Below are 265,319 nucleotides of genomic sequence, written 5' to 3' on the forward strand. Positions count from 1 at the left end.
ATCCCTCTCTTGCCGCCATCTTTAAGGAGTTATGGTCAGGGTACGCGCACAACGCGCACATGACAGGTCAGTCCAGGAGCTTCCATCTACGTATCATGTCATAGCGGAACGATGCCACCGTCGGAGGACTTTGATGTTCTTACGACCGGTAATGGGGGGCATATTATGCACTTTATGTTACGCTGTACTCTGAACAACGTCACCATCCTGCTAACATTACGGTGGTCTCCAGACTCTCCTTTGGCTTGGTTCCCTTGGATGCGACAATGGATCTGCTTGCTAACGTCACGGACGAGGTCCATGATGCTATCCAAGCGGCTCCTACGAAGAGGTCGCCCAGCCTTGACGGCCTCCCACTGGAGTTTTTGGGTTATTTTGTCCCCTTCTGGTGCCAATGTGGACGGAAATTTGTCAGGACCTTACGTCACCTTTCGTGCCGTTTCCAGACGGTTTCCTCATTACCATCGACGAGCCTCGGGGTATCTCACGGATATGCAGTTACCCCCCATGACGTTACTCAACAGCGGTCGCTGTAGGGACATGACCGCTCTTGCCCACGCTCGTCGTGTGCTTGGACTTTTGGCAACTCTTGACTTCAGCCAGGCGTTCGATCGGGTCGATCACGACTACCTAGAAGGGCTAACCTGATACTACCGTTGACTTCATAATGCGTATTATTCCTCCCATCTCGATCCGATCAGTGCGTCAAGGCTGCCCGCTCTATGCACGAAGAGTTGTACGCTTTCGCCTGTAGCCTCAGTCAACGACTCTCTGGAAGTATTTTGCTGCAATGCTTATGGAGACGACCTCGTCATAGTTTTTCGTAGCGATGCTGTGGTCAGGGAGTCACTGGCATGGCTTACCACCCGCGGTGAAACTTTTGGAAGCTGCCAAAACGTCCGCAAATCGAGCGCCATGGCTGCAAGTGTGGGGCTTTCTGCTGACTGTGCTGTTCCTTTGCGTGTCACGAACAGTTTATTATTTTGGGAAACTGCAGCTGTTGAAAGGCATGATGTCATGAAGAATTCCGCAGGTAAAATTGTTGTTTATTAAAACACGACCGGTATAACGGCTTTAAGCCGCATCATCAGGTGAAAAGCAAAATACAGCGTCTCCACTTTTTAAAGATATTTAAACTAGTAAGGGAATGTCTAAAATATATTCACACTGTTAAAACATTTTAGGCATACCCATAGCTCCTAGTCAAAAGTTACTATTCAGAGAACGTCGTCAATGTTATGGCGAGCGAAAGATAAAGAAGTGCCCCATTCAGTAAAATTCGCCTGCATCTAAAAAGAGAAAATATATTTTATAGTGAGCGGACGATAATTTTTTTTTAAAAAAAGAGGCCCGATTGGCGATAAAATATGTCGCTGCTAAATGATTAGTCGCGGCACAGGAAAATTACAATGTGGAAAGAGTCTGGTGGGAGTGTTTTACCCGTATGACAGTAGGGCACCGCAGTGCAGGGCAAATCAAAAGCGGTCCGCATGAACGACAAAGGAAGACTAGCTGGCTGGCGGAACGGAAGCTATCCACGTGAACTGTGTGGCGTCATATACTTATGGCTGGGAGCGCAGGGTCTTTTTTAGATGCAGGCAAATTTTAATGAATGGACCACTTCTTTATCTTTCGCTCTCCATAACATTGACGACATTCTCTGAATAGTAACTTTTGACTGGGAGCGATGAGTATGCCTATGATCTTCTAACATTGTGAGTATATTTTAGACAGACCTTTACTAATTTTCATATCCGTAAAAAGTGGTGACACTGTACTTTGCTTTTTACCACGTAGGTTCACCTGATGATGTGGCTTAAAGTTGCGAGACCAGTCGTGTTTTAGTAAACAACACATTTACCAGCTGTGAGCGAAATTCTTCCTGGCTTCATCCTTTGCCTGTAGCAGATACTATCCGCTGCATAGGACTCGATTTCGCAAGCTATCTGGGGCAGCTGCCGGCGCCTACTTTTCTAACTACGAGCTGGGCTCCCTGTTTACGAGCACTCGATCTTCTGCAACGGGCACAATATGTGAATGTATATTTGGCGTCACGTATCCCACAAATGGCACAGACACTTCCTGTTGCGCCATCCATGCCCCGTGCATGCTAGGGTAATTGGGTTCATTTGTTTGCCACGGCTTGCTGTTCAAAATAAGGCATGAGACCCTCATCCTGCCGCAGCACGGGGACGGTTTAGGTCTGTATCACGTGCGCGACAGAGCGATAGCTCGTTTCATTGGCTCTCACAAGGCGTTGTGGTGTCGTTGTTCTACGTGCCTTATCAGCCTATTGCTGGAGGCGCTGGCACCACACTCTCTCTCAGCACCTATCCCGCTTCCTCACGTCCTGCCGCCCTTCTTTTATTTCCGCCACTTTTTCCTCGGCCTGAGCTACGTCCGTAGTTCTATAATACCAGCTCATCTGACGTCCACGAAGGCGATCTATGGCTTTTTTCAGTACGCTATCTCACAGATTGTGGTTGAGGGGAAGCATCCCCATGTCAACTGGACTGCCGTTTGGCGATCGGTGTGCGATCCTTATCTTGACACTGACGTCCAGTCTGCATGGTACCTTACTGTCAATGGGAAGCAAGTATGCTGGTCACGCCTTCAGGTGATTCACCTCACAGATACCCCGTTGAGTCGCCTTTGTTGTCTTGGACACAGATCGGCAAGAGGTGTCTGATTCTTGGTTCGACAGATGTTGTCCCTGATTACCCGGACGTCTTCTCATGAGATGCCTGCTCAACAACTGCTCTTTCTGGTCACGGGGTACTTCCTGCAAGCGAAGACGAACTTTGTGATGTGGATTTTTGGACACGCAGCTCACTACTTGTTTGCTGATGGCGAGAAAAGTATCCTTGATTTTTGGCAGGAACGCCATTGTGCAGTAGTCCACAATCAAAATACAGATAAATTTTCTTCAATTTCGCTTACAGTGTCTTCCTTAACATATCCCAGAGCTGGGGTGTTCCTGTCATACAGAGTTGGTTCTCGCCTCTTCCACATTTAGAACCGATATATTCTCTGGTTATCGGAATGATCTTGTTGGAAAAACTATAGGTCGATAGTCAATAAAACTTTTCTGGGTTTGTGACCACATTGTCGATATGTAAAACTACCGACGGTTCCGTCACTATTGCAAGTGACCTTCTTCAGGGTGTGCAAGAAGGTCACTTGTACCAGTGTCCGAAATGTCGGTAGTTTCACATATTGAGAATGCGATCACAAACCCAGAAAAATTTTATTGACTGTGACAATGGCCGCGGTAGCTTTTAAGCAGACTGAAGAAATTGTTCATATTTACTTCATTAAAACTGGACACCGTGGCTAGGCTTGATAGTTCAGGTGTTCGGATGGACACAGTCAGTTGCCTGTCCATAAAATAAGTCTACCAGATACCGCCATTTTCTTTTTCTCCCAAGGAAGTGGTTCGTTAACTTAATTTTTGGAGATGTATTGAAAAGCAAATTTTCTTACCTACTTGGGGCTTAAGCCGAAATAAATATCTGAGGTTCTGTTAAGGCCTTCACTTAACAGATACTCCTATTCAAGAGAGAAAACCTGTAACACAAAATACGAGGTATGTCATCAGTTGTGAACTTGACGTTATGATAGGCATGTGTTGATAGTTAGACATAGAGCCTTGGAGTTCAACAGGGCTGTAGGGAAAAGCTTACATAGCTATTTCTTTTTAAAAATGTTATGTCACTTGGCTGATAAATACCTCCCTAGGAGTTTTATATCCACTTGAAACATCATGGACTTCATCAGTGGAAGCATCTTGTTCTCTCGGGTTTCAGCAATAAACTGCGTACTGGCATGTTGAACTCTCCGACAGTGGCGGCTAGGCTTCTTTTACCAATAACGTGAGCACGATTAGGATTCTTTACGTGCTGAGAAGAATGCTTTCCTCCTTCCGTCTTTCTCTTATAATTCCTCATAGCAGACATTCAACGAAACGCATCAGAAAGTAGTTAAAAATGTCAGCAGATACGTGTGTGAAAAAAATTCGAGTGAGGGGTAAGTTTGCCAACATGTCCCTAAGGCAAGATGGCAATTTGTGCGAACAAAACATTTTAGACGAGATGGCTGCCTCACTGTTAACACCAAAAGTTTTACGAAGCAGTTCAGCACTTGAATACAATTCTTATTGACTCCTCTACCCGTCATAGCTGGTCAAAATGGCCAGATATGTTCTAGAGCTTCACGGAATAACAAAAACTTAGAGTGAAAAAAATACTTACCTGTCTGAAAAACAAGAAACAAGAAGTTCTCCCTTTGCGGGAGTTTTCGTCAGATTGAAACGACAACGAAAGTTACAACGTCATTAGGGTGTCTGACTGTTGCGACCTAGTCCTCAGTCCTTACAGCGGTAGAAAAAAGAAGCAGTGTGCCAACTTGTCCCTTATGCTAAGTAGCCCCGGTCTCCCTTACTTCTATGAATACTGCTGCAACTAACGGGTGCCGTAAGTACAGTTTTAGTCTCAGCAAAAAGTCGAGACTCTCCGTCTTGTGTAGATCCGCGTGCCTCTATTATAAGCCAATACTTTGCTTTCACTAGTACAACAACAACAACAACTACTACTACTACTATGACTACTACTACTAGTAGTAGTAATACTACGAAGTACCACTGGTACTACTTCTACTTCTCATATAGGGTTAGTGGGAAATGACAAAAGTGATACCTGCACATGAGATGACTAGTAGTAGATAACGCTAGTCTAGTGCCTAGTGGCTGCTAGCTGGTAAGTGGCTGCCTGAACTGACGACATTGTGGTGACATCTGGGTGATGTCTCGGCTGGTAGCTGACACTCCACAGCAGCGACGATTCAGTCAGCCGGGCAGGACTTGGTGCTGGGGGTCCTAGTTTCAAATTCTCTTTAACGTAAGACACCATTATCATCGATAATGAGATCTCCACCATTGCGGACAGGCTCTGCAGCCGCGTTTTCATAATGCACAATTCATACTTCATCCACAAGTGCCGTTGTATAGTGTCACAGTTCAGTCTTCGAAACCCTTATGCTAGCGTATTTACAGTGCTTCTGGTCTCGGCATCCATAAGTGTTCTAAACGTTTCCTGGTTCGGAGAGAGAGGTATTTTGTTTACCTCGTCTTCTGAACGACTGAAGACTCTGTGTTCTGGCAAGTAATAGTCAGCTCAGTCATAGATGTTCTGTCGTTCCTTTAATATTGATGAGGAAAACGTATGCATGCCATTAGCCGAATGCACATGATTCATTCTCACCCACCGCCTGATGTCGGGAAAATAAGCGATACATTCTCTGGCGCGAATCTATTACCTCAGGAAATACCGGCAGCCTTCCATCCACTAGTTTTTCAGTTGATTTTTATTTGCGGCAGAATACCCATATATGGTTTGGCTTCGGTCGATGTTTCCCAGTAGGTAGCAGAATGCTTACAGGACGAATCCCAAGGATAACTGCAGCAACAGGGTGATGTTGAAAGCTATAGTAAGCCTCAGAAGCACGATTTTGTACTTGCTATAAGGCAGCACCGTACTTCCTAAGAAATGCAAAATGCTTGACCTAACTACGCTTGAAAATGATTTGGAAGAATCTGGAAAGCAACATTTGGCGTTATCCATCCAGGCGGATAAATATATGACAGTGCTTTTTCCTCGCACACAACCTCAAATTCGCAGCGGTACGTCAAAAATCAATCACCTTTTATAGAGTCTAATATTATTGGGAACCAGAATGGAAACTGCTCCTTTCATAGCACAAAAAGGGGAATATGTCCTGGGCAGAGTTACGGATGTAAGGAACGGAACTCGCTTTTCGTCTCATCTGGCAGCTCCAAAGGCATTTAAATCAAAACATCTTCACATATTCGCGATTTTAATTCGTGCCAGAAGTTTTATATCCCAGAAAAACTGTTTTAACTATTAAATGTACGCTCTTCGGCCATATGACATTATACAGGGTGGACCATTGATAGTGATAGGGCCAAATATCTCATGAAATAAGCATCAAACGAAAAAACTACAAAGAACGAAACTCGTCTAGCTTGACGGGGGAAACTAGATGGCGCTATGGTTGGCCCGCTAGATGGCGCTGTCATAGGTCAAACGGATATCAAATGCGTTTTTTAAAAATATGAACCCCCCATTTATTATTACATATTCATGTAGTATGTAAAGGAATATGAATTTTTTAGTTGGACCACCTTTTTCGCTTTGTGACAGATGGCGCTGTAATAGTCACAAACGTATAAGTACGTGGTATCACGTAACATTCCGCCAGTGCGGACGGTATTTGCTTCGTGATACATTACCCGTGTTAAAATGGACCGTTTAGCAATTGCGGAAAAGGTTGATATCGTGTTGATGTATTGCTATTGTGATCAAAATGCCCAACGCGCGTGTGCTATGTATGCTGCTCGGTATCCTGGACGACATCATCCAAGTGTCCGGACCGTTCGCCGGATAGTTACGTTATTTAAGGAAATAGGAAGTTACGATCTGCAAGTTATATAAGATAGTTGAATTTACTGTATAATTTTTAAGTGCTTTGTGTTTGACCGGAGAGTGATAAAAGTTATTGCAGTGACCATTTTTGTTCTTTACTTTAATGTATACTACTTTTTTAAATGTAATTTGTAACATTAGTGTATTTTAGATTGTGTATTTGAACCCACCAGTCACATACATTTGCTTACTCTTCCTTCCATATTATCTCAAGTCTTTGAATTTTTCTTTTGTTTTTCAGGAATTGATCTGGATATTTTCATTCGACAGAAAAGTGTGTTGTGGGCATTGAATATACAACATGAAGAAACCAAAACGTGGACGTACAAACCATCCCGATTCATTTTGTTATATATATGTGATGAATTCACGACAAGGAAACAACGACCAATTTCTAACTTACTGAAGTCGTCGTATCATTTATACTTCAAATGCCAACTGGGAGACCAGGATAAAGATTGGGCACCTCACATAACTTGCACTAGGTGCAATTCTAAACTAACACAATGGCTGAAAGAAAAAAAAAGAGCACTTACCATTTGGCATACCAATGATCTGGCGAGTGCCTGAAAATTATGTTGGTGATCGCTACTTCTGTTTGACTAATGTAACTGGCATTTCATCAAAGAATAAGAAGAATATTAAGTACCCTAACCTGCCCTCAGCAATTAGACCTGTTCCCCACAGAGAAGACCTACCAGTTCCAACTCCTCCACTAGTGTGGGAAGACGTTCCTCATTCTGATCATGGATCTACAAACGCTGGGGAAGCACAATGTCAATCAAGTGAAGAAAAGCACTTTCCAGAACAAAGACCACATTTAATCACACAAGCAGACTTGAATGACTTAGTTCGTGACATACTTATTCAAGGAGCAGGCAGAAATTTTATCTTCACGTCTTAAGAAATGGAACTTATTTCATGAAGAAACAAGAATAACTCACTTTAGGCAATGCAGTAAAGATTTGATGACATATTATCGTATGGTGGACAACGTTTGTGCTTGTATTGATGTAGTAGGATTAATGAAACAGTTAAACATACCATACGATGCTGCTGAGTGGCGCTTGTTTATTGACGCTCCCAAGACAAGTCTGAAGGCTGTACTGTTGCGTAATGATGATATGTTTCCATCTGTACCTGTAGGGTACTCCGTGAGCATGAAAGAGAATAACGTAAATTTGTCAGAGATGCTTTAAGCTACTAAGTATAAGGAAGGAAATTGGAAAATAAGTGGTGATCTTAAGGTGATTGGCTTACAAACTGGTCTCCAAAGCGGTTTTACAAAGTATTGCTGTTTCCTTTGTCTCTGGGACAACCGTGCAACAGATAAACATTATACAGTTTAACAGTGGCTACCACGAGAGAAATTGGCTCCGGGGAGTGAAAATGTGAAATATGTACCCTTGGTGGATACTCAAAATGTTTTCCCTCCCCCACTGCATATTAAGCTCGTCCTTATGCAAGATTTTGTCAAGGAAATGGACACAAACGCTAATGGTTTCATGTATCTACGTGAAGTGTTCCCTGAATTGACACCAGACTGAAAGAGAGGATTTTTATGGGGCCACAAACTAGGAAGTTAATGCATGAAAAGAACTTCGAAGAAAAATTAAGTCAGTTAGAACTTGCAGCCTGGCTTTCTTTTTAGGATGTCGTTGAAGGTTTTCTAGGTAATACAAGAGAAGAAAACAGTGACATATTTGTGGGAATTCTTTTAGAAAACTATAAAAATCTTGGATACAGAATGTCATTAAAAATGCACTTCCTTCATTCTCATTTAGATTTTTTCACTACCAATTTGGAAGCGATAGTGACGAACACGGAGAAAGGTTCCATCAGAAAATTTTGCGAATGGAAAGCCGTTGTTGTTGTTGTTGTTGTTGTTGTTGTGGTCTTCAGTCCATGCTACTCTATCCTGTGCAAGCTTCTTCATCTCCCAGTACCTACTGCAATCTACATCCTTCTGAATCTGCTTAGTGTATTGATCTCTTGGTCTCCCTCTACGATTTTTACCCTCCACGCTACCCTCCAATGCTAAATTTGTGATCCCTTGATGCCTCAAAACATGTCCTACCAACCGATCCCTTCTTCTAGTCAAGTTGTGCGACAAACTTCTCTTCTCCCCAATCCTATTCAATACCTCCTCATTAGTTACGTGATCTACCCACCTTATCTTCAGCATTCTTCTGCAGCACCACATTTCGAAAGCATCTATTCTCTTCTTGTCCAAACTATTTATCGTCCATGTTTCACTTCCATACATGGCTACACTCCATACAAATACTTTCAGAAACGACTTCCTGACACTTAAATCTATACTCGATGTTAACAAATCTCTCTTCTTCAGAAACGCTTTTCTTGCCATTGCCAGTCTACATTTTATATCCTCTTTACTTCGACCATCATCAGTTATTTTACTCCCTAAATAGCAAAACTCCTTTACTACATTAAGTGTCTCATTTCCTAATCTAATCCCCTCAGCATCACCCGATTTAATTTGACTACATTCCATTATCCTCGTTTTGCTTTTGTTGATGTTCATCTTATATCCTCCTTTCAAGACACTGTCCATTACGTTCAATTGCTCTTCCAAGTCCTTTGCTGTCTCTGACAGAATTACAATGTCATCGGCGAACCTAAAAGTTTTTACTTCTTCTCCATGAATTTTAATACCTACTCCGAATTTTTCTTTTGTTTCCTTTACTGCTTGCTCAATATACAGATTGAATAACATCGGGGAGAGGCTACAACCCTGTCTCACTCCTTTTCCAACCACTGCGTCCCTTTCATGCTCCTCGACTCTTATGACTCCCATCTGGTTTCTGTACAAATTGGAAATAGCCTTTCGCTCCTTGTATTTTACCCCTGCCACCTTCAGAATTTGAAAGAGAGTATTCCAGTTAACGTTGTCAAAAGCTTTCTCTAAGTCTACAAATGCTAGAAACGTAGGTTTGCCTTTTCTTAATCTTTCTTCTAAGATAAGTCTTAAGGTTAGTATTGCCTCACGTGTTCCAACATTTTTACGGAATCCAAACTGATCTTCCCCAAGGTCCGCTTCTACCAGTTTTTCCAATCGTCTGTAAACAATTCGTGTTAGTATTTTGCAGCTGTGACTTATTAAACTGATAGTTCGGTGAATTTCACATCTGTCAACACCTGCTTTCTTTGGGATTGGAATTATTATATTTCGCCTGTCTCATACATCTTGCTCACCAGATGGTAGAGTTTTGTCATGACTGGCTCTCCCAAGGCCATCAGTAGTTCTAATGGAATGTTGTCTACTCCCGGGGTCTTGTTTCGACTCAGGTCTTTCAGTGCTCTGTCAAACTCTTCACGCAGTATCTTATCTCCCATTTCATCTTCATCTACATCCTCTTCCATTTCCATAATATTGTCCTCAAGTACATCGCCCTTGTATAAACCCTCTATATACTCCTTCCACCTTTCTGCCTTCCCTTCTTTGCTTAGAACTGGGTTGCCATCTGAGCTCTTGATATTCATACAAGTGGTTCTCTTCTCTCCAAAGGTCTCTCTAATTTTCCTGTAGGCAGTATCTATCTTACCCCTAGTGAGACAAGCCTTTACATCCTTACATTTGTCCTCTAGCCATTCCTGCTTAGCCATTTTGCACTTCCTGTCGATCTTATTTTTGAGACGTTTGTATTCCTTTTTGCCTGCTTCATTTACTGCATTTTTATATTTTCTCCTTTCATCAATTAAATTCAATTTTTCTTCTGTTACCCAAGGATATCTATTAGCCCTCGTCTTTTTACCTTCTTGATCCTCTGCTGCCTTCACTACTTCATCCCTCAGAGCTACCCATTCTTCTTCTACTGTATTTCATTCCCCCATTCCTGTCAATTGTTCCCTTATGCTCTCCCTGAAACTCTCTACAAGCTCTGGTTCTTTCAGTTTATCCAGGTCCCATCTCCTTAAATTCCCACCTTTTTGCCGTTTCTTTAGTTTCAATCTGCAGTTCATAACCAATAGATTGTGGTCAGAATCCACATCTGCCCCTGGAAATGTCTTACAATTTAAAACCTGGTTCCTAAATCTCTGTCTTACCATTATATAATCTATCTGATACCTTTTAGTATCTCCAGGATTCTTCCAGGTATACAACCTACTTTTATGATTCTTAAACCAATAGTTAGCTATGATTAAGTTATGCTCTGCGCAAAATTCTACCAGGCGGCTTCCTCTTTCATTTCTTAGCCCCAATCCATATTCGCCTACTACGTTTCCTTCTCTCCCTTTTCCCACTGACGAATTCCAGTCACCCATGACTATTAAATTTTCGTCTCCCTTCACTACCTGAATAATTTCTTTTATCTCGTCATACATTTCATCAATTTCTTCATCATCTGCAGAGCTAGTTGGCATATAAACTTGTACTACTGTAGTAGGCATGGGCTTTGTGTCTATCTTGGCCACAATAATGCGTTCACTATGCTGTTTGTAGTAGCTAACCCGCACTCCTATTTTTTTATTCATTATTAAACCTACTCCTGCATTACCCCTATTTGATTTTGTATTTATAACCCTGTAATCACCTGACCAAAAGTCTTGTTCCTCCTGCCACCGAACTTCACTAAGTCCCACTATATCTAACTTTAACCTATCCATTTCGCTTTTTAAATTTTCTGACCTACCTGCCCGATTAAGGTATCTGACATTCCACGCTCCGATCCGTAGAATGCCAGTTTTCTTTCTCCTGATAACGACGTCCTCTTGAGTAGCGCTCGGAGATCCGAATGGGGGACTATTTTACCTCCGGAATATTTTACCCAAGAGGACGCCATCATCATGTAATCATACAGTAAAGCTGCATGCCCTCGGGAAAAATTACGGCTGTAGTTTCCCCTTGCTTTCAGCCGTTCGCAGTACCAGCACAGCAAGGCCGTTTTGGTTAATGTTACAAGGCCAGATCAGTCAATCATCCAGACTGTTGCCCCTGCAACTACTGAAAAGGCTGCTGCCCCTCTTCAGGAACCACATGTTTGTCTGGCCTCTCAACAGATACCCCTCCGTTGTGGTTGCACCTACGGTACGGCCATCTGTATCGCTGAGGCACGCAAGCCTCCCCACCAATGGCAAGGTCCATGGTTCACGGGAAGATGGAAAGCCGCTATAAAGGTAAATGGAACCCTTCAATGTTAAGTGGGTACTGTTACTTTTAGAAGCGTGAAGGATATATATCCCACAGAAGGAAGTTGTCATCAAAAAGACTCAACCCTCCACCATCAACATCATCATCGAGCAAATGAATGTTGCATTTTTTCTTGTAAAAGTGTACATTAGGCCCAGGACACTAGAGTAAGATAGTTTTATGACAATAAGTATGTTATATATTGTCTAAATTTAGTGTAGACCACACTAGTCTTTGTTTTTAGGTATAGGCGTTTAAAAACCTGAATGACAAAAAATTGGAGGGTGATGGGGAGAGTCTAACAGCATTTTCAGATTAAAGCAAGTCTATATTAGTTACGTCCACCATGTTTTATCTCTGTGCCTGAAAAAAGTTTTTGTTGTTGTTGTGTAGTGTAATGGAAGCAAGACTAAAGAATAATCAAGATATGTTCATAGGATTTGTCGACCTGGAAAAAGCATTCGACAATGTAAAATGGTGTAAGATTTTCCAAATTTTGAGAAAAGTAGGGGTAAGCTATAGGGAGAGACGGGTCATATACAATGTGTACATCGGTCAAGAGAGAATAATAAGAGTGAACGACCAAGAACGAAGTGATCGTATTAAAAATGGTGTAAGACAAGGATGTAACCTTTCGCCCCTACTGTTCAATCTGTACCTCGAGGAATCAATTATGGAAATAAAAGAAAGGTTCAGGAGTGGAATTAAATTCAAGGTGAAAGGATATCAATAATATGATTCGCTGATGACATTGCTATCATGATTGAAAGTGAGCGGAATGAACAGTCTAATCAATAATGATTGAGAGTAAATCGAAGAAAGACGAAGGTAATGAGAAGTTGTAAAAATGAGAACAGCGAGAAACTTAGCATCAGGACTGATGATCACGAAGTAGACGAAGTTAAGGAATTCTGCTACCTAGGCAGTAAAATAACCAATGACGGACGGAGCAAGGAGGACACCAAAAGCAGACTATCAATCGCAAAAGGGCATTCCTGGCCAAAAGAAGTCTACTGATATCAAATATCGGCCTTAATTTGAGGAAGACATTTCTGAGAATGTACGTCTGGAGTACATCATTCTATTGTAGTGAAACATGGACTGTGGGAAAACCGGAACAGAAGAGAATCGAAGCATTTGAAATGTGATGCTACAGACGAATTTTGAAAATTAGGTGGACTGATAAGATAAGGAAGTGGAGGTTCTGCGCAGAATCGAAGAGGAAAGGAACACGTGGAAAATACTGATAAGGGGGACAGGATGATAGGACATCAGTTAAGACATGAGGGAATAACTTCCATGGTACTAGAGGGAGCTGTAGAGGGCAAAAACTGTAGAGGAAGACAGAGATTGGAATGCATCCAGCAAATAATTGAGGATGCAGGTTGCAAGTGCTACTCTGAGATGAAGAGGTTGGCACAGGATAGGAATTCGTGGTGGGCCGCATCAAACCAGTCAGAAGACTGATGACAAAAAAACCTATTCTTTTATATCCCTAACTCCACCCAGGACTTATTAGCCTTTTTTGTGCTATGACAGGACCACTTTTTATTCTGATTCTCAACTTTTAGTCTGCCATAGCGGCCGGCCGGTGTGACCGTGCGGTTCTAGGCGCTTCAGTCTGGAACCGCGTGACCGCTACGGTCGCAGGTTCGAATCCTGCTTCGGGCATGGGTGTGTGTGATGTCCTTAGGTTAGTTAGGTTTAAGTAGTTCTAAGTTCTAGGGGACTGATGACCTCAGATGTTAGGTCGCATAGTGCTCAGAGCCATTTTTTTTTTCTGCCATAGCTTGGCAACCGACGTAGATTTTTGTTGCCTCGGGCGACGGACAAAGCTTTCACAAAACTACAAGACTTAATTTAAGGTACTTGTCTACCTCCTTGTAAAATTTGAGTCGATTCTCACAAGTTTAAAACATAGAAGAGGCGTGTTCAAGGAAACTAAAAAAAAATGTGTTTTTTACACGTAAAATCCGAATGGAGCTACAGTTTTGAAACGGAGTTTTCAATTTTATCGCAAGAATGCATTGTTTTATTTATTTGATTCACTTTAAATCTTTTCCGTGCATTCATTTCACGTAAGAATGAATTTTACTTGCGACGTTTAGATCGACTTTCAACCATCGTAACTCAACAACGGATAAAGATTGGATTAGGAAATCCATTTATCTACCAACCAGTCAAGTTTTAACCCATTCGTGTGAGTTTAAAGCACAGAAGTGTGACGCTACAAAACCTTAAAGAAAGACGTGTTTTTTGCACGTAAAATAAAAAGAACCAAGAATCTTTTTCAAGCGGTTAAAACTTATCTTGGAGTAAGGTCCAATATACAGGTGGACCAAATTTGAACCAGCAGTCTCGCTCCGTCCGGAGTTTTTTAGGGACGACTGTTTTTGCACGTAAAATCCGAATGGTGCGCATACAATCGGTGCTGCTGGCTGCACATTAATATCAGCCCAGTTAAAATCTTTTGAAAAAGGAATTAATCCATTCGCACAATTTGCCTGGGCGCTAGTCCGGTTCATGATGTACGCACGGCTATACAAATTGCCTCATTCCCGGGATAAACCAAATACTTTTCACCCAATGTTCCTAACTTAAACAGGAATTGAAGACCAAACCACCATTCTGTGTGCACCTTTTCATACACATTTGTTGCAGCGCTTCCGCCGTGTAATGATAAATGACAATAACCATTTCTACTAATTTGAAACCGGAAAATTGGAGACGTAAATCAAATTTAATTGAGCTGCATGACCAGTGGTATTGGAATCCGCCATGTAGTAACATAAATATACAGTCACGTGAAAAATAGACAGCATTATACTTAGTCGTTGATGGAGGCACACCAATGACCACCGCTGGATTGTATGCCGCCTGGTGGCGTAACGGGCAGCTGACTCGATAAGGAAAGTGTATAAGCATATCAAAGACGGATGAGGAATCACTGTAACGACGGTGCAAGCTGCACCACGGAAACTGCGAAGGTGGTCGGCAGTTCGCATGCTACTGTTGTGGCCAATTATGGAAAGTGGTTGAAGAATGGGAAATCACTAGTAGACCACATGTTTTTTAACGTCCACGCCTCACTACAGAGCATAATTATTGCTAGGTCATCAGCAAAATCAAGGTATTTTATGTTGATTCGTTTGTCCTTTGTTCCCATATTTATTCCAGGTATTTCTTTTTCCACGTCTTGATAATCTTGTCTAGTACCAGGCTGAAGAGGAGTGGGGACAACCAATTACACTGTCTCACTCCTGTTCTAATTTGAAAAGGTTCAGAAACTTCTTCCCTGAATTTTACTTTTGTGGTTTTCTCTGTTGCTCAATTAATGAAGTAGTTTTGTTATCTACACCATATTCACGAAGTGTATTGAACAGATTGGTGTGATGAATCGAGTCGTACGCTTTCTTGAAATCTACGAAGCTGACTACTGTGCGGTTCGACTGACGGTGTTGCAGTATCATCTTCAGATTCCAGATCTGTTCTGTGCAGGATCGATGTGGGCGGAAACCTGCCTGATATTCAATAATCACACGTTCTGTCTGCTGTTCTAACCTGATGAGAAGAGCACGTGAGAGCACTTTGTAAGTGACTGGTAGGAGTGAAATGCCTCGATAGTCGTTGGGATTGGTCTTTTCGCCCTTTTTGTGTAGAGGGTGAATCAAAGCAGTTTTCCAATCTGCTGGTATGACTCCACTTTCCCATGTATTTGCAATGATAGTTTTTAGTCTAAGAAATTCTTCCAATCCATATGTGGCATTCAGCAATTGGTTAAATGTGGCATTGGTTAAAAACAGTCTTCGTTGCAATTTTAGTTTTTTATTTTTCAACGACGCGTTTCGGATGCCTAAATAAGGCAAAACGCGTCGTTGAAAAATAAAAACCTAAAATTGCAACCAAGAATGTTTTTAACCAATACTGTCAATCAAGAGTTCAATCTTGAGAATTTCGGTAATTACACCGTCTTTCCCAGTACTTCGTTGTTTTTCAGATGTGGGAGGAGTTGAATCCTGGTTTGGGATTGCAACATGGAAATAAAGTTTGTTTGCTGGTGGTTGGCAGTTGTCTAACTTCTGAAAATGCTGTTTCGGGATTTCACAGTTGGCCTTTGTGTTCGTCTCATGTGTTCCATCAGGGCGCCGAAAACAAAGAGTGGGTGGCTTGAAGGTTGCTAGCTCTTCCCTAAATGTCCTATAAAAGTTTCTCATGTTGCTTCCTTTAAAATCATTATCAATTTCGTCTAATCGTTTGTGATGGCACATGCGTTTAATTTGTCTGATGGTTTTGGATTAAAATTTAGAAATTTTATGTCGTCTTGTAGACAACATATATTCCCAAGCTGTCCGGCCAAAAGATTTGTCCGAGAACGTAAAACAAAACGGTCGAAATTACAGTCCAGACATGATCTAATAGCTGGAAAGCAGCTTCCCATGCGATTAGAGGACACTATGTAAGCTTTAAGTAGATGTACTACAGATTGTCGATGATAGTTAGAAGAGTTCCGCATTTCGAGAGTGACTTTTTCAGAATAATGAAATCGAGGAAATTTGGGAAAATGTATATAAGTTTTGACGTACTTTTATTTATTAATAAATATAGTTGTCTGAATTAAATAGCCATGTAGCAACAAGAAAAGGTCTGCACTTTCTGAAAAGATGAGGATTGAGAATGGATGTCCTCTTTTTCTGGGGACAATCCGCCAACATTTAAATCGTATGAGATAAAGGGTGAGCTCATTGTCCCTGGGAATGTTTGTGCAATGGGTGCACCTGTTCGCGTATGAGGCACTCTGGACTCTGGATAAGATCTCGAATGTCTGCTCCTAAGAGATAACGTTGAACGACGACATTGTAGCCCACTGAGAGCGGATATGAACGAAGCAGTTTATTGGAGGTTGAAATTCTTTTTTCAGCTGCACTTCACACAGGTGTATATTTCGAGAAGTCGATCTTTGTTCGAACAGGAAACCGTGGCTTCGATCTGTGGACAAGAAACGAACATTTGGAGACCCATCGCAAAAGGCGAATACTAGCATTCGACAGTTACACTTCAAGTTATTTTGCCGTAAAAGCAATAGAGGAGTTATGGGCAACGAAGAAAGAGTAATAACGATACACTCATTGATAAGTAGGTGGATCTCAGGTACAATGAGCACGTTCTAAGACTAGATAAAGTATTGATTTCCTTTTAATGTATGTGTTTAAGAAATAAGCCAGTCTGCTTCACGTACATGTAATCGGGAAATGTCTAGTTGATTTGCGGCATTGTACACTACATGAAAAAAGTCTTGGGATACCTACTTGTGTCGGACTCTTCTTTTTCCCGGCCCAGTGTAGTAACTCGACGTGGCAAGGAGTCAATAAATCGTTGGAAGTCCCTGCACAAATAGTGAGCCGTGCTGCCTCTGTGGTCGTCCGTAACTACGGAAGTATTGCCAGTGTAGGAGTTTGTGCACCAACTGACCTCTCGATTATGTTCCGTAAGTGGGATGGGATTCATGTCGGGCGATCTGTGTGGCCGTGTCATTCGTTCGAATGGTCGAACATGTTCTTCAAACCAATCACGAAGAACTTTGGCCCAGTGACATGGCGCATTGTCATCTATAAAAATTCCATCCTTGTTTGGGAACATGAATGGCTACAAAAGGGCTCCAAGTAGCCGAACATAATCATTTCCCATAAATAATCGATTGCACTCCATGTAAACATAGCCCACACCATTATAGAATCACCACCAGCTTGCACAATGCCTTGTTGACAACTAGGGTCCATGGCTTCGTGAGGTCTGCGCCACACTCGGAACCTACCATCATCTCTTACCAACTGAAATGGGGACTCATCTGACGAGGCCAGGGTTTTCCAGTCGTCTAGAGTCCAACCGTGATGGTCACGAGGCCAGGAGAGGCGTTGCAGGCGATTTCGTGCTGTTAGCAGAGGCACTCGTGTCGGTTGTCTGCTGGCATAGCCCACAAGCACCATATTTCGCCACGCTTGTCATGCGTCCTATATTGACTTTTGCGGTTATTTCACGCAGTGTTTCTTGTCTGTCAGCACTAACTCCGCAAACGCCGCTGTTGTATGTCGTTACGTGAAGGCCGCCAGCCGCTACATTATCTATTGTGAGAGATAATGCCCGAAATTTGGTATTCTCGGCATACTCTTAACACTGTTGATCGCTAAATATTGAATTCCCTGTCCGCGGCTCGTGATCTTGCGGTAGCGTTCTCTCTTCCCGCGCAAGGGGTCCCGCGTTCGATTCTCAGCGGGGTCAGGGATTTTCTCTGTTTCGAGATGACTGGGTGTTGTGTGTCTTCCATCATCATTTCATCCTCATTCACTCGCAAGTCGCCGTAGTGGCGTTAAAGAACTTGTGGAGCGGCGGCCGAACCGCCCCCCCTCCCCCCCCCCCCCCCCCCCCCGCGCGAGGGGTCTCCCGGCCACCAATGCCATACGCTCATTATTATTATTATTCATTGAATTCCCTCAGTGCATCAGTGCGGACTTCTTTTCAAATTTCTTTGTTTATAATAAGACAAATGCATGTCTGATTGTCACACTGACTCACGATATTTGTAATTGGATTCAGTAGACGCAGAGAGAGAGAGATGCACGAAGAAAGGAAGCGCCTTCTAAGTAGCCAGACTTTATCAAAAGGTTGGTGAGAACCACAATGAATGAAGAGTATCGCTGCTGAGGGATGGCGAATTCACGGTTTTGAGGCGAAGTCGCGGTGCTGCGCTGCTCATTCTAGTGCGACCGGAGGCAGACGTACTCTGCTGGCTGCCCGGTGATTGGCGGCTGTGGGTGCGGTAGGGCAGCTAAAAATTAGGCCACTTTCTGACATGACGTGCAGTATATCTTCATTCATGCGAAACTTCGTGCAGCACGCCACACTCATTTGTCTTCTTTTACAGTGTGGGTGCTACGACGTTTTTCGCCATTTGTTGTCATCTTCCAAGACTTTATAGCCCACAATCACTGAGTTATTGTCCTCCTGCTTCTAGTTTTATTTTCAACGCACTACCATGTTGTATAATTTACTTCTGTTCTTGTAGACCGCAAGATACGTTAGAAGATGTAATAGAGAATACATGGTGTACATTTACCACTCTCTGTCCCATCCACTGATGTTGTGCAGGGTGAACAAGAGGCGGTAACATTCTGTAATGATTCACATTCAATTCAAGATTGAAATCAAGTGTACAACTTACATAGTTTTCGTAACCAAATGCTTGAAAAACAACAAGTCTCATAACGTTTTAGTCCCTAAAACGTACACGTTTTTCAGCCAAAATGGTTGCATACTGAATATTTACCGTTGTGTTGGAAGATTTTTCGGTAAATACATCGGTTATATCTATGTTTCAACAATTTTGAAACTGTAATAGTAAACTGTCCTACATAAATGCTCTGTTCGATTCTCACTGAGTAAACGTAGAACCGACGGTATTTTTTATTTTCAAGAACAGTCATCAAACCGAATCAGTACGTTCCTTACTTCATGCGCAAATGAATTTTCTTATTGCAATATTTCGCAGTGTTAATGCTACATGAGCTGCAATAATATATTTAAAAATGTTTAACTATCATACATTCTATGTGAGAATTTTACGAAAACCACTCAGGGGCCTGCAAGAACGTCCGGCATCTCACAGAACCATTATACTGTGTACAATGCCTTGTTACTGAACAGGATGCATGGACTGAGAAATATCCCACAACGGTAATGCGATCGTAATAACCTGCACCACGACAGATTCGTGGAAGCCACGTAATCTGCTGAGCGAAAACACGCGTTCAGGAGCAGTTATACCGCTGACACTGAGGCGGAGCTTTATTTACCGTGAAAACTTACAGAAAGCACACTGCGACTGGATGTCCACCGGCTTGGATAGCCGCGCACTTTAGAACGCCGCTTCCGGGATGCGGGGACGCGCACGGGCCCTTGATCGAGTGATCGAGTCCGCTCAGGGTATCAACGACGAGAGCCGGCATGCCCGCCAGATGGATGTTCTTTTTTTAGGCGGTTGCCCACATCCGACTAAATGAATACTGGGCTAGTAGTCATGACTCGCCTCAGTTACAAAATGGGTTCAAATGGCTCTGAGCACTATGGGACTTAACATCTGAGGTCATCAGTCCCATATACCCAGAACTACTTAAACCTAACTAACCTAAGGACATCACACACATCCATGCCCGAGGCAGGATTCGAACCTGCGGCCGTAGCAGCATCGCGGTTCCGGACTGAAGCGCCTAGAACCGCTCGTCCAGAACGGCCGGCTCCTCAATTACACGATTCGCAAACATTTCAAAACGTTCTCACACTTTCACAAGGATAACGTTAGACGCAAGCAGATGGATTGGGGTGTTGGTTATCGCTGAAACAACCGGTTTTCTGATATACCAGTTTTTGTCTCCAGTGTAACCCGATTGTTACAACTGCTTAAAATAACCGGTTTCTGAAGTAACCGATCTTCAGTTTTGTATTTCTACTATTTCCAAGTAAACGTAGACTCCGGAAAAAAGACTGAAACATTCTAAAGTGAAGCAGTAGGAAATCTCGATTTATTTGGGGTTGAGACTATGGCAGAAATCGGTCTCATTGTCTCTAGAGAAGACGGCGAAGATGAAGCTGACGGCAAGTGCGAAAGACCCCAAGTTGTAGACTTCCCTGCATCGTCACTTTGGGATCTATCAATTTTTCGGCCTGAAGCAACCACAAAATTAAGGGTTCAGTTGTTATCGCAAATTTACAGCGTGTCAATACAACTACAGTTGTGTCAATCAAATTTACCTTGTCTTTCAATAAACAATGTAAATGTTTGCACCTTATATGACGTTACAAGTTTGCTGTGCCTCCACTCGTTTTTAATTTTTTAAAGCAAATAGAGCATTGTACTTCATTACTATTGCACTTCGTAAAATACTTCCACGGTAGATATGGTGCCATACTGCAGTATAATCGATGTCTGAGGCCGACAGCGAGAGACTAACGTACAGACAAGATAAGGCCAAGTCTTGCACACTGCAAGTACACACCTACTGTCTAATAGGCCACTTAGTATGACAACAGGTTCGGTATTGTCTCTGCAATGTTATACCGATTCTTATGTCATGCCTTTGTTGCTAGTTCCTAACTACCGGCATTGTTATTACAATATCACTGATCACTTTTGCCAATATTTCGAAGTAATGGAAATTTTACGAATAAATATTGCTCGTTTTTGAAAATGTTGGCTCTCGATCCTCCACCATAATCGAATCTATTAATATGAGGTGGCAAATATGAGGTAGCCAAGGAAGTAGAAACATGGGTTCTACTATGCCAAGGCTGCTTGGTAGCTACGACACGAAAACACAATTAATTAGCAGGAGTACAAAATAAGAAAGTATTTATTACTTAACTTTGCTGTAGTCCATGATCAGTTGGTTGACAATTATAGAAGACGCGACTAGACTACGCGCCTCTAGAATGACATAATTTACAAGTCACAGATCTTGCAGCGACGAATAAATCTCTCGTAATCTTGAATGTCGAATCCGGTGAATTTGAAGAATAACTTGGAACGGAGCTGCAAAGACTTGATGGCAGCAACTACTGAGCTGCAGACGATGACTAACATCGGCGCTGGCTGACCACTGAGCGCGGCTACGAACTGTAGACTGGCACAACTGCACTACTCTCCTGCTGCACATGAAGTGGCCTAGGGGCGCCTCGCGGCGAGCGTAAGTACTGCGACTGGCTGTGTTCTCTTTGGCTAACACAGACGTTCTTCTGTTCCGTTTATCGAGAGGATCGCATCCGGCGGATCGATCTCTCAGGCGGCAGTGTGGTCGTATGACTGACAACATCACAGAAAACAAGTGTTATTTTAAAACCAAAAATTTTATCACTACTGCTATGTAAAATTGATATGCCGGTTTTGTTTATCCAGTTATTATTTAAAAAATAAAAAAATCTGTTGTAACCGAGACCAAACAAATACCGAAAAGTACCGATAATTCAGTCCGCCCCCGGTAGCTGAGTGGTCAGCGAGACAGAATGTCAATCTTAACCCTGGATGGGTTCGATTCCCGGCTGGGTCGGAGATTTTCTCCGCTCAAGGGCTGGGTGCTATGTTGTCCTAATCATCATCATTTCATCCTCATTGACGCGCAAGTCGCCGAAGTGGCGTCAAATCGAAAGACTTGGACCCGGCGAACGGTCTACCCGACGGGAGGCCCTAGTCACACGACATTTATTTTACCGATGATTCAGAAGTGAAATGCCGGTACCTATTTAACGGACCGATTTTTCCCATTCCTATGCGTTACACAATTTCCATCTATGTGGCGGGGCGTGGGGTTGGTGGTGGTGGGGGTGGGGTGGGGGGCGTGGAGGGAGAACGGCAGGTAACAGGAAGGGCATCCGGCTACCCCTACTACTAACACTGTCAAATCTATATATTAATATGCTAAGCTGATCCTCTGAAGATATGGCATTTGGTCAGGAAAGAGACTACTATCAACTGATATCAACGAGAATTTTCGTGGCAGATTAAAGCTGTGTGTACATGTGTGACTCTAAGCTGGAAATCTGATTTTCGTGGGCAATTATCTCACTAGATACCGCTCACGTTCCGCCTTCACATACCCACCTCTGCCATTAAATCTCTCCTACCTTACACCTACTACTCGCGACAGATTGGGGCCTAGAAAAACGAGGACACAACAGGTGGAAGAGGAACTTCTTTGTGCAGTTGACGGCAACCCCAGTATCAGAGTAAGACAATTATCTGCGACATGTAATGTTGACCACAAGGCTGTCTGGAGAGTGCTACATGAGAATCTGCTGTGTCCATATCATCCACAACGTTTGTAGGCATGATCAATTAACGCAAGGCATTCTGAACATATATAGTGTTGCGACACGAGTGCTATGGTCGTACTGCGAACAGGTGGTCGAGTGTGAGTGAGGGTCCAGCTTACAACTGGAGGAGTCAGTGACACAGCGACATTTGTAATAACATTTATTTATCGTGCAAAGTGTACAGAGTTGAAAGTGTCTTCAGAGGTGCATTAGGTAGCAGTGCGTAAGTTCAAGTGCCATGAAGGAGTGTTCATACCTTGTCAGCGACTCGTGAAATCGCCGGGACAGGTCAGTGCCACTGCAGCGTGCTGTGCTGGCGACGGTGGCGGTTTGAGGAAGGTGCTGCCTGGTCAGTTGCGCTGCGGTGACCCAGTACGGCTTCCACCTCAGGGCTCTCGAAGACAGATCGTCGTGCGCTCGGGTGGAGACTGGCGGTTTTGGTGCAGGATCTCGGTTGTCGTGAAGACTACGTCCTCGTCACCCACCATGGATCGACAAAGACAGCAGCCGGTGCTCACGAGTCCGCAGAATGCTGCGCGGATGCATCACACCTGGTTGACGCGGAGATGGCAGCTTGTAGATCATCTGCCTTCGCATTCATACTGTAGGAGGGCTGCCGCACACCAGTTCTCCCATTCACGATGACCCACTAGGCAGCAACGGCACATCACGGCTATGATAGGCATCAGGTTGGCTGCATCTCTGTGTTAAAGGCAGCAAGCAGGTGGCAGTTGGCCACGATCGATCAGCTTGTTGTGGTTTCACTGAAACTCGATAGATTATCATTCACTGTGGTTCTAGTGATAAGAATGCAATGGCAACATGACAGAACATGTTCTTGAGCTCTTAAGGCTTCGCTATTGAAGGACCGAGCCCGCAGTTATGACCTGCTGGCTCTGATTGTCTGGGCGCACTTGCCCTCATTTACCGGAACCGACAGTGCTACTTGCCTATGTGGCAGCTGAGATCAGTTCTCTCTGCCTTCATTTAATGTTGCAGTGTTGCTTGGGTAGTGAAGGTACGTAGCATTACCTCACAGTATCTTGTTGTCCAGCACAGCAATGCTTACTTTTCCGCCTGCTTCGCTCCGAGGTCCGTGCATAGTCGACACCATTCAGCACATCAGCTAGCGCTAGTTACTCTGCTCTGAGATCGCCTAGAAGAATTTTTAAAAAAGTTAAAAATGTACACTGAAATTATTCTGCTGTCCATCAGTGCTGTGCTGATACATTTTTTTCCGGTGTGTTTTCGATGATTAATGAGTTGAATAGTTGTAGAAACTGAGACCTAACATGGAAATAAAGCGTTTCTTGACCCCTGTCCATTAATCACCTATTGACGGCACAGTCGAATTCTCGCCCCAAGTAGCAGGCAGATTCAGAGCATCTCTTGTGTTCCTGTGTCGCTGAGGGCGCTCATATTTGGTTAGAGCGCTAACACCGAGGTGGAGTGTGGCCAAATGCAACAACAGAGGGCAGTCTGTTCACCAAAACTGTTTCGAGAACAACTTGACCCGCTATTGGGCAGCCATGGGCAGCGGCGGGCAAGAGTTTGGTTTCGGTACTGGGCGTGGCATGGCGCGCCACCATAGCACGGACTAGGAATTGGCGGTGACAGCACTGCTCTGTATAGTTGGTGGACGGGGCAGCCGCTATCGTCATCAGTGAAGAGAGCCTCGGTGGAACGGAAGGAGTCTGGAAAGGTGTAAACGGCCTATCGATGTCGACCGTTCATACGCCTGATTTCCTCTACCAAGTAACAAGGCTAGGGAGAAGCAAAGAGAAATTTAGCTGAAAAACAGAATCAAGCTATAAGTGGCAGATTAGCCGTGTACTCGTTGCTTTGGAACCTGTTATAGAAAAAAAAGCGTAGTGCCACGCAATGGCCTGGAGCACTAAGGAAAGAAGTACCTGTCCTCACCAGCAGGTGCGGTGAGAGTAAGGCGACAATAGACCGGCTGCCAATGACCATCAGGACGACACTGCCGTTATTCAAGAAATGATAAAAATTTTATAACCGGCAGTTGTTATACTGTCGAGCTAGCTGACAGACGTAAAGCTCATATGCTGCGCCAGGCCAGGCTATTTAAAGAAAACTGCTGTTAATATGAAATGAAGCATTTGAATGTGCGTAGGGAAATAATGATGCATTGTGTGTAGTGTTTATTAAATAATATATTTCAAGTGCATTGTCCAGTATTTGGTGCTTCTTGTGTCATTTCAGACACGAAATTGAATTATTTTTCAAATATTATTACTATTCCATAACAATGTAATACTGATTACATAAGTTCCTAATAATTAATTTTTTTCAAATACTACCATTAACATAACCATGTAGGCTTCTGCGGCCAGTGTCAAAATGATTAACATACTTCTGGATGTTGTAACGCGTCAACGCATAAAATGTAAAACACTTTTAAATCTATAAACTACAAAAAAACTAGCATTATGCGTGTCACGGTGTGGTGGAAGTTACAGCTTGCGAAACAAATGTGTGAACGACATATTCCACGCATAGTGCACCCACTACACGCACACTTTCTACTTTGTACCATGCATCTACTCATATGAAATTATAACTTATACGTGTACGTTACATATGCTTAAATGTCTCACGAAAATGCTTATTTCAATTTGTACCACAAACTGCTTCATTATTCGCTTCGCTACAGACAAACAAACAAACCGACAGCACAACAGTAACTATGTAATGGCTACTTCACTGCTGTAGACTTTATCTTGTATTCTTGTTATTGTTCTTGTTCTTCTTCTTCTTCTTCTTCTTCTTATTATTATTATTATTGTCATTAGTGGAAGTGGTCAGGCACAAAGCTATGGCAGCCTGAAGTCTCCCAATTTCTGTCAGTTTAGAAGCAGGGGGTCCAGTAATCAACTATAGTACTATGTTGTACCTTCGGAGTGCTCGGTGTCGGTGAAGCAAACGTCGCTGGGGAGAGGCGTGGTGCACGGGAAATACGTTTTGTAACAAGACTCTAGCGTCAATTTAGATACACTACTGGCCATTAAAATTGCTACACCAAGAAGGAATGCAGATGATAAACGGGTATTCATTGAACAAATATATTATACTAGAACTGACATGTGATTACATTTTCACGCAATTTGGGTGCATAGATCATGAGAAATCAGCACTCAGAAAAACCACGGCATTGAGTCAAACAGAGCTTGGATGGCGTGTACAGGTACAGCTGCCCATGCATCTTCAACACGATGCCAAAGTTCATCAAGAGTAGTGACTGGCGTATTGTGACGAGCCAGTCTTTCAATTGGTGAGAGATCTGGTGAATGTCCTGGCCAGGGCAGCAGTCGAACATTTTCTGTATCCAGAAAGGCCCGTACAGGATCTGCAACATGCGGTCGTGCATTATCCTGCTGAAATGTAGGGTTTCGCAGGGATCGAATGAAGGGTAGAGCCACGGGTCGTAACACATCTGAAATGTAACGTTCACTGTTCAAAGTGCCGTCAATGCGAACAAGAGGTGACCGAGACGTGTAACCAATGGCATCCCATACCATCACGCCGGGTGATACGCCAGTATGGCGATGACGAATACATGATGACAATGTGCGTTCACCGCGATGTCGCCATCACGGATGCGACCATCATGATGTTGTAAACAGAACCTGGATTCATCCTAAAAAATGACGTTTTGCCATTCGTGCACCCAGCTTCGTCGTTGAGTACACCATCGCAGGCGCTCCTGTCTGTGATGCAGTGTCAAGGGTAACCGCAGCCATGGTCTCCGAGCTGACAGTCTAACAATAACTACTGCAAAAGTCTTCGAACTGTTCGTGCAGATGGTTGCTGTCTTGCAAACGTCCCCATCTGTTAACTCATGGATCGAGACGTGGCTGCACGATCCGTTACAGCCGAGCGGATAAGATGCCTGTCATCTCGACTGCTAGTGATACGAGGCCGTTGGGATCCAGCACGGCATTCCGTATTACCCTCCTGAACCCACCGATTCCATATTCTGCTAACAGTCATTGGATTTCGAACAACGCGAGCAGCAATGTCGCGATACGATAAACCGCAATCGCGATAGGCTACAATCCGACCTTTACCAATGTCGGAAACGTGATGGTACCCATTTCTCCTCCTTACACAAGACATCACAACAACATTTCACCAGCCAACGTCGGTCAACTGCTGTTTGTGTATGAGAAACCGGTTGGAAACTTTCCTCATGTCAGTAGGTTGTTGGTGTCACCACCGGCGCCAACCTTGTGTGAATGCTCTGAAAAGCTATTCCTGTCGGTTAAATTTAGCATCTGTTGCACGTCATCTTCGTGGTGTAGCAATTTTAATGGCCAGAAGTGTAGTTACCTTTCTTCTCTGAGAAAGTGTCGTAGATAGCACTCACAATCCACTTAGAATTGCTTCGTCTTCCATAAGAAAATGTTGCTAGAAATAATCAGTACCAGTTATTTCATTGACTCACTAGTTCGTGTTCTAATAAAACACATACAAAAGCTAAATAATCATTTATCTTTCATCTTTTTGGAACAGAAGAGTTTAAAAAAAAAGTTGTTTTTCATTCAGAAGTTTAGTAAGGAGCTAATTTTGATGGCGATCGGGGCGAAGGAGGTGAAGGGGAGGGGAGGGTACCAGCCAATACGTGATTACACTTTGGGGTAATCGTCTCAGAAGTGTTGGGAACCGATGGTTTAATGTGACCTGTGTTACCCTGTAGTGCAGACGGCTGTGTCAGGACCGGCCTATTTAAGCCAGTAAGTTTGTGAAATACAGCGAAACCGCTGCTGGGTCTGACGTATTCAGTCGGAAAGGTTACGTTTCGTTCAACCGTGCTTAGTGAGAACTTTCATCTGTCACTGCTTGGGCTTTCACTGTTTTACTGTCCTTATGCACTGTTTCCAGCAGAGTCTACTTAATGTTTGTATTTTGTATTTCTTGTATTGCTTGTCTAGCGTAAAAAAATGACGGCTTTGTTTAGGTACATTTTAGGACTGGGTTCTGGGATACGATCCTTTGTTGAGCATGTTCGTATTCCTCTTTTTCTGTGTGCTCCTGTTTATGTTTTTCAATTCCTGCTCATAAGACGAAGGAAGTGAATTTTTCTGTATGAGTCCGCGATGATTGTGATTTTTTATGAATAAGGCTTCCTAAATTGCTTAATAAATTTGTATATTTATTACTCCGTTTCGGCTACTGCCATCATCAAATGTCAAAACACGTAGAAATTGCAAAACAACTTTCAGCGTCAGTATTAATGACCTTGACCCAATGGATAACAGCTGGAACGCTAGAGGGGCCAAGCTGCACGTTCACAAACCACAAGCCCGTAACTTAAGAGAAATACTCGACCAGTGCATAAACATCTGGCGTCTCATACCTCCTGAGATTTAGCGACGACTTATCGAATCCATGTCACACAGAACGGCTGCTGCACTGAGTTCCAAAGGCGGACCAACGCGATCTGAGCAGACGGTCACACTGTTTATGCTCGTCGGTGTATGTCCTTCCTTCAGGCAAAAAACGAGAGAGCTTGGGCTTATTCGTTGAATGCTGGACAAATAAATGTGAAAAATAACTCATCGTCAGTGTCTGAAATGATTTAAAAGAAATTCGTATGACTTTATGCAGCAATTTTTTACTGTGAATGAACCCCACGCCGTGAAACAGAAATCAAATCAGTGTCTGGAAATCTTCGGTCCTGCACCAAAGAAGACAAAGTCTGAAAGTTTACGATATGTGTTTCCTAGAGTTAAAAAAAAAAGCGAGCAGTGTACTTACTGATGCCCTTGAGAAGGGTAAGCCGGCCGTGTTGGCCGAGCGGTTCTAGGCGCTACAGTGTGGAACCGCGCGTCCGCTACGGTCGCAGGTTCGAATCCTGCCTCAGGCATGGATGTGTGTGATGTCCTTAGGTTAGTTAAGTTTAAGTAGTTCTAAGTTCTAGGGGACTGATGACCTCAGAAGTTAAGTACCATAGTGCACGAAGGGTAAACAAAGAGTTGGTGACTAGCACGCAAGAGTCCACCTCCGTAGCTGATTTATTAGGGCGGTTGACTGCCGTGCCGACGACCCAGGTTCGAGTCCCGATACTGCCAGAAATTTTTCCTCGGTGGCAGGACTGGTACGGCGTGCACTCAGCCTCGTGAGGCGAATTCAGGCGCTACTTGACCAATTACTAGCGGTTCCAAGGTCACTAAACCCGACAGCGTGCCCGGGAGTTGCGTGCAGACCCTCTGTACCACATCAAATGATCCCATTGGCAGAGGATGACACGGCGGTCGATCGTGCCCGATGCACTCGTCTAGGGCAGAACGGGGAGTTTTACCTTCCACTCTCCAGTTCACTTGGTTACGAACATATTTTAGCAGTCCTTAAGTATTTGAAGCGCGTACTCTAGGAACATCTACTCTATTCATCTTAATTGACACCCTTTGCTTTTCACGTTTTTCTGCGGCTAAAGAAACTGGTGTGTGGAAAACACATTGTAAATTTGTACTGTGCATGAATTCCAGAATCGAACTGCCGGGATGACATGTAATCAACGAAAAAAATGTTGACCGAACCTCTGTTGAACCATTTCGAGAGAAACGAGTAGCGAAGTCTAGATACTCTCTACTTATCCTCGTAACTCACTGATACCTCGGTGGAGAAGTGTAAATCGTCCGATTAACAGGATTTCCTTTTTCTCTAATTACCGTCAGGGGTTCAGAGCTCTACAACCATCTGAGTGGAGTGTAGTGCTTTACAGATGCAGACTTAGAAACGCGCAAGAATATCATGCCTACTAGTCGAAGGACAAATATCGAAACAACGCAAGATTTCGTACAGTGCCGCTTAATTAAATACGCTTAAGTGCAGCCACTTGAAATCTTGATTACGAAGACTTTGCATACGTACGTGACATTTAGATTTTCCGATGTACTCGAGAAGTATGAGACTAACAAATCGCTACGATAACGGCTGCCGCGGAAGATAAGAGAGATTTGCTATAAAGGACACTAGCGGCTGCCAAAGGGTAGGTTGAGATGATGTGGAGCCGGGGTCGTGACGTCCAGCTGTGTGCCCTTGTGGTGGTGGCGCTGGCCACCCTCCAGCAGGCAGAGGCGGCCGCATTACCGCCCGCAGCAGGTACTGTTCTCTAAGGCTTTAATCTTGAATTTGATCGTTAAACCAGAAGATTATCTCATCATCTTTGAGGTGTCTAAGATCCTGTACTTATTCATCGCGCTATGGTGTTATGTTTTCTGGTTTCAGAATTTTCCATAGTTATTCATTTGAAAATATCAGCCACACGTCGTCATTGTATTCACTGTGAGGTGTTGTTCTTATTACGTATTCCGGTCGCATGAACTTTGTCACCATCATGAAGGCCTTCAAAAGTTTATTTTTTATTTCTTAATGCACTTCCCGTTGAGCTAAGTGTATGGAATTTGGCAAGAATCAAGGTTTTACACTGTAAATAAAGGAAAAAATGCGATAATTTTAATTTGTAAGTATATCACACGAAATTTTTGTTTTTGTTTGCTTTCCAACTGTCTGTCTGCCCGTCCGTCTGTCTGTTAAAATCCGTTTCCATGAGGAACCGGTAGACGTACCAAGCTGAAATTTATGTCACTTACTAACATGAATGGCCCCTTGGCGGTGCAATGAATGTAAGCTAAGTCAATGCCATTTATGTGACATATTTTGATCCTTGCAAATTCACTCATCAAAAACTATAGGGTACTTTACGTTGGCCTAGAGCCATGAAACTTAGCAAGAACCAAGGTTTCCCAGTACCAGTAAAGGAAAAAAATCCGAGAACTGTTAATCTGTAATTATATCGCACGAAAAAAATATTTCTTTGTCATTTGTTGTCCGACTCTCTGTCTGTCCATGTGTTGAGACTTCTTTTACCCAGGAACGGGTAGGTGCATCAAGTTTAAATTAATGCCCCTTGGCGGTATAAAAATTTAAGATTCTGTGTCAACGCGATCGAAAAACAAGGCCATTTATGTCATATATTTTAATACTCGCATACTCACTCATCAAAACCTATAGGATAATTCTCATTGACCTAAAACCATGAAATTTAGCAAGAAGCTGGGCTTCACAGTGAAATAAACGGGAAAAAAATCAGAAAATGGTTAATTTTAAACTATATCACACGAAAAAATATTTCTTTTGTTATTCGTTATCCGACATAAAACTTAAAACATTCTGGGAAGTCTAGGCATTCCCAGGACCGATACCTTGCCAGTATTAATGTCGATAACAAGCAAAAATTTGTCGAGATTCTCGACTTCTGGGATGAACGTACTGTGTATATACATAATTAAGTTCGTATGGAATCCTCACAGCGCAAAGTCCTACTCTCTCCTGACCATTTTTTTGTTCAAAACATAAGAGGTATAAAATGAACTTTCATGCCATTCGAAACTAATTTCCATCATCATCAGTGCGAGATGTGAACCGTCCCTACCCCTCCTTTCTAGGCACGGATACACTCTTATATACACTCAGCCTCTGAATGTGATCTTGAGAAATTCCTTGCCATGCCTGAGACATCTGTTATGTCAGTTAATCAAGACTGAGTAGCATTCTGTGTTGTCAAGCAATATTACATCTGACCCTGGCTGTACACCATGAGGTGTCTGTTGTGTGCTGTATGGAATCAGCCGTAAACGATAGATGGTAACTCGAGATTTCAGACCAGCTCCCAGCAATCTGTTCCCGACGGTTAGTTGTGAACACACTGCCTGTAACCTCTGCCCTGATTCCAGCTGTTGTCATCCGTCATTCACCCAAGCCAGTCGAACAGTTCTACGCTCTTCCAGTGGTGTAGCTGTTCTGGAGGAACCTACTCTCCTCGCCACAAAGTTCTCAGTCCACCTCGTCACCAGTCGTTGTGCATTCACTGCACTGAAGCAGAATCCCTGTGTGATCTATCGGTACGGTGCATCCGTGTTCTTCACGCCAATGATTCGGCGTTTCTCGATGTCTGAACTGTGGCGATAAGCTGCACGATCACGTCCTATGGGTACGCTGTGTTGCGACCTCCACCTGCGCAGTTCCAGGGACGTTAAGCCACACCTGCCAGCCATCACGTACACTCATCACTCTTCATCTGTAACCATGGACTTTTTTCTATGTTGAAAATAAGCTGGCTTAAGGACGAAACAGTAATTAACATACTTCACAGAAATGGAAATTCTGGTGTAACAGTTTGGTAGTGTTAAGCGAGTGTATCCACGGCGTAAGACTTTCCAGTTCCTTCAGTGTATTTCTGAAATGCTAGCAAACTTGTTTCTCTGATATTAATTCGAGGCGGCCTTTCCCTTTTTCGTTATATTCGCTGAAACGTTTCAGTTATAGTTTTAATTTTTTTACAAATCTCTCTATTGGAAAGTCCGTCTGCACTTGCACCTTTCCTTGCTTTCTTTTCCAGCTTTCACTGTAGCGTTCTATACATATTTTTTAATTTATTGGCTACGTCACTGGCGTGCTTAAACGATCGCGCCCTCGTACTTAAGCACAGTCTCTTACACAGGAGACACCTTGTAACCACACATTAAAGGTACATATCTAGCTTGAGCACTGTGTTTAAATGCTCATTCGAGAATAATCAACTTTTTTCAACAAAACACAGCTTATATTTATGCCTGCGTGACTTTCTTTCTTTCTTTCTTTCTCGCACTCTTGCCTAATATGTACATTTGTATTCTGGAAATATACGAATCACTACGCAGTGTTTAACTTAACCAGTTCTAATCTCCACACACTGACCACTTCTTTTCGACGATGCCGAAGAGTGGCTAACGATGCATCTTCGTGTAAGTCCGACTTCTCTTTCTGCAGAAGTGGTCACTGAAAAAGAAGATTGTGGGAGGAAGTTACGCATTTCTTGGCTCATCTTGCTCTCGGAATTTTAATGCACAATGCAACAATTACCCATACAGCTGGCTGTTCATTCCTGTGAAGCTCTCGCGCTGACTGAAAAAATCCCTGGCGAAAACTCTGTTCCATGTATTCAATTTCTTAAGTAAAGCACTCGAAATGCGGGATGGAATAAGTACATAATAGTAATGACTCTGGGCTATCTGTACTACTTTTCATTTAATTTGTGAAGCCATAGGCTTAACCTAAAATATGGTGATTGTAATTAAAACATCTTCACCTTCACAGTCTTGTGATCTATCCAGTATTGTCCGACTCTGGTAGCTGAGTGGTCAGTGCGACAGAATGTCAATCCCAAGGGCCCGGGTTCGATTGCCGGGGGTCGGAGATTTTCTCAGCTCAGGGACAGGGTGTTGTGTTGTCCTAATCATCATCATTTCATCCCCATCGACGCGCAAGAGTTGCCGCAGTGGCGTCACATCGAAGGACTTGCACCCGGCGAACGGTCTATCCGACGGGAGACCCTTGTCACACATTTATTTATTTATCAAGTATTATGTGATATTCTTACACAGTTTGCTTTCGGCCTCAAGACGATTATTCAGCGATAGATATACTTGTTCTGCGTCTTTATATGTGCATCTAGATAGAGTTCATTATCTCTGCTATGGCAGGGCATTACAGTGAGACACAGAAGTCATCAATATCGAAAGATAAGATTGTTCACTACGTGGCTGACTTTGTAAGTTTCTATCATTTGCTGTTACTGGCCATTTCGGCCAGTAAACCTTCTTGAAACACCTAAAATAAAAATAATTTTTTACAAACTTTAAAAATCTACGAAGTTTGTAAACAATAGTGTGGGAGTTGATATCACATGAATTGTTACAAACAAGTTCCATCTTGGCAAGGCTTTGTGAAAAGCACACAAGGTCATATATAGAACCCTAAAATGGACGAAAGTTTCACAATAATGGCAGTAGATTAAGTACTGTGTTGCTTCCAAGACTATTTGGTATATTTTATATATACCGATTGTATTACTGATTATTGCTTATTATTCTTCAAAATGTTATCAGAAGATAAGCATATCATGCTCACGTGCACTACCATCCACTCACTTGATTATATAACTTTTATCCGTTTTGCCGGCCGGGGTGGCCAAGCGGTTCTAGGCGCTACAATCCGGAACCGCGCGACCGCTACGGTCGCAGGTTAGAATCCTGCCTGGGGCATCGATGTGTGTGATGCCCTTAGGTTAGTTAAGAGTAAGTAGTTCGAAGTTCTAGGGGACTGATGACCTCAGAAGTTAAGTCCCATAGTGCTCAGAGCCATTTGAACCATTTTTTATCCGTTTTAGGGTTGTTACCTTTCCAAACTCTCTGTCCTCTAGACCTCTACCTTACAGTCTACAAACATCGAATTTACCTAATTAAAACAATGAAATAGCTTGAATTAATACTCCACCCAAAGGTTACTGAGACTCCCCACCTTACAAAAGAAAACCGACTGTAGACTAAAACTACTATCCGGCCAGATGTAGGAACTATCACACCTACAATGAGCTCATCCATCCTGTCTGCGCTATGCAGGTGTTGCATTTGTGCATATCACTCTTAAGCTTTTCCCATCTGCTCCAAATCCTTGAGCGCCATGCACTGTCCCTTGCTCTCTGCCCTCCGCCTCTATCCTATATTAGGCAAGTGGAATACCTTCATCGGTATTCCTATTTTTTTTTACGACAAATCGAATCCCAACGTACTACTGTATGCTACATCCTTGAGAACCATGTCTTGCTGGTACGCCTGTGTCACCATGTCCTTCCTTACTCCAGGGTAATTTCAACACAATTCCCCACTGAGATCATTCTTGACATCTACGCCAGCTGTTAGTTGTAAGCTACCCTACTTCTTTCTTTCTCCATATCAAGAATCCTATCCACCCTTTCCCTGAATTATACACCTCTTACCATCTCCGTTGCTTCTCTTCAATCGCATCTTTATACAAGTCTACAGTCCATTTCTTGATCCGTCCTAAGAATTATCCCACAACATTTCTCATATCATCACCAAATTTAAGATACATTTCAAGTATTTTAACTGTGACTCATACGTTTATTCAACAATAATAGGAAAATGTTGTTAAGAAGAAAATTATGTATATTTTTTATCTTTAGTTATTTACATAAGAGCAGGTTTTCCATTGTTATTGTAATCGTGGTCTTCAGTCCGAAGACTGGTTTGATACTACTCTATCCTGTGCAAGCCTCTTTATCTCCGAACAACTACTGCACCCTACATCTTTTTGAACTTACTTATTCGTCTCCCTCTATAATTTTTACCTTCTACACTCCGCCCCCCTCCCCCAACTACAAAACTGGTGATTCCTTGATGTATCAGAGAGTGTCTTATCAACTTATCCATTCTGTACTCAAGTTGTGCCATAAATTTCTTTTCTCCCTAATTCTGTTCAATACTCCTCACTATTTACGTGCTCTACCCATCTCATCTTCACCGTGTTTCTGTAGCACAACATTTCAAAAACTCCCGGTCCCTCCTTGTTTAAATTTTTTATCAATCACGTTTCACTTCCATATAATTGCAGACAAATAACTTCAGAAAATACTTCCTAACATTTAACTCTGCACTCGATGTTAACAAATTTCTCTTCTTAAGAAATACCTTTGTTGTCATTGCAAGTATATATTTTATATCCTCTCTGCTTCGACCATCATCAGTTATTTTGCTACTCAAATAACAAAACTCATCTACTACTTTTAGCATTTCGTTTCCTAGGCTGATTCCCTCAGTATTCCCCTGATTTAATTCGACTACATTCCAATACCTTTACTCGGATTTTTTTGATTTTCGTGTTATGTCCTCCTTTCAAGACAGTGTCCATTCTGTTCACGTGCTCTTCAAGTCCTGAATTTTAATTCCTTCTCCAAATTTTCCTTGGTTTCCTTTGCTACTTACTCAATATACAGATTAAATAACGTCGGAGATAGGCTGCAATCCTGTCTCATTCACTGCTTTCCTTTCAAGCCTCTCGACTCTTATAACTGCCATCTGGTTTCTGTACAAGTTGTAAATAACCTTTGCTATCTGCATCTTACCTCTCCTACCTTCAGAATTTCAAAGAGATTATTAAAGTCAACACTGTAAGGCTTTTCTAAGTCTACAAACGCTAAAACGTAGATTTGCCTTTCCCTAACCTATCATCTAAAATAAGTCGTTGGGACAGTACTGCATCGCGTGTTCTTATATTCTTCTGGAATTCAAACTGATCTTCCCCGAGATCAGCTTGTACCAGTTTTTGCATTCTTCTGTATAGAATTCGTGCTGATATTTTGCAACCATGAATTTTTAAACTGATAGTTCGATAATATTCACATCTATCAGCACTTGCTTTGTTTGGCATTGGCGTTCTTGCTTTCTCCTTGAAGTCTGAGAGTATTTCGCTTGTCTCATTCATCTTGCACCGCACATATTGCACCGCATTCGTAATTTAAATATAAATTTCCGAAACCAGTCTGTGGACAAAATCGACCTATTTACACAGTTGAAAGAAATATTCTAGCTGCAATAAAGTCTTCACGGCTTTGCTGCCGCACAAAACCTTGGTGTGAGCGCTCTCACTGCGATGTTACGCGGCAACAAACCCATGAAGATTTTATCGCATTGCCACGCCTCGAAAACTTTTATAGACACGAAACATGTAGCTGCTGGGCAGATGTCTTCTGCTACTAAAATGATTATACCGCTGATGACCAGTGCAAGCATCCACTACATGCAAATGCTTCTGAAGACCACAGCGCCATATTCCTTACAAGTCTCAAGACCAATCACATCACCATGTCCTTGCGACTAAAATAATATTTCTCTTCTCATAAATGTATTTTAATGAATTTTTGTGTATTTGATTGTTTTAATAGAAGGCTAAAGAGCGAAAACATGGCAGCTTCCAGCGATACCCTCCCCGCTCCCATCTTGTGCAAAGGGGAACGGAAATTGCTATGTCCGCGGACCTTATGGGATACCAGTTCGATTTTACACAGAGCACGCGAAGGAACTTGCCCCCCTACTTGCAACGGTGTACCGTAGGTCTCTAGAAGAGCGTAGCGTTCCAAAGGATTGGAAAAGGACACAGGTCATCCCCGTTTTCAAGAAGGGACGTCGAACAGATCAGAACTATAGACCTATATCTCTAACGTCTATCACTTGTAGAATTTTGAAACACGTATTATGTTCGAGTATAATGACTTTTCTGGAGACTAGAAATCTACGCTGTAGGAATAAGCGTGGGTTTCGAAAGAGACGATCGTGTGAAACTCAGCTCGCGCTATTAGTCCACGAGACTCAGAGGGCCATAGACACGGGTTCACAGGTAGATGCCGTGTTTCTTGACTTCCGCAAGGCGTTCGATACAGTTCCCCACAGTCGTTTAATAAACAAAGTAAGAGCATATGGACTATCAGACCAATTGTGTGATTGGATTGAAGAGTTCCTAGATAACAGAACGCAGTATGTCATTCTCAATGGAGAGAAGTCTTCCGAAGTAAGAGTGATTTCAGGTGTGCCGCAGGGGAGTGTCATAGGACCGTTGCTATTCACAATATACATAAATGACCTTGTGGATAACATCGGAAGTTCACTGAGGCTTTTTGCGGATGATGCTGTGGTATATCGAGAGGTTGTAACAATGGAAAATTGTACTGAAATGCAGGAGGATCTGCAGCGAATTGACGCATGGTGCAGGGAATGGCAATTGAATCTCAATGTAGACAAGTGTAATGTGCTGCGAATACATAGAAAGAAAGATCCCATATCATTTAGCTACAATATAGCAGGTCAGCAACTGGAAGCAGTTAATTCCATAAATTATCTGGGAGTAGGCATTAGGAGTGATTTAAAATGGAATGATCATATAAAGTTGATCGTCGATAAAGCAGATGCCAGACTGAGATTCATTGGAAGAATCCTAAGGAAATGCAATCCGAAAACAAAGGAAGTAGGTTACAGTACACTTGTTCGCCTACTGCTTGAATACTGCTCAGCAGTGTGGGATCCGTACCAGATAGGGTTGATAGAAGAGATAGAGAAGATCCAACGCAGAGCAGCGCGCTTCGTTACAGGATCACTTAGTAATCGCGAAAGCGTTACGGAGATGATAGATAAACTCCAGTGGAAGACTCTGCAGGAGAGACGCTCAGTAGCTAGGTACGGGCCTTTGTTGAAGTTTCGAGAACATACCTTCACCAAGGAGTCAAGCAGTATATTGCTCCCTCCTACGTATATCTCGCGAAGAGACCATGAGGATAAAATCAGAGAGATTAGAGCCCACACAGAGGCGTACCGACAATCCTTCTTCCCACGAACAATACGAGACTGGAATAGAAGGGAGAACCGAAAGAGGTACTCAAGGTACCCTCCGCCACACACCGTCAGGTGGCTTGCGGAGTATGGATGTAGATGTAGATGTAGACCTAACCGAATCAAGCGCGCCCTGCCGTCGCTCAGCCTGGCCGCACATGCGCGGTGGTCGGACTTAGCTTCACGTCGCGGTCGCCCGGGGGTTCATGGCGTTATCTCCGGCTGAAGACGTCGCGCCATTCAATAGTTCTTGCCTGCAGCTTTCTCTATGGCCACAAGATATTACGGGAGCACAGACTGGACGCCACGGCCACTCGCTCTTGCTCGCTAACTGTGTTAATATCGAAGTGTTATTGTATAGGCCGGCCGGAGTGGCCGTGCAGTTCTAGGCGCTACAGTCTGGAGCCGAGCGACCGCTACGGTCGCAGGTTCGAATCCTGCCTCGGGCAGGACATCACACACATCCTTAGGTTAGTAAGGTTTAATTAGTTCTAAGTTCTAGGCGACTGATGACCTCAGAAGTTAAGTCGCATAGTGCTCAGAGCCATTTGAACCATTTGTCATTGTATAGATCTTATATGACAACCTTGGGCTTAGAACTTGCAATAGACGGTGTCTGCCTCAGTGTGGAGAATAAAGATAAGTAATCTTCCTGAGTGCTGGCGCCTTACTTTGAGACTAATCTTTTCTCGGCCATCAGATCTTGCGTCACACCCCGGTCACGTCCTGCTACCAGTTCCAACTTATGTTTGCTACTCCAGGCAGACATAAAAGAAATAACATACAAAATTTAGGTTATACATAGGATTTTATGTGTTTTGACAAAGTTTTGTCATAATGCAACTTGTTTACTCATAACTTACGTATGTGATAAAAATTTCCACACTGTGCTATTGTTTTCTAACTCTGAATATTCTTTAAAAAGATTTAAATTTATAAAATGAGAAATGTGCAACAATATATTGGTTGAGTGAGAGTGTACATAACCCCCTCCCCTAAAAAAAATGAATTGTGTGTCCGTAACTTACAGCAATTACCCAACTGAGAAAAGGGTACCTACAGCTTAACACGTAGTCCGAACCGCCTGTTGTTTCCGGTGACTCCTCACAACGTTGAGAGGTGAAGGCTAGATTAAAGCGAATACCGAAAAGTCTGTGGTACGACCGAAATTCTATCACGAGACTTCTCGGTATCCTCACACACGCTTTATCACTAGGCCACCCGGCCCCACATACATATAGATAGTTTCTCTATATGTTTTGATGCCGGCCGAAGTGGCCGTGCGGTTAAAGGCGCTGCAGTCTGGAACCGCAAGACCGCTACGGTCGCAGGTTCGAATCCTGCCTCGGGCATGGATGTTTGTGATGTCCTTAGGTTAGTTAGGTTTAGCTAGTTCTAAGTTCTAGGTTACTAATGACCTCAGCAGTTGAGTCCCATAGTGCTCAGAGCCATTTGAACCATATGTTTTGATAAGTGACAAATATGGCCATATCCTGTTATTCTACTGACAAAATGGTTCAAAAGGCTATGAGCACTACGGGACTTAACATCTGAGGTCATCAGTCCCCTAGAACTTAGAACTACTTAAACCTAACTAACCTAAGGACATCACACACATCCATGCCCGAAGCAGGATTCGAACCTGCGACCGTAGCGGTCGCGCGGTTCCAGACTGAAGCGCCTAGAACCGCTCGGTCACTCAGGCCGGCTTCTACTGACAGAAGTTTAAATTATTTGCCCCGCCAAGGGCCATAGAACTTAGTATTAGACATAAATTTCAACTTCTATCTGTTCCTGAGAAGAAGGGGTCTTTACAGACCGCTGCATCTTCTGTTTGCATTGATTTAGAACCTTAAAGTTTTGGCAATACCAAGGAAACATAGACCTTATCACAGCATCTGACATAAATTGCAACGTAATATCTCTACTTGTTTCTAAGAAAGGGAGGAAAGACAGATAGGTGCACAACAAATGACAAAAAGAAAATTTTTTTGTCATAAATAAATCCAGAGTAGCCGAGGAATTGCAACATAAGGTGGTTTTATTAAACCTCTTACCATGATTTCGACAGATGTAAATCTGTCTTATTCAGTAAAAACGTGTAACATAATTTCACATTGTAAGAACACCAAATAATGAAGCTCTCTGGCATGTCATCCATGTTCGAAATATTGATATTTTTTATGTGATTAATTACACATTTTCGGATATTTTCCTTATCCTGTGCTGTGAAAACTTGTTTCCTATCAAGCTCATGATTCTAGGTCCACGGGGGAGTGGCCTTTGGATACGTACCACTGACTGGTTATAATCACTTTGTAAACACACAGCGTCATTGACAACTGTCAAATATAACGTGACTTTCTTTTACCATTACAAAAACAGGAAACCTGACCAAAGGCTTCATCAGTGACGCCCAGCCAGATGTAAGTGTACATGTGCTGTTCACACTACGTACAAATATCGCAACTGTAATATTCGCAGATGTACTTCGAAGTACCAATATTGCCGAAATAGGCCGATTGTATGAAATATAATAAAGTTATTAGCAGCTGACTTGGAAAATTAAATTTAAAACTGACGACTAAATTTGTGAGTACCGAAACATGTGACATACATGGCAGTATCTTTTGAATGAATTCACTTAGAAGCTTAACTTCATACTGCCAAAGGACGTAGATGTGTATGTGAGATACCTGTATCCTTTTCTGGGAAAGAGGGGTCTTAACAATCGGAGAGACAGAAAGCAGACAGATGGACAAACAACAAAGTAATATTACTAGGGTACCATTTTACCGACTGGAGTACAGAAACCTTTTTAGGTTCAATTTCTTTTTGATTTTTGATTTTTTGCATTTTCCTTTCAATGACGCGCCCCGCCGATGCCCCAGGACGAGCTGGAGGCTGCTCGGTGGACATTAATGACGAGTCAGCGTTCCCGGATCCGCAGCCACTGTTCCTGCTGCCGGGCGGCAGCGCCGACGCGAAGGGCTTCTGGGAGCCGGAAGTGTCCAGCGAGCTGCTGACGCTGCAGGAGGGCGACCAACTCAACCTCGCCTGCACGGGATCCGGCAACGTCCTCACTGTGCTGGGCGTCGCAGAGGTGAGGCGGCGAGCGCGTTACGACCCAGTTACACCGCGTGGACACCCGCTACATCACGTGCCCGGTTTAAGCATCGAAGTTTCCGGCAACTAACTGTAGAGTCCGCACAGGATACGGTGATCGAGGCGCGGTGATAAATTTTCGTCCGAAGCGCTGGACGTGTTCATTCGTTTGTTCAGAAGGGGAGGCCGACATTGTTTTACCGATTTCGGCCGATCGACGACGGCAGAATCGAGGCGCACGCCCTGCAATCTTCCTCTGACGATTTTAGAGAAACTACTCAGTAACAAAGTTACATTTTTGCGTTACTCACAGTTTTACTAGTCAGCCTCGTGAGGACGTGCCCTTTATTTCGTTAACGGTCATAGTTATAGTAGTATATCAATGTAAGACACTGCCCGAAATTGCAATGAATAATAGGGGTCTCTGTGGTCTTGCGTTTGATGTGTATTACATAATACACTACTGGCCATTAAAATTGCTACACCAAGAAGAAATGCAGATGATAAACGGGTATTCATTGGACAAATATGTAATACTAGAACTGACATGTGATTACATTTTCAAGCAATTTGGGTGCAATTTGGGACCCTGAGAAATCAGTACCCGGAACAACCACCTCTGGCCGTAATAACGGCCTTGATAGGCCTGGGCGTTGAATCAAACAGAGCTGGGATAGTGTGTACAGGTACAACTGCCCATGCAGCTTCAATACGATACCACAGTTCATCAAGAGTAGTGACTGGCGTATTGTAACGAGCCAGTTGCTCGGCCACCATTGACCAGACGTCTTCAGTTGGTGTACCACAGTTCATCAAGAGTAGTGACTGGCGTATTGTAACGAGCCAGTTGCTCGGCCACCATTGACCAGACGTCTTCAGTTGGTGAGAGATCTGGAGAATGTCCTGGTCAGGACAGCCATCGAACATTTTCTGTATCCAGAAACGCCGCCCGTACAGGACCTGCAACATGCTGTCGTGCATTATCCTGCTGAAATGTAGGGTTTCGTAGGGATCGAATGAAGGGTAGAGCTACGGGTCGTAACACATCCGAAATGTAACGTCCACTGTTCAAAGTGCCGTCAATGCGAACAAGAGGTGTCCGAGACGTTGCACCCCACACCATCACGCCGGGTGATACACCAGTATGGCGATGACGAATACACGCTTCCAATGTGCGATGTCGCCAAACAAGGATGCAACCATCATGATGCTGTAAACAGAACCTGGATTCATCCGAAAAAATGACGTTTTGCCATTCGTGCACCCAGGTTCGTCTTTGAGTACACCATCGCAAGCGCTCCTGTCTATGATGCAGCGTCAAGGGTAACCACAGCCATGGTCTCCGAGCTGATAGTCCATGCTGCTGCAAACGTCGTCGAACTGTTCGCGCAGATGGTTGTTGTCTTGCAAATGTCCCCATCTCTTGACTCAGGGGTTGAGACATGGGTGCAGGATCCGTTACAGCCATGCGGATAAGATGCCTGTCATCTCGACTCCTAAGTGATACGAGGCCGTTGGGATCCACCACGGCGTTCCGTATTACCCTCCTGAACCCACCGATTCCATATTCTGCTAACAGTCATTGGATCTCGACCAACGCGAGCAGCTATGTCGCTGTACGATAAACCGCAATCGCGATAGGCTACAATCCGACCTTTATCAAAGTCGGAAACGTGACGGTACGCATTTCTCCTCCTTACACGAGGCATCACAACAACGTTCCACAAGGCAACGCCGTCAACTGCTGTTTGTGTATGAGAAATCGGTTGGAAACTTTCCTCATGTCAGCACGTTGTAGGTGTCGCCACCGGCGCCAACCTTGTGTGAATGCTCTGTAAAGCTAATCATTTGCGTATCACAGCATCTTCTTCCTGTCGGTTAAATTTCGCGCCTGTAGCACGTCATCTTCGTGGTGTAGCAATTTTAATGGCCAGTAGTGTACGTTGCTGCATATGGAATTTAGCTGACGTATTGAATTTTTTTATAGACTGGTGGAAGTCTGAATCTGTCAAGAATCTAGAGAAAATTGATCTGATATAGTACACTCGTTTGCGATCGAGCGTGCCAGCCTGAAGCCAGAGTGCAATATGCATAACATTGAGGTATCGAAATGACTTTTTGGCAAATGGCACCACGCGAAGAAAAAGAGTCTTTTGCCATTTGGTTACTATGCATAACTTCATTATCTACTGTGTTATTGCACTAACGACAGACTTTTTCGATGAAAGAACGTAATTTGTAAAGGCCATCAATAAGCGGTGAAACGAGAAATGCTGTGGATTTTGGAACAAATTAGGTGAAGATATTACACATTTAGCCGCGCGAGATTAGCCGAGCGGTCTTGGGCGCTGCAGTCATTGACTGTGCGGCTGGTCCTGGCGAAGGTTCGAGTTCTCCCTCGGGCATAGGTGCGTGTGTTTGTCCTTAGGATAATTTAGGTTAAGTAGTGTGTAAGCTTATGGACTGATGACCTTAGCAGGTAAGTCCCTTAAGATTTCACACACATTTGAACATTGCACACATTTTTTTAGTTTGGTGACGGGGACGTACTTTATCATATGCTATTGATGTTACTTCTCCTCAGTTCCTCACTTAATAAACAACTGTTTCAGAATTCTCTGCGTCTGCACAACATGTCAGTGAGGTGACATTCTGTAAACTCCGCTGTGTTTTGGCAAAAGATGCAGACTTAAACATGGCAATAAGAGAAACGTAGGTTACAATTCGCCACTCATGACGCTTCTCTGAAAGTTACAAATGATTAACAAGCTGGGCCACAATAAATCGTTGCTTTTGTTGCATTACCGGAGAAATTCTTCTTAGACTCCAACCAAAGCAGAGGTGGCAGTAGATCTTTTTCTACGGTCACCACGCGATTATGGGCATGCTGGGGCTCCACTTAATACTTACAAAGTATGTCAGTGTGGGCTCCAGTTTAGAACGGCTCCTTCCCTCTAGTGCTCGGCATTTCGCCTGCTGCGCCTGCCCACAACCCCCACAACCACCATCCACCCTACGTGAGACCTGCTGACTGTATATCTACTGGACACGTTATTCTGTGTGCAGTCTACGACACGAAGAGAGTGTTTTTCAGCATCATTAATACTCTACTACAACAAGCGAGAGTTTTTCAGCGTCATTAATAATCTGTCTAGAGTTTGAAACACCTATTGTCGTATTATGGAATAATTTTCTTTTATTAACGACAATCTAGGGTCTTGAAAACAGAAGCAGAGTGCTCTAACATTTACAAACATTTGGGATAAATTTCGGCACACGTGATTATCTTTATTTTTTTCTGTCCTAAGTGTACAAGACAAGTTTCGTTTTTATTAGAAAATCATGTTGTTTATTTTTACTTTCTGTGGTAAAGGTTTTTATTTTCGTTGTCACTAGAGGTAGGAGTAAAATATGCTCTGTGCTTTCATTGATAATTTATTCTCAGCTTTTAGATGACCACCTTTCTTACGTTGTTTATATCCCTTACTTGCTTTGAAAAATTGTCCTAGATGTACGCTATGAAATTCTAGTGTCGAAAAACACGAATAGCCACAGCGAAAGAGTTTTGTTTAGAGATAGTCTTCGACGACGATTTCTATAGAATTCACTAGACATTCCAGTAATCTTACTTCAAGATCATCACAGAGGCGTCACGTCTCATGTAGGAGATACTCTTCCAAATTACTTGCATACGTTGCTTCTTCTGGTAAGTGAATTTTCACGATATTACAAACCAGATCAGACGCAGTCCCGTCAGATAAGATATGTCTACACTAGGGAACAGGTCTGATTATCACTCTGGATGTGGAAGCTTATCTTAGAAACACGTTGAATAACGGGAAGAGTGTACATGTGGAAATTATATTGTGGAAAGGGCATTTCTTTGGCGTTTCAGTCACGTGAATGAAACGAGCCGAATGATTTTCTGAATGTAACCTCCATTGTTGAGTGTTGTATCAACAATCAGTTAGCACTATGGCTCCTCTACCCCATTGCGTCCTTTTCGCAAACGTTTCAGTGATTGCCATTTTTCTCGTTTATGCTGCATTCTCATATGCGCGTTGCTGTCACTATAATAAACACAATTCCACGCCATTCACACCTCAATTAGCATCTTTCACGAGGCACGCTTCTTGGGGTTGAGTTGTGAGAGGAAACCCGACGGTTGATACTCTCGCTGTCCACCCGGCTTCCAGGCTGAGGACCTTAGATGAGGCAATGCAAGCATGAGTATTAATATGGCTCGTGGCTAGTAGAGCTAAACTGATTCACTGCATCCACCCAAGTAGCCGAGTAGTCATGCAGGGGGCTCGGGTGCGACTGCCGGCCCCGTTCTGGGGCTGGATGGCATGTTGTCCTAAGCATCAATTTATCATCGTCAACGCACAAGTCGCCGAAGTGTTTTAATTACATGCGGCTAATAAACATCACGTCATTCTGTGATGGATTAGCTGGCCTATCACTGACATCAACATCGTGTACAAATAAGTAGATTTATTCAAAAATAAGTGGATCTTGGAACTATATATAATGTTAAGTTCTACGCATAATGAGAAATACGATGATAAATATGGAGTACAGTGATAGAGCAAAGGCATAATGCAGCGTAGTACGGCAAACAATGGTTTGAGATTGTACCCTCGAAATTTGGCATAAAATACGTTTCTTAGGTACCCTGGTTACTTCTTCATTTAATTTTCTCGTGTTTTGTGAGATATATGCACTTTGATAACAGCTGAGCCGATAGTAAGGTTTTTAACATGGCTGTCAATCAGCGACTGTTGTATAATACAAAATTTTGAAAAAACACAGCCCTCAATCGCGAATACAATTAATTTGTGACCTAGGTTTCGGTGTCACAAGAGTCACCTTCTTCGGACAGAATTAAAACTAAATGTCACAGCATAACGCACCAAAAAATACGAAAGCTGCGGCCATACCTGACAGAGTCAGATAGTCAAAATTAAATAAAATGCAACAGAGGTGCAAAGCCACAGCCCCCCCCCCCCCCCCCCCAAAGCGGTTGGCACAATATGTGGAATGGTTGGTACAGATTGAATGGTTGGTACAGACTAGATCTAACACTCAGGTCCTGCGAAACACCATTACCTTTTTTCCTTTGGGTGGGACCTGCAGGAAATTTGAGCTCGCATCATAGCGGCAGCAGCACACGTTAAAGAGGAAATGTTACACCGGGCATGGTACTAGAGTATCACTTAAATATCCGGTGTGCTATACATGACGCACACATTTAAGATCCGCCCCCTTCCCCTTTTTTTTATAGCTTTGTCCCGAATTTCTTCAAAAGTCATTCGGAAGAGCCATTAGTTCTGGATTTAACAACTATTAAACGATATTTCCCATATTGGTTCTTCATTTCACCTGCCACTGTGCTGGTACTGAAAGGCTATTTTCCGAAGTTAGTAACGTATGGAGCTATGACAAAAACAGTTTCTTATTGAAACTCCGAAAGTAGTGTTAGAGAATAGAGTGAATTATGATGAAACTTGAGTTGAATGTTTTCATATGCTGTTGAAGAATACAGATATAATGAAGGAAATTTACAGCACTGTATGTCTGTCCTTAATCTTAGAAGGTAGTTTTTGTAATAAAATTAGCGTGATCGTTTGTCTCTATAACGTACAATTAAGACTTTTCTTACAATATCAAGATTTTTTAATGGTCCCGAATTTTGGTCTTGAAAATATTGTCACCCTAATGCACTGAACTCTGTTAAGTGGCTACTAGAACCTTTGGTATGCATGAGCATCATGCTGCAAACAGCACGATTGTATCTCTCCCCATTTCTGAAATATATGTATTCAAATTCTGAAGATAATTTTGGAACAGCCTGTATTTATTGAGACAATGAGAAGCTGCCGACAATCGGCGATCGCTTGCACCGCAATGCTGCCCCGCCCGCCAGGGAATTGAATATTTTAAACGTCATTTGCCGTACTGAGCAGAATTAAAACTGAGTTAATTTACGTTAATTTGCTTATTGTGATTGAATACTACATTTTACCGTGAACATCTCTTTAATGGGCTTTCACAAACCCTTGTTACTCTCATGTGGAATTTATGTCTCCTGATCGGAAGGAAGCGCGCACCCGCTAGCATTGTCAGCACTGAAACGCATGTGAACAAACATTCCCCCTTTCATGTCCCCGCTCGTGGTGCTACATCGTTGCCATCGGTCAACTTAGTCTACAGTCTAAAGACTGTGTGTGTCAGGGAAAATAATCCGATCTGACCAAGATATTACAGGTTTTCGAAAATTTTGTTTAGGTGGGGTCGACAATTTAAGTGACGGCAGTGCTTCTCCAGCGATACATTAGCATAATTAGATAATGGTGCCTGGATCCACTTAATCCACAACAATGTATGAAACAGTTTTAAGAGATAAAACATACATAATTAAATTAACAAGTATAATGCTTATTTTAACTTGAAATGCATCACAGAGATTTCTTCACTTACCCCTGACGGTTGGGGTACCCTCCGGCAGTATAATGTAGCACTGTTTTAATTCAACTAACGAAAGTACTGCAGGCTGGTTTCACTCAGAAGAATGAATGGATAGCTCATCCTGTCCCTTCTACTTATCAGTGTTTTCCACACATTCCTTTCCTCTCCGATTCTGCGCAGAACCTCCTCATTCCTTATCTTAACAGTCCACCTATAGCACCACATTTTAAATACTTCGATTCTCTTCTGTCCCGGTTTTCCCACAGTCCATGTTTCACTACCATACAATGTTGTCATCCAGACGTACATTCTCAGACATTTCTTCCTCAAATTAAGGCTGATATTTCATGTTAGTAGACTTCTCTTGGCCAGGAATGGCTTTTTGGCCATAGCTAGTCTGCTTTTGATGTCCTCCTTCCTCCGTCCGTCATTGGTTATTTTACTGCCTAGATAGCAGAATTCCTTAACTTCATCTACTTCGTGACCATCAATCCTGATGTTAAGTTTCACGCTGTTCTCATTTCTACTACTTTCATTACCTTCGTCTTTCTCCGATTTACTCTCAAACCATACTGTGTACTCATTAGACTGTTCATTCCATTCAGCAGCTCATGTAATTCTTCTTCACTTTCACTCAAGATAGCAGTGTCATCAGCGAATCGTATCTTTTGTATCCTTTCACCTTGAATTTTAATTTTACTCCTGAACCTTTCTTTTATTTCCATCATTGCTTCCTCGATGTACAGATTGAAGAGTAGGGGCCTTGTCTTACACCCTTCTTAATACGAGCACTTCGTTCTTGATCGTCCACTCTTATTATTCCCTCTTGGTTGTTGTACATATTGCATGTGACCCGTCTCTCCCTATAGCTTACCCCTACTTTTCTCAGAATTTCGAACATCTTGCACCATTTTACATTGTCGAACTCTTTTTCCCGGTCGACAAATCCTACGAACGTGTCTAGATTTTTCTTCAGTCTTGCTTCCATTATTAACCGCAACGTCAGAATTGCCTCTCTAGTGCTTTTACCTTTCCTAAAGCATCTTGTGCATCCTCAATTTTCTTTTCCATTCTTCTGTATATTATTCTTAGCAGCAACTTGGATTCATGAGCTGTTAAGCTGATTGTACGATAATTCTCGCACTTGTCAGCTCTTGCCGTCTTCGGAATTGTGTGGATGATGCTTTTCCGAAAGTCAGTTGGTATTTCGCAGTCATGCATTCAACACATCAACTTGAATATTTGTTTTGTTGCCACTTTCCCCAATGATTTTAGAAATTCTGGTGGAATGTTATCTATCCCTACTGTTTTACTTGATCTTAAGTCTTCCAAAGCTCTGTTTGATTCTAGTACTGGATCCTCTATCTCTTCTAAATCGAATACTGTTTCTTCTCCTATCACATTCAGACAAATCTTGCCCCTCATAGAGACTTTCAATGTATTCTTTCCACATATCCGCTCTCTCTTCTGAATTTAAAAGTGGAATTCTCGTTGCACTCTTAATGTTATCGCCATTTCTTTCAGTGTCACCGAAGGTTGTTTTGGCTTTCTATAAGCTGCGTCTGTCCTTCCGACAATCATTTCTTTTTCAATTTCTTCACATTTTTCCTGCAGCTATTTCATCTTAGCTTCCCTGCACTTCCTATTTATTTCATTCCTCAGCGACTTGTATTTCTCTATTTCTGAGTTCCTCAGAACATTTTTGTACTTCCTCCTTTCATCGATCAATTGAAGTATTTGTTGTTACCCATGGTTTCTTTGCAGTTCCTTCTTTGTACCTATGTTTTCCTTCCCAACTTCTGTGATGGCCCTTTTTGAAATGTCCATTCCTCTTCAACTGTTCTGGCTACTGAGCTATTCCTTATTGCTGTATCTTAGAGGACTTCAACCGTACCTCGTCATTGCGTAGTACTTCCGTATCCCACTTCTTTGCGTATTGATTATTCCTGACGAATGTCTTAAACTTCAGTCTACTCTTTATCACTATTATATTGTGATTTCGGAATCCCTGTCTGACTGTGATGTAATATAACTGAAATTTTCCCACACCATCAAGTGAAACAGGCCTATCATACAATGAGATAATGTGTCTATATGACTGATCATGTAATCTGTGCCAAAACGTCGGCAAGCAGACAGTTTCATTTCAGTGAAGTAAAGACAGCAATGATCTTTACAGAATTTGAAACATATTTCATACCGTAAAGTACTTTTTCTAAAATGATACTTGGTTTAATCTTGGTTCCATGTAATTTATTGATGGAATTAGTGATCTTGAAATATGTATTCATGCGGAAGACTGTCAAATAATTTTATCGCTTCCCTGAAACTAGCATAAACACACTGGACAAAAAGTTAGTCACACCAGGAGATAACAAACTGATACCGTGTAACATCGCCTCTAGCCTTAATAATGAACCCTGTTCAGTGAAGAATAAATTCCACAAGCTTCTTCAGGTATGCCATACTCGGCTGAAGCCGTTCATTGGTAAGCTGCTAAATTTTGGGTATGCTAATCGCTGATTTTTAACCACAGTTGCACATACCCCTAGACATTTTAACTGGATAAAGAATGGCTGATTTGGTGCATCAAGTGAGGTGCGGTAGGATGTCTGTGTACCTGTAAAATCAGGAACACTTTCGTACTGCCCTATGAATGTGGCTGTTGGCTTGTTCTGTAGCCTCTTTTCTATAGCTCCAGTTGGCGATAAGCCTTAGCATTGGACAATTGTGTTGTTACAGTGTAAAGTATAGAACCCAGCGTAGACGGTCAGTCAATGCGATTTGATGAATCTCCTTTGGGGTGACACTTTCTGCTGGCAAGAATTCAATGACTGCACGTTGCTTAAATCGCATTGACCGACCGTCTGCGCAAGGTTCCTTACTTTACACTGTTACAACACAACTGTTCAACGCTAAGGCTTCCCGCCAGCTGGAGTTGTAGAGAAGAGGCTACCGAGCAAGCCAGTATCTGCCGCATACCAATGCTGCCAACTATCGAAGAGTTACGAAGGTGGAGGCATTGCTTTTCAGTCAACCCTCGTATATGTTGATCGATGTAATATGTAAGTAAGCTAATAAAGTCGAACTCAATCCGCAGTTATAAGTTTTTTAATTACATCAGGCTATACCACTTCGTCCTAACAAGCAAGAATCTCGTTTTTCTTAGTTTTAGGTAATGAATGGAGAGCGTCATTTTTAGTCTTCTTTCTCTTATTTTGGGTTTTCAGTCTTCTGACTGATCCGATGTGGCCAGTTACGAATTTCACTGCTGTGTCAACCTATTCTCCTCAGAGCACAACTTTCATCCAACATTATCATTTATTTGTTGGGTTTATCCTAACCTCTGTCTTCCACTATATTTTTTACCTCATGCAGCTCTCTTACGAACCACGGAAGTTATTCCCTGTTACCTTAACACATGTAGTACCATCCTGTCCCTTTTCCTTCTTATTGTTCTCCAAACACTCCTTTCGTTGCCGATTCTGCGGAGAATCACAACTTACTTTACCAGTACCTTAATCTTTAAGTCCTTCTATAGTTCACATCTCAGTCGCATTGATTCTCGTCTTTGCTGATGTTCTCCTATTCCAAGTCCAAACAATGCTAAATCTCGTGAAAAAGTTCCAGAAGTGCTTTCCACTGCTTAGTTATACGCAAGAGGTCAGGGTCAAAGAAACTGTAGCTAGAGAAGCTGGAAACAAGGTATCAGTAGTCAGATTCAAAAATAATTCGAAGAGTGTGCGTAATGTGCCATTACGGGTTATCCCTTCATCAGACCTATTTTCTGACCCCAAAGAAATGCGTTGACTGACACATCGAATTTCCTTGCTTGTGTTGGGGAAAATTAATCCCTGTTCATGTAGGTCATCAATGATTAATGAGAAACTCACACATTTGTCAGTTATTTCTGATGTCGGGCATCTTAATCTACATAGATGAGATTATTCTGCAAAATTCAGAATTAAGTGTCTGACGGAGGGTTCATCGAACCACCTTCGAGCTATTATACTACCACTTCACTCTCTAAGAGGGCGGGGAAAACGTACACTTAAATCTTTCTGTGAGAGCTCTGAATTCTCTTATTTTATTATGATGACCCCTAAGTAGGTGGGCACCAAAAAAATATTTTCACACTCTTAGGATGAATCTGGTGAGTTAAAGTTCATTAGAAAATGCTGTCACAATGAAACAATTGCCACTGCAATTCGCGTTTTTATTCGTGGCACCTTGTCCTCTATTTCGTAATAATACAAAACGAGTTGTCCCTCTTTGAACTTTTTCTGTGTCCACCGGTCAATCCTAACTGATGTGGAACCCACACCGCACAGCAGTATTCCAGAAGCGAGCGGACGGGTGTTAGTGTAAGGAGTATCTTTAGGAGACCTGTTGCATTTATTAAGCGTTCAGGCAATAAATCGCAGTCTTTCGTTTGCTTTACCATCAAGATTATCCATGTGTCAGTCCCAAATAAAGGTATTCGTAATTATAATGCCTAAGTATTTAGTTGAATTTACAGCCATTAGATCTGTGTGATTTATCATGTAATCGAATTTAGCTGATTCCTTTTAGCACCCATGTGGATGACTTCACACTTTTCATTTTTACAGTCAATTACCACTTTCAAGCGATACTTATATCTCACCTGAATCATTTTGCAATTGAATTTGGTCTTCTGACGACTTTACAAGACTGTGAATGTCAGAATAAGCTGCAAACGATCTCAGAGGGCTGCTCAGGTTGTGTCTTAAGTCGTTTGCGTAGATTAGCAAAAGCAGACTTCCTTGGTGAACACTAGATACTACTTTTGTTTTACGTGATTACTACGAACTGAGCTTTACTAAATACTGAAAGAGGTCAAATACGCTGCAGAAAAGCTATCGACTGTTACGGCGTAAAGTCAAGAGCCGGCGCCATAGTCGGGAACGATAGAGAAGAGGTGGCTACGAGAAGACGTCAAACAATCGCATGCTGACCTGCCCCTCTCCAGGACGAAAACGCGGCAGCACCGCACCCTGTGTGAAGAGGGCCGCGATAGACTGGTAACGCCCAGTTGAATAGCAGCTGCAATGTTAGCGAGTTGGATAGAGGTGTCAGCTCTAGTTGCTCCGCTTGTACTTTCTATGTACCACAGACTTGGAGTTGTTGATACTGAAAAAGATTCATTATTTCGTATGTAACCCTTTGCTTGAGACTCATATGTGTAGTTGCAAAAGTTAAGTATTGTAATTTACTTTTTGTAATAAAACTCATTAATACGATTTGTTTGAATGTTTGTCTAGCAAACCGAGTACACAGGATTTCTGGACTCCACATACTTGACAACGAGGCTGGACGTAATATCGACCATGATGTTGAATGAATTTAGGGCACTGAATCCGACATGTGCGGATCTGTAATTTGTCACACGTTCCATTTTAATATGTAATATACATACAGACCACCAGTGTCTCGCAACCTGAAACCTGTTAATATTTTGTTCATGCTTCTCGTTGTCACCTGAAGTAATTCCTAGTTTTATGCACATAGTTTCGAATTATGACGACAATTCACCCCTATCCCCTCCATCTCCTAGCCTGTTAAATGTTTCCGTCCGTTTCCGTTTTTGAACTGACAAGAAAACGCAAAAAAAAGGGAATCTGATACTTGTTTTCTCAACAGATAGTAACCATTCGAGATTTATTTTCAAGAGACCGCTGTATTGCGTGTGTGCAGGCGACAGCGACGTGCGTGTCCGGCACGACGTTCTCGGTGGACGGGCGCAGCTACGCGCTGAGCGACCTGAAGTGCAGCTCCCTCCCCGACAGCTCGCAACGTGACACGCAGCAGACCTGTGGCGCCTCTGCCGGCGTCTACCCGCTACTGCAGATCGGCTTCGAGCTATCCACCGGTTTTGTCAAGCTCATCGACATCTGCTTCGATGACACGCGACTGACGACGCTCTACGCGCAAGAGACCATAGTGGCTGGCATCGGTGGCTATCAAAGCGGCTTCCCTAGACCCAACTGGATGGTGAGCTACACGACAATACTGTTTACACAATTTGATTATGTGGCTGTGTTACAAAAAGGTACGGCCAAACTTTCAGGAAACATTCCTCACACACAAAGAAAGAAATATGTTATATGGACATGTGTCCGGAAACGCTTACTTTCCATGTTAGAGCTCATTTTATTACTTCTCTTCAAATCACATTAATCATGGAATGGAAACACATAGCAACAGAACGTACCAGCGTGACTTCAAACACTTTGTTACAGGGAATGTTCAAAATGTCCTCCGTTAGCGAGGATACATGCATCCACCCTCCGTCGCATGGAATCCCTGATGCGCTGATGCAGCCCTGGAGAATGGTGTATTGTATCACAACCGTCCACAATACGAGCACGAAGAGTCTCTACATTTGGTACCGGGGTTACGTAGACAAGAGCTTTCAAAAGCCCCCATAAATGAAAGTCAAGAGGGTTGAGGTCAGGAGAGCGTGGAGGCCATGGAATTGGTCCGCCTCTACCAATCCATCGGTCACCAAATCTGTTGTTGAGAAGCGTACGAACACTTCGACTGAAATGTGCAGGAGCTCCATCGTGCATGAACCACATCTTTTGTCGTACTTGTAAAGGCACATGTTCTAGCAGCACAGGTGGAGTATCCCGTATGAAATCATGATAACGTGCTCCCTTGAGCGTAGGTGGAAGAACATGGGGCCCAATCAAGACATCACCTGCCCAAACGTTCACAGAAAATCTGTGTTGATGACGTGATTGCACAATTGCGTGCGGATTCTCGTCAGCCCACACATGTTGATTGTGAAAATTTACAATTTGATCACGTAGGAATGAAGCCTCATCAGTAAAGAGAACATTTGCACTGAAATGAGGATTGACACATTGTTGGATGAACCATTCGCAGAAGTATACCCGTGGAGGCCAATCAGCTGCTGATAGTGCCTCCACACGCTGTACATGGTACGGAAACAACTGTTTCTCCCGTAGCACTCTCCATACAGTGACGTGGTCAACGTTACCTTGTACAGCAGCAACTTCTCTGACGCTGACATTAGGGTTATCGTCAACTGCACGAAGAATTGCCTCGTCCATTGCAGGTGTCCTCGTCGTTCTAGATCTTCCCCAGTCGCGAGTCATAGGCTGGAATGTTCCGTGCTCCCTAAGACGCCGATCAATTGCTTCGAACGTCACACAACACCCAGTCATCACGAGGCAGAGAACTAGTGACAACAGCACTTTTATTAATCTTTTTAGGTACTTCAGCTGTCCTTTTAGATGTTTAGTCGATCCCGAATGTTTGAGCGAAGCTCAGTAGGCATGTTTCTGGTCAGCTTTCTCATCATACGTTCCTGCTACATCTGAAGCCCAAGTTGATACAAATATTGTCTTCTTGTAATCTTTTCTGTTATTACTTCCTGCCATGAACAGTACCACTGCATTTATTCCCGCCTGATCCAACAAACGTAAGCAAACCTCAGAGACCAACTTCTGGTTTTGCGTGGCACCGTGTAGCAATACGCCATTTGGTCCAAGGTATCTAACCATCCTTTTTACTGTTATAAAACTTCGATATTTTCGGTTTCTTGGTCTCTTAACTTATTGAGTTGTCTGACTGTATTTTTGAGAGTAAAATAACAGCTTCTGATATTTAGTGTCGTGAATGATACAAGAATCAGCTTCTCGCGACAGCAAAACTGCAATTGCAGCAATTCATCCTTTCTGTTCGCAAAGAGGAAGGAGGTATCTCTTTCTTGTTCTGTCTGACTGTTCCCACAACTGCGAATTTATGATTTTTCAGCATACCCTCTGCTGACTGAATAGATGTGAACTAATTGCTCATCGTTATATTAAGATTGGTCCCGTGAATTGAACCAGTCGATGACTTTACTAAATGAACAGCTATAGGCTCTTGAGGCCCTCTTGCTTCTTTCCCAATATAGGGAACTCACTGATCATATAAAAGGTTCTGCTGTCACGCAAAGTTACTATTTTCAGCCCGCACTTACCGGATTTAGAAGCTATATACACCCGCAAAAGGCAGTGACTTCTAAAGCCAAGTCATTATTCTTCATCTGTACAGTGGGGATAGGGTATATAGCATGTAATACAAATCTGTACGGAAGTTTGCCAGAGACACGGAATTGGACAAAACTTGCATCTTGATTTCTTACTTCTTGTCATGGAACATTGTACAGTTGGGTAGACACCTAAATCTTGACTCACTCATGATACACTTGTACATTCTGGGTCCTTATTTCGAAAACATATCATTCATGTACAAATAGGAGTCCTTTCGTACTCATGAGATTTACAGAGTTAAAATAAGGGAACATATTCCGTCCTTATCAGTTGCTTCAACATGTCCAGCATGTTTGTACTTCAGCTTATGTCTCTCAATTTCTTGGTTGGTGTGGGCTACAATTTGATGGAAGATATCGTCATCGATCAGTACATTCTAAGAATTCCTCTGTATAGAAAGAGTCTTTGCCGTTCCTTGACACTCGGAATTCTGACTGTTATGTTTCTGGTGATTGTTCTAGTTTTGGGAGGTTCCTTCGTACGACACATAAACATTCTTCTTACATATATACTGAAGCGCCAAAGAAACTGGTGTAGGCATGCGTATTCACATACAGAGATATGAAAACAGACGGAATACGGCACTGCGGTCGGGAACGCCTATATAAGACAACAAATGTCTGGCGCAGTTCTTAGATCGCTTACTGCTGCTAAAATGGCAGGTTATCAAGATTTAAGTGAGTTTGAACGCGCACGAGCGATGGGACACAGCATCTCCGAGATAGCGATAAAGTGTGAATTTTCCCGTACGACTATTTCAGGAGTGTACCGTGAATATCAGGAAACCGCTAAAACATCAAATCTCCGACATCGCTGCCTCCGGAAAAAGATCCTGCAAGAACGGGACCAACGACGACTGAAGAGAATCGTTCAACGTAACAGAAGTGCAGCCCTTCCACAAATTGCTGCAGATTTCTATGCTGGACCATCAACAAGTGTCAGCGTGCGAGCCATTCAATGAAATATCATCGATATGGGCTTTCGGAGCCGAAGTCCTACTTGCTTTACGCCTAGCCTGGGCGGTACACACAGAATTTGGACTGATGATGACTGGAAACACATTGCCTGGCCGCACGAGTCTTGTTTCAAATAGTATCGGTCGGCTGGACGTGTACGGGTATGGAGACACCCTCATGAATCCATGGGCCCTGCATGTTAGCAGGGGACTATTCAAGCTGGTGGAGGCTCTGTGATGGTGTTGCGTGTGTGAAGTTAGAGTGATATGGGCTCCTGGTGCATCTAGATACGACTCTGATAGTTGACACGTACGTAAGCATCCTGGCTGATCATATGCGTCCATTCATGTCCATTGTGCATTCCGACGGACTTGGGCAATTCCAGCAGGACAATGCGACACCCTACACGTCCATAGTGGCTTTAGGAACACTCTTCTGAATTTAAACACTTCCGCTGGCCACCAAACTCCCCAGACATGAACATTATTAAGCATATCTGGGGTGGCTTGCAACGTGTTGTTCAGAAGAGATCTTCACACACTCGTACTCTTACGGATTTATGGACAGTCCAGCAGGATTCATGGTGTCAGTTCCCTCCAGCGCTACTTCAGACGTTAGTCAAGTCCATACCACGCCGTGACACTTCTGCGTGTTTGCGGGGGCCATACACAACATTAGACAGGTGTACAGTTTCTTTGGCTCTTCAATGTATATTGCTGATCCTCAGTATCATTAATTTCGTTTATGTCGAACAATTGACGCTAAGAAGTAACACTTCCATGATCGGAGAGAACTTCAACATCATCTTACTCGTAAAATTGATTGTTGTCATATTGGCTATCTGCTTCCAACTCATTCTTTCGCATATTTAGAACGCTCTCTTGGTTCGCACCTATTAATTTCACGCTAATGCTAGCCGCTATAATCCGAAATTCAAAATTATAACTGAAATGTACTTACGTAGTTGGATACAGGGATAACTCCTTACCCCAACATATATGGTTCTCCTCTTCGATAGGAGTAATTTGTTGAACGCAGCCAGCAAAAAATGCATCTGGGGCATAGCTGATAATACATTAAGCATCAGGTCTACCAATATAAAAAATAAGCATCCTCAAAACGTAAGTAATCAAGTGGGGTAACGAGTTACACCTGTATCCTGTATCCTTTCTAAGGGTAATAATATGCATGTAGATGGCTTCGTTTGACGGTAACTCGTAGTTTGGATAGAGACGTTTAGCTGCGTAGCCCCTTGGCTACTGTGTTGTTGGAGTCTGAATGGAAGGAAAGCGGAATGCTTAATGTTCAAAATCCAGCGATTTTTTGGTCATAAAAGGCTTGCACCTAGCTCGGAACGGACAAATCTGGGACAGAGAATCGGACCTCGGCTTGTCGAAAAAGCTCACTTAGATCGTACGTAATGTGATGTAACGAAAGTGTGAAATACCTAAATTAGAAAGTCAGGATTGAAATTAAACTTCCATTCCTCCAGCAGGTGGCACTAGCGAGAACCTGGCCACGTGTTCTTCCGGTAGAATTCACGAACTTATTCATGTGTTTTAGACGCCGTTCATCTCCCTGTCATCTTCTGTAGACATTTGCCATGAATGGGAAGATACACTCTATGACAAAAACAGTACTCACCACAAAGGAATTACCTGAATGGGACGGAAATCGGTTGACGTGATGTACACGTATAAACAAACAAATGGTTACAGTTTGAGAAAAATGGAATATTTATTCAAGAAAGAGAGCTTTACAAACTGCGCGAGTCCATAACGCGTCGGTCCACCTCTGAATTGCCACGATATCCCTCAGGAGGACGTCTAGTAACTCTGTCAATAAATGCCAAGACTAATAACTGTTTGCATAAGGGCCAGAGGTGGACCAACGCGTTGTGGACTTGCTCAGTTTGTAAGGCTCTTTCTCCTGAATAAACCATCCAATTTTTCTGAAACTGTCTGTACTCGTATATCACATCTACCGATTTCCGTCCTATTTGAATAATTCCTTCGTGGGGCGGCGTATTCAGTCATTTCTGAAGTAAAACCCGTATGTGTAAGAGAAACAAATATTTCCGCACTGGAAATTAGAAAAATAGATAGAAATCTGAATCCTCTCCACTGCCGTCGTTAGGGAGACACTTGACGTATCCCACTTGTTTTCCTTCTCGAAACACCAGCCCCAATGATCGATCGGGTATTGTCGAAGCGAATGGAGGAAAAACTCGTTATTGCAGTGTTTCCCATATACCTGTAATTAAGGAACGCAGAACGTCAGTAGAAGGTGCGAGATTCCGATGCGACAGATCTGGTGGAACATATAATCAAAAAGTTGTCCGTTTGTCAAGTCTGCAGCTCGTGGTCGTGCGGTAGCGTTCTTGCTTCACGCGCCCGGGTTCCCGGGTTCGATTCCCGGCGGGGTCAGGGATTTTTTCTGCCTCGTGATGACTGGGTGTTGTGTGATGTCCTTAGGTGAGTTAGGTTTAAGTAGATCTAAGTTCTAGGGGACTGATGACCATAGATGTTAAGTCCCATAGTGCTCAGAGCCATTTTGTCTAGTCAAACTAGTTCAACATAGGAAACTTTTGAACTATTAGGAAACTAAACTTCCTGGCGGATTAAAGCTGTGTGCCGGACCGAGACTCCAACTCGGGACCTTTGCCTTTCGCGGGCAAGTGCTCTACCATCTGAGCTACCCAAGCACGACTCACGTCCTGTCCTCACAGCTTTATTTCTGCCAGTATCTCGTCTCCTACCTTCCAAACTTTACAGAAGCTGGCTAAGCCATGTCTCCGCAATATCCTGTCTTTCAGGAGTGCTAGCTCTGCAAGGTTCGCAGGAGAGCTTCTGTAAAGTTTGGAAAGTAGGAGACGAGATACTGGCAGAAGTAAAGCTGTGAGGACGGGGCTTGAGTCGTGATTGGGTATCTGGGATGGTAGAGCACTTGTCCGCTAAAGGCAAAGGTCCCGAGTTCGAGTCTCGGTCTGGCACACAGTTTTAATCTGCAAGGATGTTTCATATCAGCGCACACTCCGCTGCAGAATGAAAATCTCATTCTATTAGGAAACGGATTCGTATATCGTGAATCCGATCGAACTGACGTCAGCTATTTGTGAGACATAAAAATTTGTATCGGACCGGGACTCGATTCATAAATTTTTGCTATGTGAGATTTGGACGTTTGGATCGGTCCTCGAGGCGTGTTCGGATAGCCGCAATGGTTAAGGCGACCGCTCGCGACAAGCGGGAAATCTGAGTTCGAGTCTCGATATGACACAAATTTTCTTGTGTCGCAAACAGCTGACATCAATTCGGATTCACAGAACGCGAATTCATTCCGCAACATTTATCACCATTCTAATCAGAACACTGTCTCTTCCTTCAGACATGCATGTGTGAAGGACATTGTGGTGTGAAGATGCAAACACTGTAAAAGCACAGGTATTGTAACCAGCCATTTTGAAATTCTTCTGTTCACAGCAAGGCGACTTCTTCGGCGACATAGACGTAAACACGGCGTACACAAAGAACAAACAGCGCGAGACTATTTCGGAGATACTCGGTTCGAGCGAGCTGGGGGACCAGTACGTCACGTCTGGCGACTACTACTTGTCTAGGGGCCACATGTCTGCTAAGGCCGACTGGGTGTTCGGCTCGCAGCAGACCGCCACCTTCTGGTTCCTCAACGCGGCACCCCAGTGGCAGACCTTCAATGGTGCCAACTGGGAAACGGTGGAGAGCAACGTACGCTACTATGCGCGCAAGAAAGGTGCCGACCTGACGGTATACACTGGAACCTACGGCGTCGCCACGCTGCCCAACGTGGACGGCGTGGAGACAGAGCTGTACCTGGTGGCTGACACCAAGCAGATCCCCGTGCCGAAGCTGTACTGGAAGTTGGTGCACGACGCAGCCAATGACGCGGGCGTAGCTCTGATCGGTATAAACAATCCGTATGTGTCCGACCCCGGAGACGACTACTACCTGTGTCCCGACGTGTGCAGCAAACTCAGCTGGGTCACTTGGGAATCCAACGACCAGAAGAAAGGTTTCAGCTATTGCTGTGAAGTCAGTGAGTTCCAGAAGGTCGTCTCCGTGCTGCCAGAAATCAGCGTCAGCTCACTGCCTACTCTCTAGTCATAAACCTGACAATGCGTGAGCTAACAGTTCAGCAACTACACTGGAGAATTAACAGTCTCAGCGGGGATAATCAGCACTTCTCATCTGTGTAGCTACGACAAACTGCCAAATTATTCACTTTCTGCGATTGCTTTTGACTCTTTTTCTACCACCGATACTGTACATTAAATACAATAAAAGTCATCTGCTACATCTCACAAAATGCTGTCGACTTGTTTGAATATATTAGAATAACTTATCGAGATTGTTACAATTTATAGTATTTACCTAAAGTTTTTTTCAGATTTAAGAATTGTATTATCATGTAGTACATACATTTTGCGAGGTGCCGGGATGGAGAAGAGTTTGTACCTCTTTAATTCAGACGAATTTTGCATGACAGCGAGACATGCACTCGACCCCCTCCTTACCTACCAGCTAATAATTAATTATGCGCACAACGGTAACGAAAGGAAATGATGGTGGACCCTGCTAGTCTGTAAAATAAGGAGTGCACACTCACAATAATTTAATACAAATCGTAAGCTACTCAGAAAAAAAAGAACTTTATCATAATAAACAACAGGAAATGGGATTCTGCATATATCTACGAAGTGATATGCGGATTAAATATTACCATGAGATTTATTATACATCAGAACATAAATGCACATGATTGTCGACGCACACAGTAGATTATATTAGATTAGTACTTGTTCCATAGATCATGAATGCGACACTTCGAGATGATGGGGAACGTGTCAGGTTAATAAAAGGTGTCTATACAAGATATTACATTACACTCAATATTTTTAATTTTTTTTGTGGAGGTTGGGAAATTACCCACTTACTATATCCAAAAATTCATCTAATGAGTAGAAGGAGTTGCCATTAAGAAATTCTTTTAATTCCCTTTTAAAGGCTATATGGCTATCTGTCAGACTTCTGATGCTATTAGGTAAGTGACCAAAGACTTTTGTGGCAGCATAATTTACCCACTTCTGAGCCAAAGTTAGATTTAACCTAGAGTAGTGAAGATCATCCTTTCTGCTAGTGTTGTAGCCATGTACACTGCAATTACTTTTGAATTCGTTCGGATTGTTAATAACAAATTTCGTAAGTGAATACATATATTGTGAGGCTACAGTGAAGATTTCTAGCTCTTTAACTAAGTGTCTGCAGGATGATCTTGGTTGAGCTCCAGCACTTATTCTGATTCTTTTGTGCAATCAACACTCTTTTACTCAATGATGAGTTACCCCAGAATATGATGCCATACGAAAGCAGATAATGAAAACAGGCGTGGTAAGCTAATTTACTCAGATGTATATCGCCAAAATTTGCAATGACCCTAATAGCATAAGTAGCTGAACTCAAACGTTTCAGCAGATCCTCAGTGTGTTTTTTCCAGTTCAACCCCCCATCAATGCATACACCTAGAAATTTTGAGTATTCTACCTTAGCTAACGATTTCTGACCGAAGTCTATATTTATTAATGGGGTCATTCCATTTACTGTGTGGAACTATATATACTGTGTTTTGTGAAAGTTTAATGAGAGCCCATTTGCAGAGAACCACCTAATGATTTTCTGAAAAACATCCTTTACAATTTCACCAGTTATTTCTAGTCTGTCGGGTGTGATAGCTATACTTGTATCATCGGCAAAAAGTACCAGCTTTGCATCTTCGTGAATATAGAATGGCAAGTCATTAATATATATTATGAACAGCAGAGGACCCAAGACCGAACCTTGTGGCACCCCATTCTTGATTGTTCCCCAGTTTGAAAAATCACCAGTTTTTTGCATATTATGTGAACTGCTTATTTCAACTTTCTGCTCTCTTCCAGTTAGGTATGATTTAAACCATTTGAGCACTGTCCCACTCATGCCACAGTACTTGAGCTTATCTAGAAGTATTCCATGATTTACACAATCAAAAGCCTTTGATAGATCACAGAAAATCCCAACGGGTGACTTTCGGTTACTCAGAGCATTTAATATTTCATTAGTGAAAGTATACATAGCATTTTCCGTTGAGAAACCCTTCTGGAAACCAAACTGACATTTTGTTAAAACTTTATTTTTACAAAAGTGTGAAGCTACTCTACAATTCATTACTTTTTCAAGAATTTTGGATAAGGCAGTCAGAAGAGAGATTGTGCAGTAGTTGTTGACATCAGTCGTATCCCCTTTTTTATGCAGTGGTTTAACAATGACGTACTTCAATCTATCTGGGAAAATGCCCTGCTTCAGAGAGCTATTGCATATGTGGCTAAGAATCCCACTTATTTCTTGGGAACAAGCCTTTATTATCCTGCTGGAAATGCCATCAATTCCATGTGAGCTTTTGTTCTTGAGAGAGTTTATTATCTTCCTAATTTCAGAAGGAGAGGTGGGTGGAATTTCAATTGTATCAAATGGTGTGGGTAAGGCCTCTTCCATTAACTGCCTTGCTTCTTCTAATGTAGGTTAAAGGATAGGGTACACTGAACTATTATGAGAGCAAGAGTTGGCTCGAGAACAAGGGGCTCCTACTCTCTATGATGCAATAGATTTACAATAATGACTGGAGGTCCTAATGAATCAAATATTTATCTCCCAAATATATAGCAGTATTGCAATTTGCAGTGAGAGCTCAAATGGGATCACATAGAGAAGCAAGCAAGGTGGACTTGTAGCAAAGCGAGCTCGCATGCTGCTGAGGGATTCAGTAGAAAATTGATAAAGTCTTACAATGCCGGAGCCGCAAAATGTTGTACCAGACCTGAAATCTTCAGCATGTCGTCAGTAGGCAGCGTTCTGATGATGTAGGCGCCTACTTCTGCTGTGCAGTAACTCTGTTTCAACCCCTGGTCTCGAAGGCTGTCCGAGAATTCTCAGTTCTGCCAAAAAAGGGCGACTGAGTCGAAAGACTGCCCGACTCAGGCGAAGATCAGATCCCGAACTCCTGCGCCCGCGCAACGCAAGAGCGAAGCCAACATTGCTGAACTCCCTACTACTCTCTAAAACCGCGAATCAGCATTCAGTGCTGATTCCAGAATTCCCCCACAGTCTCAGAACATCATTCACGCCAATAGAGACTGTTCCCCCCAATTTCGAGAAGAGCTTTATGCCGTCAGCTAGCCTCAGTCTGAGTTGACCAATCATGCCTCTGCTATTCAGCTGAGGTCACTGAACTTGCCGTTTAACCGGCTACGAAAACAACATGCCTAGACCACCAGCCATCCGGCGCCAGACAGTCGCACCCAGCGGGGTACAGTCCACAAATATTCTCAGAATCATGAGGACAACGCAGTCAGTTGGTGCCAGGAATCTTCGTTCTGGACGCGCCGGAACGGTAAACACATAAACTGCGGCGACACTCTGACGCCTCGCAGGTCGTTTCGCCCTGCATACAACAGACGAAACTCGACCGACGTCAGTCGTCCCGCCAGGCGCTTCAGCCTATTGTGCAAACTCCTCAGAATTCAGGGAAGTGCAGCCCCCAACCGGAAATTCCGTGTGCCGCGTCCTCCGATACTTCCCTCGCACAGGCCACCCAGGGAACTAACCCAGCATGTTTAGGAATCAAGTGAAAAGTATTTTTTGAGCTCTCAGTACAAATACTCCCATTAAAATAACCTTATTCGGTCTTTTATCACCGTGCAATGACATAGAACATTAGTAAAATTGAAGAAAATGAGAGGAGACATGCAAAAAAGGGCATTCAATATTCCATAGGTGATGAGAAACCTTGGTGCCAAAGTTAGTGGTGAGGTGCTTTTGGCAGTATTGTTTTTCTGTGGACTATGAATGAGTACACCTGTCGTACTGACTGTGACAAGTGTATAGGAGGTATATTCTTCTACCATAGATTATGTCTTAACATTACAAAATGAGAGGGAAGGACGAGACGTGTGACTAATATGCATTGTACTCTTTCTGAAAAATGTAAAAACTGCACCAAGAAACTGGTTTGCAACAAGTGCAGCATCAGAAATCTCTTTGCGCATTTTATCTTACAATCGAGACGGATGGCGTGTTTGTAATACAGTGAACTCTCACAGAGGATGAGCAAAAATACGGAAATACAAAAAATACGGGATATTACCATGTCTAATACGGAGTAGAAAACTCGTTGCCACTCAAAACGCTTCCAGTCGTTTCGGAACGGATAAACACAAGTACTATGTGGTTTTCAAGGTATTCTTATACCTTACTTTCTGCAAATTAGTGGTAAGTTCAGTTAACAATGATGGAGGTGGGTAGCGATCACAGACTCTTCTCTCCAAAGCAGACAAAAAAGGCTAAATTGTATTGAGATCGGTGACAGCAGTAGCCAGGAGAGGTGGCCACTTCGACCTCGTGCTCATAAAACTAGTCCTGGACTGTGTGAGCTATGTGAAGAGGGGCCCTATTGTCTTGGAATATAGTATCATAAATGGGGAATAAACATTGTACCATAGGATGGACTCGATCTGCCAAAATGGTCGCATAGTCCTGCAGTAATGCGGCTTCGCTTAGTAACCATGGGCCTATGGAATTCCACGATACGAATACACTCCTAGGATGGGCTTCGGCACCACGTCTTCCCGTTACGGACATTTGCGTCGCTGATGTGTGTGTTTTGATTTCTATATCGCCCTGAAATTCCCAGCTTATGGAGCTCCCTTCGTTTTGTTTCACCGCGTTGTGACGTTCAGTTCTGCTGTGACATTTCCAGCTACCGCTATCTTATTTTTCGTCACAACCCTCTTGAATGTCCGTGCGTCAGGGTCACTCAGTAGACACTTTCGTCTGTGTTGTGGCATAGCAGATTACGTTTTCCCACTTTCCTTGTGTGTGGTATAAGTTTTCGATTCAGTACCTCATAAACACGAACCATTTTGGCTACGTTTATTGGAAGTACTTACCATATTGGCACCAGCAATTTGCTCACTTTCGAATTGACTTAGCTCCAACATGAGGCATTAACAATTACACAGAACACCGTTCTGACCACGACTGACACGTACTGAGGACATCGCACTGGTGCGCAGCCTGCACTCTCAGCTAGCATCTGCATCTGTCTTGAAGCGTACATTTCTCGCAGTTTTTCCGTTTTGGTCCAAACCGTGTATTTCTTCCAAGGAAGGACCTGGTTGCAGCCGATGAAAGCGAGATATTCTGTGGATTTTCTACTCTTTAAAGACCAATACCGGCGTTGAACGAGTCACTGTCTATTGCATTCCCCTAACGTCATACAACTAAGATTGTGTGCTCTCGACACGGGTGAAATGCTGAACACTAACATTTCTCCATATGAATCCTGCCACACAAAGAAGAATTTAGCGATGGCGTTCGATATTGTGGTAGCCAGACTCAGATTCCTGTTCTACATCTACATCTACATCCATACTTCGCAAGCCACCTGACGGTGTGTGGCGGAGGGTACCTTGAGTACCTCTTTCGGTTCTCCCTTCTATTCCAGTCTCGTATTGTTCGTGGAAAGAAGGATTGTCGGTATGCTTCTGTGTGGGATCTAATCTCTCTGATTTTTTCCTCATGGTCTCTTAGCGAGATATACGTAGGAGGGAGCAATATACTGCTTGACTCTTCGATGAAGGTATGTTCTCGAAACTTTAACAAAAGTCCGTACCTAGCTACTGAGCGTCTCTCCTGCAGAGTCTTCCACTGGAGTTTATCTGTCATCTCCGTAACGCTTTCGCGATTAGTAAATGAACCAGTAACGAAGCGCGCTGCTCTCCGTTGGATCTTCTCTATCTCTTCTATCAACCCTATCTGGTACGGATCCCACACTGTTGAGCAGTATTCAAGCAGTGGGCGAACAAGCGTACTGTAACCTACTTCCTTTGTTTTCGGATTGCATTTTCTTAGGATTCTTCCAATGAATCTCAGTCTGGCATCTGCTTTACCGACGATCAACTTTATATGATCATTCCATTTTAAATCACTCCTAATACGTACTCCCAGATAATTTATGGAATTAACTGCTTCCAGTTGCTGACCTGCTATATTGTAGCTAAATGATATGGGATCTTTCTTTCTATGGATTCGCAGCACATTACACTTGTCTACATTGAGATTCAATTGCCATTCCCTGCACCATGCGTCAATTCGCTGCAGATCCTCCTGCATTTCAGTACAATTTTCCATTGTTACAACCTCTCGATACACCACAGCATCATCTGCAAAAAGCCTCAGTGAACTTCCGATGTCATCCACAAGGTCATTTATGTATATTGTGAATAGCAACGGTCCTATGACACTCCCCTGCGGCACACCTGAAATCACTCTTACTTCGGAAGACTTCTCTCCATTGAGAATGACATACTGCGTTCTGTTATCTAGGAACTCCTCAATCCAATCACACAATTGGTCTGATAGTCCATATGCTCTTACTTTGTTCATTAAACGACTGTGGGGAACTGTATCGAACGCCTTGCGGAAGTCAAGAAACACGGCATCTACCTGTGAACCCGTATCTATGGCTCTCTGAGTCTCGTGGACGAATAGCGCGAGCTGGGTTTCTCACGACCGTCTTTTTCGAAACCCATGCTGATTCCTACAGAGTATATTTCTAGTCTTCAGAAAAATCATTATACTCGAACATAATACGTGTTCCAAAATTCTACAACTGATCGACGTTAGAGATATAGGTCTATGGTTCTGCACATCTGTTCGATGTCCCTTCTTGAAAACGGGGATGACCTGTGCCCTTTTCCAATCCTTTGGAACGCTGCGCTCTTCTAGAGACCTACGGTACACCGCTGCAAGAAGAGGGGCAAGTTCCTTCGCGTACTCTGTGTAAAATCGAACTAGTATCCCATCAGGTCCAGCGGCCTTTCCTCTTTTGAGCGATTTTAATTGTTTCTCTATTCCTCTGTCGTCTATTTCGATATCTACCATTTTGTCATCTGTGCGACAATCTAGAGAAGGAACTACAGTGCAGTCTTCCTCTGTGAAACAGCTTTGGAAAGAGACATTTAGTATTTCGGCCTTTAGTCTGTCATCCTCTGTTTCAGTACCATTTTGGTCACAGAGTGTCTGGACATTTTGTTTTGATCCACCTACCGCTTTGACATAAGACCAAAATTTCTTAGGATTTTCTGCCAAGTCAGTACATAGAACTTTACTTTCGAATTCATTGAACGCCTCTCGCATAGCCCTCCTCACACTACATTTCGCTTCGCGTAATTTTTGTTTGTCTGCAAGGCTTTGGCTATGTTTATGTTTGCTGTGAAGTTCCCTTAGCTTCCACAGCAGTTTCCTAACTCGGTTGTTGTAGCACGGTGGCTCTTTTCCATCTCTTACGACCTTGCTTGGCACATACTCATCTAACGCATATTGTACGATGGTTTTGAACTTTGTCCACTGATCCTCAACACTGTCTGTACTTGAGACAAAACTTTTGTGTTGAGCCGTCAGGTACTCTGTAATCTGCTTTTTGTCACTTTTGCTAAACAGAAAAATCTTCCTACCTTTCTTAATATTTCTGTTTACGGCTGAAATCATCGATGCAGTAACCGCTTTATGATCGCTGATTCCCTGTTCTGCGTTAACTGTTTCATATAGTTCGGGTCTGTTTGTCACCAGAAGGTCTAATATGTTATCGCCACAGGTCGGTTCTCTGTTTAACTGCTCAAGGTAGTTTTCAGATAAAGTGCATGGGGGCTTAATTATATAAGGAATGCAAATACTTTTTAATTTTAGTCGCTGTATGTCCGGCTACGAAGTCCCGTAACCGGTTGGCCCTGACTGGTATTTGTACGCAATCTGACTGCATAGAACAACAACAAAGAATGAAACGAAATTTCCGTTAACACAATTAATTAATTAAGTCCCCAGCAACTATGAAAGCTACGAAACAACAAGGCACAAGTGTAGCTGTTCTGTGTGTGGAAGTGTGATTCAATGTACACATCTGCCACGGTTCCTCCTCAATAAGACCAGATATTTTAAACACCATTTATACTGAAGTAATTAAAAAAAACCAGAAATACTATAATTGCACATAGAAACCAGAAATACAGTCTAATACAAGAACACGAGCCAGATGCTTTGTTGAGTGAACCTGTGACCAAGAGGCATTATTGTTTAAGACATTGAAATAATAAAAAAAAGGAATTTTTTACCTTCATATATATTGACAAAAAGCACACTCTGATCATTACAGCATCCCCAATCCAACAATATCTGGTGTCTAGCCCATCAAAACAATATGACAACATCTGAACAAGCACTCTCCATGGGAACTTCTCAACAACGACTCACCACTGCTACATCTCAACAAGCACTCTCCACGACGACTTCTCGACAAGAACTGCCTACTGCTACTTCTCAATAAGCACTGCCAGTGGAGGCGGCGGAATAAAACTCTTTGGCGCAATCTCTGGCGCTGTGGCTCAGTGTAGCCACCTTTCATATGCCCCTCCTCCACGGGCCAGAATTTGATGGTATTTTTGCCAGCATTTGTGGTGAAAATACCACCAAATTCGTCCAAATAAAAATACAGACAAAAATAAAAGATAATATTAATAAGTAAATATCATATAACCAAATAAATTTTGGCTTTGCACTGACCCTTCAATGACCTAATATATAAAATACAGTAAGGAATACAAATGCTTGCATACATGTGAGTTTACATAAGTATTATTCAATCAATGGCACCCAGTAATGTTGAGCAGGTGCAGACACCAACAAGTGACATCATCTCAGTAGAAGCAGTTCCAACAGTGGCACCCAGCAATGTTGAGCAGGTGCAGACACCAACAAGTGACATCATTCAGTAGAAGCAGTTCCATCAGTGGCACCCAGTAATGTTGAACAGGTGCAGACACCAACAAGGACATCATTTCAGTAGAAGCAGTCCATCAGTGGCACCCAGCAATGTTAAACAGGTGCAGACACCAACAAGTGACATCATTTCAGTAGAAGCAGTCCATCACTGGTACCCAGTAATGTTGAGAAGGTGCAGACACCAACAAGTGACATCATTTCAGTAGAAGCAGTCCATCAGTGGCACCCAGTAATGTTGAGCAGGTGCAGACAGCAATCCATAATATTCACTATCACTAATCACACTGTTCATCAGAGTTTATCAGCAGAAATTAAACATTTCCAATTGGCACACATCAATGTTGAACAGGTGCAAGCACGAACAACAGTTTGAATGCACACACAATTGCTTTTACAAAATTATTATCAATGCTCTTACACTAAACATACAAATTATAATAAACACACAAATGATATCAGATAATTGTCATATTAACACACAAATGACAGTAAACCTATAATATTTATGGGTGTCAGTGCAAGCCACAACAAACAAGTAAAATAATATTTAGGAGATAGGTCGGTACCAATTATCTGGGATTAGGAAAGGAAAACACACAAAACACACTCACTCATCTTTCATCCACATTAATTACTGCTGTGTAATTGAATAGTGTTAACTGTGTAAATGCAATTCTGTCAAAAATTTGATGTTCGACATGTGTATCAAGTAGTAGTGGCAGCAATGTATAACAGTCAATAATAGTTAGTCTACGTCATAGTCATCATGTCAAGACCAATGTTTACCAAGGCAAATCAAATGTACTGTTGCTGAACAACTGTCAGTGTGCCAAGATATGCAAATACTTCCTCTCTCCAAAAAAAAAAGTATATACTGCTTATTGATTTAACAAAGTGTGTGTGTAGACAATCTTCTTTCCACTTGAGTGGTCTAGTCTGCTATCTTCATCCTCCTTGTTCCATATAGACCAACAAAAAAAATGCTTCTCACTTACTTCACCTCTTATTCACCAAAACTCAAATAATCATCATGATCACATAATCTTAATACTTCAATAATACCTCTTACGTCGATACATATAAACCTTATCATCAATATCAGTTAGCTTACCTCTTGTCCACCAAAACTCCAATAATCATCAACTTCACACAATCTCAATACCTCAATAATACCTCTTCAATACGTCGATACATATAAACCTTATTACCAATATCATTTCCCTTCCATAACGACTCTTTCCTCTAGTCAATCTCCTCGAACAAGTACAGATAAAATCCTAGTGCAAACTTCAATTCATCATCCCATGCAATCCGAAGACACAATGTCCACACACAACCTCAGTGTAGTCCACCTGAGCCAAATCTTCTACTCATTATGAATTATAAGATACATTTTGGTTACCTTGTCCATCATTAAACAAAAGAAATGCATACATGACCTCTAACAGCCTTTAGTTTAAATAACTCTCAGTAAGTAAGTAAGTACGATTACGGAGTGTAAATGATCGTAATATTTCAGTGTGTACACCACTTTAAGAATCATGGCAAAACAGAAGCAAACATGTGGAGTATTTCTTGTGTCAAGTGTCACTTGTTCAAATGGTTCAAATGGCTCTGAGCACTATGGTACTTAACATCTGAGGTCATCAGTCCCCTAGAACTTAGAACTACTTAAACCTAACTAACCTAAGGACATCACACACATCCATGCCCGAGGCAGGATTCGAACCTGCGACTGTAGCGGTCGCGCGGTTCCAGACTGAAGCGCCCAGAACCGCTCGGCCACAACGGCCGGCAAGTGTCACTTGCTATTTCAATTGCTCACGAAGAATGCAGTGTAATAACTGTCAATGGTCTAAACCTAGTGTTGGTGTGTCATGTCGTTAGCTTCCTTCCTAGTAACATAAATTTATACAGCTTCCATAAAACCTCCAGCTCATGTGACTTCTATGAGGTTTCTTGTACTAATGTCGTTCGTCGAATTATAGCAGTTCATTTTTTTATCTTAAAATGTAAAGCACTGAGCGTAAGCAAAACATGCAATAGCGAGTAAATATACCAGTGGAGAACAGAATGTCAACAAGTGTAGATGCAGCACAATTCCTACAACGAGGCTCTGCCAAGCGAACAATCTATAATTAATACCATAGTGTGACCTAAACTCTATGTTCGTACACAGTACATCAGCATTTCTATATACCAAATTAAAGAGTAGTTATGACAACAAAACAGGAATGTATAAATATGCAATCCATACGCAAAGTAGCAAATATGTATCTTACATAATAAACAGGTCATTAGCATCATATCAGCATAAGCAAATAAATGTTCATATGCAATCTTAAAAAGTAAGCAGATAAATCACAAAGTATGACTTACATAAATAACCATATCAGCACAATTAATGACATGACAATTGTAATTTAAATAAATAAGCACAGCAGGCACATAATAGAAAAATATGACATCAGTGAAGAAAGTAGTGCAGCCAAGCGATGCATAATATACATAAGTAACAACCCTGTACATTAATCAATCATTGTCAAAATCAGATAACACAAAGTGTGAATCATGTAATCGCGAGCAGCATATTATGTCTAAAGTACGTACCTAAGTGGAAATATGTTTCCTGAAAAATAAACTCAATTAATAGTTACCTTTTTTAGTTTATTACTTTCTTCTTCGAAATGACATTCTTCCTGAAATTTTCTCGATGGCAAGTCCTCTTAACGTCGGACACACACAGAATTTACCTGAAGGTTTTAAATATTTTATACAACCGTATCCTGAAAAATACTGAACGTTAATAACATAATTTATCAAGTCACTATAGCTTTATACTGAATTTAATCAGAGAAATTAAACTGTGTATTTGTTTACGGCTGTCAGTGCATTCGCACTGAGCGCTCGATCAGCTGTAGGTACGCGTGACGTAGGAAGTAATTGTTTGCGGTCAACGACTGCCTTGTGCGGCGCGCAAACTTGACTGTTGCTTTGAGTATGTTCCGCCGCCGGAACACGGCGCGGTATCCTTGTATTCCCTGCATTTTTACGTATAACTGTTGGTTTCTCGAAAGCATGTAATTCCACAAAAATTTTAACGTTCGATATATGATGTATTCCCTTAGAGCGCCGAGATTTAAGAGTTTCTACTTCAACAGTGTTATCATGAATAATTTTGCGAACTCTATATGGACCGTTATAAAGCAGAAAAAATTTGCTACACAAGCCTTTTCCTTTGTGAGACAAACGATGAGACTTAACTAACACCTTTTGACCAACTGACAAGGTTTTTAAACGACCAGGACGTTTAGCTGATTTCTCTCTTCTAGTAGCTGCAGATGCAATATTTTGTAGAGCCAGGTTGACAACTTCAGAATGCCGCAGTTTTCGTGAAGGCGGAAAAGGAACGATTTCAGAAATGCGATTTGTCGGTGCTTTATTTTTTAATATCAGTATAGGCAGTAAAGAAGTTGAATCATTAGGGAGTTCATTCAGAATCTTTTGAAAGATATGAAGATACTGATCCCAAGTTCTGTGATTCTGATGACAATAAAGTCGACACAATTTATTGATTTCGTTAATCCATCTCTCTGAAGCGTTAGATTGAGGGTGAAAAAGTGAAATGAAAATTGGTTTAATCTTACGACGCCGCAGAGTACGAAGACAAATTTTAGAGCAAAACTGTGATCCATTATCTGATATAACCTTATCAACATGACCCACTTCTTTAAGAAAATGTTTGATGAAAGCGTTAGATACTGAACGAGCTGTTGCTTTGCGTAAAGGTGTAAAACACACATATTTTGATGTCAATTCCACTGCTACCAAAATATACGCAAAACCATTAGTAGAACGAACCACTGGACCGAACAAATCGACTGCAGCCATGTCCTTTAATTTCGCTGGAATGATAGGAAACAACGGTGATCTGTGAGAAATAGTTGGTGGCTTAGCCTTTTGACATAATTTGCATTTGGCAAGAACAGATCGAATACGTTTTTCCATATTACTGAAGTAGCAATTTTCTCGTAATTTATGAAAGCATTTTCTGGGACCAAAGTGTGCATAACTGAAATGTGTGTACCAAATCAATTTATTAACCCACTCATCAGGAATACAAACTAACCAAACAGTGTTGTCGACCGATTTTCGTTTAAAAAGAATACCATTGCGAACTAAATAATACTGTCTAATCGCTACGCTTTCCTTTCTCCTCCACTTCTCCTTAATGTCCTTCCAGATTGGATCCTTATTTTGCTCCTTAGCGATGTCCTGGAGCGAAGACGAAATAAAATTTTCAAACGCAACACCTTGAATATACATCAAACAATAATTATTTTCTTTGCAGTCCTCTTCAGCACTTTGTTTCAATCCCATAGGTGCACGTGATAAAGCATCAGCAATAATATTTGAAGAACCCTGTATGTAAACAATACTAAAGTCAAATTTCTGTAGATACAATCTTCCATGTGTTAATTTTGTTGACATGAGAAATTCCAGAGCTCGATGATCGGTGTAAACCTTAGTATGTCTGCCATACAAAAATATGCGAAATTTTGTGAAAGCCCATACAACAGCCAAAGCCTCAAGTTCCGTAATCGAATAATTCTTTTCTGATTTAGAGAGAACACGACTTCCAAATGCAATAGTTTTCTGTACTACAACGCCGTTTTCTTCTATCTCTTGAAATAAATGAGCACCTAGGCCTTTGTATGATGAGTCCGTCGCCAAACAAAAATCTTTAGATAAATCCGGATGTGAAAGAAGTGGAGCAGCAACTAAAGCATCACGAAGTTGTTCAAATTCTGACTGAGCTTCCTCATCCCAACACCAATTAGAATTCTTTCCAGATAGTTCACACAAACGAGGTGTCGCCAAATTATCCAATCTAACAAAGCATCTAAGAAAATTACGGACACCAAGGAAACTACGAACATCACGTTTTGTAGTAGGAACAGCATAATTACGAATAGCGTCTAGTTTCTCTGGATCAGGAAGAATACCTTCTGTAGAAATAATATGACCAAGAAATTTCACCTGAGAACGACCAAATTCAGATTTTTTCAAGTTCACTGTAATGCCAACTCTTGCAAAAATACGTAATAATGAATCCAAAATTTTGTTGTGTTCACTCCAAGAACGTTTAGCAATAAGAATATCGTCAACATATGAAGTAATATTGTCACGAAGATGAACAGGTAAAATTTCGTTTAAACTACGAATGAATGCTGCTGAAGATACAGTAATCCAAACGGCAATTTCCGAAATTGATAACAGTTACCAAAGGCTAAAAAGGCAGTGTATTTTCTACAATCCGGGTGGAGTTCTATTTGCCAAAAACTTGCGCGCATATCAATCGTGGATAAAACTTTAATTCCATGGAAGTGTTGAAGAAGTTCATCTAAATTTTGTGGACGGTCAGTTTAAGGAATTATGATATTATTAACCTGTTTGGAATCCAGAACCAAACGAATTGACCCATCCTTTTTAAGAACGACGTGTAATGGGCTGGTATAAGGACTGACTGCTGGCTCAATAATGTCTTGATCTAACATGTATTGAAGTTCACTCTTAACCTTGTCTCTGTAAGCCAAAGGTATAGCGTACGTTTTTCCTCGAAATGGTGTGTGTTCTTTTACTTTAAATAAATATTGTAAGCCTTGTATAGTTCCTGCGTGATGACAAATACTGTAGCATGTGAAGTCAAAATTTGGTGCAGTTCTTCTCTTGCAACGTCATCTCGCACTTCAGCTTTCTTAACCTTTTCATTAATTAATGCTCCATTATTAATTATATCATCCATCGCGTCTCTGTATCTATTGTCATTGTCATGAATGAACACATTGTCGTCATAATGCTCAGCGAAAACATCAGAAGTAAGAAACCTTAAACATTTTGTGTCTGATACAGATTTTGTTAAACACTCGAAAAATTTCAAACTTTTCGGCATTCCGGCAACAGTCAAATTCACACTTCCTTCTTTAAAGTTTAAAATTGCCTTATGTGCGTTAAGAAACTCCATACCTAATATAATTTGTGTACTGAGTAATGGAACAATAATAAAATTAGCAGAAAATTCGTATCCTTGACAAATGAAATTTAGGTTGGTCTGTTGTTTGACTTCCACCCTTTTTCCAGAAATAGCTCCTCGAATTGTAGTTTTAGAAACAGGTAACACATGACAAGCAATAGTTCTTACACATATACGAAAAACTGATTCACTAACGACATTCAATGGGCTCCCAGAATCTAAAACCGCAGTGAACTTATTCTTACCCACACATACTTCAATAACAGGATGTAAAAATGCGTCTACATTATTTTCCTTTTCGTCTAGCAAAATGTCTCTCATGTCTTCCAGGCGTACGTAGTGTAAAGTCGTAGTGTCATTACTTTCTGAACCGTCTATAATGCTGCCAGAAGCCGAAGCTACAAGTCATTGTCGAATGCCTGCGTCACGTCTTTGATTATTCGTGTCATTTCGCGGATAAATTTCTACGATTTGCACTTATCTCTCTGAAGTTATGTCACGTGGAGGATGCCAATTAGGTCCTTCCTGTCTGTTAGATGCAAATTCTTGGTTGTGTCTGTTATTAAAATTTCTATTTTCCTGTCTGTCTGCATGACTACTTCTTGTGTAATTTCGACTGTCACTTCTGAAATTACTGTTAGATCTACTACCCTGGTTATTTCTGTAGTAAGAATTTCTATTATTGTATGAATAATTTCTGTCTTGATGATACCGATTACTGTTTCCGTATGATTGATCATTCCGGTAGGAATTACCGTTATTATAATTGTCTGTGTAATTTCTGTTAGAACGTCTGTTATTGTCATAAGGCTGGTATCTATTGTCCTGTCTGTTTCGTCTGTCATTCTCAAAATTACCCATATAACGTCCGTTCCGATCATTATCCCTTCTCTCTAAAAATCTGCTGTGGTTACCGTTACTGAAAAAATTACAAGAAGTCCCGTCGTCATTGTCATACTCAAGTTCTTGTAGCAAAGTCTTAAAAGTCTCAATGTCGTCTTTACATCTTCCAGCTAAAGCAATTTGTCTTATGGATTGTGGCAGCTTAGTTAAACAAATGCGAATTAATTCAGTCGGGCTATAAGGGTTGGAAAGGAACTGATTCTTTCGAATCATGTCTTCAAAGTATTCTGCTGGCGTGCGGAACTCAGACTGTTTAAAATTACGCTGCATAATAAGACTATGTTTGACTCTGTCTTGCGTGTTTTCTGACCAATATGCCGATAGAAATGCATGATAAAAATCATTTAGATTATTACAATCTATAATAAGTGCGCGCATCCGCGTCGCCGATTCGTTTTCTAAATATCCACACATAAATTCCAGTTTGTGACTTAGTGGCCAATTTGGTGGAAGTGCGTACATAAATTGATCTAACCATGAACATGGATGTATATCGTTCTTAGAATTGCGAAAGATCTTAAATTTCCGAACAGTTGAGAAGTGTTTATAGTCAAAGTTTTCTCCTCGTGGCGACAAAGACCTACCGCGTCTGTCCCAGTCCGAATGTCGATTATTGTCAAGTTCGCGCGCCTGGCGCTCTCTTGTTGCATCTCGTAAATGAAACAAATTATTTTCTTCAAACCCCTCTGCTATCTGTGATTCTAAATTTCTTCTGCTGTCTTTTCCTACGATTTCGCCTTCAATTTGTTTGACTTGCTTTCGTAATGCCTCAAATTCCCTTTTGTCGCGTTCATTAAATTTTCCCTGATTTTCAACATGCTTATTTATGTTCTGGTACTCTTCGGTTTCTGCAAATGGCAATGGAGCTGTATCATCTGAATCTCTGTCCCCATTTAAACTAAGACTTGTCAATTTATCTGAAATCTCCTCAACTCTTTCCGATAAGTCACCTAATTGTTCTTTCTGTTTATTTACGTCTTCCGTAAGTGTCGCGACTCGGGTTTCAGTATTGACACATTTAGTAGTTAACTGTTCATGCTGTTGTGTTAGGTTATTTATTCTGTCATTTGGTACGGATTCCTCGATTCTCTCAAATATTTCTTCCTTATCGTGTGCACGTTGTAAATTTAACTCTGAAAATTTTTGTACTATCATGCGATCTCTTTCTTCCTGTTCTCTATCCTGTTCCTTTTGTCTAATCTCTACTGCAAATAATCTATTATTGTGAGAATTCAAAATCGGTTGTACTTCTTCTCTAATTTCTTTCTTTAATTCATCTTTCATGTTTTTGAAACATGTCCCTATTCGTGAGCCTAACTGTTTTTCCATTGTTCCCATCTCAGTTCTAATTGTTCCTATTTGTGCTCCCACTGAGTCTAACCGTGTTTCCATTGTTCCCATACCAGTTGTAATTGTTCCTATCTCTGTTTTAATTGTTCCTATTTGTGATCCCAGTGAGTCTAACCGTGTTTCCATTGTTCCCATATCAGTTTTAATTGTTCCTATCTCTGTTTTAATTGTTCCTATTTGTGATCCCACTGTTTTTAATTCAGATCCCAACTGTGATCCCAGATTTAATATTGCACCTGTCGACTGCTCCACATTGACTGGTTCGAAATTCCTTTTGCCCCTAACATTTCCCGCCAAACCAGCTTCTTTCGTCATAGCTGTAAAGCTATCTTTGTTCGATACTATTCCAAAATCTTCTGTCGTTAATCTCGTATTCTGAAAATTTTTTGATTGTGAAAAGTTTTGAACTGTTTCCGGACTATTTTCCCGACTTATTAAATTGTTTTCCACTTCATTATTCATCATACTGTTTTCATGTGTTGGCGAGTTCGCCATGTCAACAATTTCGTCATTCTCACTATTCATCATTTTTGCCTTTTTCATCGATCGCGTAATCATTTACAAAACATACAAAACTCGTCACTATATGAAAATTACACACAATGACACTTTATCACCAACAATATCATTCACACGAAATGCTTCCCTCAAACACGATTAACGAACAATTGAAATCTTCATAATTGCACAAAATTGTCAAACCGGTATACAAGACAACAAAAATTAAATTCTGCAAAAAATACCATTAGAAGTATGACAATTACCAAATCCACACATGCAATATAGACTACAATTATTAAACTACAAATTACTACAACAATACTACTGTCTGCTGTTTTTACTATCAGAAGATTCCAAGGGACGATCCGAAGCAGCGGTCGCCACGTGCATGGGGGCTAATTTTATAAGGAATGCCAATACTTTTTAATTTTAGTCGCTGTATGTCCGGCTACGAAGTCTCGTAACCGGTTGGCCCTGACTGGTATTTGTACGCAATCTGACTGCATAGAACAACAACAAAGAATGAAACGAAATTTCCGTTAACACAACTAATTAATTAAGTCCCCAGCAACTATGAAAGCTACGAAACAACGAGGCACAAGTGTAGCTGTTCTGTGTGTGGAAGTGTGATTCACCGTACACATCTGGCACGGTTCTTCCTCAATAAGACCTGATATTTTAAACACCATTTATACTGAAGTAATTATAAAAAACCAGAAATACTATAATTGCACATAGAAACCAGAAATACAGTCTAATACAAGAACACGAGCCAGATGCTTTGTTGAGTGAACCTGTGACCAAGAGGCATTATTGTTTAAGACATTGAAATAATAAAAAAAGGAATTTTTTACCTACATATATATTGAAAAAAAGTACACTCTGATCATTACAGCATCCCCAATCCAACAATATCTGGTGTCTAGCCCATCAAAACAATATGACAACATCTGAACAAGCACTCTCCATGGGAACTTCTCAACAACGACTCACCACTGCTACATCTCAACAAGCACTCTCCACGACGACTTCTCGACAAGAACTGCCTACTGCTACTTCTCAATAAGCACTGCCAGTGGAGGCGGCGGAATAAAACTCTTTGGCGCAATCTCTGGCGCTGTGGCTCAGTGTAGCCACCTTTCAAAAGCACTTTAAAAAATTTCACTGGTTTCTTTGTCCCTGCCACCTGTTATGAACTTTTGAGTCTCCCAGTCTATATCCGGCAAAATAAAATCTCCACCCAGAACTATAACATGGTGGGGAAATCTACTCGAAATATTATCCAAATTATCCTTCAGGTGCTCAGCCACAACAGCCGCTGAGCCAGGGGGCCTATAGAGACATCCAATTACCGTGTCTGAGCCTGCTTTAACCGTGACCTTCACCCAAATTATTTCACATTTCGGATCTCCGTCAATTTCCGCGATACTATTGCACTTCTTATCGCTATAAACACGCCTCCCCCTTCACTGTCCAGCCTGTCTCTGCGGTATACATTCAAATCTGAGTTTAGGATTTCATTACTGTTTACGTCTGGTTTCAGCCAACTTTCTGGCCCTAGTACTATATGGGCGTTGTGACCATTTATTAATGAGAGCAGTTCTGGGTCCTTTCTATAGACGCTCCTGCAGTTTACTATTAGCACATTAATGTTGTTATTCCCTGTTGCATTTTGCGTACTCCTTCCTTGCCGCGTCTCAGGAGGCGTCTTGTCGGGCCTAGGGAGGGAATTCTCTAACCTAAAAAATCCACATGTGCACTCCACACGTACTCCGCTACCCTTGTAGCCGCTTCCGGCGTGTAGTGCACGCCTGACCTATTAAGGGGAACCCTACATTTCTCCACCCGATAGCGGAGGTCGAGAAATTTGCACCCCAGATCTCCGCAGAATCGTCTGAACCTCTGGTTTAAGCCTTCCACTCTTCTCCAAACCAGAGGACCGCTATCAGTTCTGGGAACGATACTACAAATAGTTAGCTCTGATTCCACCCCGCGAGCGAGGCTTTCCGTCTTCACCAATTCCGCCAGCCGCCTGTACGAACTGAGGATGACCTCTGAACCCAGACGGCAGGAGTCATTGGTGCCGACATGAGCAACAATTTGCAGTCGGGTGCACCCAGTGCTCTCTATCGACGCCGGCAGGGCCTCCTCCACATCTCGGTTGAGACCCCCGGCAAGCAGACAGAGTGAACACTGGCCTTCTTCCGCGACCTTTCCGCTCTTTCCCTAAGGGGCTCCATCACCCGCCTAACGTTGGAGCTCCCAATAACTAATAAACTCCTCCCCCCGTGTGAGTGCTCGGACCTTGCTGAAGGAGCGACCACATGTCCACTCACAGGCAGAGCGGACGATGCCACACGGCCAGCCTCCACATTTACCCTCCGCCTCGTGCGCCGCGAACGCCGCTGAACCCGCCACTCCCCTTGGGGAGAGGGTGGCCCATCCGCGCCCGGTACCCGCGAAGATGTCTCGACAGCAGGGACAGTGGGTGAAGCATGTAACACCTGGGGTGTACCATGCGACGCACCAGACTCCCCACAGCCGCTACACTCCGAGGCAGCAGCCTGAAGACGGCCGACCGCGGCCATCAACACGTTCAGCTGTTCGTGAACAGTGGCCAGCTCCTCCTGCGTCCGTACACAGCAGTCACACATCCTATCCATCCTAAGAAATCAATTTACTGTAGAGAGTTAATCAACTTTTAGCTAGTCTGCTAATTCACTAAAGGCGGCTGACTAAACTGACTTAACTGTGGTTACTAGCCACTTCTTGTAGAAAACAATGAAAATAGCACTACCTGTCTCTGGACTGTATTGAAAACAAACACTAGCACTACTGGCACTATAGTTGACTAAAGGGACTCTCTCTGACTGTATTCAAAACAAACACGAAATCTATGGAACACTATTACTAGCACTCGACAATTAAAGCTTCCTAAAAGCAAAAACACACGGAAGAAGAAGCGACAAGTAAGAAAAATACAGTTAATACTTAAATTAAGGTAGCTTGCTGCTCAGCAGACGTGAAGCAGACGGCAGTTACGACGACACTGACACTACTGGCACTATGGCTGACTAAAGGGACTCTCTCTGACTGTATTCAAAACAAACACGAAATCTATGGAACACTATTACTAGCACTCGACAATTAAAGCTTCCTAAAAGCAAAAACACACGGAAGAAGAAGTGACAAGTAAGAAAAATACAGTTAATACTTAAATTACGGTAGCTCACTGCACAGCAGACGTGAAGCGGACGGCAGTTAAGACGACACTGACACTAAAGAGCATTTGATGGATATTCCCGTGTATCCATTGCCTTTAAATGGAAGACAAATTGTAGACGAAGCGAAGGTAAATATTGAAACTGATGAAGGAAGAGGTCGTGGAAGCACGAAATTACTCGGAATCAGTACTTGACGTATAAGAGACAGTCAAACGAAAACGATACAGATAGGCACAAGTAAGTAAATTGTTTATTACTTCAAACGCAATCGCCGTAACTGTTAATATATTTATCCCACTGTGAGATTGGACGATCAATGCCTTCGTGGAAATATGTTTGCGGTTGCCTTCGTACGCACACACATCTTCGAAGCAATTTGATGGCCACAAATGTCTTTCTTCAGAACTCCAAAAGTATGGAAATCGCATGGACAGAGATCGGGACTGTATGGATGATGTGTCCTCTGCAGCGTACTCGCAACAACTTTGGAGACATGTGGAAGATTTCGCTAGGAAGCCACTCACATTCTCCATACAGCATCCAACTCTTCCCATGCGATTTCCATATTTTTGGAACCCTGAAGAAAGACATTCGTGGGCGTCGATTTGCTTCGGACGAAGAGGTGCGCGCCTGGATGCAATCATGCTTCTGTAGGCAACCGTAGCCACTTTTCCGTGAAGGCATTGTCTCACACTAAGGTAAATTTATTTCCATTTATGGGGAGCACTTTTGAAATAACAAACAGTTTTCTTGCTTTTCTTCAGATCTGTCTCGTTTTCGACTATCCCTTATACCACTTCATATTACGCTGCATACCATTGAGCAGTCGCGCTATGTAGTTGCGTACGAACGTTACACCCACTGCAAACAAGTAAGCAAAATTGTTGCTTATGTAGCAGGAATTCTACAAATCACAGAAAAAGATCAAACTGTAGCTAAAAATGTAAAAAAAAGAAAGAGGAAAAAAGCTAAGAAATGAAAGTACAGATAATCGCTTTAGAAAGAGGTTTTTAAAATATAACATTTTAAAACAGCAGGGACGTAAAGTAAAAAAAAAATATTTTAGAACTAAAATAGAAATACAATGTGAACGCTTCCACAGCTCAGTTGTCAAACGACGACGCTTTTTGGCTGAAAGTAAGGAAGACTGTAAATGCCAGAAAAAATCGGAAGTGTTTAGCAGTATTATACAGGACAATAATCACTCTGTGATGGGGAAAACACTGTAAGAAACAAAAGAATAAGATTTGTTGGAAAGAAAATTAACAGAGTATGTCAAAAGCAAGGATGATGATCGTGAGAAGTACATTCTATTCCATGAAAGCTTTCTTGAATAAAAGATTTCCAATACATTTCTATTATCCGTAACGCCACACTATGTAAGCCAAATATGGACCATGGGAAAACCGAAGGTGTATAAATTGAAAGCATGTGATAAGTGGTGCAGCAGGATGATTTAAAAAGTTACATGGACAGACATAGAACGAGCCGAACATATGGGGACAGACTTTTTGTCTTCAGTAATAAGCATATGCTTCTTGCCATATAAGCATTATTATCGGTGATAACTGATTTATATCATGTTTTCGGCCAGATTGGCAAAGGAGTTATTAGGGGGTATTGCTTGTAAGGTTACAGTACTAAGTTGCTTTCCTCACGAGTCTACCATCAAAAATTTCGAAAACACGAAATATAACATTGATACAATAATAAGTTCATCGCAGCCAAATAATCATACAAGTTCAAAGTACATTTACAATAATATACGAAATCAGAAATTTTACATATTGTGGTTTGCATAGCCACTTATTGACTGAGTCCTTTTGGTACAGAATTCTGTACGGCAACGATTACATATCTGATGACACAGTTTAGACTCACACATTGCGTTTTGTTCATGATATGACACGCTGTTGCAAATAAGGTGGTGGAATCCATGGACGGCTATTCTGGTGATCACGTGTCTCATCTTAAAGTTTTCCTTTGCCCGTGTTCGGTCAGTATTACGGTATAAGCGTATATTTTATATTTTTATCATTATATGTTTTATGATTTTGGTTGGGGTGGATTTCAATATTGTGGGCTAGCATGGGACTTTTAATTAACTTATACCGCGATAACAGTGTTCAAATGTGGGTGAAATCTTATGGGACTTAACTGCTAAGGTCATCAGTCCCTAAGCTTACACACTACTGAACCTAAATCATCCTAAGGACACAACCATGCCCGAGGGAGGACTCGAACCTCCGCCGGGACCAGCCGCACAGTCCGTGACTGCAGCGCCCGCAGACCGCTCGGCTAATACCGCGCGGCCCGCGATAACACTCGTACGGACATCGGCTGCCCCGAAGTATGTTCGATATAATATTTTTTAAACACAGCGCGCGGCTCACCGCCTTCTAATAAATAATTTGCGTGAGCGCTGCTATTTAGAAAAGAAAATATGCGTATTATTACGCAAACTGTGATTCTTAATGCTGGTCTCAGGGGCTACTGGTTATTTATGTACCAAATTACATAAAGGTTAACTGAGATATTGCGGAACGTAATGATTTCCAATATTTCTTGTTCATTATTTGCAAGGCAAAACTGGAGAGAATCTCGTCTGCCGTTAGGCGGCCAAAATGAGACATACTGAACTCATTCAGTGCTGAGAATTTTCGTAACTTAAATTAATTTTAACTTCGAAATTAATGAAAGATCAAAATTGAGAAGTCTCTCACATTTACATTTAATAACATGAATCGTCAGTGTAATGGCTGACTAAATCCTGCAAGGGGAGATGAGCTCCCTGCACTACGAAGTCCTGTAAAAACTTTGTTAATTATAATTAATAGTTGCGATCATGAGAGATGACAACTAAATCAGTCATACACACTTTCTAATAACAATTTCTATTATATGTTTCAAAAATACAGATAAAACTTCCGCTAATTATCAGACAGCACTACAATGGCGGCCTACCGCTAGACGAAGCAAAACAGGAGAGATAGTTCAATCAAAGCATTGTCTCTGATCTTTATGGCCTATGTTACACAGAGATTATACAGAAAAAAACTGTGTTTTGTTAATTACATCGATTTTTGTGTTTTGATAATAATAACTTATGTTCTTTATTATTTGTTATACATCGCGCACTCGTACACAGTCTTGAAATCATTTATAATTCACACGTCTCATAACAAAAACCTCCTTCCCCTTTCTCCAAATGTCGATTTATGTGACGTACCGTCACATCAATCATTGCACCTGCGCTGTATAATTCTGGAGGTACTCTTCCCTTTTTTTCTTCACTGTTTTTAGTAGACTTTCCGAAGCGTTGATGATTGATATACAATCAGGTAAGTTTAAAATCACTGGTTCCGATTAGTTACTAGTGAGTTCCAATGCAGTGTTTCTTACGGTGAAACAATAAAATTAACAGTGAGACATTTCAAGTTTATTTACTAACAAGTACCGCGTTAATCTCATTGCATAATGGCTCTTGCGAAGAACAACAGACCAGCTTTATACGAAGACATTGCAGAAATAACTTAGATTGCGTTTCTCTCTACAGATTTGTAGAACATGTTTAAATGGAAATAGATCTGCTACAGATGTGGAGGTTAAGGGATTCACACCTCTTTGGATGAAGAGAACACTACCACATTATATTTTATCACTGTATGGACTTTGGTGGCATAAAAAAAGCCTACAAGTGATTAAGCACTCACAAGGGATGGCGATACTGGATGTATTATCAATAAATGCGTAGATTTAAGATTGAAGCTAAAAGTACTTCAAACAATTTTTTAGTTATTAAGTACTGAAATCTGATATTAATTTTATGTGTGTTGCTGAGGTGACTGACAGATCACAACACATTGATGTTCCTAAGGTATAGCGATGATTTTTCGGTTTAATGCGGATTAGTAATTAATGGCGTTGTTAAGAACAAAGATTTCCATCAAAACGGAACCCTTGACTGTAAGAGCTCATCTCGATGTGCAGATATACTCCAGTAAGATGAAACCAGCGCTAAACGGTTCCAAAGCCTCGTTACCTATGAGGGCCCAGAGTTCCAGAGTTCTCCCGACAGGACTGACTGCAAAAAGATCTGAGTAAGACGGTCAGAAAAAGTAATGCCAAACTGGTCAGTCGACTATTTTTATCCAGGTATGAACAGAATAAGGGCTGCTCTGACGTTTCAACTGCACTTCGGTGGAACAACACGTGCTTCTGAGATTGCTGTATCCAGCCACCAGGCCACACGGATCAGAGCTGAGGCCTCAGGAACGGCTACAGCCGCGACCAGCAATCGTTCAGCTCGTTTTATTGCTCGTAAATCGCGATGGCTGATTTAACGATGGTTGGTACGATTATTATCGAGTCACGGGGTCACCCGCGCTGCCCACTCAGCAAACGCGAAATGTTCTACTGCCGTTGTGTCATTACTTGACGACATCTCATTCTCACTCACGTCATTATCTAATGCTCTTTATACACGTGATTTCCGTTCTCGAGTTATCCGACGAATTTCTGCCGGATTTCCTCTTCTATTCAGGTTCAATGATTTAGGTACTCTTTACTACCTATTTCAATGCTATTAGTATTGTTCAATCTGTGTGCACTGCACAGAGATTGAATACCTAAATAACTTAGTGAACTAAAAAGATGAGGCAAACAGCATTCGATTATATTACTACTGATTTCATAGAAACTACTAAAAGTTTACGAAAAGAGAATTGATAAGATTCAAAACGACACCAATAATATTGTAGAACTGTCTCAAATTCCTTTGGAGCGGCCCTTATTACATCCTACCGAAAGAATACAATTATTAAAAGGGTATGCAGTTTCGGGGCACTCAGTGAACAGTTCATTCTCCAATAAACTAATACCCTCATTTGATGATTTTTTTCCTGTTTCATGCTTTGAGAAAAGTTATTATCCAGTTACTAAAAGATATCACTTTTTTTAAAATTACTTGCTCTTCGACTTTCTGACGACTCTGCGTTAAAATCTGTACAGGACGTATCATAATTAATGGCGTAAACTCATACAATTGAAAGTGCACAATTTTATTAGCAAAAAAGTCTCACTAAGAGTGTCACTAAAATGCATACCTTAAGAACAATAAGTACTTCTTCATCTTCGATACTGTGAAACAAATCTCTTCTATTACAATCTCTTTGCTTTCCATATTTTATGGAGGACGGAATATGGTCGAAAACAAGAAAAATTTGTCCAGCAAACATGGTTTCTAAGGTGCTACGAGCACTTGTTCATCTTCATTACTGTGAAACACATCACTTCTCCTGAAAAAGTGCTCATAGCTTTTAAGGTATGCATTTTAGTTAGAGCCCATGCTTACTTACACTTTGTGTACTTTCAGCTGTGTGCGTTTACGCCACTAATTTTGACACATCCTTTATTAATGACGAGTCGAACATGCTACAGGCAGCCATTTACGAATTGCAGTAATACGTGCAACACAGTATTAATAAAGAAAATAATCATGAATCCAGACTACAGTTTGACCATTTCAGATCTTTACACGAAGATTAGTGTTCACTTCCAATAGGCGATGACTTCATTAGAGAGACTGAGCATAAGTTCATAATAGAGAGAGATGGAGTATGACTTTTTAAAGAAAACCATTTAGCTCTTCCCTGAAGTAATGTAGGAAAACTTTCGCCAATTTAAATAGGGATATTGTAGCGGGTTTTGTTGTTAATATAATTATGTTGAATTCTCCTTTCGGTTTGTAAATCACAGACCGATAGTGAGCAATTTATATTTACCTCCCTGATTGCTTCAGAAATAAGTCCTTTTGTTTATTATAATCTAAATTTTTGCGTAAAAAGTTAGCCCATTTTCCTTAAAAACAGCCATCAAATGCAGAAGTTCTTGGGTTAAGCTGTCCGCGTCGGACATGGCATATGCTCTGCTTACCAAAATCCTAAGGACGCCACTGCGTTGGTGTGGTGGATGACAACTCTTAGAATGCAGATTCCGATCTGTGTGCGTCGGCTTTCGGTGAACACCGTGTCCCAAAGTACCATCTGGTTTTTTATAAACCATAACGTCTAAAAATGGAAGCATCGCATCAATTTCAACCTCCATGATAAATTTAACTCAGGGATGAAGACAGTTGAAGTGGTCAAAAATCTGTTAAGAGCATAACGTCCATGCGGCCAAACGAAAAAGGTATGATCCACATATCTCCAGAAGTTCGTTGGTTGCAACGCTAAGGTCCTCAGTGCCATATCCTCGAAGTCCTCCATAAATAAATTGGCGACTGTGGATGACAAAGGACTGCCCATAGCCCCTCTGTCATTCTGCTCAAAAATGTTGCCGTTAAATAAAAAATACGTGGATGTCAGCACATGACGACAAAGCTTCACCAACTCTTCAACCAGTTTTTCACTAATTAGACTAAGGGACTCTTCAGAGGGACTCGTGTAAACAGAGATAACACATCAAAACTCACTAATAGACCTGAAGGACTCAGCTTCAAAGATTTCAATCGTCGAATAAATCCACCGAATTGGAGATATGGTGTTCACACTTGCCAACATGTTGACTGAGAACAGAAGATAAATACTTCGCCAGGTAAGTGGGTGCACCTAAATTATTAACAATAGGCCTTAAGGGAACCCCTTCCTTATGCAACTTATGCAGTTCATACAACCTAGACGGAACGGCAGCACCAGGATGGTGAAGTGTCTTGCGCTTAATCCTTTCTGTGGGGTCACTAGATAGTCTTCTGTACCCCGGTCGTTGAGTAGTAAATCCATTTTTAGGACATAACCATCCCGCGTCATTACAACCGTGGCATTCTCCTTGTCAGCTGGTAAAGGAAAATGGATATTCCGAGAAGCAGATTCGTCGGGCTAAGGAGTTTGGACCATCACTGGAGGTGCATGAAGTAGAACATAGAGACGGCTTTACTTCCTTATGCTGGAGGCATAACGTTTAAGATTGGACAAATTTTAAGGAATTTTAACATTAAGAGTGTGTTCCGTCCACCTTCTAAGATTAGGGCTTAGGAAACCGGTGTATACAAAATTCCGTGTCAATGTTGGAAGGTTTACATTGGCCGTTCGATTCGCACACATCATGACAGGTATGTGGAACATCGCCATCATACGAGGCTGCAACAGCCGGAAATAACGGCAGCATGAGGGACACGGTATGATGTTTGACGAAACTGTGGTTGTTGCCAACATCCCGGTTTTTGGAACAGTGTCCACAAAGAGAAGATTGAAGTTAGGTTGGCGGGTAATTTAATTAACAGATACAATGGGCTTCCCCTTAGCAGGACGTGGAATCCTGTACTATCCCGCATCAAAATTGAACGTTCTTCGGTGCGGCCCTGAGTGCGATATATCGTTGCCGCCAGTTTCTACTAAGGGCATCACCACCTCCCTGTCTTGGAGGGCAGCAACCGTGATGGGCGGCGCATGCGTCGTGTACTGGGCGGCGCATGCACCGTGTACTGAACCGTGGCCTATATAGGACGGCGATTTGCAGCCTGGTGTCAGTTCTCAGTGGGACTCATCAGCAGAAGCAGCATTCTCCTGAAAATGGTGGCCAGTTGAATCGCCGAAATATCGAGTCAAATTATAGGATCCGCCAGCAAACGCGAAGAGACTTCCATGAAAATGTTGGAAATAACTTTTATAAGGAAAAACCAATACGAGAACTCAAACCACATGAAGAAATACGATGAAACCACATGAAGAAATACGATGAAGAAAATATAAGTAAAAAGATTAACATGGAGAGTGCCAGATAATTTCAAATAATTTTATATAGCAAACGAAAATGAACTAACTTTTTACGCAAAAATTTAGTTTATAACAAAAAAAGGCCTTATATCTGAAGCATTCAGGGCGGTAAAGATAAATTGCTCACAATCGGTCTGTGATTTACAAACCTAAAGGAGAACTCAACATAATTATATTAACAACCAAATACACTACAATATCCCTATTTAGATTGGGATCCGGCAGCAAACCCAAAGAGACTTTCATGACTTAATACGCCGGGAAAGCCTACGAAGTCATATTTCCAACATACTAAGATTTGTTGGAAGTAAGAATCACCTTTTATTCGCAGTTACGTTATAAGTCTTGTGGACGATATCTTCCAAGGACTAATCCCGCATAGCTGTCTTTGAAAGCATTCTGAAGCTACTGAAGCTACACAGTCTGTGTACAATGTTTACGTACCGCGATTCACGCGGTTTGTTTCTTCCAAAAGACGATGTTCTGAGTAATTGAAACATCCATTCAAGAATATCGATAATCTGAGAATTGGTTTTACTTGGAAAATTTTGAGCCCAGTTTTGTAATCTACAAATCAAAGAAAGTTTTTCTAAGTATGTATATATATTAAGAGCATAGTCTTTGATTTTTATTTTAATCTTTTGTAATAATTTTCGTTTTTGTATACTTTTTGATCTTCCATTCCCATGTTAGGTTGAGTCAGTCAATGTATTATAATATGCGAACAGGACCGGCAATATCTGGAGATCCTCGAAATCTGTTTTAATCCACTGTAACATACTGACCTTCAGAATCATTGTAAACCATAGAAACGTCGATTTGATTCACAATAATCCTGGCGTAGGGATTGGTTGACGCCTTAAAAAATCATGTCATAAACTATCATAATAAAAGATGTCATCTCATTCGAAGATGAGCGGCTGTGAACTGTTCTGGAGAATTTTCAGTGTGTTTGGTCAGTTGCTAGGAGAATCATGGGCGCAATAATTGTAATTAATTTTTGGTGGCAACACTGATAGCACCATGTTGAGGTGGAGCAATAAGTTTTTATCTTGTGATGAATAATAATAAAACAAGAACCAGTATCACGCAAGTTCTTGTTTGTAATTTATAATTTTGAAATCATCTGAAACATTATGTGTAGTTACGGACGCAAACTTGGACAATCCGACGATCACTAGATGATTATATTCAGAGGAGTTGTGGATTTGAGAATGTATTGATAGACTCTCGATTTTAATGTCAAAATAGCGAACAGAAGCAAATCTGGACGTCACTCCTTCCTTATGCAACTCCAGTACCTTAAACAACGTACTTTGCTACTAACTCTTTTACTCTAATTAGTATGTGGCAGGTTCACTCAGTCAAATATTTACTTGTGCCTTTGTTGCAACCACCAAGCTTAGGGCTTAAGACCAGATGATACCTAGCCCTCAGACTCAAATACCTAAACAGTACGAAATATATAAGAATAACTATAATAGCAATATGACTAATACCCTATAGTAAACTGAATATTTTACGACATGGTATTTACGAGTTATGCTGATTATCAAAAACATCAAGATACTGATGCAAGTCGTTGCAGTGATACATAAGGAACACTGGGGTATTTGAAGACACAGGCAGAGGAAGCAACATAAAGGAGAGAGAGCAGTTAGTGGAAGGGAGAACAGAGAAAGATGACCGTTGGTACAGGAAAAAAAGAAGGCCGACAGAAACGAGCGATAAAACGCTGAGGACGAGACAAAAATTCTGGTACGCTGTAGGGAAAAACCCCACTGTGGGGCATCTGTGGTAAGCCAAATCGATGGCAAAAATCTCTGCATTTTCTTCTCGAAAGCAGTATGGTAGTTCAATGTTAGGCCATTCTAGTGAGGAATAGGTGCAGAGGAGACGAAAGGAAGGAAGAAGGAAAATAAGACTTTAACATTACGTCGACACCACAGTCATTAGAGTTAGAGCATAACTTCGAATTACGAAAGGATGGCGAAGGTAATCAGCCAGTCTTTTCAAAGGTATCATTCCGGAATTTGCTTGAAGTGATTTAGGGAAATCACGGAAAACCTAAATCTGGATGGCCAGATGTTTTTTATAATTTTTATTTATTTATTAGAGCCAGCTCCCGGCGAACCCCTGACAGGGTTAAGGTTTCGCACGAAGATCCTTTCCCCAGCCTTAACCTGATGGGACCTCCTGCCCTGATTATAACGTTTCCTCAGCCGACGGTGGGCTGGTTCAATGTTTCTCCACACCCGTCCCAAATTGTGCCTAATAACATCTGAGTCAATGATCTCAGGTAAAAGCTCATTGATATTCCAAAGGTTAGACAAGAGGGGAAATAGGGTAACCAGAGCCGTTTCAGAGACTTCATGCTGCGCGGAATTAACAGCAAGGTTGATCGAGGGAATGAAACTGTCCCACAAGGTTTGAGACCATGCGTGGTAAATTGTAAGGGCGGCCTTCAGATTCCTATTTCACCTTTCCACAAAGGAGGACTGCGGATAATAGAGATGGTGGTAATATGCTTGATGCCATTGCCAAAAGAGAAACGCCTAAGTCTCCTGGGAACAACGGCCGGCACGTTATCACTTACTAGCGCCCTAGGAGAACCAAACAGAGAATATACACTCCTGGAAATTGAAATAAGAACATCGTGAATTCATTGTCCCAGGAAGGGGAAACTTTATTGACACATTCCTGGGGTCAGATACATCACATGATCACACTGACAGAACCACAGGCACATAGACACAGGCAACAGACCATGCACAATGTCGGCACTAGTACAGTGTATATCCACCTTTCGCAGCAATGCAGGCTGCTATTCTCCCATGGAGACGATCGTAGAGATGCTGGATGTAGTCCTGTGGAACGGCTTGCCATGCCATTACCACCTGGCGCCTCAGTTGGACCAGCGTTCGTGCTGGACGTGCACACCGCGTGAGATGACGCTTCATCCAGTCCCAAACATGCTCAATGGGGGACAGATCCGGAGATCTTGCTGGCCAGGGTAGTTGACTTATACCTTCTAGAGCACGTTGGGTGGCACGGGATACATGCGGACGTGCATTGTCCTGTTGGAACAGCAAGTTCCCTTGCCGGTCTAGGAATGGTAGAACGATGGGTTCCATGACGGTTTGGATGTACCGTGCACTATTCAGTGTCCCCTCGACGATCACCAGTGGTGTACGGCCAGTGTAGGAGGTCGCTCCCCACACCATGATGCCGGGTGTTGGCCCTGTGTGCCTCGGTCGTATGCAGTCCTGATTGTGGCGCTCACCTGCACGGCGCCAAACACGCATACGACCATCATTGGCACCAAGGCAGAAGCGACTCTCATCGCTGAAGACGACACGTCTCCATTCGTCCCTCCATTCACGCCTGTCGCGACACCACTGGAGGCGGGCTGCACGATGTTGGGGCGTGAGCGGAAGACGGCCTAACGGTGTGCGGGACCGTAGCCCAGCTTCATGGAGACGGTTGCGAATGGTCCTCGCCGATACCCCAGGAGCAACAGTGTCCCTAAATTGCTGGGAAGTGGCGGTGCGGTCCCCTACGGCACTGCGTAGGATCCTACGGTCTTGGCGTGCATCCGTGCGTCGCTGCGGTCCGGTCCCAGGTCGACGGGCACGTGCACCTTCCGCCGACCACTGGCGACAACATCGATGTACTGTGGAGACCTCACGCCCCACGTGTTGAGCAATTCGGCGGTACGTCCACCCGCATGCCCACTATACGCCCTCGCTCAAAGTCCGTCAACTGCACATACGGTTCACGTCCACGTTGTCGCGGCATGCTACCAGTGTTAAAGACTGCGATAGAGCTCCGTATGCCACGGCAAACTGGCTGACACTGACGGCGGCGGTGCACAAATGCTGCGCAGCTAGCGCCATTCGACGGCCAACACCGCGGTTCCTGGTGTGTCCGCTGTGCCGTGCGTGTGATCATTGCTTGTACAGCCCTCTCGCAGTGTCCGGAGCAAGTATGGTGGGTCTGACACACCGGTGTCAATGTGTTCTTTTTTCCATTTCCAGGAGTGTATTTTGATAAAGCCGTGAACAGTTACAGACTCCGCCGAGTAGGAACAAGCCAAAGGAAACAGGAGTACGCGTCCACGACGACCGGAATGCAATGGTTGCCTAACCTAATGCGGGGTAGGGGTCCCATGTAATCAATAAACAACTTATCCACCGAGTGTTCCTCACGATCCGAACAAAGAAGGCCCTAGTGTGAGTTGGGGTTAGGCTCAGCTATTTTACAGAGCGCACACTCCCCCACTAAGCGGCGAATATCCTTGGAATATTTGGCCAAGTGTCATGGCGCCGAATCGTCGCAATTGTCTTGTGGATGCCTAAGTGGCCTCCTGCTAATGAGCTATGAAAATAGTGGTAAAACGATGGAACGACTCGATCAGCAAATAAATTCTAAGTTGTAGAGGCCTACCTACTTCTCGGAAAAGAATGCCTCTGTGCAAGGTGTAACCTGGCGCCGAAATGCCGCCAAAAGCTGCTTACTAATAGGCACTAGATCAAGGTCTTGATCCCGTTTACCCTCCAGATCGCAACGAGCTGGGGAACCTCGGTAAGACTACTACTACAGGAACTCCTGTCTCAGGGGAACGTTGAGGAACTGGCTCATTGTCCTCTCCGAACATCCGACTGAGTGCGTCAGCAACCAAGTTATCAGAATCTCTAATACGGCACGCTTGAAAATGGAAGACGGAGATACGGATGGCCCACCTCACGGTCCTTGTCTTTCTAGGCCGAGCGACGATTCAGCTAAGAGCTTGGTTGTCAGTCTCGCAATCGAACTCCCTGTTTTCCAAGTATAATTTAAATTGCTCGAGAGTGAACAACACACCCAACACCTCACACTCATAAAACGAGTATTTAAGTTCGGGTCTCTCTATTAGAGACTGGCAAGGGAGCGCCTCTCTCCTCTATCTTCCTGGAGCAATACCGCGCCAACGCCAACATAGGATGCACCGGTGTGGACAATGAATGATTTATCAAAATTAGGAATGGCTAAGACTGGGGGATTAGTTAAGGCGGTTTTAATTGCCTCAAAGGCGGCCTGCTGGCTTTCTCCCCACACAAAATCTTGCCCCTTTCTGCACAGATTCTTAAGGAGGGCAGCGATTTGGGCAAAATTAGGCATGAACTTAAGAAAGAAATTTTCATGCCAATAAACCTCACAATGCCTTTCTTATTTACCGGAGGGGAAAGTTCCTTTTGCCAACTCTGTGTTCGTGATCAACTCTAATTCCGCCACCGGACACCTGGTGGCCCAAAAAGAAAACTTGGCGTCTGGCCAAAATGACCTTCGATGGTTTAACAATCACACCAGCCTTACGTAATCTAACCAAAACCTGACGAACATGTTCAAGACGTTCTTGAACGACTGATTGTAATGACCATATCGTACAAAGGCGGTGACCGGCATGGAATCTTCAGTAAGAGATATCTCATAATACGCCTGATATAAACTGACTACCGTAAAATAAGAGGCACCCGAAAACCACTTAGAGGCGTCATGGAGATCAAGAAGTGGTACTGACTCTAAAATTACTTTCTTATTAAGGGCACGACAATCAATAACTGACTTGTAATCATTGTCTCGATCCTTGAAAACCAAAATGATCGGATAGGCATAAGTGGAATGGGTGGTATAATGACTCACTGGCGAAGCGTGCGTTTTATTTTGTCCCGAAGGGTGGGGAGAGGCGGTAGGCGTTTCTCGTACCGGGACATTGTCAGTAAGATGGGCATTGTACTGGATGAGATTAGTAGCACCGAGTCTATCGTTCAAGACATCGGAAAATTCATGCAAAACGCTTAACAATTCTCGTACCCTCAATGACTTCCAAATGACTGACGTCAAATTCCGGGTCTTGCAGCTGGACAGAATTGATACTACTGACAGAAGGGTAAGAGCACAGCGCCATCTTTTCTAAAGAAGAAATTTTAAAATACAAGATGTCAAGATCAAGGTTGACCACCAGTCCAGTCCGTTGTATAAAGTCACAGCCAAGGATTAGCGCGACAGACAAACTCCTCGGAAGAAAAAAGGTAATAAGACGAAAAGCCCACAAATAGTCAATTTCCCCTTTACTTCTCCAATAAGAGGTAACTGTTGGCTATTGGCGATACAACATCACTGAGAAGAAGAGTGTATGGGAGTTAATTTGAAAATGTTTCTGAGCTCTAAATACCAACTGTAATTACAAAGGGAAACGGCACCACCGGAATCTAACAACCCACAAACACGTTCCTGATTCAGACTATCCCAAATAAAGGGGAGCGGAGAACTCTTAGCAATAATGATACAGCCACATATACCTGAAGAGCGTCGGCATGACTTTCTAGACGGACAATTCACCACAATATACGCTCCACCTGAAGTAACTGATCTATTGTCAACTCCAATACATCCTTCCGCTGATACGTAATTGAGTTGGGCAATTTGGCGAAGATGGAGGCAACATGAGCTTCCGTTTCCGCGTGATTCCCAGGTCGAGTCCCCTTATCTAAACTGGATGGAGCCGAAACTGCCACCTGGTTATCAATGACTTACAAATCCAACCCTAAGGTGCTAGTTGAAACTAACAATTTCTGAACCTCAACCAGCAACTTAACAGCTGCCTCCTGCTGCGCCTGATAAGCTAGAGACCCCCCCCCCCCCAAAAAAAAAAAAAAAAAAAAAAAAAAAAAAAAAAAAAAAAAAAAAAAAAAAAATTAACCAAACAATTATTGCAATGGCAACGTTGAGCTTGTATTCATTATAATTAATTTGCGGGTGGGTTTACTGTCTCTAAGGAAGCTAAAATTTCGGTCGAGTTACTGTAAGAGAGAAGTATAGGTAGAAACTACATCACCTACCTCACCAATGGTGCCCACGGTAATGTCGACCGGACTGGACCAGAAGGTGCGCAATCGAGCCACAAGCCCAGGGAGTCACCCGCTCTCGCCATCCACTTGCTGCCTAAGTCGGAGCTCATACTGCAGTTTCTCTCGCCAGATGTAAGATAAACCAACATAAACCCTCTTCTCCATAATGCTGACCCAGATGACAAATAATTATAATACGCTGAAGAGCCAGAGAAACTGGTACCTTCGCCTAATATCGTGTAGGGACCCCGCAAGCACGCAAAAGTGCCGCACCACGACATGGCATCGACACGACTAAAGCCTGAAGTAGTGCTGGAGGGAATTGACATCATGAATCCTGCAGGGCTGTCCATAAATTCGCAAGAGCTGCTGAACAGCTCGTTGCAAGGTATCCCAGATATGCTCAATAACGTTCATATGTGCGTGTGTGAAATCTTATGGGATTTAACTGCTAATGTCATCAGTCCCTAAGCTTACACTCTACTTAACCTAAATTATCCTAAGGACAAACACACGCACCCATGCCCGAGGGAGGACTCGAACCTCCGTCGGGACCAGCCGCACAGTCCATGACTGCAGCGCCTTAGACCGCTCGGCAATGTTCATGTCTTGGGAGTTTGGTGGCCAGCAGAAGTGCTTAAACTGAGAAGAAAGTTCCTGGAGCCACTCTGTAGCAATTCTGGAAGCGTGGAGTATCGCATTATCCTGCTGGAATTGCCCAAGTCTGTCGGAATGCACAATGGACATGAATACCTGTCAATTTCAATACAGTTCCCAACAGCTCTGAAACTTAAGATGTTATTTTATTTTATTTTGAAGGCTACCAGTTTCTTCAGCATTTCACTATGCACATCTCCAAATAAACGAAAATGTCACATATAGCCATAAATCTCTGGATGTCGTTAATTCAGTCGTTACACTAGTACTTCATTCGTAGACTTGATGGAAACTAAGCACACATGTAGTGCAGCAACATGGTCAAACATGTCCTCTGCACGTGATGGACCAACAGAGATTGAATGGATATGAATGGATGCAGGTGATCATACAGGATGCTTACGTACGTGTCACCTGTCAGAGTCGTATCTAGACGTATCAGGAGTCCCATATCACTCCAATTTTACACGCCCTCGCCATTACGGAGCCTCCACTAGCTTGAACAGTCCCCTGTTGACATGCAGGGTCCATGGATTCATGAGTTTGTCTCCATACCCATATACATACATCCGCTCGGTACAATTTGAAGCGAGACTCGTCCGACCAAGCAACATGTTTCTAGTCATCAACAGTCCAATGTCGGTGTTGATGGGCCAAGGCGAGGCGTAAAGCTGTGTGTCGTGCAGTCATCAAAGGTACACGAATGGGCCTGCGGCTCCGAAAGCCTATATCGATGATATTTCGTTGAATGATTCGCACGCTGACACTTGTTGATGGCCGGCCCAGCATTGAAATCTACAGCAATTTGGGAAAGGGCTACACTTCTGTCACGTCATTGGTCCCGTTCTTGAAGGATCTTTTTCCGGGCCCAGCAATGTCGCAGTTTTGATGTATTACCGGATTCCTGATATTCAAGGTACACTCGTGAAATGGTCGTACGGGAAAATCCGCACTTCATCCCTACCTCGGAGACCCTGTGTCCCATCGCTCTTGCGCCGACTGTAACACCACGTTCAAACTCACTTAAATCTTGATAACCCACCATTGTAGCAGCAGTAAGCGATCCAACAACTGTGCCAGACGCTTGTTGTCTTGTAAAGGCGTTGCCGACCGCAGCGCCGTATTCTGCCTGCTTACATACCTTTGTATTTGAATACGCATGCCTATACCAGTTTTTTTGGTGCTTCAGTGTATGTTAGAACCAATATACGAGATAAACAGCAAGCAATGACTTCTAAGAGGAGGACAAACAGGCTCAGCTACCACTGGAATCTCAGTGGACGTCCCAAGATATGACAACAACTTAACGGGCGGGAAAAAGCTGCCGGGTGAGTTTACCGAATGTCATTTATTGCTTCACAGTAGTTGGCAATCCTTTATTTAGCAAGATGTACTTAAAAGTATCAGTAACATATAAATTAATACACTACTGGCCATTAAAATTGCTACACCACGAAGGTGACGTGCTACGGACGCGAAATTTAACCGACAGGAAGAAGATGCAGTGATATGCAAATTATCAGCTTTTCAGAGCACTTACACAAGGTTGGCGCCGGTGGCGACACCTACAACGTGCTGACATGAGGAAAGTTTCCAAACGATTTCTCATACACAAACAGCAGTTGATCGGCTTTGCCTGGTGAAACGTTGTTGTGATGCCTCGTGTAAGGAGGAGAAATGCGTACCATCACGTTTCCGACTTTGATAAAGGTCGGATTGTAGCCTATCGAGATTGCGGTTTATCGTATCGCCACATTGCTGCTCGCATTGGTCGAGATCCAATGACTGTTAGCAGAATATGGAATCACGGAACGCCGTGCTGCATCCCAACGGCCTCGTATCATTAGCAGTCGAGATGACAGGCATCTTATCTGCATGGCTGTAACGGATCGTGCAGCTACGTCTCGGTCCCTGAGTCAACAGATGGGGACGTTTACAAGACAACAACCATCTGCACGAACAGTTAGAAGACGTTTGCAGCAGCATGGACTATCAGCTCGGAGACCATGGCTGCGGTTACCCTTGACGCTGCATCACAGACAGGAGCGCCTGCGATGGTGTACTCAACGACGAACCTGGGTACACGAATCGCAAAACGTCATTTTTTCGGATGAATCCAGGTTCTGTTTACAGCATCATGATGGTCGCATCACGGTGAACGCACACTGGAAGCGTGTATTCGTCACCGCCATACTGGCGTATCACCCGGCGTGATGGTATGGGGTACCATTGGTTACACGTCTCGTTCACCTCTTGTTCGTATTGACGGCACTTTGAACAGTGGACGTTACCTTTCAGATGTGCTACGACCCGTAGCTCTACCCTTCATTCGATCCCTGCGAAACCCTACATTTCAGCAGGATAATGCACGACCTCATGTTGCAGGTCCTGTACGGGCGTTTCTGGATACAGAAAACGTTCGACTGCTGTCCTGGCCAGCACATTCTCCAGATCTCTCACCAATTGAAAACGTCTGGTCAATGGTGGTCGAGCAACTGGCTCGCCACAATACGCCAGTCACTCCTCTTGATGAACTGTGGTATCGTGTTGAAGCTTCATGGGCAGCTGTACCTGTAAACGCCATCCAAGCTCTGTTTGACTCAATGCCCAAGCGCATCAAGGACGTTATTACGGCCAGAGGTGGTTGTTCTGGGTACTGATTCCTCAGGATCTATGCACCCAAACTGCGTGAAAATGTAATCACATGTCAGTTCTAGTATAATATATTTGTCCAATGAGTACCCGTTTACCACCTGCATTTCTTCTTGGTGTAGCAAATACCGAGAAAGTCCGCATAGTTGCGATAAACACTGTGTCAGGGTGCAGCAGTGGTTAACGCAACTGCCTAGTAATCAGGAGATCCCGGGTTCGTGTCACAGCCTGATGCACTTTTTCACCCGCCACCGCTGATACCGCATAAATCCCCGATTCAGCTGACTTCAATAATTGCTTCTGAGCCCCGGCGATCAGTGCGAGGGACGCTTTCCTTCGGCAAAAAGATCTTTGAGAGAATTTCGAGAGGTCGAGTAGAGAAACTAGCGGCGAGAGGTTGGCGGTTGCGGATGGAACGAGGAGACGCGTGCGGACGGCGGTCGTGAGAGGAAGTTTGGAGGAGTGCTGTGGGCGCGCGCGTGGTGCGGAGACCGGCCGGTAGTCAGTCAACTGCTGCTGCCTTGGTCGGCTACGATTGTCTTTCGCTGCGGTCGTCCGTGGAGCTGTCAGCTGATGGGACTAGTCCTTGCGATTGAAAACAGTGATCTTTGCTGACGAATTCTTCTCGGGGTATCAGCCGAGTGGTGGCGTCGTCTTGTCGCAACGTTTCAATGATCTTTGCTGCACTTAGCACAAATCTCAGTGCAACGAATGTTTGTAAAGTGGTGAGTTAATTCAAAAGTTGGTTGTGAAAGTTTCTCCTGAATCGAGCTTAATGTTTGGAACTGGTTACGCTGGTTATAAAAGTGTCACAAGTGTAGTAGGCTCAAGATAAGTTTGCACGTGACTTTGAGGAGCAGCTTGGTCAGTTGAATTACTTGCGCTAGTCTATTATATTTACAACTGTAAACGCTCCAATGCCGAGTTGTGTAAATATATACACTGATCATTATTAGTGCAGACTGACAGTAATTTGGTACATTCAGGTTTAATACTTATCAGATAAAGAAATTTAACCTTATGTTAATGCTCATATGCCAAGCGCCCCTTTCAGCAATATAAGTTTTCGGTGAGGCCAACTATTGCTCCTTTGTGTTTGAGCAGTGCATGGCTCGTTTTCATGCCATTTATTGTTTGTCGTCTTCTATTACAGTACTGCCGCCTCGTTTTCTTGTTCCATTTACTGGCGTCACTAACTTCCTGCCTTACTTGCCCGTGAGCGGCAGCAGCAGCGCGTATCAATAAGTGCACTGTCGTACCATCTCTGGAGCGACCGATAGTATTTCCGGGTCGTCGAGTGGCTGGCGGTCGGTTGGAGCCGGACCAACAGTGCAGTCGGGACGGAGCAGCAGTGAAGTCGGGGACGGAACGCCGGCGAGGCGCGGACAGCCAGTGCTCGCCGACCGCTGGCGACGCACGTGAACTGTCCGACGGAGCGGAACGACCGTTGGCTGATCGTTCGGTTGGTCGTCTCGTCGGCCGACGTATATTTGGTCCTTTCACCGTTTCCGGGCCCGGGCAGTCGGTCGGTTGGCGTGGAGCAGCGAGGAAGTCTGTGTCGCGCGTCCTCTGGCCGGGGCCACTGGCGGTGTGCACGCGCGGTTGGAGTGTGGGGTGCTGCTTGCGGGTGCTACGAATTTCGTCGCCCATCGATCTTGGACATGAAAGTTGAGTCCTCATTTAACTTACTATCGAGCCTCAACTGTTTACATCTCTTCGTTTGATCCTGGTTGTCGCTTTTGGGAGCAACAGCGTGTGTGTATTCAAGTCGGCCAAGATTCCAGCCGTCTTCCTGTGGAGTTTAACTTAAATTATTCCCTGTTATTGAAGTTGACCAGCGGTATTTTCTGGCTTGTGGCCGTTGACGTTCCAGTTACCTGCCCTGGTCGTTGACGTAATTTTCAGCAGTGTATTTTCCTCTTTGTGTTGTTGCTGTCCAACACGGCATGTAGTTCGACAGCTGAGCTGTTCTTGGTCGTTGTGGGCGCCAATATTCTGTGTGTCGTTGTATTGAAATATTGTGGTCGTTTTGCTGGTTGCGTGGAGCGGAACTGATCTTGTTGATTGGTCGGTTGGCTATCTGTCGGTTGGGTTGCCTTCAGGTTAAGAAGTAGTTGGACAGGCTGCCTGTTTCACCTAAACGGGCGTTAGTGTTACAATCCCAGGCCGACCCTTGGAAACTTCTGAGCGCCGTTTCTTGTGTGTTACACAGTAATTGCCCTGTTTGGGTTTTAGTTATTTGGTTGATGTGTGGCCTTCAGCCGAGTATCAATATCTCTTAAATTAGTGTTCTTGTCTTGCCCTTAAGGCATAAGATTGTTAAGCTTTTGTGTGGGGCCATCAGTCAAATTTTGCATGAAATGTTTTAAGATAAGGCCTTCTGCCTTTTGATTGAAACTCTTCTTATTGCTTAGTATGTGGCCTCCAGCCAAGTTCCATGAAAATTAAATTGCTAAGGCCTTCAGCCTGTTTAGATTGAAGATTTAGAAAATAATTTTGGGTGAAACCCCCAGAAGAACCTTGTATTTCAAGTTCTTGCTTAGGCCTTGAATTTTGAGTGTAGCCTACAGCCGATCTAAAGTTAATCAGAGGAGGTCAATTAAGGTTTTGAGCATTTTGCATCCTTGTTGTAATATTGTGTGTTGATAAATGAAGTTTGTATGTTGAGTGCAACTCACAGCAACTTATTTTGGCCCCTTTCCACAACCTAATCCGCTCTGTCCTGCTAGCCCAGGCATTTTAGTGATGTTGTAAGCTTAGTCTGTTTTAGTTCACTACTACTCGGCTCCTGCAATTGGTCGCCCACCCCTCCATATTCCTGGGCAAGAAGTCAAGTCTATTTTTTTGTTTTTGTTTTTTTGAGTCATCGGTCTTCAGCCTGGTTTGATGCAGCCCGCCATGAATTCCTCTCCTGTGCCAACCTCTTCATCTCAGAGTAGCACTTGCAACCTGCATCCTCAATTATTTGCTGGATCCATTCCAATATCTGTTTCTTCTACAGTTTTTGTCCTCTACAGCTCCCTCTAGTACCATGGAAGTCATTCCCTCATGTCTTAACAGATGTCTTATCATCACTTCCTTTCTCCTTGTTAGTGTTTTCCACAGATTCCTTACCTGTCCGATTCTGCGCAGAACATCCTCATTTCTTACGTCATCAATCCACCTAATTTTCAACATTCCTCTGTAGCACCATATCTCAAATGTTTCGATTCTCTTCTGCTCCGCTTTTCCCACAGCCCATGTTTCACTACCTTACAATGCTGTGCTCCAAAAGTACATTCACAAAAGTTTTTTCCTCAAATTAAGGCCTACGTTTGATACTAGCAGACTTCTCTTGGCCACGAATGCATTTTTTGCCAGTGCTAGTTTGCCTTAATAGAGGCCTTTGTTTGATACTAGTGGACTTCTCTAGGTGAGGAATGCACTTTTTGCTAGTACTACTCTGCTTTCGATGTCTTCCTTGCTCCGTCCATCGTTAGTTGTTTTGCTGCCAAGGTAGCAGAATTCTTTAACTTCATCTACTTCATGACCATCAGTCCTGATGTGAAGTGTTTCACTGTTCTCGTTTCTACTACTTCTCATTACTTTCGTCTTTCTTCGATTTACTCTCACTCCATTACTCATTATACTGTTGATTCCATTCAGCAGATTATGTAATTTTTCTTCACTTCCACTCAGGATAGCAATGTCATCAGCGGTTCGTATCATTGATATCCTTTCACCTTGAATTTTATTTCTACTCCTGAGTGTTTCTTTTATTTCCATCATTGCTTCTTCGATATACAGATTGACCAGAAGGGGTCGTCCACTCTTATTATTCCCTCTTGGCTCTTACACATATTGTATACTACCCGTCTCTCCCTGTAGTTAACACCCACTTTTCTCAGAATTTCGAACATCTTTTCCAGGTCGACAAATCCTATGAACATGTACTGATTTTTCTTTAGTCTTGCTTCCATTATCAATCGCTACGATACAATTGCCTCTTTGGTGCTTTTACCTTTCCTGAAGCCAAAGTGATCGTCATCTAACACGTCCTCAATTCTCTTTTCCATTCACCTGTATATTATTCTTGTTAGAAACTTGGATGCATGAGCTGTTAAGCTGACTGTGCGATAATTCTCGTACTTGCAGTCTTCGGAATTGTGTGGATGATATTTTTCCGAAAGCCAGATAGTATGTCACCAGACTCATCATTCCACACACCAACGTGAATAGTCGTTTTGTTGCCACTTCCCCCAGTCATTTTAAAAATTCTGATGGAATATTACTAATCCATTCTACCTTATTTGATCTTAAGTCCTTCACAGTTGATTCTAATTCTGGATCCTCTGTCTCCTCTAAATCGACTCCTGTTTCTTCTTCGACCACATCAGGGAAATCTTCCCCTCATAGAGGACTTCAATGCACTCTTTCCACCTGTCCGCTCTCTCCTCTGCACTTAACAGTGGAATTCCCGTTGCACTCGTAATATTACCACCATTGCTTTTAATTTCACCGAATATTATTTAGGCTTTCCCATATGCTGAGTCAGTCTTTCCGACAATAATTTCTTTTTCTATTTCTTCACTTTTTTCCTGCAGGCATTTCGTCTTACCTTCCGTGCACTTACTATTTATTTCACTTCTCAACGACTTGTATTTCTGTATTCCAAAATTACCCTGAACATTTTTGTACTTCCTTCTTTCATCGATAAGCTGAAGTATTTCTTCTGTTAGCCGTGGTTTATTCGCAGTTACTTTCTTTGTACCTATGTTTTTCTTGTTCGAATGTCTGTGATTACCCTTTTTAGAGAGGTCCACTCCTCTTCAACTGTGCTGGCTACTGAGCTATTCCTTATTGCTCTATCTACAGCCTAAAAGAACTTCAAGCGTATCTCGTCATTCCGTAATATTTCTGTATCCCACTTCTTTGCGTATTGATTCTTCCTGACTAATCTCTTAAACTTCAGCCTACTCTTCATCACTGGTACATTGTGATATGAGGCTGTATCTGCTCCTGGGTACGCCTTGAAATCCAGTATCTGATTTCGGAATCTCTATCTGACCATGATTTAATGTAACTGAAATCTTCCCGTCTCACCCGGCCTTTTCCAAGTACATCTCCTCCTTTTATGATTCTTGAACCGTATTCGTTATTACTAGCTGAAATTTATTACAGACCTAAATTAGTCTTTCTTCTCTCTCATTCCTTGCCCAAGCCCATATTCTCCTATAACTTATTCTTCTACTCCTTTCCCTACAATTGGATTCCAGTCCCCCATGACGATCAGGTTTTCATCTCTGTTTATGTACTGTATTACCATTTCAATATCCTCGTATACTTTCCTATTTCTTCATCTTCAGCCTGCGACGTCGGCATGTATACCTGAATCATCGTTTTCCGTTTTGGTTAGCTGTCGATTCTGATTAGAGCAACCCTATCACCGAACTGTTCACAGTAACACACTCTTTGCCCTGTCTTCCTATTCATAACGAATCCTAATCCCTTTATACCATTTTCTGCTACTGTTGTTATTACCCTACACTCATCTGATCAGAAATCCTTGTCTTCTTTTCATCAATTGTCTTCTCTTCATTTCACTTCACTTCACTGACACCTGCTAGATTGAGCCTTTGTATATTCCTTTCCAGATTTTCTAGTTTTCCTATAACGTTCAGGCTTGTGACATTCCATGCCCCGACTCGTAGAAGGTTATTCAATCTTTTTCTCATGATCAGCTCCCCCTTGGAAGTCCCCTCTCGGAGATCCGAATGAGAAATTATTACGGAATCTTTTGCCACGAAGAGATCATAATGACAGTCTTTCGATTGCTGGCCACAGGTCCTGTGGATAAAAGTTATGTATCTGTAGTGTGGTGGTTTCCATTGCCTTCTGCAGCCTCATGCCGTTGACCATTGCTGATTCTTCCGGCTTTAGGGACAGTTTCCCACCCCAAGGAGAAGATAATGCCCTGAATCTCTGTCCGCTCCTCCACCATCTTTGACAATCAAAGACGCTATCCTTTTTTAATTTTAGTTTTGTTTGTTTCTTTATTTGTATTTTTCCTATTGAAGACACTACTTTTGTTTTTCTTTGAGATCAGGTCAAGGGCTGGCGGAGGCACTGTGGGCAGGGGTCGCAACCCGACGCCTGGCCACAATGTTCCCACCCTCCCTTTTCTAAGGACTTGGTCCAAGGTATGAAACGTTTCCATTTTTATTTTTATATTTTTTAAATTTTTATTTGATTTGTATATCAGGTGTTTTTGTGACTTTTTTATCTTTTTATAGGTGCTAAACACCACGTACAGAAATTAAAGGTGCCACCGACACATCCAAACGTAAAATGGCTCCCAATGACGTCTTGATTTATACAGTTCAATGAAAAAAGAAAAGAAAGCGGGATCCTGCAACGGCCCTGTTGTCTTGTATCGAGGTCGGCTTCGCCCCTAGACCTCGGGTATCAAGTCGTTTAAGACGGTCCATATGGTCTAGGCCGGTCAGTCGTTGGAGGAAAGAAACTGCCCAATGCAGTAACCGAATTTGTAATATTGCTATGACAAAGGAGTAGAGGTTGAGGCCTTGGCACTGGATTATTAAGGACTAAGTTATGTACATAAGAGATGTGTTAATGTTACTATGTTTAAATGTTTCTGTTAAAGTGTCTCTCTTAATTTGCTTGCCACTTGACAATTCAACTCTACTTAATGTGTTGGTATTTTGGTATTCTTGATATTAAAAATTCAGTCAGTCATTTTCTTCGCGTCTGTATTTGTTAGCCTTAAATTTTGACATGAATTCAGAGAGTTTCGAGTAGTTCAAGATGTTGATTGCCTTAATAAAGGTAAGTCATACCTTAAAAAAAGAAAAGAAAATGTTTCCTAAAGATTTCATAATCATAAATACAAGCATTTAGTTAAGGTTGCTATATCAAATTAAGCTTGCAAATCGTAAAATAAATTTTCTGTTTAAATTTTTAACCGTGAATGGTGTTGCCGTTGCTTTCCTCTGCGTTCCCCTTCCACACCACAGCCCTTGTGCTGGCCTTTAGCTTCTTCCTGGTAAACACATTCCACTATCCCTTTCCTTTCCTTTCTCTCCCTCCAAATCCAGTTTACATAATACGTATCACAGCTGCGGATTTCAGTGAGTCTGGAGTAACTGTTGCAACGATGCTGTCTGTAAAGTCGGGCAGATAGCCGGTAGAGGACGCACATTCACGTGATTCTCCATGAACCCCCAAGCTAAAAACTACATGGGGTCAGGTCGTGTGTCAACTTGGAGATCAATCCATGTGTCGGGTACAGTCTCGTTTAATCAATCGCGTCCTGAGTTATGTCAGTCAGGCGGTGTACCGTCGCGCTGCCAATAAAGTTAATTCCAATTGAGCAAACAGCCATAGCTCTAGCGCATCATCATAAGAAACACCAGTTAGAGTTGCTTCACCAAAAAAGAAAGCCCCATAAACTGTCCGTCGGGATACAGCACAAAAATATTCGATTTAGGGGAGAAGCGTTGCTGCTGTACCATCTCGTAGGGATTTCTTGATCCACAGACGCACAGATTATGTGTGTTCATATTTCTGCTTAAGTTAAATGTCGAGTCATCACTGAAGAACACACGGTCCATAAAATCTTCATCGTCATGCAGGAATATTTCGTCTGCAAGGTTGGCGTGTAAACCATAGTCTGTAAACGATAAGCATGTAGTTGTAAGGATCTCCTTAAAAGTCTCCACAGGGATATCAGTAGAATTGCAAATTCAAGACCAGCCCTCCCAACTGATTTCTTGGGGCTACGCGCGAAAGACTCTCACTTGTTCAGCACTTTCTTCAGTCACTCTTCTTCGTTCTATGTCCTTGCCTTTATGCACACAAACAAACCGGTATCATTTGTTTGTTCATTTGATGCATTATTTATAATTGTAACTTGAATATAATAAATGGTACAAAACCTTAAAACATGTATATTCATGTTGCAACACCCAGTACTAGAACAGCTATGCGGTTGAATGCTGAAGAGTGCCCAAATCGTGCCAAGCACTCACCATCTGTCTTTGCAAAAGTTATAAGAAATTCTAGACATTGTAAGAGTGGAGAGTAAAATAAGCCAAGGAAAAAGATGAGCGCTGGTGCAAAAAAATGAAACTAACATTTTAGCAGCAATAACACATAATTTATATGTCGCTAGGCGGCATCTCGGAACTATGGAAGAGATCAACCAAATAAGCGCTCTGCGAGCACTACATTCCCTCGCATTCCATCCTCTTCACATGTCGCTGCATCTACAACTTTACGACAGTGACTTCCAAAATTGCTTACAGTTCTCCGTATGGTATCTACTCATATGAAAAGTGGTGCGGTAAATCTGTGCATAATTTTGTGTACGGATGAGCACTGTTTACAAATCATGGGCAAGTAAACCTTCGCAATATGCACTAACCGTGAGTTGAAAATCCACGCTGACTCTAAGAAGTGGATAAAAACAACGCTATGGGCCTATGAATGTTGGGTGCGTGTTTTTCAAGACTCATATCATTGGTCCCTGTTTTGTTGATAGGAATCTAAAAGTATGCATTTAGTATGGCACCAGCATGATGGATTATTGCTCCCATGTAATGACGGACACACTTAACAGAACATTTGGAGAACACTGGAGCGATCGTTCAGGAAACATAAAATGGTGTGTACACTCACACACCAAACTTAACCCTTCTATACTTTTATCTGTGGCGAAAAGTAAAACAAGAGATCTATTAGGAAACTTTAATGATTATACAGAATCCGCCTCAATCGCAAATAGAAACTGGATGTTGACCTAGGTTTCGGGGTGGATAACCACGCCTTCTACGGAACACACTAAAACTACAAACTGCCTAAAGAGGCATGGTCCAACATTAATACAGAACGCCCAAGTTTTAGGCAGTTTGTAGTTTTAATGTTGGACCATGCCTCTTTAGGCAGTTTGTAGTTGTAGTGTGGTCCGAAGAAGGCGTGGTTATCCACCCCGAAACCTAGGTCAACATCCGGTTTCTATTTGCAATCGAGGCGGATTCTTCATAATCATTAAATTATCCGCGATTGCAGACGCTCTGCAATGTTAAAAGTTCTATTAGGAAACGCCGACGACTCCCGAAGGCATAAAATACCCTATAAGACGGGTCTGCGCTGCCGCTAACTCCATATGAAATTCAACGTGCAGTATTGTTACACCAGAATAACTTCATAGCGTGTAGCAGTGCTGAAGGTCAACATTTTGGGCACTTGGTATAAAAATAATAGCAACAATAAACACCATTATGTGCTAGCTCACATTTGATGTAATAGGGCGGACGTTGGTGGAACCTCTTCTTCTGACGACGGGACAGTGGTTTACGGCGCTCTTATCTCATAGTATTGGGTAATATCCCATGCATGTTTTGTCGTTGAGGGTCTCTTAGAAGCTTCTTTCAAATGCCACAGAAGACATTTAATTTCGTTAGAAAAAAGCGGAGTCAGCGTCATAATGCGGCGACTGTCTGTGATAAAAATTACTTGTGTACGTCATGGAAATCGCCATATTGTCCTCTGCATCATGGTGAACTTCGATATGTTTATTCATTCTGGATATATCTGTGGTGGCCTGTCTTAGCTGGCTCACCCAGTATAAACGGAGCGAATACGTCTGGGGAAACATTCTAACGACAATTTGCATTGCAAATGAGGGAACCCATTGACATAAACCATTCTGACAAAATGCAGTCTGTTTTGAGGTGGCACCTGAGAACAAGCTTGCATGAAGCGGGAAAGATGGTCGGTCGTTCACTTGCTACTGTCGTGCACGTGTAGGAAAGCGGATGACAATGTATTAGTGGTCTACGCCCAGTCACATAACTTGGAAGAAAGAGGCTAGCTAGCTCCCTAAATCAGATATGGCAGCAGAGTATAATGCTAATGCGAACAAGTGTTCCGGAGCACGCTGTTCACCTCTGCAACAGACGACTCGTATGTGTCCGCAGGTTGAGTCAACGAAACCTTCAATTCCGTTTGCAGTCGCTACGGGATAATTATGCTCAGACCGTGGATCAATCTAAAGGAGTCGCCAGGCCGGACGAATCACGTTTCTTGTAACACCAGATCGACGGTCGTGTCGGTAAACGCCGACATCCAGGCGAACAGCTACTCCGAACACGCCCTGCTCACGAACGCAGGTCGACGGGGGCTGAATTATGTTATGATGGATATTCACTATTCACTTAAGCTTCAGTCTGGACTTGCGGTAGTATTCGAGGGCAACACGACTGATGCGGACCACCTGCATCACTCCAAGCTTGATCAGGCTTGACGTCTTCCTCGACGGTGATGGCATCTTCCAGCAGGATGAGTGTCCGCGTCACAAGGCCAGAATGGTTCGACAGTGGTTTGAGGAGCATTGTAGTCAACTCATGTTGATGTCTTAGTCACCATCTCAACCAGATGGAGCACTTCTGGGGTCGTATCGGGCGTCGCATCTGCACCCTCAAAGCACCGGCACTGCACAACTCATCCGTAGACATCTGGAGCCACATACAGTGGACTGGAAAACTTTACGACTAAAGTAAATTTCGCATGATCTGTCGCTGGCAAATGACAGCGCTCGATGAAACTTGGACCATACGTAGAAAGGACTGTTGTAGTGCAGTGGAGTAGAGTACAGTACAGAAGGCAACTGAAAGAAATACGAAACGAAGCGAACACAAATGACACTTTTATTCAAAGGCAATAATTGCATTGAAGTTCCAGAAATTCCTCAACGTTCTCTGGACATCAAAAAAGGCGAGACATGGTTCTTTATAGGGTATGTGGTCACCACAACAGCAGTGCACGCTCTGTAACGTGCTCTCATGCTGGCCGCAAGGTTTGGCAAGTAGTTCTTATGATAGGGCGTTCCATTCCTCCAACACCGCGGTTGACAAATGCTGTGTGGGACGCCCCACACTTGCTCGATGGGATTTAATTGGGAGCAACGGGCAAGGCATTCCATTCGCCAAATGTCCTCTCGTTGCAAGAGTTCCTTCACCTGCACTGTACTATGTGGTCGCGCATTGTCATCCATAAAAATGAAAACAGGACACCCTGAAAAGACGCACACGGTGAAAGAGTGTTGACTGGAGACTGTACCACGTTCAAAGATTTGGAGACCAGTACGTTCATGCAAAATAACACCTCCACACACCATAAAACCTGGACCAACAAAACAGTAAAGTTCTACAGTCCTCAACGTATTCTCATATGATGGAATGTGGGAACACGTAATGCAACCAGGAGCATTGTTTTGATGGTCCAGGTGTTATTTTGCGGGAAGAAACAATGTTGCATGGGCGTAATGACCTCCAAATCTGTGGATACGGTACTCATCTATCAACGTGATTATGACATAGTACTCCTTCCTCTCGTTTGTGTTTTCAGGGGTTGCCTTCGGTCATGACTTCAATTTTACGGATGACAATGTGCTACGTATCAAACAGAGCAGGTCGAGGAATTCTTGGAACGATATGATAAAAGGCGAATGGATTGGACTGCCTGTTCCCCCGAATTAATTGCCATTGATCACGTGTGGGATGCGATATGGGGACTTACTGCAGCACCGTCCACGTACACAGACGACCATCCAGAGGGTCAACCGCGCTGGTGCAGGAATGGCACGCCCTACCAAAACAATTAGTTGTCAAACTTGTGGCCAGCTTGGGGAGCACGACACAGTGGCGTACTGACGTCCGTGGTGGTCATACACCCTATCAAGAATCATGCCCCGCCCTATGTAGCGTACAGCGACGACCATCATGAATTGTGGTGACTTCAGTGTAGTTTTTGTGTTTGAATAAAAGTGTCATTTATGGTCTTCTCATTACGTACTTCTTTCAGTTACTTTCTCTACTATGCTGTAGCAGTTCTTTCTATGTGTGATCCAAGTTTCATCGAGCTACGTAACTTGTCAGTGATACATCATGCGAAAAGTACTTTCGTTCGTAAGTTTTTCAAAGCAGTGTATCTGTGGAACATTTCCAAGAACTTGTCTAATCTGTCACGCAGAATGGCTGCAGTATTTCGTTTTAAAGGTGTTCCATGAAGGTACTAACCAAGTGGTGATTTTGTTTTGGTTCTCCAGTGTAACCCCTGCCTTTAACCAGAAACCGCGAGACGTTGTGTGAATTTACTGAATGCTGGCCAGACGAATGCGGAAACCAATTCGTCATCGATGTCTGAACTTATGGAAAAGAAATTCGTCCGATTTTGTGCAGAAATTTGCTGCTGTGGATGAACTTCACCCCACTAATGAAACAGGATTCAAATTTGTGTCCGGAAACAGCCGGTCCTGCTCCAGAGAAGCCGAAGCATGTTGGAAACGTTACTGTCATTGTTTTCTGAAACGCAAGACGAGTGTTATTCATACCCTTGCGAAGCGTGAACAATTATCTGGCGAGAACTACGCAAGTACTATGGAGGAATTGTGAAAGAAGTATTTGAGCATGGGTCGACATTGCAAATTACAATACCCTTCTTAACTGAACAACGCACCAAATAGCACGTACTTTTTGAACATCTACTCCATTCAGCTCATATCACACGTCCCACTTTCACGTAAATTCACAGCCGAAGAAATTTGTGACTGAAGAACGCACTGGATTTAAAGAATCGAACCACGAGGGCGAGATGAGAACAGCAAAAAAAAAAAAAAATAAATAAATAAAATAAAATACTTGGCTGAAATTGCATTGATCTGTTCGACAAATAACATACTTTTAACTTAAAACCATGCTCACTGCAAAAGCCTTTGAATATGTCCTACTTATCCTCATAACTCCCTGATATACCGATGGAGAAGGATTCTTTTTTAATCTGATTTCTGTCAGGTGGTCACCACTCTGCAACAAACTGGCACGGTCGGTTGTGAAGCACAGATGTAGATGTAGAAACGTGCATCAATATCACGGTGACTAGTGCAAGATGATGTATTTAAACTATGTAGGGTATGGTAGGCTGGAAGTATTAATAGATAAAGCAAGCTTAAGTGTAGCCACTTGGAATTTAGATTACGAGGACTTCGCATAGGACGTGACATTCTCCTATGCTCTTGACATGTGTCACAGTGACGGACTCGTATGATAATCGCTGCTGACGAAGATAAGAGAGATTTGCTATAAAGGACACCAGCGGCTGTGACAGGAAAGGTTGAGGATGATGTGGAGCAGAGGTCGTGGCGTGCAGCTGTGTGCCCTGCTAGCAGCCGCGGCGCTGGCCGCCCTCCAGCAGGCAGAGGCGGCTGCCTTATTGCCTGCAGCGGCTACTGTTTGTTGCCTAAGGCTTTAATTTTAAATGTGAGCACTAAACCAGAGGCCTATCTTATCATTTTTGTTGAATTCAAGATCCTTTAGGTATTTATCACGCATTAATGTTACATTTACGTGTCGGAATATGTTCGCATATTTATTCATTTAGAAATATCTTACACACACACACACACACACACACACACACACACACACACACACACACACGCCGCACTTTAATAGTGTATTTATTTCTTGAATGTGTTTTTAAACAGTCTGTAGGCTGCAGAGCAGCGTAATAAGCTGCTGCCAGCCCGCCCCCTTCGGGGGGAATCGAAATACAATAAAGGAAAAAAAAATTGAATGTATTTGTATCTATACATAAGACGCGCGGAGTGGCCGCGCGGTTTGAGGCGCTGTGTCACGGACTGCGCGGCGCCTCCCGCCTGAGGTTCGAGTCCTCCCTCGGGTATGGGTGTGTGTACTGTCCTTACATCAGTTAGTTTAAGTTAGTTTGACTAGTGTGTAAGTCTAGGGACCGATGACCTCAGCAGTTTGGTCCCTTAGGACACACACACACACACACACACACACACACACACACACACACACACGAGCTCTATCATCTTTACTGGGAGATGTAGCCCTTATCACCTCATCATTATCTCATGGTTCTCCTCACCAAAACTTTTTTTTCTTCATCTGACGCGCCACAAACTCCTCTCCTGTGCCAACTCCTTCATCCCAGAGTAGCAGTTGCAACCTACGTTCTCAATTATTTGCTGAACGTATTTCAATCTCTATCTTCCTCTACAGTTTTTGCACTCTACAGCTCCCTCTAGTACCATGGAAATTATTCCCTGATGTCTCAACAGATCTCCTATCATCTTGTCCCTTCTCATTGTCAATGTTTTCCGCATTTTCCTTTCCTCTCCAATTCCGCGCAGAAACTCCTCGTTCTTCACCTTATCAATCCACCTAATTTTCAACATTCGTCTATAGCACCACATCTCAGATGCTTCGACTCTCTTCTGGTCCGGTTTTCCCACAGCCCTTGTTTCACTACCATACAATGCTGTGCTCCAAACGTATATTCACAGGAATTTCTTCCTCAAATTATGGCCTATGTTTGATATTAGTAGACTCCTCTTGGGCACGAATGCACTTTTGGCCAGTGTTAGTCTGCGTTTGATGTCCTTCTTCCATTCGTGATCGCTTATTTCGCTTCCAAGGTAGCAGAATTCCTTAATTTAGTCTAATTCGTCATGACCTATTTTGATGCTAACTTTCTCTCTATCCTCATTTGTGCTACTTCTCATTACTTTTGTATTTTTCCGTGTTACTCAGAAGCCATACTCTGTGCTCATTAGACTGTTCATTCCATTCAGCAGATCCCGTAATTATTTTTCACTTTCACTGAGGACATCAATGTCATGAACAGAATCTTATCATTGACATCATTTTACCCTGAATTTTCGTCCTATTCTTGAACCTTTCTTTTATTTTCGTCATTGCCCTTCGATGTGCAGATTGAACAGTAGGAGCGAAAGACTACATCCTTCTCTTAAACCATTTTTAATCCGAGCACTTCGTTCTTGGTCTTCAAATCTCATTGTTCCCTCTGGATTCTTGGACACATTGCGTACTACCTGTATTTTCCTATAGCTTACTAATGTTTTTATCGGAATTTCGAACATATTGCACAATTTTAATTGTCAAACACTTTTTCTAGTTCGACAAATCCTATGAGTTTGTCTTGATTTTTCTTCAGTCTTGCTTCCATTATTAACCGTGCACGTCAGAACTGCCTCTATTGTGCCCTTGCCTTTCCTGAGGCCAAAGTGATCGTCATCTAACATATCCTTAATTTTCTTTTCCATTCGTACATATATCATTCTTGTCAGCGGCTACGAACCATGGGCTTTTAAGCCGATTGTGTTCTTGCACTTATGTCATCGTTGTCTTCGAATTTTGTGAATGACATTTTTCCAAAAGACTGGTGATACGTTGCCAATCTCATGGAGTCTAAACAGCAACTTAAATAGCCGTCTGGTTGCCACTTCCCGCATGGGTTTTAGAAATTCAAATGGAGTGTTATCTGTCCCTTCTGTCTTGTTTGATCCCAAGTCTTCCAGAGCTCTACTAAATTCTGACTAATACTGGATCCTGTATGTCTTTCATATTCAGTTTCTTCTTGTATCACGTGACCATACAACTCCTCCCCTCATAAAGGCCTACAGTTTACTCTTTCCACCTACCTGGTTTCTCCTCTGCTTTTAACAGTAGAATTCCAATTGCTATTGATCATTGTCATTATGGCCTCCAGAAGTCCAAATCCTTTAAACCTTTCTCAGTTCAGACACTGATGGAAATGAAAAGTGTTACACCGTGAAGAATGTGTCAGATATTTATCAAACTTTGTGGAAATTTTCCTTACGTAATGAGTAATAAATGATGAAAGTTTCCATTCTGAACTATTTTTCGTCATCAACATTATTGTCATCATCGATCTAAGGTATGAAACAGCCTCCGAATATCATATCGAGGAATTCCTTGCCATTCCTGAAACACACACTGTATCAGTTCATGAAGATAGCTATAACACAGAGTTCCACCAAAATTTCCAGCAGACTGTCTGTACGCTATGAAAGTCTTGACTGTCGGTGGCATATTGGTGTCAGTGCTAGATGACGCGTGATAAGTTGAAGTCTCAAACCAGTTTCCTGTAAGCTGTTGCGGACCGTACTCCTAAACCAGAAGGTTGTCTCGTCAGCTTTGATGTACCAGAGATCCTCTACCTATTGATCGTGCTTTAATACATTACTGGCCAATAAAATTGCTACACCAAGAAGAAATGCAGATGATAAAAGGTTATTCATTGGACAAATATATTATACTAGAACTGACAAGTGATTACATTCCCACGTAATTTGGGTGCATAGATCCTGAGAACTCAGTACCCACAACAACCACCTCTGGCCGTAATAACGGCCTTGATATTCCTCGGCATTGAGTCAAACAGAGCTTGGATGGCGAGTACAGGTACAGCTGCCCATGCAGTTTCAACACGATACCACAGTTTATCAAGAGTAGTGACTGGCGTATTGCGACGAGTCAGTTGCTCGGCCACCATTGACCAGACGTTTTCAGTTGGCGAGAGATCTGGGGAATGTCCTGGCCAGGGCAGCAGCCGAACATTTTCTGTATCCAGAAAGGCCCGTACAGGAGCTGCAACATGCGGTCGTGCATTATCCTCCTGAAATGTAGCGTTTCGCAGAGATCGAATAAAGGGTAGAGCCACGGGTCGTAATCCATCTAAAATGTAACGTCCTCTGTTCAAAGTGCCGTCAATGCGAACAAGAGGTGACCGAGACGTGTAACCAATGGCACCCCATACCATCACGCCGAGTGATACGCCAGTATGGCGATGACGAATACACGCTTCCAATGTGCGTTCACCGCGATATCGCCAAACACTGATGCGACCATCACGATGCTGTAAACAGAAACTGGATTCATCCTAAAAAATGACGTTTTGCCATTCGTGCACCCAGGTTCGTCGTTGAGTGCAACATCGCAGGCGCTCCTGTCTGTGATGCAGCGTCAAGGGTAACTACAGCCATGGTCCCCGAGCTGATAGTCCATGCTGCTGCAAACGTCTAAGTGTTCGTGCAGATGGTTGTTGTCTTGCAAACGTCCCCATCTGTTGACTCAGGGACCGAGACATGGCTGCACGATCCGTTACAGCCATGCGGATAAGGTGCCTGTCATCTCGACTGCTAGTAATAGGAGGGCGTTGGGATCCAGCACGGCGTTCCGTATTACCCTCCTGAACCCACCGATTCCGTATTCTGCTAACAGTCATTCGATCTCGACCAACGCGAGCAGCAATGTCGCGATACGATAAACCGCAATCGCGATAGGCTACAATCCGACCTTTATCAAAGTCGGAAACGTGATGGTACGCATTTCTCCTCCTTACACGAGGCATCACAACAACGTTTCACCAGGCAACGCCGGTCAACTGCTGTTTGTGTTTGAGAAATCGGTTGGAAACGTTCCTCATATCAGCACGTTGTAGGTGTCGCCACCGGCGCCAACCTTGAGTGAATGCTCTGGAAAGCTAATCATTTGCATATCACAGCATCATCTTCCTGTCGGTTAAATTTCGCGTCTGTAGCACGTCATCTTCGTGGTGTAGCAATTTTAATGGCCAGTAGTGTATTATATATACTTATTTCAGTGTGTATATTATTCGTCAGAGATAGTCGACCAACCCTACGATGTTGTTGCGGTACAATTCTTCTGAAAGAAAACATCTACAGTCGTAGTCCGCAAGTCACCGTTTGATGCGTGGCGGAAGGTACCTTGGACCACTACTGATTATTGCCTTTCCTAACCCTCTTGCGAAAAGAGAGAGGGAAACACGACTGCCTATATACCTCCTTACGAGCCATAATATCTCGTATCTTCTTAGACTTCACGCGAAATATAAGTTGGCGACGGTTGAATCGTTCTGCAGTCAGCTTAAAATGTTGGTTCTCCAAATTTTCACAGTCGTGTTCCGCGGAGACAACATCGCTTTCCCTCCAAAGATTCGCACTTCACGAAGCATCTTCACAACAGTCGCATATTCACCGAATCTGCAGGGACCAAATTTGGTAGCTCATCTCTCAATTGCTTCGATGTCTGCCTTTAACCCGACATGGTGTGAGCCCAAAACACTTTAACAGTACTCAAGTATGGGCCGCATTAGTGTCTCACGTTTAGGGAACTCTATACTTCGGATTCCCTTAACATGTGAACCATATTTTGCTGAAATTCTCCAAATAAACCGCAGTCATCCATTCGTCTTCCCTACTATCGTCCTTGCGTGCTCGTTCCATTTTAGAAATAATATATGTTTTAGTCTATAGTCGCAATCTCTTTATTTTGCTCACTTGCCACCGGTTTCGGTACACAGTAGCATCTTCAGGCCATCCCCTGGCACGCAGTCGTCACGAACCCTTCCCAAGTGGATGTGTCAAATACAAAAAGTAAAGATCAGTATTTGGGCTTTAAATACAGATTATCTGCGGCTAGCAGTGGTAAGCATGCCCCCTGTGGAGACAATTTCATTGTTTACCCTTTACAGAGATTCACAATGTAAAAGATGCCTAACAAATAAAAATTGCATAAAATGCGAAACTAAGAAATTACATAAGAAAATAGCCACACTCATTCCATTTCATCGCTTTCCAACGTTACGCCTAGATATTTAATCGAAGTGACCCTGTCAAGTAGTACAGTATTAATGCTGTATGCGGACTTTACGGCTTTGTTTTTTCTCCTCATCTCCACTGACATATTTTTCTATATTCAGAACAAGCTGCCATTCATCACACCACCACGAAATTTTGTCTAATTTAACTTGTATCTTCCTACAACGGCGACACCTTGCCGTACAGCACAGCATCATCAGCAAACCGCCGCAGAATGCTGCTCACGCTGCCCGCCAGATGATTTATCTGGGACATTACCTTTGCGTTTGATGAACATTCGCTGTCGAGGACAACGTACTGAGTTATGTCACTTAAGAAGTCTTCGAGCCATTAACGTATCTGGGAGCCTGTTGTGTATGCTCGTAACTTAGTCAACATTGTGCAATGGGTCACTGTCACACGGTTTCCGGGAAAGCTGAGTTTCGCACAAGCGTTGGTTCCTAAAATCGTGCCGATTTGTGCACAAGAGCTTTTCCGTCTCAAGGAACTTAATTACATTCAGACTGAGAAAATTATCAACAGTTCTTGTTAAAAAATATAGCGGCTCAACCACTTGTTTATAGTTGAGCCGATATATTTTTTAATATTCACATTCACAACCACGACCTCTCATCCAGTATGGATAAAATCAAAGATCAACAGTTCTGCAGCAAAGCAATTTTAAAGTTCTTGTGTAATTTTGCGCGTCTGTTCTTTTACCCTTCCTATATGTAGTAGTCACCTGCGGGCTTTCTGTTTCTTTTTCAATCGCTTGGGATTGGGGCTGGGCAAGGCATTCGCGATAAATGCGAGTTAAGTACGGGGCCAGAGCTGTAAAGTACTCTATAAAACAGCATTGGGATTCCATCCGGATCTGGTGACTTGAGCATTTTTAACTCTTTCCGTTGCCTCTCTACGTCAGGGACGCCTATTACTATGTCCTCTGTACGGGAGTCTGTACGACGGTCAAACGACGTTATGTGGTCCCCTTGCGCGTATGATTTCTTGAATGCGAGATTAAACACTTCAGCTTCCCTTTTGTTGTCTTCTATTTCCACACCAGACTGGTCAACGAGTGTGGAAAGCTGCCTTTGCCCCTCCCTCTGTCCGTGCCGCCATGTTCTTCTGAGCCCTTCTCTTCACCACTCGTTTTGTAGTTATTTTACTGCGATGGAGTCAACTGCCTGTCGGTGTGACACTCCAGTGTGCCTCATTCCAATGCCTCGACCTTTCTCAGATCGAAACATATTCGCCCAGAAAGTTCCAGTAATGTTAGATACTAGCGATAACCATCATGCACTCATACTTTTCTTCAACTGCGACAATGGCCATTTGCCCATACTGAAAAAAAGGCTCGCATAAGGATGTATGTTTAAGTAACATATTCCAAGACATAGAAGTTGCGAAGTACCAGTTTGGTATCGTCGTTCAAGGTGTTCATTGTGTAATATACACCATTTCCCTCAGTGGATTTAGAATTACTGACGTTCCTGGTATTGGTACAATATGGTCCTTCATTATTGGTTATACTCGGCATCACATTTCAATAACACTTTTAGTTTTAATTTGTCATAAACATCTGCACTGCGCAATCTCTCTACAAATCACTTCTGGATACGGATTTCTGCCGTTCGTGTGATGCCTCTTTGTCCTCGTCCCTGAAGCCACGTCTCATTTCCACACATTAAGGCAGCAAGACCAACAGTTTTGTAATACTCAAGTTATGTACCTCTCCTCGCTTCACTTTTCGGGTTTCACTTCATCGTTCCACGAACTTTTCTCAAAGTCGTTAATTAATTAGAAAAGTCGTTGGCGATCTTAAAAGATATCATGTGATCACACGTATGTGAGTATTGTTTCGTGCAGAGAAGATAAACTCAGCAATGGGACATGAAAGGTATACATCAACGCCCGAATCGTGTCGTTAAACGGACATTCAACAATCATCAACTCTGTACATCTGTTTTCAACAAGACAGTTGGTATTTATGCGCATATGACCTTCTTCTAGCGATTTTTTCTTTCTCACGGTCTAGCTTTATAGGTACATTTACACTCAGGAAATCTGTATCTCATAATACGGTGTTTAGCTGAGGGGAGATGGTATATGAGCTCTAATCTCCACATCCCATCTACCTCGAGTCTTATGCGATTGGTGTGCGCGACAAACAACTGGCTGTGCCTTTTCATATAAGCCCCAACTTCTTTTCCTGCCCAAGAGTCACTGTGAAAGATGATAGTGTGAAGAAGTAGTACATTTCTTGATTCGTCTTGAAACGCTTGCTGTCAGACAGCTACTGCAGTAGTTCCTTGGTGCTGACTCATTTTTGTTACGGTTTCGTCCTGACTGAAAAAGCCCTACACTTCACCGTATATCCATTCTGTACCTTCGCCGTGTGTACCGATTTTTGAGCGAAGTTCTCGAAACGAGTGTAAATTATGGTGTGTGTTGCAACACGACTGTGCTCCGGGCCCGGGGAACCGGAATGCGCCGTTTGCTGCCGAAGTTACCCTGCCAACATACATGAAAAGGGAACAGTGATCTGCCCAAATAAAGCCTCGCACAATAACGGTCGGGGTGTAGAAAATAAAATATACTTTAATGCCAAAGCAAGTATCTATACAGGCTAAATTTAACACTCCTTAAGATTACTAGTATTCACAAGTGATCACAATAGCGCCTGCTGTTGCATTAACACAAACATACAGATGTACCACCTCGCCTCCCACAATGGTCCTGTTACAATTTATCGCTTCACAGAACCTACTGCAGGGAATACTCTTACATTTTCACGATATATGGCCTAGAACACAAATTACAATTAGTAACACTGACCCATGGTCATGCACGCAACCATTCGTAGGCGCACCAATATAACAGGTCCGGTTCCATATAACAGACATGGCCTAACAATATCATGTACTCAAAATAAGAAAACAACAACACTAAACTCCACTCAGTTGTGAAGGAGCCGCGACTCGCAGGATTCCAGTCAGGGCGTTGTTGCCTCCAGGCGATCGTCGACTTGCCGTAAACCTTATGTTTGCAAAGTAAACTTGGAAGTTGCCGACCAGATTGCATGTGATCTCAGTCTGTCATCGGGCTGCCTGCGGCTACCAATTCTTAAGCGAGCCGGCCAGGGTTGCCCCCGACCGATTTAACCTTACACCGCTTCTAGAAACCCGCTCCAGACTGCCGGAGACCCCCAAGAGCGACAACGTGACAGCCACGTGCACCACAGCCAACTGACTCTGCAGGCCCCGCCAAATCAGCCGTACACACACACCTCGACCAAAGACCTTAGCTCGCGACACACGATTGAATCGATATCGTCATTCTAAGAACTTAGTTGCCCCACTGGAATGCCATACTGCCAAGATTAGAGCAGCCACGGCTCATGAACGTATCTTGATTTTTCTTTAGTCTTGCCTCCATTATCAACCGCGTCAGGATTACCTCTTTGGTGCCATTACCTTTCCTAAAGTCGAGCTGCTCCTCATCTAGCACGTCCTCAATTCCCTCTACCATTCTTTTGTATACTATTCTTGTCAGCAACTTTGATGCATCGGCTGTTAAGCTGACGGTGCGATAGTTCCCGTACTTGTCGACTCTTGCAATCTTCGGAATAGTGCGGATGATTTTTTTTGTTTCGAAAGCCAGACTGATACATTCTACACACCAACTTGAGTAGTTGCCAATTCCCCCAATGATTTTAGAAACTCTGATGGAATATTATCTTTCCGTCTTATTGGATTTTTAGTCTTCCAGAGATCTTTTAAATTCAAATCCTAGTACTGGATCCCCTACCTCTTCTATATCGACTCCCGCTTCTTCTTCTATCACGACATGAGACAATTCCTGTCCCACATAGAGGCCATAAATGTATTTTTCCATCTCTCTCCTCTGCCTTTAACAGCGGAATTCGGATTGCACTGTTACTGTTACTGCCCTTGTATAGTTTCATGATGACCATGACACTTTTTCGATTACAGTCCACGTGATCTGTGAATATACATTATGTGTCTTTAATGCAGTGGTTTCCACTGCCTTCTGTATCCTCACCCCGTTGATCATAACTGATTCTTCCACTCTTAGGGACAGTTTCCCACTCCAAGGGCAAAAGTGTGCCCTGAACCTCTGTCCGCTCCTTCGTTCTCTTTAACAAGGCCGTTGGCAGAATGAGGGTGACTTCTTATGCCGTAAGTCTTCGTCCGCCAATGCTGACTATTATTCAAAGTTTAAGCGAGAGGGTGTTCGAACACGGACCGAGGACATTTTGATTGATACTCAGACCCGCTATCCCTCTAACACATGGGATCATACGAAGAACCCTCACATGGATGAAAGTTATATAATAATTTCAGTGTATAACACTCCACGTTGCTCCCACGACTATTTGTTATAATTTTACGCACTGTGAGTTACGCTGTAATTTCGAATTCTTCACAGTGTCATCAGATGTAAGCAAATCATGTGTAGTTGCACTGCCACCCACTGACATACTATACGTGGGGCGTTAAGTAAGACACATTTTTTTCTCTGTTAGTATCGATTGATAAATGCAGAATTTGTGGAAAGAAATCGTGGAATATTCGCGCTTTAGCTCATATATTGTCATAAAGTTCCGACAGGTGGCGGCTCTATATTTCTCGTTCAATATGGCGCCTGTAACGGAGCTGTGTTACAAGCAGAGAGCTGTCTTTGAGCTTTTATTGGCGGAAGCCAGAGCATTACAGATATTCGTAGGTGCCTGCAGAATGTCTACGGCCACCTGGCAGTGAACAAAAGCACGATGACTCATTGGGCGAAGCGTCTGTCATTGTCGCAAACTTATTCGATCTCCCGCGTTCCGGCCGACACCCCACGGCTGTGATTCCTCCAATGTGGGAATGCGTGGACACTCTCATTGGAGGTGATCGACGCGACAAAATCAAAGACCTCGCTGCACAGTTGAACATCTCTCTTGATAGCGCTGTCCACCAGTTGGAGTACCCAAAGTTGTGTACCCCCTGAGTTCCTCGCCGTCTAACAGAAGACTGTAAAGAGCAATGGAGGATCTTCAGTGTGGCGCGGCTTGCGCCTTACGAGGCTGATCGTGACAGTTTTTTTGTCGAACATCGTCACAGGCGATGAAACTTGGGTTCATCACTTCGAACCAGCAACAAAACGGCAATCAATTGAGTGGCGCCAAGCCACATATCCTTATAAGAAAACGTTCAAAGCCGCACTCTCAGCCGATAAACTCATGGTGACGGTCTTCTCGGGCTCGGAGAGGGTTAGTCTGCTTGACGTCATCCAACATTGTGCAGGGGTCAACTTTGAAGTGTATTGTGGCACTTCAGAAAATTGAAGAAAGGACTTCAGCGTCTTTGTCGCCACAAAAATATAAACGAACTTCTCCCCACGATAGCGCAAGGCCTCACACAAATCTGCATACCGGATGACGATGATATTTGATTTGTGGGGCGCTCAACTGCGTGCTATCAGCGCTCACACAAATTCCCTTTCTCTTCACTATCCAGTCTCGTCACTTTCCCAAATGATGATGCAACTATGGGGATAACACAAACATCCAGTCCGCGGGCGGAGCAAATCTTCCACCGGGCCAGAGACCGAACCTGGGATCCTGGGATCCAGAGGCAGCAACGCTAAACATTAGACCGCCAGCTGTGGACTGCGCACATGAGAGGAGCTCACAGAACTTCACTGGACTGTTTTCCCTAGTCCACCGTACATCCCGCGTCTCGCATCTTCCGACTTCCATCTGTTCGGCACTATGAAGGATGCACTCTGTGGGAAGCAGTACGTGGATGACGATGAGGTTATTGATACACCACGACGTTGGCTCCGACGTCGACCAGTAGAGTGGTACCATGCGGGCATACACGACCTCCCAGTAAGGTGGTTAAGGCTGTCGCCTTGAACGGATACTATGTTGAAAAATAGACTTTTGCAGCCAAAAGAGTGGGGAATAATATGGTGTATTGGAATCCTGGATAAAACTTATCTGCTTTCAGAAAAAAAGTGTTTCATTACTTAGTGAACGCCGCTCGTACAACCTTTATCATTTTGGTGTTTTATTACTTCTCCAACAACCATGCTAAAATCCAGGCAACTAACTTTCCACCTTATGCGGAACTATGTTACAGAACTACGTTACAGTCTGCAATCGCACAACTTGTCTAATTCAAATAGTACCTTGAACTAACACCCCATTAAAAGCTAATTTGTATCCCCACCTACTAACCATCTAGAAAAAGACCCATTGTGGACTAAATCCCCAAAAGCCACTAGCCGCCCGAAAGTGGGGAATAAGATCCAGCGCATAACAGCGCCCTCTGTATCGTTTCCGGATGTGTTTACAAATGTCCTGTCGTCCTGTTCCTTGTTCTTGTCAGTGTTTTGCATATGTTCCTTTCTTCGCTGATTCTTCTATCTAATTTTCATCCTCCTTCTATAGTATCACAGCTTAATCGTTCCGATTTTTTTCCCGGTTTTCTCATACTCAGTGATTCATTATCATTCAATGTTGTGCTCGAAATGTACACTCTTAGAATTTCCTCAAATTACGGCCAGTGTTTGATACTAACTCTTCCACCTTCTTTCCCTCCAGCTTAACTCCCGTTGCTCCTCCATTTTTGTTTCCCTCGACCTCCAAAATGCCTCTGACCACGTATGACATCCCGGTCTCCTCTTTAAACTCCAGACCTACGCCCTGCCTATCAATTTTGTCTATCTGGTTGCTTCCTTCCTTTCACGACATGTTACCTATGTCACCTTCCACAACACCAACTCCCGTATATCTTTTATCCCACTGCTGCCATCTCCCGTCCACCTCCTCCAGTATGCTCATGACACCGCCTTCCTGGCTCTCTATCGTACCTTTTAACGGTCCCAACGCACCCTTCAAACCCACCTAGACCAGTTCACCACATGGTGTAACCAGCGGCTCCTTTGTATCAATCCCTCCAAAACCCAGGCAATCATCATAGGCCGCACCATCCGCTCCTTCCATCTCCACGATTTCTACCTCACCATTTATCATTGTCCCATCCAGCTCACCCCCACCCTGAGATACCTTGGCCTCACCCTCGATAGTCACCTCACCTGGACCCCTCACCTCCTGACCATCCAGCAGGAAGCCCATTCCCACCTCTGCCTCCTGAACCTCCTGCCTGGCCAGACTTGGGGATTGCATCCTTCCACCATCCTCCACACTTACAAATCCCTCATCAGTCCTATCTTCTGTTATGCCAATGTTGCCTGGATCTCCGCCCCCCCCCCCACCTTTACAAGGCCCTCCAAATCCTTGGACGCCACGTACTCCGCCTTGCCTTCCGTATCCACCTTCCTCCCTCCACATGACTCCTGTATGACCTCATACCCTTCCCCCACCTCTTCTTTTTCCTCCAACATCTCCACATCCTTTACACTGTCTTCAGGCTTGATCCCCCCAGCCCAATGGTTTCCTCCTTCCTGTCCACCTCCCGCCCATTGTCGTGCCTCTATCGCTGTATCCCTCCCTCTCTCCACCTCCACACCCTCCATCTCCTTCGTCAGGGCAATTTCCAGCACCTCCCCCTCCCGGATGTTGAACTTCGCCATGACATCTACCCTTCCTCCCAACTGTAACCTGGCCTTGTTCCCCCCTCCCCAGGGCCCCCTTTTTCCTCTCCCCTCTTTCTTCCAGAGCAGATTTTCCTTCTTCCCTCCCTGAATCGCTGCACCCCCTCCTCTGCTGTTTTCCTCTCCTGTCCCTTCCCTCCACAACCCTCCTTTGGCGCACTCCCCTCACCTCGTCCTCCCTCCCTCTCTTCTCCTTCTCACTTCCTTTTCGCTTCTCCCCCTCCCCCCCCCCCCTGGCAGATTCTCCGAGGTTTTTATTCATTATCAAGTGTGCTGCATTAGTCTTGTGTTCTGTGCCGTTATACAGTGTCATCTTGTGATGTGGTTTTAATTTTGTGCTCAATCTGTATATAGTCCATGCTTGTTCATGTGCTTTTTATACTGTGGTCGCCTTTTACGTTATTTTTCTTTCAGTGTTTTTTTAAGTGCGCTTCAAAGTGCCAGCTGTGTCGAACTTTAACTGTCGAACTTTAACTGTCCCCCAGTGTATGTCCCCATATTAGTGTGTATTTTAACTCCCTTCATCTCCATTTTCAGTGTTTTTATGTCCCCTTTTATATCCCCCTTTTTATGTATGTATCCCCCTTTTTATGTATGAATCCTCCTTTCTGTGTTTTATAAAGCCGTTTGGCTGAAGAGCAGTGGACTGTGCCACTGGCCTGTGTGGGGCAGGGGAATGAAATTACAATAAAGAAATTAAAATTATACTAACAGATTTCTTTCGGCCAGGAATGCATTTTTTTCCTATGATGGTCCGCTTTTTACGTCGTTCTTACTTCATTTATTAGTGTTATTTTGCCTCCAAAATAACAGAATTCCTGCACTTTGTCTACTTCATTGACACCATTTCTGATGTAAGTTTACTGCTAATTCCTTTTCCGCCACCTATCATTACTTTCGCTTTCTTCGTTTTACTCTCACTCCACATTCTGTACCCATTTGGCTGTCCATTACATTCGATGGGTCCTGTAATTCTTCTTTGCTTTCACTGAGGGTTTCAACATCATCAGTGAATATTATCGTTGATATCATATCTTTTATTTCCGCCATTGCTTCTTCGATATATAGACTGAATAGTTGGGGCGAAAGACTGCATCCCTGTCTTACACATTTATCAATCAGAGTTCTTCATTCTTGGTCTTCCATTCTTATTTTTTCCTTCTTCTGCATATTGTTTATTAATCGTACTCATCAATAGACTTCACCTCTTTTCCTTTGAATTTCGAACGCCTAATACCATTTCACATTGTCGAATGTTTTTCGAAAACAATAAATCCTATGAACAAGTCTTCTGTTAAGTCTTGCTTCCATTATTAGTCGCAACGACAGATCTGTCTTTCCTATAGTCAAGCTGACTGTCGTGTAACAGATTCTCAGATTTATGTTCCGTTCTTCTGTATGTTTATTGTTGTTGGCATCTTGGGTGTTTGATCCATTAAGTTTATTGTGCGATAGTCGTCTCACTTATCTGCCCTTGCTATCTTCGGTATGGCATGGGTGGCGTTTTCTGAAAGTCTGACGGTCTATCTCCAGATTCATAGATGCTATGCATCAGCTTGAAAAGCCGTTTGGTTGCCACTTCCCACAATGTTTTTCGAAATTCGGAGGGTATATTATGTAGCCCTTCTGCCTTATTTGATTGCAAGTCTTCCAATGCTTTGCTGACCTCTGACTCTAATACTCAGTTCCCTGAGCCTTCCATGTAGTCTCTCATTTGTTGTTCCATCGCGTCATTAGACAAATTCTTCCCCTTGTAGAGCCACTCAAGATATTCTTTCCACCTATCTGCTCTCTCTTTTGCGTTTAACAGTGGAATTACCTTTGCACTCATAAAAATGACGCCCTTGTTTTTCATTTCACTGCAGGCTGATTCGACTTTTCTTTGTGTTGAATCAGTTCCTCCAACGATCATATGGTTTTCGATTTCTTCACATTCTTTCCGTAGCCATTTGACGTTGGCTTCCTCGCTCTTCCGATTTATTTCATTCTTAAGTGATTTACACTTCTAAATGATTTTTACTTTTTTTCTCGTCGATCGGTTGAAGTGTTTCTTCTGCTACTCATAGTTTCTTCATAGTTGCTTTCCTTATATCTATGTCTGTGATTGCCCGTTTTAGGGAAGTCCAACCCTCTTCAACTGAACTGCCTACTGTGACGCTCATTATCGCAGCATTTACAGCCTTCGACAATTTCAAACGCATTTCAACATTTCTCAGCGCTTTAATATCCCACATCTTTCAGCATTGACTATTCTCTTAAACATCAGGCTACTCTTCATCATTACTAAATTGTGATCCATCTGTTCCATGGGTCTCGCAAGTCAGTACCTAATTTCGAATCTCTGTCTGACCATAATGTAATCCAACGAGAATTTTTCCGTGTTTCCGCGCCTTTTCCAAGTGTACATCTTCGTCTTGTGGTGTTTGAACAGTGTATTCGCTATTACTAGCTGATATTTATTGCAGAATTCAGTCTCTCACCTCTCTCATTCCTATTAGGGACAGCCAAATGAATACGAGGCAGACAGAAAAAGGTAAGTAAACCTTTTATTATTTCAAAAGAAATCGCCATAATTGTTGATACATTTAGGCCACTGCGAGGCAAGATGGTCAATGCATTCTTGTAATCAAGGTTCTGTAGGCCACCGCAAACATTTTTCCATGAAGTCTTGTCTAATCCTGGGATAAATGTATTAACAGTTATGGCAATTATTTTCAAAATAATTAACAATTTTCCACCTGTCTTGATTTCATTTGACTGTTCCTTGTAACACGGAGCTAATATTCTCCTGTAACTTTGTTTTATATTCCGTCCCCCACCTCCACGGCTCAATACCCCTCTCCCTTTACGTTCTGATCCTCATATACTTTTCTAACTTTTCGTATTCTACTTGTGACCCTGGCATGCGTATCCGATATATTGTTGCTGACGTTGGCTTGCTATCGATCCTTATCAGAACAAATCTACCACTTAACTGTTCACAGTAACTCACTCTTTCCCCTATCTTCGTATTCATAACAAAGCCTACTCCCGTAATAGCATTTTATCTTGTTATTGATGTGACGAGATGAATACACTAAACAGATTCAGAACAATGTAGGTTGCAGTAGGTACTGGGAGATAAAGAACCTCGCACAGGATAGAGTAGCATGGAGAGCTGCATCAAACCAGTTTCTGGACTGAAGACCACAACAACAACAACATTGATATGGCAATATATTCGTCTTCATCTTATTTCCATTTCACTCCACTGACCCCCATTATATCTGGATTGACACATTGCATTTTCTTTTTCACTTTGTCTGGCTTCTCTACCACGTTCAAACTTCAAACATTCACGATACGATTCTTAGAATGTTACCGTTTCGTTGGTTATTCCAACTTTTTCTCATGGTTACCGCCCCCTTGTCAATTCTCTAACGGAGACTCGAATGGTGGACTGATTCGGAATCTATTGTCAATGGAGCGGTTTTCATGCCACTTTTTCATTTACGGGCCACATGTATTGTGGCTGCACGTTATGTGTTTTAATGTAGTGGTTTCCACTGCCTTGTGAATCCTCATGCCATAGGTTATTGCTGATTCTCCCACCTTTTACGGACATTGTCCCACCCCCAGGGCGAAAGAGTGCCCTAACTGATGTTCTCTCCTTCGCCCTCATTGGCAAGACCTTTGACAGAACAAACGTGACTACCTATGTCGTAACTCTTTGGCTGCCATTACCGATGATTTTTATTCAAAATTTAACCAGTTACTGTGCTCGAACCCGCGCCCCAGGACGTTTTTATTACTAGTCAAAACGCTACCCCGTTTTCTCCCTGGCAGATTCTGTTATAATTTTTGTGTTTATTCCATAGGATTGGTTGGTTGACTGGGGGGAGGGGCCTAACAGCGATTTCATCGGTCCCATCGGATTAGGGAAGGATGGAGACTAAAGTCGACCGCGCCCTTTCAAAAGAACCATCCCGGCATTTGCCTAATGCTATTTAGGGAAATCACGGAGAACCTGAATCAGGATGGTTGGACGAGGGTTTGAACCATCGTCCTCCCGAATGCGAGTCCAGTCTGCTAACCACTGCGCCACCTCGCTCGCTATTTGCGGTTACAAAGTAATTTTAAACATATTTTCCACTCAGTTTCATTCTCGAGTAATAAATAACGTCAAATGAAAATACAGTTGGAGATGTTACATTAAACATTTTTGTAAATGAGTAAATACATGTTATTCCAAGTAATAATTTATAAAAATATACTCAATTTCAATGACTAAATCAAAATAATATGAATATTAAACCTCATTCATTACGAAAAGTCCCCTATTTTTTACTTCAACTTATTGACTTGGTGTAATTTTACCAGCTGAGTTTCTTGTCTATTTATTTAATATTGAATTCACGACGCAAATGTTAATTTGTTTTGGATTACTATATCTTAAGTATTACTGAACAGTAATACGAGTAGATTGTAACTGGCACATACTTTGGTTACATGGATGTCATTTGTTCATGCACACCTCACGGTCCAACAGAAATCAATTTTAACACTCTTAAATTTGAAAACTATTTTCTCCATCATTAGCGCTCATATTAAAATGCCCTAATTTGTCTTGTTTCAGTTTCAGCAATTACGGAGTATTGTCCAAAGTAGGCCCTACAAGTGAGGGAAGAGGCTGAGTCTGACACTGAAGCCAGTGACTAGTGAACTAATGAAAACGTATATAAATAAAAGGAACTTGTTATGATTTGATAATTTTATTTAATAAACAACATTTACAAATAGTAGGAACTGGATCATTTGGCCCTTCCTCTTTTTGTCGCCACTAATCTGAAAATGTTTGCAGCATTTTAAAGGAATTTGTTTCCTGTATTTGTATTCAGTGCACTCCATTCTCATAATTATTTTCTTCGTGGTTTATTTTCCTGAATATGCGTTTCGTCTGTCCACCGAATCCTTGCTGTTTTCTGTCGTAATGGCGTCGTCCTTGTAACGCTTGTCTCGTCATAGACTTTTTGTAATGAGTTGCTATCTGCTGCTTATGCTTTTTGCATTTCTTGCAGAAAATCCTACATTGCTTTCTACGCACCATGTTGCCTATCCCCTAGATCACAGTACTCTTTCTTGTCAGTCCTAATTGTCCTGGAAAACTGAAACCAAGCACCCCACTGTATGCTCCAACTTCGAGGATCCTGGACAGCTGCTTCGCCTCTATCATCATGTTATTCATTCCTTTCATCCCCACTCGTTTCATGTCCTTTGTCAGGATAATTTCAACATCTTTTTTCTCTCAATCCATAAGTGATTGTTGAGATCTACGCAACATATCAGCTACAGGCTACTCAACCTCTTTCTTCTTTTTCAAATCAAGCGTAACACAATCTTTCTAAATGTCTTATACGCCCCCTTCCATCTACATTCTGTCTCTTGACCCATCCAACTATTGATCCTAGAGTTCTCTCATGTCGCTTTCTCTACAATACAGTCTGTATCCACACTTACTTTCCGTCTTATGAACCATCCATGTAATGATCCTACAACCTTTCTCATGTAATTTTTTAGTGAAAGTTGATCCATCGAAGACGTACAGTTTTCCTTTGATCATCGTTCTTAGACCAGTTGCGGAAACTTATGCATCCGATATCAAAACGAAGTACACGTTTAGAATATTTCAATTGTGATGAGTGCAAAATCCAAAATGTATCATAATGTGCCACTTACTTTAGGACTTGGCATGGTATGAATTTATACGCATATTGCACGGTACAAGAAAGATATTTTTGTAAAAATTATACGTAAATTTTTTCGTTTCATTACTAACACAACTTTTTCTTTCATCGTTCAGCACTGTTAATGCAGATACAGGTTTCCAAAATCGGTCTGCGAATAAAGTTCAAGGAAAAATTGCAGCTGTTTGGCGGAGCTTCTTCTTCCGCAGAAAGGATTACACAGCTATGGAGCCATGTAACCATCCACCACACGGAAATGCTTTAAAATTTCACATATCACATCGTCTCCAACTCCATCGGTATCCAAGTCTCTCATCTAGGAAACGGTACGAGGAGCCGATATCGATTCAGCTTCCTTAGCGATCTTATGATCACACATATCACCATGTCATTATGAGTAAAATAATATTTTTCTTCTTCTAAACGTAATTTTATTTTATTGTTTCAATCAAAGAATCAAGAGCGGCAACATGGTCGGAATCAACACGCCCCCTCCATCTGCCCTCCATCACGTCTTCAAAGGGTCAAATATAAAAATCAAAAATTAATTGCTTTCTGCGTAGGAGATTATGTACTCTTCACAAAATTTTGTCATGATGCAACTTGTTTATTCACAGTTTATGTAAGTAGTATGAGTTTCCACTCTACTGTTCGTTAATTTTGTAGATAAAGGAAGAGATATAATAGTACATATTAGTCTTTTGGTGTGCATTTTCGGTGTTTGATAATGGCTTTGAAAACTTAAGCTGTTGCGTGGGCAATGACCCTGAACTTACGTTATGCTAATACTTTGCTATAAGTATGTTGTTGTTTATTATGTCTGAATACCTCAAGGTCGATAGCCAAACAGTCATGAACAACACACTGCAAACTTGTAATTCTAGGGGTAATCGACGCAGCTCTCCCTATACAGGGTGTTACAAAAAGGTATGGCCAAACTTTCAGGAAACATTCCTCACACACAAAGAAAGAAAATATGTTATGTGGACATGTGTCCGGAAGCGCTTACTTTCCATGTTAGAGCTCATTCTATTACTTCTCTTCAAATCACATTAATCATGGAATGGAAACACACAGCAACAGAACGTACCAGTGTGACTTCAAACACTTTGTTACAGGAAATGTACAAAATGTCCTCCGTTAGCGGGGATACATGTATCCACCATCCGTCGCATGGAATCCCTGATGCGCTGATGCAGCCCTGGAGAATGGCGAATTGTATCACAGACGTCCACAATACGAGCACGAAGAGTCTCTACATTTGGTACCGGGGTTGCATAGACAAGAGCTTTCAAGTGCCCCCATAAATGAAAGTCAAGAGGGTTGAGGTCAGGAGAGCGTGGAGGCCATGGAATTGGTCCGCCTCTACCAATCCATCGGTCACCGAATCTGTTGTTCAGAAGCGTACGAACACTTCGACCGAAATGTGCAGGAGCTCCATCGTGCATGAACCACATGATGTGTCGTACTTGTAAAGGCACATGTTCTAGCAGCACAGGTAGAGTATCCCGTATGAAATCATGATAACGTGCTCCATAGGGCGTAGGTGGAAGAACATGGGGCCCAATCAAGACATCACCAACAATGCCTGCCCAAACGTTCACAGAAAATCTGTGTTGATGACGTGATTGCACAATTGCGTGCGGATTCTCGTCAGCCCACACATGTTGATTGTGAAAATTTACAATTTTATCACGTTGGAATGAAGCCTCAGCCGTAAAGAGAACATTTGCAGTGAAATGAGGATTGACACATTGTTGGATGAACCATTCGCAGAAGTGTACCCGTGGAGGCCAATCAGCTGCTGATAGTGCCTACACACGCTGTACATGGTACAGAAACAACTGTTTCTCCCGTAGCACTCTCCATACAGTGACGTGGTCAACGTTACCTTGTACAGCAGCAACTTCTCTGACGCTGACATTAGGGATATCGTCAACTGCACGAAGAATTGCCTCGTCCATTGCAGGTGTCCTCGTCGTTCTAGGTCTTCCCTAGTCGTGAGTCATAGGCTGGAATGTTCCGTGCTCCCTAAGACGCCGATCAATTGCTTCGAACGTCTTCCTCTCGGGACACCTTCGTTCTGGAAATCTGTCTCGATACAAACGTACCGCGCCACGGCTATTGCCCCGTGCTAATCCATACATCAAATGGGCATCTGCCAATTCCGCATTTGTAAACATTGCACTGATTGCAAAACCACGTTCATGATGAACACTAACCTGTTGATGCTACGTACTGATGTGCTTGATGCTAGTACTGTAGAACAATGAGTCGCATGTCAACACAAGCACCGAAGTCAACATTGCCTTCCTTCAATTGGGCCAACTGGCGGTGAATCGAGGAAGTACAGTACATACTGACGAAACTAAAATGAGCTCTAACATGGAAATTAAGCATTTCCAGACACATGTCCACATAACATCTTTTCTTTATTTGTGTGTGAGGAATGTTTCCTGAAAGTTTGGCCGTACCTTTTTGTAACACCCTGTATAGATAAGACTGAGCGAGTGCAATGATTTTACCTTCACTGAATAACAAGAGAGTGATGGTTGGATTTGGCCACTGTGTACAACGATAACATCGTCATAGTGAGAACAATAAGCTTAGGTGCGCAGTAGGTTACAGTTATTATTATTATTATTATCTTCTTTCCTTTCTCAGACCTTAGGTCTGGTTAAAAATGGAAGTGACGTGGACCTTGATCAAGCGTGACTTCCTTTTAACTGTACGGTATATGTTACATTGCATTTAGGAACTTTCGGGTAATTGAACATGTATCAATAATTACAGATTTCTGTAGCTGTATATATATGTTTGGATGTAGCTGTATTGCGTTGATGTACTGGTGGATATTGTGTGGTACGACTCCTGTAGTTGATAGTATAATTGGTATAATGTCAATTTTATCCTGATGCCACATGTCCTTGACTTCCTCAGCCAGTTGGATGTATTTTTCAATTTTTTCTCCTGTTTTCTTCTGTATATTTGTTGTATTGGGTATGGATATTTCGATTAGTTGTGTTTATTTCTTCCTTTTATTGGTGAGTATGATGTCACGTTTGTTATGTGGTGTTGTTTTATCTATTATAATGGTTCTGTTCCAGTATAATTTCTATTCATCATTCTCCAGTACATTTTGTGGTACATACTTGTATGTGGGACATGTTGTTTTATTAGTTTATGTTGTATGGCAAGTTGTTTATGTATTATTTTTGCTACATTGTCATGTCTTCTGGGGTATTCTGTATTTGCTAGTATTGTACATCCCCTTGTTATGTGATCTACTGTTTCTATTTGTTGTTTGCAAAGTCTGCATTTATCTGTTGTGGTATTTGGATCTTTAATAATATGCTTGCTGTAATATCTGGTGTTTATTGTTTGATCCTGTTTTGCAATCATGAATCCTTCCGTCTCACTGTATATATTGCCTTTTCTTAGCCATGTGTTGGGTGCGTCTTGATCGATGTGTGGCTGTGTTAGATGATACCGGCGCTTGCCATGTAGTGTTTTCTTTTTCCGATTTACTTTCTTCGTATCTGTTGATGTTATGTGATCTAAAGGGTTGTAGAAGTGGTTATGAAATTGCAGTGGTGTAGCCGATGTGTATTTATATGAGTGATTGCTTTGTGTATTTTGCTAGTTTCTTCTCGTTCTAGAAAGAATTTTCTTAAATTGTCTACCTGTCCATAATGTATGTTTTTTATGTCGATAAATCCTCTTCCTCCTTCCTTTCTGCTTAATGTGAATCTTTCTGTTGCTGAATGTATGTGATGTATTCTATATTTGTGACATTGTGATCGTGTAAGTGTATTGAGTGCTTCTAGGTCTGTGTTTCTCCATTTCACTATTCCAAATGAGTAGGTCAATATTGGTATAGCATAAGTATTTATAGCTTTTGTCTTGTTTCTTGCAGTCAATTCTGTTTTCAGTATTTTTGTTAGTCTTTGTCTATATTTTTCTTTTAGTTCTTCTTTAATACTTGTATTATCTATTCCTATTTTTTGTCTGTATCCTAGATATTTATAGGCATCTGTTTTTTCCATCGCTTTATGCAGTCGCTGTGGTTATCCAATATGTAATATTCCTGATTAGTGTGTTTTCCCTTGACTATGCTATTTTTCTTACATTTGTCTGTTCCAAAAGCCATATTTATATCATTGCTGAATACTTCTGTTATCTTTAGTAATTGGTTGAGTTGTTGATTTGTTGCTGCCAGTTATTATTATTATTATTATTAGTGAGTCGCATAACCATGGAAAAGTTGTAGCATAACTTAATGGATCTTGTTAAATCAATTCTTGAAGTAATAAATTTTATTTACTCTCAATAGTGGACACAACACACAGTACACAGTTATTTAAAAGAGAGCAAAGTTTTGTAAGTAACCTAGAGTGAGTTCACTCATAATGACGTCACAACTATGGGGAGCCACCAAATGTATGGAAGAGTGCATGGACAAACGCAACAATTTATCCTTATTTGGGTAGCTCGCAAATTCCACGTTAATGAGACAAAATCACAAACTGTAATCAAATGGGCATCTGATGTTGCGTGCCAGAACGAGTAATTAGTGAGCTGCTTGGAATATGAATTGCACGACCACAGATTACGAAAATTGCATTGCTCCAAAATCAGCAAAAATGTGCACCCAGCAGCAGCAGATGGTGGCTGGAACACGAATGCCTTAAGACTTACTTCTCTCTACTCAATTCTCTACTCTTAAAAACTCAACGCTATTGGTAAGTGACGGACGAGAATATCGCTTATGTCATGAATAAATAGGGCAACACAGCAGAAACTTCCCAGTCTTGGCTCCAAGCGAGGTGGTGCAGTGGTTAGCACACGGGACTTGCATTTGGGAGGTCGACTGTTCAAACCCGCGTCCGGCCATCCTGATTTAGGTTTTCCGTAATTTCCCTGAATCGCTTCAGGCAAATGCCGGAGTGGTTCCTTTGAAAGAGCACGGCCGACTTCCTTCCCCATTCTTCCCTAATAGAATGGGACCCATGACCTCGGACTGTTTGGTCCCCCCACCCCCACCCCTAAGTCGTACAATTGACCGACACTTTTAGCGTGCAAAATGTATACTAAGTAACAAGAGATTTGGTTTCGTGTAGAACAATGTCTCCTCAGTTTTTCGGCTTCTTGAAAACAAGCATGATGGCGGGCGACTTAATTCGTCTTTCTTAACGCCAGACAGACGCCGCTGTGGCAGTTCAACCTCGGTGTTCGTGCAGAAAAGGCAAAAATGTCATATTCAATTATTCTCTGGGGACGGCAGTGGCGGCACGATGTCCCCTGTCCTCAGCTAGGCCAGGTGCCATCTCTGTCCACAAAAGCACGAAGCTGGCTGCAGCCTGACTTCCACATCTCCATGGGGAAGCTCGCCTCTCATAATGAGATCCACTGACTGCCCTCTGTCGACAGTAGGAGCCTGAAACCACACTTGGATGCACCATTCCAGTGAGAAAAAGACAAAGCTTACTTCCCAAGCCCACATGTCCAATACTCTCCATAAAATAACCATGAAATAGCGGCGAAAATGAAACAGTACAGATTACTGACATGAGAAAGTAACGTCGCACCTTGAAGGCTGAATAGTATGAGAACAGCAAATGAAAGCACCTTATAAAATCAAACAGATGTGGCGTAGTGTTGTCTGTCAGTAAATTTCTACTGGTTGAGGACCTACAAGGTGGTTTTTTTTTTTTTGTGGTAAGACTCTATGGGACCAAACTGCTGAGTTCATTGGTCCCTAGGCCTACACAGTAATTAAACTAACTTACGCTAAGGACAACACACACACCCATCACCGAGAGAGGACTCGAACGTGTGACGGGGAGAGCCGCGCGAACCGTGACGAGGCGCCTTAGACCCACGGCCTTACAAGGTGGACTGAAAGTTTTTGCCTCAAGCATTTTTTATAATTTTTTTGCTATACAGAACTATTTTACCAGAAACACGCTTCTACATTTGAATGAACGATATGGTTAGTCATCTGTCAGTTCTTCAGTATTTTGTAATGCGTCCAAGATTATGAAGACATTCATGTGTAGTGTAGTGGCTAGCGTTGCTACCTCTGGATCATGGGGTCCAGGGTTCGATTCCCGGCCAGGTTGGGGATTTTCTCTGCCCGGGGACTGGATGTTTGTGTTATCATCATTTCATCATCATCATCATCATCCGTGACTGTGGCTAGATTGGGTTGTATAAAAAAATTGGACCGTGTAAAAGGTGGTACTTTGTACAGGAGCTGATGACCGCGCAGTTGATCGGTCCACAAACCAAACATCATCATATTCAGTGGTGATGGAATCCATTTCTAGTGAACACGTGAAATACGTTATTCTCTATTGCATCTTGGGAGATTGTATGCTGTACTGAGTTTAAGTCTGGACTGTTTCCAGGACAGTCAGCCCCAGCAACAGGGAATGTTATCTTTAGAATCACAATCGTTGGTTTGACTGTGAGATGTTGCTTCATCTTGCATACGAACAGCACTGTCTGGATAAGGGAAAAGATCATTAAGGACTGCTTAAATATAGACAGGAACCATCCTTTCCCGATAGTAGTCACCGCTGATGGCCCATTTTGTGTCAACAACATGCATTTCAATTATGTCGTAGTCACAGATGCCACCAGCCAAAATTATCTTCAATCTTTGTTTTCTTCTGTGTGCTGCGGAAATTTTCTGTGGTTGATTTCTACGGATTTGGGCATTTTATTTGTTGAGCTTGGATAAACCTCTACTGGAGACTCGTCTGTAGCCGAAAGGTGCGTCCTTTTCTTCTTCCCTTCAGGACTGCCATCGCAGAAACCATCAGGCGTTCCACAGAACGCTTGACGATCATCAATATTTTTCTGACAGCATGGTCTTTTTTGGTTGGACATAGACATGTTTTCCGGAGGATTTTCTACGAACAAAGTCTCTTACAGTTGTCCTGCCGCTGGTCTTTTGCCTTTGCTGGTAGTCATCTGAGAAACACAGACGATTGTAAACTGCCCAAGTACAGACGCTAATTTTATACTGTATGATATTGCTTTAGTGTTTGTTGTGAGTTTTGTCAGTCATTCAACTCTGTTTCACCCTATTTCTGTCACTAACATTACCAAAAGCTCTATTAACGTATTGTCTAACGATTTTTGAATCAACACCCAGTTTTTAAGCCATTTTTGGTGTTAGACATTCCAGTGGCATGGAAGCCTTGAATCTGAGAAGGAACATGCTCATGTTTCTATACCATCTTTTAACGACACCTTTAAAAAAGACGAAATCCACAAAGAACCACAGAGTGGTATACAAAGATAAAAAGTAATTTAAATAAGCAATGTGTAAATCCATTAATCTGAAGATGAACGTTTGCGAGACTGACCTTTTTATCTCACTTATTAAAATTTAGAGAAAACATTATTCATTGTTCTGTTCTTTCATTATGTAAAAAGTAAGAATATGTAAAAAAAATTGAAGACAAATTTTCACCGGCATACCAAGTACATGTGTGTTACATTTATGTGTGTTACATTTATGAAGTTTTCTGTTAGGATAAGAAGCCAGCCGGTGTGGCCCAGCGGTTCTAGGCGCTACAGTCTGGAACCGAGCGATCGCTACGGTCGCAGTTTCGAATCCTGCCTCGGGCATGGATGTGTGTGATGTCCTTAGGTTAGTTAGGTTTAAGTAGTTCTAAGTTCTAGGGGACTGATGACCTCAGAAGTTAAGTCCCATAGTGCTCAGAGCCATTTTTTTGTTAGGATAAGTGTACCGTCACAACAACACGTCACAACAAATAACTGTGGGAATGTGTTCACTACGATTCGTCAAGTAATTCGGGCTAGTATAAAGTTGATACAGCCAGCGCCATGGTACTGTCTCCATAGAGCATCGAACCTCCGTGGCTCTGTTAATAAAAAAGGGAGGTATTTTCTGTCCACCCTCTACAAATGAAAAGATATGATCGGTTTCTGTGTATATTTTCAGAGTACCGCCACTATCAATAATGTCCACCCCTTACAATAAAAAAATACAGCCGATTTCTATGTGTATTTTTACAATCTAGCCAGTAAATATTCCAGTTAGTTTTCCTTTGAATGACGAGCCTCTCCAATGCTCCAGAACGAGCTGGAGGCTGCTCGGTGGACATCAACGACGAGTCGGCGTTCCCAGACCCGCAGCCACCGTTCCTGTTGCCAGGCGGCAGCGCCGACGCGAAGGGCTTCTGGGAGCCGGAGGTGTCCAGCGAGCTGCTGACGCTGCAGGAGGGCGACCAACTCAACCTCGCCTGCACGGGCGCCGGCAACGTCCTCACGGCGCTGGGCGTCGCAGAGGTGAGGCGGCGAGCGCGTTACAGCCCAGTTACACCGCGTGGACACCCGCTACATCACGTGCCCGGTTCTAGTACAGTAATCAGGTTTTCAGCAGGTGGCTGCACGTCAAGATACGAGCTTTATCAGTAACATTTACATTCTAGCAAGAAATCGAAACGCCTATTTTCTTACGGTAACCGTAAACACCGATTCGTTAAAGAATCGAACTCCCATCTGTAAAACAACTTCAAACGTGTGATTACAAATGAGTTAAAATTTCAAATAGACTCTAAGAATAAGAAAAAAAAAGATTCATCTCGAAGCAATTATCCGAATGGGACGGAAATCGGCAGATGTATTTGTTTTTGTGCAGGCAAACAAATGATTACAATTTCAGAAAAAAATGAATGATTTATTCGAGAGAAAGTGCTTCTCAAGTCGAGCAGGTCAAAACCTCTGGCCCTTATGCAAGCAGTTATTGGCTTGGCTTTGATTGATGGAGTTCTCGTATATCCTCCGGAAGCATATCGTGCCATATTTTCTGCAGTTTGTGCGTTAGATCGTCAACCCTAGATGGTTAGAGGGCCTTGACCATAACGCTCCAAACGTTTTCAATCGGGAAAGATTCGGCGACTTTGCTGGAAAAATGCAGGGTTTAGCAAGCTCGAAGACAAGCAATAGAAACTCTCGACGCGTGTGGACGTTCATTATCTTGCTGAACATAAGCTCAGGATGGCTTGCCATGGAGGATAACGAAACAGGGCGTAGAATATCGTCGACGTACGACTGTGCTGTAAGAGTGCAGCGGATGATTACCAAAGGGGGTCCTATTACGAGAAGAAATGGCACCCCAGACCATCATTACTGGATATTGGGTCAGATGGCAGGTGATAGTCAGGTTGATATCCCACCGCTCTTCGAGGCGTCTCCAGGCACCTTCTCGGCTTTGAATCTCATTGCCTGCAGTCTAATTGTCTTCTGTCAGGAGTCTCGCTTCGAAATGAGCCCCGATCACTGGCAAATACGTCTCTGAAGACGCCCTGGACGCCGGTGGGATACTAGCCTGACTATCACCAGCCATACGGTCCGACAACAACTCGGCACTTTGACGTTCTACCGTATCAGTTGGATAGAATTTGGCACAATACTCTGAGAACGACATCCTACAACTCTGCCAGTCAACGTCATTTCGAATAACTGCTTGCAAAGGGCCATAGGTAGGCCAAAGCTCTATCGATTTGCTAAATTCGTGAAGCTCTTTCTCTCGAATAAATCCTCCAATTTTTCTAAAGTTGGAATCATTTGTGAAACCTGATACTAGTCAAGGAAAGGCAGGATTCGGTTACGATTGAGGACAGGGCAGTAATCAGTTACTATTGGTTGCCTTTTACAATTACACAGAATTTATTTTAAACCAGTCATTCCAGACTCAACAATAAATAAAAAATACCGCACGTCATTAATGAAGGAATAAACAACAGCGTAAATAATAGAGGTTTCAGTGAGTTACAATTTAGCAAATCACCATTAAATACAGGTACAACAGATAATGTTTTAAAAACAAGCCACTGTGATCTTGGCAGAAGGCCTTATCCGCCAGGAATGGCAATAAATTAAGAATTGTTTAAAACTCGCTGCAACTTACAAATTACAGGTACTGAAATATTAAAGGCAAGTCGCCACAAACACAGCAGTTGGCATCAGACGCCAAGAATGGCAGTAAATAAGGTTTTAAGGCTTACTGCGAAATTCAAATACCAAATAAAAATTTTAAGGCAAATGACCACAATCACGGCTGAAGGCCTTACAAGCCAGGAACGGCAATAATATTAAAAAGAACTGGAAACCTGCTGTAAACCAGCAAACACAATAGCAAAAGTTGATTAAAAAAACGAGCAACTGATTCAGACAATGCTCCAGTACTTGAGCTCTTGAGAAGGTCCGGCAACAAACACTTTCGCGAGCGATGAGATAGGCAGCCAAGTGTTGCATTCACTTCACAAGATGGTACCTCAGAGTAGTGCCAGTCTAACGAATGACTAATGATAATCTTGCTGAAGCTACCTAACGTCCGGTAAACTAAATGCAACGATGGGACAATACGCCAAGCCGGCTGGGGTGGCCGAGTGGTTCTAGGCACTACAATCTGGAACCGCGTGACCGCTACAGTCGCAGGTTCGAATCCTGTCTCTGGCATGGATGTGTGTGATGTCCTTAGGTTAGTTAGTTTTAAGTAGTTCTAAGTTCTAGGGGACTGATGACCTTAAAAGTTAAGTCCCATAGTGCTCAGAGCCATTTTGAGCCAATACGCCAAAGCCGGAACTGGCGTTCAGCACTACGTCCCCAGAATACAGTGTTTAGAGCGCCCGGAACGAGAAAGGAACCACTACCACCAGAGCAGAAAGCACTCCACTCGCTGCTCTTTGCCTCGGCGACACTACGAGCAGAAACACGAACCCAGGTCACTGGAGAATCGCGAGATATCACAATGATGGAAATTTCTCTACTTGGATTGAAATGCACTCATCTTAAAGCTTGCTGGATTCGGTTTACGACGAAGTCGTGCACCCTCGTGACCACATCCCTTCCATCCGGCAGTCCATGCGCGACGCCAGCGGTCCTGGCGTGTTCCCGCACTGTGCGGACCTGGCCCCTCCTGAGTCCCCAACAGAACTGCCACTCACACGACCCAGCAAAACAACGACGTCGCCCCAAAGATAGGGCAACAGTTACTACATATCGATAACTGCCGTTGCTGCCACTAGCGGCCAGGCAACGCTTGTGAAACCGAGTGGCGTCAGTCAACACGAGAAGAAGACAAACAACCACAACCATGCCAACTAAACGATACCGGCTGGCCTCCAACAGAGGGCGGAAACCTACAAACAGCAACAACGCGAGCCGCAGCACGGCTCTATTTTCTTGTCTGTAGATGTACATCACATCTACTGATTTCCGTCTCCTTAGGATGATTCCTTAGCAGTGAGTCTTTTTTTTTTTTTTTAATCTTACGGTGTATTTGACTTTAAGTATGTAAGCGAGATAATTTTTAGGAAAGTTTTGAAATTATGCCTCTTTTGTTAGGAGTCGCCAAGTGCTCTCATTATGAAACACTGGATGAGTAAAGCCTGTGTAATTTGCGCTCCATTTTAAGCAAAAGCTAGTTTTTAACGTATCTAAATTCTTATGAGATCATTTTAACTGAAATGCGTGTCATACAATGACATAATTTTGCAGGTTCTTTCAGTGCTATATGTGGATACTATCTGAGAAGTGTATTGCGAATATTGTTGGTAATAAAGAAGCAATAAATTAAAACGTCATGCTGAAGTTTGTATGAACATCGAAAACGTAGTGAGTGACAGTTTCTTCTTTGCATCATTTTGTAGGGGGTAGTCAGCGGGAAAAAGTTCTGTAAACTATGTGTGAAATTTGTTGGAAGTCGCTAAGTGCTGTCGTTCTCAAATACTGGTTGAATCTGAGCGTCGTTAATTACGCTGGCTCAAGACAAAAACACAGTTTCTGAGCGTAACACTTGTCGTGTTGTGTTAAACTTTTAACACACGATTGTACCTCTTAATGACTAAATTAATTAATTCGGATTTGCGTTGCTTTCATTTACCTTCAAAGTGAACTTTAACATGTGTGTGTGAAATCTTATGGGACTTAACTGCTAGGGTCATCAGTCCCTAAGCTTACACACTACTTAACCTAAATTATCCTAAGGACAAACACACACACCCATGCCCGAGGGAGGACTCGAACCTCCGCCGGGATCAGCCGCACAGTCCAAGACTGCAGCACCTTAGACCGCTCGGCTAATCCCGCGCGGAGAACTTTAACAGTTAATATACATCTGATAAATGTACAGGATTAGTGAAAATGATTCAACGGGTTTCAAAGTACTGCTTATTTACAAGTATATAACCGAACGTACAAAGGCGGGTAATACGTGAAAAGATAGATACACTCACCAGCTTTCTCGCACATTCTACAAAAGTCCGGTCAGTAATTATGTGAAGTATAGAAAATCAAATTTTTGTTGCCCCTGTAAGCCATTAGAAGGGAAATCTGCAATTGGTGTTGGGTTCCAGGATAACAGTTTAGTAATATAGGTGACGCTCTTTCACCAACGACAGTCGAGAATGTTGAAAAGGGAGGCACAGTGATATAATAATTACAGAAGTGTAAGGTGAAAGAAAATGATAATTTTTTTCTCGTCTTACGTAAAGTGCAACTTCAGAAAGTTATTATTAACTTTTATTGGAAAAAAAGTCTTCAAAGGTCATAAGCGCTTATTGTTCCTTTTCTCGCGCTATGATAACATGTTTTTCTTTTCGTTGTCCCTATTTCAATGATAATTTATTCTCTGCATTTAGAAATCCATCTTTTATTAATTTCATGTTTGCTTGTAATTTATTTATTTACATACTCATTTTTTAAATTTTTTTTGAAAACTTATAGCAGACATAGGTTAGGAAATTTCTCTATGGCACTTCGTATGCAGCACAAGAGTAGCCACAGTATAATACCTTTGCTTTGTTCACTGATCATCTTCGACGACGATTTATGTTCTAAAATCCGCTATGCATTCCAGTAATCTTACTTGGAAATGATCATAGTGATATCTCTTATATGATTTTTGCTGTTACTTTTCTGTTGTTTATTTTGTTTTCCCCTACTCCTCTGTCTTTCTTAAATATAGATATAAAATAATTAAATAGATCAATAATTAATAAAGTCCACTCCAACATATACTGAGATTCTCAGTTTATTTTGGCAGATCTGTCACATAAACGTGAGCGCTGTCCATTTTGCGCCCGCTCAGCTTCACAACTCGCACGAGAAGCCAGTCAGCATCTACCACTCACTATTTTCCTTCATTTCAAGACGGCTGAAAACGAGACGGTGCCAGAGATCAAAATGTCAGGTGAGTCCTTAGTCAGTAACAAGCGACTTGAGGAGAAAAAGTAAGACGAAAATAGCCACATAAAACCACGATATCAAACAAAAAAAGTTACGTTGCAACTGGAGGAAGACCGATACGTAACAAGTCAAGTCTCATGTAGGAGACATTTTTCGATGTTACTTTCACATGTTCTTTCTCCTAGTCAGTGAATCAGACGTAATACCATCATATCCCAAACGTCTTCATTGAGGAGTCGGCCTGATAATCAAGTCGGGCATGGAAGCCTACAATTATCTAAGAGAGCACACAACAGATAAAGGGAGAAGAGTCTGCGTGGGAATTATCTTGCTCACAGAACGTTGCCTTGACATTATAGCTTCGGTAACAGAATGTGTTGGATGATACGAGGGTTGTCCAGAAAGTAAGTTCCGATCGGTCGCTGAATGGAAACCACAGTGAAACTCAGAACATTTTATTTGCAAGAGTTAGCTACACTTTCCAGATACTTCTCTACATAGTCACCGCTCCGGCTTTGACATTTGTCGGAGTGTTATACCAAATTTCCAACACCATCGTCATAGAAGGCAGCCGCCTGTGCTTTCCAATAATTCTCTACACTGGTCTATAGCGCGTAGCCTGCGCCCAAGTGTTGTCTTTGTATCCAGCGCTTCATGTGAACAGAGATGATACTCATGACAAGCCAATTAGGGCTGTGTTGAGGGTGATTGAACAGTTCCCATAAAAATGGCTGTAGGAGCGTCTTCACTGCCCCTGAAGAGTGCGGCTGAGAATTTCTATGAAGAAGGAATGTGTGGCAGTTGTGTCAGGTGGGCTGCATTCATTAAGGCGAAGCCTCTCAATGGGCCCTCCTACTTGGCAGGCGACATCGTTGTTCTAGGCAGCTTAACTCGCTCACAGTGCACTCACAACTGAAAAGAGCGTCTCGATGCGATCGACTGTCATACTAGAGACACTACCCAACACATCTGTGCAAAGGATCATCAGGTTTTCACTGTGGTGTCCATTTAGCGACCGATCGGAACTTACTTTCTGGACAACCCTCGTATCTTGGATGTACGCTGCACTGTCCAAGTTTCTATCACTTATTGCTAGATAAGAACAGTCAATTATGTGCTATGGCTTTCCACCCCAAAGTGTGGCACTGAGAAACATACCAGTGGATACTGTTCTCTTTATATATTGTGGATTCTCAAATCACGTCACTGACACTAAAAGAGTCACTAAATACTGCTTCACTCCTTTGTCCACTCCAGTAGCTTCACTCAAATGGTGGACTTCGTGATGAGCTGAGGTGGAAGCTGGGCAACTAGCAGCCTTGCTCTTCGCCCTACTTCCTGTAAATGATTCCTGGTGTACTGACACTCGGGATGCAACATTAACCCAGATTTGCGTCGTAAAAAGAGTCAACGAATCACTTCATTACTGTTCCTATGCAGTTCAGTTGTGTTTCACTTACGTTCAAAGCGAGTTTTAACAGTCGATGTACAGTTGAGACATGTACAGGATTAGCCTAAACGATTCATCAGAGTTCACAGCACTGTGTAGACACAATGTACAAAGACGGATGACACACGAAAAGGTAGATACACTTACCAGTTGCCTGGTAAATTTTACAAACGTTCAATGTGTGCGCCCTTGGTCACCTGGCACACATCCAAATTGTAATACAGTTCCGTCCATATGTTCGTTAGTATGTTTCCGTCAATGTCCGTCACAGGATCAATGATGCGTTCCTCCAGTTCTTCCAGCATGGTTCGTATTGGGGGGAGGGGGGAATACATACACTTTGTCCTTAACATGCACTGAAGTGACAAAAGTCATGGATGGGATACCTTATAATATCGTGTTTTGTGCCGGACTTCATTTTTCCAGGCGTTGTGCAGCAACTCGACTTGCCATGGATTCAACAAGTCTCTGAAAGTCCCCTGCAGAAATATTGCACCATGCAATCTCTATAGTTGTCCATAATCCTCAAAATGTTGTCGATACAGGATTTTGTACTCGAATGGACCTCTTGATTACATCCCTTAAAAGTTCGATGAATGACCAAATCATTTGCTCAAACTGACCAGAATTTTCCTCAAACCAGTCGTGAATAACTGTTGCCCAATGATATGTTTCATTGTCATCCACAAAAATTCCATCGTTGTTTGGGAATATGAAGTCCATGAATGGCTACAAATAATCTACAAGTAGCCGGACATAACTATTTCCAGTCAATTATCCATTCATTTGGACCAGAGGACCCAGTTCATTCCATGTAAACACAGCTCACACCATTATGGAGACGCAACCAGCTTGCACAGTTCCTTGTTGACAACTTGAGTCCATGGCTTCGTGGGGTCTACATCACACTCGCACCTTACCATCGGCTCTTACGAACAGAAATAGGGACTCATCCGAGAGGGCCACGGTTTTCCAGTCGTCTAGGGTCCAACCTATATGGTCAGAAACCCAGGAGAGGCCCTGCGGACGACATCGTGCGATTCGCAAAGACACTCGTATCGGTCGTCTGCTGCCTTAGAATATTAACGTCAAATTTCGTCGCATTGTCGTAAGAGATACATTCGTCGTACGCTCCACATTGATTTCCGCGGTTATTTCATGCAGTGTTGCTTATCTGTTAGCACTGACAACTCTATGCAAACGCCGCTGTTCTCGGTCTTAAGTAGGACATTGCGTCGTCTGTGGTGAGAGGTAATACTTTAATGCCTGCAGTTTGGTCCGAAAGAACAGATACTATCTTCATATATATTATTATTATTATTATTAGTCGTAAAGCTCCCAACATGGAAGACGCTAAGTAAAGATGGTTCACTTCTGGGGCTTCTTATTCTTCTTGTTTGCCCACCAGGTCTTCATTCTTTGCGAGAATTCAGCTTTTCTTTCTTCGCTCCATTTTGTTCCAGTTCTCGGCGCTTTTGTCTCTGGTTTGACCTCCCATTTGTCAACTTTAAGTTTGAAATTGTTTCTTTTGTTCATGTCTTCAGTAGTAATGTTGGCTAATTCCAGATCTTTCTTTACATTTTTGATCCATTCTCCTCCATTAACAAGGGATGCTACGTATCTTACTATTTTTTTTGTAAGTCTGTGATCGGGAAGTCTCATTATGTGGCCATAGAATTTTAGACGCCTCTTCCTCATGTCTATCTCTATGTTAGAATATTCTTCAATTTTAGAATTTTTCTGTAATCTATACCCCTCTTTGGTCCATCTTGGTCCCAGAATTTTCCTAATGATTTTCCTTTCCTTTTTCTTCAGGTTTTCCATATCTGTTTTCCTTTTAAGTGTCAAGGTTTCGCTGGCATATAGCATTATTGGTTTAATTGCCGACTTATAATGTTTAATTTTTGTATTTATAGATAGACATTTTTTATTGTAAATGTTTTGGACCAGCCCTAGACCCCTACGAGCTTTTAATATTCTTTCTTGTTGTGAGTATTTTTCAGAAATTATCTCTCCTAAATATTTAAAGTATGGTACCCTCTTAATTTCTCCATATTTGGTTTGTAACTTAGAAATTTCTAGATTTGTTGTTGTAAACACCGTTTTCTCAAAAGATATTTGTAGGCCAACTTTTCCTGCACACTCTTTTAAGGTTTCTATCTGTTTGACTGCCATTTCACTAGAATCTGCCATTATTGCAAGATCGTCTGCGTAGGCTAAGTAGGGGATTTGTAGGTCATCTTTTTTGGTTCCCAGTGATATTGGTTTCCAGTACGTTTCTTTTTTGAGTTCTTTTTCCCATTCTGCCATGACTCTATCCAGAACTAAGTTAAATAACAGAGGTGATAATCCATCATCTTGTCTAACCCCAATTTTTATCTCAAATGATTTTGAAAGTTTTCCCATGAATTTCACTTTGCATTTTGTATTTGTTAATGTCTGCTCTATGATGTTCCGTGTCTTCTTATCCAGTCCTTGTTCTTCAAGAATTTTAAATAGTGTGGGTCTGTGAATTGAATCATATGCCTTTTTAAAGTCGACAAAGACATATACTGTAGGCTTCCTTCACATTTGTCTCATCCTTGTAATCAATTTCAAGTTTAAAATTTGTTCTGGACATGATCTGTTTGGTCTGAAACCAGCTTGGAAATCTGAGATTTTGGGTTCTAGCAGTTTTTGTGTTCTTTCAAGAAGACAAGCTGATAATATCTTGTATGTGACGGCAAGTAAGGAGATTCCTCTATAGTTGTTCACATCCGATTTATCCCCTTTTTTATGTAACGGATGTATTAGGGCACATTTCCAATCTTCTGGTATTTCTTCAGTAACCCATATGTTTTGAATAATTTTAACTAGCTCATTTCTTGAGTTAGACCCTAGACTTTTGAGAAATTCGGCTACAATTCCATCTTCTCCTGATGCTTTGTTATTTTTGAGTTTGTTTATGTGTTTGATAATTTCTTCTTCAGTTGGCGGTACAGAGTCTTGCTGTTGCGGGGCTTTAGTGCTGGATATTGGAAGAGCTTCTGTTGGTTCTGGACAGTTTAGTAGCGTTTCAAAATATTTGGCTAATTCTTCACAGTTTTCTTCGTCGCTTAGTGCCAGATTCCCATCTGATTTCCGAAAACAGACATTTTGAGGGATATACCCTTTAATTTGGTTTGCAAAAGTTTTGTAGAATCCATGCGTATTGTAATTTTTAAAATTTGCTTCTATTGATTCCAGTTGCTGAGTTACATACTTTCTCTTCTCTTGTCTAATAAGTTTATTTGAAAGTTTCCGTGTTTCTAAAAAGTTTTGAAGAGTTTTCTCATTTTTATTTGAACTGTACTTCGCAAAGGCTTCTGTACGAACTTGAATTGCCTTTTCGCATTCCATATTCCACCATGGATGTTTGTGCTTCTTCTTCAGTGGTATTTGCTCCTTCGCTATTTTTGTGATTTTTTCTTTGAATGTTTCCCAGTTGTTTGCGGGAGAATTTTCCCATTTTTTAATTGTTTCTGATTCTGTTAGTTTTTGTAGGTCAAATTTTGGGATTGCTGGTGGAATTCTTGGTGTTTTCCTTCTTGGGGTGAATTGGACCCGAACTCTTGTGAGATAATGATCTGAGTCAATATTTGCACCTCTCCTAACCTGGATACCTCTGATTTGGAAGTTATGTGAGATGGCCACATGGTCAATTTGAAATTCTCCCAATTGGCTTATAGGGGATCTCCAGGTCTTCTGTTTTCTTGGTTTCTTATTGAACGACGTTGAGCTGATTTTCATGTTGAATTGTTGACAAAGTTGGATTAGTCGCATGCCATTTTTGTTGGTCAATTTGTGTGCTGGGTATAGCCCAACCGTCTTCCTGTATTTCTTTTCTCTGCCAATCTGTGCATTGAAATCTCCAAGAAGTATTTTGACATCATTCCTCGGTATCTTTGACATTACAAGTTCTAATCGTTCCCAAAATTTATCCACATTGTCTAGGTCCTTTCTATTGTCAACGTTGCAGGGTGCGTGAACATTAATTAGGGTGTAATATTTATTCTTGTGTTTCAACCTAAGAAACATTAGTCTATTGTTAATAGTTTTTACAGATTTTACACATTTAACTGAGGATTTTTAGACCATAAAGGCCATACCAAGCATGTTTGCCCCTTTACCAATTTTTCTGTCCGTTCCACTTTTGAAAATTCTGAAGCCACTGTAGTCAGTGATTTGATTATCAGGAAATCTGGTCTCTTGTACTGCTAGGATTTGGATTTTCAGCTTCTTTAATTCTTCTGTTAATGTGTATAATTTTCCGGTTTGTATTAGTGTCCGTATGTTTACTGTTCCAATGTAATCTTCATTTTTGGGAAGTTTTCCAGAGTGCTCCGATCCACTCACAAGTCGTGTAGGTCCGGTCTCCCCAGAATCCGATAGACCGGTTGCCACCTTTCTGCTAGGTGGGTGGATTTCACCACCTGGGGTACTTTTGTTATTACATACACGAACCATGATTTTACTTGTAATTGTATTTTGGTCTGACATGTGCCAGTTGGTAGGATCAAGGTTGTGGAGCCTTGAAACACAAATCAGCCGCCACTAACATGTGGAACAGACGCTGTCGGGAAACCGCCACTGACATGTGGAACCGTCGTGCCCTAGTTTGCTAGTTTTGGTCCACCCCGGGTATTTTATTTCCCCGGTACCCACCATATCTGGTGAGCATTCCCCTATCCGCCACCTGGGGAGGCGCCTGGTAGGAGACTAGCAACTCCCCCAGGTCTTCATATATATATATATATATATATATATATATATATATATATATATATAAGGCTCACCGGCCATCTTCTGTGCGGATGCACACACATTGCTCGAACTTTTACGGAAATCGGTAAAGCCGCGAGTAATGAGTGTAATGGGCAGGGGCACAACGAATATAGTGCCGGACAATAAGTTGGGAATGTGGGTCTCACGGGAAGCATGCCAGGGATAAGTCACTGCAGTCGCACTATCCTCTGTGTCCTAGGTAGTTCAGATGGATAGGGTTTAGCTACCCTCTGTAATAAAAAAACTGAGTGAACGGATCAACGAACAACCTGACCAACTGTCATCGGACGTCCGCCACGAACAAATTCAACGAACAATATAGAACAAAATAAAATAAAATTAAAAGATGGGTAGAGCATCTACCATGTAAGCAGGAGATCCCGGGTTCGAGTCCCGGTCAGGGTACACATTTTCAACTGTCTCCGTTGACGTATATCAACTTTTGTATGCAGCTAAGAGTATTCATTTCATTGTATTGATTTAATTGTAAATTCATTCTAACGAGCTACAAGATCACCGATGGTATCTGTTCTTTCGGACATGTCCGAAAGAATAGATACCATCTTCATATATGTAAAGCTCTGCCTGACGCGCTCCAAGATTTCCTCTGAGACACGTGGTCGCCCCGAGCTTTTCCCTATACACAGACAACCAAAATCATGAAAATGGCGAAATCAGCACACAACTTTTCTGGTGACTAGGTGCAACTTTTCTGTATTTCCTTGCGAATGTACTTTAAACTTTCGTAATTGACGAACATTTCGCATAATCTAACACACAAAACTTGTTTTGCTGCATTTCCGTCACAGGCCTGCCATCTAGCGTGCACGCGAGCCACTAGGCGAGATGTTTAAACTCGATGAGTGTGTGTTTCTTTCATGTACCACACGTCTTTGTAGGTCATATACTTGTCAATAGTCAGTGCTTCGAAACACAAAGAATCATTTAGGCTAACCCTATGCTACGATTGATTAGCAAACCTATGACTGATAACAATCTCACAAGTAGGTAAAAAAATATGAATCTTGGGATTACAAATCATATTGAGATCTCTGCATTAAAAACATTACAATGTTGAAAAACGGCAACAAAAAAAAAAAAGTCATCTGTAACTCGGCATATCAAATGATGGTTGGAGACTATACAACTGGAGTGGGTCTCATTAAATTAATTTCTGGTGTTTCTGAGTTGTGGATTTCCTACATACCAAATCATGTTCTTTTAGAAATGATAAATACTAAATTATAAAGAATTGCTGGTGACGGGGTTTGAACTGGCGACCCGTCAGATAGCGATGCTAAGTGCTTCTCCATAAGGCATGCAGCACAGTTCATTGTATTGTTGTTATAAGGACAAAGTTAGGGGCAAAGGAGATACGCAGGGGATACAGAAGCATCAAAACAACACATCAATATCCGAAACCAAAAATGATTCTCTACTCGTAGTATAGCTTTATGGGTGTTCGCATCAGCACATCTATTCTTCCCCATAGAAATATTGCGTTGGCTTATCGATTTTCCCTGTTTCTGTTACTAGAAGGTCTCCCCTACACATTCAGATTGTCAATGATTAATGAGATGCTTACACATTTTACGTAGCTTTGTTAAAACGAAATCTTTTTCGTCTATTCATTTCAACTGCCGATATTGGTACTGAAAGAGGCTGCTCAGGTTGCAGAAAGGCTACCAGCAATGACGTCGGATGAACTGAATGAGACATGTTAGGATACGTAATTTATAGCACGTTCCGTTTTGAGAAGTTGTGTACATATTGATCACCATTGTCTTGCAACATGTAAATACACTACTGGCCATTAAAATTGCTACACCAAGAAGAAATACAGATGATAATTGGGTATTCATTGGACAAATATATTATACTATAACTGACATGTGATTACATTTTCATGCAGGTTGGGTTCATAGATCCTGAGAAATCAGTACCCAAAACAACCACCTCTAGCCGTAATAACGGCCTTGATACGCTTGGGCATTGAGTCAAACAGAGCTTGGATGGCGTGCACGGGTACAGCTGCCCATGCAGCTTTAACACGATTCCACAGTTCATCAAGAGTAGTGTGGTGTGTGTACTGTAAGACCTTCGGTACACACACCATCAGATTATTTGACTTGTCGCTCTAACGAAGTAGGCGAGTGTCAGCAATATATCTCGTGGTCTTATCGTGGCGTGTTTATCTTCTGCCGTTAGGTCAGACGATAGAAATGCCACTTGCACGCTTAGAGTAGCAGATTGACGGTGACCAACTTTAAACAGAACTTGATTAATTTTCACACACATTTAGTAAAATAATAAAAAGGCATAGATATTACGTAACTTGATTCTGGATGCTGTTTACAATGGACAATCTGAAGTTCCTTTGGTCTTGGTACGTTAATCTTATTCTCACATATCTCTGATACTTGACAAAGTGTCTATACATTTCTCTTCATGCCTATGTACAGGAATATGATAATCTTATTAGGCTCAGACTGAAACTTGACTATAGACTGGTACAGACAAATGCAGACCTGTACAGACTAATGCAGACTGGTACAGACTAATGCAGACTAGTGCAGACTGGTACAGAATGGTGCAGACAAATGCAGACTGAGTAAGCAGAGGTCTGTACACTTGTTATAATACCTCGCGCGTTCAGGTATCACTGCGCGAGTGTGATCCGCGAGGAGAAAAGGTTCTACATTAGCAGCAATCTCATTGGCTGCGTTACATATTAATAAGCGGATCGGCGGAAGCAGAATTTGGTCCGTCTCCAAGACAGCGCCATCTCGTAGTGTGGAGATGGGCGAGCGCTGCGCCTGCGCTGTTGTGCTTAGTAGGGCGCGCTCTATTGGGAAAGTTGTGTACGCGCTGACTACGCGGAACTATATACACAACAAGTAGTAACTGGCGTATTGTGACGAGCCAGTTGCTCAGCCACCATTGACCAGACGTTTTCAATGGTTGAGAGATTTGGAGAATGTGCTGGCCACAGCAGCACTCGAACATTTTCTGTATACAGAAAGGCCCATACAGGCCCTGCAACATGCGGTCGTGCATTATCCTGGTGAAATGTAGGGTTTTACAGGGATTGAATGAAAGGTAGAGCCATGACTCGTAACCCATCTGAAATGTAACGTCCACTGTTCAAACTGCCGTCAATGCGAACAAGAGGTGACCGAGACGTGTAACCAATGGCACCTTCATACCATCACGCCGGGTGATACGCCAGTATGGTGATGACGAATACATGCTTCCAATGTGCATTCAGCACGTTGACGCCAAACACTGACGCGACCATCGTGATGCTGTAAACAGAACCTGGATTCATCCGAAAAAATGACGTTTTGCCATTTGTGCACCCAGGTTTGTCGTTGAGTACACCATCACAGGCGCTCCTGTCTGTGATGGAGCGTCAAGGGTAACTGCAGCCATGGTCTCCGAGCTGATAGTCCATGTTGCTGCAAACGTAGTCGAACTGTTCGTGCAGATGGTTTTTGTCTTGCATACGTCCCCATCTGTTGCCTCAGGGATCGAGACGTGGTTGCACGATCCGTTACAGCCATGCGGATAAGATGCTTGTCATCTCGACTGCTAGTGATATGAGGCCGTAGGATCCAGTATGGCGTTCCGTATTACCCTCCTGTACCCACCCATTCAATATTCTGCTAGCAGTCATCGGATCTCGACCAACGCGAGCAGCAATGTCGCAATATGATAAACCGCAATCGCGATTGGCTACAATCCGGCGTTTATCAAAGTCGGAAACGTGATGGCACGCATTTCTCCTTCTTACACGAGGCATCACAACAACGTTTCACCAGGCAACGCCGGTCAACTGCTGTTTGCGTATGAGAAATCGGTTGGAAACTTCCCTCATGTCAGCACGCTGTAGGTGTTGCCACCGGCGCCAACCTTGTGTGAATGCTCTGAGAAGCTACTCATTTGCATATCACAGCATCTTCTTCCTGTCGATTAAATTTCGCGTCTGTAGCACGTCACCTTCGTGGTGTAGCAATTTTAATGGCCAGTAGTGTAGTTAATAGGGTCATCATTTCTTAGCACTGTCAGCACATTATTTTGAACCCTATGGCGACAATTGACCCCTATTTCTTCCATTTCCCAGCCTGTTAAATGTTTCTCTACGTTTCAATATTTTAACCGACAAGAGAACTCGGAACGCAGAGATGTGACACTCGTCTTTGCAACAGACATCAACCATATGAGGTTTATACTAAACAGACCGCTGTATTGCGTGTGTGCAGGCGACAGCGACGTGCGTGTCCGGCACGACGTTCTCGGTGGACGGGCGCAGCTACGCGCTGAGCGACCTGAAGTGCAGCTCCCTCCCCGACAGCTCGCAACGTGACACGCAGCAGACCTGTGGCGCCTCTGCCGGCGTCTACCCGCTACTGCAGATCGGCTTCGAGCTATCCACCGGTTTTGTCAAGGTCATCGACATCTGCTTCGATGATACGCGACTGACTTCGCTCTATGTGCAGGCAATCATAGTGGTGGCATCGGCGGCTACCATAGTGGTTTCCCTAGACCCAGCTGGAGGGTGAGCTACACAATACTGTTTACACAATCTGATTCCGAAGTTGTGATGTCTAACGAACGTGGTGCTAGGTGAAATTTTCGTTGACAATGTTTGGTTCGTAAAGTGCTACACGGTTTCCTGATCACTACTAGCTTCGTTCGACCATGACTCATACGTTGGATTTAGAGGTTTAGCCATGAGGTCCCACGACGATGTGTGATGGGAGTAAGAGAGGAAGGTAGGTGGGAAACTAAATATTCAAAGTTCTGCCGCCATTGCAAGTACAGTAAGTGGTTACTAAAAAACATTATACCGTAAATTTAACGTTTTACGATTCGTGAAAGAAATCGGAGGTACTGTGTAAATTTGCCTAACTGCGCACCAGTGACTGATTTCTTGTACATTCTTAGCGACGCTCGCATCTCCCTATTTCAGACCCTATTTCTGTTTCAGTTTACTACGCAAAAGCCATGAAGTTATCCATCTTCAGGCCCTGACTGTAGTATTGCACCACATTAGATAATTCAGGGAAAAATGTTACAGGAATATATCTTAACCATCACACATTCACCAACAATTTTTATTTTGAATGTTGTGGATATTTGTAAAAAAAAATAATATTTCTTGTTTATGGGGGTCGCGGGCAGCATTTATGATCATAAATTCATCAGACTCACTTTTGTTTTAATGTTGAACCACCACATGAGTATGTTCCTTGTCTCCTTGTACTATAAAAAAATAAAAAATAAAAAAGAAAGAAAGAAAAGAAAGTGTACTAACCTCTATGCTGAAATATGATACCGTAATTCCCATTTTACGTGTGAAATCTCCACGGAGAACGATTTCATGTGTTTCTACTCTACCTGGAGAGACGATCTCGGTTTTGATCCGATGATGGCACATGCCACATGGAGGGTAATAAATGTACTGATAATGGTTTTAACGTCGTCCGCCAGCAGACAGCGTAGTGGCATAGCTACAGAGCGCCTTTTAATAGGGAACGCTCATACCCAAAATGTTCAGTGTCGTGCAAACACTTGAAGTAAGCAGGCTATCACACCACAGAGACGCTCTCGTGCTTCCTACAACCAACGGAGCGAGTTTGAAAGAGTTCAAATTGTGGCCTTCAAAGTGCAGGTATTCTCCTCTACATCTACATCCACACTCCGCAAGCCACCTGACGAGGGGTGGCGGAGGGTACTTTGAGTACCTCTATCGGTTCTCCCTTCTATTCCAGTCTCTTATTGTTCGTGGAAAGAAAGATTGTCGGTATGCCTCTGTGTAGGCTCTAATCTCTCTGATTTTATCCTCGTGGTCTCTTCGCGAGATATACGTAGGAGGGAGCAATATACTGCTTGACTCCTCGGTGAAGGTATGTTCTCGAAACTTCAACAAAAGCCCGTACCGAGTTACTGAGCGTCTCTCCTACAAAGTCTTCCACGGGAGTTTATCTATCATCTCCGTAACGCTTTCGCTATTACTAAATGATCCTGTAACGAAGCGCGCTGATCTCCGTTGTATCTTCTCTATCTCTTCTATCAACCCTATCTGGTACGGGTCCCAGCAGTATTCAAGCAGTGGGCGAACAAGCGTACTGTAACCTACTTCCTTTGTTTTCGGATTGCATTTCCTTAGGATTTTTCCAATGAATCTCAGTCTGGTATCTGCTTTATCGACGATCAACTTTATATGTTCATTCCATTTTAAATCACTCCTAATGCCTACTCCCAGATAATTTATGGAATTAACTGCTTCCAGTTGCTGACCTGCTATATTGTAGCTAAGTGATAAAGGATGTTTCTTTCTATTTATTCGCAGAACATTACACTTGTCTACATTGAGATTCAATTGCCATTCCCTGCACCATACGTCAATTCGTTGCAGATCCTCCTGCATTTCTGTACAATTTTCCATTGTTACAACCTCTCGATGTACCACAGCATCATCCGCAAAAAGCCTCAGTGAACTTCCGATGTTATCCACAAGGTCATTTATGAATATTGTGAATAGCAACGGTCCTACGACACTCCCCTGCGGTACACCTGAAATCACTTTTACTTCGGAAGACTTCTCTCCGTTGAGAATGACATGCTGCATTCTGTTATCTAGGAACTCTTCAATCCAATCACACAATTGGTCTGATAGTCCATATGCTCTTACTTTGTTCATTAAACGATTGTGGGGAACTGTATCGAACGCCGTTCAGAGAACTGCCACAGAAGTTGGAAGTGCAGTTTCAGTTGTGCAACGATGCCGGTACCGGTGGCCACGCAGACATTCTCACACCTGTAGACGAAGTTCTGGACGTTCACGCAGCACAGACGCCCACCAGGATAGTCGTATTGTAAGGTTGACAGTGGCAGATGGTACAGCTACCACAGCACAGATAAGAGTGCTTGTGAGCCCAGATGTATCAACACGAACTCTTGCAAGCCAGTTATTTGCATTGGGGTTACAAGCCCACCTCTAGCCTGTCTTCCACTCATGCCACGGCATCAACTTGCACGGTTTGACTGGTGCCGTCAGAGGACCACTTGGAAAATTGAATGTGCGGCATGGTCTTCAGCGACAAAAGTAGATTCTGCGTGTAAGCAAGTGATGATCCTTTGCTCTTACGACGTAGACCTGGTGAGCGCCGTCTCGTAGAGCGTATTCGTCAAGACACGCTGGCCCCAGCCGGGCCTTATGGTCTGGGGTGCGATTAACTACAACTCTCGCTCACGTTTGGTGTTTCTGGAGGAGACGCTAACGAGCGATCGCTTCCTGCAGTACGTTGTTGGACCAGTTCTTTTTCCGTTCCTGTAACAGGAAGGTGATATGTGGTGAAATTTGGTTCCAATGTGATATCATTAACTCACCTTGGAACTCACATAAACTTCTGAGGTCTGGCGTTTTTTCCGTATGTGTCGACAGCTTAATGTCTGAAGCCTCAGGCGCCACGCTTTACCACACGTACAGAGCAAGTTTGTAGGCGCATGCGAGCCAAATTTCGAACTTCTGTGTCACAATGCGAGAAAACGACAGAGTTTTATTATTATTTTTGAGTGAGCCTTTAATAGTGTTGCAGAGTGTACAATCGATCTCTGCATGAGGTATGATCTTCGCAATTTTAGTATATTTAGTCTTTGTTTGATTTTATCTATTTGCGTAACAGATTAATAAGACTGAGAATCAAATTTAGGACACTTCCTGTACATTACAATGCCATATGGAGTCCGACTCTACTCTTGGTGACTTATGCCAGCTTGTTAATAATATTCTACAGGGAAAGACGTGCAAGCGAAGAGAAAGAACTGTGCAATCAGTAATGCAATATTTGCGGTCCTGCACTATCCACTCCGCATCCTAATAGCAGAAGCACGTTTTACTGCTATAATGAATAGAAATTTAATCACACCTGAATTCCATTCTGGACAGAGATCATGCAAAGTTTGGTCAGAAATAGACGATAAGAATGACCAACCACTGAAAGTGCCGTTCGTATAGCTAGGCATAGATAGTATTCACTAACGTTACATATTAGGTACAATCACAAAATGCGTCGTTTGTCTTGTCAAACTAGTTTTAAAAACTTTTCAAATATTTGTGTTTACAGCAAGGCGACTTCTTCGACGACATAGACGTAAACACGGCGTAGACACAGAAAAAACAGCGCGAGACTCTGTCGGAGATCCTCGGTTCGAGCGACCTGGGAGACTAATACGTCGCGTCCGGTAACTTCAATATGGCGAGAGGCCATTTGTCTGCCAAGGCCGATTGGATGTTCGGCTCGCAGCAGACCGCCACCATCTGGTTCCTCAACGCGGCACCTCACCTCAGTGGCAGACCTTCAATGGTACCAACTGGGAAACGGTGGAGAGTAACGTAAGCTACTGCGCGAGCAAGAAAGGTGCCGACTTGACAGTATACACTGGAACCTATGGCGTCGCCACGCTGCCCAAAGTGGACGGCGTGGAGACAGAGCTGTACCTGGTGGCTGACACCAAGCAGATCCCCGTGCCGAAGCTGTACTGGAAGTTGGTGCACGACGCAGCCAACGACGCGGGCGTGGCTCTGATCGGTATCAACAATCCGTATGTTTCCGCCCCTGGAGACGACTACTACCTGTGTCCCGACGTGTGCAGCAAGCTCAGCTGGGTCACTTGGGTATCCAACGACCAGAAGATAGGTTTCAGCTATTGCTGTGAAGTCAGTGAGTTCCAGAATGTCGTCTCCGTGCTGCCAGAAATCAGCGTCAGCTCACTGCCTACTCTCTAGTCATAAACCTGACAGCGCGTGAGCTAACAGTTCAGCAACTACACTGGAGAATTAACAGTCTCAGCGGGGATAATGCAGCACTCCTTATCTGTGTAGCTACAAAAAACTGCCAAATTCTTCACTTTCTGCGATTACCTTTGATTCTTTTTGTACCACTGTTACTGTACAGCAATTACAATAAAAGTGTACTACTACATCACAAGCATAAATGCTGTCAACTTCTTTGAACATATTAGAACAACTTATGGACAGTTCTACTATTTATCTACGGTTTTTGTTTCAGATTTAACGATTTTATTATGATGTACCACATACATGTTCCATAGGTGATGAGATACTTTGGTGCAAAATCTAGTGGCGAGCTGCTTTTGGCAGTGTCTGCATGTTATTGTCTTCCTGTGGACTGTGAATGAGTATGCCTATTCTATAGTTGAATATAAGATGTGTTTAGGAAATGCGTTGTTCTACCATTTACTACGTATCAGTGTTAAAGAAAAGAAGAGGCACTGACGAAACTATGGCTCATTTTGAAAAAAAAAAAAAGAAAACAGTGCAATAATGTTTCAGTGACTTCAACTATACAGAAATACACTGACCACCAAGAACATTATGACCGTCGAGCTACTATCGACATAAACCCGTCCAGGCGATAGCAGCGTCACCTGGCGAGGAATGACTGCTAGTCAGACACACGCACGGCGCATATAGTATTGTAAGTAAGCTGTTTAGGTTTTTATGTTGTTAACGCCACGTAGCGCTCTATATGAAAATCACTGACTGTGCTATGTGCAGTCTGTGGCTGGTTTACATTGTTGTAATTTGCTATTGTAGTGTTGGGCAGTTGGCTGTTAACAGCCGCCAGCAGTGGTGGATGTGGGGAGAGAGATGGCGGAGTTTTGAGAGCGGATGATCTGGACGTGTGTCCATCAGAGACAGTAAATTTATAAGACTGGATGTCATGAACTGATATATATATATATATATATATATATATATATATATATATATATATATATATATAAAAAATGACTTTTGAACACTATTAAGGTAAATACATTGTTTGTTCTCTATCAAAATCTTTCATTTGCTAAGTATGCCTATCAGTAGTTAGTGCCTTCAGTAGTTAGAATCTTTTATTTAGCTGGCAGTATTGGCGCTCGCTGTATTGCGGTAGTTCGAGTAACGAAGATGTTTGTGAGGTAAGTGATTCATGAAAGGTATAGGTTATGGTTAGTCGGGGCCATTCTTTTGTAGGGATTATTGAAAGTCAGATTGCGTTGCGCTAAAAATATTGTGTGTCAGTTTAGAGATGATCTGAATAAGTAAAGAGAGAAAAGTCTGTGCACGTTCAGTTTTGCTCAGCTGTTTGAAAAGCAAATAATGTAAGAGGTTTAGCAGCACAGTCATTCATTAATTTTTCTAAGGGGACGTTTCAGTATCAGCGAGCGTGCTGTCCATGTGTACGATGTGGATGGCGCGCGATCTATCTGAGTTTGACCGAGAGCGGATTGTGATGGCCCGTAATTTCGGCACGAGCATTTCGGAAACTGCAGGATTTGGGCGTTCGGGGAGTGCTGTAGGGGTGTCTTCAAAATGTGGCGAGACCATAGTGAAAGCACGTCCAGGCGTCTTGGGGTGGGCGGGTACCGCTCATTACGGATGTCGGACGTCATAAGCTAGGCAGACTGCTAAAAAAGCGCAGACGGTGTACTGTGGCGGAACTAACATTAGACTTTACATCTGATCAGGGTACAAGTGTGTCTGAACGCACAGTGCACTGAACACTCCTAACGATGGGCCTCTCCAACCGACGACCCCTGAATGTGCCAATGTTAACACCACGACATCGGAAACTATGACTGAGATGGACATGTGACCATCGGTACTGGACGTTGACGCAGTGGCAGAGCATTGCATGGTCTGACGAATCCCGGTACCTGCCCCATCATGACGATGGGAGAGCGCGAATCCGTTACATTCCAGGGGAACAGCTTCTTGACACCAGTACTGCGGGACGGAGACAAGCTGGCGGCAGCACTTCATGACGATCATGTTTCCTGAAGACAGTGGCATTTTTCAACAAGATAATTCGCCACGTCAAAAGGCCAGGAGTGTGCTGCAGTGGTTCCAAAAACACAGTGGCGAGTTCCAATTGATGTACTTGTCCCCCAACGCGTCAGATTTGAACTCATCGCATCCCTCCCCGAAATCTATTGTAATATAGTGGACACCTGCCTCTGTCTAGGGAGGAGTTGCGTCTGGCCAATGAGAGCGTGTCATTCTGTGACTTTTAAAAGATCGATACCGACGTTCAAAAAAGACACTGTCGAGTTCATTTCCCTACTGCCATACAGCAAGTGCTCTCGATAATGATGAGATGTTAAACACTAACAGCCGGCCAGTGTGGCCGAGCGGTTCTAGGCGCTTCAGTCTGGAACCGTGTGACCGCTACGGTCGCAGGTTCGAATCCTGCCTCGGGCATGGATGTGTGTGACGACTTTAGGTTAGTTAGGTTTAAGTAGTTCTAAGTTCTAGGGGACTGATGACCTTCGATGTTAAGTCCCATAGTGCTCAGAGCCATTTGAAGCCCCTTAAACACTAACATTCCTTCGTTCGAATAAGCCGTGAACGAAAGGCACGATTGTGCAGTGGTGTTCGATAATGTGGTAGCCTCATTCCGATTCCCTTCATAAAGTCCATATTTAAATAGCCATACCTGCATGACCATTCCCTTCGAAACTAAAGACACATTATAGTACAAGCAAAGGTGAAGTTTGACGTTGGCTAAAGATCATGGAAGCATGAAATTACTCAAAAATCCAGAACCTGATGCACAGCCTCTCATTACGCTCCATATCATTGCGCATTCGCAAGGTGCAGGTGCGTATGAATGCTATATACACTGCAAGAAAATGAACAGTTTAGAATTTTTGTAGGTAACTAGCTACAGCTGCGACATATTTTAGAAAAGTATTTTCGTTTGGCAACGACTGTATAAATTATATTCATTCTTGACCGGTCTCCGTCGTTTCATCCATCATCAACTGGAATGAAATAATTGTTTTTCCAGTTGATATTATACTGATGGAAAATAAGGATGCTTTCCTTGAAACGAACAAATGTGCTGTGCATATAGCAGAAAATCTATAGATCATAGAACAAGGAGAAAACTGTAGCTAAAATGTAAACTATAAACTAGGAAATTCATAAAAGACAAGATAAGAAGGAATAAAATGACAGCTAGATGGTTTTCCTCGAGAGTTTTTTTCAAAAAAAAATATAATGTTAAATTACCAGTGACAAAAATATTAGAACGGAAACAGAAATACAAGGAGAACACTTCCAAAAACCCATGTTGTCAAATTACGTGACCGTTCTGCAGAAAGTAAGGAAGACCTTAAAGGTAAACAAACCAAAAACCACAAGTGCTTAACGCCTTAGTAGGCAAGGAAGTAATGCTTCATGAACGTCAAAATGGGGAAAAACAATATAAAACACAAGGGACACGACTAGGTGTAAAGAAAGTTTACAGAGGTTGGTGGAGGAAGTAGGCACACGTGAGTAATAGCTACAAAGAATATGGCAAGTAATGTTGCTTTGTTTCTCTATGCAGTCAAATTCAAGTATACACAAAGTTATCCTGGCGTTTCTGGTGAATCAAAGGGTTATGACCTAGACATGGGGTAACCAACGGCTCATTAGATCAGGCCTTCCCAACGTGTGGTCCGCGGACCCCTTAGGGTTCCACCGGCTCTTTCTGGGGGTCCGCGGACACATTTCACCAAATCGTGTAAAATAATGAGTAAAATTATTGAATAAAAATGTGAAAATGAAATTCACCATTATTTCTTTTTTTTCCTGTGAAAAACATATGTACTTTTACTTCAGGTCGTATTTCCAAGCAGTCTTTGCGGCTCTTAAGTGAGAACAAATACACAGTTTAGTGCCGGAGAATGCGGCTTCTCTGATCGACTGTTTCGCAACAATACGGGGGTCGTTTGTGCGCCGGCTCACGGCGCTAGATGCTCTCAAACCTTTTACGCATGTGCGGAGCGAGCTTTGTCGGATTTATTACGTGAAAACGCTGCAAGTACTCCATTGGCTGCAATATCCTGTGGAAGTGGAATAACCAACAAGCGTAAGTACAACGAAAGCTATATAGAAATGGGCTTTATGGAGACAAAAAAGGGTAAAGCTCAATGTGTAATTTGTGCACGAGTCCTTCCGAACAGTTCAATGGTTCCAGTTAAATTGCACCGTCATTTTGAAGGTACTCACCCGGATTTCCAGGCTAAAGACATCGATTTTTTTCAAAAGGAAGAGTGCTGAACTAGCTGCTTTTCAGAAGTGCATGAAAACCCATGCAAAAACAATTAATAAAAATTCATTAAAAGCTTCTTTCTTGGTTAGTTATCGAGTGGCAAAAACAGGCAAAGCTCATACCATTGCAGAAAATCTCATAAAGCCGTGTGTTAATGATATTGTTTCTTGCATGCTAGACGAATTGGGAACATGGCACGTGAATTAAGAAGTTTCCAGTTCCCATGGGTTTCGCTCTGAAATTTAAAGTTACTGTGCTCTTGACTGACTAGGGGTCCGCCATGGATTTTCGACTGAAAAAGGGGTCCGCCAGCTGAAAAGCTTGGGAAGCCCTGCATTAGATTATGCTTTAACTGACTACTAAGGAATTCTAAAGTTCAAGAAGACTGATTCTCTCATCTACTCTTGGAGGAGTGACTATTTATATTCTTACATAAAGTAATGACAGCATATGACATTGAAGTAGACTATACATATTTGTTACTTGAGGTATGATTTTTATAAGATGACTGAAAATTGTGATGCAAAATACAATTCAGGCAAACTCTTACACAATAACTCAGTGTCAAGTGTGGATCTGATAGCGTGAAATTAATAATGTGAAAAAAACAGTGAATATAATCTGTTAGTAAGAAGTATATTCTCCACTACACACACACATACGCACACACATGTACACACACACACACATACGCACGCACACACACACACACACACACACACACACACACACATACATACAAATGCGGAGAGACTTTACATGTTTCTTCTTTACATACAAGTAAATAAACCTAGGCCAATAAAGCATTTTGTAGTTATAGGCTACTAGAGAAGTTTTGGGGCAAATTATTTCAGAGGTGTGGGAGGACGTAGAATTGAAACAAAATTTTCTCCTTGAAGGGGACTAAACCAAATTTCAAAGTTTATACAGTACTCGACTGAACTTTGATTAAGTTCATGACGGCTGTGGATAGTAAAGGTTAGAATAAACGTAGGCTACGCAAGGCAGATAAATACGAAACACACACACACAAAGTAACAGAACTAGCTCAAGTCTGGTGTGACACCGCCTTTAAGCAAGCGTGATCGATGAATTGTGTCACTCTGGATATAACTTTATACAATCTTGGTAGCGAACATGGGAGGTAGGTAGTAAGTGATGTTGAATGAGCACATATGTTGAACACAAACATGGATACAATAAACACGTGCACGCAAATTGGAAACAGCCCTACATGAAGATACTATTAGGGCCCATACCCTTTGCTATAAATTCCATATCTTTTTTCTTGCTGTAGAATTAGCTATTTTCACATTATTTGTAAGAAATATGCTACAGAGATTTCTTGCTTGTATCCAAGTAACTAATATTGGCCACTGAGTACAGTCTATATTCTCTCCTAGAAGGCGGTTGGATTTAGTTGCAGACTATTCGGGTCGTATACGTAATTCGTAATTATGCTATGTTTCATGTGACATGAATCGCGCGCAAATCGTGAATCCTCCCTGTGGACTAAGGACTTATTTAATGTTTGATAACGGTTGTCGTACTAATAAGTAAATGAAATATAAGCCTCCAAGGAAAAATATATTACAATATAAAAGTAATTGAAACGAGTACATCAGCGGAGTGTACCGAAGGAAATACGTGTCCACAGAAAATCATTACTGAAATAGAAAACTGTATATCGAAAGTTCAAGCTACCGTAAACGTAAAGGCGTTAAGAGAATAACTGGACGTTGAGGCAGGAGGACAGAAACGGGTGTTTAGGGTACTGTAATAAAATATTAATCACAGAACGAAGTATGTCAAACTTCAGTGGCTCAAAACAAACACGATGCACGGCAGTGGATTAACTGAGACATACGTGTGTGATGGGTCATAAGGTGAATCGCTGTATGAAGATTCCTACGGAAGATAAAATACTAAATGTGTAGCAGTTTACCTGACGGAGATGCAAGTAGTGCGTTTTGCGTCCTGTGTACACTGTGGAACCGCCGGTCGTCGTAATCTTGAAAGGGTTGAGGTCGATGACACAAGTCGAATAACTGCGGAGCATGCCACTGTGTTCCGGCAATTTCATTCACTACTGCTACCGTCGGCAACGCTGTCCCACGTGATGGCATGCCAAGCAAAAACGGCTCCAATTTGAGTTCACCATTGTAGAACTGTATCCTATACCTTAAAAAAGATTAAACAGTGCCATTTACCAATAAAGTGACTCCTTCAAAGTAAAGACTCGCTATCACGAAATTTGCTCGCTAACTGTTACATGAAATAAAGATGAATAAAAACGTTTTTATGTAAATCCATCTAAAGATAGTAGTCACACTGCGCAGTTGATTTTCTTGTTCTTACCAAAGTTGGGTTATTTATATGTCTTTTCCAAACACTGTTGAAGTTAATTGTTTTTTATTGTGAACTGTACTCTATTGTAAAGTAACACAAACAGCAGAAATCATTATCCTCATCACTGTAACCCACGTATCCAACACTCAAATAAAGTAAATACATGCACCAAGTCTACGAAGAGTGAAGGTCGTATGTCAATCATTTTGTTCGTGTTTTACTGACGTGTAATGTAGTATGCAGCTTTCCTCACGGACGTTATGTATCCTATAAAATATACTCTCTCACGATGCTGAAGAAATGTACAAACACTAAATGTCTGTAATCTTTTGAGCTTTGTATTGAATATTCGATTTCCTTTACACAGAGCAACAGCTGATATACAAATGTTTGCTGTAGCGGTTCATCTGTAAAGACATGTCCGAAAGAACAGATACCATCTTCATATACAAATAGCTAAGGCTCACCGGCCATTTGATCATCTTCTGTGCGGATGCACAAATAGTGCCCGAACTCTTTCGGGAATCGGCAGTAAAGCCGCGAGTAATGAGTATAATTGGCAGGGGAACTATGAATATAGTGCGGGACAATAGGTTGAGAATGCGGGTCTCACGGGAGGCGTGCTAGAGACAAGTCCCTCCAGTCGCACCATCTTCTGTGTCCTAGGTGGCTCAGATGGCTAGAGCGTCTGCCATGTAAGCAGGAGATCCCGGGTTCTAGTCCCGGTCGGGGCACATATTTTCAATTGTCCCCATTGACTTATGTCAACTCCTAGGGGTATTCATTTTATTGTAATTAACACTCCAACATCAGCTGGGGCAATTGTGTTGTATCCTGCACATTAAGCGAGTAATATGTTCTGGCGTAACCACAAACGCCGGAACGAAGATGCGAAACGAAAGACCATAGAAGGCTGTGACGAGACGGCGGCCAATGGTGCGTGGAATCGGACCGCGCCGCGCCAGGCGCTCCCCCTGCGACAGCTGCATATAAACGCAGCTCCTGATAGCCTCGGCCGCACATTATCTGCCCGAGTCTGCTAAGTGATTAGTGCTACGCTGTCAGTATCAAGGCCGGTCGGAGTGGCCGAGCGGTTAAAGGCGCTATAGTCTGGAACCGCACGACCGCTACGGTCGCAGGTTCGAATCCTGCCTCGGGCATGGATGTGTGTGATGTCCTTAGGTTAGTTAGGTTTAAGTAGTTCTAGGGGACTGATGACCACAGCAGTTAAGTTCCATAGTGCTCAGAGCCATTTGAACCATTTTTTTTGTCAGTATCAAGTGTAATATTCAATTAACTGTGGATGAAGCCCGACCAACAGGGAATTACATGCACTGAGCGAAAATAATAGTGCACTGAGAATGGCTAGTTTCTAGCCGAAATCTATTCTGCACAATAAAATTTTAAAAGACCACTGACTGCTGTAATCTATAATTTACAAGTATCAAGTGTTTCCTTGGACTCTGTGCATACCAAGAAATGTACTGTTTTCACGTCACCTCTCGCTAGCGACGTTTGCTGAAAAGAAAGTTAAATATTGTCAGTTTCCTTTCTGAAATTAAAACTACTGAAGTTATTCGTTTGAAATTGTTGTAGAGCATTCTGAGAACGTTGCATCCCGCAGGCACCATATTAGCGACGAGTGGGCAAGACCCCCACATAATAATTCAGAAATACTTTCGTCTCTGACGCATATCAAGGAACAGGTTTGTGCTTTTGTCTAAGTAGTTTGCGAGTGTACCTCTGAATGAGAAGCAGGTACTATCTATGAAAAATAACTGAAGCCAATGGTTTTCATGTTTAGGGTTCCTTGCCTCAATCGGCAAAAACGGCGACCATTGTGAGAGCGCTTTGTTGTCCGTCTATCAGTCCGATTGTTGAAAACCATTTTTCTCAGGAATGGTTAGACATATCAAGTTGAAACTGATGTCTACGATTAGCTTCTTACTCAATGCAATCAAAAGATACGGCCACTTATGTCACAGATTTTAATACTCGCACATTCACTCATCAAAATCTGTAGGGTACTTCCCGTTGGCCTAGAATCCTGTAATTTTGCAAAAAGGATATCACAATTCCAAAAAAAGGAAAAAGTCTGAAAACTGCAAATATGTATATCATGCGAAATTTTTTTGTCATTTCTCATCCGACTCTCTGTTCGTTCGTCTGTAAAGACTCACTTTTCTTAGGAACGGTTAGACATATCGAATTAAAACTTATGTCTTATACTAAGGTCTATTGTCCCTTGGCGGTGTACGGGATTGAAGCTTCTCAGTCAATATGGTCAAAATATGTGGCCATTTATGTCACCTGTTTTGACATTCGCAACCCTCAAAACCTGCGGGGTACTTACCTTTGACCTAGAATTATAAAATTTGGCAGAAAGAGGGGTTTCACATTACAACCAAAACAACAAATTTAAAAACTGTAAATCTGTAACGAAATCACACGAAAAAAATATTTTGTCATTTGTCATCTGATTGTCGTTTGTCCGTCTGTTAGGACCCTTTGTTTCAGCAATGGGTAGACGTTGAAATTTATGTCACAGAGTAAGGTCTATGGTCCCTTGGCGGCATACAATAAGCATTAGCTTCTAGGTCAATGCAGTCAAAAGGTACGTCTATTTACACTATGTGATCAAAAGTATACGTTTTTCATACTAAGTGCGGTGTGCCGCCACCTAATGCCAGGTACTCCATATCAGCGACCTCAGTAGTCATTAGATATCATGAGAGAGCAGAACGGGGTGCTCCGTGAAACTTACGGATTTCGAACGTGGACAGGTGACTGCGTGCCACTTGTGCCATACGTCTGTACGGGAGATTTCCACACTCCTAAACATCCCTAGTTCCACTGTTTCCGATGTGATTGTGAAATGGAAACGTGAAGGGACGCGTATAGCACAAAAGCGTAGAGGCCGACCTCGTCTGTTGACTGACAGAGACCGCCGACAGTTGAAAAGGATCGTAATGTGTAACAGGCAGATATCCATACAGACCATCACACAGGAATTCCAAACTGCATCAGGATCCACTGAAAGCACTATGATAGGCGGAAAGTGAGAAACCTTGAATTTCATTGTCGAGCGGCTGCTCATTAGCCACACATCACGCCGGTGAATGCCAAACGACGCCTCGCTTGGTGTAAGGAGCGTAAACATTGGACGACTGAACAGTGGAAAAACGTTGTGTGGAGTGCCGAATCACAGTACACAATGTGGCGATCCGATAGCGAATGCCCGATGAACGTCATCTAATGCTCAAATGTGTGTGAATTTCTAAGGGACCAAACTGCTGAGGTCTTCGGTCCCTAGACTTACACACTAGTTAACTAACTTACGCTAAGAATAACACACATACCCATACCCGAGGGAGGTCTCGAACCTCCGGCGGGAGTGGCCGCGCAATGCGTGCATGGTGCCCTAGATCGCGCGTCCACTGCGCGCGGCGAACGTCATCTACCAACATGTGTAGTGCCAACAGTAAAATTCGGAGGCGGTGGTGTTATGGTGTGGTCGTGTTTTTAATGGAGGGGTCTTGCACCCGTTGTTGTTCTCCGTTGCAATATCACAGCACAGACCTACATTGATGTTTAAAGTACCTCCCTACTTTTGAAGAGCAATTCGGCGATGGCAATTGCGTCTTTCAACACGATCGAGCACCTGTTCATAATGCACGGCCTGTGGCGGAGTGGTCACATGGCAATAACATCCCTGTAATGGACTGTCCTGCACAGAGTCCTGACCTGAATCCTATAGAACTTCTTTGCGATGCTTTGGAAAGCCGACTTCGTGCCAGGCCTCACCGATCGACATCGATACCTCTCCTCAGTGCAGCACTCCGTGAAGAATGGACTGCCATTCCCCAAGAAACCTTCTAGCGCCTGATTGAACGTATGCCTGCTAGAGTGGAAGCTGTCATCAAGGCTAAGGGTGGTCCAACACCATACTGAATTGCAGCATTACCGATGGAGGGCGCCAGGAACTTGTAAGTCGTTTTCAGCCAGATGTCCGGATACTTTTGATCGCATAGTGTATGTCACTTATATTCATACTCGCAAAACTCACGTCCAAAATCTATAGGGTACTTTCCGCTTATGTAAAATGATGAAAATTGGCAAGAAGTAACGTTTCGAGGTGCAAGAAAAGGAAAAAGTCCGAAAATTGTTAATTTGTACTCATATCACAGGAAAAAAAGTTTCGTTCGCCATTTGTTTTCTAGCTTCAAACTTGAAACTGAAACAGTCAGTGATTCTGCTTTCAGACTGACTGTGTCGCAATGATAAAAGTCAAACATCAGGCCAGAAATTACTTTATTGCTCATGTAACATGTTTCGGAATTTATGTATCATCAGAAAGCAGAAGCGATTGCCGTATATAGATACGGCAGACCAGTCTGCAAATATTTGTTTCACATACAACTTGAAACGCCTTGTATACGTGCATTAATCGCTTCTGGATATCTGATGATGAATAAATTCCGAAATGCGTAATATGAGCAATAAAGTCATTCCTTAGCTGATGTCTGACTTATGACATTGCGACCCGGTCAGATTGAATGGAGAATTATTGATTATTATATAAATGGTCGCCTGCTTCCTGCAGGTGACTTTGTCACGTTTATGTTATTGAACTGAAGACAATCTCGAAAATCTTGAAATCCCTGGGACCGATAGCTTGCCAGTATTAATAACAGGCAAAAATGGTCGAGATTCTCGATTCGAGGAATGGCTGAACTTTGCTCTATACGTACATAATTAAGTTTGTACCGAACCCTCAGTGCGCGGGTCCTAATCGCACGTGGCAATTTTTTTTTCTCTAATAGGAGTACTTACTCTTTGTCGTTGGGGTAAGATGTATCTTTCATGACTGAGAATGATTTGTGAAACACATGAATTGTGGCTGAAAGCATATTTAATTCATTGGATTACTCTCAATTTTAAGTTATGTGCTACTCGGGAAAACGGAAGTAAATCATAATTAAAGGACTTAATTATTACATACGGCTACTGTAGGTGTTTATCGTAGGTTTTTGATAATTTAAAATAACATTTTACTCTGGCCTGTTCTCTATCAAAAGTATCTTAGTAGTTTACCAAGAATTAAACATTCCTTCTAAAAACCTAGAGGTCTTCCCCAACAGACGTCACATGCGATATTATTCGGAAGTGGAACAATCTTGCATTTGTTCTTTTCCGAGCATATCAAAATACGTAACACGGAATCGTTATACGTTCATGTTCTCACGAGAGCTGCACTGACCTCTCAGACCTGATACTAAAATTCCGTTAGGCTTTCCATTGTGGTGTGTAACAGACGCGAGCATCAACAACGTGAAACAGGCAAACAACAGCGACACGTTGCTGTCGTTATTCACCCTAGCAGAGTAGTGTACACTCGCTCTGGCCTCGTCGGCGGTTCTAAATATCCTTCATCTGTTCCCCTAGTTCGTAGTAAACTACGTGTCCCACTCAAACAACACTGCGAATTTTGAAACAGGAGATTGATGCTGGTCACTCAAAAGAATGCAGGAGGGCTTTTGAAAACCAAATTTGAAAGCCTCCTACTTCTTTTTGTAACTAAGCTGAGTCCAAAACTTATATGCCTTTAGTGAAAACCCCTGAAAAATTTCCCGTTTTTCCAAAATTTAGCCCATGAATGAATAATAATGCGATCTGATTACTATCCGACTAACACTCAAAAATATGAAAGAGTGTCATACGGTAAACAATAATTTGGAAGATGTATTTAAACGCAACATTACTCTCAGTACACTCTAACCTCCCGATACGATCTGAAAATATACTTTGATCTTCCCTTGTAGAAATAATATGTGCAATGAAAATGAAAAACCTTACTTTTTACGCTCTAACACCCACTCACTATGAAGATGAATCACAATAATCACTCAGAATAGTTAGGATTAGCAGGAATTCTCGAAGTTCTTAGAAACACAAATGTACCTTATATTTGCTGTAAAATGCCTGCAAAGAATTGAAAATAATTCTGCTGATGGCAGCATATCTCAGACACGATTCTGCTGAAGATAGAGCGGGTCTAGTAAATTGTGCTCGCATCAGCTACCCATTTCAGTATTAGTACACTAACACGTGGAAGTAGCCCAGGAGAACGTAATAATTTTCAGATATGACTGTGGAATCGAAATAATTGAAGAGAAAATTAGAGTTACTTACTGAATAAACAAGAGGTAAAATGCAGTAAGAGGATTACATTTGTCTTCTAAATGATCACATGGACTAAAATTCCACAAAGTATTTAAACCAGGACAAAAAGGAACCCCACATAATCTTAAACTCCCGTGCTAATAAGTGCAACAGTAACGTTAGCCCTGACCTTCATTAACGTAAAATGAATGAAATACCGACGTTCACTCCTGAACACTGAACAGAGCCTCTCACCTCGAACAACGGACTTAACTTTGGACTCAAAGACGCTACATCTACGTCTACATGGATATTCTGCAAATCACACTTAAGTGCCTGGCAGAGGGTTCATCGAACCACCTTCATAATTCTCTATTATTCCAATCTCTTATAGCGCGTGGAAAGAACCAACACCTGTATCTTTCCGTAAGAGCACTAATTTCCCTTATTTTATCGTGTCGATCGTTTCTCTCTATGTAGATCGTTGTCAACAAAGTATTTTCGCATTCGGAGGAGAAAGTTGGTGATTGAAATTTCGTGAGAAGATCCCGCCGCAACAAGAAACGGCTTTGTTTTAGTGATGTTCATCGCAAATCCTGTATCACGTCCGTGACACTTTCTCCTCTATTTCGCGATAATACAAAACATGTTGCCCTTCTTTGAAATTTTTCGATGTACTCCGTCAGTCCATTCTGGTAAGGGTCCCATCCTGCGCAGCACTATTCTAAAAGAGGACGAACAACGTAATGTAGGCAGTCTCTTTATTAGAGCTGTTAAATTTTCTAAGTGTCCTGCCAATAAAACGCAGTCTTTGGTTAGCCATCCCCACAACATTTCTTTCCAATTTAACTTGTTCGTAATTGTAATTCCTAGGTATTTATTTCAATTTACGGTGTTTAGATTAATGAAGATAAAAACTCTACGAATGAAATATTACGCCAATGTGCACTTTCAGGCAATGATATCTCTATAAAATATCGTATGTTGCAGCACAGAAATGCCCATCGAAGTGAAAGATGAGACGCAGTTTCCGAATTAGTGGAGGCACCTAGTCCTGTCGATCTCCGAAACATTAGCCTGGTTTTCTGGCCATCTACTCAGGTACACTGATTAAAACTCTGCCACATTGATACCACACTGGTCAGACAGCTAGCGTACAGTGTACCTACGTTATGCAGCCAAATACCGTGGCAATCATAGCAGACGAAACGCGTGCATAGTGTGTCTTTGCACCAGGAATGGACGACTTACAATTTGTGTCTTAAAACAGGTCAAAAACTGTTACCAACAAGTCTGTCAAGACTGACTTTGCAGCGTTTATTCCAATGGGAGAGAAAATGTTAACTCCTTTGTTGCAGAAGCAGCCTGGTCACAGAGCACGTACTCGCCAAAAACGGCATCCTCCGGTACACTCTACATCCATCTTTAGTGTTACCAACTCGTGGACTCGCTGGTGGAAAACCCTTTCTGTCCTGAGTGCTCAAGCACATACAACTATCACATCCGGATCTCCGGCGGTGTGATGTGATAACACATAATGGATAAGAGTTCTCTCCGTGTAACGAGGTGTGAATCGCTTACTTTCCACATCTGTAATCGCTCTAATTCGCATTTAGATAAGAATATCAGATATCAGTAGAGATATATCAGAGCCCTTTCATCTTTCCGGCAACGATATCGGAGATTTTGCTCTACTGTTCTTCACAAGTGACGTAATGGGGATCAGGGCAATGTAGTACTTTTCGGTAAATACACCATCAATTTTTATCTTTCAATTTTCTTATTTCGCTGTAGCATCTACTTGAGTGACGTTAATTAGCAACAGGCAGAACTAACGATTTAAACTAAGCGAAAATGCAAAATTTCCAATTTCCGTTTTCTCAGATCGTAGTTTCATGAGAAATGATCTCATTACGTTAGCTCAACAACGAATAACTGCTCTACGACTCGTTTGACAACATATCCAAACTTGACATAAATCGCTGATCAATGATAATTATGCTACGTGACAATTGTAGTACGATTCACTTCCCGTCTTGCCAAAATAAAAATTGATATATACATATTTATGGAGTATATGTTCACGACTGCAGTAAAATAACCCACTAGTGGAACTGTTGTTTATATGGCAATGAGTCCCAGGAGATAGTGCCTGCATGGTAAAGTGTAGCTTCTCACACAGTGTTATTATGAAAATTGCTTCAAAAAATGTTCAAATGTGTGTGAAATCTTAGGGGACTTAACTGCCAAGGTCATCAGTCCCTAAGCTTACACACTACTTAACCTAAATTATCCTAAGGACAAACACACACACTCATGCCTGAGGGAGGACTCGACCCTCCGCCGGGACCAGCCGCACAGTCCATGACTACAGCGCCCTAGACCGCTCGGCTAATTCCACGCGGCGAAAATTGCTTGGTGAGGACATTTTGCTATTGGTTTTCTTCGAGAATTGTCAGAGGTGTAACTATATGGAGATAGTGAACGTAACTACAAATCGAGGACTGAATTGTATTTGTAATATTATGGGCGAATAACGAGAGCAAATGCAGGCAAATAGCCGGCCCATAGCGTACTTTATGAAGAAGATAACCAAAAGGCCATAAAGTTTTAAGTTCTCGTATAGTTTTCATAAGTAGTCGGAAAATCTGTGAAGTGCACAATTCTTCTCAGGCGCGTTCCATGTGTAGTGTGCACAATAAGTAGAAGTCGCTGGAAACAGTACGAAGGGCAACAAGAAATACAGGGTTATTCGAAAAGATAAACATAATTTTATGTCGTGAAATGTAAATTGGAAATATACAAACCACAAGAGTGACGATAAAGTTTCGATTACTGCTGCTAAAGCACGGATAGTTACGTAAACGGCAGCTATGTTTCTCGCGCCACCCAGTCAGCCATTTGGCGTCAGTCGTGAGTAAAATGACGACGATCTCTCATTAATGGCCGATTGTATAAACATCGCTGATTGGAGATCAATTTTGACGTTTGTTCAGAAATTGAACTCTGTTCAGGACTCCACTCCATTGTATAACACTAAACTTGGATCCACCAAAAGTGGTTCAGTGTTGATCTAAGATGCAAACAAACTTGCTTGGCCAAACCACAGAAATCGGCTATCGTCACGATTATCACGCATCGAACGCATATATTAATAGTACATAATAGATATATAGTACTTATAATCGAAAATGTCGTGTTATGAATATGGAGGAAAGTAAACAGATAAAGAACGTCTTCGAACGTATCCCCGTAAAAAGAGATTTTTTACTGGAAATAGCTTTGAACCAATAAAATGACACAACAGAATTCAAAAAACTGATAAAGTTACCACGACCAACAAGGAAAAGACGTTAGCTTTTTTTTATATATATAAATACGTTGTTACCAAATTCCACACTCATTGCATTGTAAACTCCTGTTAGCTTCATTTTCTGTTGGTTCTGGGCTGTGTTCGTGGAAAGATTTTCGTCCTGAAGTTACTTGCGATGCTTTTACACATTTAAATACGCTCTGGTTAAGCTTAGAGTACGAGATTGGTAATTCATTTAACGAAAACCATCAGTGACGATTCCTACATATTTCTGCACTTTTGTCACCAGCTGATATGGTGGGGGTTTGGGTACAGTCTACCGCGCCTAAAATAGCAGGAAAACGTGATATTTGATAAAAACAACGCTGCATCCTTCTGTAGTATTTTGATGAATTCTCTCTTCAGTCAGGCAGTGCAGACCGACGCCTTGAGGATAACTCTGCAAGCTGTTGCTACATGTCCTAGAACAAATCGCCAACCAGCGTCCGAAAGCTTCCTTTAGCACAAATTCTTAATGTTAAACGTAACATGCACATTCGAGTCAGTGGCTGGCTTCTTTTCGTGGTTTCATCAGATTTGTATTGGCTCGGCCTTAGTTCTAACAGCTGCGCAGTATTTTTTTTTTTTTTTCAAGGTTAAATTACCTATCACTTAATTTCGAGAATGAGTTCGCCCTTTGTCGACCTCAGCAGACACTTCGGAATGCTCAGATATCTGCAAAGTAAACGAAACAGTGTACCGTAGTTCACATCGTGTAAGTTTCTTGTTAACATAATGCTGGCCCCCGCAGTGGCGCAGAACGCTCTCAAAACGGAAGTAGTTATATTTTATAATTATAGTTATAATTATCTTTGTGGCCAATATAGCAGTGAAAGTGTTATCAGATGGTAGAAAAATCCTAGACTTGAACTGCCAGTGACGTTCCTAAATTATTGGATAGTTTTTCTTGTAAGATACACACAATAACTATCGAAACATATTCGCAGTTGCGAATATGCGCAACCATCACCTGTATAATGGTATGATGACAGTAAAAACTTGTTCTGGACTGGGACTATCCGGATTCCCCGCTTACCGCGAGCGGTCGTCTTCCCCTTTTTTTTTTTTACTAAATCTCATTTTGTTCGTTTTCGTTCGTTTCATCTGCTCGGTGCGGACGTCGCAAGACAGCCGTTTCAGTTCGTCGTTGATCCATTAACTCAGTTATTTTATTATAGAAGACAGCTAACCCTCTGACCGAACACGCTGAGCTACCGTGCCGGCGATAACATCCGTTCAAGTTCGTTAATTGATCCTTCCACTCAGTTTTTTTTTTATTACAGAGGCCAACCGGCTCTCTGACCGAACACGCTGAGCTACCGTGCCGGCACCCATTAGGCCATCTCAGCACGACTCCCGGTCAGGCTCAAACTTCTCTATGTGGTCAACGACGTGTCTAAAACCTGTACTCTTACATCCTTTATGTACACTACTGGCCATTAAAATTGCTACACCACGAAGATGACGTGCTACAGACGCGAAATTTAACCGACAGGAACAAGATGCTGTGATATGCAAATGATTAGCTTTTCAGAGCATTCACACAAGGTTGGCGCCGGTGGCGACACCTGCAACGTGCTGACATGAGGAAAGTTTCCATCCGTTTTCTTATACACAAACTGCAGTTGACCGGTGTTGCCTGGTGAAACGTTGTTGTGATGCCTCGTGTAAGGAGGAGAAATGCGTTCCATCACGTTTCCGACTTTGATAAAGGTCGGAGTGTAGCCTGTCACGATTGCGGTTTATCGTATCGCGACATTGCTCGCGTTGGTGGAGATCCAATGACTGTTAGTAGAATATGGAATCGGTGGGTACAGGAGGGTAATACGGAACGCCGTTCTGGATCCCAACGGCCTCGTATCACTAGCACTCGAGAGACAGGCATTTTATCCGCATGGCTGTAACGGATCGTGCAGCCACGTCTCGATCCCTGATCAACAGGTGGGGACGTTTGCAAGACAACAACCATCTGCACGAACAGTTCGACGACGTTTGCAGCAGCGTGGACTATCAGCTCGGAGACCATGGCTGCGGTTACCCTTGACGCTGCATCACAGACAGGAGCGCCTGTGATGGTGTACTCAACGACGAACCTGGGTGCACGAATGGCAAAACGTTCTATTTTCGGATGAATCCAGGTTCTGTTTACAGCCTCATGATGGTCGTATCCGTGGTTGGCGACATCGCGGTGAACGCACATTGTCATCATGTATTCGTCATCGCCATACTGGCGTATCACCCGGCGTGGTGGTATGGGGTGCTATTGGTTACACGTCTCGGTCAGTTCTTGTTCGCATTAACGGCACTTTGAACAGTGAACGTTACATTTCAGATGTATTATGACCCGTGGCTCTACCCCTCATTCGATCCCTGCGAAACCCTACATTTCAGCAGGATAATGCACGACCGCATGTTGCAGGTCCTGTACGGGCCTTTATGGATACAGAAAATGTTCGACGGCTGCCCTGTCCAGCAGATCCTCCACATCTCTCACCAATTGAAAACGTCTGGTCAATGGTGGCCGAGCAACTACCTCGTCACAATACGCCAGTAACTACTCTTGATGCGCTGTGTTATCGTGTTGAAGCTGCACGGGCAGCTGTACCTGTACACGCCATCGAAGCTCTGTTTGACTCGATGCCCAGGCGTATCAAGGCCGTTATTACGGCCAGAGGTGGTTGTTCTGGGTACTGATTTCTCAGGATCTATACACCCAAATTGCGTGAAAATGTAATCACATGTCAGTTCTAGTATAATATATTTTCCAATGAATACCCGTTTATCATCTGCAATTCTTCTTGGTGTAGCAATTTTAATGGCCAGTAGTGTATCTTACAGGGGAGACATTTTAAATGAAAGCCCCTTGCGTGTTGTCGGCGGATAAGTAAGATATTACAGTTGGGGTTGTAGAAAATATATCCGCTACCAGTCACAATAAAAGGTTGTTTATTCGTCACATGAGGCGGTTTCGGGCTTGCGCCCATCTTCAGGTGTTTATACATTCATTTACATGTTTGTACTGTTGGAGATCACTGTATAAATACAAAAAAATTATTTGCTGGTGACTACACAAATACAAGTGGGACAATTGTAAGTGATAAGGCAGCATTTGACGATAATATATCTGTACTTACAAATAGATGAAGCACCATTATTAGAGTTACGCTGCGATGATAGTTTTGCCACTTTGTTACACACTTATGGTCATTTTCACGTCCATATATCAGGTATAGCTCCATATTACACTATTATGGTGTGCACTCGTGAAATACACTATGTTTACATACAAACATGTGGACTGTGGTCAAAGAACTTAGATGTAGCAGATGTAAAGATGTTGCTCACACAGAAACTCGTAGGTTCTGGTCAAAGAGCTTAGCCACATGAAGTGCAAAGGTGTTGCATATATAGGAATTTAAAAAGCTATTATAGACTGCTACGTTTCTTGACACACATTATGAAATTTTTTGGTTCACATTTTTGACGGAAAACTTAGATCTAGGAAGTACAATAATGTTACATACATGAAATTTTTGAAAGCTATTACACATTATAGAATGCCAGTTACAGCTTGTGTTTACAATATGACTATTACAAATTATGATAATGACCCTTGGACTGTTGTATGACTGCTACATCGAATTTCCATAGAATATTACTTTGTTATTATATCAGAGGGTAATTATTTTCTGTTTTTGAATATTTATTGCAAACAAATCCTATCTTCACGTATTTCGTGTATTTGTGTAGTCACCAGCAAATAATTTTTTTGTATTTATACAATGATCTCCAACAGTACAAACATGTAAACGAATGTATAAACACCTGAAGATGGGCGCAAGCCCGAAACCGGTCGTGTGATGAATAAACAACCCTTTTATTGTGACTGGTAGCGGATATTTTTCTACAACCCCATAAACTCATAAAGGAACAGTCACGGAGTTCGACAGCATCCACTATGGATAAAATTCAGATATTACAGTGCTGTGTTGTTTCAAAGTACGAGGCAATATTCCTCCAGACATGCATAAATGTCCGAAGGGACAGGAACTATTGCGACTACAACCATTATGAAATACACTAAATGTATTCGCAGTTCCGATAATGGACAATTATAATGGAATGACGACAATGACAATTTGTGCTGGACCGGGCGTGCATGCACGTCCGAAGAAACATTGCATCGTACTTATCAACAACACGGTTAATGCAACATCTTACTTAGCCGCCGACACTGGGAAAGCAACTTCGAATTAAAATCTCTTCCCTGTACGGGAGTATAGATAATGAATGTACGAGTACGGGTTGTTGACACATGGTTGAAGACGTATCGAAGTTTGGGTCTGTCCGTGAGCGGTTCTCGTGGTAGCCAAATGTAAAGGCGACAGTTCACCACAATCGAGAAATTTGGGTTCGAGTGCCGGACCGGCACCAACTTTCATTGTCTTCGTTGATCCATTATTGACCATAGGACAACGGCTGGCTTGTACTTCTTGATGCAATAATTTACCAACAGCCGTATGAACTGTAGAAATTTATTTCATGAACTTCTTATGCGCTACCAGTTTCGGCATTACATTTATGCCATCTTCAGGCCCCACACGTCATAGTGATAAAATCAGTATACACGGAAGGAGCCATATAGCTGGATCCGTGAATCAAATAATTATGCAACAGCTCTTGGTGGCCAGTCATACGGATGTTGGTAAATTATTGCATCTAGAAAAACTGTCATTCTAGTCACGCCATTATACAGCTGACGATTGGCCATATTCACAAATACGAATACATTTCACGTATCTCATAAAGGCTGTTGTCGCCGCCGTACTTCGGAGCAACACAGGCACTGCAATATCGTAATAACTATCATCTCAAAAATTTAAATTTAAAAGTTAATTTCGGGATTTGTGATACAACTAACATGCAGAAATAAATTTCTACTTACCATAAGATTCAAGTTTTTAACATTAGAGAGGGAAACAATGCGACGGGGTCACCTGCGTCACCTGACGCAGCGATTCATGTAGGTATTCACAAAGACGGAGTAATGTAATTACTAACAAATCTTAAGAATCAGTTTAAGATATCTTGTTCTGCGAAATAAGAGATTTTTTCCAGAAAAGTGACATCTATAATGCGCTGGATTACATTTAAACCTTTGTCATCTTCGGTTCAGTTAAATACAACGCAGATGAGGGACAGAGATAAGTGCAGCAATATTAACCTGCAGTTTTTCTTCTGATAGAAGTTACTTTTCTTAGAAGTGTCGATACGCAGTTGAATCAAAACTGTTGTCTACGAAAAAGGTGTTGATTATTTTGCAGCTACTGTAATATACGTCCCCATATATTTTTCCATGTTCCTTAGCAGCGACACTATCTTGGCTGTTTCAGCAATGAAACATGGTTTTTCGTCGTGTTCTGGCAAATAGCCGCTATAAGGATTCCATTTATATGGAGTTCTGCCAGACTATCAATACACGCTACATAACGTTTCCTTTGAGAAGAAACGATTGTCAGACCTTTCACAGCGAGTCCATTTCCGTTTTCCATATGTTTTGCCAACTATTCGTACAGCGTTCCGCCGTGATCTGTCTCTAGATATAAATTCATTATATACCTGTATTAAGCAATAAAAATCGCAGATGATCAATCCAATGAGGCGATTTTTTTTTTAATTTAATCGTATGGCTAGGGCCCCCCGCCGGGCAGACCGTTCACTGTGCGCCGGTCTTTCAATTTAGCGCCACTGCGGAGGCCTGCGATGGATGAGAGGATGATGATGAACACAGAACAACACCCAGTCCCTGGGCAGAGAAAATTCCCCGACCCACCTGGGAACTGAACCCGGGTCCAGGCGATTGACAATCCGTTACGCTGACCACTCAGCTACCGGGAGCGTACAGTGAGGCGATAAGCTAGCTAAAATAGTGTCTTCGCGTTCGAGAGGACCAGGGCTCAAAATTCTCTATCACATTCATCTTTATTACGAGTTCCTATGACTTTCCTCTTTACTTCCAGTATCACGGACGAAGCCTTTTCAACTGATCTGCAGAGTCGCAGCGCGGTGTTGGGTCGTTACCAGATAGGATTGACGGAGGACGTCGAGAAAGTCCAAAGAAGGGCGCTTCGTTTTGTACTATCACAAAACAGGAGAGAGGGTGTTAATGATATTATAAGCGAGTTTGGGTGGTAATGGTTGAAACAAAGGCATTTTCATTGTGACGGCATCTTTTCGCGAATTATAATCGGTATGTTTCTCCTCCGAGTGGAGAAATATTTTGTTGATTCTTGGTTATCTAGGAAGAAATGACTTAGTGATGAAATGAGAGAACTCAGAGCTCCCTGGAGAAAATTTAGGTTCCATTTTTCCACGTGCTCTTCGGGAGTGCAGCGCCAGAGAAGTAGTCAGATAGTAGTTCTATGAATCTTGTGCTAAACGCTTGATTGTGAATTCCAGAGTAATCACGGAGATGTAGACATAAACTTATTTAAAGATACCTGTCGCCAGTAAACAAATAGTTGTCGCAAATACTAAAGAAACAAAGTGTCTATTGAAAGCGAAAAGATATTATAAAACTCATTTCTGTATTCTCCTCTTGCCCCGAAGTTCCTGTAATTGTTTTTCCTGTGCATCGATAAACATTGTGGCAGCGCATTTACGAATCATTTTTAATAGCTTCTGCTGAAGTCCTTCTCAGTAAACATACTTTAGTATTTGTTTCACTTCGAGCTTATTGTGCACCTCATATTGCAGATGTTCGTGACAGGTACTTTCGGGCACCTACATCTACATCCATATACACAGTCTGAAACCCACTGTGAATTTTATGCGGGTAATTCCTGCTGTATCAGTTGTTAATGTCTCTTCCCGTTCCATTTGCGTACGGAGATCCGAAAGAACTAAATAAATCGTTCCCGCGCTCTGTTATCATACGCGGATCCAAGAACTGGTAGGGGGAGCGGCGGTGGTCTCAAGGGGGTCATGACGCACCTACAAAAATAATATTTACAAATTTCTCAGCTAACTTCAGAGAATAAAGTGACATGAAAATGGAGCTGATCCCCCATGGTACACAAAACAGGTCAGAACAACGCAATAAAGCATGTCAACTTAAAACGAACGCAAAACACCCAAGATTGGCTATCTTTTACAGAATCCCGAAAATAGTTTTCACAGCGTAACTTTGTATCGAAACCTAGCAGAAAATCCAAAGGAATTCTGGTCGTACGTAAAGTATGCTAGCGGCAAGACACAATCAATACCTTCTCTGCGCGATACCAATGGAAATGCTATCGATGACAGTTCTACTAAAGCAGAGTTACTAAACACAGCCTTCTGAAATTTCTTCACCAATCGAATCAAGAACACCATTAACTTAGAGTAGTTAACCTCGGAGTGGCGAAGCAACTTCAGTCACTTAATAAAAGCAAGTTTTCCGATCCAGACTGTATACCACTTAGCTTCCTTTCAGGGTACGCTGATACAATAGCCCCATACTTAACACTCGTATACAACCGCTCGCATGACGAAAGATCCGTACCCAAAGATTGCAAACTTTCACAGGTCACTCCAATATTCAAGGAACGCAGCAGAAGTAATCCACTAACTTACAGGCCCACATCATTAACGTCGATATGCAGTAGGATTGCCGGCCAGAGTGGCCTAGCGGTTCTAGGCGCTACAGTCTGGAACCGCGCGACCGCTACGCTGCCTCGGGCATGGATGTGTGTGATGTCCTTAGGTTACAAAATTGTTGAGGCTTTCGTGGCCACTTGTTGACAAACTGCCTGTTGGCTTCTGTCTCGGGTTCTTCGGCCGACGTTCATCTAATGATTTTTCTGACGTTTCGCCAGCACGAGTGGCTGGCATTGTCAAAGCTTCACCCTCGATTGCCGTTGGTGATGGGTGAAGCTTTGACAATGCCAGCCACTCGTGCTGGCGAAACGTCAGAAAAATTATTAGATGAACGTCGGCCGAAGAACCCAAGACAGAAGCCAACAGGCAGTTTGTCCTTAGGTTAGTTAGGTTTACGTAGTTCTAGGGGACTGATGACCTCAGAAGTTAAGTCCCATAGTGCTCAGAGCCATTTTTTTGCAGTAGGATTTTGGAACATGCATTCTGTTCGGAAATTATGAATTACCTTGAAGAGATGATCTATTGACATATTCAACCCGGATTTAGAAAACATCGTTCTTGTGAAACACAACTAGCTCTTTACGCACATAAAGTTCTGAGTGCTTTCGGCAAGGGATTTCAAATTGATTCGGTATTTCTAGACTTCTAGAAGGTTTTTGACACCGTATCTCACTAGCGGCTTGTAATAAAATTGCGTGCTTGTGGAATATCGTCTCAGTTATGTGACCGGATTCGAGATTTCCTGTCAGAGAGGGTACAGTTCGTAGTAATTGACGGAAAGTCGTCGAGTAAAAAAAGAAGTGATTTCTGGCGTTCCCCAAGGTAAAGTTCTAGGCCCTTTGCTCTTTCTTATCTATATAAACGATTTAAGAGACAATCCGAGCAGCCGTATAGTAAAGTCATTAGAAGATCAAAACCAATCGCAAAACGATTTCGATAAGATGTCTATATGATGCGAAAATTGACAGTTGATCCTAAATAATGAAAGGTATGAGGCCATCCACATGAATGCTAAATGGTTAAACTTCGGTTGCACGGTAAATCAGTGACATCTAGATACAGAAGAATTACAATTACGAAAAACTTAAATTGGTAAGAACACATAGAAAATGTTGTTGGGGAAGCCAAATCAAAGACTGCGTTTTAATGGCAGAATACTTAGAAGATGCAACAAATCTACTAAAGAGACTGCCTACACTATGTTTATCCGTCCTCTTTTGGAGTACTGTTGCGCGGTGTGGGATTGTTACTAACAGGAGTAACGGGATACATCGAGAAAGTTTAAATAGGGCCAGCACGTTTTGTATTATCGAAGAATAAGGGAGAGAGTGTCACGGACATGATACAGGATTTGCGATGGACATCACTAAAACAAAGCCGTTTCTTGTTGCGGCGGAATCTTCTCACGAAATTTCAATCACCAACTTTCTCCTCTGAAGGTGAAAATATTTTGTTGACGCCGATATATATAGGTAGAAACGATCATCATAATGTAATAAGGAAAATCACAGGAAGCTGTAGGGGTGAGACCACGGTTTGTGAGACAACAGCTATAACGACAAACCAAGTTCAAGACAGAAAGGGAATTATCTTGCACTAATAAAAAAGTAAGACTACCTTTTCTGAGCGCAAGAAGAAACGACTGAAAGAGAGGGAATTCCCATTTACACAATTGCATACCCATCGTGAGTGAACCTGAGTTCTCAGAGAAACTCCTATGATAATGAGTACACACTGTGATTTCACATTCTGTGAAATATGAAGTCAAAGTCGTGACAGTTTGCTGTCATTGTAGTTCGTAAATCAGTTACTTGACAATATAGTTCTCTAACTTCGGGCGAATGCTTTACAAATGCTGTACCTCTGAAGTTTTCTCATATCCCTTCTTGTCTTTCCAGCCATCCCGTGATGTTTCTAACTTGTAAATGAAATTGAAAATTTTCCTCATTAGCCTACTATCATTCATTCTGTACATATGAACGTAAAACTTTAAACTCCTCTTTCTTATTGCGCCTGCATAGATTTTCATTACTCCTCTTCATCTAATTTTTCTCTTTCTTCTTTTGCGGTCCTAAAATTTTTCTGAGTATTTTTCTTTCTTTCTTCTCCAGTTCTTCTGGTTCACCTTTTTTATTCAGTGTTAGGCTTTCAGTTCCGTTAAGTGCTTCCGCTTTAATTACTGTTGCACAGTGTTTAATTTTTGCCTAGTATGACAATGACTTTTTACTATATCGATTTTGGCTGAGCTGGTATGCTAATTCCATTTTCTTCGATCTTTCTTTACTCGATGTTATCTAATTTATGTGATTGTATCCATTCTCCAAAATACCCACATTTTATCAACTCGTTCGATGTTCCCGTGTTGTGTTGTATATATTTTTTGTTGTGTTTGTATATATTTTTCCCTTTTGTGTTTATGTTGAATGTACTCCGTTTTCTCATACGGTATTTATAATCCGGTTTTAGTCGGAATTTCGTGAAATGTTTCTCTCATTATCTGTACATCTGTCTTGTCCTAAAAATTATTACAATACCGTCAGCAGAAACGAGACATTTCATCAAGTCTTCTTCTTCCTTGTGCTAGATGGATTCTTTCGCTGTTTTTCTCTTGTAGTTCTTTGTCCCACTCTCTCAAGACATTGTCTAAGACCAAACTGAAGGGAATCGGTTGGATCCCATCGCGCTGCCGAACACCCGCGTTAATTCTGAATGGTTCAGAAACTTCTCCTACGAATCTAGCTTTTGAAGTTGTGTCTGTGGGTATATGTTCGACTAATTGTCTGGTGTTTTTGTCGATACCTAAATCTTCCAGTGTTAGAATACTGTCTGTCTGTGTCAACATAATGGTAGGCTTTTTTAAATCAGTGTAACGACCGTGTTAAGGTTTCGCACTGATCTGATCCTGAGGACTGTTTTCAAGTTCTTTTTCTTTTGAACCCCGATTGGTATTCATCACTCGTGTGCTCTGCTTGATCTTCTATATTATTCAGCGAGCTGTGCATGTAATTCTGTAGATGACTGGAAGCAGAGTTACGCCTCGCTAATGGTTGATGTCAGTCCTGTCACCCTTCTTATGTGGCGCATGAATCATGGCTTGTTTCCAGTCGTCGGATATTCATCTTTTCTCCCAGCAATCTTTAATAACCTCATAAATGGTTGCAGCTGCCCAGTGTCCATATCTTCGCTAACGTCCTGGCTACACGTCCTTTTTCAAATGGCCAATGTGTAGTTCAGTTTGATGCAATGACCGTGGTTCTGAAGGTGACTGAAAATGAGTCTTTATGTTGTTTCCTCCTAGTTTAGAAGATTTTGAAGTATTTTGCTAGTACCTCAAATTGCCTTTGTTGTTGGTAATTTGGTCGCCTGTTGAATCTTTGAAGTGAAGACTCACCGGCTGGTACTCATTTCTTCTTTGAAAACTTCGTAGAGGTCCATAATGCTGTCCTGTCTGAAAGTTGCATATATTTTCTCTAGTGTTTTTTTGTAATATTTTCGTTTCTCTGTTCGAATAATTGTTGATATCGGTTTTCTGATCTCTTTCCTTTTACAGGAGTTCCATTTTTCGCTCTAACGCTTCGTCACATATCTTATTTCACCACCTATGTTTCTTTCTTCTTCGTGGTTGTCCTAGTTCTTTCACCGTTTCCATCAATACGTCTCTGATCTCATCCCAGTTACCCATTTTCTTTGTTTAAAGTTTTTTAACGAATTCGTTCTTATTGTATGACAACAATTTTGTGTCAATTCTACGGATTTTTAAAATATTGCAGTTTGGTTTTTTAGGTAGAATTTTCTGGATGAAAGTGGTCCGAATCGGTGCCAATTTGGTTTTGATTTCTGTTCGAAACTGGTCTGAATCTGTGCCTAGTCCTCTGCTGACCCGTATGTTCATGATTTCTCTGTGGTTTTATTTGGTTATTGCAACATGATCCAGTTGATTTCATCCTAAATGTGTATTAGGAGAAGACCAGGTTTTCTTTCTCTTTGGGAATTTTCTGTAAATGGCTGACATTAGTTTTATGTCGAATGAGCATTAATCCGTTCTTATTGGCGCGTTATTGCGCAGAAAAAATTCTCTCCTCTGCCGACCGATGCGTCGAAGTCTCCTACGAGTTGTTTTATGTAGTGCTTTGGTAATTTTGATGTCTCATTTTCTATTGTTTCCCAAGATTGCTCGACTTTCCACTATTTTTTCTGTTGTCATTAGTGGCAGGTCCATGTGCATTTATGATGATATGACCCTTCTTTGCTGATCTACAAGTTATATTCACTCCGATGGGGGTCACAAAATTTGTTGTGGTTTCCATTAGACTCCGTTTGACCATGAAAGCTAATCCAAGCATAGTGACTTTCTGTTTATTCTTTATGACCTGTTTCCTCTTATAAATTCTGTAACTCTCTGATTCAAATGTGTTCCCACCTCGGTATCTGGTTTCCTGAAGTGCTAGTATGAATATGCTACGTCTGTTTAATACATTCGTCTTTAATACATCTAGTCTTTAGTAAAGTGTTGATGTTTAGTGAGCCTACCAAATGTTTTCCGTAGAGCGTATGCAAGAAGTTCTAGGAAGCTCCGACACTTCCTTGCATTACGTTCTAGGCTTTCCAGAATCCGATGGCCTGATTGCATCACCATTTCCAGTGATGAAGACTTGTTTACCTCCCGGAGTACTTTTCCGTGCAATGTTTAGCATCATGTCGTGGTTGGAAGCAAATTAGGAATAGGAGTTGACCCCTTCGTGGGACGTTACATCTGTGATCGAAGATCTCAACAGGCGTCAGCTGTCAGCACAGATGTATTGAAACGCTGAAAATCTCTGAGAGTTTCCATTTGCGGCTTGTTCTTTGGAAACTGCAACGAATAAGTCATGATTATTACATCACGAGCAGGCAAGCCAGGTGCTGAAAAATGGGTCAAATGGCTCTGAGCACTATGGGACTTAACATCTGAGGTCATCAGTCCCCTAGAACTTAGAACGACTTAAACCTAACTAACCTGAGGACGACACACACGTCCATGCCCCAGGCAGGATTCGAACCTGCGACCGTAGCGGTCGCGCGGTTCCAACCTGAAGCGCTGTATGGTAAGTTCAACCAAGAGTGTAAGGTATGAGTAGCGACGTACACGCCTGAATTTTGATGCGGTAGGGCCATTGTTTAGAAAATTCTTGAACACATCTCCGGCTGCAATTAAAGACATTCGGTGCGAATGCAGAGGACTAGGAAACAGAGGGTATTCGTTATGAGGAAATATAGTTGAGAAACGTGGCGACTGTAAAAACGATTTGTATTAAACTTTGAAAATTAGTTAGTGATTTGTACAGTTGGGAGACGAGAAGGGGCTTCTTTACAAGGCTGATGCTGCCAGTATATAAAACATAGGGTGGATAACTACAAGATTAACATATAAAGTTAACAATTATATTAGACATTACTAAAATAATATTAATTGGGATTCTGCTCTTGATAGTTTAATCCAAGAAGGTGAGTCAATAAAGTAATCAGGAAAAGAATAATAATTACAATGCTACTATTACGCACAAAGTAGTGAAAACTCAGGAAAACACTTAGTGTTAGCAATAACTAAAATTAAGTGTCAGGGGTAATATAAGAGCGGTAAGTGAAGGTGCTAGTACAAAGATAATTACAGGGTTACAGTTACAAGAACAATAAGGAATGGAAAAGATAAAAGATATTTACAGAATTAATACAATTTTCAGATGTATTTACAGTACAAGAGATATTACAATAGGCTAGAATTAAACCAAGGCAAGAGGTGTTCAAGTTTTCATTTTGGCTCTCATTCTTTCATTTAATGCTATTTAGTTCTGTCATGTTATAACTGTTTTCCATTAAGGACCTGAGACCACACACTATGAAGGCCGAAATGGAATATAACATCTTTCAAAATCATTAACATCTTCTCTTATTATAAGCCTTGTTCTTGCTAATTTTTTCTTGTGACTAAAGATCTTGTGAGGTAACGGTCGAGTTGTGGTGCCCTGGAAATATTATATGTTGGGAGTTGGGGCGGCCGCACAGGGCGCTCGCCAAAGCCGCGGCCCGGCAGCGAACACGTAGCGGCGAACGTTGGCCGAAGCAAGAGGGGTCCAGCCCGACCGCGTGGCTGGGAATTCCGCTGTGACGAGGACGGTGCTTTGTGTCGGTGAAGGAGTAGTCTATGCCGGGAGTGCCAAAGATAGCGGACTTCGTGAAACCATAATAGCAGACATTTCACAGTTCGTATAGAAATTAATAGTAGCCAGAGGAATCATGATACCTCAAAAAGAAACATGCGCATTACTATTATTTGCACGACGATTCTGATGGTGTAATCAGATTTTCAATATCTTTATTAGTTTAAAATTTAGTATCTGACGGTAAATTATACAAGTAACACCCAGCAACGAGTTTCCAAATTATAAACACTTCATCCGATTTTGTCGATCGCCGTGTCTTTAGAAAGCTATTAGTGTAAACCTAAATTGGTATGAATTACAGGCATTGTAACTTAAATAGTATATGAGTTAGTGGAGGTCAAGGTGGCCGATTACCATCGATCGCGTCCTGCCATAAGTACTCCACAGTTACAGGAGAAAACTGTAGCAGCATGCTTATAAATATATTTATTCATCTCTGTCTTTGTTTATATCCGATATATACTATTCATGAAGAAATTGGTGAAATATTTACTGTGTTTTAGAAAGCACAGAAACATTAGGCTACTGGCCTACCTAGTGTTGCTTTTCTTTTGATGTATGTTTATTTAACTGCTTATGTATTTAATAATGTGTGTTAGAGCGTGTTTATGGTCCAGCCGTAAGGAATATTAAATTAATTTCAGGTATTTAAATGTAACTCCACTATTTCGTATGTTTCATTATGTTTGTGAGTGAGCGTTGGCTTGAAGACAGGGCGGAGTGTTCTAGCCAATCACAGCGATCGTCTCCGTGGAGGACACGAGGTAGTTATGAGCAGTGCGGGAGTGCTGGGGAGTACGGCACACGACACGGGAAGTGCTGGACGCGATGGCGCGACGGAGGCGGAGTCGAGGGAAAGACTTGGAGCAATTTGCGCGTGGTCGCGCGAGATAGAAATATTTCGTAGTGCCGACTTGTGCTCTTGTGTGATTTCCGTGGCTTTTACAGTGAAGACGTAGTATGCGTTTAGAAGTGAATATCTCGCGAGCTATGTTGTTGTTCACAACTAATTACGTGAAGTAGGAATCTATTGTTTCCCTGTAATTCAACTCGTATTTTATTTCATTGCTGGACCATCGACACCAATAAGTGTTTTGCAGAAATATACCGCATTCTCAAAAGTACTTCTACTCTCGTACTCATCATATAAAGTCGTTAAGATTGTACCTGCAGATTTTATTTAATTGCAATCTTTCATTTATAAGCGTCTATGTTACGTTCAGAATTCGCAATTGCCGAGTGATAGGAACCTTTGACCATTCGATTCATGAGTCTATTCATATTGTATACTGTAGACTCAGCAGTATTTGGTTTGTAATGCGGCGACTACGTATCCCAGCCCCTAGACAACGAAACCAGCCAAAACGTTTAATATTTCAACTCTGAGTCGGAGGGTGCGTAGTTATTTGATACCGCGCAATCTCCGCCCTTTTTTGGTGTGCTCCAACTTCACAATAACTGAACGAGGTTCTTCGTCCAACCCGATGGCTCCTGTCAATTCCTGCATCAATTAATGCAGTGCCTAATATTGCAGTGCACCCTGTACAAGCAGGTTGGCTGTAGCTTCCACCATATCTTCTGCTACGCCAGTTTTTCTTCCAAATCTCATGTCTTTTTCTCGTACTCAGATTTTTTTAAGCGATAATTTGAGCAGTATTATTCTCAGTAGTTTCACGACTTGGTCCTGGCTGCTGCAGTAAATACTGCGTCTGATATAGCGTCAGCAATCCGAGAGAGACTGTCTTTATCGTGAAGCGCCGCACGTAGCTCGGAGCGTACCAGTTCGGATATCGGGGGAACCGTGGCCTCACCTTCCGCTACGATCGGGGCCGCCACTGTACCTACTGCTGCGCCGCTGCTGGCTGTGCTGTTGTTCCGTTTCCAGTACACCGTTTTTGAGTGTAGATATAGATTGAGCACAGAAAAATACCTACATTTCGAAGAACGTGGATGGGTACACGAGTTGCACTTGTCTTGAGAAACAACGCCCTCTAGAACGCTCTCGATTTCGAATAAAAGTTTTAGTCCGCAATGAAATTGGCTTAATGGTGGACATCAAGGATATCTTACACATTTTGGATTTAGTAGATGGAAAAGAATAGAATTTTAAGCTCTTGGGAGAATAATACAAAACAACTGGTGGGAGAACTTTACTACCGATGAGTTGTAGGGAAAATCAATTACGAACTAACGATAAGGTGTTGTTGCCACATACATCGCAATTAAAGCATTTGGATACGGTTGTCACATCAGCGCGCTGGCATTCACTGCATATTACACGAAAGAGAAGATTGGAGTTAGAAAAAGTAGAAAGACAAATGCTTAGAAACATTTTGGACTAAAGATGAGAGGTGAAAAGAGTATTCCTAGATCTAATAAATACACTCCTGGAAATGGAAAAAAGAACACATTGACACCGGTGTATCAGCCACCATACTTGCTCGGGACACTGCGAGAGGGCTGTACAAGCAATGATCACACGCACGGCACAGCGGACACACCAGGAACCGCGGTGTTGGCCGTCGAATGGCGCTAGCTGCGCAGCATTTGTGCACCGCCGCCGTCAGTGTCAGCCAGTTTGCCGTGGCATACGGAGCTCCATCGCAGTCTTTAACACTGGTAGCATGCCGCGACAGCGTGGACGTGAACCGTATGTGCAGTTGACGGACTTTGAGCGAGGGCGTATAGTGGGCATGCGGGAGGCCGGGTGGACGTACCGCCGAATTGCTCAACACGTGGGGCGTGAGGTCTCCACAGTACATCGATGTTGTCGCCAGTGGTCGGCGGAAGGTGCACGTGCCCGTCGACCTGGAACCGGACCGCAGCGACGCACGGATGCACGCCACGACCGTAGGGTCCTACGCAGTGCCGTAGGGGACCGCACCGCCACTTCCCAGCAAATTAGGGACACTGTTGCTCCTGGGGTATCGGCGAAGACCATTCGCAACCGTCTCCATGAAGCTGGGCTACGGTCCCGCACACCGTTAGGCCCTCTTCCGCTCACGCCCCAACATCGTGCAGCCCGCCTCCAGTGGTGTCGCGACAGGCGTGAATGGAGGGACGAATGGAGACGTGTCGTCTTCAGCGATGAGAGTCGCTTCTGCCTTGGTGCCAATGATGGTCGTATGCGTGTTTGGCGCCGTGCAGGTGAGCGCCACAATCAGGACTGCATACGACCGAGGCACACAGGGCCAACACCCGGCATCATGGTGTGGGGAGCGATCTCCTACACTGGCCGTACACCACTGGTGATCGTCGAGGGGACACTGAATAGTGCACGGTACATCCAAACCGTCATCGAACCCATCGTTCTACCATTCCTAGACCGGCAAGGGAACTTGCTGTTCCAACAGGACAATGCACGTCCGCATGTATCCCGTGCCACCCAACGTGCTCTAGAAGGTGTAAGTCAACTACCCTGGCCAGCAAGATCTCCGGATCTGTCCCCCATTAAGCATGTTTGGGACTGGATGAAGCGTCGTCTCACGCGGTCTGCACGTCCAGCACGAACGCTGGTCCAACTGAGGCGCCAGGTGGAAATGGCATGGCGAGTCGTTCCACAGGACTACATCCAGCATCTCTACGATCGTCTCCATGGGAGAATAGCAGCCTGCATTGCTGCGAAAGGTGGATATACACTGTACTAGTGCCGACATTGTGCATGCTCTGTTGCCTGTGTCTATGTGCCTGTGGTTCTGTCAGTGTGATCATGTGATGTATCTGACCCCAGGAATGTGTCAATAAAGTTTCCCCTTCCTGGGACAATGAATTCACGGTGTTCTTATTTCAATTTCCAGGAGTGTAATTATACCACAAGACGGAATGAATGGTTACACTGATGGGAAACGATGCCACAGTTTTACTAACAGTTGTTAGGAACGAACGACAAGAGTAATCGTTACTCAGAATGAGTTCAGCAAGTAACGATTGATTTCGCCATGTTAAGAAAAGAGCTTGTACTCCATAAGTAGATCTACACAACGAGTAAACACGTCCAAGGGATTTCAGGGGACTGGTGGAAGTTCCAGTAAATAAGAATTTACGCAGTAGAACAAAGTCCAGAAATCATCGAAAGGATGAAGATGTAAAAATACTACCAAACGGGGTCCATAACTGGTCTAAATAAAACTTCCCGGTTGAAAGTAAGGAAGGAGGAAGATTAGGTCTAGCGATGATGTCAGAGCCGAGCACCAGCTCAGAAGTCAACATTATGACGAAGAAATCGGGGCGGGCCGGAGTGGCCGAGCGGTTCTAGGCACTAAAGTCTGGAGCCGCGCGACCGCTAAGGTCGCAGGTTCGAATCCTGCCTCGGGCATGGATGTGTGTGATGTCCTTAGGTTAGTTAGGTTTAAGTAGTTCTAAGTTCTAGGGAACTGATGACCTCAGTAGTTAAGTCCCATTGTGCTCAGAGCCATTTGAATTTTTGAAGAAATCGGACGTGTGTTTTTCATAGAAAACATCCTGTCATTCACATATATTTAATAAACCATGGAAAACTTAATCTGCACGCCCAGTCGGAAATTTGAACCCCGATCTTCCAAAACGCGAGTTCGTGCCTTAAGCACCGTCTCATTAAGGTTGATTCTCAATGAAAACGTGCTCGTGTTTCACTGTGACTAATCCAGTCTCTTTTCATATCATTTTACATGAATTTCCAAAGAACGGGGACTCATAATCAAGGTGTTTAGCCCCTCTAATATCATAATACACATAGTCCATCCTCTTCACAGTAAGTAGTTAGAGTATTGTGTTCCTTGTGTCACTCATCCTTTTCGTTCCGTTGTTGTGACTTGTTATACACAGAGGTGACAAAAGTCATGCGATAGCAATATACAAACGTACAGAGGGAGGTGGTACCGCGTACACATGGTATAAAAAGGCAGTGCGTTGGCGGAACTCTCATTTTATACTCAGCTGATTATTGTGAAAACGTTTCCGATGTGATTATGGTCACATGACGTGAATTAACAGACTTTGAACACGGAATGTAACTTGGAGTTAGACTCATGAAACATTTAATTTCGGCAATAGTTAGGGAATTCAGTATTCCGAGATCCACAGTGCCAAGCTTGCGCTGAGAATACCAAATTTCAGGCATTACCTCTCACCACACACAACGCAGCGATCGATGACCTTCACTTAACGACCGAGAACAGAGATGTTCGAATCAATGATCGGTTCATTTGGACCAGAGGACCCCGTCGGTTCCATGTAAACACAGCCCACACCATTACGAAACCACCACTATCTTGCACAGTGCCTTGTTGACAACTTGGATCTATGGCATCGTGAAGTCTGGGCCACAGTCGAACTCTATCATCAGCTCTTACCAACTTAAATCCGGGCTCATATGACCAGACCAGGTTTTCCAGTCGTCTAGGGTCCAACCGGTATGGTCACGACCCCAAGAGAGGAATTGCAGGTGATATCGAGCTGTTAGCAAAGACACTTGCGACTGCTGTCTGTTGCCATAGCCTGTTAATGCAGAATTTCGCTGCACTGTCCTAACGAAAACGCTTCGTCGTACGTCCCTCACTGTTTTCTGCGGTTATTTCAAGCACTGTTGCTTGTCTGTTGGCACTGACAACTGTGCGCAAACGCCGCTGCACTCGGTCGTTAAGTACAGGCCGCTGCATTCTTCGTGCAGAGAGGTTATGCCTGAAATGTGGTATTCAGCACACTTTTGGCGCTTTGGATCTCAGAACACTGAATTCCCTAACTATTTCCGAAATGGAGTGTCCCATGCATCTAGCTCGAACTACGATTCCGCGTTCAAAGTCTGTTAATTCCCGTCAAGCGGTCATAGTCCCATCGGAAATATTTTCACATGAGACACCTGAGTACAAATGACAACTCCACCAACGCACTGCCCTTTTATATCTTGTGTGCCTGATACTATCGCCATTTATACGTGTACATATCGCTATCCCATGACTTTTGTCGCCTGAGTGTATATAAACACGTAGTCGTAACTGTAAGCAACGAAGGGAAACTGAAGATATTTAAGTATTAAGTGTAAGCAACGAGGGGAATATTAACAGCAAGACAGAAAATTTCCCTGATTTTTTTCCCTTTCCGTGTGTGGAACATGTTAGACTTCTGTAATTAATGCTCAAGTAACCGCAATGTCAGGTCATAATATTTGTAACATAGGATGAAGATAACTTTTTCAAGTGTTTATTAGACATGACATTGAAATAGTAATCATTATATTTATCTTGGAACAAAGAAAGCAACGTTTTTTCTCCCGTAAGGCTGTTATATGAGCACAAATTCCTTAGTGTGTGGAAAAAATGTAACGCTGTCGGTCGCATGTGCAGCTGCTAGGTACATATCGTGGTACTGTAGTGGGAAAACTAGAATATTCATCAATGTGAATGGTATCTGTCGCGGATTACTCCAACATTAGTATCTGCAGATTATCACGTTGTCAGCGCTCAGAATATTTCGGATTATACGGATGATACACAAACGTTCAGTAGATGGCAAATGAAAGATTTTATCTACATCAGTTTTTATCATCTCGAATTACGGTGTGCATACTTACCTATGTTACTGACACACTGAGGAGGAAAAAAAAACCGCGGCAACGTGATAGCATTAGTCACTTCTGTATTTCATCTCTTACTATTTCAATAACAACGTACACCCTACCGACGTAGCTCGCACATGTCAGATCAGTCTAGTGTGTACATCATTTGACATTCCATTAGCGATGGAATGAATACAGGCAGTTACCACGAAACACTGACCCTGTCAGCAGTCTGATTGTCACTCTCACTCTGTTTTAGAACTGAGCAAACCACTAAAATTTTGTGCTACCTGTTCTCCCAAGCTTTCCACGACTCTCTGTTCCATCTCTGTACGGTTATATCTATACCATGCAGCCCCTGTGAAATGGGTCGTAGAGGGTACTTCCCATTGTACCAGTTAGGAAGATTTCTACCCGTTGTATTCGAGTTTGGAGCGGGAGGATGACAGCCCCGTGAGCTACAATTGACGTAATTTTGTCTTGTACCGCGATCACTACGAGAATATTCCTATATTTCTCTCTTGAAACTTCGTAAACTTCCACAGGATTGCGTTAATCATCAAGTGTCTATCAGTACAGTTTCATTAGCATTTCGTGACTCTTTCACATGGGCCTGACAAATAAGTGACTGCCTACTGAGCTACTCATAATTGCACTATCTATAGCCTCAGAGAATTTCAAGCGTACCTCTTCATTCCTCAGTACTTCCGTATCCCATTTCTTTCCGCACTGATTCTTCCTATCTAGTGTCTTAAACTTCAGTGTACTCTTCATCACTACTAAATTGTGATCTGAGTATCTATCTGCTACTGGGTACGCTTAACAATCCATAATCTGATTTAGGAATCTCCAACTAACCACGATGCAGTCCAACTGGTCTTTTCCAAGTATACCGCCTCCTTTTCTGTTTCTTCAACAGTGCACGTTCTAATGTAACCCTTCCTTCTACTTCCTCCCCTACAACTGCAACCCAGTCCCCCCATGAACTGTTAATGTCGGTGTTTGTTTACTGTCGATTCTGATAAGAACAATGCTATCACTGAACTGTTCACAGTAATACACTCTCAGCCCTACCTTCCTATTCATAACGAATCCTTCTCCCACTATATCATTTTCTGCTGCTGTTGGTATTACTCATACTCGTCTGTACAGAAATCCTTGTCTTCTTTCCATTTCACCTCACTGACCCCTTAGTGTATCTAGACTGAGCCTTAGCATTTCCCTTTTCAAATTTTCGATCTTACCTACGATGTTCAAACGTCTGACATTTCACGACCCGATTCGTAGACCGTTACGGGTTCGTTGGTTATTCAGTCTTTTTTACATAGTCACCTCGCACTTGGCAGTCGCCTCACACAGATCCGAATAGGGGAATCTTTTGCCAATGGAGAACACATCACAACGCTTTTTCAATTACAGGCCATATGTCCTGTGGATACACATTATGTATCTTTATCGCAGTGGTTTCCATTGCCTTCTACACCATCATTGCTGATTTTTTCGCCTTTTATGCGCAGTTTCTCAACCGAAGGACAAGAGAGTGCCCTTAACCCCTGTCCACTCCTCTGCCCTCTACGACAAGCCGGTTGGTAGAACGACGGCGACTCCTTATGACAGAAGTCTTTCGACCGGCATTGTTGATCATTTTTATTGAAAATTTAAACAGTGGCGAGGCTCGAAGCCGTTTTAGTTACTAGTCATAGGCTCTACCCTTTATTTTCCATTTTTTCGTAACTGTTCTCATTATTTTGTCTGGGTAAACGTTATAAGACACTCCTTCAAGTTCGTCGATGAATATCTCATCCACTTTTTTTATATATTAAAGGCTGAGCTACCGTACCGGATCCCATAGACAATCGGTGCCTATGAAGAAGCCATATATTTACTTTTAAACTTCAAAAACTTCTATATTGTTCGTTCCTGAAGAAGAAGATATTAACAAAGAATATAGGGACTTTGAATTCCACTAACAAAAAGGTTCGATTCGGTCACCATGAGAAAAAGAACCGGCCATGGCCTTCGGCAAGGAACCATCCTGAAAATGCCTTAAGTAAGTCCAGTGACAAATACATTGGTCATCCTCGCGCTGTGCTTAAATTATGTAAAGACTAAAACATGCTTCTTCGTCTAGTCAGTTGAATTAGTTTCTCATTGCTTTTGAAAAGTAGTTAGTGCACGTTGATGAAATCTCAAGCTTAAGTTAGGCGCCGAATTTTCAGGTTTCCAGAAGATAATAACTGGTAACATGTTTAAGAAATGCGTCAGGTAAGACTCCAGTGACTATGCAGGGCGTTTAGGGTATAGGTGCAGATATTTTGGTAATTGGTATAGTGTGTTTTCACTGTGTCTAACAGTCTTCCCGAAAACCCTTTACATTGCTTACCACCTTATGTTTTCTGCGCAGTCGTTACCTTCCCCGTGAAGACTGTCTGCTTTCTGTCCATACTTGAATAACCGACTTGTTCCCAGGGGAAAATATACATTAATGCCTTGCTTCTGCTACGCGTAGCAACCTCAAAACTAGAATTACTAGTGTGCAAATGATGTAAAAGCTAATGTAATGTTACTCAGTACACGAACCTCAGTGATCAACAGAAGTATCTGCACTTATACCCCTAACACCTTGTTCAATATGGTGAAGCTACAGCGATCGCCAAACTTCAGCAACAAAGAAGATGCCAATCGCATCTTCTTTGGCTGCTTCAACAGCTCTGATACTACAAGTCAATTACAACAACATCTGGTTGACATGTGCTGCTCTCTGCCGACTTCTTGTTGTGACTTGGCAAGACAGCCAAGCCACTAGGAGGTGAAACCGAAAGGCACGCGTTTAAGCTCACGCAGGCTGGCGTGTGGTCTGGAACAGGACAAGGTAATGAATATAGCCAACAACGTACGTAGCTGCTGGAATACTTAACTTTAATCAATAATTGGTGAACATCGGTCTGACGGTACATGCATCACAAGATAAATAGCAAATGATAATGGCGCCTTGCTAGGTCGTAGCAAATGACGTAGCTGAAGGCTATGCTAACTATCGTCTCGGCAAATGAGAGCGTAATTTGTCAGTGAACCATCGCTAGCAAGTCGGCTGTACAACTGGGGCGAGTGCTAGGAAGTCTCTCTAGACCTTCCGTGTGGCGGCGCTCGGTCTGCCATCACTGACAGTGGCGACACGCGGGTCCGACGTATACTAACGGACCGCGGCCGATTTAAAGGCTACCACCTAGCAAGTGTGGTGTCTGGCCGTGACACCACACTTCTATAGTCGTGCTGCTATGGCTAAAAGCTGAGGCGTTTGTACTGTGTTCTAAAAGCTCACCACGTTCCGGAAAGTTCAATATCTAGAGAAACGTGGAAAGACGAAAACGCTGCTTTTTCGCGCGGCAGCGAGACATGTGGCGGATTGGGAGGGGCAACAGCTTCACGTTCAGATGGAGTAGGGTCCCGATCCCTGCACGACAATCCAGATTTTTCGTGTTTCATGTTCTCCCTGACATATTGTATCGGTACGACAGTGTGATTCCCCAAATAGCTTTTTATTGCCCCCTTCTCCCTAAACCTTTTTCAATGAACTACACTCTTAAATTAGGTGGCATCTGAGTTGTAGGTCCCAAAGCAGCGACGCTGTTGAAGGCAGCTGTCGCAGCACCACATCACTGTGCTCTCCGCTGCCACCGAAAATCGCTGTAAAGTTTATCTTTCGGGAAAATCACTTAAACGTGTGGTAAAAATCTCTGTAGTGTTTCTAGGCTTGTCGAAAACATGCTCTTAGTTTTACTTTGGCCCAGAGTTGTTTTTGTAACTCTGTATCTCGATAACTGTAGAGGACACAGAAATACCTTTTGTTGTTGATTACAAAAGAACTCGTTTCGCAATGGATCTTTTCTGATTAGTTAATCGCTTTGCATTTAATATCTATAAACTTCGACTATGGCCATTTTATGGCAGTTTTATCAATAATTGACTCGCAACAAGCATAAAGTTCAAAGCCTGTATCTGCTACAAAAATGCGGTAACATTCTGAAATTGACTTATGGTGTAGATCGCTATAGTGTCTCCCTTATGCCTCTGTTTCATCTATTTTCATTTTACAGTGAGCCGGCCGTTGTGGCCGAGTGGTTCTAGGCGCTACAGTCTGGAACCGCGCGACCACAACGGTCGCAGGTTCGAATCCTGCCTCGGGCATGGATGTGTGTGATATCCTTAGGTTAGTTAGGTTTGAGTAATTCTAAGTTCTAGGGGACTGATGACCTCAGATGTTAAGTCCCATAGTGCTCAGAGCCATTTGAACCATTCAAAGGGAAATCTCTACAAAAGTAACTTCAATAACTAATATAATGAAAGGTCATTACGCCTGTTTAAACGCAATACGTTACATTCGTTTATATTGAGAATTAACTACCAAATCGTGCACCAAGCATCGGTCTTCTGCAGGTCTACTTGCATTTCTATACAATATTCTAGCGTTGCGACTTCTCTGTCTACAACATCATCCGCGATGTCTCCTGGAGCTTCCGACGTTATCCACGAGATCATTTGCATATGTTATCGTCAATTGGCCTAAATACATTAGACATAAACCGCTTTATGACTTTGTAGTATTTCGTTTTTGATATGGCATCAGCCTGCGTGGGTGACTTTTCTTATGCATGCAGTAAGTTACGTAATGCAAACATCTCCAGTGACCTAATTCTACACACATGATACTTCAAGATAGAATAAGACGTACTAAGTTTCTTGGACCCACTGTCATTATTGGCCAGTGAAGGAACAACTAATTGTCTGTCTGATTTGGTACTATCACTTACCAACCGTGTGTTAATCTTCTCGTCATCATCATCATTATTATCATCCATTTGCTTAGAACAGCTGGACAAAGACTACCTCTAGAGTTTTCCATGATTCATGGTCTTCACATAAAAGCTTCCATGTTCCTCCAGGATGTTTTGGGATCCAGCAAACAATTTCGTAGGTCCACAATTATCTGTTTCATTTCAGTCTGTTCGATGATCCGTTTGATTTCCCATTCTTCTTGTACTTGATAATTAAGTTCTCTCAGCTGATAGCTGAGAAATAATTAGTTTTTGAATAGTTTTCCATTATCGTATGTGTCTCAGTGCCGTACATCAAAAGTAGCAATACACTCTCATTGTAAACATCCCTTTTCAGATATATCGGAAGCTTCGTTTTGAAAATTGGTCTTAGTATGTCGAAAATCTTCATTTTTTTATCCCTCCATTGTCTTCATGCGCCCTGAAGGGAAAATCTCAAAAACTGGCTCAACTAATAATTTTTAATCTGTACTACTTTTTATTAGATATAGTGTTTATACATATTCCTTTCTCTTTACGGAGTGGATGCTGACATCTATTACCCTTGCCTGTAATAAGTAGGATTTTTTTAACACAGATGTTCAGTATCTAGTTTTGCAAATTCCTTCTGTGTAATATTGGCTTCAGCTATAAACAATTCTACTGAAACACTATCATTTCTCACCGCCTTCTCTTGCTTCATAGACTGAACGGTTTTGCACACCTGATCTTGCATTACTTCTGGAATGTCATTACTTTCATTAATAGTTTCTGTGTATGTCATTCATCTTTTGAGTTACGAAATCATTTAAACCAATCTTGTAAAGCTGATACTATTCTCCTGCCATCTTAACTGATAAAATGCGGTGTCTGTTAACTTAAATTTCTGTTTCATTTTCTTCATATTCCGTATTGCTTTCACACTTCAGATTGCCTTCAGTTGTTTCTGTCATTAAATTTTCATTTTATCTTCTGTCTCACGGAGAAATTTCCGAATACTATTTAATTCAGCAAATTGTATTAAGTTCCTCTTATTGTATTCACGGGCCCACCACCCTCGCCCATCTTTAATAGCTACGTCTTTGCATTTAAGATTTTCTTTTGTTTTACTTCCTTCGTAATTCCAACGTCTTTGCTATTTCCAGTTAAATAGTTTTTCCATTTTTCTGTCAATACATCCTTGGGTTTATAATATACCGAACTCGTTGCTTATTTTGATCTGGTATACTCCCCTACGCTTAAAAAAATTTCGCAATGTGGATATTTGGTTTGCTGAACGTTTCTTTCTACCTTCATATCTACGTTTACACTGTGCAACAAGAGTCCATAGTCAACTGCAGTTATAAAGTGATTACAGATCGTCACATCGTACACTACGTCTTTATTATTCGATTTTTTCCTACAATTTTTTATTATTTCGCTACAGAAACCATATGCCACTTCCCATATTTAATTATTGACACTTGTCTTAAACGCTAATTTTATAAAACTATCTGATGACGCATTAGACTTAACGTGAATCCACAAAGGTTAGTGCACCGCTCTTACAGGTGATGACTGCTCCCTCTAATTAGCCTCATCACTGAAGTTCTTCCTTAGACGTATTTTTACGTGGGTAGTAGCGTGTACGAGACATGTGGGAGCAACATCATAAAATCAAATGCTTTCCGTGACTGTTAACTTGTTGATTTGGAAATCGAGCTCGGCTATTTTTCTTAAGCGCTTCATTGATTCAGAATTAAGGCAAAGAAAAAAAAAAACAGTACGTGAATTACAGATTCCAATTTTTCTCCACTACTGCTTCTTCCAGAACCTCATTTATTATTCCTGTATGCCGCAGTGCCTTCCCACTAGCCTGTGCCTTCTTTGATAAGGGTCGTCGGTAGTCATCTTTCTTCGTTGTCTTCACCTATCTTTTTTTGTAGTTCTTCATTATCTGTAACATTCTTCGACAGCTACACATTTCAAATGCCTGCATGTTTCCCTTAATCCACATTTGATTTTCACTCACTACTGAGCTTTACAGAAGTTCCCCTCTGTTCCATATCGATACGTGACATCAAAAGGTCTCTCTTACTAACACAAGTCTTCTCCGCTTATGCCAATCTACTTTTGATATCTTCTTACATAGGCGAATCCAATACCTTCTTCTATTGTCATAATTAATAATTATGTTGGTAAACAAGCGGTTTTACTTTCTACTTCTCAGTGTCACATACGTCTTAGCTTTCTTTATACCTAACCCACATTCTGTGCAAAGTAGTTTGGGATGAAAGATTAAAAAATCTATGAGCTTTGGTAGCCGCACCGTGTGCAATTTTATTCCACTGGCAAATCTGACTTGAGCTCCCTTCATAGCTTCTTCGACGCAGAAACGATACCATAATGTTAAGCTGTAACCCTATCTTATCCTATTACGAACTTAAAGCGTATTGGTCCGTCTTCAGTACATTATGCTAAGACTAAACATGTTCGACGAAAATGTATGAGTCTCGCTACGACGTGGCCATATGTGTGAATATTAGTCAGCGTTACACACGGAGTCGGAGAACGTACGGTTTGTATCCTTTTATACAGATTTCAGAGTCAGGTTCTAAAATCTTAAATTGAGCATAGAGGAAAATCAAAGAAAAGGCCACTGGTACAATGTAAAGTTAACATTTCTTAATTCACACTATTTACTGTGTCCCGTAATTTTCCAGTTTCTCCTACCTACATAAACTAGTTTCTTCAATTACGAATCTAAAGTTCTGTAACGACCTTCGTCAACCATATTGTAATTGGGAAAATAATGATATAGCAACGTAGTACGCGTGGGAAAACAGCTGTGGCTTTTGAAATAATGTGTGGTTCTGCTTCAAGCAAGACAGTACTATGTACTTTATATCACCTTCATTATTTCGGTGCTGATGACAACCTCCAGAACATGAATTTTTGTCGGATGTAAATTTGATGGGTTGCATCGGCGTCCGTACTTGATACTGATTATGGACGTGATTTGACACTTGCTAATTCAAACAATTGTCTCACGGTATTATGTTATCAAAGTGCCGCTCCTAATTCCCGTCATCATGCACAGGTATTTGATCTTCGAATTTTATCAAATGCACGTGCAACGTATTATAATTTTACTTCAAATATTTCCAAATATTAAATTTCTGAAGTGACAGCTCTGGCAGCAATGATTTCTACAGAAACCGCTGATAAACGATGGATAATGAATTCTGTGCTCGTTGCGGAAGTCGGTGCTAGTGACAGACAGCGGGTCCGCTCTGTATACTAGCCTGTGAACTCTACGGACAGTGCTGTCGACAGTACTACATCGGCCCGCCGTCATGCCCGTGTCTACAACTACACATCGTCAGCATCTCCTACAGCTAACGAAATTGGGGCGGACAGCGGTTGGTGTGATGTACTTGTACACACTAATAAACGATTCCAAGAGTTCAATTTCAGAAAAATTCGATGATTTGTTCAACAGAATTTAGCGAGTCAATAGTGTGTTGCTCCACCTCTGACCCTTATTCAAGCTGTTATTTGGCTTGGGACTGATTGATAAACTTGCTTGATGTCCTCCTGATGGATATCGTGCCATATTCTGTCCAATCGGTTCTGTCCGAACTGGTTGGATGGTCGCGCCCTTAGTGCTCCGAACTTTCTCAGCTGGGGAGACATCCAGCGACCTTGGTGCCCAAGGTAGGGGTTGGCACGAACGAAGACAAGCAGTAGAAACTCTCGTCGACTGCGGGCGGGAATTATCTTGCTGAAACGTAAGCCCACGATGGCTTGCCACGAAGGGCCACAAAACGGAGCGTAGAATACATTCGCTACCTAGGCAGTAAAATAACCAATGACGGACAGACATCAAAAGCAGACTAGAAATGGCAAAAAGGGCATTCCTGGACAAGAGAAGTCTGCTAATATCAAATACCGGCCTTAATTCGAGGAAGAAATTTCTGAGAATGTACGTCTGGAGTACAGCATCGCATAGTAGTGGAACATGGATTGTGGGAAAACCGGAACAGAAGAGAATCGAAGTATTTGAGATGTGGTGCTACAGACGAATGTTGAAAATTAGGTGGTCTGATAAGGTAAGGAATGAGGAGGCTCTGCGCAGAGTCGGAGGGGAAAGGAATATGTGGAAAACACTGATAAGGAGAAGGGACAGGATGATAGGACATCTGTTAAGACATGAGGGAATGATTTCCATGGTACTAGAGGGAGATGTAGAGGGCAAAAACTGTGGACGAAGACAGACCACCACTCGTGACTGTTGGGCCGTGGGGTTGACTACAGTCAGGGTGGTATCCCACCGCTGTCTGGGGTGTCTCTAGGCACTTGTCATCGGGGCTCCGTTCGGTCGGAGTGGGACTGAAGACAACTGTACTCTAGTAAATGAGGTTCCAGGCCGAAGACGTGTGTGGAGACGCTCTGGACAACGGTGGGATACCAACCTGACTGTCGCCCGCTATACGGCTCAATAATCATGAGTGATGGTCTGGAATGCCATTTCGTTTTAAAGTATGACCCTTTGGTTGTTATCCGCGGTACCTTTACGCCACAGCGGTACGTAGGTGATATTCTTCATCGCAAGCCAACGTGGGCTTATATTTCAACAAGATAGTGCCCACCCGCACACCGCGAGAGTTTCTACTGTTCGTCTTTGTTCTTGCCAAACTCTACCTTGGCCAGCAAGGTCGCCGGATCTCTCCACAACTGAGAACATTTGGAGCAGGACCTTCCACTCGGCTCGCGATTTTGACGACCTAGTGCGCCAATTGGACAGAACATGGCGCAATATCCCTCAGAAGGACATCGAACACCTCTATCAATCAGTGCTAAGCCAAATAATCGCTTGTGTAAGCCATAGGTGGACCAACACGTTATTGACTTGCCCAGTTTCTGAAACTCTTTCTCTTAAATAAATCATTCAATTTTTATGAAATTGTAATCATTTGATTGTCTGTACATGTACGTCACATTTACCGATTTCCATAACATTTAGATAATTCCTTCGTGGTGCGTCGTTTTCTTGTCTTAGAGTGTAGTAGTGCCAAAAATGGCGACCAGCCTTCCTAATTGTGAGTTCGCTTTGAAAAAAGTCACATTACTCCTGTACTGAAGTTTAAATTCACTGTCAACACAACATTGCAAGGGAAGCAAAATATGTGGTTCAAATGGCTCTAAGCATTATGGGACTTAACATCTGAGGTCATCAGTCCCCTAGACTTAGAACTACTTAAACCTAACTAAGGACATCACACACATCCATGCCCAAGGCAGGATTCGAACCTGCGACCGTAGCAGCAGCGCGGTTCCGGACTGAAGTGCTCAGAACCGCTCGGCCACAACGGCCGGCAAAAAATATGTGGAACTGATTTGATGTTCAATTGTGCCGACAATACTGACACTGGCAGTTATGAAACACGCTGAGCAGAATCCATCAACAGAATGGGCCGAATTGTCTCACTAGTTGTTTATGGGTAAAATAGGATGTATTTCCTAAACGGTGATCAAATGCCTATCTCTCTACATCGTATAATCACTCATGGTTATGGATTTCAGAAGCGATTTGAGAGTATTCGCTACTTGAATGACGCTAATGCTCTCATACTTAAAAATACACAAGGAAAATGCTACATGGCTATGTAGCACAACGCTTGTTCCACACAAAATCAGTGGATAACATGAAAATTATGTTTTCAGTAACAACAAAACTAAAATTGATACCGATACTTAAAATGTGTAGCGATGGTACAAGAATGTGTGCAGTGATTGTTGTACATACTCGACCACCAGTAACAAGAGCTAGTTACTAAAGGGTTCTCAAATATTGTGATCAGAAACTTTTACAAAATAAAACTTGATGTAACTAATACTGTGCTCAAAGTATGCAGTAATGAAATGGTTGCTACGATCCAAGTACGAATTAGCTTGAAAGTAATTTTTCTTTTTAATTTTAAAATCCATAAACTGTTGAATATATGAGATGCACAGCAAATTATCAGTACTTACTCCTTATGTTTGTGATATGACTCTATATTTTCACCAATAAAGTGTGACCTAGAAGAAAAGCTACACATTTATCTTACCAAAAGCCGAGAAGCGCTTTTTGGTGTTGTAGCTCTCAGGGGCATCCTGGGATGCTCTCTGATGTAACCCTATGCAGCTCTTGAGTTGCGACCCATGATTTGCGCATGCGCAGCGCTGGCCCGTATAGTAGTAAAGTTGTATACTTTCGATCTTCGTCCGCGATGTGCTTTGTGCTTTATGTTTTTAAATATTTTAGTTATTATAAACCTTTTGTAATGTGCTGTTTTTTTATCCACATGACAACTTGGCGGGAGGTCCAACTTAAAAATGAACACGTTTCCTAACAAAGTTTTTTACAAGATCTCAAGATGACAGCAATGTCTGCCGAAACTGATAGTTAAATAAATAAATACTTGTACGATCTTCGATTTAGAAAGTTTTTAGCAAGGCCAGTAGTGTATTATCGCTTCCTCTTGCATAGGCTACGGTAGTCAGTTTCTGTAATTGTAGATTAAGCAACATCAGACTCTTGCTCTGACTTTAATATTTAACTGAAGCAAATGAATACGTTTCGGTGATAAACTTTCCAACTTACGATTTACTGTGTGCAAATACTTTGCCAGAGTTATTTTTTTGTAATCCTTTTGTAGCCTGTTGCGAAACTAACCCTATGGGTGCAACCAATATAAACTGTGTATTCAAATTGGCAGGTTGCTTTGTGGACGTGAACGGATCCAAGATGCCCGACCCGCAGCCGTTGCTGCTGATACCCGGTGGCAGCAAAGACGTGCACGGCTTCGTCACGCCGGACTCCTCGGGGGTGATCTCGCTCAGCCGGAACGAGCAGATCGTAGTCGCCTGCCCCGACAACAGCCTCCAGGCCACCGGGCAATCGCAGGCGACGGCCTACTGCGTCTCGGGCTCCACCTTCTCCATCGACGGGCGATCGTACGACTTCGCTGACCTCAGCTGCCGATCCCAGCCGAAGCCGTCAGGCCAGAAAACGGGCAGCTCGTGCGGAAGCAGCGGTCAGTACCAAGTGATCCAGCTAGGCTTCCAGGTCGGCGCCGACTTCTACACGCTGATCGACGCCTGCTTCGACGATCGTTCCTACAACACGGTGTACGACCACTCCACGATGATCGCCGAAATGGGGGGTAGGCAGAGCGGTTTTGACCGGCCCGATTGGTTGGACGGCGGCTTCTTCGGCGACATCGACGTGGATAACCAGTACAAACGTGCCACACAGATTCAGACGGTCGGCACGCTGCTGGGGTCCAGTCAACTGGGGTCCAAGTACATCTCTGAAACCAGTGACTACTTCCTTTCCAGGGGACACCTCAGTGCTAAGGCCGATTTCATTCTTGGCGCGCTGGAGTATGCCTCATTTTTGTACGTGAATGCTGCGCCGCAGTGGCAAACGTTCAACGGTGGCAACTGGAACACCTTGGAAAACAATGTACGTTCCTATGTGTCGAACAACGAGGTAGAACTGGAAATCTACACGGGTACGCACGGCATCACGACGCTGCTGGACGTGAACAATGTCGAGACGGAGTTGTATCTTTACGCTGACGGTAGCAAGTACATTCCAGTTCCAAAGATCTTCTGGAAGATCGTATACGACGCTAACACTAAGGCAGCTGTGGTGTTCGTGGGCGTAAACAATCCGTACATTGAGAACCCTGGCTCTGACTACTTCGTCTGCACAGACGTATGCAGCAAGATCAGCTGGATATCCTGGAAGGCCACGGACCAGGAGAAGGGCTACTCGTATTGCTGCGAGTACGCAGACTTCAAGAACGCCGTGGCCGACGCACCCAGCCTCGGCGTCAACTCTCTGCTTACCTAACACTCCGAGATGGGAGACACTTCACACTTATCTCCGGATATCGCATGAACGCCACACGAGACGAACACATTATTCAGTGCTTCTATGGATCCCTCTAATGAACGTACAATGTTGATTCATCTGTAACTGTATTTCGCTGTGTTCAGTGATTAGCTTAGCTTTTGATTTAAGCATTCGACCTCTATCCGAAAGTTATTCCTACCAATTGCAGAAAATATGTCCAGAACGCTCATTCCGTTTTTGACATATTGATTTTAGAGTAAGTTTGGTCATTAGATGAAACATCGGAATACTGGAAATTATGTTTATACACATATCAAACACAGTTAACTTCACACTTTTGTCCGATTTTATATCGTATGAGACAATCTTAGTTATTTCTCTGTTTCTTACAATCAACACTTGAATATTTGTTATAAAAGCCTGAAACCATTAAAAAACAACTTCTCTGAAAATTTCCATTCTTCCCTACATTTTAAACTACTCTTGCACATAATTACATGGCAATATTAAAGTGGCGAAAAATGTGATGAATGAAAGGACACGCATATTTTAAATGAAGTTCTTCACTACTTCCTCAAGTTCTTTAAGGTATTCTCATCACACGTCGGTTCTTGAGACTGTTTCTTATGCATGTAAAACAACTTGTGTAGTGATCAGGTAAGAGAAAATAGTGACACCTGAGACTGAATCTTCCATTTACTCCTCTTCTTAGGGATAGCAGTTACATGAAGAGAGATGAGGCGAGGGAGTGCTGAAGTAGAACAGGTAACAAATGCTGTCCTTGTATACCTCCATTAGGAGAGTTGTGACGGTATTCATAAGTGCTGCCGCCAATGGTACTTATGCGATTTTTTTTTAATTTTTATTTTACAATTCTGTAGCCGAAATTCATGAAGATGTTATTACACTGGACATTTACGAAGCTCATGCTGCGATTAACACCTCAGCAGAATACAGACTCAGTTCAATGGGCGTCGACCAGTGTTGCCTCGAATTACTTCTCCTTACTTAGGCGTCAGGGTATGCTAAATTTTAGTAAATACTTTATCACCTATAGCCAAATCCATGATACCAAGCAGCATATTCAGTAGTCTGGGTGTGCATTTGTATGACTACAGGTGTAACAGTCAAATAGCAGATACTCATCTTCGTTTCTCGCCGATCTTCTTCCTATGCTGCAGCTGCTGCGAAAGAATTTGTGAGTATCCGCTCGACTAAAATTTGCTGATTTCTTGAGAGTGTAGCTAATGATCTGGTAATGCCAAGAGAAATTTCAAGAAATTCAGGTTGACAAGATGTTTCTCTTTCAGAATTGTATGTTTATTCCTTAATATGGTTACAAAAGTGTAACAAAACTGGCTCACAAAATCTATCGGAATACTGGATCCCGGTGGCTGATTCGCCACTACTTGTGTATTGTTTTAACAACCACTGGTTACGTCCTTCATTACTGAAAAAGGAAGATATTGCGGATTACAGTCAAAAACTTGCTGGTGAATGCAGAGTAACATCACGGAATTACGTGTTAATTCGTTCCTCTCACATCGGAACATAAAGTTTTACGCGGCTTTTGGCATTTTGGAATTGAAATTCGTAAAATCAGTTAATCAACAATGCCTTTTGTAAAGTTGCTTATATCATGAAGATTGTTAGTTGGAAAACGATCCTAAAGTATACATGTGTTCTCTACATAAATACTAACGATAAGCTAGTTTCGCTTCTTGTGAAAGGATTCTGGAATTACAAAATGAGAACTGTCGGTGTTTTAGGTTCAAGTACCGATTAGTAACAGTCGAGCCAGAGCAGAGATGTAACGGAATTAATATCAGTATAATAAATCGAGCCTTTGAAAGATGAGATAAATGAAATAAGAATGTTAAAAAAATTATATAAGCCTATAAATGTGGCAGACTGACACCTGGAGTCAACAGTTCATCTCATACTTATCCTAACGACCAGACAGTGAGTGATACGTTTCACCCGCAGCACAGGAAAGCACTAGACTCTTTGCTATAACCGCGAATTTTTCCCTGGACCACACGTATTTCAACACTGCACTGTCGACACAACACTTTTACACGTTTCACAAAAATTTGCAGCAACTGGCAAGTTCAGCAGCTGATTCAGCAAGCTTCAAGAAACTAGGAACTGTTTACACTAACTTGCGGAAGCTACTTTTACATAACGAAATGTACGGAAGCCACATTGTTGTGCGTGTGTTTCCATGCCCAATGAACTTGCGGAAGTAGCTTGTTCAAGCGACTTGCAGAAAGGTACCTGACATTGGACACTCTCCATGATATAAGGGGTGCTCCACACTGGTACAATGTGTATAACGTACCTATTACACCGTAATTATTCTTGGGTTAAGCATTTATACGTTCGGGTTTTTGTGTATTCATCCTTCCTGCAGATCTGTCGCAGCTGAAGTCCTAAGTTCTCAGTAACTGTAAAAAATTTTAACTTCGGAAAAGTTAAAATTAAAAATCATCTTGTATTATGTTTTTTAAACACATTTATTACACCATAAAAAAAATTAAAGTATTATTACAAAGGCAGACAATACTTAACAATACAATACAATAGGAGCAGCTACACGTTCACTGTTCAAAACTCAAAACCAGACTGACTCTCCCTGCCAACATGGCAGCCACCCTTTATACTTTCTTAACAATCCTGAACAATCCTCAGCATTGTTTAAGATGAACATTTGATTAATCAACAATTAAAATTTTTACAAAATAACTGAAAATACATATATAAACGTAGGTCTGCTCAGTACAGTAAGTACACTATGATATTAGTACATGTATGTTATTTCTTTCGAGAATAAACTCTCACATAAGAAATTACAATAATACATTTATATTTTCTATTAATTACTGGAGAGTCCCTTCACGGGAATTATTCCCTTCATTTACAGAGCTTCTACACTTTGATCTGAAATAGATTAAACAGTTATTTTCTCAGTTATTAGATTTTCTAGACGAGTTACATATTTTGTTCACATGTGCGATCCTGAATTAGTCTGGGAAATGTTCATTTTAAATATGCCTCAATGGGCTGTTACGTTTCAAGTGCCGCACCTCGTCCCTCAAAGCAAACTTTTCCATTTTCTGTCAAACGTCCATGTGCCTTTGCCTTAACTTCAAACTGTTAATACACTGCTCATTGTACACCTACTTTTGGTCCAGTTTAGCTTATTCTTCAGTTTTTTTCGTTTACACATGTACATCCACTCATTATTTACATGTACATTTACGTCTGCACCACTCCACGAGTTACCTTACGGTGAACAGGGGGGGGGGGGGTTAATTGTTTGTACCTCCGTCACTTGCCACCATTTCTTTTTCCAGTCGCAGATAGTAGGGGGAGGCTTTTTCGCGAGATATACACTGAAGAAAAAAATCACATCACCTAGAAGGACTTGTGCGATATAAACGAAAGCTGCTAGGCATGTTCTCACATCTGAAAGATGACGTCTTTTCAGTTTTCGAGCCAGTCGCATAGGAGTGGCGCTGGAAGCGCCGCTATGAGGATGCAAATATACTCAGTAACATTCGTGAGCGTTAGTTACCTTTGGGATTGGACATTGTGAGTTGATTTTAGTCAAGAATGCCTTTAAGGCAACATAGACGCTACTATGAACACTTCACTAAGTTTGAATGACGTCGTGTAACAGGGCTGCGAGAAGCTGGATGTTCCTCTTGAACTATTGCACAAAGAATTGGTAGGAATGTAGCTACTGTACATCATTTGTGGCAGCAGTGGTCACGAGAATGTAAGGTCGCAAGAAGACCCGGCTCCGGAAGACCATGTAGCAGTACCGAGAGTGAAGACGGTCGTGTTCAGCGTATTGCTCTGGCTGCGTCTGGAAGCACCAGTTTGAGCAGCATTTGGCACCACAGTTACACAACGAACTGCTACAAATCGATTACTTCGAGGACAACTCCAAGCCAGACGCCCTGTAGCGTGCAATCGACTGATCGCGAAAGGACCGCCGTTTGCGACCTCAAGCGAGGGCTCACTGGAGGGCAACGTTGATATCTGTTGTGCTTTCTGATGAAAGCTGGTTCTGCCTCGGTGGCAGTGATGGTCGTGTGTCGGTTAGAAAGAGATCAGCTGGGGGTCTGCAATGAACCTGCCTGCGTGTTAGACACGTTGGACCTACACCTGCAATTGTGGTCTGTGCTGCGATTTCGTACGACAACAGGAGCACTCTCGGTGTTATCTCACACACTCTGACTACAAATTTGATCATCAGTCTGGTGATTCGCTTCGCTGTGCTGCCATTCATTAACAGTACTTCTCGACACTCTGTAGAGCATTTTGGATTACAACAGCGGTATATGGGCGAGCGTTATCCTGTTGGAAAACACCAGGATAACGCTCGCCCATTTACCGCTGTTGTAATCCAACATGCTCTACAGCGTGTCGAGATGTTGCCTTGGCATGCTCGCTCCCCAGATCTGTTTGCATTCGACCACATATGTGACATCATAGGACTAGAACTCTGGCGTCATCCGCAGCCAGCATTAATTGTCCCTGTATTGACCGACCAAGTGCGACAGGCATTGAACTCTATCCCAAAAACTGATTTCCGGCGCCTGTACATCACAATGTATGTACGGCTGCGTGCTTGCATTCAACATTCTGGCGGTTACAACGTTATTAACGTAACTGCGTGTCACATTTGTTGTGCCTTATCTCGCGCTTACATTAACCTGTGCTGTTGCAGTGTTAATCACTTCAATACGTTACCTAGACGAATGTATTCCCGAAATGTGATTACTCTGCATTAATTATTTTTTGTTGTTGCGGTTTCTTTTCAGTCAGTGTTTGTAGAAAGAAGCAATACATAGGTTGACTCTTCCAGGAATGTAGGCCCACGGAATTTTATACCTAACGCGCAACGTGTTTGGCAGAGCGCTCTTGTCTGGAGTTGGTCATCTCCATGACTTTTTGGTGGTTGTTAAACGAACTTGTGAAAATGCACTGTTCTTCTGTGAATGTTCTCTATTTCTACTGTCAGTCCCATACATGTTCGAGTTCCACAAGAGCGATATTAAAGCATCACTCTAGCAAGACTGTCGTAAGTTACCTTCTTGCTGGTGGGACTACCTCAGAATTATCTCAATGAGCCTATCTGACATCTGTCTTTCATAAGGTTAGTTTTATGTGGTACTTCCACTTTAAACTGCTTCATATACACACTCCCATATCTGGATGTGACTGCTTCCACTGCGTAGTGGCAATCTTGTAATCATAATTATGGATCACTGGTCCTATTTATGTTGCATTTGTTTGTACTGAGTGTCAACTGCTTATCCTTGTATCATGTATCGGTCCTCTGCAGGTTTACATGCATTTCGTTACAATTTTCTAGCCTTGCCTTCTTTGTATACAACAGCATCGTCCCAAGTCTCATGAAGTTCCGTCGTTATCCACTACGTCATTTCCATATTTTATCGTCATCTGCCCTAAACGCAAATGTCATAAACTGGTTCTATGACTTCATTGTTACTTTGTACTATTTTCTTTTCGATATGACATGAGACTGCTTGAGTCCTACGTCCATCATTAGATATAACTGACTTTTATTGTACAGGCAATAAGTTACAGTAAGTGACGCGGACATCTTCAGTTACCTAATTCTAGAAATACGGCAAGTGTACCCAGAGTAATACGTAATAAATTTCTTGGACCCATTGTCATTATGGACGAGGGGAGGTATAACTGTCAGTCTGACTCTTTTCAAGCCTTTTATCAGCCTTGCTTTTATCTTCGCGTCATCATCATCATCAGACATTTTGTAACCACGATTGAATATGGCCTCCACTAGACAGTTCCAAGCATCATGGTCTTCACGTATATTTCTCGTGCACACTTTGTAATGTCATTTCCGCATCTCACATTAGATTGCCGTCTCCTTCTCTTTTTACCTAGAGAAATACAGCAAATAATTTCGCAGGTCCACAATTGTACCTTCTACTTCAGACTGTCTCGTGATCCATTTATTTGTTTACTATTTTTCTTTTTTTTTTTTCTTTCTTCTTTCCGCTGATCGCTCGGAAACCTTCCGTTTTTGAACAGTTGTCCGTTATGGTGCGAGCCTTACTGCCGTAAGTCTAATTTAGTGATACACTTTCATTGTAGACTTTCCTTTCACACGCATCTGAACCATAGTTTTTAAGACATTGTCAGATGTTTTCCACTACCCTAATTATAAAATCTCATAAACTGGTTCTATGGCTACATTTTTGATTGGTACTTTTCCTCTTGCATGCAGTGGTTATACATATATATTTCTATATGATTGCAGCATGGATACTGAAATTTTATACCTAGGCTGTTTCCTGTCTTGTGAGGTAGAATACTGTACCGGCTGCGAGAAATTGTCTTGCTCCGCAGGTATTCAGTACCTATTTTTGAAAATTTCTTCTGTATAAGTTTGGCTCCAACTTTAAACATTTCTATTCAAACACTACCATTTCTCTCTGCCTTCCTTTCCTTCATAGAGCCATGGCTGTATACACTTCCACTACCTCTGTAATACCATTTTCTTTAACAGTTAACCACATTAAACATTTAAAGCGATCTTGGACGACTCACACTATTTCCCCTGCCATCTGAAACTGGTGAAATGTGGTATCTATTAACTATAGTTTCAGTTCTATTTTCTGCATACTTGATATTGTATTAAATCGTTTTTCTTGCCTACTTTCCATTTTATCTTCTCTGTTGCCGAGACATTTCCATATAGTTTTGTGTAATGCAGTAGAAGGTATCAAGTTCCTATTATTGTATTCTCGCCCTCTTACTTAATATCTGAGTTTTCCATTTAACATTTTGAATGAAGAACGACTGGCAACACGTACCGGTTTTCGGTAGTAATTTTAAACGAAACAATAGCAAACTCTTGCTCTGTTCTGTAGTAAACTAATGCGCTTTGGCAACAAAATTTCAGATTTGCAATTTATTGCGTGCAAATAATTTGGCAACGTTAGTTATTGCAATATTTTGGAAGCCTGTTGTGAAATTAACGTTTCAGTACAACCAGTGTGAGCTTTCTAATTTTTATGCTGCTTGTTGAACAATACCGGGCTGCAGAACCCGCAGCTGCTGCTGCTGAAGCCCGTCGGCAGCCTCGATTAGCGCAGCTATGTGATGTTGATGGGTCTTAACTTTGAGAGTTAAGAGAAGTGGTAAAATTATAAGTGAATGAAAAAAATGAACGGTCGTCAGACTAATTAGGCACATTAATTTGAAAATATATATTTGAGATAACTGGATATTAGTTATTGAAGTTACTTTTGTAGAGATTTCCCTTTGAATGGTTCAAATGGCTCTGAGTACTATGGGATTTAACATCTGAGGCCATCAGTCCCCTAGAACTTAGAACTACTTAAACCTAACTAACCTAAGGACAGCACACACATCCATGCCCGAGGCAGGATTCGAACCTGCGACCGTAGCGGTCGCGCGGTTCCAGACTGAAGCGCCTAGAACCGCTCGGCCACACCGGTCGGCTCCCTTTGAATAGCAAACAGGATACAAACTGACACAGTGTACTCTGTATTGTGTGTAGCAGCATTTACCAATAACACACACACCAGTAAATTATGGGGAGCAAAATTACACCGAGCTCATACTAATAACGGCCACAATCAATATCATTACTTAATCAAGATATTGAAACATCACTGCATGAAGTGCAGAACTAATTTTGGACACGAGGGAACTTCTATCTTGACTGACATGAATAACACAAATAAAGATTAATAACATCTTAAATACACTGTTTAATCTCCTCTACATATAGCACTTTTCCTTAGTAACATTGATAGTTCATTTTTTTTTTCTTACTAGGAGGACAATATGATGGGGATCCAAAAACTGGGATAGTTTCACTAGCCAAGGTTCTTTAATTATTGCAAAAGTATAAAGTATCTCTAAAACCTAATCATTCACTCAAATTACTTTGCAAGGTAATAAAATGCAATACTGGGCTTAATAAACTTCAAAAGGGACCATTCATGATGGGTACCATAATTACACTATCTTCAAAAAATGTGAATAACTTCATGTCTAACATTACTACCACAAATCAGTTCATTAAAGATTTATGTATATTTGTACTTTAATCACCTTTGAAGCAGGTATTCTTGGCAATAAAATTTACACAATCCTTCTCTGTAATCCTACAAAACTATAATTTATAATAAACTAAGGATACTTTAGTAAAATCCTATTCAACTTCATTTTTATGGTTTTAGTTTTTAAAGGTTTTCACTTTCCTATTGATTGATCTTTAAATTCTTGTACTTAAACTTCCTACCTTAACAATCTCACTTGGAGTAGTGGACAAAAATCACTTTTAAACACATGAATGCCATAATTGCCCATTTAAATCATGATACTCAGTTTCAGTAGCATTTTGATGAGGATCCTACGTAGGTTCGTGATCAGGATTGAAGTTATGTTTTCGAAGACGAATTGACATGTTATGTGATTATTATTGAAACAACACACGAATTAACTGGTCCATACCAATATACATTACGTAACTGAATGTATGAAGACTGTGAAGTAGTGGCGAAGATTAGTGGCAGGCGAAATGGCGGCTAACTGTAGTCACGGCTCTTGATGTGCGAATGCTCTATAAAATCTCTTCTTGGCGTCGGATTTTCAACATATTAGAGCCATTCCATTATTCCGTGAATACCAAATAATAGCCAGATCCACGCCCACGGCAAATCCCTTCTAATGCAGCTTCCAGTTGCCTCTCTTAGTACTGTGGAGGTGCACCGTGCTAATGCTTGCCATACACTGCGTGCCGTTCACACAAAGGACCCGCTCAGTTCGACAGCCAAACCCACCTTTTACATCGCGTCATGCCACTTTGGTTGCGGAGGGACTTCTCTGCAGCGTTTACATGTTACAAAGACAAGTGCCCTAAGCATGAACCAGCTTTTCACAAACATACTTCTTTCATAAACATATTCATTCTAAAATTTCAACATATTCTTTTGCTTTTTTTTCCATGTATACATTACAAAAGTCTAATTTTCTTGCCATACATCATGGAGTTCAATCAACGCAGAATGCACATTTCATAAATTGCAGATATACAGTTACTTAAAATAAACCTACTCCTAATCGATATACGTGTTACACATGCCCCATGCTTCATTGAGGTTTCCCGGAAGAGATACATCAATGAAACATCAATAACACTTCAAAACAGTGTTGGGCGACCAGAAAAAATTTGCGGATACATTACACAGCAAAGACTTCACATAAATGTTTACATAAAACACTGTTTCTTCAAGTACCAAAACATGAATTTTTGTCATTTTCAGAAAATATATATTGTTCTATTAATGTGTCCATGTTATGAAAACGTATATAGGAATTTACATATTGCTTACGTATACAGCTTACATTACACAATATTTTCATTTGGATGATAAGATGTCTCAATATTTTTAATGCTTTCCTTTCACATGATAAGTTCATACCTATTTTAACTGTATAATCATTAAGAAACTATGTTTTGTCTGCTTTAAATACTCATGCAGTTCATCATAAAAAACTTAACACTCAGTACACTATATAAACTTTTCATTACTGCCACTTCGATATTCTAGGCAGTCCACCTTTATTTTCAACTTCAACACTTGTCTGCCTGTTGACATATTTGGCAGTCCTACTTTATTCTCATCTTCAACACTTGTCCGCCTATTGACGTATTTGGCAGTCCCCCTGATTATGCTGCAAGTATTCCATCAATGCAGTCCTCATGTATGTTATAGCCTGGAGTTTACATATAATTTGTATAGCCAATTATATTACACAGAATCTGAAACTTACAGACATGTATCAGTAGTCTCATAACAGAAAAGTTTTCCAGCATAACAACACTTGATAACATAACATCGTGAACAAAAATATACAGAGTAAGATACTATTTGATTACTTCTATATACACTTTTTAATGTTGCCCCTTATTACTCATTTCTATGGACGTAAGGTTTCAAATCTATAATGTTACAAACACCTAATGTCTTCTTTGACTTATGGTAAACAACATAATATGGGTTAGTGTGCGGAGTTCCTTGCACTTCAAAGGGAACATTACAAATATATTTGAGCTTAGAAATTTCTTTGTTTACTTCACTTGATTTTTCGTGAGTTTTTACTAGAACAAAATCCCCAATTTTGAATTTGGTCACTTTAAGGACCTTCTCATGCCTTTTAAATCTGGCTTCCACTTTTTGTTTTATTCTTTTTCTTACTAAGTCTTTTTTGTCCCTCAGATCTAGTTCCACTCAGGGTGGAAATTGTAAGGTTTCTTCTATTATACTTTTGCTCTTATCTAACCCATCGATTCCTGAAATCATCTCATATTCAATTCAGGCACTACCAGGAAGTTACGTTCAAATTTTCGCCCATTAATTTCAAATTCCACCAACACTTATCTTCGAATAGGCTTGCTTGATTTGCCAGTTACCTCTACAATTTTCACACCATTTACTGATATCGTAACAAACACAGGTTTATTGGAAATGTGTTCAAAGAAAGATTGTGAAGTGGCACTAATATGGGATCTAGTGTCAAAAAGTACTTGCAGTTTAATACTGTAAATTTCGACTGGGATGGTATTTTGTCTGATAGTCCTATTTTCTGAATTTTCTTGTTCTTCCCATAACAAATCTTGTTCGACCATCAGATAGCTCCAAGATATGTTATTTACTGGCAAATCACATACTTCTGGGGGCTTATTCGGTTTTCTGATTTCGACGTCTTTCACAACTCTAATCATTTCTTGCCCCCGTTATCGTATTGTCTGGTGGCTCTTTCTTTTTCGGTTCGGTATTTACTGCCGGATTTTGCTTGGATAAGACTTCATTTTGCTTTTCAGACACATCTTCCGTTATACTTTGTTGCCTTTGCTCCATTTCTACATATTCCTCATCTGAACTATCATTTTTTCATATTCACTTTCTGATTCTAATATGAACGCTATTCTTAGACAACAATCAAGCTCCTCTTTTGACCTTTCATCAGTTTTCATACTTTCAAAATTTCGACTCTTTCCTAAAATTTCTATTTCATTCTCAGTCACAGGCGGTTCTTCATCTAAACTAACTTCAGTATTACTTCCGATGACATCAACCTTAACTTCCTATTTAGTATAATCTTCATAGATTTCGGCGGTTCGCACATACTCATCTGAATCTATGTTCTCTTGACCATCAACATCAGCTAATTGTACGAGTCTTTCATCAGCTAAAATCGCCTCATCGGCAGTATCGATACCCAGATCCCTATTTATAAAAAAATGGTTCAAATGGCTCGAGCACTTTGGGACTTAACATCTGAGGTCATCAGTCCCTAGAACTAAGAACTACTTAAACCTAACTAACCTAAGGACATCACACACGTCCATGCCCGAGGCAGGATTCGAACCTGCGGGGTGGTCGCGCGTTTCCAGACAGTAGCGCCTAGAACCGCTCGGCCATTCCGGCCGACCCCTATTTACACTGACCATTTTTCTGTTTCTAGCACCAGTTTCTTTAACATCGGCAGCCTGCATGCTTTCTGTGGCACCTTCCTCTCCATTACCAACCACTTTATCTGAAATCGCTGCCTGTGCACCTTGCGCGGCGCTAACTACTACTAACGCCCTCTTTTCGACGTTTCCACTCTCGTTTCTCCCTTTTATTAATTCCCTGGCCGTGTAACGCTTTCTAAAATCTTCCCACTGTTTTAAACTGTATACAAATCATCACGCCACTCCGCGATCCCTAAAGACTCCTTTTCACAAAAATTGTCTGTCTTTGCTTGGTTGCCGACGCTTGCGCTTTTACTTAACATGTCCGATTCCTTTCTCATTTCGGTGATATTTCCCAGCGAAACAGGTCCACTGAATTCCCTTGTGATTTCATCTCTCGCTGCTGCCGCTACTGGAGCCACGCTACGGACACTGAACGCCCTGCCAAGTTCATTGCACGCGGTTACTCAGTTCGCATGCTCGCCCCTGTAGCATAGCCTGTCACCTGTGACTCACTTATGCACGCACCTGTTGTTCTGTGTGTACAGTCCTGTGGCACTGCGCTGCCGCTTACTCGTGTCTTAAATTCACATTGTTTTGACTGGTACGATTTCTTTAGTTTGGGCCGGTAATATTTGTCCCCGCGAATCTGGCTTGTAAAACATGCGGGCCTTAGTTTTCCGCATCATTTTGGTGTTGATTGTTTCGTGGTGCAAATCCTCTACCGCGGAATAACATGTTCCCGCGACATCTCTTTGCATCACATGTACGCGGTAATGTTCATTGTCATTCTGTTCATTGTTCTCGTGATTATCCCGATTCCAGTTATTATTTTGACGACAATCACGGTTCTCTCTCCAGTGGTCCTCGTCTTCGACCCTTCCAAAAATGATGAGAATCTTTTGTGATTACTTCTCATGTAATGTTTTGAATCCTCTGGGAGCTTTCTCCATAGTTCCCACACTATTTTGGATTCCGTTCGTCTGTTTCTCAAGTTTTCGACACCACATTTTGCAAAACTCTTTCATTGAGTTTCCGCCTCAGTTGTCATACAACCCGGCCATGATAAACTCCCGCCATAGGCAATCCTGTTTTTGCTCCAACCAATTCCTGTATGAATTTCTGTTTCAATTCGCCAAACGTCATTTGTTCTGTATCCACATTTAGGCCCATCTTTTCGCATCGCCAGCTAAGGCGCTAATGACCAATTTTATCTTTTCCTGATCCATTACGTAATCAGGAAAATTCCTTTCACAGTTTTTCAAAAAATTTAACGGGTGCCATCCATTATGCCTTTTTGCTGGATCGAACTGTTCTTCATCCTCTAGCAATTTGTTACACGTTATTCTATCAGTGACATAATTCGGTTTTTCTCTTATTTTCCGTTCAAGGTCGCTCATTTTACCTTTAATTTGGGAAGTGTTCTGTTCACACTTCTTTTCGCATGTTGTCACTTGTTTACAGACCGCCCGCGGTAGCTGAATGATCAGCGTGACGGGTTGTCAATCCTCTGGGCCCGGATTCGATTCCCGGGTGGGTCGGGGAATTTTCTCCGCCCAGGGACTGAGTGTTGTGCTGTCCTCATCATCATCCTATCATCCTCATCGACTGCAGGTCGCCAAGTGGCGTCAATTTGAAAGACCGGCACCTGGCGAACGGTCTGCCCGACGGGGGGCCCTAGCCATACGATTAAAAAAAAAACTTGTTTACTCAGTTCCTTTTCAGAATCATTCACTGTTTGACTCTGTTGAGAAATTTCGGTCTTACATTTGTTTACTATTTCGGTTTTGAGGCCAAAAACCTTTTCATCAACTTTTGTTACAATCGGAGGTTCTACAGTGTCTTGAATTTTCACTATTTCGGCATCAAACCTATTGTTGATTTCATTAATCTGCCCAGCATAGTTGTGACATTGTTATTGATAGTATCTATTTCAGTTTTTAAATCCTTGATTACATTACTCACAAAACCTACTTTTGAGGTTACTTTTTCGATCTGTTTACTGATTTTAACACCTTGTCTTTTAATCTGATTGTTAATATTACTACCTTGTGCTGCAGTTTGTGGAGACAACATTTTTACAAATCGTTCATGCTCAGTGGTTTTCCACTATCTTCCTCTAAGGTATCCTGATACTCATATTCTACTTCTCGTGTTTCGCTTGGCTCACTTTTGACTTTTGATGAACTGAACATATCCATGTATTCGTTAACATAACCACTGCCTTCATTCGTGTCGTCCTTCATACCTTGTTTTATTTGCAACTGAGTCCGGCCCCGGTTGCTGTGTGGTCAGCGCGACAGAATGTCAATTCTAAGGGCCCGGTTTCGATTCACGGCTAGGTCGGAGATTTTCTCCGCTCAGGGAGTGGGTGTTGTGTTGTCCTCATCATCATCATTTCATCCTCATCGACGCGCAAGTCGCCGAAGTGGCGTCAAATCGAAAGACTTGCACCCGGCGAACGGTCTCCCCGACGGGAGGTCCTAGTCACACGACATTTATATTTGCGACGGGCTCATAACCTGAGGTTGATCACTGACGTGCGCATGGTACTCAACATAAGCCTGTTGCCGTCCCATGGCGTCATTTGTGCTCTCATCTAGTGTACTACTGCCACCTGGTACACTAGGCACTTTTTCGTTTCGCTCGTTCTGACCTACTGCCGTCTTTATATCCATTTTAATTTTGTTAACACTTTATATTTTATCTTTTAAAGGCCTGTAAAGTTTTCTGTTAATTATTTTGCCCGATCTAATGCAAGTTCGCGCCGCTGGACATTCAATGCTCGTCTTACAGTTATTTTACACCTAATATTTATGTTACAATATGCATTTTAGTGTGGTGTGGATTCTCGTCGCGTGTGAACGGCTCCGTATTTGTCTTTATGTGTCTACTGTTTTATTGCCCACCGTTCTGTAACTTATGTGTCTTCTTACCGTTTTTTTCTCATTGTGTATTCTATGGCTGAAGAACAGCGTAGAGTGCTGCTGACAGCCTGCCTGTTGTACAGGTTTTAAACTAACAATAAAGTAAAAAAAAAATTTTTTGTGTGTGAGACTTTAACGAATGTCCTGTCACGATTGCCACATATAATGTTACCCTATGCGAGGATTTCAAAGTTCGACGGTGCGTGTGGCTCATAGAACAGGGTATCGGACTATAATTTCGAACTTTGTGAAGTTGACAGTAAACCAAACGGGCCTTAACCTTAGGAGTTAACAGAAGTGGTAAAATTATAAGTGAATGAAAAAAAGTGAACGGTCGCCAGCCTAATTAGGAACATTAATTTGGAAATATATATTTGAGAAAATTGAATATTAGTTACTGAAATTACTTTTGTAGAGATTTCCCTTTAAATAGCAAACAGGATACACACAGTACACTGATCCAGATGAGATGGCTGCCCGAAGTGAACTGACTTCTGCTTTTCAGATGATTATATTGCAACCTTTATAGTGCTACAGACGGCCATCTTGTGAGTCCTGTGGTTAAGTAGCATATTTAGACCCGCTTGTAGCAGTACCGCCAAACCTAGGAGGTCCATGGTTTCTGCCACTAACGCGTCTTCGGCCGTCGATGGCAAAGAGACTCAGTTCCATTCAAGCCTTGAGTAGAAAAGAAATTAACACACGTTAACGTAAAAATTAGTGTTATTTATTATTAACAGACATTTAGTAAAGGGCTATATTTGTTAATTATAAGCTATCTAAAGTTAGATAGCTCTAGTTTTTTTTTCTTCGATGGAGGCGGATGCTCACTAAACGTTGTATAGTTTGAAGTTATACATGCATATTCACACTATTTGCAAACAGCGAAAAGAGTCACTGAACAGTCATAGACACACAAAGAATTTTATGGATTAAAGCTTTTGACACACACACGCAGAAATTGAACAGTCTTTATGAAAGCAGCGAATAGTGCAAGCAACAAAAGGCTCTACTTACATTTTGGCAATTACCAAATCTCCACCAGTTCTGGAATTGAAGCTTAAATGGCTGTACGTGATCATAAGATATGGAACGTAGTATTTTTGGAAACTTTATTTGAAAAAACCTACCTACGCATACTTACAGCGACTGAGTTGCGTACATCTATATCTGTCAATCCCTTAATTGTAAAGTGTGCGTCCTACGCAACCAATTTGCGAGAAAACACAGGTATATGCAACGGCAGATATAATAACTGTGAAACACCTCGAATGTTGCTGGTTGAAAAGCATTACTAAATGACTGTTCAAGGACGCGAGACACAGCATTTCTTCTAAACCACAGTTCGTGATCCCTTGCCGTGGCTAGAAGAACAACGTCCTCACAGACGGCGTCAACTTCATCTAGAAGTTCTTTAAACTCAGAGAGGAATAATTCTGGAGTACCGAAATTAACATAGGGGGCAGGTGGGATAGAAAGTGATCAAGCAAAGATCTAACACCTATGCGAGCTCTGAGACATCCTCCACTTCCCGCAAATAGCAAGCCACTCTCACTGGCACCCGTACAAAGCAAACAGCTGGTTGCTGTCCTCATGTGTTGCGTATCAGGATAAGAAACAGTAAATTATCCATACACAGTCAAATTTTGAGAAAACGTTGTAGATGTACATCAAATAAATGTGGCAGCGACTGCTCCCAGACCACATTTACAGTGAATGTCGGATTATACAGTGCAGTAGATCGCTTTCATGCTGCTTCAGACAGTTATCCACTCATTAACAGCAAACTCACGACATAAATTTCAGACAAGGTCGAAACAAAATATAAACTCTTGGTCTTCAATCCAAGTAAGTAAGGAAATGTTGAAGATATATACTAGCTATGATTTCCACATGATTTTGTCATATCAATTATTGTCCATTTCATATGAGAAAGCAAGACAATTTTTTTCTCATTTTTTTCCATTTTTCCCTTTTAGCAGTGTGTGTGAAACATGCTAGACTTCTGTAAGTATTTTTCAAGTAACCATAACGTCAGGTAAATATACTTATTGCCTAAGATAAGCTATGAAACATAACTTTTTCAAATGATTCTTGAGTATGACATTGAAATAATGGTTAAACATTTATCTTGCAACAGAGATCAAAGAAAGCAACGCTTTTTGTACAATAAGGCTGGGTCATTTGTTTAAGTAAGCCGGATTTACCCACTATGGGAAAAAATATCTTAAGTTGTAGGTCCTTATGTTCTCCCGCTAGGAAAATACCGTTCTACTCTCGTGGGAAAACTGTAGCATTTTCATCAATGCGAACAGTATTTTTCACGGGTTACCCCAACAATTCTATCTGCAGATTATCGCGTTTTATCAGATTCAGGGTCTCTCAGATTATACGTATAACACACAAAAGACCGGCAAACAGCAAGCGAGAAAGATCTTATCTACATCAGTTTGTTATCGTGGAGAATTACGGCGGGCATCATTTACGTGTGCTATTGACACACTGAAGAAGAAAAAGAAAAACCGCACATGTGGTCATAGGCATCAAGGACGCAATTTGACGATAACATGTTAACAGAAGACACGTCTGTGTTTCGTCTTTAACCACTTCAACAACAGCCACCGACGTAGCTCCCCAGATGTCAGATCAGTCCAGTACCAGCGTTGTGTGACACTCCTTTAGCGAGAGAACTGTAGCTGGGAGTTACCACGAAGGACTCGTTTTCCCAGCAGGTGTGGTAATTGCTCATGCACTGTTTTAGAACAGCATAAGCTACTAAAATTTTGTCCTACATATTTTCTATTACCTCAAAAATATTTGTTACAATATAGTAAGAGTTCTGCAATGACTCTTTATTAAATATGCCGTGATTCTATTATGTTATTTTCGACTGAAGGACTCAGTTGTATTCTTTCAGTAGTAAATACATAAGTCTATGTTTCATAATAAATCTGTTGGTATCATTTCCTCTTATCAGGTCATGTGACACTAAGATAAGAATGAAGCATGAGAAGATAATACAGAAGTTAGGTTAAAATTATGATACAACTTGTCAGCGCGGTACGCAGTTCCTAAATTTCTCTTAGCAAAAGCTGAGGCGGAGAACTTCAACTTAGAACGTGCTTCTACGGAATTCACATCGAGAGACCGGGACTTTCCCCTGACACCGAGATCATTGCTTTTGAAGATATTCGTCATCGAATCTACGTCTACATGGTCTCAGACTACCTTCTCCCTAGAGGAAATTATCACATACTGCACCAGTGTTACGACGTGTACATGTATACCCCGTTCTTGAGTAACTACTCCCTAAACTTTAGTCAGAGTTTCTCTTGCTCAGAGCTGAAATGTTTCAAGTTTCTCATTGGAATACCACACTACCACATCTTTATCTATTGGGTTGGTCCATAAGTTTAATAGACAAAACAGATAATACGTAACAGACACTTTACTCATCAATAATATATTCTCCTTCACTATTTGCAACAATCTTCCAACGCCGCGGTAACTTTTCGGTTCCGCTCCTGGGTTTGAGGAGAACTCGTCGAGCCAAGTTCGGAACGCATTTTCATCCGGAAAGGGATTTTCTTGAAGGTTGTTCGATAGAGAGAGGAAAAAGTGAAAATCTGAGGGCGCAATATCAAGTTAATAAGTTGGGTGCGCAATTACTTACACAACACCGGTATAACGTTTTGTCAGTCTAACAGTGCGGATGGATGTTATCCTGCAGTATCATTTCACGCAGTCTTCCTGGTCGTAGTTCTTGGATTGCGTCTGCAAGATGTTTCGTTTGTCGACAGTGAATGTCAGCAACGATGGATACACATCGAGGAATTAATTCATAGTACAGCACACCGTCGCTGTTCCACCAGATGCATAACATTGTCTTTTGCAGGTGCGCGCAAGTCTTTGTACGGGGCGTTGGTGATTTGTGTGGACTTCATCATTCCTTTCTTTTCCTTATGTCAGGATAAAGACACCAATTCCTGTAACCAGTAACGATACAGGATAGGAATATTTGGCACCGTTCATGAGCCAATTGATGACGAGCAAACAGAGATGCACATTTGACCATTCGTTGATTTTTTGAGATTTTCACTTAGAGGTTGCAGTACCCATACATCCGACTTTTGCCAGTTCTCGAGTGCACTGACGTGTATAATTGTGGATTAATGCGTTTAAACGATCTACATCGAATCCTGAAGGTCTTCCTGAACTAGAGAGTCGCTAATGCCAAAATGATCGTGCTTAAAACGAGAAACTCATTTTCTTGCCGTGCTCTGTCCAATGGCTTTCTCCCCACACACGACGCAAATATTTCTGGCACAACAACTCTTACGGGTCGTTGAACATCTAACACATGGCTTCAACATAAACAAAGCTACTGGGGCGGTGTTCCTGGACATCGAAAAGGCTTTCGACCGTCTATGGCACAACGGCCTCATTCGCAAACTCAGCGACGCGGGATTCCCCGACGGGCTGTTGCGTCTAATACACTCATACCTCACAGACAGGAGTTTCAACACTGACGTGCAGGGAAAACAGTCAACACGACACGGTATACACGCGGGAGTACCCCAGGGAAGCATCATAGGGCCCCTACTGTTTATCCTCTACATAAACGATCTCCCAACCACACACAACACAACGATGGCAATCTACGCGGATGACACAGCCATCCTCGCGCAAGACTGGAAACCGTCAAACATTACGTCACGCCTACAGACTGCACTCAGAGTGGCTGAGCCTTGGTTGGAGAAATGGCGTGTTAGAGTAAACGTCGACAAGTGCGAAGCCGTTCTCTTCACTAGAAGACCGAAGCAACTGCGCAAACACCGCTACTGCAGACCAATAACTCTACATGCACGCCCAATACGTTTCCGTGAGAAAGTCAAATACCTCGGTATCTGGCTGGAGCGGAAATTACTCTGGGGGGACAACATACAACACATGACCAACCGAGCTAGCGCGAGGCTCAAACAGCTCTATCCTATGCTCAACAGGCGCAGCACACTGAACAGAAGGGTGTCGAGGTCCATGTACATGACACTTATCCGACCCCTGATGACGTACGCGGCTCCTGTCTGGGGATAGGCTGCGCCTACACGTCTGCGCCGTCTGCAGCTCATACAAAACAAAGTACTCAAAATCATAAGCAATGCTCCACGATACACACGCATCGCGGACCTTCACCGGGAATACCGACTTTAGACTCTCACGGAGGTAATCCACAAACTCACCACAAGACTGTACAGAAACTTCAGACATTCGCAGAACCCGTTTATTCTGAATCTGGGGGACTACGACCACAACCATAGATGGAAACATAAAAGACCAAAAGACATACTTGTAAGGACCTAACATCTATGGCCAAGCACACCCAAACACAACGGTACAGGTGAACCCCTGTTAATCAGACGCCATTACTGGATATCCAGCTGGAATACACTGCCGAGTAACTGGCACCACGCAGGGAAGCCGTACCGTACACTGCATGCAGACAAGCTCCACACATCCCCCACACAGTGAGACGATCTATGGCCGATTTCCCACTATTGTATAACGATCTTGATGGTTCCAGGTATGTAGCGACTGCAGCAACTGAGATACATCGCCATCGCTTGCCACGGTAATGATGCATGATACCCATACTAACAAATCCAACCTTGCATGAACTATCGCAGCTAGTAAGCCACTACTGCTCTTACTACCCACCCCACTGTGGCAGAGGTTTTTTTCCCACGGCACGGGCCTTGGCACTTTTTTCACTCTGCTCTTCAAATCGCTACCCTCACTCGCGTTTCGTCCACTATCTATCACCTGATGGACCGTGTTAATGCGTAGTCTTACCCAGACGTACGGATAATATCACAGCCCAGCATCCTGTGATCCACTTACTAGATAACTAACATGTTGACGGAGGTGACAGTAGAACTTTTGGTTTGGTCACCACGTTGGTGCGGGCGTGGAGGGGCCGCATCTCTATATCTGGCTGCCTCCGCTGCTGTAACCCCTCTATTGAACTCAAACAGAAGAATACGTCTGAAATAGTCAGATGTCTCCACTTGGCGTTCCATATTCTAGCGTGCACAGCTCCATTCACTATCTTCAAAAGACAAATTGGCAACATGTAAACTCCGATAGCAACAGTAAACTACAAATAAAAAATGAAAATAAACCTTTAGCAACCGGAATACCAAGATGCAAAAGAAAAACGCTACGAACTTATGCATCAATCTAATAACAATGTATTTCTTCGTTTTCCTGATAGGGAGGAATATGGCCGCAACACTGAACTTCTTTGACAAACATTCATTAAATGAATATCCGAGCAGTTCTAGGCGCTACAGTCTGGAACCGCGCGACCGCTACGGTCGCAGTTTCGAATCCTGCCTCGGGCATGGGTGTGTGTGATGTCCTTAGGTTAGTTAGGTTTAAGTAGTTCTAAGTTCTAGGGACTGATGACCTCAGAAGGTAAGTTCCATAGTGCTCAGAACCATTTGAACCATTTTTTTTTTAAACTTCAGCCCATAATCTCTGTTTCAGGAAAGAAACTTCTGGCTGATTGGCAATAGCAGTTTCTAAGGCCATCATAAGAGAAGCAACGTTCCATCCAGACACGTTGTTTTTAATAGTTAAATAAGAAGATCATATTATTTTTCGCTTTTCGATTGGTAACAAAGCGTAGACTGCCTGAATATTGATTGTTACCTCCCAAGAACTTCTAAGATCGATGTGAAGTACATAAAAGTACTTCTTCCAACTCTTAAACATTCCACCCACAAAGAATGATTCACAACTTGATAAACATGGTTTCAATTTTCATTGGCAGACACAACTCCTGTTACATGTGTGAAGAGCACACATACTTATGAAGTTTGTATATCTACGAAACCAGATACAGATATTGGTGCCTTGCCTTATAAATGCATGAGTGGCACTTAGTGTCATTCATGTGACAGGTATGAAGATGACATAATTGAACGTTGAAACCAGTTTCCTAAAAAAATAACATGAAAATAACAGCTGCCGGTACAGTATTACTACATTTCATCGACCAGCTGCTGTCCATTACTCCTGAGCCCAAGCTGAAGTTACATTTAATGTACACATACATCTCCAGTATTACTCATAATCATTATGATGGTTGTTTTTCGCATTAGCCTTCTTGTTACATTAACTCTCCCTGTTCTTCCATTTGTTTATAGTTGTAACATGATTGTCTTTAAATTACGAATATGTAATAAATGACAAAATTGTTTCATCAAGCCTCACGATTGGTTCTGAGCAATTATTCACCGTGACCTGAGCCGCTATGTCATTCTGCTGATTCAGGGTAGCTGCTTCTCCCAAGTAGTGATCTATTGTCAGTACATAGTGATTTCCGACCAAAAGGACCTAAGATGTCCATTCCAATAATTTCAAATCATTTACTATCACCTAGTGATGTTTGTGGTGGAATATGCTGCTGGCTCAATTCAAACTGTTGTTTACATGGCACACAGATCTTTAGATATTGTTCTACATCCTGCACAGATGTTCACCACCTTCGATGTTCTTCGATCCCCATGGCCAACAATCACAACATGAGCTCCTAGTTTTGTTTGCTTGTATAACAGAGTGCTGCGTATAGTAAACTGTGGCTGTGTTGCAGTACCTTATGTCATGAGCTTGCACAATCAGGCATTCCATAGTGGTGTGACCCACTTCTTGTGATCACAAATCTTTTGACTGAGGCTATTTGCATTCCTGTGTTCTGCCTGGGTGATGGATTGCCTCAGAACTGAACTCAATCAGTTTTAATGCCAAATACTTTAACCTGATTCGTGGATCTTCCAACCCTAATAGCAGTTTTAATGTTGCATGATCAGTTATTACTTTGTACCATACATGGTGTCCCAGCGTGAATGGCCAGTATTCAGGGATATGACAGGAAAGATAATTTGAAGCAGAGAACGTCATATGGACATATGCCCTATTCTGAACATATTGCAAAGTAAAACACATTTAATGTCCGTTGTTATTTATTTTCTGTATTTTTCAGTACATTGTCAGGTTTACACATGCACAGCAGTAGTAAAAATGAGTTAGCAAACATGGGGTGTAAAAAGTATCAAATTAAAAATATGTATTGTTGCTCAGCAGAATAATTTTATTGTGCAGGCTTAGAATATTTTTGTTAAGGTGCCATCAAACGAGCTCAGAACAGGGTAGGTTAGAGCTGAAGTGATGTAACAATCGTTACTTCAACATGGCATACCACCAATGCAGTAGACATTAAAACAGGACAGGTAGAAATGAAAACACTATCGTACTTAGCACGGCACTGTGAGGTAACACTATGTAACTCCGTGATTGAGCACCACTAAGAAATCATTGACAGAAAGGCAGAGCTCGACAACCTAAAATCATTAGTGAAGTTGCCACAGCGAGGCAAGTCCAATAAAAGGGAACTAATACGCTTTTGGACTCAGAGCCGCTGCACTGTTGGCAGGAAGTCATATAAATAACGCAGCTTTCAAAGTTCAAGACACATTCTGTTGTGCTGCCATTCTGTGCATTGTTAGAAGTAGAGAGACTGACCATCTAATGAGTTTCAATAAAATCATGAATATCTATTCGATGATGATCAGCCTACTACCTAGTTACTGACTTAAAAACTGTTGCAGCCAAACATGATGCACACCACAACCGTGGCCTCCCATTGCTGCCTACTAGGCCACTGCAGATGAGAAGACTGGTGAGCAGCCAGTCCTTCTCTGCCACTGAGTCATCGCAGCTGATCTATAAACGGGCATTCTCGCACTGACCAAGCGAGGCACATCCACATAGCCTGCTGATCTACTTGTGAACATCTGCTGCAGTCTCGGTCGATGTATGTGGATGACCAGGCCTATCTCCACGACAACTGACATCCCGGACCACATGACGGAGAGTGCTGAGGTACTAGCCGATCTGCGCCACTGTATTACATCCTGCCGGCCTCGCTTACCTCGCCCACCACCGTCACCAGCATAGCAGGCAACTTAGGCACTGACCTGCAGCAGCGACGTCACGATACACTGAGTTGAGTTTGATGAAACAGTTATGTCACGTACTACATATTCTGGAATTACAAACAAGCCGGCTCCATTCACAGATTACTCGCAGTTCGCAGCATTCATGCGGACGGGGGTACGTATTTGCAATACATAGTTTGTGTGTGTAACTCTAAAGTGCATACCAATACAGTCCTTTCGAATTTCTAGGTGATGTATAGTAGGAAAATTTCGCTCCACTTTGATATCTTGATTCCTACATTAAGACCAGTCTGTGAATCAGTTAAGAAATTTGCTAAAAGGATATAGGAAGTATGGCAGTCGGTAGAACGAGCCAATACCAAAGCTTTGGAGCGAATGGAACAGCCCACGCCTATACCAGTTCCTTTAGCGCTTTAGTGTAGTTCTCTAATGGTCATGTATTATTTCTTACTATTTGTGTGTACGAGATTTTGAAGAAGGAAAAGGATGGTGGAAGTGCCTTTGCTTAGGTGACGGATCACCAGGAGCAGCCAGATTGGCTGTGATTATCTTGATGTGACTGCACAGAATCAATGGAGGAGTAACATATGAAGTTCGCATTCAACTGTTGGAGGCAGGTGCGTTCCTTTCTCGCAACCGGATCTGTTGTTTACAAGTCACCAATGAACACTTAGGTTAAACATTGATCTGTGGAAGATATGAAACGAAGCCCATGTCCATGTGTTCATAGGACACTAATACAGACAGAAAGTCGCCTTGGGCTGGTAGTAGGTCTACGCTGCACCTTTCAACATTGTGTTTCATTCCTGCACAAATTACACGTTCAGATGAAAAATGGGAACTTGGACAATACCTGTTTCACGCGTTGTGCTAAAAAGTCTGGTGAACATTCTTCGCTCAGGAAAGCGACATGTCGGAGAGCGCCAACGGTGTTCTTCGACAGTAGCAGGAGCACTAACATTGCAGAAGCCGTAAACATACACCACATCTGCATATTCTACATTAGGGAAGACGTGTGGCATCTTAGCCAGTGTGTTGATAATCACAGCTAACCTATGCTTCTCTCTGATAGACTCTCAGTACCTCTCACTCCTTCTGTCACTACACATCACCATACATGTGCACTCAGTGGACTAGTATAATGCCAGAAAGACGTCCAGAGCAAAGAGGTTGAAAGCAGCGAGGTAGATTGGGCTAGAATAAAACGTCAAAGAGGTAAGAACATATGTGTGCCCCATTAGCTCAAACATACGAGGGTCGGTCAAAAAGTAATGCCTCCCATTTTTTTTCTACTTAAAGAAATTAAGTTAAGTGAAAAATTTGAATTTGGCGCCATTCCTCAAACCTTCTTCTGCAATCCACTGCAGTAGTAATTTTCTGTGTCAACAGGTGGCAGGACAGCAGAAGTTTGTAAGATGGCCGACATCGATGTTTGTTTGAGACAGCGTTGTGTGATTGAATTCTTGAATGCAGAAGGTGAAACGCCCATACGCATTCATGAAAGACTGAAGAAGGTGTATGGTGTTGTGACAGTGGATGTCAGCACTGTTAGACGATGGGTTCGTCGTTGTAAGGAAGCTGAAGGGCAAACACCGTTGACTGACGAAAAGCGGAGCGGCAGGCCGGTGAGTGCAGTGACTCCACACAACATTCAGCAAGTTGATGACATCATTCGTGGTGACCGTCGGGTGACTGCAGATGAAGTGTGTCGCATTATTTCTCTTAGTAAAGGCAGTGTGATCACGATTATTAAACAATTAGGGTACTCAAAAGTTTGTGCACGGTGGGTTCCAAGAATGTTAACCGATCAGAATAAAGAGGCAAGGAAAACAATAGCCTCCCAACACTTGCAGCGCTTCCGTTTGGAGGGAGATGAGTTTCTGAAAAAAATTGTGACCGGGGACGAAACATGGGTGCATTTTTTTGAACCCGAATCAAAGAGGCAGTCAATGGAGTGGCGTCACACAAGCTCGCCGAGGAAGAAAAAATTCAAAACTGTGCGATCGGCAGGGAAAGTTATGGCAACAGTTTTCTGGGATACAGAGGGTGTGATTCTGGTTGATTTTTTGGAGCAGGGATGCACAATAAATTCTGTTCAATACGTCACAACCCTCAACAAACTTAAAGCACGTCTTCAGCGAGTTCGCCCAACAAAATCAATGGCAGATGTTGTTCTTTTGCATGACAATGCAAGACCACACACCAGTCGTCACACCTCTGACGAGATTGTCAAAATTGGATGGGAAGTTTTGCCTCATCCCCCATACAGCCCTGACCTGGCACCATCAGACTTCCATCTGTTCGGGCCACTAAAAGAAGCTCATCGTGGGATTCATTTTGAAGATGAGGAGGCCGTCAAAACATCCGTGCGTCAATGGCTTAGGAAGCAGAGCTGTGATTTTTACCGTGCTGGGATACATGCCCTTGTTCAAAGATGGACCAAAACTGTAGAGATGGGCGGAGATTACATTGAAAAATGACAAAATGATCCTCAATGTTGTGGTTTTCAACCTATGTAATTGCATTTAAATTTCCTGACAATTAAACGTAGAAAAAAAAATAGGAGGCATTACTTTTTGACTGACCCTCGTAAATGTCCATTAAATGTGTGCTATCGCAGGAAGCATTCGTGGTAGGGTATATGTCCATATGAAGTTCCTTGTTTGAAATGAGCGTTCCTATCATATTGTTGAATACTGCCCATTCCTCCTAGGTCAGCCAGTTCAGATAACATCTAAAGCATGTTACGCTATATACAGTGTGTCCATGTTACACATATCACAATATAAAACGAGACTCTGTCTGCCGCCAGTGACAGTTGCTCTCTGTCTGGCCTCAATGGCCAGTCAGTGGTTGTGTGTATTCGTATGTGAAAGGAGCATGTATGAATATGAGTGTGTGTGTCTTTTCTACATTTAAAAGAAGACCTCTTGGCCAAAAGCGCACATTTATAGCAGCGTTTTTGTTGTGCCTGTCTGCGACACAACATCTCCGGTATATGGTGAGTAGCAATCTATGTTTTTCATAACATTGTTTTTATTCTATCATAAATTTTCCATTTTTTAAAATGTAATAACTTGGCACGTAATCGAGATAGTTATTGGCGGTTTGTTTTTACAAGTATGCAACTCAAAATGTTTTCTGTGTTTGCGTGTGGCTATTGGTACCACGTGCACTTGTGCATAATTGCTTTATTGACGTAATCACTGGACTGAGAGAGCTAGCCCATCGATTGCTTGGCCCCCTAGAAGTCTAGACATCACAGCACTTGATTTTTTTTCTGTGACGTCTATCAAGAACCAAGTGCACCAGACACCAGTTCGTTATCTACCAGATCTGTACCAATACATTCCTGCAGCTATTGCAAATGTTCCGCCTGCAATGCTACAAAACACTTTGAGAGAAATGAAATACAGATTAGATGTCTGCCGAACGCTAATGGTGTCCGTATCGAAGTATATTAGGTGTCTAAAAAAATATTTTGAGTTATCATACTTGTAGAAACGTACCGTCAATAAATATCTCAATCAACTCACAAGTTATTACAATTTATATGATTATATGTTAAACACGAACACCCAGTATGAGGCCCAGCATTTCCTCCTCTGTCGTAGAGTACTTACTTCCCACTTTATTCAGCTGCCATGAGGCTCTGAGCTGTCTACTACTTGATTCAATGCACAGCTAAGGCACATGATAGTTTGTCTCTCATGACGATAAGAATTATTTCTAGTAATTTCGAAAAAGCAACCTTGCACTAGTCTTAAACAGTTCTTTTAATTTATCAAACCCATGTTTGCGCATTGATGTCAAATGAAACTTTATTCCCTTTTTCAGCACGTGATGACGGGTCATAGTATCTCTGCAAATGTCGGTACAGACTTCCTACAATAATTTTCTAGGCATAAAGACATTGTAACTCCTTTTCCATATGCATTTTCAGAAAATCTTGTTCAGCTTTTACTAATCTAGGATCTGTCCAGACTTCTTCATGTGTGTCAGGTGATGTGTGCACATCCTCTTAAAACACCTCCCTTAGCCATAGTACATGTTTTTCCATATCCTCTACAAAGACAATTATGACATCCGAATTTACCATACACTCGTTTTCAATCCTTGCAGCACTCCATCTAACAAACGATCTGGTGATATTAATAGTGTTCTGAAAGAACCATAAATGCTGTTTCTGGCTGATCCTTCAGTACTATTTCTAATTGTTAATATCGGCTCCTTAGATGCATGGTGGAGAAAGACCTGCACCGTCCTAGATCACCCAAAGTTTCGATTATATTCGAATCGCAAAAGCATCTGAGATTGAACAACTACTGATATATCTGTAATCGCAACAAAACTGATATACTTTTGTACCATCTCTTTTTATGGAGATAATGCGGAATTCTGTACAGTTTACGATATTGCGGCAGTTCATTTCCAGTTTGGATACTATGCTGTGTCAGTGGGGTCGCTGCCAAAAGCTCACGAGAATTGAACAAGTACTCAAACTCTGCTAACAATTCCTTCATTGATAACTTTCCTGCTCTGTCGAAGTGTTTCACAATTCCATGTAAAGCAGTTTAATGCAGTTACGGTGACAGCTTGCTTAAGCTTAAGTTCCGAATTTATTTCATACAGCTCATCTTCCTGTAAAATTTCCAAAGTGTGACCATCAACACTGTAGACATGTCCATGTATTCGTTCCTAAAGTTATACATGCGTTGCCGACCGAAGCGTCGTATCTGCCTGTTTTCATATCTCTCTATTTCAATACGCATGCCTTTTCCAGTTTTTTTGGCGCTTCAGTGTATCGTAAAGAAAATCAGTTGTTTTTCATCCATAACAAAATCTAGTAGCCAGCATTGCACTGGGCTGTGCCAGAAAAATTTCTTATAGGAGCAGGTATATACACGTTATCCGGCGACATCATTGAGGCAAGAATTTTCAGTTTATTCAAAATGATTTTTCGGGGCCAAGACGCAGCACTGCTGACGTTCAGATTTACCAGTTTAGATTAACAGTCAGTTAATTGTTGTTGTTGTTGTGGTCTTCAGTCCTGAGACTGGTTTGATGCAGCTCTCCATGCTACTCTAGCCTGTGCAAGCTCCTTCATCTCCCAGTACCTACTGCAGCCTACATCCTTCTGAATCTGCTTAGTGTATTCATCTCTTGGTCTCCCTCTACGATTTTTACCCTCCACGCTGCCCTCCAATGCTAAATTTGTGATCCCTTGATGCCTCAGAACATGTCCTACCAACCGATCCCTTCTTCTAGTCAAGTTGTGCCACAAACTTCTCTTCTCCCCAATCCTATTCAATACCTCCTCATTAGTTACATGATCTACCCACCTAATCTTCAACATTCTTCTGTAGCACCACATTTCGAAAGCTTCTATTCTCTTCTTGTCCAAACTATTTATCGTCCATGTTTCACTTCCATACATGGCTACACTCCATACAAATACTTTTAGAAACGACTTCCTGACACTTAAATCTATATTCGATGTTAACAAATTTCTCTTCTTCAGAAACGCTTTCCTTGCCATTGCCAGTCTACATTTTATATCCTCTCTACTTCGACCATCATCAGTTATTTTGCTCCCCAAATAGCAAAACTCCTTTACTACTTTAAGTGTCTCATTTCCTAATCTAATTCCCTCAGCATCACCCGACTTAATTTGACTACATTCCATTATCCTCGTTTTGCTTTTGTTGATGTTCATCTTATATCCTCCTCATCTTATATCAGTTAATTATTGAAGGGTTATATTACGAGATTTATGTTGAAATGTCATATATGAATCACATTTTTATTGGGATGTTAGTCACCTTGTTATTGCGAGGGTACAGAAATAATCTGTTGGGAGGTTGCACTTGTCGACAGCCCGTCAGGATCGTATTTTTTGTGAGTTTCTGAAAGTATTCAGTTATAAATTTGCTCTTATTTACCTAATGTTAAATGTAGTTCGTATCTGGCGCAACCCATTTACTAATTTGTCACTCTTCTTTCACAGATCATCGACAATTTATTGCTCCTTGTTGTTATTGTATGTGTTCCATATTTGCTTTGTCTTTGTTTGATTTTGTGCCTATATTTGACTTGTGAAAATGGCACGAAAGACTGCCAAGAGTACACCGCGATGCGTAATGAGTGAAAAAGATGACTTGAATAATTTGACTGATAGTACTAGCGACATTCAGTGTCATGATGATAATCCTCCAATTATAGATAATCAGTGCGTGCCGACCACCAGTAATGATTTTAATCTAAATGACGAACAAACAAATTCAATTATGTCCACAGTAAATTTAACGACAATTGACGACGCGGCGCGTTCCGCTACAATGAACGCTGCCCAGTTTGACACACCTGATTTGCAAAATTTACACAGTGAACAGATAAATGTTTCTAACGAAGATGAACAATGTACTCAAAATACGTCAGATTTATTTGATTCCGATGTAGTGACCAACCGTGCACATTCATACCTTTTCATGAATCAGACAATGACCAAATGGTTACAAAAAAGTGACAAATGCAGATACACCATCATACATCAAAGAGAATAGAGACACTAATTTTGGCATGGATCAAGTTGTGGCATTATTGCTACAACTTAATGAAAAACACGACAACAATTACAAACAACTTAGTGAACAGATTACAGCCGTTTCCGTGCAATGACATGATACCAAAGAACAGTTACTGAGAAAATTAAGGCTTGTGCTAGGAATAGTAGTGAAGAAATTAGATCCGTTGCACAAGAAAAACGCAATACACATGCACCCACAACAAAATTACTTAGAGATGAAATCAGTGCAGTCGCTAAACAATGTTCAGAAAACGCAACACAGTTACGCGACGAGTTTAAATTAATGTCAGCAGAACTTTCACGCACTCTGGATGCGAAAGTCGACAAGAAATTTGAACAACAGAACAGCCAAATTGACGAACGTTTTAATCACCACCTACAAAACAGTGAAACGCGTTACCGTAAATTCATGCAGGAACAGAACAAAGTAAAGAAACAAGTCATGGAAACAATTACTACACAGAGACAGGAAGACAAGCGAAGTTGTTTACGAAAGCAAAAATATACGTAGACACCAACATTGCTACAGTTTGAGACGAAATCAATACTATCAAACAGTTGAACAATGAATTGCATGGTGAAATCTTCGATCTAAAAACAAAAACAGACACTAATATTCAGGATTTGGAAAATAAATACACAGTAGACTTTCAGACAGTGACCAGCAGACTTGAGCAATTAGAATTAATACAGGATCCCGATACCATTAAAGCAGACATTAAGAAAATAAACAAAACCACACGTAAAATGCAAAAACAAATTGATGCCTGTGACACTAAAAATGACGATCAGGTAAAAGCACTGACTTTAAAATTTGATGAATTGGCCAGTCGTATTGACGTTATCGAAAATAACAATGACACCAAATCAGACGATACGTCACCAGTTTCGTTCAGTCAAACACCCGAATTCCAAAATATACAGCAGGCAATCAGTGAGATAGGTACGTCCAATAATACATTGTGCAGAAAATTGCCATCTTTACAGCAAGAAGTGACAGAAATGAAAAATGTTTCAGCCTCTAACACGTCAGAGCATACTCCACATTCTGAACATTTGTCACACTCACACAGCCAGTATAACTTAGGTAATTTACAGAGAGTACGTGACTTAGATTCCAAAGAGACACAGACAAACAGATTCTGGTACAATCCTGAACCTGCTCAGACATTCAGAGACCATAATTTTGATTACAAGCACTTTCTGTCCGTTAGGAAATGTAAGGTATTTAAAAATGATAGAATACAGATTCACCCCTTGGATTGGATACAACAATTTGCTTTTGCATTTCCATCGGCTTGGCCTGTAACGCAGAAACTAAAATTTATTTGCAGCTTTTGACCTCAGGCGATTTATTACACTTTGATGAATATGTGCCGTAGCGTGCAAAGGGCCCCGAGCCGTAGTATGCTATTTCTTCTTTAGTTTTCTGCACTGCTGCCTACTCATTTACTATACTTTATACACTACTGGCCATTAAAACTGCTACACCATGAAGATGACGTGCTACAGACGCGAAATTTAGCAGACAGAAAGAAAATGCTGTGATATGCAAATGATTAGCTTTTCAGAGTATTCACACAAGGTTGGTGCCGGTGGCGACACCTACAACGTGCTGACACGAAGAAAGATTCCACTCGATTTCTCATACACAAACAGCAGTTGACCGGCGTTACCTGGTGAAACGTTGTTGTGATGTCTCGTGTAAGGAGGAGAAATGCGTACCATCACGTTTCCGACTGTGATTAAGGTCGGACTGTAACCTATCGCGATTGCTGTTTATCGCATCGCGACATTGCTGCTCGCGTTGGTCGAGATCCAATGACTGTTAGCAGAATATGGAATCGGTGGGTTCAGGAGGGGTAATACGGAACGCAGTGCTGGATCCCAACGGCTTCGTATCACTGGCAGTCGAGATGACAGGCATTTTATCCGCATGGCTGTAACGGATCGTGCAGCCACGTCTCGATCTCTGAGTCAACAGATGGGGACGTTTGCAAGACAACAACCATCTGCACGAACAGTTCGACGACGTTTGCAGCAGCATGGACTATCAGCTCGGAGACCATGGCTGCGGTCACCCTTGACGCTGCATCGCAGACAGGAGCGCCTGCGATGGTGTACTCAACGACGAACCTAGGTGCACGAATGGCAAAACGTCATTTTTTCGGATGAATCCAGGTTCTGTTTACAGCATTAGGATAGTCGCAGCCGTGTTTGGCGACATCGCGGTGAATGCACGCAGGAAGCGTGTATTCGTCATCGCCATACTGGCGTATCACACGGCGTGATGGTATGGGGTGCCATTGGTTACACATCTCGGTCAGCTCTTGTTCGCATTAACGGCACTTTGAACAGTGGACGTTACATTTCAGATGTGTTATGATCCGTAGCTCTACTCTTCATTCGATCCCTGCAAAACCCTACATTTCAACAGGCTAATGCACGACCACATATTGCAGGTCCTGTACGGGCCTTCTTGGATACAGAAAATGTTCGACTGCTGCCCTGGACAGAACATTCTCCAGATCTCTCACCAATTGAAAACGTCTGGTCAATGGTGGCCGAGCAACTACCTCGTCACAATACGCCAGTCACTACTCTTGATGAACTGTGGTATCGTGTTGAAGCTGCATGGGCAGCTATACCTGTACACGCCATCGAAGCTCCGTTTGACTCAATGCCCAGGCGTATCAAGGCCGTTATTACGGCCAGAGGTGGTTGTTCTGGGTACTGATTTCTCAGGATCTATGCACCCAAATTGCGTGAAAATGTAATCACATGTCAGGTCTAGTATAATATATTTGTCCAATGAATACCCGTTTATCATCTGCATTTCTTCTTGAAGTAGCAATTTTAATGGCCAGTAGTGTATCTATCAAAACAACTCTTCAATTATCGATCTATCTAGGATTAGGAATGAGTCAAGAAAACCTGATATGACAAGTTTTACCTGAAAGTGACAGTTTTCATAGGAATCTCCCGAAATGACAAGATCTACCAGCATAATTTTAATAACAGCAGTATTCTCACAATTATCAACAACCGCAAACACATTTTGGCAACAATCTAGGTTTTTTCCCCACAAAAGCAACGAAACCAACCAGCTAGCCTACTTAACCAACAATCTGGTTTACATGGTCAGACAAGCTTTAATGTTTCGCCGCCTGCATGTACAGCATCGGCTCCGCCGAGTAGTAACGCTCAGCAACAAGGAAACCAGTACGTACAGAAAACCTATGATTTCAACTCCTATTGCAACGCGCCGTATAGTAATGACTATCACGACAGATGTAAAAGTAATGAACACAGTTTTCAGCGCATATTTAATAACACCAGGTTTTGTCAGCAGCAGAATCATCCACAACCACAGATTATCGTGAATGAACCAGACAGTCGATATCATCCCCAACCTAATACGTCAGGGCGAAGTAAGAGAACAGTACAGATAATTGAAACGCCACAGCATCCTCCCGAAAATAACAGCACGTCAGAAAGAATTTGACTAGATACAGTACAGGTTGCACCTTCCAGCAACGTAAGCAATACTTTTCATACACAGAATGTTGTTCACTAAAATGTTATTACTTTTGACGACATCCGAGACACACTTTTACATGAAAAACCAGTTATACAAAAAACCATTTCCCACCCTGTTATTGAAGTAAAGACTGAATCATCCATATTTTCAGCAGTAATCGATTCTGGATCACCTATGTCAGTTACAAATGAAGAAACTTTCAACGAATGTAACAAAGAGAACATCTATCCTACGTTCCCACTAGGCAAAACTAAGTTAAAGGAGCAGTATCTGGTAAAGGAGTAGATGTAAAATTGCAAAAAAAATGTTCAAATGTGTGTGAAATCTTATGGGACTTAACTGCTAAGGTCATCAGTCCCTAAGCTTACACACTACTTAACCTAAATTATCCTAAAGACAAACACAGACACCCATCCCCGAGGGAGGATTAGATTAGATTAGATTTACTTTCATTCCAATTGATCCGTAGTGAGGAGGTCCTCCAGGATGTGGAACATGTCAGAAAAACAACAATACATGACAAATATTTACAACTAAAACAAATAAGCTAATGTACCATTCCACAGGTCCCAAGTGGAATGATCGTCATTTTTTAATGAACACTAAGAGTCATTTTACAAATACTATTGCACTGAATTTAAAATAAAAAAGTTTTTTATTTATTTATAAGGTAAGAAACATGTAATACAACTACTGTAATACTTATTTACAATGAACACATTACTGCACTGAAATGGTGCAGAAGTTAGATTATACTTACACACTTACACACACACAAGCACACACACACACACACACACACACACACACACAAATTTTCAGTGAACACATTACTGCACTGAAATTGTGCAGAAGTTATGTTGTACTTATATACAAATCAGTTGGTTTTCCTAAGAAATTCATCAATGGAGTAGAAGGAGTTGGCCACCAATAAATCCTTTAGGCTTCTCTTAAACTGAATTTCATTGGTTGATAAGCTTTTTATGGCTGCTGGCAAGTTATTGAAAATGTGTGTTCCTGAATAATGCACACCTTTTTGTACAAGACTAAGTGACTTTAAATCCTTGTGAAGATTATTCTTATTTCTAGTATTGATTCCATGAATTGAGCTGTTGGTTTGAAAAAGTGATATATTTTTAATGACAAATTTCATTAAGGAATAAATATATTGGGAAGCTGTAGTTAGTATCCCTAGTTCCCTAAACAGGCTTCTGCAGGATGTTCTTGAGTTCACACCACATATAATTCTTACTGCACGTTTTTGTGCCCGGAAAACTTTAGCTTGGCTTGATGAATTACCCCAGAAAATAATCCCATATGACATTATGGAATGAAAGTAAGCATAGTATGCCAGCTTTTTCATTTTTATATCCCCTATGTCTGACAAAATTCGCATTGCAAACAGAGATTTGTTAAGACGCTTCAGCAGTTCTGTGGTGTGCTCCTCCCAGTTGAATTTATTATCAAGCTGTAATCCCAAGAATTTAACACCGTCCACTTCTTCTATCTTCTTGTCATCATATGTTAGACATATACTCTTGGGACACCCCTTACAAGTTCTGAACTGCATGTAGTGTGTTTTTTCAAAGTTTAGTGACAAAGAATTGGCTAGGAACCAGTGATTAATGTCCACAAATATTTTATTGGCTGATCTTTCTAAGACTACACTTGATTTGCTATTTATTGCAATGTTTGTATCATCAGCAAACAAAACAAACTTGGCATCTGGTAATGTTACTGATGACAGGTCATTGATATACACAAGAAAAAGTAAGGGCCCCAAAATGGAACCTTGTGGGACCCCACATGTAATTAGTTCCCAATTGGATGATGCCTGATAGCTTGATACATGTCTCTTTCCTAATAACACCCTTTGTTTCCTGCCAGAGATATAAGATTTGAACCATTTTGCAGCATTTCCTGTTACACTATAATATTCTAGTTTACTTAAAAGGATATTGTGATTTACACAGTCAAATGCCTTTGACAGATCACAAAATATACCAGTTGCCTGCAATTTTTTGTCTAATGAATTAAGTACATTTTCGCTGTAAGTGTAGATAGCCTTCTCAATATCAGAACCTTTTAGAAATCCAAACTGTGACTTTGACAGTATGTTATTTGAGATAAGATGGTTATAAAGACGACTGTACATTACTTTTTCGAAAATTTTTGAGAATGCTGGCAACAGTGAAATTGGACGGAAATTTGATGCTATTTCTTTATCTCCCTTCTTAAACAGTGGCTTAACTTCAGCATATTTCAGCCATTTGGGAAATATTCCACTGATAAACGACTGGTTACACAGATAGCTTAATATGTTCCTTAGCTCAGAATCACATTCTTTAATTAACTTTGTTGATATTTCATCATACCCACTAGATGTTTTTGATTTTAAAGATTTTATGATGGACGTTATTTCTGTTGGGGTAGTGAGGGTCAAATTCATATTATGGAAGTTACTTGAAATGTCTGGTCTAAGGTAATCCATAGCAGCATCTACCGAACCTGACAACCCCATCTTTTCAGTAACAGTTATAAAATGTTTGTTAAAAAGTTCTGCAACACTATACACATCTGTCACCAATGCATCATTTACTCTTAATGCTATTTGTTCCTCTTCATGTCTGGTTCTACCGGTCTCCTCCTTCACTATATCCCATATTGTCTTTATTTTGTTATCTGATATGACTATCTTTTCCTTGTAATATATTTGCTTTGACATCCGTATTACAGTCTTTAATATTTTGCAGTATTTCTTATAATGTGCTATAGCATCAACATTGGAAATGTTTCGGATTGACAGATACAGTTTTCTTTTTGTTTTACAAGATACCCCTATTCCTCGAGTAATCCATGGCTTCTTTGTAGACTTTGCTCTAACCTTGGTAAGTTTTGGGGGAAAGCAGTGTTCAAATAAGGTAAGCACTTTATTAGCAAAAATGTTATATTTTTCATTCATGCCATGAGCACTGTAAACATCAGTCCAGTGAATGTCTCTGAGGAGTGTCCTAAAATAATCAATTTTTGGCTTACTGATTACCCTCTTGAGCTCAGATTTAACAGATTTTATATCCTGTTCAGTATTAACATTTAACAGAAGGAACTGCATGTCATGGTCTGAGAGGCCATTGACTATTGGTTTTGTAATATAATTTTGTTCATTTGACTTTTCTATAAAGATATTATCAATGGCTGTTTGTGAGCAAGTGGTTATCCTAGTGGGGAACTTTACTGTGGGAATTAAGTTGAATGATAGTGTTACTAACTCAAATAGGTTCTTATTGGGAGAGTCTTTAAGGAAATCTACATTGAAATCACCAGCAACCACTATTTCTTTGTTTTTGGTTGTTAAATGGGCCAGTACAGCTTCAAGGTGGTTTACAAACAGATTAAAGTTACCTGCAGGTGCTCGATATACACTTAATATTATGAAAGATTTTTTGTGAAAATCTAATTCTGTTGCACATGCTTCCATATGCTGTTCTAGGCAAAATTTATGAATGTCTATGTTCTTAAATTTATGACCGTTCCTGATGAATGTGGCAACTCCTCCTTTCTCCATTTCTGATCTACAAAAATGAGATGCTAACCTAAACCGTGTAACACTTAAAAGTTCTATACCAGTGGTCACATGATGTTCAGAGAGGCAGATTATGTCAGCTGGGTTTGAGGACTCTAATTCATCTATGCAGATAGTTAATTCATTAATTTTATTTCTCAGTCCTCGAATATTTTGATGCAATAAAGATAGCTGACATTTCACATTGACTGACTTAAAATTGGGTGGAGTTAAAATATCTGCTGACAGTTGAAAATTCTTAACCAATGGCTGTTTATGTTGATGTAATAAGCTGGAATTATGTTTTTTGATTTCTTTCTCAAACTGAAGGTTTGTCTCAGTTCTAACCTCTCTTAAAATTTGTTTTCTTTCTGTCCTCCCTACCCTAAAAAAGGGTCTTTTCTGAATCCTATAACCACTGGTATTTTACCACTCATGACAGTGCCTCCCCCCTTTAACTTTCTTGCTATTTCCCCAGCCAATTTACCCTTCCCCTTCCTGTTGAGGTGAAGGCCATGCCTAGTATAATCCCACCTACTGATAGAATCAACATGAACCACACCAATGTGTGACCCCGCACCCGACATGAGCAGCCGTTCCAGCTCCAAATTAACTCTCTTGACAGAAGAGTTCAAATGAGGTCGGTCATGGCGCCCAAGAACAGATACAAACTCAACACTGGTATGCCTCGATGCTGATGCACTCTTCGCCAGGTCACACTCTACGCTGTACCCAGGATCTCTGTCAATACTGTTACCTGCCCCACCCACTATAACCACGGTGTCTTCCTTAGTGAAATCTTTGCAAAGTGATCCTAAATCCTCTGTCACCTGCTCCAGACCAGCACTAGGTTTAAAAAAATTGGTGACCTGGTATTCTGATCCTAGTTCATCCTGCAAGAGTTGGCCAAACACCTCTTCCATGGGAACTACCTAACAACAACACTTTCTTTCTCTTTACTGATTTCCCTACATTCTTACTTTTCAATTTGCTGCTGAAAGTTTGTTGTGCCCTGTCTACACCTGTAACTGCTTGAGGCTCACCAGCTTCTAACTGAAGCAACAGGTCAAATCTATTTTCCACATTCACCATAAAGCTGTCAGACAAAGTTCTAGGCCTGTTCCTCCTGTTGCCTGTTGCCACTTCCCACCTCTCTTTACCCTTCTCCCTCCTTAACCTGTCAAGATCTCCCCTGGCCTTGTCTAACTCAGCCTGAAGGGCAGCAATTTTCCCCTCCTGTTCCAGTATCTTCCTATCTCTACTACAAATCCTACAAAACCACTGATGAGTCTCATTTACTTCCCCTATTCCCACGCCACTACAGTCACCCACATGGAAAAAACTACAGCACCCATCACACCAAAGCCCCGACCTAACAATTCTACGGCAAGTCAAGCACTTTTCACTCATGATAAACGTAATAATTTATTAAGGACTCGAACCTCTGCCGGGATCAGCCGCACAGTCCGTGACTGCAGCGCCTCTGACCGCTCGGCTAATCCCGTGCAGCGTAAAATTGCAGACACACTTAAATAGGGGGACAACCTTCGCGCCGCCGCACTCTCCATTGTTGCCAAATTTATACAAGATAGCGGCGATGACGTCATCCAAGATGGCGGCATGTAGACTTGGCAACAACACATGACGTTATCCAAGATGGCAGATTTTGGAGGGACAATAGTCCAATTGTGCTACCTCCACTAACCTAACCTCAAGAAAAAATGGCGGGAAGTTTGAATTTTGGCGGGAAAATAGTCCAATTGTGCTACATCCACTAACCTAAGCGTCCAGAAGAAAAAATGGTGGGAAGTTTGAATTCCAACAGGATAATGCATGCAAACACCGTACTTGTCTTTATTATTATTATTGATTATCATTCATTAACATTCAGTATCATTTATTATTATTTATTATCATTTATTACTATTTATTATTATTGACCTGCCTCCACTACAAAATTCCCTCCAAATTCAAATTCCTACACGATAATGGCTGCAAAACCTTACTTTTGTTTATTATTATTCATTATCATTTATTAACATTCATTATCATTCATTGTCATTTATTATCATTCATTATCATTTATTATTATAGGCTACCTCCACTAGAAAATTGCGCCAGATTCAAATTCCAACACAATATTCTCTCGAAAACTTTACTTCTATGTTTTATTATCATTTATTATTTATTCAAGATGTTCGATTTTCTCGGTAAGTAAGCCATTCTGCTTACATCCATAACAAAAATCTATCACAAGTTCAAATCCCCAACACCATAATTGATCACATGTACAGGCTTTCTCCGCCACTTATCTTTTTTTTTTTTTTCACTGGTAGCCTGTCATAATCGTGTCAAATAATAAACTGCACTTATAGTAACGTAATTCACGTCCTTTGATTTTGCAGGTTGGAAGGGATTGAAGACTTTATTTCAAGCAGTACGGTCATCACTTGTTCTCCAACACAGTCAGCACACACATCTTTGATATCGCAGTGCAGTCACCACGACGTCCGCGCTCCAACTGAATTAGTTCAAATCCTCGCCACCCCCTGACCAGCGCGCGGAGACACTGGCTACGCATGTCACGTGAGGCGGGGGGTGAGCCCAGTGATCGCTCCCACGTCGTAAACATGTTTTCTCTGGACACTTTGGAACTTGTCGAGTTTGACGTCACAGCAGCCCCTTGTCCGCTCACCACGTGTATTCGTCGCCTCCACACGTTTCCCGCCAAAATTGTCTCCCTCCGAGCTGAATCACACAACGGTCGGCCGTTTCCCTGCAACACTTTCGGCGCCACGCTCAAACCTGTCGATGCCGACCTCACACAGCCATTCGCCATGTGTCCCTGTGCGAGCGAGAACGCAGTGCTACACTTTTGGAGGCAAAGTTTGCTCGACAGTGGAATCCGCCATGTCTATATAACAGCACCATTGGACCGCACTAGAACGCCCGCTAACTGACTCGCTCTCGCGCGCGCGTAATAACTGTACAATCGTTGCGCCGCTGCCCTACTCCACGTCACACACCCTCCATACACGCGACGGACACAGCCTTCCGTAAATACCGAGCGAGGTGGCGCAGTGGTTAGCACACTGGACTCGCATTCGGGAGGACGACGGTTCAATCCCGTCTCCGGCCATCCTGATTTAGGTTTTCCGTGATTTCCCTAAATCGTTTCAGGCAAATGCCGGGATGGTTCCTTTGAAAGGGCACGGCCGATTTCCTTCCCAATCCTTCCCTAACCCGAGCTTGCGCTCCGTCTCTAATGACCTCGTTGTCGACGGGACGTTAAACACTAACCACCACCAATAAATACCTGGAAAATGACTCTTTATTTCAGACATTACGGTCATGCAGGTGTGTCCCAACTGACTTCTCCATGCTCACACAGCGAAACTCCAGAGCGCAGCTGACGTACGTGCGGCTGGCTGAGCCCGCTCCCTGGCCCGCTGACGTCAAGCACACCCCCACGGCCAGCGCGACAGGTAGGCGGCGGCGAGTGGCGCCTGAGGGTCCCGCCACAAACGGTCGGCCGCGCCCGCGAGCACTTAATACCGGACGCGATGTTTCCTGTCGACCGCATGCCGTACAAAGGATACGTTTGGCTCCAGAGTTTGACCAATAGCGGAATCCACCATGACCATATAACAGCGCATTTGCTTGTCGCGAGAACGCTCGCTAATTCACTCTCAACAACCCTCTATATTAAATAATTCCATTTACAATTTCATATACATATTCAGACATGTTCAACTCCCTAATATCAACTACTTTTCGAGGACCAGAACGCCACCTCCTCCTCCTAGCAGCGCCAAGTTTGAAATCTGCCGGTAAACAAAGCTCACTTGCGCTTCTGCCACCAACCTAAGAAAATTGTTTCAAACTAAGCCACCAGCACTCAACCTCTTCCTACACGTTTCTGGTAAATGGACTCACCTTGCACTAGGTCCACGGACCGAGGAACGAATTTACTTTATTTTTGGAATGGAGTATATGTATCACGCCGACTTGTCCCACATCATACAGACCTGCAAAACACTCCTACATAACTCATTTATAATGTTCTAGACACACGCTTGCTAATTGTAAACAGTTAAAAATAACTCATAGCACAACCTACAGACATGCGAACCGCTCGTAAATAATGCAAAACATTTACCTCCAAATAGCCAAACAACTGCTAATTTTCGCAAATAATTTCAGTGCATAATCGATGGAAGGAAGAACGAGTGTACTATATTTATTTGCTACATATCTTTTTCAAACTTTTACTTCTCATAGGTCTCGATATGTAAGGCTGATATAAGGCCAACACAACCACACCCATCAAGATATTCATTCCATTCCAGACCTGTAACTCTTCTACAGATAAATTTGTCCAGTTATTTGTCTACTCACTCACATTCTGACCAGATTGCCGTTATTGCGCAAAAACAGCTCGGACTGCGCTGTGCTGCTTGGGGAAGTAAGGAAGGGCTGCACTCTATTTATTTGGAGCCCTTGTCACAAAACACCCGCACTGATCCCACTGTGGTCATCTGACACAGGCCACAAACACGTAAACAGCTCCTAATTTCACCGCACAGTACCAAACAGCTCTTAAATAATGCAGTACACAATATCAGCAGACGAGCTCTGTACTCTTAAACTCTCCAAATAAAGCACCGCACAGTGCACAGATGTGCTCGCAAAATAGTCCAACAGACGCGCCGAAACACCACCAGCTGCCAAACCGACCAAAAAGTCTCTGCTCGGCCTCCCCCAAACATGACTTCAACACAGTCGCATTCGCATTCTCCAGCCAAGTTCATCTTTCGAGCGCTCGTGACAGCCGACACATGTGAAAGCGGCATTGTTCTTCTCATGTATACTGCCGGCATCTCAGGTCTGGACCTGCCTTCACGTCAATTCTCAGAATAGCTCACAGCTCGTTGACACACTCGATTAACACGGCCGGGAAAACATTTACTACTCGCATGCAACCGAGATGGTGACGGAAAAACCAAATAACTGCGCTGCAGGCACGTGTTATCGTTGAGAACACTATTTATTTTTTTCGAACAACTTATTTGACCATACAGTGTATCTATCACGCTATCACAAAACACCAATCCCAGATGGGCCCGGACCATGTTGCACAGCCCACAGACATGCACCCAATCATAATTTCAGTACACACTATAGCAAACTGCTACTAAATAATACATCACACAGATGTGTAGATACGCTCAGTACTCGTAAACTATCCCAATAACACATAGCAGAGTCTGCAGATCCGCTCGCAAAATAACTCAGCAGACATGCGCAGGTACCCCCACTCTGCACCCTGCCCACTGGATCGTCAAGTCTGATTTCAGACCTCGCACAGCCCCTGCTCGGCTTCCGCAAGCGTGAGTTGGCGCGGTCAACGCGCTCGTCAGCGGTCAAAGCACACACATACGTCCGTCTAGGACCGCAATCCGGAGCCGCGACCACCGAACGCGGGTGAAAGTCAACTTTATATCAACGTAGCATAATTCCAAAGCGCAGCCTCCATACGCTAGACACATCATAGCAGCACATGTCTTTACCTCCTCTGACCCTGTAGCACACTGCACATTGCTCCATACAAGACATTACACAGGCCTTTAACTAAACATAACTACACATCCCTGCTCTCACCTCGTCGTGTGACCAGCCATCTAAAAACCTTCTCAATATTATTCCTACTTTACAACTTTTTTTTTTTAAATAAGATCTAACTTACACCTCCCACCACGCCTAACCTCACACCCGTCCCACCATCAACATACGCAAACGTCCTCAACCCTGTCTTGATACTCATATGTCTCCCCACAAACCATGCCCATCAATCAATTTACCATCCTCATCCTCTCTTTTCGAATTACAAACGTAGCCCCTATCTAAACACCAATCAACTCATCTTTCTCGCACTTTCAACAGTAAAATTAATTTTACACACACCCAGAAATACCAAACCCAATTAAAGATTCAAACTTTTATACAAAGCATCAAGCACATACGACAATATTCAAAGCCTGGTCCCTGACCTCTGCAATTTAAGTCGGAGAAAGACATATCTATTACCTTCTGCAACCTGTCTATAAACAGAACAATCTCAGTTACTACAACAGGACCTTGTTTTGACCATTCGCCAGGAATGCGCGCAATGTTGTACGCCTCAAACTAGGTACAAGTACAACAGATCCTCAACACCCTATCATCTTTATCCTCTACCATCAAACAGTGAAAAAGTCACGAAGGCACCAATGCGATCCACCTCCAGCGCGGACAAACGGAATTCACAATACTCCCCCCGAATAACTCAGAGTGCAACCATCCCAGAATTCCTAACAGCTCACCAAATCCAACACCTCAAACTACAAATGCCTATATGAACAAGATCATATTAAATATACACATACGCTGCAGAGAGCCCTTTAAAGTTTGATCACCCATACTCTAAGCGAATGAGAAGCTGTCTCTGGCCCTTGTTCAAACAGTGTTTTCTAACACGCTTTTGCACACTGCCGACCATTTCGTCTTTCTGCCGCGACTTCGAAGTCATTGTCTGATTCTAAACAGACATTAACATGGACTGATGCACGGCCTCTCACAGGAAACTATACCTTATACCTTATAAATCATATTCTTACAGTCGATAGCATAACATTGAATGATTTTAAATAAAGGACACCCACAACACAAGTAAAATAGAAGAGCCTGCTGGCGTTATAGCCACTTCCCTCGATAGTGATTGACCACCTCTACATTTAAACTCATATGTCGCAGTGACCGAATAGTTTATAACCCTGCATTCAATTTCTAGTGATTGGTCATTTTTGCACACAAGTATAGGATCACTGTTTTAGGTGCTAGCAACCCTGGAAGTTGCGGTCCATCAATGACAATATTTCTCCCCCAACTCAAGCAAGCATTGTCAGTCAATCATTATGTTGTACCCAATGCACATATGTGATGGATAAGAAGACACCACCGATCTACTGTAATATTATCCATCACAGCTAATATCGCGAAAAATTTTACAGTAAGTCCAACACTGGCCAATCATGTGACAGCTTGTTTTCTTAATTTCAGTATCATAGCTAAACCATACATCCTCTACTTTGCAAGTATCATTGCGATCATTCATAGATGATTGCTCAAGACGTCCATTCACACTTAATTCTCGAACACATAAAGACGACCAAATTATACCAGAGAACGCTATACATATTTCTAAGACCTCGCGCATAGTACTCGATCAGTCTCCCTGCGTATGGCCGTCACATAGCTATCTAGTCCTCTTACGTTAAAAGACCATCCTCACCTCGGCATTGACCTACCTACCCCGCAACATCGCTACCCAATTATTCCTCAACCGAGCAGACGAATACAGCTACACTCCACCTCTCTTGACTGAATAGAGCTTTCCTAGTCCTAATCCATCCAAGTGCACCACATTTCTCGAAATGTAACCAAGTCTTGGAGCTTAGCACACCATATCGATCTATAGTAACAGATCTCAAAGCGCCTTAATTTAATAGCATACAGTTAAGAAGAACAAGAACGGAGCGATATTTATAGACAATGTAGTTCGATAGATTTTTAAGCAAATCATCCAATCTATCATGTGTAAAGTATTGTTCTAGAGTCCATGATCGGTGCATCGAAGGTTCCGGTAGGAGAGAGAGAGAGAGAGAGAGAGAGAGAGAGAGAGAGAGAGAGAGAGAGAGAACATAAACACACACACACTCCTAAGACTAGAACGTTCAGCACTTAAAAATGAGCAACAACCTTAGATCGCTTACTTTTCCGTCCTGTCGGACATGCATCCTTCTCCCCGGTCACCTTACGCTGAGCTATCTCTACCCCAATCGTAAAACTTTTCCTTTCTATGATACGAGTCCAATATAGCCCTGCGGACACGTCTAGTGTCCAATGATCACAGCAGATCACGAGTCAGAAATAATACTATTACTCCATCAGGTCTATATAAAAAATGATAGTTATTAGCAGCCGCTACATCCTACAAGCAACAGATACGTATAACAGCAGCGTCCAACATGTGAAAATTAAAAGTCATCCCGTCACCGACTCTGTAAACACCCGTCTGTTGGGTAAGTGTGTACACAATGATTACAGGCCCTCACAAATACCCACAGCTAACTTAGTTATGACGCTGAAGTCTCGATTTTACACCAAGCATGCGACAGGGTGGGGATCGCGTAAATCAAAGTGCATTTAGAAAAAATGGCGGGAATTTTGAATTTCGGCGGGAAAATAGTCCAATTGTGCTACGTCCACTAACCTAAGCCTCCAGAAGAAAAAAAAGGCGGGAAGTTTCAATTCCAACAGGATAATGCATGCAAAGACCGTACTTGTCTTTATATTATTATTGATTATCATTCATTAACATTCATTATTTATCATCATTTATTATTATTGACCTGCCTCCACTAGAAAATTCCCTCCAAATTCAAATTCCAACATGATAATGGCTGCAAAACCTTACTTTTATTTATTATTCATTATCATTCATTATCATTTATTATAATTCATTATAATTCATTGTCATTCATTATCATTCATTATCATTTATTATCACTCATTATCATTCATTATTTATTATCATTGATTATCATTTATTATTATTATTATTAGAAATAATACTATTACTCCATCAGGTCTATATAAAAATGATAGTTATTAGCAGCCGGTACATCCTACAAGCAAACAGACACATATAAGAGCAGCGTCCAACATGTGAAAATTAAAAGTCATCCCGTCACCGACTCTGTAAACAACCGTCTGTCGGGTAAGTGTGTACACAATGATTACAGGCCCTGACGAATACCTACAGCTAACTTAGTTATGACGCTGAAGTCTCGATTTTACACCAAGCATGCGACAGGGTGGGGATCGCGTAAATCAAAGTGCATTTAGAGGAATGTGTCAACCTTCATCACACATGAGAGGGAAGTCCTCTAATGACCGATGGGTTCACCGTTAACGATCGCAAGTAGGCAGCGCTTTAAGCCACATACCAAACACGTAGCCGCATATGACTAGAACGCTGGCTATATCACGTGACTAAAGCATCCAAATAGAATACTGGAAAAAAAATCTACCTTCAACAACTTGTCCTTCTCTAGAATAAATGAGTCAACGTTTGAATCGTACCTAGTTGCAGCTCTGTCTCAATCGATCATCCCGTACACCCTCTGTTATGATTTAACACAGATGTACGTTTAGACGTGAATGATTCTCTGTCCTCCTGAAAAGCATCAAATACAGTATTCAACTCGCGAGTATCACTGCTACCTCAGTAGACATACACTATAATACGAACTCAACGAGAAAAAATTGACTGCCTTCCTTATTCGGCTCGCTTCGAAGTCATCGTTTTCTTGCATTCCTCTTGCTGCCGCATACTTGACTCCATGTACAAATTCCCCCCTGCGAACCAGAAGATAAGCAAGTACGTTCTCATTTTCACCGCATTTCGGTCTATATTAGGTTAATTTATATCTGTGCGCTAATCAGTTTTCGCATTTCTTTCGATTTTATGTCAGATCCATCCACGCGACCGCGACATAAGTTATCGTTCTGTGTTGTAAAATTGTCTCTAAATGTAACCAAGGCGTATCCAGTACCTCCACATCCGGAGAGCGCTTGCTCTGTTTTCTGTATCTCTTTGCACATGCACGCCTCGCGGACGGCTCCCAGGACCGGCGGTAGAGTAGGCTACCTTCAACTAAGCATTGGGCGGCGCTTGTGTGTATACAGGGTAGTGTACAGTGTGTAAACTTTTAGATGGCAGACCTCTCCCTAGTCCTGAATCGGTAGAAGTCGGTAAACTGCTGTCAACATTACGTAGCTGACTGTGTTGTGCAACGTAGCCATTGTAGTCTGCTTCGTTATTGTTTTACTCTGTACTGTTCTGCGTGCTTTTATTGTGCAGTTGTGCTAAACATTATCAAAATGAGTGAAGAGGTAGTTGCTGGCCCATCTCGGGAGTCGCCAACAACCCCTACCGGTAGGCCTCCGGTTACAAGGAAACCAGTATTACGTAGCGATGCTCGCAAAATTATATTGCGTGTGATTGAATGCTGCGAAAGGGAAAGGGAGCAGAAAAAATTGCTTCACCCCATTTACAAATCTTCAGTGAGAGCTGCTACATACACAGGACAAAGCATGCGTAGCATTGGAAGATTCAAACAATTTTCCAAGAATCATCCTGGCGTATCACCACAAACGCCTGACAAGAAAAGGTGAGTTTCCATTTCAGATTGTTTGCGATCACTTTGAAGGAGCCCCCTATTTCGTCCGAATTACCTTATATTTCATTTTTCCTTGCTACCGTATTGCTTTGTGTGGAAACACCACTGGTTACTGTATTATTTCGAAACACATTCATATTACAGTATGTTTCCAAATCCAAAAAATACATGCAGTGCAGAAGGCATTTTCTTATAAATGGTTTGTGAGCGCATAGTAGACAAACATACATACATTCATTTTTAAATACATAGATTTTAATGTACATGACGATTTCAGTTTCGTTTACAAACAACATTTAAAGCGAGTTTTACTTCCAAGCCTTTCGTCTGCTTTCGTGTAAGCATGACGCGCAATTTGTAGTGCCAGCACTGCAACTGGTAGGCGTGCCTTGTCCTCCCCCCAAAGTCTCCTCTCCCCTCGCCAGCCTCCCCCTCGCCAGCCAATGCTTGCTTCCTCCTCTCCCCGCACTCCCCTCACAACTCAACCGTCTTACAGTTAACACACTATACTAGATTGCGCCAAAGCCTAAGCACAGATTCCGGTGGCCGACGAAGATATATCGATGACAGCCATTATTACGCCATTTGGCTTATTTGAGAGCAAATTTATGACTTTCGGTCTCCGGAATGTCGCTCAAACGTGGCAAAGGTTCGTCGTTTCAGTGTTGCGAGGCCTGTCATTCTGTTTGGCTTACCTCGACGACGGCTTGGTCTTCTTAGCCTCGCCAGAAGAACTTCTCCAGCATCTCGTCGAAATTTTTCAAAGACTATGTGAGTACGAAACTGTGCTGAACGTGACGAAGTGTATCTTCGAACAGTCGCAAGTTGACGTCCTAGGCCACCATATTACTCCTTCAAGCTCGCTACCATTGCTGGACAAAACAGAGGCTAGCCCCAGCCGGCCACATACAAGGACTTAAGACGCAACCTAAGCTTGTTGAACTTTAATCGGCGGCATCTGTTGCATGCAACTGAAGTTCAAGAGCCGCTGACAGCCGCACTAGCGGGCTCGAAGGCTAAAGACAATTCGACAATTACCTGGACGGACGACAGGATGGCGGCATTTGAGAAATTAAAGAAAGGGATAGCGGACGCGGCATTGTTGGCACATCCCGAGCCGAATGCACTGTTGGCTGTGGTATTAGATGCAAGACAGCGATAGGTGGAGTGCTTCAACAACGCATTGATGAGGCCTGGCAGCCGCTAGCTTTCTTTTCTAAAATGCTGAGCACCTCGCAGAAGAAATGGAGTGCGTACGACCGCGAACTGCTGGCGATGTACGAATCTGTTAAATACTTTCGTCATCACGTCGATGCTCGCTCCTTCACAATATTTACAGATCACAAGCTGCTGGCATTCACCTTCCGGCTAAATAATCTGAACTGTTCGCCGAGGCAGCACAATCAACTGCTATACATTGCCCAATTCACCAAGGATGTTCAACGCATTTTCAGGATCGACAACATCGTGGTGGACTGTCTCCCTCGCGTCGGTAGGTCTCTACAGTGGACTAAGCGGCACTCGCAGAAGCACAGACCAAGATCTGCAAGACCTGTTACAAGATGCACGAACATCATTCCAACTACAACCTGTAGACATTCCTGGGGCCGGCGTGCAACTGTGGTCCACGGCCAAGCCACATCCACACCTGCCTCCGGTGGCAAACATTCGAATCCCTACACATTCTGTGCCACCCAGGTACGAGATCTACACTCTGTCTGGTTCTAGATCGCTTCGTGTGGCTGGGGACAAAGAAGGATTGTAGAGAGTGGATGAAGTGTTGTCTCCAGTGCCAACGCAGTAAAATCAGCAGACACATACATGCGCCAGTAGGTAATTTCCCCAACGTCACAGTGCGATTCATTCACGTTCACGTTGACGTCATCGGACCGCTGCCGCCTTCGAACGGCCAACGCTACCTGATCACCCTCTTCGACAGATTCACACGTTGTCCGGAAGCTGTACCAATAGATAATACACTCCTGGAAATTGAAATAAGAACACCGTGAATTCATTGTCCCAGGAAGGGGAAACTTTATTGACACATTCCTGGGGTCAGATACATCACATGATCACACTGACAGAACCACAGGCACATAGACACAGGCAACAGAGCATGCACAATGTCGGCACTAGTACAGTGTATATCCACCTTTCGCAGCAATGCAGGCTGCTATTCTCCCATGGAGACGATCGTAGAGATGCTGGATGTAGTCCTGTGGAACGGCTTGCCATGCCATTTCCACCTGGCGCCTCAGTTGGACCAGCGTTCGTGCTGGACGTGCAGACCGCGTGAGACGACGCTTCATCCAGTCCCAAACATGCTCAATGGGGGACAGATCCGGAGATCTTGCTGGCCAGGGTAGTTGACTTACACCTTCTAGAGCACGTTGGGTGGCACGGGATACATGCGGACGTGCATTGTCCTGTTGGAACAGCAAGTTCCCTTGCCGGTCTAGGAATGGTAGAACGATGGGTTCGATGACGGTTTGGATGTACCGTGCACTATTCAGTGTCCCCTCGACGATCACCAGTGGTGTACGGCCAGTGTAGGAGATCGCTCCTCACACCATGATGCCGGGTGTTGGCCCTGTGTGCCTCGGTCGTATGCAGTCCTGATTGTGGCGCTCACCTGCACGGCGCCAAACACGCATACGACCATCATTGGCACCAAGGCAGAAGCGACTCTCATCGCTGAAGACGACACGTCTCCATTCGTCCCTCCATTCACGCCTGTCGCGACACCACTGGAGGCGGGCTGCACGATGTTGGGGCGTGAGCGGAAGACGGCCTAACGGTGTGGGGGACCGTAGCCCAGCTTCATGGAGACGGTTGCGAATGGTCCTCGCCGATACCCCAGGAGCAACAGTGTCCCTGATTTGCTGGGAAGTGGCGGTGCGGTCCCCTACGGCACTGCGTAGGATCCTACGGTCTTGGCGTGCACCCGTGCGTCGCTGCGGTCCGGTCCCAGGTCGACGGGCACGTGCACCTTCCGCCGACCACTGGCGACAACATCGATGTACTGTAGAGACCTCACGCCCCACGTGTTGAGCAATTCGGCGGTACGTCCACCCGGCCTCCCGCATGCCCACTATACGCCCTCGCTCAAAGTCCGTCAACTGCACATACGGTTCACGTCCACGCTGTCGCGGCATGCTACCAGTGTTAAAGACTGCGATGGAGCTCCGTATGCCACGGCAAACTGGCTGACACTGACGACGGCGGTGCACAAATGCTGCGCAGCTAGCGCCATTCGCCGGCCAACACCGCGGTTCCTGGTGTGTCCGCTGTGCCGTGCGTGTGATCATTGCTTGTACAGCCCTCTCGCAGTGTCCGGAGCAAGTATGGTGGGTCTGACACACCGGTGTCAATGTGTTCTTTTTTCCATTTCCAGGAGTGTATATCGGCCGAAACCTTGGCGCATGCCTTTGTGTCGCATTGGATATCGCGGTTTGGCTGCTCGCTCAACGTCACCACCGATAGAGGCAGACAATTCGAGTCCCAATTGTTCGCAGAACTGTCAGTACCTTGCAGCATGAACCACCTTCCGACAACTAGATACCACCCGGCAAGCAATGGAACGATGTCATCGCACCCTAAGAGTAGCCCTGATGTGCCATGCGACTAGGTGGACTGAGGCTTTACTAATCGTCCTATTCGGACTTCGAAACACATACAGACCCAACTTGGGTAGTTCCTCGGCCGAGCTAGTATATGGGAAAGCGCTGAGACTACCCTGTGATTTCGTAGAAGCAGCTGCAAAACAAGAAGTGCTCTCACGTGATGCTACGTAGTGGCGGCATCAAACTAGCTATCCGACTGCCTACACTGGTATACACCAGGTTGTCAGTAGAGGAGATGGCATACTAGACATTCTCCCGAACAGGAAACGTACCACTGTGACTATCGATATAGTCAAGCCGGCCTACGTTTTCTACGAGTCGCCCGTTCCAGCACCGACTGAGGCATCAGAAGCGACCCGGTCACCCGCACCGACTACGCCAACAGCTCCTGCAACACAACGAGATCTGGCTGTTCTCCCGTCGGCCGACAGCACATCTAGCGGGCGTTTTGCCGCGTAGTGTAGCTGTTTTACTAACGGCATGGCGGAGCTGCAGGACCTAATTCATTTACACTGCGGCTAAAGACATAACAATATTTCAGTATCTTTAAAACTGCAGAAGTTAATATTTCACAGTGAATAAACATTTACACAGCGAACGTCTGAATTAACAACTTTCAACCACGTCATGCGATTTCAACAAACGGTATCTCAGATGATAGCGTTGACCTGTAGCTACCATCCCTGAAAGCTACGTATCTGTATCAATTTTATTTACTGATTTACGACGTCTTTTATATCTTTTTCAATGTGCAAATGTTTATCAGAACATCGTATTCTCCACATTTACACAGCAAATGAATGCAACATATTTTATCATATTTGTGTTTTTATTTAATGAATAGTTTACCGTTGTGCCAATAACTTTAAATGCTGATTGTAAGTGATATAAGAAACTAAGCTAGTTAAGAGTGGCCAGTCGCATCTGTTAGCGGACACCACAACTGAAAAGAGGACCAGAAGACGCTTCTGTCAAGCAGGCATATATAATTGTTTAAGCAGTTTTCAGCGACAGTCTGTTGTCATTTAACGTAAGCGCACTTGCGCAAAAGTGCCGTTTATTTGTTAATCATTGCGAATAATTTGAGTGTAACCGAGTGTTCATGATACTTATTTATTTAAATATTATTTTAACACTAGTTTAGTCCGGGAACTTGTCACGTTGAGTGAAACCATGTCTTTAGGGCTTGTGAACGGTGTATTTTTGGTGGCGATGGCCTTCAGCCAATGAGCCTTGGACAGTGGCGTACATTGCCGCAGTCAAATGGGACTGGGACTTCCGAGTGTGGCGCTCAACGGAGCGATTCTGGACAATATTTGGCGACTTCAGGATGAAGGCATACCTATCTAGAGTAACGTGTGCGATTCCGTTGGCTATGTGCTGGAGTCTATACTTTAGCTTCCGAAGGGATTTTATATTTCGAGAGATCTAAATGTGATCCATAGTAGGACTAATTTTTGCCGCTTGTTTTGCGGAACTGTGGATAGACGAAGTATGAGTTGCTGTTCTTTGTATCGCATGTGTCACTTTGTGAATCATCATGTTGAATTCTGAATTGTTTTGAGCTGGTAGATATTTCGTATACTGTGATCACGAAATGGGCTTAGTTTTCGCGAGTCTTTGATGACTATTTAGTTTGGGGATTTTGCTACCGTTCTCTTAATGCTCTCAGCGTAACTTTACTACAATATCTGTCTGCATTTTAACTGAGAAACGTAGGACCACTTCCCGTTTATCTAAGATGTCCTTTCTTGAATAAACATTATTCAACGCAATTCTCCGTGGATTACATCAATTACAGCCACTAGAATAGAATCCTTGTTACTAAATTATTCATGTAAGGTTTATTTTGTGTTTCTATATGTTTTATTAACTCGCAATTCTAGCCAATATATGGGCTATTTGACTGCAGGATCACAGCTACTGGTTATTATTTTCAGCGAATTAGCTGCGGGGCATGAAAGTAGCCGTGGGCAGCCCCGTCCTGCCACTACATCGTGCTATTCTCTTTTAACAGAGCTGTACATAGCCCCGGTACCTGTAGTTCGAGTAACTGCAGGCAACGTCGCAACTGGTTTGCTCGTGTGGACTGCTGTTTAGAAGAGCAACCACACAGAAGTAACCATTTGGCAGTCACAAATACCATCTCCCGAAGTAAATAACACCCCACGGATCCTGCATGGATTTTCCAAGAATTCCCTACTTAACTGGCTACGTGTGAATGGCGTAGCACTTAAATTTTTCATGTCATCATCTCAACGGGAACCGAAGTAGAGTATACAATCGTGGTTGGTCAGTTTTCACATCTGCTGATGCTACGTGGTAGTAGAAGGGTAGGTTTTGTCTGCTGGGTTCTATAAATAGACTGAACTCAAGCATAAGCTTGCTCGTTGCTTTCTGTAACGTCCTTGCTGAATGTTCCTTCCAACCTCCTCACCACATTTCGCACTTCCCATGCGTTAAAAACCACTTTCAATATCCACTGATTGCTGGTGACTATCACATCCTCTTGCTTTGAGAGCGGCATTCCTCCTTCCGGGTGCCGGTTCTACAACACTTCCTTCCCGATCCAGGCGACAAAATGCGATAATATCATAACTCGTATACCTTCCATTCTTGCCCTCAATGTACTGTAAATTGAGGACATGGACAACCATCACTATTTATCCATCCTCAGAAGGCTGCTGCCACTAGCGAGATTACTCACAAACAACAGAATAAGAGAAAAAAATTTCCATACTAACATAACATATTCACTGCAATCCTATACGTATGCAAACATATAAACCAAAGAAATCATTGACAACACACCTCATCGTCTTGACCTTAATGCATCCGGCACTTCGTGTACAGGCTCAACCACATCTTCTTGTCTTGTACTCCAACTCCTTCTCATTGCATTCTTCTACGGCTCCTCCTTGATGCTCCTGGAATTGGCTCTGGACTGCCTTGAAAAGATCTTAGACGCCCAACTTGTACTTTTTTGTTGCTCTTGTGGCAACCGGAGCTTCACGTTGACTGGCCAACTAGTCTCCACTACCTGATAAGGTTCGGCCGGAGTGGCCGAGCGGTTCTAGGCGCTACAGTCTGGAACCGCGCGACCACTGCCTCGGGTATGGATGTGTGTGAAGTCCTTAGGTTAGTTAGGTTTAAGTAGTTCTATGTCCTAGGGGGCTGATGAACTCAGGAGTTAAAGTCCCATAGTGCTCAGAGCCATTTGAACCTCATAAGGTTCTTGATGTCTTCTGATGAACTACTTTTTGTCTTCCCTTTCCGTGTATAAGGACTGGACAACATCACTCATTGCCCCACCTCATAGTGTGGTAAACTAATCGTACGTCTCGCTGATTCCTCCTGCTTCTCTAACGCATTCATATTCGCCTTCTGCACTCATTTCCATATTTCTCGTGCTACTTGCTAACTCATGAAGCGCATCTCCAGCTTTACCTTTCTTCACCTTTAACCTTTATTAAGTGGAATGGTGATGACATTTTCCGATCATAGTCCACCTCATACGGGGACAAACAGGTGTTCATGTGTCTTTTGAATTATGCACTGACACGACATACCTCAAATATGCATCCCAGTCCATAATATGTGCATTAACATAGTAACTTGACATTTTCCCTATTGTTCTGTTCTACCATTGACCTGTGGATCAACAGGGCTAGTTCTTAACTTCTTCAGATGCAGTAACCAACATAACTCCTTCAATAAGTCTGTCATAAAATTCGTATCCTGGTCCATAATTACTGTATCTGGTACTCCAAACTTCAACATCCAGTTGTTAACAATTGCTTGCGTGACTGTCACTACCTGCTGGTTTGGCATAGTACTCATCTCCTTGTACCAAGAAAAGTGATCTATTATCGTCCACCAAAACCGGTTTCCTTCTGATGTACGACTTGATGGTTTTAATAAATCAATCTCAAGCATTTAAAACTGTTTTTATGCTTCGGGTGCCTTTGCAACGGTACTCGTTTTCGATTCAGGTGAGATTCTGTACACTGTGTGCAGTTCCTCACATACTGATCCATATCCGCTTTCCCCTCTCTCCACCAGCACCTCTCAGTTATTCTATGGTTTTCTGCTCCACACACTCCATGACCACATAACACGTCATCGTGTGCTTGCTTTGAAATCCCCTCTGCAAATTTTGCTGGTATTACTAGCCGTGGCCCGAACTTACTTTCCTTCCACAACAGTCTTTTTTGTAGAACATATTGAAAATAAGTTTGGTGAAGTAGACTCACTAAGATGCAATCTGGTACCCTATTGATTAATACCTCTTCTGCCAGTCAATCGGCTTTCCTTTGTGCTTGCGAACTCTTAAGAAATATCCCAGTGAGCATCACTGCTCACGAGTCCTTAAATATGACCCAGGGCATTATCTTCTTCAGGGACCTCCTCTTTCAATCTGACGAGTAGCACGAAACTAATATGACATGGCACAGCGTTCATTTCGTCCAGAGAGTTCAGAGAGGTACTAAGAATAATCTTGTTGATACCAGTACTTTCATTCTGGATTTTGAGGTTGATACTCTTCCGCAAAAATCAAAGTTATGTTTTATCATTGCAACATGAAGCCCTATATTTCACCTCCCATGCGCTATTTCCGGTATCTCCAGTTTGTCACATGTCTTCGCGATGTGAGGTGAATCCTATTTGCAGCGACTGCAGCTTTTCTCTCCATGTGGGGAGATATTGCGTTCCACCACCCAAGTGCATGAACTGCTCCTGCCCATATTCTCCTCGCTCGCGGGATTGCCCGATCTATAAAAGGGACAGAAAGTTTCAGGAATTCAAAACTCTCGATAGTGTATGGTATTCTGAGGTATGGCAGACATTCAACTGTCTCCACCCAGTATCTTTAAGGCCTGCCTTTACTTTTATTATGCCCTTTCCTCCTCCTTCTTCTTCCTTACCTCTGTCCTGTCCCCCTTCCCTTTCCTCCTCCCTAGCAGTTCCATTTCCCTCCTGTCACGGAACCACTCCTTCTCCTCAGTTCAAGAATAAACCATCTTCTTGTCTGACATCCACTGGGGATGAGGCTCCATCTAGGAATCCCCTGTCATCAGAGTCTCCAGGACAAAAAGCCTGTTACTTCGAGTCAGATGCATGAATAACGCTCTGTAGGCCTCATGGCCACCATCATCATTCATATCCTGATACTGCTGCAACTTTCTCTCTTCCTAACCACACCTCCTCTCGCCCTCTGAAGGAGAAGAAGGTTATGTGTAAGTCTCGGGACGAGGTCCACCCAACATTCCAGCCTCTCCGTCTCAAGCAGGGTCTGATCTCACATTAATGAATGTCACTTCATCCTTACTGACAATGGACACTGACACAGCACAACGACCATTTCTGGGACACTCAATGTCCATCTGTCGTCTTGTACTATTCTCCTCCAGTAGAATGTCGCCTTCCAGAATTCCAGTATCTTCTGTCTCTCTATTCTGTAGCTTGTGTTGTATTACCGGAATCTCGTTTTGTGGATACTCAATTGTCAACTCTTCATGGTTTCCAAGCCTTCTGTCAGAACCAGGTTGGTGCTTTGCGAGCGTCTGGTCATGTC

The 265,319-nt window shown here is 42.4% G+C and overlaps 1 protein-coding gene across 1 annotated transcript; it reads left to right on the forward strand.

The window, feature by feature from the left end:
• The first annotated feature begins 29,534 nt into the window (after positions 1–29,534).
• Positions 29,535–208,642, forward strand: LOC124754737. The gene is given in 9 exon segments (XM_047249029.1): positions 29,535–29,634; positions 40,646–40,857; positions 53,043–53,339; positions 59,850–60,505; positions 139,209–139,437; positions 154,858–155,153; positions 158,865–158,940; positions 158,943–159,324; positions 207,501–208,642. Coding segments are annotated over 9 exon segments (3,390 nt in total).
• The last annotated feature ends 56,677 nt before the right edge of the window (positions 208,643–265,319 follow it).

Source organism: Schistocerca piceifrons, chromosome 1 (assembly GCF_021461385.2).
Source record: "Schistocerca piceifrons isolate TAMUIC-IGC-003096 chromosome 1, iqSchPice1.1, whole genome shotgun sequence".
Lineage (NCBI taxonomy): Eukaryota > Metazoa > Arthropoda > Insecta > Orthoptera > Acrididae > Schistocerca > Schistocerca piceifrons.